This window comes from Anguilla rostrata, chromosome 3, assembly GCF_018555375.3.
Source record: "Anguilla rostrata isolate EN2019 chromosome 3, ASM1855537v3, whole genome shotgun sequence".
In the NCBI taxonomy this organism is placed as follows: Eukaryota; Metazoa; Chordata; class Actinopteri; order Anguilliformes; family Anguillidae; genus Anguilla; species Anguilla rostrata.
The window spans coordinates 50,944,513-51,232,870 of NC_057935.1; the positions used below are offsets into that span (position 1 = coordinate 50,944,513).

The 288,358-nt window shown below is 38.1% G+C and overlaps 2 protein-coding genes and 1 long non-coding RNA gene across 13 annotated transcripts; 2 read left to right on the forward strand and 1 right to left on the reverse strand.

The window, feature by feature from the left end:
• Positions 1-8,703: 8,703 nt before the first annotated feature.
• Positions 8,704-55,762, forward strand: ahnak (AHNAK nucleoprotein). Of its 7 annotated transcripts, none has more exons than XM_064328145.1 (7): positions 8,704-8,981; positions 27,816-27,887; positions 38,448-38,515; positions 38,661-38,818; positions 39,032-39,234; positions 42,642-49,248; positions 49,411-55,762. In XM_064328145.1, exons 4-7 carry the CDS (start codon positions 38,662-38,664, stop codon positions 54,189-54,191), a joined length of 11,748 nt encoding a protein of 3,915 aa, XP_064184215.1. In that variant the 5' UTR covers positions 8,704-8,981; positions 27,816-27,887; positions 38,448-38,515; position 38,661; the 3' UTR covers positions 54,192-55,762. The 7 variants fall into 7 exon arrangements, with proteins under 7 accessions (XP_064184215.1, XP_064184210.1, XP_064184214.1 ...); XM_064328146.1 differs by having other exon boundaries at positions 8,705-8,981; positions 42,642-48,627; positions 49,504-55,762; XM_064328140.1 differs by having other exon boundaries at positions 42,642-55,762.
• Positions 55,763-68,768: 13,006 nt separating this feature from the next.
• klhl4 (kelch-like family member 4) lies at positions 68,769-202,554 on the forward strand. 5 transcript variants are annotated; one of them, XM_064328151.1, is made up of 11 exons: positions 68,769-68,924; positions 171,259-171,426; positions 172,815-172,951; positions 174,982-175,178; positions 178,148-178,360; positions 179,608-179,794; positions 185,188-185,412; positions 190,423-190,585; positions 193,395-193,607; positions 197,390-197,561; positions 200,748-202,554. In XM_064328151.1, the coding sequence occupies exons 2-11, from the start codon at positions 171,284-171,286 to the stop codon at positions 200,805-200,807; spliced, it is 1,710 nt and encodes a 569-aa protein (XP_064184221.1). In that variant the 5' UTR covers positions 68,769-68,924; positions 171,259-171,283; the 3' UTR covers positions 200,808-202,554. The 5 variants fall into 5 exon arrangements, with proteins under 5 accessions (XP_064184221.1, XP_064184222.1, XP_064184220.1 ...); XM_064328152.1 differs by lacking the exon at positions 68,769-68,924 and adding an exon at positions 90,950-91,036; XM_064328150.1 differs by lacking the exon at positions 68,769-68,924 and adding an exon at positions 110,834-111,003.
• LOC135251096 (uncharacterized) lies at positions 187,725-193,493 on the reverse strand. The gene is made up of 4 exons (XR_010329078.1): positions 193,377-193,493; positions 192,148-192,943; positions 190,345-191,461; positions 187,725-188,131 (listed from the first exon to the last, which is right to left on the reverse strand). It is a non-coding gene; the product is annotated as an uncharacterized LOC135251096 (long non-coding RNA).
• Positions 202,555-288,358: the final 85,804 nt, after the last annotated feature.

The following is a 288,358-nucleotide window of genomic DNA, read 5'->3' on the forward strand; positions in this document are numbered from 1 at the left end:
TTGCATAGACTAACAGTGGCGAAGCCAAGTGGTCTTGGTGGATTCGGGTGCTAACAAATCTGTTTCCTTTTTTAGGATGAGATATTGTTTATAAAAGTAAAATAAATCTAACTCACGTCATCAGATCCCTCTAATCAAATCTATAATGGGTCTGCTTCTTATTAATGTAGCTAATTATCTGAAACCGACGCTTTTTTAGTCTATTTGTTTGACCAACGTCACGAGCCGCCAATAAGAAGGACAGGCTAATTTTGTAGGCTTGTTTGGTTTGTTTTAACGCGGTTGGGTCAGGCTATTGCAGTTTTCGACCAATGGATGGAGTTAGGGATTTCTGGAAAATCTGAACACCCACAGCTGCAGCCAACCAGTCTCAGAGACGCTAATTTTTATACCGATGTCACGTGTTCATCATCTTGGTAGGCTACGAGCGGACGGTCATGGATTCCTGCCGGTAGGCTGAGCAGCTCGCAGATACGGACAATCGAGATGTCTCGCATTCTTCACATTGTCATTACTGATAAAGTTTTAGAGATAGAGGGTTTGGTGATGAGAATATAACAAATGTCTACATGTCTGCCTAAGACTCGGAACACTGGATCCCACAAGTCACCTAAATAGTAACTTTGCATACCCTGTAACCTGCTGAAATGGCCTAAGAAATAGAAAGTAACACCCAACACAAGTCACAGTGCTAGACAGTACATGCAATTTTTCATTTGTGTAAATATTTTCACTAAAAACCATATTTTAGTTAAGTGTATACTAAGGCCCAGCATTGCTCCTATTTTTCTTTTCTAAAAAAATGTTAATATTAATGTTTTCCTTTTATTATTCTTTTTATTTATTCTGCTCATTTTATATGCCCTTACTTTCCAGAATTTCCCAGGTTGTTTTTAAATGTATGGTAAGACATCACAATTTATTTCTCTCTGAGATATATAGAAAGAGTAATACATTTGAATTTGAACTTGAGAGCAGGTGGACAATTTCATTACCAGCCACTGTGCAGATCGATTTAGCTAGATTGGTTGTGAGGGGCTTATCCCCAGTAGAAATAACCTACGGAATAAGAATAAGACTTGGTCTTATAGGGTAGCACAAAATTTTTATTTGTTATTTATGTTGTTTACTTGATTTGGAACCTGTATTATGGAACTCATGTATAGTTATAGTCATTTCAGCAGAGATTTCAGCTGCATGGATGGTTTGCTTAATTATCTAGTAGCCTATATAAAACTAAAATTTATTTTGACCCCTAACTTTTTATTAGAAAGATTGTTTAACTTTGTTGTTGAATTAGGTTAGGAGAATTTGACCTATGAAGTATTTTTCAGCTAATATCGTGTGTCTCCTACCAATATTCTTTGTAAATGGTAAAATGGACTGCATTTATATAGCGCTTTTATCCAAAGCGCTTTACAATTGATGCCTCTCATTCGCCAGAGCAGTTAGGGGTTAGGTGTCTTGCTCAAGGATACTTCGACATGCCCAGGGCGGGGTTTGAACCGGCAACCCTCCGACTGCCAGACAATCGGTCTTACCTCCTGAGCTATATCGCCCCATGAAATGAGTAATTACATTACAGGCATTTAGCAGACACTCTTATCCAGAGCGACTTACACAACTTTTACTTAGCACTTTACATTGTATCCATTTATACAGCTGGATATATACTGAAGCAATGCAGGTTAAGTACCTTGCTCAAGGGTACAACGGCAGTGTCCTTACCCGGGATTCGAACCTACGACCTTTCGGTTACAAGCGCAGTTCCTTACCCACTGCGCCACACTCCGTCTTTGTGCTCCAGGGGGTGCTTTCAGATATTTGAAATTGTTCAAGGACATATCCTACAAATATGAACATTCAGAACAAATCAGTTCAAGCAAATTTAGGTGCCCTATTTCATGAATCAAAATACATAGCTACCTAGGTGCTGCTGTCCTTGATAATATTATGATTTACTTTACTCCCATATTTAAAATCACTGTCATTGGCTGCTCATATTGTTGATCATTCAGTTTAAATTTTTATTTCCCAAGAATCATTTCACTTCCTTGTTTAAGGGATTTTTTTGTACATATTTTAATACAGAAACACAGAATACGGATACATGTACACCCTGTTACTACATACTGGCTGTTGTTATCTCAAGAACCACAGAAGGCTCACAGTCCACATAGTCGATAGTATTTCCTGCCTACAGTGAGCCAGCCAGAGAGCTGTCCCTGACACTACCTTTGAGTGTGACCCACAGTGTAAATTGTTTTTAAATGCTGGGTGATTTTAGTGACAAAACAAATCATGCCAAGCTCCTGGCTGCTCCAGGGAAGCATTTAAAAAAGCACCCGTTGAAGAACCACTACTGTTGCCCGAACTTGATTGAAATGAGCATTTGCAAACAAATGGTGCATTATTATTTTTAACCATTAAACACGAAACAACACAACACAAATAAAAATCAGACGAGAAATAAAGAATGCATAGATAAACTTAATGCATGAGTATATCTTGTACGATAAAGTGTACAGCACCTGGCCAACTGTTCAGAGTGAGTGGCAGGACTGACCATACAACTTTGCCACCGGCAAATCCAAAACAATAATATCAAGAACATAGGATAACTAAGCTGTTCATAATCTATCAGTGTGTTCCACCCATCCATTTAAAAGTACTTTGATACTTGATTATTCTATTGTTTTCTTGAACAGTTTGAAGTTCTTAGTTTTTTCATGCATCATCCCGTAAATAAGCTCTATAGCATTCTAAATTTTCAATCATACTGAAACTGCTGTTATCCTTGCATGCATTTAGTTTGCTGAAGACAAGAATGAAGGCAAAAAGCCCCCAAAACAATCAGGAACTGAAAATGGCTGCAGTACAGGCCTGGCAGAGAAAATACCTAGCGTGTGGTGATGTTTATGGATCACAGACTTTAGGCAGCCATAAAATGCAAAGGATTTCCAACCAAGTCTATGATTGTTTCTGGTCTCTTTAAATGGGTGGGGGTGGGACTATGTATAGAAGGGCTGCAATTCCTATACAGTTTACCTGATATGAACGTAACTATCCTCAAATTAAAGCTAACAGTCTGCATCACTTTGATCTAATATTCATTGTTTCATTTCAAACCAAATGTGCTATGTGCAATATATATATATATATATATATATATATATATATAATTTCTACATGGTGAAACCTAGATTTAAATACATTTAAAAAAACCATTAATAAAATAGCTGACTCCACACTTTAACCACATAGGAATTGCTTGATTCTACATACAAAATTTTGGAGTATAGCCAAATCAAGAAAAAAAATATGTCTTAGTTGTTATGCCCTTTCAATTCTGGGTGCACACATATAGTCCTGCATAGTGCATGTGTATATATGTATTTTACCAAATACATATAATCATTGCTCTGGCAGTTGCTTAAGTTGCAAATGGGGCAGAGAACAGCCATGATCAAACTGTTGAGTAGAGTAGTTAGGTGCAATACTACACATAAATGCTTCAATATGCTGAAGACTTGTATAATGCCTACCTCCAGAATTAGTGTATGAAGTCATTCATTACCTGAGACAGAGTTTTAGTTTCTTAGCAAGCCAATACCCTGTCTTGGATTTCAAAATAGTTTCCCACACACAGATTAACACACCAAATAGACTAAGCATTAAAGGCTGTCTTAGCAGTGTTACTTTGGCATTGACTTCTCAACTGTTTGCAGTTTGTGCCTGTCACACCCAGAATGATTCACATTATGAGAATGATATCCTGATTTGCCCACTGGAGCCTGAAGCTATGTACAGTAATGACAGGTAGTTCAGAGGTAACGTTTAAAGCCTGCGGAAGGGGAGGGCAGCTTTGAATTACGAGACGTCCTTGTCTTTTGTAAACATAGTTCTCTTTAGGCCTGCCACACCCAAGGTTTTGGGTTGTATTCATCAGACTGCTTTAATCTGGCAGTTAAACCCATACCTCCATAGTTCATCCACGCAGCAACTGCATATGATTCTCAAGCATCTTCCTTCCTCATTAGCATAATAAGCATTTTAAAAATCACGGTTTTGGCAATAGCTCATGCTAAAAACTTTGATGGAAAAACCAGTTCAGTAAATTGGTGCTTTACCGATACACTGCCTGTGTTTACTGAGAAAAAAACTTTTTTTTTTACACAGTTATCATTCTGCAGGCAGTCAACTGAGTTAATTTAGAACAGGCACATACACGTTTGGGCTTTGCTTCAGATATTGATTTTATTGTGTTTTCCATGATGCTGGATCTGTCTTTGGTTATTTGGTAAAAATGCAGAGAAAAGAACCTGGATAACCATTTTGGACCTCAAGGATCTGGATGGTACCTCAGATTTGCTTTGGTACTGGGAGGAGTCTGAATACTGAAATGGAGGGACATTTTAAATGTATGGGGAAAAATAGTAAAAGCTCTACATTACTAAGGAGAGACATGTAACTGTCTGCTAACCTTTAATTTCTGCTTTGTGGCATGCAGACATTGACTGTATTTGTAGAGGTGTGGTTTGTGGTTTGTTCTGGGCAGAACTGGATACAGAACAATAGTCTGGAACCATACTGTGTGTCTTATTACGTCCAGCAATGTACTATGCACAAGAAACAAAATGTTGGCTGAAATTTACTGCTACTCTGATACTCTCTTGATGACATAATTTTCATTTGATTTTAATTCAATGTGATGGTATATGTTGGGCCACATTACAGTTGGATTCCAGAAAGTACCATTAAAGTTGAGATGGGCATTGGAGCATTGAAACATTGTCAAAATGTATAGCTTCTGTTTAGTGTTTTGTTTCCACCTCTATAACATGATACAGGTAATTATTAATTATTAGAAAATTATTTTGGATCCCAGCTAAATGTAGTCATCAATTCAGTCCATTTTAATTCTATAAAGAATCTAGTATAATTTTGATCACTTTATTTGTGTGACTCACACATTATACTGAGCTGTAACTTTATACACACATGCTTTCTGAAAATGAAACACAAACGCATCCAGCAAGAGATATAGTTCAATCAATCAATCAAAGATGGTCAGTAACTTTTTGTAATAGCTTCTGAAACCGCTTTAAAAAGTTATTAATTTTACTCAACTTTCCATGTTACATCGATTAACCTGTCCCCATTACATACCAGGGACTCAGCAAACAGAAATATGTATTGCCATTCTGTTGTAAGATTGAGCAGAGCCAGGCATAAAGCAGATACCCTTTCTTGATCTGTCTGAACACTGGCGCAGGCTCCAGTCTGGTGAACACACTGCACTTTTTGTTAAAGTGGGGTCGGAAGTATCAGGGTTATTGAAATGCACATGAATCTGATAAGTGGCTGGTTTAATTAAAGATACATTAAAAATGAATCTGCCTTCAACTTCAATCTTCTGTGAAATATATAGACATACTGGGAATACATTTACATTTTTGTAAATGTTTCCCTCCTACACTCATCTGCTTTGATTTAACAGAAAGAAAATGTGGCCTCTGCTCTGATATCCTCCGAGATCGATTGCAGCATACTACACACCCACCGTCTAACCCCTCCTACCTCCTCCTCTCCCCCCCCCCTCTCTCTACATGCGCTCTGAGTTTTCTCACTGACACATACCAAACCCTCATATCCACACGTAATGTTCATATTGATATACCCAGACAGCCCCACCTATATTAATCAGGAAACACACCTGCTCCAACAGGCCCTTGAGCTATAATAAAGAGGCATTTACCTGGATTCATAGGTACATGCTTAAATCCCAGACAGGGTCATCTGTGGCAATCTCTTTAGAAAGAAACAAGGACACACTACTTAGTTTAGATCAACAATGACTAAACAAATTTAGTAATTCAAGTAAAAAACAGACATTCACATGGGATTACAAAATATCTACACCATTACACAGAAACCTGTCCTACCATAGGTGCACATTTTTTTAAACATGGTGCTGTGTTATTCACATTAACTGATTTTCACTCAGTGACATTAAACCACCAAATTTCTTTTCAGCATACCAATAAAAGTAATGTTCTTCGATCTTTTCTCTGTTCTTCCATGTCTTATTAAGGTACTTTAAAAAATAGTGTATAATTGGCTCACTGGGTTAGGGAAAAACACTCTACTGCAGTGGTGTCAAACTCATGCCATGGAGGGCAGTGTGTATGCAGGTTTTCATTCCAGCCTCAGATCTTGATTATATAATTAGTTAAATTATTTGCTGAATTAGGGATGCAGGTTTGTGCACAATGGTGACCCGACGTCTATGGTGACCCGCATTGTCTAAATAAAAATTTTCTTATATTCTGTGCTTCAATGCAGTTAAACGCATATGGCTGAATGAGTAATTGGACTCAATTAAGGCAGCATTAATTGGTTGGAATGAAAACCTGCATACACACGGCCCTCCATGGCATGAGTTTACATTACATTACATTACAGGCATTTAGCAGACGCTCTTATCCAGAGCGACTTACACAACTTTTTACATAGCACTTTACATTGTATCCATTTATACAGCTGGATATATACTGAAGCAATGCAGGTTAAGTACCTTGCTCAAGGGTACAACGGCAGTGTCCTTACCCGGGATTCGAACCTACAACCTTTCGGTTACAAGCGCAGTTCCTTACCCACTGTGCCACACTCCGTCCTAGTTTGACACCACTGCTCTACTGCAATGGCTACTGAAACAGTTGAGTTCTCTAGAACAGTGGTTCTCAAACTCGGTCCTGGGGGGCCCCTGTGTATGCTGGTTTTCATTCCAACCTCAACAGCAATCCCAGAATTTTAACAAGCTGTTAATTTTTCTTAATTATGTGCTTAATTATGTGTATTGAGGCAGATCTGTTTTTGCTTTATGGACATTTATTCTAGTGGGTTTTTTTTAAAACTAGGGAAGAGGATTGATCCAAACTTGTAAAAGGAGGGACATTACATCCTCCAGCTTAGAAGCTTCAACCGAGTCAAATGATGGGCTTTGTAGTATTGTATTGGTCCTCCGTATACAGTCACAGGTTTTGAGGGAGGGAAAAGAAGCATTGTTCTGAAGTTGCCATATCCACACTTAAGTTTGAGAACCACTGCTGTAGAATGCTTGATAATAATGAACTGACTATTCAGATTTTTGTAGATTTATCCAAAGCTTTTGATACCATTGATCATAGCATTCTGTCAAAGAAACTCCAAGTTTATAATATTAAAGGTGGTTCAGAAGTTACTTACCCAATCATGAACAATGTGTCTCTTGGAATGGTTCTGAAACTGACTGCACATTTCTCTCTTTGTTCTGTATGTATTTGTCATCTATTTAACTAGTTTTGATTGTGCCAGAAAAAAAGTTTACAGTTTGTACAGTTTACAGCACAGGTAGTAGTAGTAGTAGTAGTAATAATAATAATAATAATAATAACAATAATAATAGTAATAACAACAACAACAACAACAACAACAACAATAATAATTGAAAGTGTTGTTTGCTCAAATACTATCACGAACATCCATTTAAAAACCACTCAAATTTATTTTCAGAGATAAAAAAATTGCCTAATATTTGACATTTTCTATGGCGCGCATGCATGATAAATGTCCTTTTATTGAAGACAGGAAATACAAATCTCTACCAGCACAGAAACAGGAACGGGACACCCAGCTGCAATCAGTGGAATAACATCTTTCTCCACTTGTGTCGCAGTTTTAAAAAGTTGTGTCCCCTCACTCCTGTGCTTATTTGCCTTAGCGGCATTCTCTCATTGTGTGCAGTCTCCATGTAAATGGGGTTCTTCTGTTGAATGGGACAAACTCTTCTCCATATTATATGTTGTTTGGCAGAATTAAACCTCCCTTGGTTTAAGTAGCAGTTCTGTGCCACTCCCTGTTCGACTCCACAAAGACGTGCACTACTGCTATCCTATGTTTGCTTAATCCACCCTTTCTTCAGCCACTGCACTGAACTAAACTTGGGAGTGACTATGAGCAATAATGTAAAAAAATACTTGAATTATAAGTCACTTCACTGTACCATTGCTGCAGGTATCACATTATGCATCTGTGAAGTTGACAAGTATTCCTCTTAACTGGTTATCCACTAATACAAAGTACATTTTTGGTTTGGATAAAGGGCTCACCTGATCTAGTGCTGATAATGTTTGGAAAAAAAAACTTGAAATATCTCTGTTGAGCAGTGTATAACATTGAATTCAGCTTGCACATTTATTTTTGAAAGTTTGCAAAGATAATACAGCAAATGGAAAATCTAATTATTGAGAAACCAATGTGAAAAATAGGGTTTTCTGGAATTGTAATGGCGCTGGCTATTACTGATTTTCTAAACGTTTGGGAAACTATCAGGAGTACAGTCAGACACACTTCCTAACTTCCTAAATGGGCGAAATATATACTAATATATTGCAGATTTTCTTTTTCGTGAAGGTTGTGCCAAAATAGACCTTGCAGTATAGACATACATGTGCAGAATCGAAGCTTACGAACGATTCGTATATTTTTAAAGTCGGTTTGTCTGACTCTCCTGCGACACCCTGATGAATCACGGCAGTGTGACTGTGCGAGTATATGGTACTGGGTGGGCTGAATCGACATGCTGAGGACCACGCCCTATTTCACCGTATATTACCTCCCCCCCTCGCCCAATTCAAGAGCCCTACCCTGCTGCACGCCTAACTATTCTCCACAGCCCGGAGTATTAGCCACGCAGACACGAAAAGAGAGGAAAGAAAAAGAAAGAGAGAGAGAGAGAGAGAGAGAGGAAAGGAGGGGGGGAGACAGTTAAAATAATCTAAAAAGAAACTTTTGAGCGAGAAAGTAGAAAGCAAGAGAAACGTATTAATAATTTTACGCATTGTTTTGCGTGGCAAGGCTCGACACCAAAAGGAGCAGAGAGAGGCGAAAGATGCGCATGCAGATGTGCTGAAACTTTTGTCTGTAAGGAATTCTTATCGGTAAGTGTTAACATTAAAATAACACTTTTGTAACATGTGGGTTAGAGCTCATGCGTGATAGCTGTGTTATTTACCAGTTGTGGAGTTGTCTCAAAATGACAAGGTTAATTTGTGAAAATACATTTAGCTCCGTTATATTCGACTGATATGTATGTCGTTACACTGTCTACAGCAACATTAAACAGCGTTCGAATGACTTGAATGAGCTTGTTTAAGTTTTCCTTTAGTTTTCTAACTTGGAAGACTAGGAAAAGTGGGTGTGTGTCTGCCCAAGGGAGTTGCATTTTTATCTGCGCTTTGTTTTCCCGTTTTAATACAGCATACATGTTTTCCTCGTTATTTGAGTGGTAATAGTTACCAAAATCAATACATTTATTTTTAATTGCGCCGGTTACTTTACACTTTTACACGTCCGATTGTGTGGTGTAACGTGAACATGAAAACTGTGCGATCTCTGTTTTTCAAATAGAATTATTCCAAATAAAACAAGTTAAAAGTGTACGGGAAGTAATTTACTGTTGCTTGCAAGAACATAACTTCACATCTGCAGCATATTAAGCAATGATCTGTCTATACTCTATAAAGTACGCAGTTTGTAATGGCCCCACTTATGTAAGTGTCATTTCAGAATGTGCTGTTTGCTGTTACAGAGTGTGTTTTCTTCTTTTAAAAAACGTGTTCTTTAGTCTATTCCACTTTTTACCCCTACTTTTTGTTTTAATTATTTGCTTTCTAGTTTGGGCGTGTGTGATCCCGCACGCCCTCATCCACCCTTTGCGCGTCGAGGGAAACACCCAAATTTCCCTGCAATATAATGCTACAGTACCTATCTACAGTTTCTTATTTGTGGTACACAATAGCTAACGCCCTGATTGCAAATGTTGTCAGTGGATACTGATGTATTGCCGAAGCTGTTGTATGCCTTTCCGGGTTTAATATTTGGTAGTATATTTCAACAAAACACGCTTTATTTATACACGCATTTGTCTTACCCCATTTGGGGCTACTAAGTTTCACGCGCGAGTTTTTCCTATGTCAACGACTCTCGAAGCAAAACTTTAGTGAAGTCAACGTAGCCTCTCCAAATGGGTGGAGCTTGGAGGACTTTCTCTCCTCAAATTTGCCTCGATTTTCGTAACCTGGGATCTTCGCCAGGGTGTGGAGAGGGAAAGAGGGGGGGGGGGGGGGGGGGGGGGGGGGATGGTGAGGGTAGGGAGGGGGGGTGGAGACTTATGGAATGTAGTGGTTTGGAAAGACTTGCTAATTGAAACCAGGTTTTGAGGCGGAGTGGAGAAGCAAGTCTTTTCACGAAGGAAAAGGAACGATATGTTTTATCCGCATGTGGCATAGCGAGACTTTAAAAGGCGACCTCAAAAACTATTTTATGATGTAGTGTTGCAGCTTAGGTGATTTAGAAACTGCGTAACGAACAAAAATGTCTCGTTCTCCCCTACTGGGTATTTACACAAAATGTTCTACACGTGGACGTGGCGCAATGAATCACCGGCTTCATATGCCAACTAACTAAAAAAAAAAAAAGAAGAAAGAAAATGAAGCACATTAATGAAGTATTTGTTCTATACTACATATATTAAATTAACCATTAATGTGTATAATTCAACTTGTAAACACCGCACCCATTACTCTGCCACGCCCTATGCCTGCACAAAAAGGTTTGCAGCCTAACGTCCTGCTTTAGCCACTGTTTGGGCCCAGTCTTGAAGTTACTGCTTTTTAAGTGAAAAAAAGACTATGTTAACCATGAATTATACCTTGATGTACTGGAATGATTGCTATTCTGGCACTCTTAAATTGCATGTGTTGTCATCGTAAGACGATGGGAGCTGCGTCAGGGTTTTGAATACGAAATCAACACTCTTATCCAGCAGTCTTCTGTTAGGCAATTGAGCTCAGTTGTTCCAGTTAAAAGCAAGACATAGAAGTGAAGAACAGAGCAGAAAATGTTAGCAGTGCAAGTTAACAATGGACAAGGGAATCTACTCATTAATGGCATCCTGTGACCCTAAATGACTCCATGAAGAAATACTTTATAGAAATTTAAGAGGGGAAGTTTCCAATAACTTGATTAAGACTTGAATGCTGAGAGGTGAATTGGGGAAAGTTAAAAGTATACAGACAGTGGACCAAAGTTCACACAGTATATTAAAGAAAATGTTTGACGTTTTCTAAGAAACCACCTACAGGTCTGACACCGATGCATCTGCCACTGCAGCTTGCTGTGCTGTTGTTGGGATACTTCAGAGCTGGAATACATATCACCCTGAAACTTGCTTGTGACAAACTAATATCATGTAAACTTTATATTCTCTTGCTTTATCTTGGCTGTCATGCCCTCCCTTTGTTTTCTGGGTAAGCCCTACAGTCTCCAGGAAGAGAGCTGTGTGACTGTTTTGTAGATTAATTTGATTGCGTTTTCATCATTAGCCCCCCCCCCCCCGCCCAGCATGAAAGCTCTATGGTTTTTCCCTGCCTGCACCCGATAGGGAGAGAGAAAGCTGGCATGCGCCAGGCATGGAGACTCTCAGTGGCAATGTGAAGCGGAAAGAGCCAGGGGTCTCACACACTTCCTCCCTCGTTTCCTCACAGGCCTGTCAAAGGGGAGGGAGGGGACCCGATGGTGTTGGGGGGGGGGGGGGGGTTAACTGATCTGAACCAAATGGACAAAGTTGTGAGGTGAAACAGATGAGTGCCACTTTGTGCTTGTTGGGTAGTTGTTCTTTAGGAAACTATTGTTTTCTGTGTTGTACAGGACATGAGTAATTAATTTTCTTGCCTTAAAAAAAGAGCAAAATTCAGTTTGGCTTTACTATTCTTAATTCATTCAAATGGTGCCTGAAAAGTTGCTTAAATTCTTATTGTTATTAATGCTAATAAAAGAGAAGTTTTTTACATGGTACTTTTAAAGATGGAAAGATTCCATAGGAACATAATTTGACATATCTTAATCGGATTGAGAGCAAAACTTAGGTAATGGTGGCAATAGTGTTTTTTCCCAGTGGTGTTTGTTGTAACTTGTCTCAAACATATCTTGGAAAGTCACATCAGAACTGGAAAACACATCATGTTTTTCCAGCCCTGGCTGTGCCTATTCAGTACCAGAAAACACCAGCCTCCCTGAGCCCCCCCCCCCCCCCCCCCACATCCCCGCCCCAAGCCCCACTTCATGAGTCATGCACAGATGAGCATTAACCAGTACACAAAATGTCTGCGCTTGATCAAATAATAGCTACTGTATTTTTTGTTTGCAGACGTGTGCATTAATTACAGTCACTGGAGCCCAGTTCCTCTGAAACAGGTAATTGAGTTCTGTGCCATTATCGCTGGTGCTGTTGTGTGTTGTCCTCAGAAAAAGGAATTAACAGGTGGGCTTTGTGAATACATACAGGAAACAACTGTTTTGCAAGAAGTGCCTTTTAGTGGTAATTGAACTAGGACATAGTGCAAATTGGGGTTGGCTTCATTGTTGTTACACAAGTGATCCCATAGTCACTTAATTTTAATAGAAATTATTTGGAACCAATTCAGACAATCCTTGTTATAAAGAGCAATGGAAATCGAGAAAGGTTTATCCGAGGTGAATACAATCTTTGTTGTTAAACCCACAGTGAATTGTGTTGCTTGTTATGAGCAAACCCCTTCCCTTTTTCAGGGACCTGTAATGGGAGTGTGTGAGCTTGTTTCTGCATGGGTTACACTGTCCTTGCCATGGTCGTTGATAGTTCATGTGCACCTGTTTTCTTTCTAGTAAATGAGTCTTACAGTAAGGTAGGGTTTGCGTTTGAGTGTCCCAGCTAACACAAAACATCCTCACAATGTTGCTGCCATGTAGTAGCAAGGCTATATCAAATTAATATAATTAATATAACTAGAAAGGTTACAATTCCCAAAGGAATTTTGTGGGCTTGCTTCAAATTCCAACTGGCACTGTCCTCAAGCCTCAATGCATTTCAATGAGGGCGCATAGCTCAGAAGCACAAAACCGTCCAGACCCACGGCACACCGTAGCGTTACATATACAGCCGGGGATCAGCAAGTAGCAATTATGTTCCAGGGATTAGTCATATCCTAAAAGTCTCATGAGTAAAACTTGGCTAACTATATAGCTAGCTAGCTATGGCATGTCCTCACCTCTGTAATGTTATTTATTGTCCTCCGTGTGTCCGCATAGCCTACACCTCTATCGGTGGTTGTAGTGTATGTGTGTCCATACATCTGTATCGGTGGTTGTAGCTGTGTGTCATTAGCTCCTACTCATGCGTGCAGGACAGCATCCGTACGGGGGTTGTAGCTGTGTGTCCGTAACTCCTACTCATGCGTGCAGGATAGCATCTGTACACGCTAACTAGGTTAACTAAAGTAGGCGAAACGCTAACATGTTAGGGTTACGGTTAGCTAAAGTAATGTTAGGCGTAAAGTAAAGTGCCGTGAGTGACCACATGCGCATGCGTCCTACTAAAACGTTTCACTAAATGTCCATGAGTGACTCTCCATGGTGTGATCACAAAAAAAGTTGAATATTTCAAAAAAGTTTTGAATATTTCAAAAATCTGAATACAAGCAACAATGTTTGGAACTAGCCGGTCATTTTGGTGTAAAAAGCTTGAATGTAGTGCAATAACTGTAGGACTAGTTAGAGCTAGAAAAATTGGGCAGAAAGTGCAGTTAATAAAAAAAATAAAAATATGAAAGATAGCAAGAGTGGGCTGGAAGCAAGCCCAATAATAATTAATGAAGTGAAAAAAGAGAACTCCTGCACTTGCAAGTAATGAGTAGCTACTTGCAAGTAGCACACAGAGTGCAGGAGTTCTCTTTATTCACTTCTTTTTTTTGTGAAAAGCCTATTTTTCTAATGTACTTTTAGTTCTTTATAGAGATAATGTTATAACATCGACAAAAATGGCAGTAACATTGTGGCAACGTTTTGTGTTAGCTGGGATATGAGTTTTCTGTCCCATTTGTGACTGCATATTTTCATATTTGTTTTCAAGGGAAATTTAACAGCAGGGAGCAGGCTACTGTGAGGGGTAGGAAGACCATAGGAAGAGTGATATGTGCACCAGGGTTATAAATAAGAATGGCTTTCCTTATCAAGTATATTGTGCGTGACATTTATTTGTTTAACTTCTCATCATTAGTTAATGTTTGTTTCCTGGTTTGTTTTATATATTTACATATATAATTCTAGCTGTTGGCAATAAAACTTGCCTGACTAGCTACACATTGCATGACATATGGATAGATAATATAACAGGCTGCACTCACCATTTATGGCTTGCTTGCTAATGTTAGAGTTGCTGTATGTGTCTGCTGCAGGTGAATCTGGTCTCAGGTTATCAAGTGGAATCTTCATGGATTGGCCCTTTTCACACTGATTGTTGGCTACAAGTAGAATCGATTCCATTCACATTCTACTCCTATTCCTGAGTAACCCAAATGTTCTAGACTCATTTTAAAACTGAATTTTTACAAACTGAATTTTTACTAGCTGAATTTTTAAAAACTGAATTTGAGGCATTGAAAAAATGGGACCTGCATTTTTGGGAACCTGATTTTATAAGATTTGAATTTTGGGAAGCTACATTTTTTATATGTGAAATCGGAACTATTCAATTCTATGTGAATAAATTCAAATGTATTGAATTCACAGTTTAAAAAAATTGAGCATGTTCCACAGTAAAAAATTCAAATCTGATAAATTCATTGTGTTCATAAATTCAATTTTCTTCTACACCATTACACCATACTCAGTATTTTCATATGCATGCTCTTTGTGGCCTGGAAAAAGAGCATTCTTATTTATATGTGGAAGTCCTTTTGACAGTTTGCATTTATATAGTAATGCCATGGTTGTACACAAAGCAGGTGTTAAATTTACGGTAACCTGAAGTCTGTGTTCAAAACAGTGCTAGTGCTGCAAGTCCTTGATTGATCGACAGAGATTGCCTACGCTTTCTGAAGTATTGACCCCTGTCAGCTCCATAAAACACTGTGACACATAATGGACCTATGGGGTCAGTGTTTGTTGTTGGAACATGTGCCTGCCCTTTTTGGTGTGTGTGTATTTTTTTGTTTTTTGTTTTTTTGTAAAGTCTGGTTTATTTTCACTGCGTACAAAGCGGTTGTGTGGGTGAGGTCAATGTGATCACCTGTGGTGCTGGATTCCTATTGAAAAAAACTAGATTATTTGATTGATTAGAGATGGGACAAAAAGGTATTTACAACTTGACAGTGTGTTATTTTTCCTTTATGCAAGCCAGTTTATGTTAGGTACTGTATTATCATGCCACTGGTGTCTTAAATGTCAAAACAAAATGCTTTGAGAACTTATCCAGACTCATTGTAGTTAAGTGTCCTTTGCAGATAGTCGTGTGAAGATGGTTGCATGGTATTAGTTTGTTGTGGGTGAAATGGAAGCTGTCAGTCCTGTGATGTGTGTCTGAGTGATGAGAATAGCTCAATGTTTACTCCCAGTGCTCTGATCATTAGCAGTTCACATTCCTCTGGAGTGCGGATCGGGAACAGAATGGCAGGCACACCGCAGTGCCATGCTCAACTGTGTGTGTGTGTGTGTGTGTGTCTGCGTGTGTGTGTGTGCATGTTGAGTGCAAGTGCATGTGTGCGTGCCTGTCTGCACCTGTGTGTGTGAGTTCTTGTGTGTCTGTTTCCATGCTTTGGGTTTTCCCCTAACCCCCAATGCTATTTGTCCAAAGTAAAAATCAACAGTCAAGGAAAAAGCTATATTGGTAAATCCCAAATTTGACTTGAGCAGATATTTGTGTGTGTGTGTGTGTGTGTGAGTGAGGCTGTATCAAATTGCAGTGGCTATGGTTTCTGAAAGCGTGACAGAGCATGCTTAGAGTGCTTTGACTGTAGTGGGAATGGATGTGCAGCGCTGAGCACATAGAGCCTGATCTCTCTCTCTCTCTTGCGCGCTCTCTCTCTCTCTCTCTCTCTGTCTTTCTCTCTGTCTTTCTCTCTGTCTCTCTCTCTAGGATAAGCTATTTATGAGCCCATTTACTTCCTCCCCCCAAAACATGCACCAAGTCAACTTTCTGACCCCTACCTTGGCCCATAACTTAGGCCATGGAAAACATTTGAACAGTAGTACTAAAGAATAGTTTTAGTTCATATGGAATCTCCACCTCTTCTCAAGGCAGTTCATCATGGACATAGAGGTCATGACATCAGTTTTGCCATTAAAATGTGTCACTTTTCAATGACTTACATGGGTTTGTGTAAATGGCTCGCTTGTTCTCAGCTGCAGTTGCTGTTGTTTCAGTGTATCAGTAATTCTTGCATTTCATTTGTTAGCTGGTGTTTATTACCTCCCAAAGTCCTTCAGAGATGGCTTCCTTTTTGAGATGGCTTTCAATTGAGAAAGGGCTTTATGTAGACATTCATTACTATAATGAATGACTGGGCTCATCTTGCTGCTTCAGGGCTGGAAAGAATAATTACAAAGGCTTTCACTCTCCTTCAGTTTGCCCCAGGGCCTTTTCTACTTCATACTGATAAATTAAGGTACCTTCGACTGCACACATGCAATATGCCATGTGTTGGTTTGTAACATCATACTGTTTTTTTTTGTTTTTTTCTTCTTGACAGAATGGCATGCAGCATTCAAAAAAGCTTCTCGGGAATGGACGCTTAAAATGCCAGGGGGAGCTGTATTTGAAATGTAAATTTAGAAAGGTATTTTGCATTATAGAGGTTATTGTAGGATAGGGAATAATATCTGTGCTGTGGAAAGCCTACAGTCATTTCTCACTAAACATGCACAGATTTTTCTTTGGCACCTAAACTGCCAATGTAGTAAAAACTGCAGAGATAATTTCCCTAATAATTGTAAATGGGCAATTATATTTCATGAAATATGCAATTAAATAAAATTGAAAACATTTTGGTGGACAGTAACTTATGTTATGCATGCATACACAATCAAAAATACAAATTAAAAATTAATAAGTGCTGTACTTGTAACTTTTGAGGGAAATCAACAACCAGTATATAGTGTTATGGATGTTCAAAACTCAGTTCATACTTATATAAATAAAAAACTGGAATTGCAAATCACATATCCGATTCTTCCTATTAATGGATTAACCAGATCTTAAGTTGCTTGCCTCTGTTGACTGTGAAAGTGACAAATTAGCACTGTTTTGTGTAAATAAGACTTAGATGGGACGGAAAAAATGATCACAAGTACATAAAGCTTTAATTTGCAATAGTGGTATTTAACCAGTCTCTGTGATAATTGTGCACAAGGAAAAACGTTCTACATAATGTACTGTGGCTGGGTAAAGACATTAGATAATAGTGCCTAAATAGATGAAATGTGTTAACAGGTCAACAGTAGGGAAAAAAACAAGCATGAAAGCAGTGAGAAACCTCCAATTTACACTGCAGCTGCAATACTTCTTAAAAATAAATAGTAAAATGCTTACATTGTCAGTACAGTATATTGATTTTAATGCAATATAATCACATTTACTTCATTATAATCCTTTTCTGCATGGTATATGAATAACTTCAGTGGAGTTCCTCCTCCTCTGCAAATTCAGTATCGAATCAATCATTCAAGATTAAAGAAAGCCTGGTCACAACTGGTTCTGCTTTAGTCTTTTCAGTGCTTTCTGCCCAGCTCTCTCCTTTTTACACACGGTCTAGATCTAATTATATTACATGGTCAGACTTAATAATACAGAGCGGCTTAATTTAATTGGCTACCAACATAAAACGCTCATAAGTATCTATGATACAAATATTTTAGTCTTTATATAGTGCACAAACCATGTTGCATGAACTGAACAAAGCCATATCATTGTTTGTTTTTTTTTGTACCTTGATATTGTGTATTAAAATGGATATTATAGATGCTTGCCTGTACTACTATGTACCTGTCTTTACTTGTCTGGAACAGCTTGTCACAGCTGTTCCAACTCTGAAAGAATGCATATGAGGTTGTGAAAGATGTTGAAGACAAATAGCAACAGCAGAAGGGAACAGAGAGAAGGGGAAAGGGTAAGTGTACAGAGAATTTGTAAAATATATATAAATGTTCATTGAACTTTTTCATGTGTACATAGAAATGCAAAGCTTTCCTAATGGCCACAGTAATAATTTCATTAAAAAATAAAAGTAAAACGTATGTGTGAGATAGAGACAGAACAATGTGGCATAATTATTTTAGTAATTTATGCCTATAGATACAGTACAAATGATAAAATGGGTTCATTCATATTTCCTTTTTATTTGAATATACATGTCATAAAAAGTTATGGAATAGATTTTTTCCATCCTCGAAAGTTGAGAGAAATATTAACCATGTAGTAAAGTAAATACCTTGGACTCAAACTCTTGGGGTTTGTAGTTTTTTATTTTTTGAAATTGATTGAGGTGCCAAAGTATCCTGAATGTCTCTAAAAGAAAGAAGAAGAGTTAAGTGTTATTCATGTTTTGCAGCTGAATGCTTTCCTAAATCTAGCTGATTGTATACTGAACTTTCAGAAAAGTCAAATACTTGCAATCCCTTTTACAGCATCAGTGGTATAATTGTAAATGTTTGTAGAGATATTTTCTTCTCTGCAAAGACAAATACCATAAATTGAATTTGTCAATTGTATCTACTGACCTTTAAGTCCTCTGAATGCTTGCTTAAAAATTAGAAACTCAAAATGATGAAGGGCACTGTACAATTTATGGAATAGCCAAGAGGGCTGTTACACTCAGTTCAGTCTGACAACATTGTTCAGATCTGGCAGTTACCAGTCTAACATGCTCTAGGGCAATTCTTCATTCACACTTTTTCAAAAAGCTGTTTTCCAGAATTCACTGTTTATTAATAATCACCTTTCTTGCCAGCCACATTGGCAGGCCATAATAAACACTGTTAATTGTCCGATGTCTTAATTTTTCATTTGTTGTGCATTTTTAAAAATATCTGCAAGTTGTGGGTCGAGATGATGAGTCAGCCATGAAAAATTTGTGAAGGCTATGCTGTTATTCAGTTAGTTTGCTGTAGCAGTCCACTGCAGCCACACCCTGGGAAAGAGGAACAGCTTTTGGGTGTGTCTGGTGGCTAGCCCAGGCTGTATTTGACTGTGTTGGGGCAGCTCTGTGCTGCATGTAACTTGCTTACAGCTCAGATTGTCTTTTCTCTTCCCAGAACAAACCAGAATAGTTGGTTCAAACGCCTTGCCTTCCGACCCTGTGGCTTCGAATTGAAATTGTGATTGTAGTTTTATTCACTCTGTGAGATTAGATGTGGGTGAGGCTCCTGTTCTTGGATTTCTGTCTTATAATGAAACCATATTTACCTTCTATGCCTGCGTCAGCAGACTCGCATGGCTTTTTGGTTGGGCCCATGTGAAAGTTGACCATGCTGGAGCAAGATCTCAGTTAAGGAAAAAGGTTATTTGTGTTAAGGGAGACAAAAACAGCAGTAGCTAATTTTGTGGATGACAAATTTGTTCTGCCCAAAATTGAAAAGAATTTGTGCAGCTGGGTCAGACCCTTAGCAAAATAAATTTGTAACCAGTAATTAGGCACAAATGAGTCTTATTTTTAAAGGACACAATTAACCAAGGCAATAATAGAAACTAAGTCAACAAAGTGTTTCTCTTTCTTTGGTTGTGACTTCAGCCTCGCCAGTGTCTTCTAGTGGAAAAAATGTGCAACGCTAATCCTCAGATCTGCAGATTTAGCATTATGACTGCAGCGGAGGAATCTGCGGATTAAGACTAGTATCTCTGTTCAGGTCTGAGAGTCGACATATTATTTTCTGCTTTGTGACTGTGATTAGAAGATTTTTCACACTTTAGTTACGTTTTTTTAATACCACCCAGAAGGATGTTACTCCCACCATGCGTATCTCTGTATGGCTTGTCTGCTACGAAATATGGCAAACACGATAATGTCCTATTGGCCCCAAGTAAGCTTATCCAGTACCCTTCAGCTTGGTTAGGAGACTTTCCCAAATCCAAAATGTAGCGAGTTGAACACTGACAAAATAAATTATATTTTGCTTTTGTCGCCCCCCTTTCCTTGGTCTGGCCACACCCTGATGAAGATGGTGTCCAGTTTTATTCACGCGCATGCACATGCGAACAAACACGCACACATGCACATGCACGCACACAGACCAGAGGGGAGAGAACACTGGGTGGCTGGGCAGAATAAAGGACATTGCTATGCTGTTAGTCACTGCAGGAGAGGCTGGGCTGCCTTCCAACTGGCCTGACTGCTCTATCAAGGAATGCATGTGACTGCAATGAGACCAGGGTGGGGCCAACTGCTCCCCTTCCTGCTCCAGGGTTGTGTTCATGGGCAGGTCTTTTCCTTTGCAAGGGAGTGGCCTGGACTCCCCCTGGAATGAGCATTGTTGGTTGAGGCAAACACAGTTGCTGGAGATGTGTAGTGAAGGTGTTGATTTTTTCCAGAGGTTCATAATTTCTCATGCAGCTGTTTGTGTGCTGTTAGGCAGCCACAATGATCCCGAGAATAAATCTGGTGAATGGTCTATGTGAAAAGATATAAATGAATACAAAGATATATTTGTATTGGGTGTTTATGGCTTTTAACCATTCCTGGCCTCTTCATCCCTTAGATTTTTGTGCAGTTTTTGGTTGGGTAAGTGTTTTTAATGTAGTGTACAAATATGTTTTTTAAGGTTAAACCCCCCAGATGGGAAACAGTGATCATTGCATCCCTTAAGGGAAGATGATAAACAGCTGTAAATCAGTTGTTGTTGCCTCTGGGTTTGTGCTGTTGGCACAAAGAAGCGTAAACAGGAGCAAAAGCAGGCTTTGTCTGCCAGCTTTTCCCTGTCACCCACTCCCTCTCATCACAAGACTTGGGGTGATAACCTTTTGGTATTTGAAATCTGAGTTTAGATCCATTTGTGCCAGCATTCTGTGTCAGTGCTGTAGCCCTGTAATATTAAGAAAGATATTTTATCAGATTTGTTCTATCAGCATTATCATTTAATATTAATGCCAACTTTTGGTGCTGACATTTCTGTTATTAATAATTTTTGCTGTGTTGTGTGTCCACATGTGGTGGAGTCAGGTATGAGAGAGGACCTGCTTGTGATGTGATTGTTCTCTGATTTATTTCACCAGTGGTGAACCCCATACAATTTAGTTATGAAGTTGTAACCTTCTAGATGGGGGCTTCCTAAAATTGTATTGAACAAGTTATCATGAGAAGAGGGCACAAACAGCTCCACGGTTTATCTCTGCACCATTTTTCTTACGAATGATTTTTCTTGAGAATGATGTTGAGCTGTTTAGCAGTTCTGTCAGGACCACTGTCATCAAGTAGAACTTTATTGACAATAAAGGCAATACAGTTATGTTTGGCGGTATGGCTCTGTTCTGGAGCTCTCCCGCCAACCATGCAGCCCGCGTGGATAAGGCCGGGAGGCCAGCAGCCAAACCCCCCCTAGAGGGGTACACACAGAACAGATCCAGCAGCAAAGCAGTTTTTAACACATATGAATGGAGCAAATGCAATTTCTTAACACATAAGGATGGAGCAATACAACTTCTTAACACATAGGAATGGAGAATGCAAATTCTTGACGCATGGGGATGGAGCTGGGGTGGTGGAGGGGATTTACGAAGCAACGTGCAGCGCTTGCATGCAGGAGGAGCAGCCGAATGAGTAGAGGGAGGCTGTTTAAGTAGACCGCCCTGTTAGTGAATGTACTGTGATAGGCGAACATCACTCAGCTGAGCCATCAGCTGATTCGGCCGGAGCGCTTGACTCTCGTGACCTGCCAGAACTACGCAATGCTCCATTATTGCAACATTAAGTTACGTAGAACAATAAATCCTCTTTAGTAGCATCATGTACTGTTCATGGCAGTTGCCTGTTCTGAGATTACAGTGAACATTATGTGTCAACACATGGAATGTATTTTCAAGATAAAGATGGTCTTGGGGGGGGGGGGGTGGGCAAAAAATCCTCAATGTAATATTGCTATGTGGTGTCTGAACTACTAGTACAGAACTACTAATCAGGTTGTTGTCACTGTCCTTATGCTGTGAAAACCCTGGTACACAATCAGTCGCACTCCTTATTTCATTCAGACAAGTTGAAAGACCAGTCGTACAGCCACTGCTCCAGTTTATACCTCTAGACTTTCTTGACCTGGATTGAACTGAAGCCACTTTCCAAACATTGTGAAATGCACCCCTCAACTGCATTGTTTGACTTAGTTGTATTTATGTATGAGGTGTAGAATGGTAGTTAATGAGTCCATTAAATTACTCAAGGTAGTTCATACACATGCTCATACGTTAATTGCTGTGCCCAGCTATGCTACAGGTTTGTGCAGAAACATGGATGCCGTAGGAGGAAAGATGTTTTTGTGGGCTGAAACTTGACAATCGTACAGTTTCCTTCCATATTAGGTATTTTTTTCCTCTTGCTTTCCATTTTCTTTTTTTTGTGGTGGGTAAAATTAATAAAGCATGGTCCCAAAGGAAATCGTGCAAGACAGATGGCTTTGTCATCTGTCTCTGCCTGTGTGCAGAGTGTGCACAGCTGCCCATCCCAGTGTTTCTCTACAAACACTGTGGTATCCCTCCACTGCCTGTCCTTCATCATGACCAGCCCTTGTCTATTTTAGTAGCAGTCCCATCTCTGAAAGAACCATTTCCACAGTCAAGTGGGAGAGCCGTAGGAGAAATCGGAAAAAACTTTTGGTGGGTTTTTGAGATGCATAGACAGCTGACTGGTCAGGTGTAAGAAGGTAAAACAGGTGCTTATGTTGGCTAGTGCACAGCTAGCTTACTCAGGTAAGCACAATAAGGTAGGTATAAGAATTACCAACCCAGTTTTCTGTGTTTACAATATAACTATTATTTAACTATGTCATATTAATGTGCAGAAGGGGAATGTGCCAATATTTGTATGTAGGCTTGAACTAATTACATCTCAACATCTAATTATAACATCATACTTATATCTAATGGTATCTCATTTATCCTGACATGAGCGACAGGGTAAACTTGCGTGGCAATTACTTGCTTGGAGTAGCTTAATAATGCAATTGTATTGCCAGATTAAATGAAAACAGGGTCCTTTGAGGAAATCTTCACCTTTTCAAGAAATACTTCAGCTTCTCTTTTCCCTTGTCCTTTGATTCAGTATAAAGTTAATCCAGTCAAAAGTTGGTCTTTGCAGATTTCATGTATATGGAAAAGTCATGAGGTTGTCTGTGTATCTAATTAATCTCTGATGGTTGTCATTTTCAACCACGTTTATCATGAAACATGGGGTTCTGGTTATGCAAACCTAGGCAGGACTAATAACAGATTATGTGCTACATCCTGAGTCTTTCAAGTCGGTCTCCACAGATGTCTTGTTCGGTGTATTCAAGCTTGTTTTCTTTTCATACTATTATGTAAGCAAGAAAGTGTTTAAGTGTTACAAGCAGGAAAAAGTATGGGTAAGGCCATTTCTACAAGCGATTTCACCATTATTTGATTACTTAGAGATTATTGTGTAAATTATGTAAATCTAATGTAGATATAATTGTGTGTTTTTGCAATATTGTTGAATTTGACAAGAGAACATAAGGTAATGGTCATATTAACATGCAATTCAGCTCTTACATCGAATGTGTGTAAGACTGTGTACATTGTAGCTTGAGTGATTCAAGCTGATAATTTATAATTAAAATCCAGGGCTCACATTTTAATTAATTAAATTTGAAAAGTAGTACTGATCCTCAAAATAATAAAGTTAGTCATGCAGGAATGTGAGTCAGACGGAGGAATGAGCTACAAATAGTAAAAATGAATGCAATTTAATAATCTTCTTGGGTCAAGTTTGTTTCAGTTGAAGAATTAGAAGAACGTGTTCATGTTGGACAAATCAGTGACACCTGATAAATGAAACAGCCTTCAAACAGTGTGAAAATGTGGGAAGCCCTCTAGTCAAAATAATTTCTCAACATTCATTGCTGATTAGTGCTATTCTTGATGCTCTTGGATGTCCTTGGCTCCTTCCTCAAAATCAGAATAGCAATTTCAGTTGCAGAGAGGTACTTTATAGTGACTTTATAAGTAACATCTGGTATTATAATACAAGCTGCTGTATTGCACACTTAATCTTTCAATGTGAACTTTGTATATTAAAATATGAATGTTTCAGGGTGATCATTATTGTAAACACACACACACACACATGCACACACTTCATATTAAAATGGTTACTATAAAATCTCAGAAAAAAATGTCATTGCTTTGTAACATAAAGTTGGTTTATCCACAGTAAATGTTCCTTGGGCAATAATGGCCGAATGGTGCTCATCTCCTGAGAATGGCTTTCTATGAACCTGAATTAGACCCTATAAAGACTGTTGGCTTTTTGTCACGTTCTTGAGCCAGGAATGGGTCCTACTGTTTGTGGGGAAAACATATCCTGTATGTCCTGACTGAGGGATTAAAAATGTTTTTATTTTTATGACTTCAAATATAAATAAAAGCCAAGAGTAGTAAATGAGTTCATGGAAATAAAGCTGTGCTGATGGGAAATTTAGGAGAAAATGGGATAATGTACTGTATTTTTGTTCATTTTAAAGGTATGTCATGTTCTGTATGTGGGACATCTGTGAGCAAGCAAAGGAATTATCTCCAGATTCATTTTCATGTCATACTGTGTATAATCCTGAGGATGCAGGCTTGAAGTTTTGACACATACCAGAGACCAACTTTAATACTTAGTGAAGGCAAAGATCACATAAACCACCACCTAGAATATGCCTCAGCATATATTGATAGAATTGTTAAAAAAAAATTGGCAAGGAAAGGGATAACATCTCTTGAACTCAGCTGTTTAAATCAGCCACTCGTTCAGGCAGTTCCCGACAATGAGGGGAGAGGATGAGATCTGGAAATAGACTGCTATAGCAGGGGAGCAGACACGACAAAGTTGAGACACTGTTAGATGGGTTGATAGGCGGCCTTCATATTGAGGCCCTGAGAGGTAACTGGTGGCTTAAGCTATTTTAAATTGGATCTCGATAATGATCTTCAGTATTCTACCAGTCTACTTATGATAGACTTATTTTTCTGGACTCCTGAACACTGAAAGGTTCCCAGGAAGACAGCCTGAACTGTTGAAGTGAGAGCATTTAAATTAAAAACAAAGTAAACATGATGATTTTGAAATGGCTGGGATACTGGAGAAGTGTGATGATCCTGTCTGATTAAAGAAAATTAATCAGACAGTAGTCCGTTGTGGATAGAAATCTGTCCGTTGTGGATATAAATCTTACACTGCTAAAAAGCATCTTTGTTTTAGATTTAAATAAGAATTCAGCAAGAAGAATTTGAAAACATTTGCATTTTCTTTCATTGGTTTCACCGCTGACAGTGTGCAAGAGTGCATGGTACATAATGTGCATAATGATCTTTGTTTTCATGCTCACACATTATTCCCCTGTTTGGTTTCTGACTCAGCTGAATCAGCATGGGTACAGATATACACTGGCCACATAAAGAAGGTGGTTGCTTGGCAAATTTTCACAAAATGTAGATTCCAGGTAGTACCAGGAATACTGTATCTCAGCATCTGGGCACACCTTTTGTCCACTGAAAAAGAGACGCCTCTTTCCACTGAAAAACTGTGCTTACAGCAGCACAGCAATGATGCAATTAAAAGCCCGTGATCAAATAGAAAAGAATGATAGAATGGGTGGGGCAGCAGTTGGTTGTTGGAGATTGTATTATGGTTACATCTCAATTAATTCCAAGCCTGTTTTCCTTTTTTGAAAAAGCAAACCAACCTGGGATCATCTGATTTTCACCTCCTAATTATTAGACTTTTGGTTAAAGCAGTTTCCACACATCCTCTTTATTTTTTACGGTTTTCCTTTTCGCTCAAACTGAACATGCCCCGAAAGCATGCCATTGTCCCTGGTGTTTTCATTACTTGGCGTTTGGCCTAACTTGTCCTTTGTTAGAATAATTGCTAAAAGGGGACCCTTGTAATTTATTTCTGTCTTGCCTTCCTACACGGAAAAATCATGGTAAAACATGACTGACCAAATTCAGTTGAAGCAAGGCCTGTTACATACATACTATAGCTAAGGCTAATACTTTTATATGTAGCTTAATAATGAATAAGGTACTAAGGTAAGCAACCTGGAAAACTCAATGATTTAGTTGGAAGGGATTAAGTAATTAAAAGAGGAAACATTTTGTTGCATGATTTAAAATATGCATGATTTAAAATATTTCTTAATCATGTGAAGTGATGCAGCTCGAAAAAACTGGATTCCTGTTTACAGTGTATGCAATTCAAATAAAGGCTCTGCTCATGGTGTTTACATCTTTCAAAATGCATGATATTTCAGTCCGGGTTTACGCAACACAATAAATGACTGGCACCTGAGCCGAGCCTTTACTTGGCCTGAAAAAGAACTGAAGTGAACTGTGGCATGTGCGTCCATGTCAGCAAGGAACTCGTTCCATGCTTGCTAAAGCTCTGTGAAGGAATGCTGTCCACATACTTCACATCCTTGAAATACACACCTGTCACAAACTTCCTTCAGTGTTCTGCCCAGGGTCATCTGCTAGACCTTTCCACATGCTTTGTAATACAAAACCATTTCACACACCAGAGATCTTAAGCTCCCGTGCATTCTCTTTTCACAAAACATTTTGGTGAAGGGGTCTCTTGCATCCTCTTATGTTTCACAAGTCTTTGCATTATAATTGCAATAGGTTTAAAGGTAAGAGTGTTGAGGCTGTAGCACAAACTGAAACAGATTAACCAAGCAAGTTAATAATTATACCACCTCTGCCAATGGAATGAACTAATCTAGGTGAGGTTAAATGTCTTTTTCAGAAGGAAAAATGTATTAAATATTTTATTTTTTAGTCACAACCCATTTCATGTACAGACCACATTTTCAAGTCACTTGTGCAATTAGTTTTCAATTGGGTGAACTTCATTCTATCAATTTGGGTTGTAAAAGGCTGTAACATTGGGTAATGTAATCCTTATGACTGATGCTGCTCCAGAAATGCAGCTAAACTCCTAATCCAATAAATATTTGGATTGATACTATACATTAATATTCTATGAAGATAAGTACTGTGTATTAAACAGGGATTAGAAATCACGTTGTCTCTAATTCTTATTCTCAGTTTTGGATGAAAATAAATGGACCCTTGAAACATAAATTGCTCATGCAGTCATGTGTTCCTCCTATGCAGCTGCACTAGTCATACCTTTTATTGTGAAGCAACCAGGGAGTTGGTCTTCTGTATGTATGTGCTCAGAGATCTCATGATCATTCTGTGACTCTCTGGAAACAGATTTCAGAGGATGGGTAGAAGGGTGAGGTCATGCTTTTGAAAAAAAGAAAACTGGAATATATTTTCACTTTCACGGGCAGCTTATTTGGCTTTCTGACTCAATTGATGCGCCACCTGTACCCATACCTGTACCCATACCTGTACCCATACCTGTACCCATACCCATGAAACTGGCACAGCTCACATATCTCAAATGGAGTCTAATGGATACAGGACATAATGACTTATAAGGTCAACCAGACAACTGGGTTTGCTGTAAGAGGGAAATTGTGAATGTTTTATCCAATATTTTAAAATCTGTTGAATGGAGTAATCCAGATGCACATTGTATGATCATATATCACAATTATCACTTATATGGAGACATATTTTAAATAGTAAAATTGTCATTCATCTGTTTTCAGAAACAGAAAAGGCTGCTGCGTTTGTGATTTATCCCCAATGATAACTTTTTAAAATTCTCTCTCCTTTATCACAGATAGAATATAAAGGAGGAGGAGGGAAGGACTCAGAGAAGTGGAGCCCCTGGCAGTGTTTGAGCAACTGGGAGGTATGCATCCTCCAAAATCTCTCCAGATCCAGACATGATGATAGAAACAAGAAAGAGACTATGGTTAGCTTATTCAGGAATGATCTCTCAAAGTCTGATAAGAAACGCAAAATATACCAAACATTTTTCCTGGAGACCCTCTCTCATCAGCATGAGTGTCACCTTTTTTGGAAGCATCTTTGCTGACAGAGAAAGAGCATATCTGACCATATCTTAGCATCTGACCTCCTGGTCAAGAAAGCCTCCACACATCCCACACCCCCCAACCCCCCACGCCGCATATCCCATCCCCAACTGTGAATTAGACCAGTGAACTGCCTGTTTGCCCAGTCTAAAACCATGTGCACCTACCCTGAAAACAGCTAAAGATTTCATGTGTTTAGCTTATTGTTCTTCTCAGAGATTCTTTTTCTCTTTCATAACAAAGCTATGAAGTTAATAACAGAAATATTTGTTTCTTCCAGTAGAAAAGTTGTAACTTTAATCGGGCATGGTCAAAAGCTGGTTGGGAATCACTGTTGTCAGATTGTCAAAATGCTTTATTGGATCTTCAGTTTCCCCTGGGCTCTCTCATATATGCCACACTGACACAATGAACCATGTTAATGATGATGAATGGAGCAGATTCCTCCTTCTCGCATGTTGATCAGCTGAGTTTCATCTCATGTGTTCCGCCTTCCCCCTTTGAATGTATTTTTGTTGTACATAACAACTTAATTGGGCATTTGCGTTCAGCGATTTTTTTTTTTTTACCAGCTAAGAAATGGAACAAAAAGGGTAGTAGTTTATATTGAAGAGTATGACTGCCTATCTTATGATAGCATGAAAACACACACAAAACCTCTTATTCAACATTTGTTTGCTCCTACACCACTTCAGATCATATGATATTGGATGATGGCCAGCTGCTCTTTCTGCCCTCTTCTGCAGCTGCCTGTGGCCAAATTACCCAGATTGCCTCTTACTCTTTAAAGATCTTCATGCAAATTCTTGTTTCTTTATAAAGACCACTTTTTCCAAGCCCAGATTTTTCTATCTTGATTTATGTAGTAAGGTTGTAGAATATATTCTGTTTCCCCAATGTAACAGATATCAGTTAATAGTGGCAGTGGGGAAACAAACAAATCACCGTGCTGAGTAATCACAATTTGTCAAAGTCACAAGTATTGCTTCCTACTGTTACAGAGAATGTTATCAATATTGTCATACATATTGTGAGAATTAGTTGTACATTAATTGGTGACTTGTATATTTTTGTGGAGTCAGAGATTAGTCTCATTACTTCATAGCTAAATCAGCTATCATCTGTAAAGGTCTGCTGATGGTTGGTGCTAACTTACTGAGCGACTGGAAAAAGCCTAATTTTAGCATAGCCAAATGTTAACATACATTTGCATCAAATATACATTTTAGCACTTTATGGAGACTATTTTAATGTACATGTGTTGTGGACAAGCTACAGTTTTTTGAAGCTGAACGTCTGCATAAACCATTGCAGGGTCCTTTAGTGGTTCGATTTCAGTGTGCTAGTTGTGCCGTTTTGCAGTTTGTTTGCAAGGTCAGTTTTGCATGTAAAGTTTGGATTCGCTGTCTACGTCCCAGATGCAGCTTAGACTGGGCGTCCATAATATGGTTTTCATTTATGTTTTCTTTCGCTTTCTCGCTCATGCAAAGACCTGCCCCCCAGTCACATTCCTCTGGAACTGCCGTCCGAGCTAAAATCCTCCACTTCATGTTTCCTCTTTCTCGCTTGCTTTCTTTCTTGCTTTCACTCTCTCTTGTTTTAGCTCTCTGTTCGCCCCTCTCCTTCCCTTTCCCTGCTCCTCCTAAAATTCCCAGCCAGGAATCTGTCATAGCTGTGAGTGTAAGGACAGCTAAGTAGTTCTCGAGATCATTAAAAAAGTGAGAGTTTGAGAGGGAGGAAGGAATAGAAAGAGATGGATGTTGGGACGGGAGGTCAGGGGGTGGTATTTTCTTAGGAGGAGAGAAGGATCGAACAAGGAGATGGGGGAAATGGGCGTGGCACTGGGTTTGTCCTTGTACAACAGGAGATGGAGAGAAGAATAACAAGCTATTCCTCCTCTGCTTTGAAACTGTGGGAGCCGTTGAGAACACATAGCTGTTGGTTTTCCCCTCCCACTGTTACAGCCTGCTTTCATAAATACCTGGAACGGCCAACAATAATAATGTAGGCTGTTTGAGAGTTTGAGTGCTGTGCTTTCTGTCTTGCCTAGCATCCTGCATGTTTCCTTGGATTTGAGAAGCCAAGGTGAGAAGAACTGCACATTCAACCTGTTTTAACAAGATAGAATTGGCAAGTTGCTTTTCCTATCTATCTCTCTTTCTCTCCCACCCTCTGTCTCTCACACACACACATACACACACAGTAATGGACCTCAGTGGATCATCACGTGGCAACTGGACCAGTGAGACACAGGTGTATGAAAATAAACACTCATCAGTGTCCTGTCAGATTAATTGGTGTGTTGGGGTGGATATTCATTCATTGGGTATGCAAAAGAACCCCTGATTCAATTTGCTTGGAAGGCATTTGTGCTATTAAAGCAGTGTCCATTGACCCAAATGTAATTTGGCCTTGATGGTGATAATTGCATGAGGTTCCCTTTTCCACACTATTGCAGTTTGTGTGTGTGTTGAATTGCAACCTGCCATTTTGGTACTGGAACAGTGCGGCCATTGCACAAAACTGATAAATGCAGAATGTCTGTACATGAATATTTTTGTATGATGGTCTGGCTGTTTGTGTACAGTGAGCAGGCTGTTCCATGGGATGGCGCTTGAGTAGAAAACTCATCCCACCAAGCTTGGCAATTTCACAATGGAGTGGATACAGTGTGCAAGATATATCCATGAGAACAAATCCAACTGGGTATCCCTGAAGCAAAGCTTTTTACCATGCTCATTAAAGCACAAAATATGCGCCACATAGGTTAGAATATTCTTGAAGACACATCTTGGAAACGTGTCTTCTGACATGTGGACAATGAATGGTAGATTTCAGATGGTTTGACGGTGACAGACTTTGTGGAAGTACAGAGAAGTGTGCCCCTGCTGTTCTCCTGTCATGGACAAGGGAATCATTTTAGTCTCTGTTAATCTGAGATGGAGTAGCAGTATCTGCTTCCCCATTAGTCGACTTTTTCTGGCTTGCTGGCTGACTCCGTCCCTCCTGATCCTGAAGGTTGGGGTCATATGAATTTTTTCCACATAGTGAGGCAAAGTTTAAAAAGATTTTCAAATAACCCAGTCATCACATTCATGTTCACAGTATTCTAGATCACGAGGCACCAAGGTTTATTTTTTGCAGATAAAGTTTAATTTGACAGTGACTCATTATGTATCCTTGGATATTTTCCAGGCCTAGCGCGACTGATCACTATTTGCATTGCATTCCAGACCACTGGTCACCAATGTAAAGGAATCCCTGTGCTTACGCAAGACTTGTGCTCCTTGTCTCACTTGGTTAGTTTATTTTTGGAATGCTATGATCAGATTTAGGGTCTTTGCTTTTATGTTTGTGATGAAATGGTTTTCCTTTGGAGTTTGATTTATGCTGGCTGAGTATAGAGTAATCTGTCTGTCCTTGCGAACAATCCACAACAAAACATACACCTGATAGGGTGAGCTGTATTGACCTCTTCCCATCAAGATAAGCATGCTACTAACAGCCTCATCGGCTAATCCATCTTTGGGAAATATTTTATGGCATTCCAGACTGAAATGGAATGCGAAATTTAGAAATGAAGCCCTGGGAAATGGGATATATTTGTAATGCTACCCAAGTGGGTTGTGTGATAGCAGTGGGCATGAGTTGCCTTTGTGGTTGACGCAGCCTTGAGATGAAATGTTAAGTATGCTGGGGGTTCGATGTGGCACAAGGCGCCGGATTAGTAAACAAAATTCCACTGCCTGAAAGAAAGGGCTTTTGAGGAAAGATTTGCCATGGTGTTGCATTCTACTTTCTCTCTCTCCTCCCTCTGGTAGCATAATCACAGATGGTGATCAAGGTGAGGGTTGTGCCATTTGTTCACAAAACAGCCATTTCTTTATCTCTTAGAATGTTTCCTCTTTCTTTACATCCAGTACTTCAGAATGTTTTGTTGCACAGCACAGCAACGACTGGAAAACCGGATGGAGATGATGTCCTTATGGACAACTCCCTAAAACCACAGTTGTATAAGTAATCCTCCTTCCACTCCCTCAGTTCCTCACTTACCCTGACAATCCTCCTTGGAAGGCTTGCTTGTTTCTTTTTACAAGAGTATATGGCCAATTCATAAGCTAGCAGGATTGCACTGCTTATGCAGGTTTAAATGAAGGAACAACTCCTCAACATAATTGAATTTGAACTATGAATGATTTTTGTCAGACTTACAGATGCTTGCTGTCATTTGCAGTGAGAGTTATCATTTAGCTTGGGAAGTATTTCACAGTTGACATTGTTTGTTATCATACAAAACCCCTTTTCCAACAGTAAAGGCTTAGAAAAGATATATTATGTTACATGTTGCATATAGCGTTCTCCAAAAGTATGGTAACAGTAGAGTGAAAGTTGTTATTTTTGCTGTACATTTTAAGCATTTAGATTTGAGATCAAAAGATGAATATGAGACAAAGTTACAGACAATAAGCTTTTATTTAATGGTATTTGCATGTATATGTCTTTGTTTCAGGGTTTTTTGTCTTCAGTGTCCACTTAAAGGGGAAGTACACTTTATAACACTTCTGCTTCTCATGACTGATGTTGTCCTTCTAATTAATGTGTCGCCCTTAATTTTTCAATTAGTTATTTCATTATTTAAATATTTTACGCTGTTTTGTTGTTTTCCTTTACAAATGCAGGAAGTAGACCCAGGCAGTTTAGTGTCGAACTCGAGGATGCATATCATTGCGCGATTTATGATGTGGGCATACCTGCAGACAATAACATTAGGTTGGTCGTAGAAAACAAAGGTTAGAAACAAAGACCTATTTTTTTAGCGCAAGTCCACATATTAGTACGGTTTCCAGTTTTTTCTTCTTCTTCAATTTCGTTTCGCGGCAAAATCGAGAAGAAGCAAAGCAAAACATTCCGTTAACTTAGCGTTGAAATCGAACAAACTAACATCTGCTAGCTTTTGTTTGATGCAATATCGGTGTAATAATGAGGTGCATTGTACCCGGTTGTTATAATGCCCGTTAAACCTGCCTTGAAAGCACATTTTCATAGTTTTCCACGCGATGCAACTTTGTGCCAGATATGGCTGGATGTAATCAGACACCCCAACATAACAGCCACAGAAGTTCGCAAACGAGGACTAAGGGTATGCAGTGAATACTTTGAAGGCACTGACTACCAAGGGGACCGTCTAAAGCCTGGAGCTGTACCCACCGTTTTCCCATCGTTGGTCGAATCGCCTGAGGTAGGTACTATGCGGGCTGGCTAACGCTATTGCGTCTGTCTGTGATACATAGGATGTCTACCACCAGTTGCCGTTTGTCCTGGGAATAGCCTGTGGTTCCTCAATCTTGGCCCGCTCCTGACTTGCTCTCGCTCGCACGATCAACCTGAAAATTAGCCAGCTCTTCTTCTGTGTATTCCGGCTCGAATCGATAGGGCACAACAATCCCATGATCAAAAACAAAATCTCCTTCGTCCTCAGACATTTTCGTACAACACTATTTCTACGACCAACCTAATGTTATTGTCTGCAGGTACGCCCACATCAGAAATCACGCAATGATATGCATCCTCGAGTTCGACACTAAACTGCCTGGGTCTACTTCCTGCATTTGTAAAGGAAAACAACAAAACAGCATAAAATATTAAAATAATGAAATAACTAATCGAAAAATTAATGGCGACACAATCATTAGAAGGACAATATCAGTCATGAGAAACAGAAGTGTTATAAAATGTAATTCCCCTTTAAGCAAGTAAAATGGATGCTTGATTGGATTTTAATCAGATGACTGATTTGGCTAGTCCTAACCTTCCAGTTTTTCCCATTGATGAATGCTTTGGTTGCATAGGCAGTGTGTTTGGGGTCATTGTATTGCTACAGGATGAAGCGCCGGCTAATGAGGTTGGAGGAATTTCTTTGTACGTAGTGAGACAAAATCTTCCTGTACACTTCTGACTTCATCTACTGCTGCCATTCTCCCTTACATCAATAAAGATGACTGAGCTTGTTCCAGAAGCAGCCATACATGCACAAGAAATTACACTACCTCCATTTCAGAGATGAGGGAGGAGTGCTGTGGATCCTGGATTGTTCATTCCTTGCCACACACTTTCAGCTATCCATTGCTTTGGTAAAGGCTTTTGCTTCCATCTGTCCATAACACTTTTGGCTTGGCTGTATTTTCTGGTTAATTTTAATCTGGCCTTTCAATTCTTGCTGTGTAGCCTCAAAATTTCTTCTCTCAAAGTCTTCAGCATATGGTGGCTTGTGATATTTTCATCCATGCTTTCTGGAGACTGCTGGTGATGGCACCGACCATTCTTTGAGGGTTTGTCAACACAGCTCTTAGGATTAGTCTGTATGCAATTGCAGTTGTCTTCCTTGGTTGACCTATACAGTGTCTTTTTTTCAAGACTCTCCAAACTGCTATAATTAAAGGCATACTATGCAGGATGTTTTATCCTTGCTGTCCTGTGTTTACAATCAAAGAAGTCTTCTCCTCCATCTTCATCCCTGCCCTTTCACCCCCAAGTTCCCAACCAAATCACAGACATACAAATTCATTAGAAACTACAGGTAATTTTCTCATGTACTCCACAAATTGGACATGTACAGATAATTTGAAAACTGAACATTCCGATAAAAATCTGGTAACCCTAGCGGAATAGCTGGAGGTAATATTACTTATAGGTCCAACAGAAAACAAGTCAACTTTGCGTTGCTTTTCATTTCCTTGGAGTATTTTTGCTGACACCGAGGTTGGGTAATTACAAGGTTAGCTGTAGTTCTTGAACGAGCCTTGTTGGCTTGTCTTTTTGCTTATATATTTCCTTCTACTGTTCCCATACTTTTGGAGTGCACTACATGTTACATTGCTGTTTGTTGTGGGAGTCCTCATTCACCTTATAATGGCAGTTGACATTTTTTCCCATGCAAAGTTACTTAAGAGCATAAGCTCAGACAATAACCTTTTACTCAAACTGTGTTATGGTCCCTATATTGATATGGATTGAACTGTGTGTGGCCAATGTCTAAAAGGCATTTTGCATGCAGTTCTGTGAACCCATATCAATATGAGGACCAAACGAGGGTCAGTAAAACTACATGGTCAACCTCTAGGAAATGTCCTACACAAGCTAGTGGATCAGCTGCACTGCGTTAGACTTTTGGTGTTTGGCAGGAAAAGGGAAAGGAAATGGGACCTAGGATAACCTGATCATCCTACAAAGGTTTTGAGCTTTTCACACACAATGGTAGTTGCAATCCTTGTCAAAAGACACCACCACACAACACATTGGTGGCCAGAAGAATGTTGGCAAAGATGACACCGAGTCAAATGTCCCACAGTGAGACAGCCTGAAACATTTCTCAGGGGCCTCGCCCAGTCCTAAGACAGACATACTAATTATTGTGCTGGACGTAGCTAACTGAGCAGCTCACCACAGGAATCTGACAGTGTGGGATTTCTTTAAAAGCAGACAGCTTCAAATCTTCCAGTCTCCCACACGCTTACTCACTCACACACTCTCAGGCTTAGCCTAATCAGAAAGGCATCCTTGTCATTGTTTTAAGTCCCAGAGAAGGGACTGACTGTTTCCCGATTGTTTACATCTGTGGGTGGCTCTGGTTTGAATTGACTGTGTGGCCACTCTTAGGCTTATAATTCTAAAGCTTTACAGGTCATGGAAGTGAGTTGGTCTATGGCTCAGAGAAATGGGGTAGAGCCCCAGTGCACTGAGGTAATTACTTTCAGTTAATTTGTGAGCAGGCCAGTCTTTTTGTGTTGTCCTACAAAGTGAAGTAACACCAAAGTAGGAGTGAATTGTGCTTTACACAAGGGAAAGGCTCGGACATCCTCCTGGAAGGCACAATGCCTGCCTGTCTGCTAAATCAGTCACCCTGTCAAGAGAAGAAGTGTGGAAAGAAATTGTACACATTCTGAGTTTTCATATTTTCTGTGATTGTGGCTTCATCTGGTGGAATTTGACAGAGTAAATTAGGTTTATTACTCACTGTGACATCACTTCCTGATGCAGTTGTTAAGGCAACTTCATGAAAACAGCCACAGCCATTGGTGTGACTCACATCCTGTTGCCGTTGTGTAAATCCTGTGGATTTTCAATTCTTTCTCATATATTAATAACTCCTATGTAAGTTTTTCTCAATGTAACATATATGTGCCATATTTGATATGTATTACACATAGGGGACACAGTCTTACTGTCACATGTTTACCAACAAAGAATAACTATGCTGAGCATGTATAAAGTACAAAGTGGAATTTTGTGTTAAGTCATTTGATTTGATCTTGTTTAAGCTTGGATACAATCTGTACAGCATGATCCTGTGCTGCATTTAATGCATAATATCAAGGGTTTTATGTGCCCATTCTGGAAAAAAGCTCACTGAATGTGTGTTGCAATGGTAATTAAAAAACTATTAACACGTTTTCATTATTTTGTACAGTCCCTTTATATGCATGTATGTACATTGGCATGTGTGTATGTGTTTATATATATATATATATATATATATACACACATACACAGTGCAGTCCATAAACATTTGGACAGTGATATACTTTTAGATATTTATTGTTTTGGCTCTGTACTCCAGCCCACTGGATTTGAAATTAAACAGTATTAATAAAACAGATCACCCAGTATGGATGTAAATATCTTCAGCTGACAGTCTGCACTTTAACCTCATATTGTTTAATTTCAAATCCTGGAGCCAGCACTACAAATATTCACCGTCCTGTCACTGTCCAAATGTTTACTGACAAGACTGTGTGTGTGTGTGTGTGTGTGTACGTACACAAGTGTGCACATTGATTATAAATGTATTGGTAGGCTATGCCTTTTCCCATTGCTGTGAAATAGGACAAAAAATAGTCCACCTTGAAAACACGACACCAAACATATGGTCTATATAGTTAAAGGCATAGTCAGACAGTCTCATATAATAGCTGGGTGGATCGTAGCAGGAGTGGTATTACTGAAACAATGGGCTGTCTGTTAACTGGCAGGGAGAAGCTGCAGGTGTGTAAAGGTGAAACAGTGAAAATGAAAGGCAAGAAGCAGGTCCTTCTCTATGTTTTTATTGTTCATTTACAATTACTTTAACATGCCAGTGTAGAATGATGATTATGGTGTGACGCTGATATATTTCATCATAATATCATAAGACTGCTCTTTTTTTATAAAAAAATAATTTTAGACACTATAAAATTGATCCTAGTACTACTGTTATGATTATGAGAGACATAGAGTGGGGTGTGGTGGGGGGTGTGAAAGGCAGCTGGAGCCATCTTTGTTCTCTGTCTGTTGACACTAGAAGGGAGGTATGGGCACAGGTTCAAGCGGTTCTGCTGTTTTGCTTCAGGGTAGGGTGTGGTCTCATTTTAGCTAGCTTTGCACAACAACCAGAGAAAGGGAGAGAAGAAGGGAGGGGAACCACATCGGCTGGCAAAAGAGAATTTGGTAACATGATACCCAGGTCCTCCCCTGTGTGGAGCTTAGAAGCATTGGGAACCCATCTGGTGGTGTACACCAGAACTGCACCTGAGCAAAATGTAAAGGCAAGAGGGATGCTCAAAAAGGAATGATGTACACATCTGATTGAGTGAAATTTAAATGCTTTGGTCTACTTAAACAAAATTAAATGGACATAAATATTTTCTCTGTTTTCCCCTTCCCCCCTATTTTGGAATGCATTTATTAGTGCTCATCTCCATTGTCAATTCGGAAGAGTGCAATCAAGCATGTGCCCTGTAATCACAATGCAGTAATATAAGGCATTTAAAATAAGTGGACTTTAAGGTCTTTAATCGATCATTGTGGGACAATGATACACATAGCGATACTGTCATTCCAACTGTCTGAAACCCTCCCATCCCTGGGCAATGCTAGGCGCCAATTGTATGTCATCCTGTGGCACTGCTGGTCACAGTTGGCACTGGCTTGGCCCTGATTTCAATATCAAATTGTATGGCCCTTCCATGCACTGAAATGGTATCTTAACAACATGAGCCACCCAGCAGCCATGTGTAAAATGCTTTTTATTTGCACTCTTTGTTTTTGATGGTGTTGTGCAAAGGTTTGATGATAGTCTTCCTTATAATTACCCAAATCTGGGTATGTGGATATCATCTAAATATTTCACTCAAATTTCTGCCTTAAATGTGTTACTAAAAATGAAAGCTGAACTGCTTTTTGCTTTGATTGAATTATAGAATAGTTTCAATATCTAATTTATTTTGCACTCTATTGTTTTTTCTTTTAAGCACAAATTTCTACTGTGGTGAGTTCATAGCATTGTGTAAACACGCGCTGAATAGTCTGGGCAATAATGGCTTCGTTGACTCTCTCCTTAGTGCAAGTACGTGATCCGAGGCTGATACATACCTCATTGAGACAAGAGACAAGAAAACGAAAGTTTGAGGTAATGTTGGATGCATTCTTGATTTCCTTTTTAAATTTGATTTTAATGATTTTGACCTTGAAATGTTTTAATATGTGTGTAAATGTAATTTTATTGTCAGAGTTAAACAGTTTGTCTGCTTACTATCTCTTTGCATGAATTTTAGGATGGCTGAGGAAGAGGAAACGAGAGAGGTCCTCTTCCCACAATGGATGGGCGCAGACAAACATGGCCTCACCATTGAACAGTCTGGCGAGGGTGAAATCTTTGTCACGGAGGTGAAAACTGAGTCCACTGCTGCACGCACTGGGAGAGTGCATGAAGGTACAGTATGCAGCTTGAGCCCAGTAATCTGTTCATATTTAATGGCAGTGATGTATCTGGGCTGTAAGGTACATCTCTGATACATGCTCAACTGCAGTAGCTGGATGTGTTACTATGGAGATCCTTTGAAAACCAGTTTTTTTTAAACCAGTATTACTGTACATAATCATTTTTTGTGACCCCTGCCTTATGGTATCACTTGCCTCTTTCCAGGTGACCAGATTGTGGGCGCCACAATCTACTTTGAAAATATGAGCTCAGATGAAACAGCAGATCTTCTTAAGACACTCAATCGCCACAAGGTTGGACTGAAACTACAGAACCGAGGGGACAAATCACCTTGCCGCTCCCCTGTAGGAACCCTTACTTGGGAAAGTAGGAGCCGATTTGGGAGCTCCAGTCCTGAAATTATACTGGTGAGACAAACAAAATAATTTTGGTCTTTTATTTTCAGTTTGTCTGTCTCTACTGCTACAGGCTGATGTTTGAAAGAATAAAAACACAACTACTTGCACCCTAAATAACCAACCTTTCCTTTAAAGCTAAAACCTGAATATTTAAGTTAATTTTCTGAAAATTCAGTATTTAAAACAGCAAAACAGCAGTTTAATACTTTCACACGTAAGTTCTAAAATATTTACAAAGGCTGTAAATTTTTCTTTTGTATGTGCAAAAGCTGTTCTAGACTTAGACTGTTAAACACACTAACTAGGCTTTCCCCAGTTGACATTGCCCTTAATATAAGCACTCATAATTACTGTATTATTATTATTAATAATAATAATAATAATTGTAACCTTACCCATTAGTGGGGATACCGGCCACCTTCACCCTATGGCCCTGTGTGTAACTTTGTTTAGCAGCTGCTGTTTTTTTATTTTTTTCAAAGTCTAAATTTATCTTAACATTTGCCTGCATTGGATATCCAAAAATTTCATTCAGCTCAGTATATAAATATACAACAAATCCCACAGCACTAGTTGACCCTCAGTGTATGTCAGGCACAAGTGGATCGTCTGACTTTTTAGCTAGCTACCAGCACTGTCTATTTCATTTTTATCAATAAAAAATCTGTCAGCTAATGGTTCATGTGGGAAAAATGTCTTTATTGGCATTATTCTTTCCATGCTTTCAAATATTCATTATAAATCATGTATTCTCATTCTAGCAAACATTGTAATACACAGCCATGATGTTTGTAAAGTACTTTTTTGATGGTTGTACTAATCATGATATGCTAAAGTAAAGCTAATAACATAGGCGCAGCCATAACATAACATCATCTAGTCCACCAAAAACTATAACGTAACTAAGATTACTCTTTTGCACTGGACAATCTTCCAAGATGACTTGATAAGGAATTGAAAGGTGGGTGGGTTATGTTGGGGGCAAGTGGAGCATCTTAGTGTAACGTATCTTCGGTTGAATGCGGAAAAACAAGATATCAGTGTGAATATTACTGTCGGATTATTTTCTACTTTTGCAGAGGATTTAGTCAATTATTTTGATCTCTGGTGGGTTTACCCGTAACATGAAATATTGTAAATTGTAACTGCTATTAGAACATTATTAGATATTGTACTTTCTGCCAGCCCATAGTTAGCTCATTTTGACAGCTGGGATTAGTGGTCTGATGGTAGCTAACTGTATAACCTAAAATATTTTTCAGACGCTTAACTGCTACTACTTCTGAGGCCACGTTGGCAACCACCCAGATTCAAACAAAACTCTTTGCTTAATAATAGGGGATAGCTCATGACTTCCCTGGCCATCTGACCAGGGGGTCGGGTCAATCTGAAGACTGTTTTATACTTCTGGGTAGTAGGCATAGTTTTCGTAATTTGCGTTGTATGCGGCACACGCAAACGGGCAGATTATTTATACTTGTGCGGAATGGTTGCGCAGGCCGTGTAATTAGAGTTGATTACTGACTGTTAAAGTTCTGAAGAAAGCGATTAGCTTGTGCTTTAAAAGCAAAGTAAAGTTGGTTGTATTACATATTCAGGTAGCGAGATTAATGCAAGACAGAGCTAACCAGAGAGATAATACAATATCATGCACAACTACCTTCATTCATATTTGCAAACTTACTAAATACTGCACCAGTGACCACAAAAATATTCAGCTACATGTAACTTGTTGCAACGAAGACATTCACCTGATAAAAGCGCTTTTAGCCGCATATTTAACATTGGATATCGGTTTTGTGAATCAACTGTTATAACCTGTTAGCCAGAGCAGTCTGCCAGACTGACCTCATATCAGCAGTCAACCAATCATCTTCTGTGCAGCGTATGCGGGCATTGGTTGCTAACTAAGCGCTTTTAAATTCTTGATGAGGTACGCAACATCAACGCGGACGTGGTCTGCAACCTTCGCACATGCCGCACGTTCCGCACAACCCTTACGCAGGCCCATTTTTATGTGTACTCCACAGAAGTATAAAACAGCCTTAAGGCTAAGGTCAATCAGATAAAATTAATACACAAGTAAATACATAGGATATATACATGACATTTATGTACCAGTTTACTACTCTAATCCTCTACAACGCATTCCAGCTCTCTCTTCAGCTTTCATCGAGTCTACTCCCCTTCCCTCTGTCAGGAATTCTAGACCCATCACAGTTTGTGGGTCTCCCACTAGCCCCAGAAGATCTAAGCTGTTCCATCAGTATGAATGTGAGCCCCAGTTATGTCACATCAATAACCATTTCGCCTTAATGGGTAATTACACCCTAGATCACATTTTTTAGCTGTAAACATGTTTGTATGCCTACTTTATAATGAAACATTTTAATCCATGCCGTTATTTCAACACTTCTGAAATATCCATCCATCCATCCATTATCTATACCCACTTATCCTGAGCAGGGTCGCGGGGGATTCTGGAGCCTATCCCAGCATGCATTGGGCGAGAGACAGGAATACACCCTGGACAGGCCCACACACCATTCACTCACACACTCACAACTATGGGCAATTTAGAGTCTCCAATTAGCCTACCTATGTCTTTGGACTGTGGGAGGAAACCAGAGTACCCAGGGACACAGGGAAAACATACGAACTCCACACAGAAAGGCCCCAAGCCAAGATTTGAACCCAAAACCTTCTTGCTGTGAGGCGAGTGTTACCCACTGCACCACCATGCCACCCGACTTCTGAAATAATATTACTTAAAAAAAATAAAATAAAAAACTGGAAGAAAACATCTTGGTGCTGCCCTTCAATGTTTGAAAACTGCTTTCTGCATTCTGCTCTGACCCCACCCCAATCATGATATCTGAGTACCCATTTGGAGATGCTACTACATCATGTAGATGTCCATTTACTTTTTAATACGATGGAACACTACCAGTACCTGATTGGCTAGATTGGTTTCGGTCCAACGGTTTTCAAACCGAAGAAACCTGGCGACCTGTTCCTGAACTATTTCATATTCCACCTAAACAGTCCACTAAAATATGTTTCTGAAAACATTTGAGGTGAAAAATAGGCAATATAATTGCCAAATTTTGGTTCATATTTGATCTGCAAAGCTTTGTTTGACAGTTTGATTCTAGTTTCATGAGTCTACATTCTACAAATAATTTACATATGGAATATTTTATGAGATTGACACACCTACTCCACCCACCCCAGGATGTATTTTTCAGAATTCTGTAGTAGGTGGAGCCAGCTGAAACAGTGAGTGTGCAATTATTCTTTAAGGTGAATTTGTCTTGATCCTTTCTTTAGGCTAGTTTGGACTGTTGTAGGACTGGAAAGTTTTGGACTGTCACAATTTATTTTAATCACTTTTCAATTCACCATCTATCTTTCAGAGTGGAGATGATGAAGACTACAGGAGAATCTACACCAAGAAGATCAAGCCCAGGCTGAAGTCTGAGGACCTCGCAGAGGGAGTGGATGTGCGCACAGAACGTCACAGCAGCACTAGCACTGATGGAAGCACCATCACCACCATCACCCGTCGTATAACCACCTATACTGTGGATGTGCCAGGGGACTCCAGCCAGCAAATTGACCTCTCCAGCCCAGAGTTCAAGATTAAGGTCCCACGCCATGAGCTTTCGGGGGAAACAGATGCTGGTTCTACTCAGATCAGGGGGCCACATATTATCTTTGGAGGCACAAGTGGAACTGGGGAGGGTGCCTTTGCATCAGAGGACAACACATTTGTAGGTCCTCAAGTCTCTGGTTCCTCTGAGAAGCACTGGAGTATGAAGACCACCACTGTTGGCAGAGAGGTAGAGGGAGATGGCAAAGAGCTCAGATTCAAAGTTCCTGGCGTTGGCACGTCAAGTGGCAAGTTACAGGGGGAGTTCAGTGTCTCTGGAGGGACCCACCAAGATGAGAGCAGTATTCGGGTCCCAGGTACCAATGTGACAGTCACAGAGACTGTCCGACTCAGTGGAAGTAGGACCACAGCTGGTGACATGGAAATTACTTCCCCTGAATTAAAAAAGGGGTCAGTAAGTGTTTCTTTATCTGGACGATCCAAAGACCTACCATCTATTGACATTAGTAAAGTCAACACTAGAGTATCTGGCATGAGCATCAGCAGCAGTTCAGGGGTTATAAGTGGCAAAGGTTCTGGTGTGGACTTCAAAGACCATACTGGTGATGTAAGAGCATCAAAGGTTTCTGTGGAGCATGACATGAAAGGAGCATCATCTGGGAGTTTCAGTATCTCTGGACCTGAGGGACCTGTTCAAACACGCAAGATATCAGACATGGACATTAAATTAAAAGGACCCAGCTTCAAAGGAGGACTTTCATCTACCACTATATCGACAGAAATGACACCTCCCAATGTGGACATCAATGCTGCAGGTTTTTCCGAAGGTGCAGGAAAATTTAAGAGTGACATTTCCACAACAAAATTTAACATCGAGGCACCAAAAATAAAGGGAGATACTAATGCATCTATAAAAGGACTGAAAATTGAAACAAAAGATATCTCATTATCCAGTTCTGCCTCCAGAGGACAAAACATTGAAGGTCCTAATGTTAACATCAATATCAAAAAACCATCAGCAGCAGTTGCTTCTCCAGGGGCAGATCTGAATGTTAGTGGTTTTGAAAGTGAACTCAAAGGAATGAAAGGTGGAATCAAAATGCCTTCTATTAGCCTTAAAGGAGAAAGCACTGACATTAAAATGAGGGGCCCAGACATGGGAGACATCAGCATCCCGAAGGTAGACATTAGCATTCCAGACATCACAGATCCAAAGGCTGACATCAAGGTACCTAAACTAAAAGGACACATCTCATCAACATCTAAAACAGAAAATGTAATCGAAGATATTACAATTGCAGGACCAGATATTAACATCAAAGCACCAGAAGGACAAGTAAAGATCCCTGGCATCAAAGTTAAAGGGCCCAGTATTAAAGGACCGAAAATAGCTGTGACAAAATCTGATACTGGAAAAAAGGACTTAAAGATTGAAGGAGATATTAAAGCCCGAACGGCAGACATCAAACCACGGGACAGAGAAGCCAAAGACATAGGCATAGAAAACCCTGATCTCAAGCTCACCACAATTAAAATACCTTCATTTGGAGTAAAAGGACAAGGAACAGATGGCTGCGAAGTAGACATGAATATCAAAGGGCCAAGAGTGAAAGATGTGGATGTGTCAGTACCAAAGATTAAAGGTGAAATCAAAGTTCCAAAAGGTGATACTGAAGGTCCAGATATTGACCTTGAAGGCACTGCAGGTGGATTCAAGATGCCCAAAATCAAAATTCCATCATTTGGATTGAAAGGTCCAAAAATTGAGGGTCCTGATATTGATGTTGATCTGCCCAAGGCTGAAATTGATGTCAAAGGCCCAAAGGTTGATGTTGAAGGACCGGAACTTGACATTGAAGGACCTGATGGCAAGATCAAGGGACCAAAATTCAAAATGCCACCCATGTCTGGACCCAAAATTTCAAGGCCCGATGTGGATTTCAACCTTAAAGGACCTAAACTGAAAGGAGACATTGATGTGTCAGTGCCGAAGATTGAAGGTGAAATCAAAGCTCCAAAAGTTGATATTGAGGGTCCAGATTTCAACATTGAAAATACTAGTGGTGGATTCAAGATGCCCAAAATCAAAATTCCATCATTTGGATTGAAAGGTCCCAAAATTGAGGGTCCTGATATTGATGTTGATCTGCCCAAAGCTGAAATTGATGTCAAAGGCCCAAAGATTGATGTTGAAGGACCAGAACTTGACATTGAAGGACCTGATAGCAAAATCAAGGGACAAAAATTCAAAAAGCCACAAATATCTGGACCTAAAATCTCAGTGCCCGACATGGATTTCAATCTTAAAGGACCAAAACTGAAAGGAGATGTGGATGTGTCAGTACCAAAAATTGAAGGTGAAATCAAAGGTCCAAAAGTTGATATTGAGGGTCCAGATGTCAACAGTGAAGGTATTAGCGGTGGATTCAAGATGCCCAAAATCAAAATTCCATCGTTTGGATTGAAAGGTCACAAAATTGAGGGTCCTGATGTTGATGTTGATCTGCCCAAAGCTGAAATTGATGTCAAAGTCCCAAAGGTTGATGTTGAAGGACCAGAACTTGACATTGAAGGACCTGATGGCAAGATCAAAGGACCAAAATTCAAAATGCCATCCATGTCTGGACCCAAAATATCAGTGCCTGATATGGATTTCAATCTTAAAGGACCTAAACTGAAAGGAGATGTCAATGTGTCAGTGCCAAAGATTGAAGGTGAAATCAAAGTTCCAAAAGGTGATATTGAAGGTCCAGATATTGACCTTGAAGGCACTGCAGGTGGATTCACGATGCCCAAAATCAAAATGCCATCATTTGGAATGAAAGGTCCCAAAATTGAGGGTCCTGGTGTTGACGTTAATCTGCCCAAAGCTGAAATTGATGTCAAAGGCCCTAAACTTGATATTGAAGGACCGGAACTTGACATTGAAGGACCTGATGGCAAGATCAAGGGACCAAAATTCAAAATGCCATCCATGTCTGGACCCAAAATCTCAAGGCCTGATGTGGATTTCAACCTTAAAGGACCTAAACTGAAAGGAGATGTTGATGTGTCAGTGCCGAAGATTGAAGGTGAAATCAAAGTTCCAAAAGGTGATATTGAAGGTCCAGATATTGACCTTGAAGGCACTGCAGGTGGATTCAAGATGCCCAAAATCAAAATGCCATCATTTGGAATGAAAGGTCCCAAAATTGAGGGTCCTGATGTTGACGTTAATCTGCCCAAAGCTGAAATTGATGTCAAAGGCCCAAAACTTGATATTGAAGGACCGGAACTTGACATTGAAGGACCTGATGGCAAGATCAAGGGACCAAAATTCAAAATGCCATCCATGTCTGGACCCAAAATCTCAAGGCCTGATGTGGATTTCAACCTTAAAGGACCTAAACTGAAAGGAGACGTTGATGTGTCAGTGCCGAAGATTGAAGGTGAAATCAAAGTTCCAAAAGGTCATATTGAAGGTCCAGATATTGACCTAGAAGGCACTGCAGGTGGATTCAAGATGCCCAAAATGAAAATGCCATCATTTGGAATGAAAGGTCCCAAAATTGAGGGTCCTGATGTTGACGTTAATCTGCCCAAAGCTGAAATTGATGTCAAAGGCCCAAAACTTGATATTGAAGGACCAGAACTTGACATTGAAGGACCTGATGGCAAGATCAAAGGACCAAAATTCAAAATGCCAGCCATATCTGGACCCAAAATCTCAATGCCTGATGTGGATTTCAATCTTAAAGGACCTAAACTAAAAGGAGATGTGGATGTGTCAGTGCCAAAGATTGAAGGTGAAATCAAAGTTCCAAAAGGTCATATTGAAGGTCCAGATATTGACCTTGAAGGCACTGCAGGTGGATTCAAGATTCCCAAAATCAAAATGCCATCATTTGGAATGAAAGGTCCCAAGATTGAGGGTCCTGATGTTGACGTAAATCTGCCCAAAGCTGAAATTGATGTCAAAGGCCCAAAACTTGATATTGAAGGACCGGAACTTGACATTGAAGGACCTGATGGCAAGATCAAAGGACCAAAATTCAAAATGCCAGCCATATCTGGACCCAAAATCTCAATGCCTGATGTGGATTTCAATCTTAAAGGACCTAAACTGAAAGGAGATGTGGATGTGTCAGTGCCAAAGATTGAAGGTGAAATCAAAGTTCCAAAAGGTCATATTGAAGGTCCAGATATTGACCTTGAAGGCACTGGAGGTGGATTCAAGATGCCCAAAATCAAAATGCCATCATTTGGAATGAAAGGCCCCAAAATTGAGGGTCCTGATATTGACGTTAATCTGCCCAAAGCTGAAATTGATGTCAAAGGCCCAAAACTTGATATTGAAGGACCGGAACTTGACATTGAAGGACCTGATGGCAAGATCAAAGGACCAAAATTCAAAATGCCAGCCATATCTGGACCCAAAATCTCAATGCCTGATGTGGATTTCAATCTTAAAGGACCTAAACTGAAAGGAGATGTGGATGTGTCAGTGCCAAAGATTGAAGGTGAAATCAAAGTTCCAAAAGGTGATATTGAAGGTCCAGATATTGACCTTGAAGGCACTGGAGGTGGATTCAAGATGCCCAAAATCAAAATGCCATCATTTGGAATGAAAGGTCCCAAAATTGAGGGTCCTGATGTTGATGTTAATCTTCCCAAACCTGAAATTGATGTCAAAGGCCCAAAGCTTGATTTTGAAGGACCAGAACTTGACATTGAAGGACCTCATGGCAAAATCAAGAGCCCAAAATTCAAAATGCCATCCATATCTGGACCTAAAATTTCAATGCCTGATGTGGATTTCAATCTTAAAGGACCTAAACTGAAAGGAGATGTGGATGTTTCAGTGCCAAAGATTGAAGGTGAAATCAAAGTTCCAAAAGGTGATATTGAAGGTCCGGATATTGACCTTGAAGGCACTGGAGGTGGATTCAAGATGCCCAAAATCAAAATGCCATCATTTGGATTGAAAGGTCCCAAAATTGAGGGTCCTGATGTTGATGTTAATCTTCCCAAACCTGAAATTGATGTCAAAGGCCCAAAACTTGATTTTGAAGGACCAGAACTTGACATTGAAGGACCTCATGGCAAAATCAAGAGCCCAAAATTCAAAATGCCAACCATATCTGGACCTAAAATTTCAATGCCTGATGTGGATTTCAATCTTAAAGGACCTAAACTGAAAGGAGATGTGGATGTGTCAGTGCCAAAGATTGAAGGTGAAATCAAAGTTCCAAAAGGTCATATTGAAGGTCCAGATATTGACCTTGAAGGCACTGCAGGTGGATTCAAGATGCCCAAAATCCACATGCCATCATTTGGAATGAAAGGTCCCAAAATTGAGGGTCCTGATGTTGACGTTAATCTGCCCAAAGCTGAAATTGATGTCAAAGGCCCAAAACTTGATATTGAAGGACCGGAACTTGACATTGAAGGACCTGATGGCAAGATCAAAGGACCAAAATTCAAAATGCCAGCCATATCTGGACCCAAAATCTCAATGCCTGATGTGGATTTCAATCTTAAAGGACCTAAACTGAAAGGAGATGTGGATGTGTCAGTGCCAAAGATTGAAGGTGAAATCAAAGTTCCAAAAGGTGATATTGAAGGTCCAGATGTTGACCTTGAAGGCACTGGAGGTGGATTCAAGATGCCTAAAATCAAAATGCCATCATTTGGCTTGAAAGGTCCCACAATTGAGGGTCCTGATGTTGATGTTAATCTTCCCAAACCTGAAATTGATGTCAAAGGCCCAAAGCTTGATTTTGAAGGACCAGAACTTGACATTGAAGGACCTCATGGGAAAATCAAGAGCCCAAAATTCAAAATGCCAGCCATGTCTGGACCCAAAATCTCAATGCCTGATGTGGATTTCAATCTTAAAGGACCTAAACTGAAAGGAGACGTGGATGTGTCCGTGCCAAAGATTGAAGGTGAAATCAAAGCTCCAAAGGTTGAAATTGGTGGTGCAGATGGTAATGTTGATGTTCCAGAAGGTGGATTCAAGATGCCTAAGTTCAGAATGCCTAAATTTGGATTTAAAGGTCATAAAGTGGAGGGCCCCGATATTGACCTTAATCTCCCTAAAGCTGACATTAATGTGAAAGGGCCAAAGGTTGATATTCATAGTCCTGATATTGATATTGAAGTACCTGAAGGTAAAGTGAAAGGAACAAAGTTCAGGTTGCCATCTTTATCAAGTCCAAAGATCACCATGCCTGATGTTGATCTCAACCTGAAAGGGCCAAAAATCAAGGGTGATGTGGATGTGTCAGGACCAAAGTTTGAAGGTGATGTCAAAGGACCAAAAGTTGACATTCATGGGTCGGATGTAGATGTGAAGAGTCCTGAAGGAGGATTTAAAATGCCAAAATTCAGGATGCCCAAATTTGGATTTAAAGGTCATAAGGTTGAGGGTCCGGACATTGATGTGAACCTTCCAAAAGCTGAAATTGATATCAAAACACCCAAAGGTAATATTGAAGGATCAGATGTAAACATTGAAGGTCCTGAAGGTGGATTCAAGATGCCTAAAATGAAAATGCCATCGTTTGGACTGAAAGGTCCCAAAATTGAAGGTCCTGATGTTGATGTCAGTCTGCCCAAAGCTGAAATTGATGTCAAAGGCCCAAAACTTGATTTTGAAGGACCAGAACTTGACATGGAAGGACCTCATGGCAAAATCAAGAGCCCAAAATTCAAAATGCCAGCCATATCTGGACCCAAAATCTCAATGCCTGATGTGGATTTCAATCTTAAAGGACCTAAACTGAAAGGAGATGTGGATGTGTCAGTGCCAAAGATTGAAGGTGAAATCAAAGTTCCAAAAGGTCATATTGAAGGTCCAGATATTGACCTTGAAGGCACTGCAGGTGGATTCAAGATGCCCAAAATCCACATGCCATCATTTGGAATGAAAGGTCCCAAAATTGAGGGTCCTGATGTTGACGTTAATCTTCCCAAACCTGAAATTGATGTCAAAGGCCCAAAGCTTGATATTGAAGGACCAGAACTTGACATTGAAGGACCTGATGGCAAGATCAAAGGACCAAAATTCAAAATGCCAGCCATATCTGGACCTAAAATCTCAATGCCTGATGTGGATTTCAATCTTAAAGGACCTAAACTGAAAGGAGATGTCGATGTATCAGTGCCAAAGATTAAAGGTGAAATCAAAGTTCCAAAAGGTGATATTGAAGGTCCAGATATTGACCTTGAAGGCACTGGAGGTGGATTCAAGATGCCCAAAATGAAAATGCCATCATTTGGATTGAAAGGTCCCAAAATTGAGGGTCCTGATGTTGATGTTAATCTTCCCAAACCTGAAATTGATGTCAAAGGCCCAAAGCTTGATTTTGAAGGACCAGAACTTGACATTGAAGGACCTCATGGCAAGATCAAAGGACCAAAATTCAAGATTCCAGCCATGTCTGGACCCAACATCTCAATGCCTGATGTGGATTTCCATCTTAAAGGACCTAAATTGAAAGGAGACGTGGATGTGTCAGTGCCAAAGATTGAAGGTGAAATCAAAGTCCCAAAAGCTGACATTGAAGGTCTTGATGTTAATCTGGAAGCACCTGAAGGTGGATTTAAGATGCCAAAGATCAAAATGCCCACGTTTGGAGGGAAAGGTTTTCAGACTGAATTGCCAGACATTGACATCTCTGGTCCAAAGATTGAAGGGGATATTCAAGTGCCAGATGTTGATATTGCGGGGCCTGAAGGTAAAATCAAAGGCCCGAAGTTTGGGATTCCAGCCGTCTCTGGTCCAAATGTCAAAATGCCAGGATTTAATATCAGGGGTCCAAAAATAGAAGGTGATATTAAAGGGCCAAACATAGACATGAATCCTCCAGACTTGCACATGGAGAGCCGTGATCTTAACATTGAAGGACCTGAAACAAATGTTAAGGGGCCCAAATTCAAAATGCCAAAGATATCAGGGCCTAACATCAAAATGCCTGAATTTAATCTTAACCTGAAAGGACCAAAACTAGAGGGTGACATAAAAGGACCTGATGTTGATCTGGAAGCACCTGATGTCAACATTGAAGGTACAGAGTTTGATATCAAAGGTGATGCCAAACTAAAAATGCCTAAGATGGTAGACCCAACGATTGATATTGACAGTCCCAGTTTCAGCATTGAAAAGCCAGAGGTACATTTCCCCAAATTCAAAGGGCCTAAATTTGGAATTAAGGTTCCTAAAATAGAAGGACCAGAAGTGGAGCTTCCTTCGGGTAAGTTTGATGTTAAAGCACCCAGTGCTGGCATTGATCTCCAAGCTCCTGATGTCAACATAGAAGGGCCTGATGCAAATATTAAAATGCCTAAAATCAAGATGCCCAAATTCCACTTAGGCAAGAGTCCTAAAGCAGATGCTAAACTGCCTGAAGCTGATGTTAATCTTGAAAGCCCTGACATTGATATTAATCTAAAAGGAAAAAAGGGCAAGTTTAAAATGCCAAAAATGAAAGGGAAGGTAAAAAAGCCTGATGTCAATATTGATGCTAGTGCACCTGACATTGATTTGGACGTTGACTCACCGGAGCTCCATCTGAAAGGTCCCAAGGTAAAGAAACCATTATTTGGGAAGTTGCATTTTCCTGATGTTGAGTTTGACATAAAATCTCCAAAGGTTAAGAGTGACAGCTCCCTCTCAGGCACTTTAAAGACCTCAGATATGGACCTGCCTTCAGCAAGCCTTAAAGCAGATGTAAAAGGTTCAGATGTTGACCTTCCAGATGTTAATTTGGAAGGTCCTGATGTGAAAATGAAAAAACCCAAAATCAAATTTCCCAAGGGGAAGATCAAGCTTGATGGACCTGATGCCGACTTTGAAGGACTTGGAGGAAAGTTACAGGATCCTGGATTTAAGATACCTGCTGTGGATATTAAGGCCCCAAAGTTTTCTGCCCCTGATTTAAGTTTGAAGGAACCTAAGATCAAGGGAGAAACAGATCTGTCCTTTGACTTGAAGGGACCAAAGGTTAACATAGAAGGTCTTAATATTGAAGGATCTGAAGGAAATCTTAAGGGGTCAGGATTGAAGATGCCTTCCTTGGACATTAAAGCGCCAAAAATATCTGTACCTGATTTCAATTTGAAGGGACCCAAGATTAAAGGTGACTTGGATGTTTCTGGGGGAATAAAGGGTCCCACAGTTTATGCAGAGGGTCCCAGTGTAGACCTGGAAGGACCAGAGGGTACCATTAAAGGTCCAGGATTGAAGATGCCATCACTTAACATCAAGGCACCCAAGATAACTGTACCAGATATTGACCTAAACCTTAAAGGACCCAAAGTTAAGGGAGACATGGATGTTTCAGGCAAAATAAAGGGCCCCACTGCTGACCTAGAAGGACCTCACATAGACTTTGGTAGTTCTGATGGTAAGACTAAAGGTCCATCATTCAAGATACCATCTCTTGACATTAATGCTCCAAAGATTACTCCACCAGATATCAGCTTGAAGGCCCCCAAGACCAAAGGTGAAGTTGACATAACAGGGGATTTGAAAGTTCCATGTGTACATATCGAGGGGTCAGATGTAGACATCAAGGGGCCTGATGGAAAGATAAAGGGTCCCGATTTTAAGATGCCCTCCCTTGATATAAAAGCACCAAAGATCTCTCTTCCTGATGTTAATCTCAATGTTGAAGGATCAAAGATAAAAGGAGACATGGACCTTTCTGGAGATGCAAATTTTGAGTGTCCAAATGTTGAAATTGAAGGAGATGGTAGTGGAATAAAAATGCCCAAAATGAAAATGCCAAAGATTGGGTTTAAAGGTCCTAATGTTCAAGGCTCAGATGTGGACATGAACATCCCTACAGCTAATATTGATGTCAAAGTTCCAAAAGTTGATATTAAAGGTCCAGAGCTAGAAATCGAAGGACCTGATGGCAAAGTTGAGGGACCAAAATTTAGTATGACATCTATATCTGGTCCAAAGATTTCATTGCCTGATTTGGACTTCAGTGTAAAAGGCCCAAAAGTGAAGGGAGATGTGGATGTTGACATTAAAGGTCCAAAAGTAGACACTGAAGGACCACAATTAGAAGTGGAAGGACCAGAGGGTGGAATGAAAATGCCTCAAATAAAGATGCCGAAATTTGGGTTTAAAAGTCCAAAAGTAGATGGTCCAGAAATTGACTTATCAGGTCCAACCATTGAAGGCCAAATCAAAAGGCCACAAGGAGAAATAAAGGGTCCTGGCATAGATATGAAGACACCAGAACTAGATTTGGAAGCACCAGAATTAAAAGGAAAGAAATCAAAATTCAAGATGCCGAAGTTTAGTTTTGGAAGCCCAAAACTGGAGGGTGCTGACATTGATGTCAACATGAAAGGCCCAAAAATCAGTGGTGGCCTTGACACTTCTGGATGTGAGATATCTGGAGACTTACAAGGGCCAAGCCTGAAAGTAGATACTCCAGAGTTGAGCCTAAAAGGACCACACATCACAGGTGGAGGGCTGGACATCAAAGCGGAGACAGGAGTTGACCCAGAAGTGTCAGGTGGAATGGAATACCCTGAGGGCAAGGTCACTTTTCCTAAGATCAAAGTTCCCAAGTTTGGTATCTCCATGCCTCAATTGGAAGGTCCTGAGATGGGGGTAGACATTGGAACAGGAGGTGCAGCTGGTATCAACATCCAAAAATCCAAACATCCAAACATCAACATCCAAAGCTCTTCGCCTAGCGGTCATATCAGCACCCAGGATCTTGATATACACAGCCCTGAGATAAAGACCAGTGGGGGGGTAAAAGCTAAAGTAAAGATGCCCAAATTCTTTGGCAAGTCAAAAAGCAAGGGAAGCAGTGCAAGTGATCTGAGCTTTCATGGGCCAGAGGTGGAACTATCACATGAAACAGGTGTGAAAAGCTCCAAAGGACTGAGTGTGAGCTCTGGAGAACTGCTTGGTGGCAAAATCGAAGGAGGTGCAGGATTACATGTGTCACCTAAGAGCAAGTCTGCCTCACTAGATCTGTTCAAGAAATCAAGACATCGCTCCTCCTCACTGAGTGATGAGGGAGGTCTAGCTTCTCCCTCCTCCCCAGGTGGGCACTTACAAGCTGAGGGTGGAGATGTCTCCCTGGATGCAGGGGGAATTAATGTCAAGGGAAAGAAGGGAAAGTTGAAGTTTGGCACTTTTGGTGGTTTTGGCTCCAAGTCCAAAGGCTCCTATGAAGTGACATTTGGTGAAGAGGGTGAAGCAAGAGTAGAGGGAAGTGGAGGTGTTTCTCTCCCATCCAAGAAGTCTAGAATCTCCTCATCCTCCAGCAGCGATAGTGGAGCTAAAGCAGGCTTCCGATTCCCCCGTGTTGAATTAGCCATGTCACCAAAGAAATAATTCAAAGTGGCCCTTTGTGTCTGATCCTGCTCCCCCCCTCCCCACCACCCCAATTCCATCCACCCATACTTTGCTTGTGATCTCCATTACCAAAGTCCCATCACTATCACCTCTAATGTTTTAAGCTGAGGCAAAAAAATCAGGCTGATTTTCAAAACTTATCTCCAGTACAACATTTATGCACTGTTACAGAAATAATCAGACAACGTGCCTATTGCCTTTCAGTTATCCACCAAATATTTACCTTAACTAATCACACTGGAGTATTTCTTTTTAGTTTTGAAAGTCAACCTTTTAACTGTAAATAGGAAATAATCAGTTTTGTATTTTTGAAACCTTTTTTTGTACATATTTTATTGAACATATGCAATTTCACTTATTTCTTCCCTCCCTACGCAAGGCCTTGTGTGCAAATGTTCAAAGTAACAAAAGTTTAGTTTCAGTTTATTTCAGTACTTAAAAAATAATATTAGTCATGCTATTTTTGTATCTTTGAAATGTAATAAAGAAATTAGTAAGTGGTCTGTATCACAAAAAAAGCAATACTATGATTTAAATTGTTCTTTACAAGGATGTGTGTCTATACACACACATAAATGCAGAGCAACATCAATTTTTATGTATAAACAAATGATTTATTTGCCTTTGTTTTGGAGCTTAAATATTGTAACCCATGCTGAAAAATGTATACTTTTCATAGTGCTCATTTTTACATTTTCTATTAGAGTAACAATGCTGGTAGTGACCATAATTGCAAAGAGAATCAATGATGCGTTTGTACAAACTAATGAACTACTGTTAGGACTAAGTTGCACTAGAATACTGCCACACATAAAACAATGACTACATTGCATGGAAAACATAGATGAACAGAATGGGAGAGCAAATAACAAATGTGGATTTGAGATCAACAAGGTATAAAAACAAGACTGCATGGCAGTGTCCTAGTGTGACATCAGGGTGGTTCCTATGGTCATTTGTATAATATAATATTTTCATGTTTTGTCTTTTATAATGTGTCATGAGGAAATATAGTACATATTCAAAATGAATACAGTTTTTTCAAATGTGGATTTGAATAGACAGCAAATTATAGCTCCCATGGTGTCAAATGTCTACTGAGGAATCATATAATGTGATGAAATGCAGCCTTAGAGCTTTGTGGCCTGAAATGCATTGACTTAGCTGTAGTCAGCACAAGACTGAGAGCTGATCTGCAACTACACTACTATTCCCTCCAAACCTTCACTTGCCTTGTGGTGAATCTCTTCCTCTCTCTCTCTCTATCTCTCCAAGAAAGGCTGTAGTGGTTTTTGGTGGTGAGGGTGTATGGAAGTGTTAGCTGTGATGCTCTGTTGTAATGCCACTTATATGTAGAATGAATTTATTATATAATGCTCCCTGCAAGTCAGTGCTTTCACTTAGGGGTGAACATATGTAATATCTAATTTCCCAGTAACAACTAATTGATTTCATTTAGACATTGGGATGTGGAAATGTTTTTGTTTGTCTTTTTCTTTAAATGATTCAGCTACAAAACAGACTACAAATAAACTGTTCAATTAACCTCATTCTGCTGTTTTTTTGGTCTTTTTTTCCCTTGAAAGTAGGCAGTTACTGTGCATGGTTTCCAATGCCCTTAAGTTTCAAAAAATGTAAAATTGATTATGTGATTATTCAAGCCATTATTACTGTTTGCATTAAGAGGATACCATTGTAATGTGGCAGTGTTATATAACGGGTAAGGAACTGGGCTTATAATCTAAAGGTTGCAGGTTTGATTCCACGTTAGGACCCTGCCCTTGTACCCTTGAGTAAAATCTAAAGTGCTTCAGTGAATATCCAGCTGTATAATGGATGCTATGTAAATAACATTTTTTTGAAAAGCCACTCTGGATTTTGTATTGAAAATATAATGTGGTGGACTAACATACACTCACAGTATCATGAGCAATAATTTATGAGGTTTCAACTTAAAGTTGGTAAACTTGGTAGAATGTGAATCTGTGTATGTGTTTGTGTGTAAAACATACAATGAAGAATTTTAACACAGTCCATCCATCTGTTATCTGTACCCGCTTATCTAGATGTGTGCTAGAGCAGAGCTAGAGAGGGTGCTAGATCCTATCCCAGCATATTTTAACATAGTTCCATAAATAAATTATTAAAATGGGAACTTTGAGGAATTTATACATTTAGTTGCAGCTTAATGGATTAATGAGCATATTTCATCTTGCAGAATTTAGCTTAAGCCATATTTCATCCATCAAAACTAATGTAATACAGTAAGGTCTCATATTTCAGACTGAAATACAGTTTTAAAATGAAAAATTCTTACGTAAATATTAACCTTTATCTTCAACTGCAAAAATCCCTGGAAACCAATTAATACAGTGCCTACTGTAAATAGACTGTCAATGGATCATAATGGACCATTGCTACATGTCGGTGGTTTTACATAAGACATGCTGCTAATTTGTACAGTATTTGCTTTTACAGCATGTATGAAATAATATTAACAATTTGGAGGGCTAATTGTAATGATATTTATTAGGAAAGTTTATTGGAAAATGAAGAAGAATTAAACCTGAGTCTGTTTCCTTCCTCTATAATCCACAAATCGTTGTGAATTGTAGCCTACATTTCAATGTCCCTAAAATTGTTCACCTAGGCTCAATATGTATTAAAGTAGTTAAAAAACTGTACAATTGACTGCTTAAGTCAAAAATATTGTGTCTTTATTTTATGTATTTTCTTCTTTAGTCAAGAAACAGGTGTGTGCTTTGTTAGTACTTGGATGGGAGATCTCTTGGAAAACTATATTGAGGCTGGGAGAAGTGTTGGTGTGATGATAAGGAGCACTCAGTATAAGTCCAGTGCCAATATTTGTGACTCTTTGTGGTCATTAACCTCTAAAAATGCACTTAAAACCCAGGGCTTTTTGTCAGAATCCTCCAGTCTTAAATAAACCCCATTATCTACATAATTATATGCAGTACAGACATGGTTCAAAGCTTGAAATAAAGAGCACATTTGTACCAAAATGATCATATGGGAGTCTCACTAAATAAATATACAGGACATATTTATTCTGAAAAACAACAAAGAAATCGAAAAATCATTTTGTATTTTTCTTTATTCTGTAGTGATTACATGTACTTCTGCTACTAGGTTTCTTTTTCCAATTGTACCCCAGGATGTATACAACTGTAGGGGACATGCCGCTATTTCTCATAGTGGGGCACCAAACTGTAGAAGATATACATCAATATCCTCACAAGTGGCACCAGCATGTAATAATCAGTCTCATAATAATTATACAAACTATAAATTAGCAATCCAAATTAATAGTTAAATTAATTATTTAATTTAATACCCTCAAATTAAAGCTGACAGTCTGCACTTCAAACGCATTGTCATTGTATCCTTTCAAACTCAAAGTGCTAGAGTACAGAACCAAAATAAAAAATGTGTCACTGTCCAATGCATTATGGTGCTCACTGTATATATATATACATATATATATATATATATATTATATATATATATATATATATATATGTATACATACATATATATATAAATATATATATATATATATATACATATATATATATATATATTAGGGCTGTCAATCGATTAAAATTTTTAATCAAATTAATTACATGATATGCTGATTAATTAATCGAATTAATCGCAGTTAATCGCATATATAAATATTTGCTTGGAAAAGCCCCCAAATTAAGATATTTCAACTCAAAAACATTACATTATTGTGGCACATGAGTTAAGCATTGAATAGAAATATCAAAAGGGGGCATTAGAACTCAATAAATTGTTTTATTTCCAATCATTTTTCCAAATACATGTCTTTTTATCATTGAACATAAGCCTATCACTTATCCTAAAATGTGGCCATAACAGTTTTAAAAAAATGATTTAACATACGCTTATCACTTAAAGGTGAAGTGTGTAGGATTTAGTGGCATCTAGTGGTGAGGTTGCAGATTGCAACCAACTGAATACCCTCCCCGCACCCCTCCCTTTCCAACGACGTAAGAGAAGCTACGGTCGCCTGTAAGTTCCAAAAATGATGTAATCATCTACGACAGCATCGAGCAGCCAAGTGTTAAGTGATGAGGTTCCTCAACAGACTCATAAAGTGTAATTAGTTATTTAGTCTGTAAAACTATAGGTCATAGCTTACAAGTAAGATAGCGATTATGATTGTTAATTGTTCCGCATTGTGGTAGCGTTTTATTGCTAACGTTAGCTGCTTTGTATGGTAAATCATAGAAAGACATGATGTGTCACAAAAACTATTACACTACTAATAACTAACGCTTACATTACAGTGTGAAATATCCTCGTTATAAAATACCACTAACTTATTTAAAGACACTCAATTTAAAAAATAACGTATATAACAGAAATATTTTGAGCAGTACGCTAATTCTTATATAGCAATGATGAAATTGTATCTGTTTTCAATGGAGATAGAGACAGAGACAGTAAATCAATGATTTCTATCCGCTTCTGTATTACACCAGAAAACGATGTCAACTAGGTCTATCAGCAAACATATGGCTTAGCTATGCCCAGGGGTCCTCAATAATAATAGTAGCCTATTTTCCAAGAAACTACGAAAAATCGTTGACAACGTTTCGTTAGGTGCAGCGTCTACCAGAGTGAATGCGTAAATGAATGCGATGATAACAAACCTTTCGATTACGCTGACCGATAAAACGCTTTTCCAAAAGCAAAATTAGACATGTTATACATCGTTAGAAAGCTTATACTCTCACCTACTGAATAAATTGATTGTCAATCAAGCCAGACTGTATTAAAAAGGGCGACAACGCCGTAAACAACACGTGTGGTATTATGCACAGCTATTTTGGAAGATACCCAGGCATTCTGAGGTAACGAAAACACAACGATTCTTATTTTCATGGGATTATGCACTAATTAAAACAAACTTATGAATATTATATTCCATTTCTGCCAAGTCCGTTCTGCTAGATGCCACTAAATTCTACACACTACACCTTTAAGCACATAAAAACAGTCTTTGTTTGTGGGACGCATGCGCAGGTGGTGCTTCGTTTAGTAGGACGCATGCGTAGGTGCATCTCCCAAAATCACCACTTCGAACGGAACAAGATTTTTAAGCACAGCTTTATCGCCTAACATTCCTTTAGCTAACCCTAACCTCTTCGCGATGTATGGGCAGACGTATGGACACACGGAGGACAACAAATAACGTTACAGAGGTGAGGACATGCTAGCTAGCTTTTTAGCCAAGTTTTACTCATGATACTGTACAGGTGCGTCGTGGGTCTGGGGTTGCAAAATTCCAGGAATATTCAAGGTGGAAACTTTACGTGGGAATTAACGAGACTTCATGGGAATTAACTGGAAATAACGGCAATAAAATGGAAATATAGCCCATGGAAATATTTGTCAGGCTGCATTTACCATGTCATATGCAGATAGAAACTACCGGAGCTAATAAACATCATATGGATAGAGATTAACATTGACATTTGTAAGCGTGACCTCCACCTCACTATGGAGTTAGTGACTACCAGCCCGGTAAGAAAAACTAGACACTACTGGTCTCTTCAGATCTGAGCGGCGTTAACAGTATCTCATAAAAAACAAGTTTTCAACGTACAAAAATGCCAAGTTACTCACACATGCAAGACATACACCGTCTATAACTCATTCATTCAGACTGCCAAAATCCAGGCGTGCCATTAAAAGTATTGATATCAAAATGACGCCAAGCTACGGTACTACAAACAATATAGGCTATCAAATTTAAATAAGATGTATTCCAAAGCAGTGCTACCCAATATTTCCTCAATTCTTTCAAGTCACTTGGCCCTGTGTGTAGAAGCATGCAGTACATGGACAGGCCAAACATATGTGTGGATGGCTTTCTCACAGTCAAGATTTATTGAATAGGCGTCTGTATGTCCAATTTGTATTGGTATGTATGCATTTCGCTGCCCAGCCTTTCTGTTGTGTGAATGATTGTATGTTTCTTGGTATAAATGTCTGTTTGTAAATGGGAATGTAACATGCTGCGAGGGAAATGTCCCCATGGGGATAAAGAAGTTCTGTATGTATGTATGTACAATACGTATTTTACATGCAGTATTTATTGTACGTAGCAAATATACAATCACTTGTACATGTACTGAAATTCAGTTCAGAAGCAAGTATAAACATATGTTTTCTGGAGAAATATGCTTCCTGTAGTTACTGACCAGCAGTTTTCTGCATGAATTTCAATGTGTTCCATGAGGCAATTCGAAATATTTGACACTTTGATCTGACACAAAGTTTGCATGACATTGTAAATGGGTAAGATTACAAAACACAGGGCCAAGTGACTTGCAAGAATTGAGGAAATATTGGGTAGCATTGCTTTGGAATACATCTTATTTAATTTCGGTGAGGCAAGATGGCCTATATTGTTTGTAGTACCGTAGCTTGGCGTCATTTTGATATCAATACTTTTAATGGCACGCCTGGATTTTGGCAGTCTGAATGAATGAGTTATAGACGGTGTATGTCTTGCATGTGTGAGTAACTTGGCATTTTTGTACGTTGAAAACATGTTTTTTATGAGATATAATTTCTTTTTGCAAAGCATTTTATTATGAGAGTGAGAAATGCGAAGTGACCCTGTAAGAAACGGTTGTGGATTATGGCTATCCTTGTGTGAATTTGTACAGTCTGATGAGCGTGTACCGTTCAGCAGTTTCGGTTTGGTATATATGTAAAACAGTGGCTGTGAAAAAGGGTGCGGTGGCGTAAGTGTAAAACGCATCAGAAACGCAGGTGAAATATGGCCAGTGTATGTACTCACGGGTTTGACGGCCATCCAACGAGCCTTGATTGACAAAAGAATCAGCAAGCACGTAGAATTAGAGCTCCCTAGGTCGCAACTTGTGTACCCTTCTGTCCTGCTCCGTTGTCTGTTATTTCGTGGAGATGCACTTTTAGGGTTTGTAAGGTTTATAAGGCATTTTGATAGGCTTATCTGCAGGTAGGAATCCTCTTCGCTGTTTTGCTAAGCTAGAACCGGAAAACTTGATAGTGGAGAATAGGAGCAGACGCATATGTCCCAGCAGGCTTTGCATATGAGAAAATAACAACAATGTGAGATAAATTAGGAGAAATGATGAAATTGCGTAGTTGAAACAAGATGTTTTTAGCAGAATGGGCATGTAGGTGAAGGTTGACATGATCACAGACTACAGTGCGAAGTAAATGAAGTGACCATGAGCGAGCTTAGTTTCCTTATGGAACGGTAGCCTATATATAGCAGGTATAAAACATTAGTTGTTAAAGTGGAGGGTTAAGTAATGTGAGGAACCTATTGTTTTCATGTGCTTTTCTTATGTTCAGTAGTAGTACTAGTAGTTATAATTAGGAGTGAGTCATGATTTTAAATGTAATGTTTTAATGGGGAGTTGCAGAATGTACATACGTAGTAATTGTATGTAGCTAGATAGAGAACAGGGCGAGGTAACATGAATGTAGAAACGTGGCGTTTGCTGATAAGAAGGTTTTGGCTTCGTTAGTGCAGCACCATGACATAGCTATGCAATACGTGAAATATCATTAACAAACCTGGCCGTGGTTTTAAAGAAGAAACACAGGCCAGTAAGCACAGAAGAGCTCCCGTTGAATCCATATGGCTTTGCAATATTGTAGCCGGTTAATAACTGACGTGCAGACAGTACGTCATAATGCAGTGTATACGTTCGGTGAACGGCGGGTAGATATGGTACAAAAGCAATAATTGAGAAGTAATAGACAATTATTAGTGACGGTAAAATCAGGTTAAAGAAACGTGTTCCTAGCTGGGCTTGAACCTAAGACCCCATGATTCCCAAGACTGTAACCTTGCCCACTAGGCCACAGGCACACTAACTGTTTAAACTAGAAATGTTTCAGAGTAAAAAGGTATGGGTATTTGTGTGTGTATGCAAGTTTTTGATTGGGTCGTGTAGGTGAAGATTTGGCTGGTGTCGTAAAATGTCCAATGGGGAGACATGTTGTTAGTAGGATAGGCAGCAGGAAAAATAAGAATGAGAATAAGAAGAAGAAGAAGAAAGAGAAGAAGAAGAAGGAGAAAACGCAAAATCCCCTTAGTTTGGGGCTTTATTGTATGGACATGTGAAGTTGTTTATGAGATCTGTCTGTTGAAATGGGGTCAGAATGTACAGAATTTAATGTTTTTAAGAGCTGAGTGTCTGTGGCTGTTGTGCTTATTTCTGTGGGGAACCCTGAAAAGTGCCAAACTCTCGGTGCTGTATAGGTATGGGGCATGCCCCCGCCAAGGCGTAACTTGGCGGGATGGCATACCTGCCATCCCAATAATCGCCTAATACAAATAGCAATAATATAAAAAAATGGCTAAAGCCAACGGTTTTCTGGTGAACACAACGTTAAATAGAAAACTTTCTGATAGACCCTTACGATATTAGGTAGATAACTGGACTGTTATTCGAGGTGTTAAACTCACGGCACAGTGTAGCCAAAGAGATTCGAATCTCTTTAGTGTAGCAACTTCGCAGTAGCCCCCGTTTAAGAGCACATCACCAATATTCGGGCTGCTAGGCGTCTACGTAGCCTACCGGTCACCAATGTATGAACAGTGGGGTCGTTGGATGAAAAGTTAATATTGTCCATTGTGGGTGGCCGTGACAAAGTGACCATAAAATCAGACATATTAGCAAGACTTATACATTTTGTTAAATGTACGGACTTACGCTATCTAACAATGGAGTACGTACCAAACTACGCTGTTTCTTCCCAGAAAAATTACAGTGGCCACGGCATTCGCACGTTGAAAAAGATCAGTCAAACTATCAGCACTTTACAATAATTGCACAGTCTACATCACTCTTTACGGTAACGCGATTGTGACACAAATATAACGCAGACAAAGTTACTACTTGCGCTTTCAATACTCCAAGAAATAAATAAACATATAAATAAATAAATAGGCTACTTCAGAATGCAGTATTAAATACTCCAAAATTGAGTATTTAATACTCCATAATGGCTATTAAGTTAAATGCATGCTGTTTTTTAAATTCCATAAAATAATCAGATCAAATAGTTTAAAGAAAACTCAACTAGATTTTTGAAGTCCTGCTTCCCAGGTATTGTACAAAGGTGTTGCATTTTTACAGTAGGAATCTGGAATTATGGGATGATGAAATCATCCAAAATGGTCATTCAATTTTATACATACTACTATTTAAAATGCAATAAAATTATTAAATGAAACTGCAAAGTCCAATATATTCTTGAAGAAGACCTTCCCTATTCATGCAATGAATTTCATGAATTTTACTGTTGGAATTTGGAATTATGGATTTGGAATTATGGAATGGCAAAATCCTCCAAAATGGCCATTCAATTCAATAGATGTTGCTTATTAAAAATTTCATAAAATAATATAAACAAACTGGTTTCTGCAAACTCCAATACATTCTTGAAGAATACATTCCCAGGTATTCATGCAATGGATTCCATGGATTTTAACTGTAGGAATTTGAAATTATGGGATGGAAAAATCCTCCAAATTGGCCATTCAATTCTATAGATGGTGCTCATTAAAAATTCAATAAAATAATTAAATCAAACTGTTTTCCGCAGACTCTAATACATTCTTGAAGACCACCTTCCCAGGTATATATTCAATGGATTTTGTGCATTTTTACAGTAGCAAATTGGAATTATGGGATGGCAAAGCAGTCCAAAATGCCATTTAATTAGACAGATGGTGCTTCTTTAAAATTCCATAAAATATGTGGTGCGGGGCCTGGGAGCACCGTGCCCCTCTGGCCGCAACTGACACTCTGTTCCACTTCACCATTGTTTTACTGGCCCAACCTGCTGCACTGTGGACAGTGCTGGCAGGATAAGGCTAGTTCTCAGCACCACCGCTCCCTGCTCAAACCTGGACAGCGCCGCGAGGCCTCTGATTCAATCATTCAATCAGGTTGCCGGCAACATACCAGGAATGTGACACACCTGCCGGCACTTAACCTGAGTGGCTTCTGGCCCTATATAAGCTTCGCAGCTTCACTCCAGGGGAGAGCTGGGCTTCTCTCTCGCAGACACTAACTGTGGTATTCTGACGCTCCCTACAGACTTGGACGTGCCCCTTCTTGTGGCGTGAACCCTGGTCCCCGAGAAGCCCCGTCCGACCCCTGCCTACCCTTGTACAGGCTTACTCCAAACTATTAACTTTTGAGTTTGCAGAAGCCTTATTTGTGTTATTTTTCTAAACCTGCTTGGGTTTACACAATAAAAGCCCCTTCACTGGCACTGTTTGCCTCGTCTGTGCCAAGTTTCTGTAAAGTACACTACAAATAATATAAACAAACTGTTTTCTGCCAATATATTCCCAGGTATTCACGCAATGGATTCTGTGCATTTTTACTGTAGGAATTCAGAATTACAGGATGGCAAAATTCTCCAAAATGCCCTTTTTAAGATTCAATATATGCCCCTTAAAATTGAATAAAATAATCAAACTGAACTGTTTTCAGCAAAGTCTATAACATTCTTGAAGAAGACCTTCGCAGGTATTCATGCAATGGATTTTGTGTATTTTTACTGTAACAATTTGGAATTATGGAATGGCAAAATCCTCTGAAATGGCCTTTTAATTTTATACATGCTGCTTATTAAGAATTCCATAGCATAATTAAATCAAACTGTTTTCAGAAAAGTCCACTAGATTCTTAAAGACAACTTTCCCAGGTAGTTATACCATTACCGCCATGGTTTTCTACTGTAGGAATTTGAAATTGTGGATGGCAAAATCCACAATTAGGCAAGTTTGATTCACATTATCAAAACAAATTATTGAAACAAATTATTAATTTTTTATTTAGCATGGTTCATCATCATCCTCCTCATCAGTATCATTATGATGATGATGACAATAATAATGCCAAATAAAAAATCAAGTTTGAAATTCAGCAATAAACTTGGGCCTATCAAGTTTATATAGGCTCTCTGCTGTAATGATTATACTGCATTTGCAGATGATCCCATAGTTTAAAGACGTCAGGTGACGTGAAGCATTACAATGTCCATTATCTGGTTTTGCTTATGGAATGCTCCTTTAAATTTGTATTGGTAGAGTATGCAGACAAAGACTGGTAGAGGTAAACACATATTTCAGGACAAGCAGCGCCAAAAGCTACCAGTTGTTAATGATATGAGTGCCATCTAGTGGTTGATGTATTAAATTTAGCATTTCTGTTCAGCAGTACAACTGTAAACAATCTGTCCAGTATAACTTCACTGTATGTAAAAATAATATACATAATTTATACTGATGTGAATGTCACAAGCAGGCCACAGGATATTCCTGTAATAAATTGCTCATTTGTTGCATAATGTATTATGAAGAAATTCATACGAAGGTATAGCATTTTTTGTGGTATTTTTATGCCTCCGTGACGGCACAGTTCTGGCCGAAGGCATTACGTTTTCGGGTTGTCTGTCCGTCCGTCCCAATTCTCGTGAACGCGATATCTCAGGATTGCCTTGAGGGAGTTTCTTCAAATTTGGCACGAACGTCCACTTGGACTCAAGGATGAACTGATTATATTTTGGTGGTCAAGGGTCAAAGGTCATGGTCACTATGACCTCACAAAACACGTTTTTGCCTTGAGGGAATACAAAACACGTTTTTGCCTTGAGAGAATTTTTTCACATTTGGCACACATGTCCACTTGGACTCAAGGATGAACTGATTAGATTTTGGTGGTCAAAGGTCAAAGGTCGAGGTCACTGTGACCTCACGTCCCATTTTTTTGAACGTGATATCTCAGGAATGCCTTGAGGGAATTTCTTCAAATTTGGCACAAATGTCCACTTGGACTCAAGGATGAAGTAATTAGATTTTGGTGGTCAAAGGTCAAAGGTCAATGTCACTGTGACCTCACAAAACACCTGTTTGGCCATAACTCAAGAATTCATACGCTAATTATGACAAGGTTTCACACAAATGTCTAATAGGATAAAATGATGAAGTGACGCCATTTTATATCCAAACGGTCAAAGGTCAACTTCACTGTGACATCATAATGCACAAACACTTTTTGGTTGGCAGAGGCATACAACCGCGAGGCGGTATTTCTAGTTATGTTTATTCTGATTATACTGAGATTGTAGAATGACACACAAGCTACCATTGAAGGATGGACTGACTTTTCATACCCAGTTGATTTTTGCCTTTCACCTTTTGTCAATTGCTATATTGCTCCTCTGTATTACAGTAACATTAAAAACAAAGATCACCCTCTTTAAATTTTATGTTTTAACATATTAGGACATAACTAACTCTCAAATAGTCCTCACCAGGTCCTAGCAGTAGATACATCTAACCTCACGTACAAATAACACATATAATAACACATTTTATCATTATTGACAACTTTCACCTGTTGACATTGAAACTATGTTTCATAACTAACATTTAACACATAAATGGTCAATACTCATAATCATTTTTAAAACTGCTTGCATTTTAATGGCTCTTGTATGAATGTGTGTGTGTGTGTGTGTGTCCACGTGCGTGCATGTACACATACGTGTGTGTGTGTGTGTACATGTAAGCAGTGAAAGGGGAGGTGGTTTGTTTGCAAATCCAAAATGTTACACAATCCATCCAAAATGTTACACAATCATGAAAAAATGCTAAAGCATTATCCATATGTTAACGAGATCCTTACATGAAGGTGAAATTTTAGTCTTATATGAATGAGCACTCTATACCTCTTTAATACCGGTAATACATTGCTGCACAATGAATAAATCCAAAATCTGGAAACTCTTAAACTGCCTTACCCCAGACTTCCATACGGAAAAATGGATAGACACATGACCAGAAAGCTTTGAGTAATCTAATGAAGGATTGTGAGGGAACATATATTCCCCAGTAGACTTGTTTTTACAATGAGCGATGATTACAACATATAGAAACAATGAAATGACACAATATTACTTATTTTGTAATAAGTAATAAGTAACCATTTGTGCACAGAGTGATACTGTTTACAAACAGACCATTTGAATAACTGTTACTGTATCAAATTTACAAACACTGTAGAATGTGGACTCAACTGATCCAGAATCAAAGCAACCCATTTTATAAATAATGTTGTGAATGGGTTTAAATGGCACATGCATAATGACAATGCAACCCATTGATAGCTGGGTTTTCAATCAATCCAATCACTTTCAAATTCAAATTGCAGCAAATGTATTATGCTCTTTTAATCAATGTTTCATTAAAATTTATCTGAAAGATAATTATTCGAAAATTATTTGTACTGGTACTATGATATTTGGTACTTTCAAAATATGCCATGATATAGCGATACCACTACCATATCTGACTGTTGTAAATTATAAACAACAATCAATACTGCATTTTAAGTGAACAATAAGCCTGATACAATGAGCAGAATCCAGAAACACAAGACGTTTTGCAGACATTTGGAAAATAACCATATTGGAAATGTGAATAGAAAAGCTGAAAGGACCCACAACTATTTTTAATTCATAATTTCAATTTAAGATTATAATGATAATCATAATGATAATTTTTGTGGGTTTAGATCTACATCCATATGCCTTGTTATCCTAATGCAGATCTAAGCCCCTGGCATTTAAAGGCTGTGAACACATGCCTATATCATGCCACAGACTGGAGTGATGCACTGTGGTTTTTCAGAGCCATCACAGTATTGTCTTGGTTGTAATTTATAGGGTTACAGAAACTTAACTCCAGTGGTTCAAAATCTATTCTTATGTTGTGGCAAAACGGAGTTTAATTGAACATTCTATTCAGATTCACTATTCACTAAGAATTGATCCTTATTATAGCAACTTAATTGAAATAATATTAGCTATAAAAAGATTTTGAGTTTTGAAGGAGTTATCTCCTATTCCACTGTAATCCAACAGTATAATAATTCCAAAATCAAACATTTTATGGTTGAAAAAATAAATTTTGTTCATCATGTATTGCTCTAGCCAGCTGCCACAGTAACTTGATTAATCTAAATTCTTATTTTCTCTTGAAGATGCAAGGCTTCCTTTAAGGGTAGGTCCCAAAAAACCAAGGGCTTTTCACATGAAGACAGAAAATGTCCTCAAGAGCCACAAAAGCTGTACAAAAATAAAACCAACCAGCCATTTTTTAAAGACACAGGCAAATAAATATTTAATGATCAAAGAGCTGGTTTCATTTTTAATGTACAATTCATGTGGCTGTACATTTTTGAACTTGTAAAATCCAAAGTTGCGAGGAAAGATGCTTTATGGAGAGTTGAACCTGCACACATAGAGAAAGAAAGCTAGCTGCATCTTTTCCATGTGTTAAAAAAGAACAGAAAGCCAGGAACTCAGGAAATGGTCTCTGTGCTCCTCGTTGTTTCAGCATAGCTGTTGAAGGAAGTGCAGCGGAAAACAGGAATTTCCTTTCTGAGAGGAAAGTGGAATTTTCTTTTTTGTTTTTCTATGCAAATGTTTGTCAGCAGAACAGGGGCAAGAGGGAGAAAGAAGGAAATGGGCCACATCCATTGTAGTCCATTGAATGAACCTTGGCCATATACATCTACATTAGGACGCAGGGAACTGAAAGGTCTCTTTTAATACTACAGGACATCAGAGGAGGTAAGTTTCCAGTGCCTTCATATGTAAGACCATTTGAAAATTAGAACAAAGCTTAGAGAATACTGAGTGAGTACTAGGGGTGGGGTGACTGAGGGTCTTTCCTGTGAAAAAAGGTTTTGTCCATTGTTTCTAATATGGCAAGCTTTGGTGCGTTTTGTTATGGCGGCCATTGTGATGCTTTCCGTATTTTTGTTGCCATATATAATTTACTGTATATAATTCATTGATATTGAGTTTAACATTCATAAAATGTAATATTCAATGGTGCACCAATAAGAAATGGAGATCCTTAGACCACTGTCCATTTGCATTATAACTGTTATATATAGCTGTATAATTAACTGTGCACACTTTGTTGCTTCCTATACTTCCTTTATCACATAATTCAGATATGGAATACACATTCAAACAAATGTACCTACAGACACATAAGTACAGATAAATAGAACTTCATTACATCAAAAATGCATGCATGTCAACATGATCCATTAGCAGAGAGGACCTGTCCATTGCAATTTGATATGCTTTCTGGGCCTTCTCATCATCTCACTGGAGCAAACTCATCTCCCACCAAAAATTACAATAAATTCTTGGCAGGCCTAGCTCTTTGTTATTTAACATACAATTTGGTTGACCCATTAAGATAGTGCTGTATTTATTTTCTGCATAGATGTGATTCTAAAGAGGGTTAAAAACCCTTAAGTCACACCGACCCACATTCAGACTAGAGGTCTGAATGCATTCATTCAGTTTTTTATTCTGAAACTTTCACACAATATACTGTTTGAAAGTGTTAAAACTCACAGTACTATCTCTATACTATCTCTAACTATTTTACGGTGCCAATGTTTTAGTGACAATGGGTTCCTCATACTGTACCACGTGGGGTGGCAAACAAGCTTGAGGGCTCCTCACCTTCTCTGTGTTTTTGAAATCCACAGACAAAATGAATCACTGTAAAGTCAATGTTATGACGGCAAAGATCCAGCGAACAAAATCTGCAGAATTTCTAGTACAAAAAATATTTTTACTTAGCAATTTTCCTGAGGAATTATTGTTGTCCATTTTGTTATAAACACACCAAAAGAATTGTGTACACATGAATGTTATTATCTCTGGTTCGGACCGACTCTGAAACAAGATGAGTCCACTCTCAAGCTTCTCTGATGAGTACTGGCCAAGCAGTCCCTCAGGATAACCTACCATGAGCCAGCAACGACTTGAGCAAGTTCTGCCCAATACACAGCCAGCCAGTGGTGAGATATTATAGTGACAATTGAAAAGAATTTTAGATGATGGAATTACATGTATACATGTAGTTTGTTAGGCTTGCAACTGTTTGGAATTCTTTGATAAAAATATTTGATGCTTTATAATCAATGCTACAGTATAATATATCTGCTGAAAAATCTAGTAGAACTGCTGAATTTCAGAATGTGATGTTTTTTCTCCCATGCAGTAAGAAAAAAAATTGAGAAATTCTCTCCCACATAAAAGAGGCTACATATCTTGACAGTTTGCTACTGGCACACATAAGAAACATTCCCTTCAACTGAAAAACCTCCTTGAGCAGAACCTTGATTTTGACAAGTCATCAAGATAATTTCTCCAACAGAAAATAACTACTCTTTGGAGGACAGCATGTCTTTCTATGAAGTCTCTAAAGCCTTGCACATTATCCACAGCAAAAACGTGTCACTGATGGGGAATATTACTTTTTTGACAAAGACAAATGCTAGTTCTGATGGAGTCAGTTCTTTTTGAAAGGTGACATCTCTTGAAGGTGTTAGGTGTTCGTAAGACCCCGTGATTACTGGTGTAAGCATCATATCACTGACAGGTCTCAGATTAAGAACTTGTGAAATTATGGAACCGGTTGCAATTGTGCCCTAGTTGCTGAATGATTATCATTCATCTCCTGACATTGCATAATGAGTAAACTTCAGCGTAAGCATTTGCACATTTTGGAAATAGAGGGAACAGTAGTAAAATTGGCAGACAGTTCTTTTCAGGACTGAGGCCAACATCATATTGCCTTTGTTAGAGCATTACATTGGAATGCAATTAGTTTTGTTTTATGACAACCTTCAAAGCACAGGAATTGGCCTAGTTAAATTCATAATTGTATTTAGTTATTTGATCTGTAAAACTATAGGTCATAGCTTACAAGTAAGATAGCGATTATGATTGTTAATTGTTCCGCATTGTGGTAGAGTTTTATTGCTAATGTTAGTTGCTTTGCATGGTAAATCATAGAAAGACATGATGCGTCACAAAAACTATTACACTACTAATAACTAATGCTTACATTACAGTGTGAAATATCCTCATTATACAATACCACTAACCTATTTAAAGACACTCAATTTCAAAAATAACGTATATAACCGAAATATTTTGAGCAGTAATACTTACATAGCAATGATGAAATCTTATCTGTTTTCAATAGAGATAGAGACAGTAAATCAATGATATATTTCTATCCGCTTCTGTCTTACACCAGAAAACTATGTCAACTAGGTCTATCAGCAGACATATGGCTTAGCTATGCCCAGAAGTCCTCAATAATAACAGTAGCCTATTTTCCAAGAAATTACAAATCACAAGCACAGAACTGAGCATGTGCATAAAGCTAAATAAAAAAGACAGTCAATGATCTTTAGTTAAAAAAAAAAAAAGTCAGCAATGCAGGCCTGTAAACTGTATGGTACACACTGTGCCTTGAAAAAAAGTTGCCCCCCCCCCGCAAAAAATCTCTGAACCCCCAATCACAGCAGTCCAGATCCAGGACTGGCTACAGTGTATGTGTGTTTGCATGTATGTATGTGTATGCATACCTCTCATAACCTACATTGATATGCATTACTGAAATATGTTACTCAAAACAAACACAGTATGAAAATAAATGATATCTGAAGAAACACGTTTGCAACGTACAAAAATGCCAAGTTACTCATTGTATATTAGTCATTCACACATGCAAAATCTAGGCCTGACACTAAACGCACTGATATCAAAATTAGGCCAAGTTACAAGAAACAATATTGGCTATCTTAGCTCACAAATTTTACATGCCATAATGTGTCCAGGTGAAAGCGACAGTTTAAAGCACAGACTGAGACTGAGACAGTTATGCATTCATTTTCTCCACAGAGAAATTATCCTTTGATCCGGAAATCCATATATGGGTAAAGGTTTTGTTTAGCATTATGCCTGACTTCTTAGGCCAATTGAGGGACTGCTTAGCCAGTACAGGTGAGAGAAGCTTATAGGTGGGTTTGTTTTGTTCCAGAGAATCTATACAACCTGAGAACACAACATTCTTTTTTACACAGTATTTTCAGTGTGTATGCAGTGGTGAAACAGACAACAATGATAATTCCTCCAGAGAATTTCTAAATAAACAATGGACATTCTATCAAGATTTCTCCGAGTTAGCACATTGCTGGGACTAAAACTGACTATGGATTTTTTTGCTGGATTCTTGATGTGACAAGCATACAGACTTTATCATGTGTGTCGTCTGTGGATTTACAAACCACAGAAGATTGTTTTGCCATCCAACATGTTGCAAAATAAGGAAATGCTGTTGCTAAAACATTGGAATCATAAAGTACTTTATAAATATAGAACCATGTGTTTTAACATTTTCAAACGGTTTATTGTATGACCAGATTGATTAAAAATTTGCCAAAAAAAAACAGAATGATAACCCTGTTAATAGCCGGTGCAACTTAAGGGGTTATCATAATTTTAAATAAAGTCATAATTTAGTACTTGGTTGGAAGTATATTGTTTCTAATATAGGAAATCAGGTATTTAAATATATGGAACACATACTTAACATATATTTTGCAATACATACCAATACATTTTCTTCAAGAATATATTGCAAAATATGCAGATCATAGATCACCACTACTGTACACACACAAGACACAGAAAAACATTTATGACTACATTTCATTTTTTATTCTTTCATCTTTGTTAGCGCCCTAATCTTTAGTACTGTTGTGAGTTTGGCATTCTCTCCTGCTTACAATATACAGAAAATGGCAATCATATATTGATAATATTTTTTATATATATTTTACAATATAATACTGCAAAAAGTTAATGACTATTTTTATAAATGGAAAAATTAATTTAATGGACTAACAAAGTACCTCGTTCTATTCTCTGGAGCAAATTACTTGTTGTTTTCTTTAGTTCTATACACCTGGACTTGAAATGAAGAAGTTAAAAAAAGAAAAGAATATGTGCTATGATACAAGACTTAGAGGTAGGGTCTATCTAGAATGCACTGTATATGTATATGACTCTAAAATGCATAAATGCTTGATTTATTTAAAAATGGTTCACGTGTCCCCTACCCCTCCCCCCTTTTCGAATTTTTTGTTTCTGCATTCTGCACACACACAGGGAGCAACACTCTCACTTCACCTGTCAGTTACTATTTTCAACACTGCAAGCTCCATAGTGTGGAAATATAGTTCCAGAGGCCATGCCAAGGAGCAAGCATCGATGGAAGCAGATATGTTTCTCACTAATGATAATTAGCCATATGTAGGCACCTGATAAGTAGCTAAGGAACCATAACCATAGGAATCCTGGCCAGCTTCAGCATAAACTACTAGACACAAAACCAGTTGTGCCCCACTGCTGTGTACTTCCAGTTATAGTCTGCTAATTACATAAACTGAGCTGTAACATCCTGAGGCTAATTGCCCTTGGCTTTTATTTTATCTCATTGGTAAATTCTGTGGTCCTTCAAAGGGATGTTAGTTCACAGTTCACTCATGCTGGAAACAGCAACAACAGAGAAACTCTGGCACCTCCTAGCATGTAATAATGTAGTCTAGGCCTATTTCAGTGTGATACAAGAACAGTGAAAATGAGCTGCTTTAAAAAACTAGAATGAAAATGCCACCAGGCCTGAAAATCATGAACAAATAGAGAAAGACCTTAAACACCTCATGTCAAGCATATATCAATGTAATGTTTTAGCAAGGCTTGTGATGCTTTAGAAATTCATGTTCTCTTTCAATCCTCAGTCACCTTCACACCAGGAGAGTACACCTTCACACATAAATAGCAGTTGTTAATCTAGTTTATTTGCTCATTTGTGCCCTGTTTTTTCTTAGTGTCTGCACTGTAAATCTTTGTAATAAAAAAGCTTATGGTGAAATCAACATTTCCATTTTGTTGGTTGGTGCATTTAAGAAAGTGCTCACTGCTTGTGGAAACGCGATTACAATGTTTTAGACAAATTTCTGTAATGTAATACCTTTTTTAACACTTAGTGATGCTAAATGTACAAAAATTGAGTACATGTACTGTGTGAGACATTTTACAAAGAGCACCCCATATCTCCTGAGATGCAATTATTTCAATAATTTGAGCAAATAATCAATTCATTTTGTCCAATTCTTAGAAATTGTTTGTGTATACTGTTTGCCTCTGATAGGCGTAGGTGTTTGATGTGGATGTCAGGTTGGCCCTCTCTTACCCAGCCATACATTTTCTCTGGTATTCTCCTCCTCTCAAAGGGTGTAATTGTGAGGGATATCACATTTTTTAACAGTCTTCTGACTCCAAGCGGGTAGTTCCAATTTTAGCTACTGTTGTAAACAAACAAAACTAGATAGAAGTAATAGTAATAGGTAAAAAAAATATATATAATAACGCAAGCAAGCATGCAGCCTGTATAGGTATAAGACTGAATTATTCCTTTCATGATGCATGTAAACAACAATTGGAATATGACCCTAACTAGAGTATTCATCAGTCCATCCATCCATCCATCTATCCATTTCCTAACTACTTAGTCCAAGTCAGTGTTGTGGTGGCAACAGGGCAAGCAGAGCAGCCCAGACTTCCCTCTCCCCAACGACTTACTCCAACTCATCTCGGGGGATCCCAAGGCAATTTTAGGACAGATGGGAGATATAATCTTTCCAACGTGTCCTAGGTCTACTCCTGGGTCTCCTCCAAAGGGAGGGGATCCAAAGGGAGGCACCTAGGAGGTACCTTAATCCGATTCCCAAACCACCTCAACTGACCGCTCTCAATGCAAAGGAGCATCGGCTCTACTGCGAGGTCCTCCCGGATGGCTGAGCTACTCACCCTATCAAGGAGAGTAAGCCCTGCTGCCCTGCAGAGCAACCCCATTTCAGCGGCTTGTATTAGTGATCTCACTGCATTTCAGTCACTACCCATGGCTCATGACCCTAGGTGAGAGTAAGGATGAAGATCGACTGGTAAATCGAGAGCTTTGCCTTTCGTCTCAGCTCCTTCACCACCACCGTCCGACACATTACTGTGGAAACAATGGTGGTCGAAGTCCCGATCCCTTTTACCATCACTCGAGATACTACTCCTCTACCTGAGGGCAGTTGCTCACCCTGCTATTAAAGAGGACAAGCAACCTTTTTCCAGGAGAGGACTATGGCCACAGACTGATCTTATCCTTACCAGATGCACCATGAACTAAAATCATTATTCAAAATGACACGGCATGTAAACGTGGGCACTGTTGTAATTGGCTTAGAGATAATGCGGGGTGATATTTTCTACAACATGAATAGGTCTTTATGAGGAGGCTAAAAGCTTAGCTAGCCTGATTCTGAATCAGCCTCCTAACTACTGTGTCCTCAAATGCATATATGATGTCTACTACAGTAAGTATACTGCATACTGTTTACTGTGTACGTTTTGGTACGCAATGGGCAGTGTGCGAAGAATGTCCTCCATACTATTTTCCGACTGAGGAGGGGTCGTAAGACCTTGTGCGCCCATGCTCCTGTGTTCTTGCTGTTATTATTGAAGGAGAATGTCAGCGAAGCTGTGCCTCATTTTTAAAATGAAGCTGCATATCATATTTACGGGACCAAAATGGTTGTTTACTTCCTGAAGAGTATGCTCCCAAACACAGAACAGTTTAAGTACACTACATTTAGAGAAAATTTTGCCGACTTAACTTTCTCATTAAGTGTGCTCAATAAATAACTATACTCAATAGTAGGCATGCACATTGATTTAGACACAGCCCTAATGTTTTTACATGGAATATGAAATTTGGTATTTGGTATTAGATCTTTTTTTTCTTCAGTTCACAGATCTTGCAAAAAGCTCAGGGCAGAGGATGTTGTGCAGAGCTGTAGGCTTTGATGACAGGAAAACTATGGATTAATTAAGAATAACACATTTTATTTCAGAAAGAATGCCATTTTCACGCAGTTGTCTTACCATTATATATTTATTATATTTTATGAATATAAAATAAAAAAGACAATATAATAAAAAAAACTTGTGTAAGTCTCTCTGGATAAGAACGTCTGCTAAATGCCCGCAGTAATGTAAAAAAAGAATTTTAAAAAATGTATTTTTCCAGCGCAGTTGCTTGGGGGGCAGTGCCATAATGCCCTCCACTAGAGGGCATTATGGCACTGCCCCCCAAGCCACTGCTGATATAGTGATATTTTGTGCAAACCCCTTGGATCTCTTAAAATAACACTGTGCCCTAATGTGCTATTTTGTAGCCTGAAAAATATATCAAATTTCCCAAAACACTGAATTCCATGAGAGCAGGAAAGAAAACATGCAATTTGTGTACTGGCTAGTTACCTATTAAAAATATGCAATTACCTTTGTGATGGACATATTGTGCTTATTTCAGTTTTAAATGTCAAAAAGACCTTTTGCATTCAGGAAGGTCAAAGAAAAAATTGCCTGCATAAAGTATCGCAAAGACTCCTGCAGTTCCTTTAATATGTACATTCAGAGTACTGTGTGTCAGCATATTTACAGAACAACTTGTTAATATGGTAAAATCTAAATTAGGCCCAGGGGAGCGGCACACTCAGTATATATGGGTCATAATAAATCCTACCATTTCCCTTGGACTGATGAATCTTGGGGTAAAACCTTACTATTAGCCTGGAAAAGAAATTTACTTAAGTATCACAGGGATTACAACACTTCAGAAAAAGCATCTTCCCTAGTCCACAGCTAAATTGACAATTTTATCATGTAGATTTCAGCTATATTAACTTTACATGTATGAGTTGTCAGTGACTTATTATTGTTGAGCTAATCGCCTTCTTCACAAGGGAAAAAAAGTGTTTTGCTTTACTGGGAATTCAAACATACTGGGAACATAGAGAGAAGGAGGAATATTTCCTTATGAAAAAAGTAGATCAGAATGCTCTTCAGTGTCATGGAAAGGTGATAACAAGGGCAGCTTTCACCTCATGAAAGTCCCACATAAAAATGTGCAGCATGTACTGCTATATTACTGCATATTATTTAATGAAGTCATGGTGCATTTATAATATTTATCATTTAGCCTAGAAAGAAACATGAAATCCATTGCTAATTAGTATTGCCTGTTATTCAACAGAAAAGTGCTAGTCATAATACATACAGTAATAAAGACTGTTTATTCAGAATATTTGTGAAAACCAATCTTCTAAATAAAGTATATAATATTCAAAATACAGCTGTGGGAATAAAAATGTAATTTAATCAAATGCAAACTTCCACCAGACTTAAAAGTTGTCATAGCAACCTTAAAGTTTAAATATTAATTTCATGTCTTATAGATATTTACCTCATTTGTCCAGGTTTCACCAAAATCAGTCCATAAAACTTCTGTTCACTGTCTGAGAGGCAGAAATAGAGAGATTACATTTTGAGCAACTAACCTGCTCTCCAAAAATCAGTCATCCTGAAGATATACTTTCCAGTCTTTTCTCCAAATGGCTGGAGCTGGGTGGGTCTCGTACTTTAATGGGAGACCTGGTTGTAAACACAGATGAGGTGTTTAAAATGATGTTAGTGGGCCTGTAGGGGGCAGTCTTCCATCCGGTCAAAGGTTAAAAGTGATGTGCTCACTGTACTGTGTAAGACACATTTGCACACAAAGGTATGGTTTTGACCCTCTGTGGTCATTAGAAATCACCTGAAACATGCTGCAGAGAGCAGAAGGATTTCCCTTTTGAAATGTAACATCAGTTCAATTATAAATTGAATAGATTTTATGCTCTAAATGTACATTCAAGCTCCATTTAGAAATTGTGTTGAGCCAAAACAAAATTCTGTTTTGGTAAATAAAAGGCTGGAGGTTGGTAATAAATAAATAAATAAATAAACAAATACAAATAAATAAATATGAGACATAGATCAGATATATATATTGCCTTCAAGCGGGTAGTCTCCTTCACAGCAAATTGCACATCAAAGTCAAAATGAGGAGATCAGGTAAAACACCGAAGACACTCAGTGCGTTTACATACACAGTTGAAATCGATCTATATTAATAGCTTGATTTTGCCAAAGATGAGATTTAATTGGATTATTGTCGTTATCCCAAAATACATGTCTCAGAAAGAATCGATTTATTTATTTATTTATTTTTAGTTCATTACAGTGGTGATAGAAATGACAATAATTAAGTGGTACTGTGCTGTTAGCCTTTATTGATCGCCGTACAAGGTTAATGTGAAGTAGCTAGCACAATCGGACAGCACTAACCCATAAAAATGTACTTGAATGGTACTTGCTCAATCGAACAATAAATGTAAAAAACATTCAATTATAGTCAGCGGCACCAAAATATTCTGTCACACCCTCAATAAACGGCAAAAGTCCCAGTAGAAGATTGAATGAAATCTTTTAAGTTGTACATTTTCTGAAACGTTATTGATTCCGTTTGAACACAGTGAGCGTATAGTTGCTATGTAAATTACGGAACATGCACAGAACGCCTAGTCTAATTTTTGGCCTATTGAAGCGTATATATGCCGTAGTAAATCGACCCCCAAAAAGGAGTCCCTATAAAAAATCTCTTCTGAGGTGTTTATTTCAAATGTATAAACTTTGCCTGGGCATCTCACTAATGAAACACTCCAGACCTGTCACTACTGTACAGTACCCTTTTACATGCCTTTACAGTAGCTGTTAATGCTGACACATTTTGAGAAAAGGAAAGTAAAAAATAAAAGAATAACAGCTTCCAAATGATTGCCTTTTTCTGGTCAAATATACTGCATGATATTGTCATCCTATGGCAAATTAGATCTGTATGCTTCTCTTCTGTGGGTAATAGGCAATTTTTCAGTTGCAGCTTTCTTGGAGTAGTGATAGGAAATTCCATTTTTACTGGTGGCTAATACTCCTTATTTATTATTACCTATAGTCCTACGCACACAGTTTACAATAAAAAAGTGTGTTTGCTTTCTGCTGTTGCTGCACTGAGGGGAGTCATTATCTCAAATACTAGGGGGTCACTTAGATCAAGGAATGAAGGCAACCTGTAAATTTGCATATCATATATCGTAGCTGTTTATTTGTATTTTACATTTTCCCTTTGATGTAGCTTTGGAAAATAGATGCGAACCAAATTACCCATCAAAAAAGTTATTACAACATTGGCAAATGGAGAAAAATGTGATCAAAGTGAAAACAGGGGCAGAAGGCTAGCTTATCTGTCATGCACACTTAAATCTGGGGTTCCATGCTCTGTGGGCACACTGACAATAGCTGCACAGATGCATACTGTACAGTACTATAGCCTCGCTTTTAAGATCTTTATTGGGCTTATGATTCTGACTTATCTCAAATCAGCTTAAACCAAAATATGTTTTGTTGCAAGAAAACCTGTGTTTCAGCACATTCCCTCTGTTTACTGAGTGAGAATGCTTTGCAGAGGCTACAATGAAAAAAAGCCCTGCTGGCTTTTTGCACATATGTGTGAGTGTTTTCCTGAAAAACACTAAATGCACACTCCTCTGTTGACTATTAGGAGATTGGAATGGGCTGCACCAAGCATTGTAGTTTTCATAGATATATTTCATAGTCAGATACTCTCTTTGAATAGAACACAGAAGAATGTTTTTTAGAAGGCAGAAGTGGGCAACAAGAGCCTTGTCTGTTTTTGGTTTAAATGCCCACTTCTGGCCTTAATTACTTAATTAGCCCCAACCTTTGCGCCTTTTGACATGTTAGCCACATTTTTACATATGCACGTGTATTACCATCAAAGACTATTCTTTTGTTACTATATGGAACGTTTTACTGTGATCTAATCTACGAATGAACCAGTGATGGTGTATAAAGCCAATTAGCTCATTTAGCCAGAGTAATTTGTGGAAACAAAAACATGCATATGCACTGGCCGGTCGTCCAGGACAACAATGGCCCACCCCTGGTCTAAGAAAATGTAGAAGTAGCTGCATGCCTATGCTCAGTAGGAGGTTGTAGTTTACTAAAGCAATCAACCCATGGATACAACAGTGATACCAATCAGGGCGTTGAACCTCCAGTCCCCTAACTAATATGCACAATATGCCTTTCCTCATTAGAAAAATATGAAAAGCAGGCAGCGAAGAGAGCAGCTTCACATTTTAATGGGTTTTGTATACTTTAACCCGTTGATCCTTGCTGGTGCTGTAACTCAGAATAGCCTTTGTCTATTCTGAGTTACAGCATTAATCCACAGATAACCTTCCTTCCTGTAGTTCCTTATTTCCAGTTACTTTGCTGTTTTTTGGCATGGAGACTCAGACTGCTGCAGGGAGCTCCTAACAATAAAGGGCACCTTTTATGGAGGAATGTCATTACATGACAGAGGAGACTAAGCGTTGATGTTGGCTTGTCACTTTGATTGACTGGAAGGATAAAGTGATAGGGTCTACAGGAGAGAAGCTGCACTCTGCGGATGGCAGCACTCGATAGGCTTAATTGGATCAAGGGACCATGCAGGTGACACACACTACGAAAAAATTAGTGCGTTTGAGTGTGTATGTGTTGCTGCAATATTTTTTGTAAGGATAATGTTCTGTTATAGGATGTAATGAACACAATTATTATTATTACGGCCAATTATTTTACATTTTTCCTCCAAATTTGGTATGTTCGATTGTATTAATCAATGCTCATTACCTCAGCCTCCACTATCGATTTGGGAATAAGCAGACAAGAATGTGCTCTCCTCCTAAGCATGTGATGTCTCCACTTCTGCATCATCATGCTGCAAGTCACTGCACACAGACATGAGTTGGAAGATGAATCATATCCAGCTTAACAAGCAGACTTGTGGTTGTGAGAGGCTGTCATCCTAGCTGACTGAACCCTCCTTTTATTGGGTGACACTGTCTGTTGCTCCCTGGTGCTGCCAGCCCCAGTCAACACTGGCATGGTCTGGACTGGAAACCAGACTGTGGGCCCGTTCACATACTAGAACAGTGCCTTATCAAGATTGGCCATCCAGCAGTTAAGTATAATTGATGGCCTGAAAGTATTGTTAATTCAGCATTGCTAACAAATAACTTCCTATTTTCTGGCATAGTCAAAGTCAGACCTTTTTTTTTTTAGCTCTCTCATTTTGGGCAAAATATTTGTACATTTCCTATTATCCTTGGATCTGCCATTTGTCTTTTTAGGAGTTGTTTCTTCTGTTTGATGAGTTTTGGGGAGATGCTCCTTATCATGTGTTCAAAAACCACGTGTCCAAAAACCACAGATGTAGCACTCAACATGTGAAAAATAATCCCAGAGAGTGGGAAAAGGTAACCCATGCTATTTCGAGTCACATGTTTTGTTCTAACATGTGAAAACTGTAGTTCTCAATTGAAAAAGTCAGTCACATGTTAAATTAATAATTTATGAATTTATGATTTTTTGTTTTTGCACCTAGAAATTTTCATTCACATGTGAAAAAGCCAATCACGTGTGAAAATGTCTAGTTCACGTGACAATTTATTTTCACATCTGAATATTTTAGATAAGTTTATATTTTAAAAGGCAAATTTCACGTGTTGAGGGGCCAGAAAAAACTTCTGAGTCTGACATGCTTATGTGCAGGCCCTATAAATCAAATATTACATTACATTACATTACATTACAAATACAGTTTTGGGCATTTCCTTTATTCAAGTTTATTCAACTTATTCAAGTTGTGGCAACTCCTGCCTGTGTCCACTATAGTGACCTTGGAGGTTTACTGTGAACACAGCACAGTGTGCCCATATTACTAATTAAGATTCCATGGAGACAAGTTCCCTGATGTAACATATCATGGTGCATAAATAGTCTGCCAGTTTATGAGATATTAACATAGAGTGCACATTGATGCTTTGCCCTGTGTAAGCTCACAATCGCAGGCTTATTTTCTCTATTGTTTTACAGAAGCAATATTTAAAACTCGTGTTTCAACAGGATTCTTTTTCTTTTTTGATAAGTGCTGACAGAATCAAATGTTTAGCTCAGATGTTTTTGTGACTTTAAAGTAATAATCTCGAAGATTTTCATTAAAATAAATGTCTTTTAAGTCACTATCTATCGCTGCATTGGGTAACACAATGGTGATTGAGCCTATTTTTATATTCATTTTTTACTATTATTATTATCATAATTCATGATTTAAAAACTTGGTGTCTGTGGCGACATTCCCGGGAAAAAATCACAAGCGGCGCACAGTTAGTGACGCGTTTTTCATCACCCATCAGTGGTTGGTCCGCCAGAGAGGGTAGGCGGAACTAACGCAACAGGCTCGCTCTTCAACTCACTTGTGTGTGAGCGGCGTACTGTTTATCCGGTGTCTGCATGCGTTACAATAACAGAAAAAGGGGGGGTTGGGGGAGTTATGGAACCCTAAAAGGTTTTTGTGTAACATGAGAGATCATATTATTTGTTGATGTAGATTTCATATTACATTTAATGACAATGTAACTTTACTAAATTACATAGCTATTTGCACAGCTAACGCTAGCTACCAGACCATGTCAAGAAAGACAACATTAGTTTAGACAACGTTGCGCACAGTATCCATCTCTCATATCAGGTAACATTGCGTTAGCTAGCTAGCTAATGTAATAAACACAATCTAATGTCGGCTAACAATTAGAAAAAAACGCTAGCTAACGCTACCGACCTCGCAAACCGTCTCTCGAATGCAGTGCTACCTTGTTGCAACGTTGCAGTGTAGCTAACTTAAGGCCAGTTCAGATCAATGATTCGTAACGAGACTGGGTGCAACTTGCAAAATTCCAAGATGTCTGATTGTAAACGTTCTAAAACTGCACTTGGCAATTTGACAAGGGCGGTCTTTTAAAACCTCAGGGCAGGCAACGGCTCTGCTACTAGCCAGTTCACACCACTGCAATTTTCTCTGCAACATTCTAAAACCGTTTCGCCTAGTTGCGAATCATTGATCTGAACTGGCCTTAACGTTACCGTTATTTACATTGCCATCGAGTTCATCAATATATTATAATACGGCAGTATGGATTAGCATTCTTATTATTTTATTATGCTTCCTCATATGTTCCTTCAGCCTTTATGCCCTTTTTTATGAAATCTCCTTTGTTTTTGTTTTATTCTTCTTGTTCTGATTGCTAATTTAACACCCAGCTCAGCTTTATTCTCGAACAGTTCAGCTAGCAAAACCAGAAACACCAGGGGTAACATTTTGCAAGGCAGTTGTTTCAAAAATACCACACAACAACCATTCACGAAAAAGACTGCTTATTGTGCACGAGATACATAATTGCACGAGCCACAGCAAATCCCGCTAATTCTTCTCTGCACTGTAAAGTTGTTCATACCGCGCAAAAGGTGGATAAAGAACGTTTGCAGAAATTGATCATCACTAATTCTACCCCAGGTTTGCTACGGCATTTTAACCCGGCTCGGCAGTGTAAAGACATCTTGAGTTAGCCTAATGTTAGACAACGACTGAGTATGTACATAACATTACTTTTATAACAACCGTTTTTTATTCAGTAAATAGTAGGTGTTATAGTTGGCGTGCCAACTGACTGACGTCACACAGGCGACACTGGCTGGATCCAGTTGGATCTATGGGAAGTGAGGTCCAAAAACACACCTGCAATTACCGCTTCTCGCCATTGGCACCGCCATAGAGAACGAAACTGAAATCTTCGAGATTGTCACTTTAAATGTCTCATTAAAAATGTAGTTGACTAAAGCAAAGTTACAGCATATTTTCCTCCTGGACCTCTGTTTTTGGTTTGTGTACTTCCTTTAGGCAATGCCTAATTACATAACATATCTTTAAAGCCCTGGGACCAATTAATCAAGAAAAGGTTACATTTGAAATGCTGAAATCCAAGTTGATAAAACGATGTGGTGCTTATGCAGATTTCTGCTGAAAACTTTCTGCAGTAAATTTCCACTTCAGCCAGCAACTCATTCACACAAGTGATCAAGGGATGGAAAGGCGTTAACCTATATTCACAGGAACTGTGTTGTGCTAAATACAACAAGAATAAAAAAAAGTGGGAGTATATTTTTTTTTTACTAATTTGTACCATGTGTTATGAGTAGCATACAGGCATATGTGTGTGTATAAAACATGTCCTGTTAATTTTGCATACTTAATTTTTTATAAATCAGACTTAACAATGTATTGTACACATTTAAGAGATATACATTTCAAATTTACAAATGCAGAAAAAGATTACATTTTATTTTCTGTCCATCGATAACAATGTTGTGAGATGTCATGTGGATATTGAGAAGGTGGTTGGTCTCTAGGTAAAAACAGCTTAGAAGATTTCAAGACTTCAGAGGCAGGTCTGAACATTTCCTCTGCTATTATGTGTGTAGAGTGCAAAACAAATTTGATCGCGACCTGTTTGAAGCTTCCAGATCTGAATAGGCCTTAATGTTGTAATTCAGTTTCGCTGTTTTGAATGATTTTGCAAGGCAACTTGCAATGCACAGTATACAGTGTCTTTAAAAAAATGTAATTGTACGGTTTTTACCCATTCCATATACTTCCCAGAGTCAACCTGCTGTGCTAGAAAGATGTGCTGAAAAGCTTTACATTTCTCATTTGTGCTCTAATTTGTGCTTTAATTTTCCGTAAGCGATTTCTATGGAGTACAGTGTAGCTTCTATTTCCTCCATGAAAATCGTTTATAATTATGTGAAACCTCTACTACAAGCAAGCAACTTGTTTCTTGATTATTTGTCCTGAAATGGTAAAATGTTTAACAGTTTTTTTTTTCTGTAACAAAACGCATGTTCCTAATTTTTATTCAGGTCGTTGTCATGTCAGACAAAGGAGGTCTGACACCCAGTCCTCTGCACAGTGACCAGTGGGAGTGGTTCTGCTGGGCCAGAAAAAAACTATATTTTCCTGAAGAAAAGTAATGCTCTTGTTGATATTTACTCAAAAAAAGCTTTCTCAGTTCATTGGCTTCCTGTATGTCAGGAATGACACCTTGGTATTATCAATCACCTGTGATGTCTAGCATTTAGAAATACATGTTTATCTTTAAACTATTTATATGTATAGCATATGAACTCATATTCTCCAGCTGTCTGCATGGTTTTGAGTTCACCAGAGCAGACACTATAGATCAAGGGACTTCTGTGTTCATCCATGCCCGCAATGCTATCATTTAGAAGGCCTAAGAGTAGAAATTTAAACTGGGGACTGCTAAGCCTCTGCAGATTTAAGACACTATAGTGTTCCCATCTTAATTCTGGCACACTTTTCACCCAAATATATTCAGATATTGCAGAATGAGCCTCTTCCAGAAATTTGGTGGTGTGATGGGGTTCAGCTGAGATAAGACATTCATTGTTGTAGGCTTGAAAAGAGATTTGTGTACTTCACCTCCTTTATTTTCTGAAGTAGATCAAGGAACTTTCGATATTTTGAAGTGAGGGATAGATTGTAATACCTAATCAGAGGAAGCATGTGCTAATAGCTAAAAAGGATGGTGGTTAATTATTTAAATTTTATAACTGTTCAGTTCTTTAAAATAGCTAAACACCTTCCAAGGGAGAGGGAAATTTCAACAAAGCAGCTACCCTGTGGTATAGCACAACCCAGACTCCTGCTACCAGACAAGCTGCTATTAAAATAAACTTTCTGCATCCTTGAGGTCAGATAACTTTCCATCCGAGAGATAGAAAGTGACCTAAAGCCATAACATTGAAGTTTTTCAGTTAACAGTTTGTGATATATCACATAAAAAGCTGCACTAAAATCCAACTTGACCTATCCTGAGTTGTTTATGCCTTTTGGCCAGTCATCAGTCATTTGCACTAATGCAGTGCATGTTGAATGGCCTGCTCTGTAGGTATGCTGAGCCCCAGTTATCAGTTTGTTTATAGAGAGGTAATCTTGAATTTGTTCAAACACAATCTTCTCCCTCAATTTACTTTGCCGAGGAAGTATGCTTATAGGCCTACTGCACTGCAAGCATTGATTAACTATATGACAAATAGGAGGTTAAATACGACTAGCTGTAGTTCTAAGAAACGTACTGTTTTATTTGTGTGTGCCTGCAGACTTGTCATCAGGAACGACAGGAAGAGAAATGAATAATTTATTATCCTTGCTAGTGTCAATCAGGTTAAAGTAAAATTAGCGGCTTTTACCCTTCATAATGTTTTTATTAAGTATGACTGATTTGATATTATCAGTAGTACAATTGTTCTTCCTAACCTTGGTGACCTTTCTAAAAAAATAATTTAAATAATTTGCAATGACATGTGACTTTGTAAGAAACACACCAAATTCCACAAAACATGTGGATACATTAAATCCTCTGGCCTTTGCAGCCTTGGTTCTTCCTGAGAAAGCAATACGATTATGGTCGCTGATTCCAGCTGAAACTGATAGCTCTTGTGTGTTTATCAGGGGCACTGGTATAGATGTGATCTGTATAGGTAGAGAATTCAATACCACCAGCATTTACAATCACTCTAATAGGCATAGATGCAATTTGAGCCATGTTACAAGTACAGTATTAGTGAGAGAAAATAACTTTCTCCTCACAGTCCAAGTTTCAGTAAACCAATTAGCATTCATGGCAAGCAACATTTTTTTATTTTCATCTGTGACTTTGCCAATCATTGCACATACTGTAGATCATTGTACTTAAATCATTGCAAATACATCATTTGGGTACAGTATGGCTTGGAGGCCTTTTGAGACATCCTACATTCACTGAGGTAAATGCGCCCCACAGTGTCTTAATGTTGTCAGTCATCAGGTCACTACATAGTTTCACTGGAATATTATCTTGTAGTTTATAAATTGAAACACCCCCACCAAGTCTGTTTCTGTCCTTTAATATGGAGATACATTCAATTAGTGCATCTGAATTATCAAAGAAGCAGACCAGGTCCATCTAAAAAATGGCAAGATTATATATATTTTGACTTTACTAATGAAACCAGCTCATGCATTTTGTTCCTTGGGCTGTAGGAATTCACAAATGCCAATATTAGGTAATTAGCTACATGGATATTATTTGAGGACATGTCTGTAGAATACATGTATGCATATGTGTAAGCAATGTACAGGTAATATTAGTGGGTTCAAAGATATATGGATTAGAGCCCGACCGATGCCAGATTTTTGGGTCCGATGCTGATCCCGATTTTGGAGAGTCCTAGTCCACCGATTACCGATGTTTTGGCCGATATTTTGTCAAAAAGTGCAACATTTTCAAATCAATTTGAAAAACTTATATTTGATCAAAGTTTATATATTTGAGAACATTTAACTTATAAGCAAACAAATAAATAAAAATAAACACACAAAGAACTTTCTGATAGATAAAAAATGTAAAAGATGATATTAAATTAAATATATATATTAACACCATCTTCAAGTGGTGTGAATTCAAAATAACTCCACACATTGCTTTTACTCCTTTATTTTCCAGCCATCTATAAAAAATTAATTTAAAAAAATCAGTTTTCCAGTTTCAAACATGTATTTTTATGAATATTATTATTGTTGTTGTTGTTATTAATTTATTATTATTTATTCTCAGTAAGTTAAATGAATTATATTTTCTTATTTTATTCCTACTACATGATCTCAAAGACTAAGACTTTATCTAGCGGAGCTAATGAGTGAATCAAGTGTAACGTTAGATGAAACTAAATTGACTGGATGAAATACGTAACGTGAGGCTTGTCCATAAGAATTCGGAGGTGAAAAAAAATACAATGCGCTTTCGTGCAGGTTACCCGCGCTAAGTGTTGGTGGATTCACTTCTCCAACAGCAATCCTTCTCTCATGTTATCACGACAAAGCTAGATAACATAGCTTAAAATTATCCACGTTATAAGTGTTTTATCGGCGTTTGACGCGTGACTAGATGACACACTCGCTTGCAATAACGCGTTGGCTATTGACACAGCATCATATAGTAGCTAATATCATTATCTCAGATAAAAAAACAAATGTGTGATGCATTCAATCACCATTTTATTTTGGCTGGTTATTTATTTGAGAATACAGCGATGTTCTCTGGAAATGTAGATCCTACGCTGCTTATGTGCTCACTGCCAGTTCATAAAGGCTTTCTAGCCAGCTAGCTTGCTAAAGTGAACCAAATGTTAGCTAGCTCGCTCGCTTGATAATGAGGATTGATAAACATAGTGGTCGTATAAACGCATTTAATTAAAAACTTTCACTAAATATACATACCTTTATTGCGGCAATCGAATCTGTGCAGACAAGTCTTGCAGTGGAGAATATTGGATGAGGCACGAGTGACAAACGTCTTATTACAGAAGTAGCGCGTCAGCTGCTGCAGTTCACACTTGTATTAGAGCTCCCTCTACTGGATAATTCTAGTAAATAGTAATTACAACGTTCGAACAGACAAGTACAGATAAATAATCAATGTTTTTTTGTTTATTATACTTATTTAAAAATCGGGACACATCGGCTGCATAACTACCGATCCCGATGTCCTCAAAAAAGTCAAATAATGGCCGATATATCGGTCGGGCTCCAATATGGATGTGTGAGGAGCATGACTGAAACTATGGAATAGAGGGCTTGGAATGTTCATCCCTCTCAAGTTTACGAGAGGAAGGGCTAACTTGCATTGGGCTTTGCACCCCTCACAGGCCTTTCAGAGGGACAGAGCAGGCTATGAGTTTGTCTCAGTGAATGTAGGCAATGCTCCCACGCTCTCTAGGAGCCTTTATGGCTGGGATAAGCTCTTTTTCCTTCTGCTGCACAGCATCAGAGTAATCATTGAGGAAAATGTCAGTTCCTTTCAAGTTCTTTGCTCTTTCCAGAACAGCCATCTTATCCTTGTATCTCAAAAATCAGGCCACTAATAGACCTCCTTCTGTGAGCAGAGCTGGCAGCACGTTTACCAGTCCTATGAACATGCTACAGCTCAAATTTCCTCTGGTCCATGTGGAGCTTTTCAGAAATCATTTTCCTGATCTCCCTTACTCTGAAAATACCCAACATGGAGGGACAATTTGTTTTGACAATCTGCAAAACAGACTTCAGCTCTTGGACCTCTCTAGTTAAATTGTCTATCCTTTTATTTGTAGAATCCACAAGTATTTGGACACCTGAAGCTGCTGTCCTGCTGTTGTATCAGCTGCTTATACGAGTCTTTTTGTTAATTGAATAGATTTCCAACATAAGCAAGAAAACCCCACTCCTCTCTAGTTTCACCTGAAGCTTTAGGCAGCATGGCAATATAATCTTCAATGACAATCAATCAACACATGCAGATCGCAAAGTAGATGAATGTGGAGGAAACTGCCACAAAATGTACGCAGCTCAGACAAAATTTTAAACTTCTCTTTGTGCTGACAGTTGCCTTTCAAAAATAATCTGATTCAAGCAAAGCTGAACTGATACTATGTGGTGGCAATGATGCCAATGCGATATTGTTGGGATGTTTTTGATGCCAAAGAAAGAAGTGGTCCAGGAGTAGGTTGGATGTCAGACAATCCCTTCAAATTCTTAAAGGAGTACCATGGTGATTTTCACACTTTCTCGGTTTTATGTGCTATTTGCACAAGAGGCATTGAAGAAACACAATGAGCAAAGTATTAAATATGTCCGTTCTGTATTTTTGGAGAAATATGCGTTTTAAATTCATCGTCCTATTTTCAACCGGTTGAGAAAGTTGTCATTTTTCTACGTCACGAATACAGTAACCACTCCCATTTCCACGCCCCGTAAAGAAATCTGACAGGACACACCGTCCTGCTGTTCAGACAATGCAAATATTTGGCTAACGTTAGGTTCACTTAAATTAGAGTGCCTTTAGATTATTTCTGGTTATATTCATTTAGCTAGCTAGCTAACGTTAGCTAGCTAGGAGGTTTGCTTTCATAAGGCAATGTTATCGCTAACGTTAGCTTGCTAGTTTGCTTTTATGAGGACGTTATAGTTGTGCTTTTATCTTAACTTGGCTAGCTAGATAGCAAAAATTATAATTGGATATAAGTCAACATCCTTACCTTAGCTATCTATCGATACTTGATATACTACTAAGCTAGCTAGCTTGTGAAAATTCAGTCTCCCAAAGAGAGCGCGTATCATGGGGGTAGCTATGGTAATGGGGCACGGTCTGTCAATCATAACTAACTGACAGTTCTCATTACCACGCCCAGACGGTTCGGGTGAATTTTTATAGTGGGAAATTTAGGCTTAGAAAAATACGTTTTAAAGTACATTGAAATGACTGAAGAATAAAAAAATTATGCACATTTGTTTTGTTGTTGCCTGAAGTCAACTGGGAAGTGTCACGTTCAACCACCATGGTACTCCTTTAATATAAAAATACCATCCATTACTCTTCATTGGACGTGAATGCTCTATGTGTGGTAGGGTACCATGTCTCACGGTCAAGGGAGGTTGTAGGAAGGCTCAGGAGGCAGGAATTCAGCAGAACTGATATTTTTTTTTTTTCTTCCAGCAGCTGGTGTTACAGTGATTAAATGTTTACAGTGAAATAAAGACTTAGGCAAAAACAAAACAAAACAAAAAAAATATTTACAAATGTTCAGACTTGTCTTTGTGTAATCTGAAATTGGAAAACATGTATCACCCGGAAACAACTCACAACAGCAGTCCCGCACCGACTGGTTTTTAAAATCTTCAGCCTCCCGCTAAAATGGAGGGACGAACCACGTTCAAATTCCAGCAGGGCAATTAGTTATACAAGCGGAGTTTACACCCCTCCCCTGGCTAAACACATTAGGTGCGCTTATTCCTATAACAATGCGCATGCCCTGGCGCACCGTTTGCGAGTGGAAAACCAGATGTGATGAATCGACAAACAGAACTGAGTGTGAGTAATGAATGGAAAGCAGTTTACATTTGAACAGCGTTTATACAATTATCTCAGCTGTTCCATGCCATGTGAATTAATTTTGCATTTATTAATCCACTAATCCATGCAACAGTTGTGAGGGAAAAGATGTACAGTGAATTATGAGAGTTCGCGAAAGTTTATTTTTAAGGTGGAAAATTGTCCGGAAGTGAAAAATGTGGAAGTGGCGGGTTTGAGCGCTTCGATCTCGATGCTGAACTACAGAAGCGCATTTCATTCTTAAAAAAGAAAAAAATAGACACCTTATCTTGTAATTACGAGATCAGGATCTCGTAATAATGAGAAAAGATTTCGTAATTACGCGAAAATATCTCATACTTGCGAGATCAGGATCTCGTAATTATGAGAAAAGTTAAAGGACCATACCAGTGTTACTACATGTCATTGTCCATTGTCAACATCGGCCACATAGCTTACATAAACCTCAACCATTTTTCCCAAAATTTCTTTATTTTTGAGATATCGTGTTTGTTTACGTTTTGTCCGGACAGACGTCATTCACTGCCATTTGTGTTGAAACAGTGTGGAAAAACACTCTACGATACTTGACAGTTGCTAGGTATAGGTAATTCACCCTTTTGAAAATCACTACGCCGTTTATTTTATCTAAAATTACTGTATTACTCAAATACAAGCCATTCAAATTTGCGCATATCAAGTTCCAGAGCATCTAATTTAGGCGTACGCCGGGCCTCAATAACAAGCCAAGACAATGACATGTAGTAACACTGGTATGGTCCTTTAACTTTTTTCATAATTACGAGATCCTGTCCTGTGTCTATTTTTTTTCTTTTGTGAATGCAATGCACTTCCGTACTTGACGGCACGCTCATGATAATATGCGTTTCAGCCATAGACCATATAAAAAATATAGATTGTGATTCATGACGTCACCCACTGATTTGCTATGGTTAGTGCTCACTGGCGCATGAATCCCAAACTAGGGCGCAGCCACATTGCCCATTGCAACCAAAGCAAGTGCAGTGTAGCGAAAGACTGGAGTCCACGACTACAGGAAAATCCACCCTGACTACCTTACATGGTAATTAGACACGCCCACGTCTAGACAACAAGCGTGGCCTTGCAACCACAAAACAGTACTGTCGTAACATTTCAAGTTCATTGTGCAAGATACGTTTAGTGTTAAGATATTTACATAGAAAAATAGATAAAATAGATCTTTAACTAACTAGTTAGCTAGTTATATAGACAGATGGATAACAGAACTCTGGATAGCTAGACAGATATATCACGAGAGAACTAGCTAGCAAGTTAGCTAGATAGACAGATGGATCGATAGCAAGACAGTAAGCTTGCTCCCCCTAGCTAAGTAAATAGCTTGTCTTCTTAAAGAAGCTTCACAACTGCTTACAAATCTGATTTCACCAACAACATATACAAATTATAAAAGACGAGACTTTATGAGAATCAGCTGAAACCCCAAAGTGCTCAAAAATCGCGTTTTGACATAGAACCTTGTTTATCTGAAAATGTCTCAAATGTATTAACCGAAAGAACTGGAGAGAAGAATCCTTAGAATAGCGGTTAGTACAGTTGAACGCAGCACACAACATTTTTGGACCTTGGACTTTTAAATGGTGAGATCGTATGTAGCTAGCTAATCGGAATAAAATGACACAGCATCACACCTGCCGCTGAAGCACTCTGCCTGGCTGTGAGGATGGGGAAATCCTTATTGGGATTGGGATAGCAGGTATGCCATCCCGCCAAGTTACGCCTTGGCGGGGGCATGCCCCATACCTATACAGCACCGAGAGTTTGGCACTTTTCAGGGTTCCCCACAGAAATAACCACAACAGCCACAGACACTCAGCCCTTAAAAACATTAAATTCTGTACATTCTGACCCCATTTCAACAGACAGAATTCATAAACAACTTCACATGTCCACACAATAAAGCCCCAAACTAAGGGGATTTGCGTTTCCTTTTTCTTTCCCTTCTTCTTCTTCTTCTTCTTCTCATTCTTATTTTTCCTGCCGCCTATCCCACTAACAACATGTCTCCCCATTGGACATTTCACTGACACCAGCCAAATCTGCACCTACACGACCCAATCAAAAACGCGCATACACACGCAAAATACCCATACATTTTTACTCTGAAACATTTCCAGTTTAAACAGCTAGTCTGCCTGTGGCCTAGAGGGTAAGGTTACAGGCTTGGGAACACGGGGTCGTATGTTCAAGCCCAGGTAGGAACACGTTTCTTTAACTTGCTTCAACCCTCACTAATAATTGTCTACTACTTTTCAATTATTGCTTTTGCACCATATCTACCCGCCGTTCACCGTTCAGTTATTAACCGGCTACAATACTGCTAAGATATATGCATTATGACTTACCGTCTGTACGTTCAGTTATTGACCGGCTACAATATTGTTAAGCCATATGGATTCAACGGAAGCTCTTCTGTGCTTACTGGCTTGTGTTCTTCTTTAAAACCACCGGCAGGTTCGCTAATGATATTTCACGCATTGCATAGCTATGGCATGGTGCTGCACTAACGAAGTCACAGACTGGTAAACCTCCGGTTTGAGGCTTGAATCCCGACTCGCCCTCAGGCAGATCATTTCCTCTTTTACACTAACGTTTTCTTACGCTTGTATTTGCTTTACCAAACCTCACTCTCGACCACCCACATGCATTTCATGACGCAAATGTATTCCTTTTATTAAAAAGTTACACCAGTTCACCACTGTGCCATTTCTACTAACTATATTTCTTCACTTGGCTACCGTACAAAACTTTCATATCAGCAAACGCCACGTTTCTACATTCATGTTACCTCGCCCTGTTCTCTATCTAGCCACATAGGCTACACACAATTACTACGTATGTACGTTCTGCAACTCCGCATTAAAACATTACATTTAAAATCATGATTCACTCATAAGCATAACTACTAGCACTGAACATGAGAAAAACACATTAGTGCAATAGATTACAATACAGGCAAATAACGCGTGCAATGTTATTTAACCCTCCGCTTCAACAACTAACGTTGAATACCGACTGTTATATATACCGTTTGATAAGGAATATAAGCTCGCTCATGGTCACTCCATTTACTTCGCACTATACTCCGTGATCATGTCAACCTTCACCTACATGCCCATTCTGCTAAAAACATATTGTTTCAACTACGGAATTTCGTAATTTCATCTTAATTTCTCTCACCCTGTTGTTATTCTCTCATATGCAAAGCCTGCTGGGACATGTGCGTCTGCTCCTATTCTCCACTATCATGTTTTCCGGTTCTAGTTTAGCAAAACAGCGAAGAGGATTCCTACCTGCAGATAAGCCTATCAAAATGCCTTATAAACCTTACAAACACTAAAAGTGCATCTCCACGAAATAACAGACAATGGAGCAGGACAGAATGATAAACCTTACAAACACTAAAAGTGCATCTCCACGAAATAACAGACAACGGAGCAGGACAGAAGGCTACACAAGTTGCGACCTAGGGAGTTATAATTCTACGGGCGTGTTGATTATTTTGTCAGTCAAGGCTCGTTGGATGGACGTCAAATCCGTGAGTACATACCATATTCCATCCGCGTTTCTGATGCGTTTACGCTTACGCCACTGCATCCTTTCTCACAGCCACTGTTTTACATATATAGCAAACCGAAACTGCTGAACGGTACACGCTCATCAGACTGTACAGATTCACACAACGATAGCCATAATCCACAACCGTTTCTTGCAGGGTCGCATTTCTCACTCTCATAATAAAACGCTTTGCAAAAAGAAATGATATTTCATAAAAAAACACGTTTTCAACGTACAAAAATGCCAAGTTACTCAAAAGTATTGATATCAAAATGACGCCAAGTTACGGTACTACAAACAATATAGGCTATCTTGCCTCACCGAAATGACAAGATGTATTTCAAAGCAATGCTACCCAATATTTCCTCAGTTCTTTCAAGTCACTTGGCCCTGTGTTTTGTAATCTTACCATTTTACAATGTCATGCAAATTTTGTGTCAGATCAAAGAGTCAAATATTTCGAATTGCCTCATGGAACACATTGAAATTAATGTACAAAACTGCTGCTGAGTAACTACAGGAAGCATGTTTCCCCAGAAAACATGTTTATACTTGCTTCTGAACTGAATTTGAGTACATGTGCAAATTATTGTATATTTGCTACGTACAATAAATACTGCAGGTAAAATACATATTGTACATACATACATAGACAACTTCTTTATCCCCATGGGGACATTTCCCTCGCAGCATGTTACATTCACATTTACGAACACACACTTATACCAAGAAACATACTATCATTCACGCAACTGAAAGGCTGGGCAGCGAAATACATGCATACCAATACAAATTGGACATATACACGCCTATTCAATCAATCTTGATTGTGAGAGAGCCATCCACACACATGTTTGGCCTGTCCATGTAGTGCATGCTTATACACAGGGCCAAGTGACTTGAAAGAACTGAGGAAATATTGGGTAGCATTGCTTTGAAATACATCTTATGACATTTCGGTGAGGCAAGATAGCCTATATTGTTTGTAGTACCGTAACTTGGCGTCATTTTGATATCAATACTTTTGAGTAACTTGGCATTTTTGTACGTTGAAAACGTGTTTTTTTATGAGATATGATCATACGGTAGTAGGACAAGCCACATTGCACGCACTGAAATTAACCCAGATTTGGGAATTTTGGCGGAATTATTTTAAAAAATCAGACCCACCGGAGACATTACAAGGAATGGGATTAACTAGTTAAATCATCATTTCTTGTGTAAAAATTTATTGACTTTATATTTCCTCAGAGAAAATTGGCCTCTTTTCAGGCTTTCCCCATTGACTTAGCATTGGGTGGGCGGGGTTTCAAGTTCTTTTTGCAACCAGGCATTGCAGTTCACGCAGTAGCCACTGGGGTAAAAGGCTTCTCTCATAGAGGCGAGTTGTTGCCCCTTGGTTTCAGCACATAAAGGCGCACTCGTGATAATATGTGCCTGCATCATTATCACACAATGCATGATAAAGATTTGGTAAACTTCATATTTTATTACAATGTTAAAAGTAGGAAGTTAAAAACTGTCTGTATCGCTGCAAGTGTTTTATCTATACATAAGAAGAGGTGGTGAAAATGCTATTTTTTGTCAGTAAGTAATCGGAAGGGAGGTTTGTCCTGAGGCTGCTGGAAAAAAATATGCAAATCCTTCCCAGAATGAAACGTGCAATAACGTGAGAGAAAATTAATATTTCTAAATGTGATAATTTTTCACCGAAAAAAAAGTATTATTTTGGTTGAATGTAGCACTGATAAAATACCTCCTCATTCCTTCTCATTACAATAATATTTACAGGGATTATCTTCTGGGGAACATCCTTCAGACCTAAAATGTTAATTCCCTGCATAGGTCTTGAAGTCTCCAGGTATCTATGTTTAATACATGTCTGCTCTGAGATTTTTAAAATGTGTGATTCACAAGGAGACTTGTCAAGGGTTGCAGGCAAGGTTTGGAGTCTTTTTCAAAAATGATGAATAAATCAAGAATTGAACCTCTGGCTAAAAAAGCTACCAATAGAGAGAGTTCTCTTTTAATTTTCTTTTTACGCTCTTCTTTGTAGTATGATTCATCCAATGTCTATACTAGTGACAGGTTGTTACAGGTGACAAGTTTATGACAGCTGACCAAGCACAAGATGTTCCTGCCTGCGTAGGTTTGCATAGCAATTGCTGGTTGGTGTCAGAAGCGCTCACTCTGTTGTGGGAACAGCCTCATCACCATAAGGTCAATTAAATATTTATTGGCCTTCCCTGAGATGGACCTTTTAATTTTTCACATTGTTCACTGCAGTTTAAAGTAAGCCAAACTGAAATCTGCTTTGGAAATTGTGTGTGTGTGTAGCTGTGTCTTTGATCTGAAGGGATAGAGGGATAAATCAAGTACTGCACTTGTGTTACACTCATGACCTTGTGTAAAGCCCTCAGCCCCTGTTTTTTAAAATCAAATTGTTATGCTGTACCCTCCACACCTATTAGACAGTGTATGTGAGCTAATGTTTCTTTCTGCTTTGATCGTGCAGTTTTCAATGAGCGGTAAGTGCTCTACCTGTTCTGATTGGGACACGTTGTGTTGTCATGCTGTAAGTATTGTCACCCAATTCACATTAATCTGATGTGAATTGGGTGGCGTAAATAATGTGATGGCTTGTTTGTTTGGCTGTGATGAGGCTTTTATTTCTCAGTTGAAATCAGATTTTTTAACCAGATTAGTTATTAAAGAGCACTTCAACCATTGTAATACTAACTGAATTTTGATTTTGACTGCTGGTAAATCCAAAAAATGATGAAAATTGGTATATTAAGTTTGTGAAGAAAAGGTGAATACAGGACAGGATCTTACCCTTGCAATTTTCATCATTTTTGGGGTTATTTCTCTTTTTATTTTTTGATGAATTACTGTGAGTACAGTGCTTGAAATATATGATGACCTCTGCAGTATATGATCTCTATAATATACTGAGCAAATACTAAACCTTATTCATTCCCTGATATAAAAACAAATTAAACTTTTGAAAAGTCAGAAACTGATTTCACTTTGAAACCTATCAACCAGCTAACCATAGCCTAGCAGTAGTAGAGTAGTTTAATTTGCAGGTGATACAAAATTGTCTGGAAAATACTGTAGGATAATTCAAGAAGACCTAAACAAAATCTGAAAACATGGCAGATGACATTCAATATAAAGTTCTGCATGGGAGGAGTGAAAATAGATAGTGCTAAATTTGAGAGACTCTGGGTTATTGGGGGACAAAAGTCCCCCAATTGACTGTAAGCTTAGGGTTGTAACTAGGTAGCTGTTTCGTAGGTGACTTAGTTAATGCACCCATCTTAACTACTGCTTGTATTTTTGCATAGACTGCGTTGTTGCTGTTCTCGTTTGTGTTAGTGTTAGCCTAATCAGTTTAACTTACAGGGTCCAAGTTGAACTATGCGGTTGTTCCCTGCACTTGGAACGGTACTTCTCTCTAGGGTTTTCGACACACTTGTTCCTGGTTATGGTTATACACTTTGTTGTACGTTGCTCTGGATAAGAGCGTCTGCCAAATGCCTGTAATGTAATGTAAAAGTCTATCTGGGTCTAAGCATTGTGTTGTACCAGTGAAGAAGGCCAACATGATTTTAGGATGTATAGCTCGGAGTATAGAATATAACTGTAACAAAGTGTAGTGCGGTTTGATCAGGTTTGTTCACAACAACTGAGTTCAACAACCAAATCAGAATTCTCTATGTTTGTAGAGCACCACTTAGTCACATAACATACACATGACAGTTATTTGGAAATAAAGGATATATATATATTTATTGGCTATGATGATGAATATGTGAGTTGGCTAATTGAAAACAATAATTTGCATGATATGCAGAATAATAATATATCATTATTAATCAGAGGAAATTGTAATTCTGCGATAGCTAAATATAGAGGTTAACAGTACTACCATTTAACACAGGTTCATTTGCGTAATGGGTTAGTGACACGCTACTTTATATTGGGTGGTTAGTTGAAGTTGGGGTCGTGACAGGTTCCAGTCAAGATGACTTGGATGTGCACAGATCTTCCATTTGGGTCCGGCCAAAGGGAAGATATAGGAGGAAAAGCCTGGAGATTTGTTCCTCAAAACAGCTGTCAAAGGGAAATAAACCAACTTGGTTTATTTCGCAGATGGTGGCAAGCCAACTCAGACAGGTCTTGGTGATTAAGCAAGGTGCAAGACGCACAGTGAAGTCCGTCGCTGTCCATTAGGAGACACAGTTAGAACAATAATGTAAAGTTCTGTGCATAAAGGATCTGTAGAGTAGCTGGTGTGGGTGTAGTACGTCTTCTGGAACTTTTCTGTTGTATGGCCTTGATGGAAGGTAGCCTGGTACCAGTGATGTGTCAGTCAGTTTTCACTTCCTTGTAGAGCCTTCCTGTTCTCAGTAGTGCATTTACAATACCACACAGTAATGCAGCTAGTTAGTATGCTCTCAAATGCACATCTGGAAAAGGTGACGAGGATTGGAGTGCTCAGTCCAGCCCCCCTCAGCCTCCTCACAAAGTAGAGGCGATGGTGAGCTTTCTTGACAGTGAGCAGTGTGTTCTGGGACCATGAAAGTTTTTGTGCACACCCAGGAGTTTGAGGTCACTCACTGTTTCCACTGCTATGCCGCTAATATAAAGAGGGGTTTGAGCAACGTGGCTCTTCCTGAAGTCGATAATCATCTCCTTTGTGTTTTTGACATTGTGGAAGAGGTTATTTCCTTGGCACCAAGCCTCAAGCTCCCCCACCTTCTCTCTGTAGGCTGAATAATCATTATTTTTGATGAGCCCCAGTACTGTAGTGTCGATGGCAAACTTAATGATATGATTACTTGGGTGTCTGGCAGTGCAATCATTGGTCAGAAGTGTATATAGCAGTGGGCTAAGTACACAGTGCTGGGGGCACCTGTGTTCAGGGTAATGGGGAGGGAAAAGTAATTGTGCATCCTGACTGTCTGAGACCTGTTGGTTAAAAAGACCAACACCCAGTTGCACAGTGATGTATTTAGACCAGTAGTTCTCAAACTTGGTCCTGGGGGACCACTGTGAATGCTGGTTTTCATTCCAACCTCAACTGCAATCCCAGAATTTTAACAAGCTGTTAATTTTTTATTAATTAGGTGCTTTTCATGCTTTAGTCCCCAGTCGTATCCAGGGCCAGTGAGGGTGCGCAAAGCTGATTCTACTAATCAAGGCGCTTAGCAAAGACTCAGTCATCATCCAGTCATCCATTAGGTGCTTTTCATGTTTTAGAGCTGGGGTCCCCAGTCTTATACAGAAAGGGGGAGTGTGGGTGCACACACCTGATTCTACTAATCAACCTCTGGTTGCCCTTGCCCTTTCTGGATAAGACTGGGAACCCCAGCTCAAAAACATGAAAAGCAGCTAATGCATGACTGGATGATGATGGCTGATTTTAAGTATGTGGGGACAGCTGCCTTGGTAAGTGAGATGTTAATAATGTCTGTGAAGATTTTGGTGAGCTGGAGTGCACACACTCTGAGTACTCAGCCTGGGATGTCATGGTCCAGCAGCCTTGTGGGGGTTGAGTCTGTGCAGGGACCTCCTCACATCTTCTGATGTTACAGACAGTGGCTGTTCAGTGGTGTTAGATGCTTCAAAGTGTGCATAGAAGTTGTTTAGAGTATCAGGGAGAGAGGCATCGCTGGTGCAGTCGACAGTGTTTTTTCTTGCATTGTCAGCATTACCTTTAATGCCCAGCCACATGCACCGGAGGTTGTTCAGGTGCTCCTATATCCTTTGTCTTTAGGATTTAATCGCTTTGGCCCACCATGGAAAGAGGACACTTTTGCCTTTGACAGAATATAGAAATAGAGCATGCCAAAAATGCACGTACACTTCTGATGATATTGATTAAGAGGTAGAAATGGCTCTTTAATATGCTTCTTTGTTTGAGTGCTTATCTGACTTTGCTCTTTGCAGAGAACATATTTATAGATGTTTTGTCATGTGGAACTTTGTTTAATTTGGCCATATTTAATTGCTTCACACCTGTGCTTTAACACCACATAAATTCTTCCATACAATCTTCTTGTCTATCTTCAAAACATTACCAAATATAGCCTATTGACCCCAATAGAAGACCTCATCAGCCCGTTCAGCCAGATTATATATACGAGCCATTTTCCCATAAATATCTTCTTTGCTCCCCTGACCTCAAAATAATGTGTTTACTGTCTGAGGGAGGAGGACATTTTGTATGTCAAAGGCTGAATCATATTTTTCTGACACGGTCAGGGACAGCAGTCAAGGTATAGCATTGTCTGAGAGCCATGTACTTCAGTGTCACCTTTCCCCATCTCATGTAGCCTATAATATCAGTGAAATCAGTAAAAAATGTTTGAGTGAATTTTAAATACATATGTAAATGAAAATTGATAATTGATTTACAACACCCCCCCCCCCCAAAAAAAAAAAAACAAAAACAAAATTTTTTATATATATATATATATATAAGACTGCACATCTGGATTGTTTCATTTAGCCTACATCTCAAGACCATGCAGTAGGATTTCCACTACACTAGACAAACATCTGTTCCGTCTAGAGGACTTGAGTGCTGGGGTGCATTACAAATCTTTTGCATATTACCTATTTGTAGATTGATTCCAGTCTCTGGACCATTGCTAATACTCATGAATGTAGATTGAACAATGACAATAATGCTGTGTGTAAAATTTATTTATCAGGTAAACCTGCTCATTAATGCAAATAGCCTGCTCCTCCATACAGTGAATCATGTGGCAAATATATGAAGCATGCAGACATGGTGAAGAGGTTTATTTTTTGTTCGACCAAACATTAGAATGGGTGATGAAAGTGACATTGACTATGGCATGATCATTTGTGCCAGATGTGGGGGTTCCAACATTTCAGATCCAGTTGCCTTCCTGCGAGTTTCACTCACTAGTCTCTAAGGTTTACAGAGAATGGTGTGGTGAATAAAAAGCCTTGCGGTTCTCTGGACAGAAAACAACAGCAAAGACCATGCCGGCTACCACTCGTGTCAGCTAAGATTAGACTACAGAGGGCACAAGACCACCAAAACTGGATGATTGAGGATTGGAAAACCATTGCCTAGTCTGATAAATCTCAATTTCTGCTGTGACTTGCAGATGATTGGATCAGATTAAGAATGTGGTATAAAAAGCATGAATCTATAGGTACTTATGTAATTTTGTACTCTAGCAGGGCAGTTTCTGTGCTGTGCTGTGCTGCAAACAAAAGCCTGACTGAAACTTTTCAAAAATGTTGTTAGTCTACAATATGTCTAGTAGATGAATTGAGGCCAGTTTTTTACAATCCTGGAGATAAAAGGCAATTTGGAGATGGGTCTAAAATTACTATAGATTGCTGGATCAAGGCCACGTTTTTTCAGGAGGGGCTGAAAAACCACAACATGCCGTGCATATACAAGACCCTGAAGTGCCATATATTATTGTATTGTATATGTCATGGAGTGGTTTATGTCTCACCATGGCTACAACTAAAATTCCTGGATAATCTTGTGATCTGCACTGATTCAAGTAGTGGCGTGTTTTAATTAGCGGTACACTGCATCAAACGGTTAAAAAAATGATTAGTCTGCAATTACCATTTCAAGACAGCAACTAGTCAACATGTCAGAAATTGTCGTTCACGTCCCTCATTGCATTTCCTTTTATTTTGTGATTTATAAGTCGAGAATTTGAAAGATTTTGCACAGTGATTTAGAACTGTAATGAGACAAAATACCTGGATTACCATGCTTATACACAAAGTAATGGCTGTCAACCAATCGATATTGAGTATTTATCCAAGCAATGGCGTGTGTGTGTGTGCGCACGTGCGTGTGCGTGTATGTGTATATATATATATATATATATAGTGAGCTCCGTAATGTTTGGGACAAAGACATATTTTTTTTATTTTTATGATTTGGCTCTACTCTAATTTTAGATTTGTAATAAAACAATTCACATGTGGTTAAAGGGCAGATTCTCAGCTTTTATTAAGAGTATTCCTATACATTTTAGCTTCATGTAGAAATGACAGCACTTTTGATACATAACCACCCATTTCAGGACACCGTAAGATTTGGGACATATTAGTGTTATGTAAATGATAGTAGTCATGTAGTTTGTCACCTATCCTTTGCATGCTTGAAGTCTGTGATCCATTGACATCACCAGGTGCTGAGTAACTTTGATGATACTCTGCTAGGCCTGTACTGCAGTTTTCCCTTCAGCATATGAAATGCATGTTAGATGACAATCGGGTGAATGACTTAGCCAGTCAAGAATTTTCCTGTTTTTGGCTTTGAAAAACTCCTTTGTTGCGTTAGCAATATGTTTGAGGTCACTGTCTTGCTGTAGGAGGAAGCATGGTCCTTTGATTTTTATCTCTTTACAGCTAATCGGCTGTGCAATCCCTTAGCCTTATTCCTTTTCAAATGTTGTCACTATAAAGGAGAACTGGTTCTCAGATGACCTCCCTTTATATATGAAGACACAGCCTCTTAAATGCTTTGTTTCCATAGATAGGGATCCACCATCAAATACAGTAATATTGCTGTTATGATAAACATTTCCCCTTTTGTACACCATTTGCCATAATCATCATTCTCTTCATCTGGAAATAATGTATCACTATCACAGCTGGTTATTTACAGAAACCTGAAAATGTATTTAATTCTCAATTTAGATTTAAATGATAATTACAGATAAAACAACAGTTGTAATGTGATTTATTCTCCTCAACCAAGGGGAATATTTTGACCCTTTGGCCTCCTACTCTACTTGGACCTGTGACTGAGGCCATATACAGCAGCTCCATCTCCCCTGCCATCCCATTAACGGCATGCCACTTGCTCATTAGCGGTGTGAATTATTGAGGGTTGTCTGCTGCCATGTCTTATATTGATACAACCTCATCTGTTTTAACTTGTTTAATTGTTTCTCCATAATTAAAACACACTTACAGTCTGAATGAGGAATGCCTTTGTCTGACTGTCCAGCAGTTTTAATGTACCATCAGGGAAAATGTTTTTTCTACTGTATGTGCAATACTTATCTGTAGCATTTTTTCTGCGGGGAATAGGTTTCTTTGCTTGTTTATTTCCTTTTCTACTGGGCTTCATTTTATAGCATTGGTGTTGTATGAAGGAAATTCAGTGGTGATATATATATGTATTAAGGATATTTAAGATGGTTTGTTTGCAATAATTTTGGAGAATCTCATGAGAAGAAATACAACTGTTGGTGCCAGACTGTGAACTTGTTGGAAATACATGAAGTCAGCCAGACAATAATTGACTGTAGCTCTACAACTTACTGGCTATAACCAGGTGTATTAATCACCAAGTGCCTTTGTTGTATGCACACACACACACTATACACACTATATTGTATAACCTCTGAGATACTTGGGGAATGGAGGTTGTTTGGAAATCATGTTTAATTGTTAGTAGCTTTTAAAGTGAAGCCAAAATCTGTTTTAATTTGAATCCCTGCTGGTAACTTACATTACTCCAGTCTTATTTGAGGCTCTCAAAGGGTCTCCTTAAAACATATTCTGTCAGCTTTCGCAACATGGAAAACTAGTGACTTTCCCACATCATATGCCCCTTTTAATTTTTGATGGTAAAAATACTGCTGGCTTGTGGATTTTATTCATTATTTGCTCATTTTGTTTCAATTTACGGTGCTGCTCCAATATAAAACAATGACTGTAATGCAGTTAACTCTATCAGAGGTAAATGCACTGAACTAGCTAGAAATGATTCTTACTGTTTGATACAGGGAGTGAAACGGTGCGTGAACATTGTGAGGGGAGTTGAGGTTTGCCAATGCTCAGGCAGCTTTAGAATATCCAGTTGAAATTACTTATAGCACAGTTAATAAAAACATTTGATAATTACATTACATTATATTTATTTATCCAAAGTTATGTACAATAAGTGCATACTGAAGGTCATTGGAACAACTATAAAACACAGGTCCGATAAGGTATTGTACCTTACCGGACCTGTGTTTTATAGTTGTTCCAATGACTCATTATGTAACAGTTATTCATAGCCATGAACACAGTAAGTCCAGTTCACACAGTAAACATACTGTAGGCTAGGTCATAAAGTAATGTTAAGATTGTCAAGAAATTAATGTTGTCCCCTAATATATTAGAAGTAGATACCATTTGTTTCATTTTGTTGCTCCCTCAAAAACCTGCATGATTTCGCATGATTAACCTGACAGTTAAAGAGTGGGCTAAATTTACATTTTTTATCAATGGAAAGTGTAATGTTTTTGTGCAATACTCACCTTTTTGTATTATTAACAATAACAAAGAGAATCCATGCATTATATAACTGGAAGATAGACAAGCGTTACATATGTTTTTTCAGTTCATAGACTTTTCATACTGTTCAGTCTGTATCTTTGAGTTTGTAGTGTACTTGAAACATCACTAGGCATGGGCCAGTTATGAGTGTCACGATATACTATGGTTTTAGAAATTCAGTGCTGAAGCCACAAAGATTTCCCGTCATGCCATTCTGATGGTATACATATTTTCATATTATTATTGTAATTTTGGTGTCAGTCTAGTCTGCAACTTGCAACTTTTGCCACCTGCCTTTTCAGACCATGTCTATGGCACAACTCGCAGCCCAGCATGCAATCATTTGCTAATTTTGGGGCTTTCCCATGCAATGTGCCCATGATCATAGCCTATTCAAAATTTTGACATAGATCCCTCAAGCAGGACTTCAGACTATGGTCCCTGATGATTAATTATTTTTCATACACCCATCTGTAATGAGAAGAATTAGAATAAATGCAACTTGAACAATCATTTCATTTAACTGACTGTCCATAATTACAGTTTTTTTTTGGCATAATACATGTGATACATAATAAATTTAATATCAACATAAAACAAAAATGAAGAAATAATTAGCATTTTGTTATAAAAGTTAGAATCATTTCACCCTTCATATGTGTTAGTTCATACCAACGTAACTGAGCAGCGTAATGGGTCTTGCTGTTGGAAATTTTATAATTAGTTTAAATATGCATTTCTTTTTCTTCATAAAATGAAAATATTTGTGCAAAGAAAGAAAACAGTTTTTTGACTTGTATGCTTTATTTCAAATTACTGATGATCGCAGAATGTCATTACCACTTGTGGTCAAAAAGATAACGGTTTTGAATACATTTTACAGGTAAAAGTGGCTCAGAGAAACGACAACAGAAGAAAGGGCACAAATTGAAGTTTTAGAAGACTAAACTGCAGTGTTTCCCTAATTTGTACCAGTACTGAATATGCATGCTACATGCATTACTGTAACTGCATTAGTTACCTCCTCCCAAGCAAATTTAACATTGTCTGGTAGCACCCAATATCAAAGAGACTGATAAACAAGCCATGTTATTGTTTTACCTGGAGGGTTTATCTTTAGGTAGTTTAAAAATAAAGTTAATGTATGTGGGTCCTGCTATCTGTGGAGACAAAATAATAACCAGGAGAAAGTTGCCTGCAATGTACGTGAGCTGCAACTGCTGTCCCCAAAAGGTTACACTTTTTTCCCCTCTAAAGGAAATCACTCAGCTCAGTTTAGTTTATATAAGCCATGCCATTGTTGTGAATTAATGATAGAATTGTGTGCTTTCATTTGAGCAACTGTTCATAGTGAGTCATTTTACTGCTGTGAATGAGATCACTAGCATTGTAATCTTCCCTGGTTTCATTTTGATAAAACTCCAAGATACTGTTGCCATTATTTCTCATAATGTTATAGTATAACACATTTAAGTTATTTAGATACAGGTTTAATGGGAAATTAAAACTGGGTGATAATAAATGTTTATGCAATTCTGGCATGGGTGTTGTTGTATTTAGTGCCATTTATCCAGGACACTCCTGTCATTCTGTCCCCTAAAATAAAAATAAAAAATAATACAATGTTAAATATATATATTTTTAAAAGTAAAAAAAACAAACAAACAAACAAAAAAAAACTTCCTGAACCAATGGCTTCTTCCTTCTTCAGACAATGAGAATGTAGGGGAAGAGTAGACCTAACAACTGAATTAGTCAAACCCACAACTTGGTTGGTTTAGGATTTTTGGCATTTTTTTGCACTAAAATTCCCAGAGATGGGAGAGGGAAGTTTGAGTGTGAGCACAGAGCTGTTCACAATAGCAAGGGATGAATTTGATGTACACACACTCTCCTTGTGAGAGAACTGCTAATTTATACAAGAGTACAGTTGTGTTCATGTACAGTTTTGTGTGAGAGCAGGGTAAATTTGAGGGCACATATATTTTTGCATGAGAGAAAAGGTAATCTGTGCTAAAGGAATCATGCTCTCACATTTATGTACTCTGCTCTCGACAATTGTACAATTGTAAAATTACATTGTGATTGGTTTTGAGAGCATGTTGAATTGAATAATATGCTCATTCAAAAATTAAATGATAATGTCAGCTGTCTTTAGGAAAAAAACTGTCACACATTTATCAAACAATCTACCCTTTTTTCCTTCAGATAAGCCAGTGCTTCTATACGACAGCACAGATCTGTATCAAAGCCAAGAGGTGAACAGAAAGAATAGCTAGGACTATACTTAGGACAATGCTCTAAGGAACAGAATGATAATTAAACCATGGTTTTCCTCCCCCCCCATTAAATTTTGGAAGCAAGTAGAAAAATGGGGAAAAAATGCAATAGAGCCAAGCAGTAGCTAAAGCCAAGGACTGCAATATGCAGAAATGTGCAGTGGAAGAATCCCTGATTATAATCCTGTCATGCTTTATTCTCCAATGTCTTGATATGCTTCAGTGTTTGAATGACACAGATCAATTTTCTTAAAAGAGGTTTGTACGCTCGGTCAACATGGGGAGAATCACCTCTCACATTCCCCCCACCATCAGCAAAGTGTTATTTTCTTGCTGCGAGGTGAGGAAGCAGCTGGCAAGGCACGCACACCCCTCCCCGGTGAGGCAGATGTTGGATGATAATGCGGTTAGCGCTAGTCTGGGCTGACATCTCATGTTTCACCGGGAGTTGAGGCAGATGGTGTCCTTGACTCCTGCAAGAATAGGATAGGTTATTGAATGCAATAGGTTGTTACAATTCATAATGGTAAATTACATTAGCCTGCTCACCAGCCTTCATGACAGCTAAGCAGCTAACACTCCCAAGAATCCATTGTCTCTTTTAAGGTAACCTGATTTCATTGATAATGACAATGGAGCTGGGGCAGAGGGCTTTCTGGGGCATCTCTCTCTTTCTATATCTCTTTTCCTGCCTGGGTTTCTCCTCTAGAGATACCTGATGAAGTGAACAGTCTTTTCTTGGCTCCTATAACTCCAGGCCCCACAGTACCTCCCCAGGCTGTAGTGTACAGATTCTTTTGCTGCACGACTGAGGCAGATTGTGCACATCATGTAGGCGGTCATATGATGCCATTGCTGCTCTGAGGAAAGGCAGCAGCTCACTCAGGTATGTCAGTGTTTCTTTGGATGGAGACAGATTGGCATGAGGATGTGTAGGAACTGGACTGATTACAAAGAGGTTTTTAATTTCACATGAATGTATATTTTTTGAGACATGGTTTTCCTGACATTCTGCAATTAATGTGATCAGTTCTACCATGGTTGATCTGTGCTATGTTGCCTTGTTTTTATGGAGAGGAATGACATATACCTCCAGATTGAGTTCATGTTCCTAAGTAATGTGTGGAGTGGCTCATCCTTTATACATAGCCTTCTGTTGCAGTGATTCGACGGATACCTTCAATGGAGCCTTTAAAATGTTTTCTTTTGAAACTAGTTAATAACTATTAATAATAGAGTGTGCCATTAATCAGTTTGAAGACATGGCATAAAAAGAAGTCGTAGCATGGCTTTTGACAACATAAAATGTGGTAGTAACTCTTTAGGAAAAATGTTCATATTATATTTCTTGCTGTTTTCAGCTAGGCCGTATTCTCAGCCATTGTGTTTTCAGTATGAAATATGTTTGGATTCCCTGTCATTGGACAGCAATGGTTCATAAATCCCCTCTCCCATCCCTCCAACACCCACCCCCAGCTCTCAACCATTGCAGTATATATAACACATGGATGGCTGTTTGTCACTTCTTGGCCACTGTCAGATCCTAAGTTAGGGAAGAATACACAGACAGATGCATCATGCTGTGAGTTGAGTGCCAGACGCAGCCAATAAGACTGCCATCCGTTATTTCCTGGAGAGAGACAATCTTGCCCTCCATACTTCAGCCTGCTCAATCAATTAGCATGTAGTTCCCTTTTATGCAAAAGACATGTGGAGTAATTAAGGAATCCTGTAGTTCCCTCGTGATTAATGACAAGAATCAACCCATTTTCCTGAGGAGGAAAATAGGTTAATTCTTGCAGATGCACCAAAGTTATTAGCAGGGATCAGCAAGAGAGTAATGACCCAACAAATAGTTGAGCTAGACTGGGGAAGATCATTGTTAGCCCTAAAACAATCTTGCCATTGAATCCCTACATTCACTATTTGACGCTCATACCATCCTGGGTAGGGAAGATCAAGTTGATTGGAGTTCCTTGGGTTAATATACCTGATCTCCAATGTGTGAACGCTCCTCTAGTAGGCTACTGTGTGGCCAAATGTGTGAAAAATAGGCACCAACTTTCAGGAGAGTACAGACAATGAGTTCTAAAATGGCATTTTGATATAAATCTGAATTTCTAAGTTGTACACTGGAAGACAATTCTGGCTTCTGTTTTCCTCGAAGGATATTGTATATTCTGTTTTTTAGGTGTTTAAATTCTTAGACATGTACATGATGTATTCTGTATTATGTATAATATGTATTTAGAATCTAGATCCCTGTACACTTATTGGTGTTATTGACAGTAAGTTACACATGGCCAGCCGCTGGGTTGCCCATTCACATGCACTAACAGAACGTCACATAATGATTGCCAGTCCATTTCAAAAGTGACGGTACCATGAAAATGGATTGTTACAAGGTGACAGAGCAAATATCCCTTCTGTCTTTCATTAGATAAGTATAAATAAGAAGTTGGATGTTTAAAATTCTTTTTTGAATTCCAAATAACAGGCAGATGGTATTTGGGATAATCTAGAAAATGGTGGGGATATGATATGCAGTAGTACTGATTAAACATGTTAATTCAATGTATATTAATTTGAATTATGTGGATATAAACATCTGGCTCTTACTGTACATTTATGCAGTTAAACCATCACTTCCCTAAAATTGCTTTTCTGAGGCTCTACACTCCCCGAATGGCAGGTTTTATTATTAAAAACTGAGAAGGGTAAGATCATCCTTCACAAGAAGTCTAGTGTGAATTACAATCATCATCTTCACAGACAACCAAACACCTCCGATGACGACCTGGGGCCTGGCTGATCAAATGCTGTTTTTTTCTTTCAGAGGTGCACAGAGTGCTATGGGCCAGATTTTCCAATTTGCTTTCCTTGGTGGTGTGTACTTTTATCATTGCGGGGCTGCCGCTCACTCGGTAATGAGTCTCCAGCCACATTTAAAGTGTCAAGACTGAAGGGCAGCTCAGAAAGCAACAACAAAACAGGTCGATTCGAATTTGCTTTATGTGGCAATGTTAACAAAAGCCTTGAGCATGGAAAAAAGCCAAGGTGTTAATTATATTGACATTCCTTTAGGCTCGCTTCTCTGCAGATTAATGTTTCTGTGGGAAAGCGTTTTTTTAAAACTACAGCCCACCCCTTCGTGAATGATGCACTTAGCTCATCCAATCACGAGACAGCAAGTAAGTGATGGTAGCAGGGCTTTGCAGCTTTCTTTACGCTCTGGGTAAAAAAAAAAAAAAAAAACAGGTAATGAGAGCTTAGGAGGGATGATTTATTGCCGCGCCTTTGGTGATGTTGCCAACGTTGCTGTAAATCTCCGGAAAACCTCTCATTCTGATGCAAATCAAAAGGCAATTTGAGCCCTGCCAAACCCTGAAATTAAAACAAATGGTTTATGGAAGGCAGTACACAAGCGTCTTAAAATTACCGCTCAGGGACCATCGTATCATGCATTACACAACCCTTCCCCTCGTTCGTCACCTCTCTGCTTCGGACTGCTCCCTTGCGCGTTCCTGACTCTTCTTGGGTTTAATCATCTAGCCGACATGAAAACATATTGATGTGTTATTTCCTGTGTGTCTGTCTTTTTCCTAATAAAGAGAAAGGTCACCGTATTCAGTGCCTCACTGAAGAGCTCGTGCACAAACGCGTTTCTTTAATTTGCAGATTAATCCCTTCATCTCCTCTGTTTGGATAAGAAATGTGGTAAGTATTTTTTTTCGGTTAATTGTACTTGGCTTAGAAGCTATCAGAAGTAATCAATAACTCAGTGCAGTATAGATAATTTCATGTGAAGGGGTTGGGCTACTGAAGATACTGATACAAGTAGCAATTTCCTTCTCAGGCACCTTCTGTTTTTTAAGAAGCATTCCTGTTAGCTAAGGCATTACTATCAAACGCTTGCAATGTTTGGATTACTGGGAGTAAATACTGCACCTCGCAGTAAGTATTAGATATGTGCTGATAAATATCTTAATGGCCTGACAATTTCCTATTCAATAAAATGCGAGGCAATGAAGCAGCCGTGGTTAAAAACAGTGCTGAGGATGATGAATTTTCAGTCCCTTTATTGTCAAAAGGGAATCATGAATAAATACACCATGACAAAGCTTTTGAGTTATATGTCCTAGCATTTAGCTGAAAATCCAGACTGTTGCTGTGCTATGCTAATATTTCAGCAGTACGCCTCCAATGCACAACAAGAGTATTGTCAGGTGGAGATGTTCCCTCACAGCATGCTCACTCAGGAAGCAAATTGGTAATTAGCTTCTAGACAAACATGGCAAGCAACTGATAATTTTGCTCCATGGTTTTATGTACACAACACAAAGACATGCGTAACTAAAAGGAAGTACAAACAACCAAATCAGCTGCATAGTTCAGCAAAGCATGGGTGTTATTGTCCACATTGCATTAATTAGAGTTGAGAAATTGCATTCTATTGAAATACAGCGTTTTTTATGGTTAGGAGAGCAGGGGAACATTCCCTAGGGACAGAGCTATCGTTTTGTTTTGATGTCCTTCGTAAAACATAAATAATGATGCGAGATGTGGAATCAAGATAAGGGCCAATGGCATGGAGATAATGGGATTTGATGCTTAGAAAGTGTTGAGTGTTTATGAATCTGTTATCCAAGTTATTCTTCTGTGATCTTCTACTTCATAATCACTATCATGCAGCAGCAATAGGCAATGCTAAAATCACAGTAACAGTAACTGTAAAGACTTATTTCTGTGTTGCTTACTTGAAATTATTGAGACTGGACTTTACAGTACATATAAAACCTACCCAAATCAGATACCAGATGCACTTAAGAGCATTCATAATAACAGCAGGTTTGAGAAACTTCATAGCCAGCTTCACTTGAGTGTGCATTAAAGGGCTACTAGGAGCCCTTTATTACCACCTTCAGTACACACTGTTCTCTACCAATAAGTGAATGTGACGTGCAATATAGAATGAAATATGCAACTCTTCCCTTTTTAGAGGTTTACTTTAAAAGGTTTAAAATTAACTTTGGGTCTGTTTACATTACTATTTTTAAAAATGTATTTAAATTTCAGAGCTGTATTGTGAACCAAATTGTCAATAATTATGGCTCTAAGATAATAACCATTCGGTAATCAAAATCATAACATTAAACCATTATTATGCACGATTCAAAAAAGTAATATTTATTACAGCACAACATATTAATATTTAATGTGTATAATTATATTAATTAATATTTTGGATATGAATATTTGGAATGGGTAAATGCATATTTAAAACATTTAAATCACTATTACTGACATTAACTTACTTTTGAAAAAGATACTTAAATCATTTGACTGAAATCACTTGAATTCATCCGTAAGTTGATAATAAGCATTACGATAACGGTAATTAGCTGCTGGCTAAATAATGGATATCAGTCTTATAAAATACAGTTCAACTGAGATAATAATTTTAGTGGCAGAAAGGAAACCATATTAAAAGGGGCAGTTGAAAGGAATAAATTGTCTCTTTTTTTCATGTCTTTTCTCCATTTTTTCCCCAATTTTGAATGCCAGTTGTATAAGGCTGTGTTTATGCTGTAGCCGCTGCGGTTGATGCAAGCTGTCTCCTCTGAAGCATATGATATTACCAGCTGCTTCTTTTCATACCACAGCCCACAAGCCAAGCGTGCTAAGACATGAGTCAGAGGAGTCAACTTCATATGCGGTTTTGGCAAACAGGCTGTGGGCTCCTAATCAACCAGTGGGGCTTGCTAGAGTTGCATTGTGTATATTTTTAATAGTAAATCCAGTTCTTGCATCAACATTTCTTTATAGATCAGGTGCAATTTGATCAATGATCATTGGATGAAATGCAATTTGTAAAGGATATAAATATAAATTAATGATCTTGCTACTTACGATTAGAATCGATTCCATGACACACCAAAGTTTTTATTATAGTACATGCATAATACTGTACCCTTATGTTAACTGCATCGTCTTTAAATGCAATCTTACTGCTGTTTTCAGAAGCATGTGTAAAGGTGCATCCCCAGAGTGCTCTATGACCCTTGCCACTGTACTACGTTCAGTTTTACTTTAAACAATGAATAAATGTGCAAAGATGTCAAGCAATCACACGCAATGCACTTTAAATTCTCATTTATTCATCTTATTCAACTAGTCAACTAGACCAAAAAAATAAATAAAAAAATCTTGAGTTGCACATTTGTAATGAAAGGTTTTGAAGAATATACTCACTAATCATGTACCACGCTGATTGTCACACCAGTGCAAACTTCACATTCGTTTTTTGTTTTCCCCTATTTTTGACGGTGGAGAGTCCAGATTTCATCCTTTGTCATTGCAGGGAATACCACATTTTTCAAGGTCCCTAATCCTTTAGGAGGACAGAACTGGAGTGACATTATGAACAAGGGAAATGCCACTGTCATTAAAAAGTATCTTAAGAAGCAATGCATTCTTCCGTAATCTCCTGTTTCTTTAGCATAAATGCAAACATATTGCAGAATTATCTCTGGCTTTCTCACATGACAAACATATAGAACTGAAAAAACATCAACAGCTTGTATATGGTGCTTTTGACAGATTTATTTATTTATTTTCTGTTCCCCAGCCTGCTCTTTAAGCTTCCCGATGCCCACGATTAATAATACTGACTGTATTGGTCTTCCTATGAGTAAATCTGTAATAAATTATGAATATGCCTACTCAAGATATTTCAATATAGATGGGAACAGGCTGAGGACTCAATAACAATTGTGTATCATTCCAAATATTTCTATAATCGATTTAAAATGGTCATTAAATAAAATAAGATGTTTCAAGAATGCCTGTTTTGTTGCAGTACAGATGAAGCAAATTATGTAATTATGTGACAAAATGAAAGGACTATGGCCTTATTTTAATGAAATAAGCTACATGCCTATCAACTCTCCTATCAGGACACTAGAGCTATCAATTGGACCAAAAATTTTAATTTGAATATTCTATTCCAAAGAATTAATATTTATTGTAAAACGTAATTTACATGAAAACGTCAAAATGTTTTATAAGCAGCCTCAAAGGCTGGAACTGGACCTAACCTTTCAACACTAATCAATGGGACAAATCAGCCTGGAAGGAGGATGCACAGTGAAGCAGCCTTCTTATGGGCCTTAGAGGGTGTATGTACTATAACCAGGGGCGTTGTAGTTGGGGGAAAAGTAGGACTGACTACCCAGGACCCAAATGGGGGGAGGGCCCTCGAAAAGCCTGGAATGATGTGTGAGAGACATGGATCAAGAGAGGAAGGGGGCCCACAGAGACTGCTTATGTATAGGGCCCAGAATTATGTGCTACACCCCTGACTTTCACCACCCTCGTAGGAGGTTAGAAAAGTGATTGATTACTATAGACTGCTAATCAGTCTGTAAGGAGGTTGTAGCTAAAAGCATAACAGGCTTCTTAACCTTATTAGTCAGCCTCCAAGGCTTGTATTCAATCAATATAATGAGCCGGATCAGATTCTTTCACCCTCTATATCCCTTATCAAAGATGTCAGGCTTTAGCTATTACCTTACAAATGTAATGCACACTCACAATATGTTATTGTCTGCATAGTCTGTGTGCATTATTTGATGCTACAACATTATTGTATTGATTAAAACCATGCTAGAGATGCTAGCTTGTTAGCTAGGGTTTTGTGCTTGGTATCAGTGAGATAGCCATAAAAAATAATCGCTGACAAATAAATAAGCTGTTCACAGATATGCAAAACAGATGTAAAAGCAGTTTTGCCTTTGCAGTGGTGGTAGTATGCCCTGGTTGGCTAGCAGTTCACAGGCATAGAAAACGGATTTAAAAGCAGAATTATCTTTACAGTGGTGTTAGCATGAGCAAGCAGGCTAGTTAACTGGGTGGTTGCCCCAGAGATACTTTGATAAAACTAAAACTTAGTCTTTGGTTGCACCCAGTTTGTGAAGTAGTGAGCGAAGAGGCTGGTGATGTACAATTGGCCGATGCATAAATATATTCCAGGGGCCTCATTTATAAAAATGTAATTTTTCATTTGAACTTGCATGTATTCTTAAGAGCATTTCTCAGGTTATTCATGTAAGTAAGGTTGCATTTCAACATTTCTTGCCCTTATTCTGCCTAAAATTGATTATCGATTAAATGTTACTCATAAAGCGTGAACACAGCCCACTTCTGGGATTCACAAGCAGCCCTCATATGTGCAGTACCTACATATAACCAGCAGGAAAAATGTATGTCTAGTATAAACTTCACATGGAGATACGATCATATCCATGTCAAAGTGCGATTTATATCAAGTCAGGTTTTTCTGTGTGAGGCACTATTAAAGATACAATGTGATTGTCAGGTCCCCAGATGTTCTGTGCATATGTACTTTTCATGTACAGTATAACAATGATGAGGCATGATGTTTTAATGTCTACCTGCAAGAATTGTTCACTCATTCACTGCCTTGCCCTTTGGTTTGTGAAAAACTATATTAACAGTGACACATCAAAAAGGGGTTTAGTTTGCCAGTCAGAATTGTGAAAAAGTGGCAAACAAGCAGGAATCCAAGGCACTCTTAATCATGAAGTTAATAGCCTTTATTGAAATGTGGCAAAAAATAAAATGTGCCGGACCGACACGTTGCGAGCTCGCATAGCCTTCATCAGGGTTACCGCTATATTAGCGGTAACATGTAAAAGATTTTTCTGTTCTAATTGTTAGAATAGTTCACTTTAGTTAGCTGAGAACCACAGTACGAATCTTAAATATGCATGGCTAAAAAGGCTTCAATTGAATTCTGTCAACAGAACTTTTTAACAGGAAAGAAGACTGTTGTGTTCAATGCACACAAAGAGAGACTTGTATAATTAGCTCATCTGAATCGGGCCCCAGTTGGCCTTTGCCATTAGAGTGATGGTTCTGGATCTCAGTGCGTGAGAGCCCATATGGCCATCACTCTTCTGGGTAAATTCTGTGCCGTTTCAATTATGTATTTACTGGTGCCAGCTTGACCCTCTTCTCACCATTTCACCCCAAGGTTAATTGGGGTCTTTTGATTCTAGTGTCTGGTGTTTGCGTAAAGTAATTAAAATTTCAGTTCCACTCTTTTCTGGGTTTGCTGCTATTAAATGCAGTGGAATTAGCCTTCTCTATGCATTTACTGTCCCTTTTTTCTGGTTTCTGTCGCATAGTGACTTAATATTTCATTAAAGAAGTAGACATAACAAAGAAATATCTCAATACTTGGATGAGGAGCAGGAAACACAACTCTAATGCTAGCTAAACAGTAGTAAAGTCACATCGAGCATTCCGTTTAGATGCTGTATAATGTTTTACATAAACTGATGCAAACTGAGTCAAACAAATTTAAAAAGACAATTGATTCAGTGTTTAGTGGGTATAATGTGTTTGAACAGTATGATTCCATTGCATGGATGTACATTTTCTTAATGATATCCAGAAAATGTCATGTGGATTCTATTAAAACTAGGGAGGGGTCAATTTTATTCAAGACCCTATATTTAAGCTTGGTAACTTATTCAGATTTTTACTGTCAGTAGAGCCAGAAGTACTGAAATATAACAGACACAACAATGATTTTGGAAAATTTAGTAGAAACATACAGGATAATAAAATACATCATGTAAAATATTAAATGGATGATTTTGGTGTTAATGTATGGATTGTCATTTATTGGCATTGTTAATGTTAGTACAAATATTTTCATTCTCTGGGTCAGAAAATGAGTACTCAGTTTTTTTTCATTGTTTGGTAATTGTTTTTGAGATAGTGATGTTCACAATTAACAGCTAATGGTATACTGCTTGTTTTTCTTATTGCATTATTCTGGCTATATTGCCTCCATCCTAGTGCACCACTGCTGAAAGATTATTTACTAAGTCATTGCCTGGATGATACAGTCATGGGATTTTACTTGGATTCTAAACTTAATGATGTTGAACTTAACAGGAAAAAAACTGGATATAACCAACATTTTTAGAATATTTCTTTTGTATGAAAAAAAAAATGAATATGACTTTTTGGTCCAAGGGAGCCAATTAATTAATTATTTATAATTAAAATACACATTGTAACAATGCAGGAAAGAGAGCGATATCTTGCGATGACTCACAAATGATCAGTGCCACAAAACTGTCTCTTTCCTAACTTTGCGATAACTGGGCCATTTTCTCTGTATCAAGAATTATTCCATAATGGTACTATACCTACACTCGGTCTACCAGCTTATTCGTAGATATTCAGAAAACATGTCTTGACATTTTATGCATGCCTTCGTGAGTGAATGTCACCACCAGGGGGCAGTAATTATGACAACAGAAAAGCATGTCTAAATCCATCAACCTCCACTCGACCAATTTTCTTTCAAGGGCATTACATGGAACTGTCTGGATGTCCAGCACATCTGTGAAAACTGCACCACCCCTAGGGACTGGAGGCAGGCCGCTCATTATGGCAGCCTTAATCAGAAATTTCACAGACTGCCAAGTGTCATTTTAAGTGCATTATCTCTGCCATGCAGTAGTCAAATATTCCTCACACCTAAGACCGAAACACAGAGGGACGAAAAGACAAATTACAAGGATGATTAGCCACAATGTTATGATACGCCTGTCATCTGGAGGGGACTTGCACGACTTGCAAATCCAGGATGACAGATTTGTGGTGTTTATGCATGCCGAATTGCACATCACCGAGGCCGAAGGCCTTGAATTGGGTTTCTGTCCCCTCAAATTTATTAATCAGATTTTTGGCATTGGTATTCCCTGCTATGGGGTGTGGAGCAGCACCCCACATGAGGCTGCCCACCTGAAAAAAGAAAGGACCATACTTCAATGCTGGCATATTGAACCCTTTGTTTTTCACAGCACATTTTGGTCAAGTGTTGTCAGGCCTAGCTTAATGGAGACAAATGAGGATAACCTTGATGTGCAGACGATGCAAGCATCTTTTTCACTTAATTGTCATCAGCAGACAAAAACAATTTGATTTTAAGCCTTTGTCATCAGTTATAACAATGTTGAATATTTATAAAGCCTTACTATAAGGTCCATACAAATGGCCTAGGGCAATTTCTGAACTTTTTAAACTTGTCTCTTGCAAATGATGGGCTGGCTTGAGCTCAGGGTGAACTGAAACCCATTGTTTCCACAACATTTTTTCTTCCACCCCTAAACCCCCCCCCCCCCACTCATACACACACACCCTCACTCACACTCCCTGCTCAACTCAGTTCACCGAACAATGGTATAGGTCTTGTTCCAATGACACTTTGCTTTGTTTGCCCACACTCACTTAATTTTTAGTTTTGAGTTAGATTCTAAATCTCTAAATTTTTCATTTTAAGTTCAGTTATTAAGGTAGAAACAATTAAGGCATTGAAATAAATAAAATAAAAATGTTTAAAGCCAGCCTCGTCTATATGACGTCACATGCATTACCATTGTTTCTCTTCAGCATTTTTTGTCTTTTTGGCATGCTGTAGTAGCAGAGGGTCACCACTAAAAAAATTAGATGTGTGTGCAACTGAGCCACGCCTGCTATGTACCAATTGATCTAAGTTACCTAGCAAAATGTCAGCACCAAGAAAACTGGACAGCAGTGCGACATCAACACACTTTATAGCCAAAAAACGTAGGCTATCCACACCACCAAGCAGAGATTTGTATTTTCTTTTGTAGATCAAAAGTGACACACTCATTTTTTCAGCCACACAGGTGCTTATTATGCAAAGGATAATCCACGACTAAGTGTGTGTGGTTATGATATGAATTCACTGTGCGGAAGAAAGAACCACCTGGCGCGAAGCAGAGTGAATTCAGATTTGTTTCAGAACAAACAACTATGCTGTCGTACAAAGTAGTAGTGAACATAGCCTAACTACATAGCTCTTAGTGGACCCTTGCTAAATTGAAAAAGGTATTGCATATATTTACACCAAACTGCTTAGCGAGCACATTGTAAGAAGATATTTGATATAAAACCAGTGTTCTTTATCTTAAATTTAAACCTCTGCACTCACAAGTTGGAATGTAAATGCAACATGTTATTATTTAGATTATTAGGCCTATCAGACTACATTGAGCCTATACTGTAATTAGGTGGCTGCTCCTCTGTGTAGGCCTGTGCTTAAAGCTGCTGTCCATTTTCATTTAGATTTGACTCCCTGTGGATTCTTATAGTATAGGCTACAATATTATTGTGCTGCTGATCATATTGTTGACTTGCAAATGTGTTCTTTATGTTGTGTAGCAGCAGGCTTACAGTACATAGAAGGTAGAGTATTGGTTCCACTATTGTTCCTTTGTTGTGCACAGTTGTCTGATAGCTGTAATTATTCAGAGATGTGAGCTGTTGTCGATTCGGCTACATGCTCTGCTTTTCTGTGCTATCAAATTAATTATTATTATTATTATTATTATTATTATTGTCGTAGCCTTGGGGTCTTAATTTGGCCCTGTTCGTAAGGGAGGGAGCTGGTCAGGGCTCATTTGTGAGAGAATCATTTGGTGCTCAGATGGGATATATCATCAGCCCCTTTCATAATTATGAAAACCGACACTAGTTATAGGGCTGTATGTTTTCATTTTCTCTGATTGTTTGGGCAGAAATACAGGACTAATGCCGATGAAACCTTCCAGCCATTTGGTTCATGGAGAGTTCTGCCTCAGATGGTTGCTTTTCATGGAATCCTGTGTCACTAGATTCTCTCTGAAGTGGTTAAGGTGATGACTGATGAAGACAAATGGAAGGAGATTGAAAGTGACAGTTTCTCCTGTTGGCAACTGGTCGGACTCAGCTGAGACCACCACAAATAGCATGGCTTCAAAAAAACATTGTCCTGAGGAGTAATCATCTCTGTGACCCTTTCCTTCAAAGCTGAAGCATCTCATCCTTCAAGCATATACATTTTGTTCGCATATTAGACATATAAAAGCTCATTAATGTCTAATTGTAGTTACATTCCTTTAGGTGCCATTTGGTCCTGATAATCTTTATGAAATTCTTAAAACACAAATTTACAAATAAATAAACTTTATCAACTTGGTCAAACTTCCTCAACTTGACCATACAAATGGATCTTTCAGTAAGCTAACGGTTTCAAGCATAGCTGGAAGGCACTTTTGAAATTGTTAATTGTAACCTCAGAGTGCTTTACACTTAAGTGATGCGATACTGTAATGGATAAAAATAAGCAATAAGAACAAGCCTCAGTTATCTGCTCAGATTTTGGTCACTTGATAACAAGTATGGATAAACAAATACAGTAGTTGTATAGATATTAGAACTGCAAGCACAAGAATACAGTAAGTGCAGGTTTTAATACCAGCCCAAATGAGTCAGAGATAACTGGCAAGAAACACTAAAATTTTGGGTGACAAGGGTCCTCTGATTTTCAGTTATACTTCCTGGCCTTTACTGAACATAGGCAGTTTGGGGATTAGCTGTAGCCATCCTCAAAGACAATGGACACTGGTCTTTCCTGCCTGGTTATATTAATTAAAGTTATTCAGAATATAGTGAACACAGCTCATACATTGCTGCTATAGGCAGAATACAGTGAGCACAGCTAATATATTACTGCTATAAGATCTGTACATCCAAAATGGAATAATGTAATCTTCATAAAAGTAAATAATCAGATTATGCATATTTTAAAAAGTATCCTGGGCTCATTAGTTACTTCATTTCATTACTTCATCTAATTAAGTAATCTGTTACTACCAAGCACTACCATGCGCCATAGAAATATGACCCTTTTGAAGCATTCCCTAGATGTGTAGAAAAAAATGTAAATTATTACATCCATTGATATTTACAATCGACAGTAATGATCATTAAAGTTGATGGTTGTAAAAAAAGGAGTGAATGTGGCATTGCATTGAAGAGGTATACTGTATGTTGGCTATTGGAATGAATGTGGTGTTTAAGTAAGCCATTTAATCTCAGAATAGAACATTGCATCCGTTTACTACTGGGAAAACATACCACAACTCTTCACTGGGCAAAAAGATGATACGGAGTCACACAAAACTGAATCAAATTTCCTTTAAAAAAATGGCCCACAGCCTTGAAGGACATTAGTAATCCTTTATCTAAGGCGTCTATTAATGTATTTTAATATGCTCACATTATACGCCTTGGCTACATCTCATTTTGATGCGGTAGAAAGAATTTCTACTCACACAGGCAGGGTGAAAACGGCTCAGGGAATTTTCATGGCTAAATATGGATTGAAATGTGGATTTTTGTCAGCCCTACTCAGAAGGCCAATTTTGCATTCAGACTAGAATCATTTTGCAATGATCACAAGGGACAAACATTTTCTCTTCTCACAGCTTCTTATCACATGCCAGTGCAGGCTCTGATTTAGAAAAGTCCTTCCAGTCCTTTTTTTCCTATTATGACTGACAGCTGAAAACTCCAATCCCGTCAGACACTCCAGATTGGCAAGATTCTCCTAATTCTAATGACAACACCAAACGAGAAGCCAGAGGCAGATCTTCACTGATGGAGCTGCAATGGTTATTCCTCTCCCACCGCCATCCTCAAAAATGTTTAATTTTTATACTCCAGTGCGGGTGTCTTTCCGACAGTAGCATCATTGATGTGTGCTCTCCATAGATTCTCAATGTTGAATCTAGGTCAAAGCAACTTCCTTCCTGATAAAGCTGCTGGAATGCTCACTAGAAACTGGATGATGTGACAAAGAGTGAGATGACCATTTACAGTGGGTAGCCTGGCGCTTAAAATCCTTGAGGGCTGCAAGCTTTATTCCTTGAAAGGACCACAGCTTCCGTAGCTTTAAACAAGTTACTGTACTTTGTTTGAAATGTGTGTCGCTAAATATCCAGATATAAAATGGACATATGAAATATATGTTGCTTTTGATAAGGGTATGTGCTAAATATAATGGAAAAACTGTATCAACAACAGTATGACATAATGATAAAACTAAAATTACTACAGGAGTTGGATGTGAGCAATTCAAATTAATATTCAGAAATGTTTATTTTTTCAGTATAGCCCAAAGATAGAAGCCAGGAAACAAGTTATTCCTATGCAGTTTAAAATGACAAACTACCATATTATATCTATTAATAATCATAAAAATTATTTTATTTTGACAGCTACATTGAGGGACATACTGTATTTTAATGGAAGCCGTGTTGAAGAGGATTTGACTGACAGGCTGCAGTTACAAATAAATAAATACATGTGGAAAGGTGAAGCCTGTGTGTCTGTCACTTCAGGGCCATATTGGATACATATTCTATTGTTTTAACAGTGAGAGCTTTATAGCTTTGCCTTTTTGCATCTGTATATGCTTGCATTTTATTCCCCAGTGGTGCTTTCTTCACCTCTACTGTTTTCTTTGCTGTAGTCCTGACCTGTGCTTTGAAACACAAACCAATGCTGCTGAATGGCTCACAGCTCCCTGGCAAAGAAGTGGGTTGGAAATTCTGCTGATGGCTCAATGTAGGCAGGGGCGAGATACTGTACACTTTGGTGCATTTCTGCCCAAGTACACCGCCTATTATTCGAGTTATCATCTAAACAGGAACAAGACATTGTGGGCAGACCTGCGCAGGGAGTGCCACTGTCATGCCAGCTCCTGAGCGCTTCTATCAAATTTTTCTGCTTGGTTACTTTGCTTGAGATTGTTGAATATTGAGTATTTTGAAAACAGCCAACATTATTTAGTGTTCTGTGGCGATAGCTTTGTGAAGCTTGCAATGCTAAATAAAAAAGTATATATAGTATATACAATAGAAGTCAAAAGTAATAATAAAAATAAAAAAAAACCTTAGGTAGAGAAGAATTCAGTTAATATATGCACATTTATTGAATAACAAACCAAAGTGTAAATAGTTTTTTCAATTTCATATTTACACACACAAATATGTATTTTACTTAAAAATAATCTTAGACACGGCTTTCCTAAAAATAGCCTCCTTTGCCTTTAATTACATTTAAATTATTTGAAGTCTATCATTTTGCAAATGGGGGTGGGAGGGAGGTGGAGTGGTAGTTAAATTGAGTGCAATGTAATCTCAATTGGAAAAAAAAAATGTTTGTACTTTGGTTTGTTATTCAATAAACATTCATACATTAAGTGAATTCTTCCGTACCTAAAGTTTTTATTTATTTATTTATGTTTTTATGACAGGTGACCAAATAGTGTTGGCCTGCATTGTGTGTGTGTGTAAACAAGATAATACAATAATATCATGGTGCCACCATACAATAATTTGGTTATTTGTGCAGTGTAAGTGCTAGGCCGGTATACTACACTGTAGCTATTTTCAAAACCTTTATGTGCATTTTATAAAAGAACATAATGCATTGGGGCCTGTGTGAGTTGACAGAAATTCTGGGGACATCAGAATAGTCTGGGGGAATCCACAATGATTGCAAATGCTTTTGTGCTCATTAAACCATAGCAGGTGTCATGGAAAAAATGACATGTAATTCACAAAGCCACAGTGGAAGCACACAACTAAACTACCAGGAAAATACTGGCACACGGCATTGCCTGGGTCAAGCATATTTATATTGTGTTATTTACTCAAATTTCACTGCCAAAATGACAAACATTTTATGCAAATTTGATGCAATACAGGGAATGTCTCATTCACAATGATGATTGCAAATTACAACTCGCAAGTAGCACTGATTTATTTAAAGACAACCTGAAACCTGGCTGTAATTAGGCACAGTCTATTTGAAAGCCAGACAATGTGTGCTTATATGTAAACTTGACAATTTTTATGGTAGTTGTCATAGTTGGTACATTATATTTCTAACATGCTAAATGTGCAAGAGAGCAGATATTCCATGCAAATGTATCCCAGAGAATTAACAAAGACAAAATATTTGTTGTTACAAGCTGAATTTTTAAATACAAGAATTTCTTAATAAAAATTTGACAGTGACTCTGCCACCAGCTCTGTATTTGCTGCTGTAATTTAAGCAGGCTATTTCATTGTACTGAGATATATATTTATACCTGCTCCCATTTGCCCTTAAACCATGCCACTTAAAATAATTCATTGTAAATGGTCTAATTCTATGAATATCAGAAGTTATTCCAAGAAATATTGAAGAGAGTTGTGTACTGCTCATTCAGTCTCACTGGTGGCTCCATGGTTCCTTTATCATTATTATTCATGCACCAGTATACATCCAGGAAAGATTTCCAATGAATGTTGTTGACACTGATCACAATTCAAAAATAAGTTTGAGCAAACCCAATCTATTAGTTTAAGTGTGCACTGGGAGATCTGGCACCAAGATTCATTTTTGAGTTAAAAATATTGTGGTTAGACTACTGAGACAGGGGGCAGTCTGCAATGTACTTGGCAACTTGGCATGACCCTCACTCAAAAACCTATAAATCACATAAACACGGATCTGCTGGCCAAAATGTCCAATTTCACAGCTGAAGCTGTGGTACCTGTGAGCTAGTGTCACATCCATTCCTTCTCTGTGACCTGTTGTCAGAGCTTTGGTAGAAACATAGTGGGAACAAATGAATAGTGGCTGAATACAAAGAACACACAGTAAAATTACCAGTGTTAATTGAACTCTAACAGAACATTTGCTCCCACTCAGGTCCAGAGTGGGACCAAATGTTATCTGTAAGAGTTTGATTAACACTGTTAGAGTTGAATTAACACTGGGTATTTTACTGTGTAGGATAGCTCTCATAAACACTGCTGGAAAGCCAGTGGCAAGGTGCTAAATCAGGCTGGTGCTTCGTTTAAACAATACTGTGTATGCAATTGAGTTCCGCATATGAGACCTATCTGTGCGAGTTATTGATTAATTTCTTTATTTTAGTTTTGGAAAGTTAGCATTGATCCATGTCACGAAGACTTAAAAACATGTTGCTTCTCTTTCCCTCTGATTTTGTTTATACTTACTTCCATGTATCCTGCTTTTGTACCATCACTACTTGTACTTGCTAGCTATTGCTAGGTATGATTGCATGTTTTCTTAATGTACATAAATACTTTTGTGAATCAGTCGTTAATATAGCACAAATGTAATTTCTAACTGGTATACAATTGGTAACAGTTACTCTTCTCAGGGTTCTGTCCCACAATGCTTGGATTGAATCACACTACTGAGAATATTACTTACATTTTTAGTTTTCTCAGGCAATGTAAATGTCACACAAATACAGTAATGTGGCATTGGGTGTTCATTTGACTCACTAGAAAGGCTGAAATAACTGCAGTGGTTACATTGGTTACAGGTTACAGTTACATAGGTAATAAGGTTACAGTGACTAATGGAACTTTCTAAACTTGTAAATGTGTATTTGTAATTTGAAGGTGAACTGGAACACGGCTAGGAAAGGCTTGATTGCGAATAGCTAGTTATTTTCCACCAACAATGTACTGACGAGCTTAATTACAAATGTCTAGTTATTTGTATTTTTTCTTGAGTTTCTACAAATTCCTTGATGTCCAGGTGGCTCTGTCTGCAACATTGTCCTCTTAAATGCTATACCATCATCAAAGCAAGCAGATCTTCAACTAAATCTACCTACCACTGATAAATCTACCCAAGAGCTCTTCTAGCTTAACCCCTTCTACAAAAGTGTGATTCAGTATAAACGCCTTCCTGTCTCATATAACATCTCACAGGTCTGTCTGGCCTTTATTTACATAGAACTATCCACATTGGTTCTTTTCTCTCTTGAGCCCCACTCAAGGCTGGTGAACTATATCCCTCAACTGCACAATGCAGGATCCAACTGACACACTCATGGCCCCTTGGTCTGGATGAGATTTATTGAGTTGATATTGAGGCTTTGCTTTGTGTGGTCATTTACATGCCTTTTGAAGCATAAGTTACCACAGTTCATTCCCTTGTCTGTCTGTCTGTCTGTCAGAGTAGTCTAAACAAAATAACTGTTGCCACATTGTAGTTAAATGTTACACCTTAGGTTAATTAAATATTATGGCCTCCTCTCAAATATTGAAAATAGTAATTACTAAGATCAGAAAAGATCCCATGAAATCATACATTTCTTCTTTTTTTATATGAAAAATGAAAGCAGTTTAATATACTTTAGACCAGTATGTATCTGAGTGAGTAAGTGACTGAGAATTGGTCTATATTTAATACTCCATATATTGTGGAAGAAAAAAATTGATTATTTTCACTATAGGGCTCCTGTTTAGTATGCTGTGCATTTCTACTTTCTGAATCTGGAAACAGTTTAATTATCAGTAACTATGTTTGCTGGTTCCATCTGGTCACACTGTAAACATACGCTCTTTTCTTCACACTCCTCCTCCAATAACAACACACTTGGCAGTTTATCCTCTTTGCCTTTTCCAATCCAAGATTAAAGAGTGAATTGGGACAAGTGTGTAGCCTGCCTTGCTGTATCCACCTCCACACTCTGCGGGCTATACAGAGTACTGGCTACAGCGGCAGATTACTAACCATCCAAGGTCTGGATGCCAGCACATAACAGGGCTGGCCTGTGAGAGAGATATTACCAAAGGTCAGCTGACACTACAAGCTTCAGCTGCACAAAGGTTCGGCAAAACTACCCCCTTGTCTGTGGCCTCCGTTCACCTTTTATAGCTGCAATCTGACAAAATGGAATTTGCTTTGCCCATGTCAACTGCCAAGTCAGAGAAAAACACTGGACATGGTCTGAATGCACAATTTGCAGTTGTTCCCAGTATTCTGGTTGAGGTGTTTGCTATCATTTTCATGAATGGTTTGATAATGAATTTGGACCCATTTCATTTGTTGGACCTGCAAGTTTGCTCATTTTTGTGGGAGCAAATTAGCCATGTGCAAGAGATAAGAAATTGATTCTTGAAGGTGAGCGGGGTGGGAAGCCTAAGGCTAAGGGCCTCATATATAAAACAGTCTTACGATCAAATCGTATCTCAAATAGCGGCTTTGGCAGAAAGCCATGACTAAATTGGTATATGTATAATCCCACTTTGATGTGGATATGATCGTACCTCTACATAAAGCTGATTTTGAGGTGGCACTGTATGTTTTTGGTTTATTTTGATTTTGATTTTGATTTATTTGTATTAATCAAACATAAACACAACTCTGGAAATTATCTTAAAGGGATATTTCACTTTGTTACAACACTAGTAAATTTGTGAAGCTTATTCCATTGTATTTACATAGTGTGACTACTAGCAGCATCCGATGTCCCTGTTTTCTGTTAATGGCAGCACCGTTCCTCCCGGTTTACCAGTTTCCATTCACTACCAGTACCCAATCTGAAAATAGTTTCTCAGTTTATAGCTAAACTAAACCTGAAAACAGCTTATTAGATTGAAAAACCTTGAGTTGATATGGTAGTAGTTGCTAGTATTCATGCTATGCAAATACAATGGGGTAAACTACACAAAATTATTTGTGTTGTATCTAAAGCCGCGTTTCCACCAAAAGTACCCAGAACTTTTAGTCCCAGGAACTACTTTTCAAGGAACTAAAAGGTTCCTTCAGCCCATTGTTGTCTGCGTTTCCACCGCGGTCTAAAGTCCCGCGAAGATTAGGCAAATTAGCCCACTGACGTATGAAAAAGCGACGTTGTCGTTGGTCCATCTGTCCTATGATTACTTCTGTAACCCCATACTACCACCGAAGTAGCCTACATTATTTTCTAATAACCGGGACAGCCCGGAGGGGTTTATTCCACTTATATACAATGGGTTACCAACAATGACTATATATGGTTACTTTTGTATTTATTGTTTTTTATCGATTTAATCACCTGGAATTGAAATATTCTTCTGCAGCCGTTTGGGCATATTTTACCGTTGTCAAGCAAAACTGTTGTTGGTAGTTGTTATGCAACAAATAGAATATAACAGGCCAATAGTCAGATTGTAACTGTTTTATATATCCTCTCAAACACATTCATTATGTTTTTATGCGAACATTCACTTTCATGTCTTGACATCCGAGGCGACAGAATGCATTCACTTTTCCAATATAACTGGCAACAACAGCAGAAAACATGCACACGTTGTAAACAGTTTGCTGTTTGATTACTTTCTCATCGTCAATTCCATATAGGCTAATCGCAAAATGACAAGAACAAAACGAAAACTCGGACTTGCGTGAAAATTTAAATTAGCAGTGGTACAGCCACCGTTTGCTTTCCTTCAAAGTTACTGCTAGCCGAGCAGCGAAGTGTGCCCTCCAGATGCGAACCATGCACCATAAATTAGTCCATAGTCTTCCTGGTCTTTTTGTGGAATTGAAGAATGGCAGAGTAAAATTACGGCAGTCTGAAAAAGCTAAAGGGACGATTACTAGAATTAACCTGTTATTTTACCCTGACAAAAAGTGCGGAAGGTGATTTCCAGTTTGCTTTTACTGTATCACCAATGTGAATTAAGCAGAACTACCGCATACCTCACATAACTGTATCAAACGTTTTGAGTCAATTACAACGGGCTAACAAAGAAAATCGGGAAGAAAATATTCAGCAACCAAATTAATCCGTTTGAATGTTTTGGTACGTAATATGCTGTCCCAGCACGAATGCTTAGCATTTTATAAAACGAATACTAAAGCAAGAAAAGAACAGAAGAGCACACGTTATAATTCCAAGACGTTGGCAGGCTATAACCAAAACTAGGCTACTGCGCCGCATAACATACAAGTTTGATTTGAAGTTATTATGAAAATAAATCGGTTTGCGGCTGCAGATTTTTAAACATGGTGGTTGAAATAAAACACTGCAAGTAGTCGACCAATCAGAAATTTTCAGCGCTTGCGCCCCACCCCAAAGGTTCCGGTACTTTTGGAAAGTACTACCCCCCGAGCAGGAACTTTTTTGGGGGTAAAATAAAGCCCCCGGAACTAAATTTAGACCCTAGTTCCTGCGGTGGAAACGCACTGAGTTCCTCAAAAGGTTCCTAGTTCCGGGGTAAAGTTCCTGCGGTGGAAACGCGGCTTAAGTGAAATATCCCTTTAACATTTTGTTTATAAATGAGGCCCCAGGTCTGATGGTTTGTGGAGTAAAAAGGAGAAACGGTTCACTCTAACCTTTATCACCAAACAGCCTCTAGTTCTTTTTACAGATTTTTCTAGAATTTTAACAGATTAATTGCATTAGAAATGGGGATTAACACTAAGTGTGTAGGAAACGAAACAAGGAACAGACAATGCAATATGTGTCAGCCTATGGTTTTAGATCTCCGAACCCTGTACTGTAATCTCATTTTGAGAATGTCCTAAGGCTAGTTACTACAGGAAAGAAAGTCAGAAGACTAATTCTCTTGATTTAGTGCACGAATAATAGAGGCTTTTACAGATGACAAATTTGTGCATCATATGATTTTATTTAACATTTGATTTGAAAGTCATTACATTACATTAGTCTGAATATATAAATTCAAACAAGCTTTTAAGATGCAAAACATGAATAAATAATCATTTTGGGGAGTGTGAAAAAATCTTCTCTGATGTCATTGGAGTCCACCAGGACATTAAAATTCAAAATGAATTTTGCCATTGGGCCATTGCCCTCCCTCCCCCCTGCCTCCCCTCTCATTGCAGGTTTAATTGGGATATAAGGCAGAGAGCTCTACCCCCACAACCCCCCACACTCACATACACACCACCATCACAGTACCCAGAGAGCAGCCTGGTTTAAAAGTATAACGGTTTCATATTTTCAGGCCTGACAGTTGAACACTCGGTAGAAGGCACACCATATGAATAAATTATTGGCTGTATCAGTGGTAGCTGAGCTGAAAATTCCACAAATATATCAAAACACAATGGATAAAAATACACATCGATATCTGCTTTTCCACAGTCTCATGTAATAATTTCCTCTCAGCTGTGCTTCAACATACAATTGTATCAAAACAGACAGCACAAACACTGGCCAAGTGCTGGGTAGCGATAATGAATCCATTTATTGTCCCAGACCAGAATTTGGAAATGCTGGCAGAGTACTTAGTGCTATGAAAAATGATTTGCCCCTTTCAGATATTATTGTATATTTGTTGCACTGAATTGTTTCAGAAATTTAGACAAAATACAATATTAAAAAAGTATTTCATCTTTTTAATTGATAATTATATTCAGCTGATTGAACAGAGGCACCTGCGATAGATCGGTGACCTGTCCAGGGTGTATTCTTGCCTCTTGCCCAGTGCATGCTGGGAATAAGCGGTTATAGATAATGAACACAGGCAGGCTTGATTGCAGCCAGCCCTGTTGAATCTAAATTTCACTGAATCTTACCATCAGAGTGAAGTAGACACCACCAAGTTTCTACAAGCACACTATGCCACAATCAGGGAGAGCTGAGAACAGTTGTTGCAATATCTGAGTTTGGAAAGGGTTACAAAGCCATTTATAAGGCTCTGGGACCCCACCCAACCACAGTGAGAGCCATTACCTTCAAAAGAAGAACATTTGGGACAGTGGTGAATCTTTCCAGGAGTGAGATACTGTACCTAAATATTTCCTAGGATGCAGTGACAACCAAACCAGGAAGTAACAAAAGTTCCCAGAAGTGCGTCCAAAGACCTGCAGGCCTCTCTAGCCTCAAATAAGGTCAGTGTTTATGACTCTAAAATAAGAGACTGGGCCAAAATAGGATTCATGGGAGAGTAGCAAGGTGAAAACCACTGTTAACCAAGAGAAACAGCATTTCTTGTCTCACATTTTCCGGAAAAAAAACACCTGGGATAATATTTTATGAACAGAAGAGTCCAAAGTAGAGCTGTTTGGATGACGCAGGTCTCATCGTGTCTGGTGTAAAGCAAATGCAGAATTTTACTGTAAGAACATCATACCAACAGTCCAAACACAGTTCGAAACACAAAAGCAAGCCAACATGGCTGAAAATAAACAAAATTTAAGCTTTGGAGTGGCATAGTCAAAGTCCTTACTTAAACCAATAGAGATGCTGTAGCTACAATTAGCAGTTCATGCTTGAAAACCTACCAGTTTGTCTGAATTAAAGCAGTTCCGCAAAGAAGAGTGGGTTAAAATTCATCCACAGTGATTTGAAAAACTTCAAATTGTAGGAAGCATTTGGTTGCAGTTAGTGCTGCTAAAGGTGGTGCAACTAGTTAAATTTTAGGGGGCAATTAGCTTTTCAAATGGGCGGTACGGGTGTTTGATAACTTTTTCATTAAATAAATAAAATAACAATTTTAAAAATGTATCTGTGTTTACCCAGGTTCTCTTTGTCTAATATCACATTTTGTCTAAAGATCTGAAACCTTTCAGTGTGACAAATGTGCAATAATCGAGGAATTCTGGAAGGGGCACTGTAAATAATGATGTTATGGGCTAGTAAAACCTGCCAGCAGAATACTTTCAGGATATCTGGATCCCATTATTGTATTTTGTAAATTCTTTCAGACTTGCTTATGAACTCATATTTTTTGTTATGGTTCATATTCTCAGAGGTGAAAGTTATCATTCAACTGTACAAGGCAACAGAACAGAGCCTAGCTTTTCAAATACAACAGTTAAGATTCTGATATCCAAATTATTGTAACCGGGGGTGGCTCTTATGGATTTTTGGCACTAGACAGCCAACAATAATTCAGCAATAATTTCCACTAGCCCAGCTGAAATGTTAGTATCCATTTTTAAACTCCATAAATACATGTTTTCTATTATATCCCTTCAAAACAAAATATGTGTTTATTAATGATCTAGGCTACATTGATTGAAATCTTGAGTGAGCCAGGGGCCAGGTTGGGTATCCCAACAAGTTTAAAAATGACAGCAGGTTATACAATTTTGTTGTTTTATATGGCCAATTTGATACTTTCAAACTTATAATTTGTAGATACTATGTCAGCTGTCTGATCGAGCAGACACTCATCCCTCTCTGTCTCCACTCCTGAAAGGACCACTCTGTTCTTTTCGTAATTAGCAGTGACTTCACTTATCTTCTTTGGTGGGAGTGGGGGAAGTGCAAGAAAAAAATGATTGATGATGATTTTGTTTCACTAATCGCAGGATTCATAACTGACAGGACTTCATACCAAAGGTTTAAAAATGTATGTTGCCATAGAAGCTTGTTACTTGGGTAGAGACTGGATTAGGCAGGTGTCATTTAACTACCTTAACCCAACTCCTGCCTATTAGTGACTGATAATCACTGATTATGATGTTCAGTCACATCACATTTTATACAATAGACTCCCTTAAATCGCCAGTAAAGAAATCTCACTTGCCTGATGGACTAGTGAGCTTCAAATTGGACTTGCCCGAAATATAAACCACTTGCCTCTGGCGAGTGGGTGAGCTTCATTTCCAGCCCCGATTGTAACCCTCATATTTATGTTATTTCTATGAGAAAGAGGGAATGTTTGTTTTTTTTCATTAGCCCTGTCATTATGATGTAGACTGAGGAAGTAGGAAGCACGCCACAGGCTTTAAAAAGAATGGCAAGTACTGAAGCTCCCAGGTAGCTCTATTCAAGAGCATAGTGTGTAAATGCCTGTGATTCATAGTAACACACCAGTCATATTTCACAATCTATACAAAAGACAGCTGAGTGAGTAAATTCTATGGAGCCACATGATCTTAGAGCTTTGGTCAGGCAGTTTAAACAAAGATAGATGTATCGTGGTAGCATTGCCAGCATGCATAAAACCACATTATCCTCCAGTAGAACTCCCTGTATGTGCAAACTGCATTCAACCACATACCTGTCAGACAATACCAGAACATGATATCTGGCATTGAAGTCCTGTTTTTTGTATCTTTTAAATCCTTTTTATGACAGTTCTGCTGAAGGTTTCCCAAAAGATAAATCTGACTACACCTTGCAGGGAGCCTCCAACAACCCCATGGGTACATGGGATTCATCCCTCCCCTGTAGTTACAATTTCCTATGATGCACCATCTTGCAAGGACTTTTATCTCCGCACAGGAATGGCATCTTGCAAAGGAGCTGGCTCTTATCAGAATACTCACTATATCTGACACAGTCCCCAAGGAGTAGCTGCCACCTCTGTTGTCATAGACGAATATAGATGAGCCCACACATAAGGATACGTACTCTGATCCCTTCCCTAAATTATCAGAACAGCTCATATTAAAGCTGTCAAAAAGCTGTACATTCACAGGAGGCTGTGGTAAGGATTGAAATGTAACTTTTCTGTGGGAGAGCTGCCCTACTGAAGCATTGGGTAATATTTTGCTGTTCGAAATGCCGCCGATGCATTGTTAGCCAAAAACAATGCGGCAATGTATGTGTCACGTGTCACTGATTGAAGTTTTAGCTTGATGGCTGAATCGCTCTGACAAAAATGCGATGGGAATGCTTGCGCCAGGCCGCAATGGAGAATGTCTTTTTTGAAAGCTGAATGCTGAAATGGTATGGGAACTCAAGCTTGTGCGTGATAAAATCACAGCAGGGTAAAGACACCTGTCTCATCGTTCTGTGAATAATCTCCCCTGTGATCTTCGCTAAATCGTTGAACCAAATGACATTGAAAGATAAAACTATCTGAATATGAATAGCATTAAGAGGTAACATATAAGACTGTGCTTACCAATTATTTTTTATTTCCTAGCATGTGATAATTATAAATTCCAGGTCCGCACGGTTTTCTATGAATGGTGTGCCTCATTTCTTATTACATACACATTAGAATCACATATGGTTCTACGACTCCTACAGAAGTAGCAGTCCATCAAGGCTATCTTTCCTTGAGATTCATTAATTCACTGGATGTCCTTAAGACACTGGGGGTGGGGGTCATACTGTATTTCTGCTTTTTCCTGCATGGAGAGAGAATGGAGTCCACTTGCCCTGGGTTACCTTCTATACATGGGATATTGTTGTAAAACCAGTGTAACTAACTCTGTGTGTGTGTGTGTGTATAATTACAGGTCACTAGGTTTCATAAGGTTCTTTTCACTGTGAGGGAGCTGGTCATGGGCTTATTGGGGAGATCGTTTGTGTGTATTTATGTGTGCATGAGCAAATTAATATGGAAGTGTGTAAGAATGTAGAAATAACATTAAAAGAGAGAAAGACTTGGGAAAAGAAGAGGGTGAGAGTTAATAGAGAGGGAGGAGAGAAGGAGAAGCGGGAGTAAGGGGGGTAAAGGGAGGGGGAGAGAGAGAGAGAGAGAGAGCACGAGAGAGAGAGCACAGAAGACACAGCTGCCTAGAGGAGAGTGCTGTTGGCTGCTGCTTTCCTTTCTAAGCTGATTTACTTGTTTAAGGTCTGACCTCATCATCCTGTCAGTATGATCCCCAACCTCCTGTGGTGGGAGCAGCCTAAAATCATCAGCTGAAGCGAGTGGAAATAGCACTGGGATTGTGAGGCACTGCTTCCTCCTGTTCGTTTTCAGCCTTCAGCCTGCGTGAGTGTGTGTGTGTATGTAGAGAGAGAGAGAGAGAGAGAGAGAGAAAACGCATCATGCATGTGCATTAACTGATCTCCAGGAGCAGCAGAGAGAGCGAGAAGCAGTGGAATTGTGTCGAGCGCAAGCCCAGACACAGACAAGAGCAGCAGAGATTGTTCTTTTCTCCTCCGCATATAAACAACAGAGAGGGAAGCGAGAAAGAGAGAGAGGGGGAGAAAGAGAGAAGGACAGTGAGAGTGCGTGAAAGAGAGGAATTCTACTTTTTATTACCTTCATTAAACAAGGAGAAGAGGATGTCGGTGTCGGGGAAAAAGGAGTTTGACGTGAAACAGATCCTCAGGCTTCGCTGGCGCTGGTTCAGTCACTCCTCCCAGAGTTCGGCCGGCAGCGGAAGCTACATCCAGCAGGAGGGCTTTGATCACCGGGGCAACCCGGCCCAGAACAGGTTAAAGAGTCATTCGCGGGACAGGAGTGGGCTTCGCAAGAGCAACAGCCCTGTGCACAGCATTTTGGCGCCGACCCCGGGACCCACGCCAGTCTACGCCAGACCCGGCCATCAATCATGGCACCAGCAGAACCTCATCCCACACCTGCAGTCCAGTGAGGAGCTGCCTAAATCCGGCTCTCCCGATAGCGCCAGAAAGGAGGACGCCAAGAGAAGCCAGGAGGATGTGAAGAGCCACCCGGAGGACCCTTTAGAAGTGGAAGCGAGGGAAAGGTACGGTGCTTGGGAACGTCCTGCGTAAAACGTACCCAGACTGGGGAGACAGATTAAGTACCGGCAACTGTAAGGGAACTGGATATCTTTAGGAGGCAAATAATATTTTTGCGCTTTTTAAAGCTTTCTTGCAACATTGTTACTGTAGATTGTGAACAGTGGGCAAAATAAGGTGTAATGCACAGGCAAAATGAAATTTGAAGGTTGAATTATGGTGCTGTCAAATCAGTATTCCATTATGCATAATTGGGTTTAAGTGGTCTATCGTAAAATGTCTTATAAAGAAGGAATCATGTAAGTGAGCCTTTGTTTAAGCTCGTTGCATTGTGAATAGTCATTTCAGCAGATGGGGAAATGGAATATGATATAGCCAATTACATCTTTGCAGTATGTAATATTAAATAAGGTTGTGTAATGGCTAAGCTTGTGTAAACCACTTCTGAAGCTATTGATTGCAAGTGCAGTCACTGTACTTGTTCCAGTGATCTTGTTGTTATTGAAAGCCTACCTGGGGGCAGTTCTGACACAGGCACAGAAGGTCCGGAAAGCTAGACCTTTAAAGTACCCTCTGGGAAATTATTCAGCAGATGAATCTGACCATAGGCTCCATGAAACCACAGACCCCTGCTTGCAATCACAACTCTTTGTGTTAGTGCACCAGTGATATGCACACCATTGTTTAATTACTGTTTTTCGGGGTTCAGTCCCCCTCAGCGCCACCCTCCATGACTGTTCCTCTTGACTGCTGTTCATGGGAGGGAGATTTTGGTGCTTATTCATTTATTATTCCACGGTGTTATAAATGTTGTAGGAAGCACACTGCTATATGAGAGGTGAGTGTTTTGGTGCAGGCATTAAAAAAAAGATGATGGAAGGCATTCAAATACATTAATTATTTATAGTGGGACTGACATTTGTAAGCGCAATCGAAGTGAATGAAATGGTCCTCATTTGATCGTCAGCTCAAGCCTAGCCCTTTCTCTCGCTAGATGAGGCCAATTAAAAAATGTTTGGTTAATTGCGTCTGCAATTTCGCCTCTTCGTGAGCAGGTTCTCTTCAGGGATTTGGAATAGCAGACTGTCAGCAGGAGAAATATGTGTGCCATTGTCTGCCACTATGTCACGCTGGGATTCTGCAGGAAGTAAACAGTTTTTCTCTCAGAAGGAAGTGCCATGACAGAGCCTTATAAAGAGGTGATGTCATCAGATTCGCAAAGACAGTTTTTTTTTCTTTTGCTCTTTGTCTTTTCTGCTCTTACACTGGAAGTGTTAATGTCAGCATTGGTGCAACTCAGGGCTCTTACATTTGACTTTATTGTGCCTTGGAGCAATTGAACAGGCATAATAAACATCTCTTACGCTTGAACATTAAATACCACCCAAGAGGGACTTGATAAATTTTATCTCACTGTATTGCTTGGATTTTAGCAAGAGGTTGCACATTAACCTCCTAAGACCCAGCAATTATTTTTTGTTCTGTGTAGGGGGCATGAATCTTTAATCTAAATCTCAAAAACCGTATTCTACTATGGTGAAGCTTACATAACAAAACGCATTCAATGAAAATAATATAAATAATATTTTTCAAAATACTTTCCCTGCAACATGTTTTTAACATCCAAGGCCTCCCTTGTATTATATCAATACAATGTAAATACTTAACTTTTTAGGGTGGGTCTAAGGAGATTAATATGGGATGGATAATATTAAAAACATGAAGTGGTTGGGAAAAGTGATGCATTAAGTGCCAATTCCAAGCACCTTCATTGAAAGACACTCCATCAAAAAATCTATGAATTACATTCTTCTTCATGGTCTTAGTTGTAGATAACTGTGCTTTAATCAATACATGATCAATGTAGTTTTCCCCCATTAGTGAATGCACAATGGATCAATTAAACTGTAGTAGGACAGGCTGTTACTTAAAGAAACACCTACAGCTATTCAGAGAAAAGATATAAAGGACTTTGGTTTACATTATACTAAAATAACATTTATGTACTATAAAATATTTTCTGAAATACGTCAATGTGTGTACCGTGGTAAGAAACAAGCTTTGAATTATAAACTTCTACTGTTTGCTATATAACAGAATGAATACCTGAAATGACTTCTAAAACCATGTTTAAAATGAGACTGATATAATGCAATACAATGCTATTTTTGGGGATTTGAAACCTTTAAAGCTTGATATTTCAAAACTATACTATTTGTAGTTAGAACCCAATAATTCATATTCTTGGATTGTCAATATGCACCAAGAACAAAATAAAAAGGCAAAAATATAATGTAATTTGTAAATGCATAAGTTGGCCAATCGCAATTTTTTTTGGCTTTCTATAGAAACACCCTTGATAGTAATACTAAAATTCAAATTAAACAGTGTCAATGGCTGTATTGCTTGAAATAACCCATGAGCAGGTGGGCCAGTTGTGACAGAAAATGATATTAACACACACTTAAATGTAGAAGTATTGTTATAGTGACACAAGTTTGGTTATTTTGGCTCTGCTCTCCAGCACATTGGATTTTAAATAAAACTATGACTATGTATTGTATGAAAAACGGCTGTAATTCGTACACAGATCACCTGATATGGATGCAAATACCCTCAAATTAAATCTGACAGTCTGCATTTTTACCTTAAATTAATTGTTTTATTTCAAAATCAATGTGCTGGAATACAACGCCAAAATAATTTAAGAATGTGTCACTATCCCAATATGTTTGCATTTAACTGCATGTGAACAACCCTGTGAATGCGCGATATGGTGTGTTTCCTGTTTTCCTTTACCATTTCCTCTGAAGGGGCTTGTTGTTCTAGCAGTTCATTCTGTGCGGCTCACACACTAGATCAGTGCAACAAGAGATGGCAGCTGTTATGGCTATGTTTTGTAAGGCTTTAAGATTTTGGAAACAGTTTGATACCAAGCAAGAAGAGCAATCTTCATGAAACACATGTAGGAGTTCAGTGGAGGCCATCTGCGTTACGCCACCCTATTGCTCATCCAGCTACTCCTACACAGAGCAGGCGAGAGTTGAAAGCTTCATCTGTTAAAGACAGAATTGCTGCCATGTTTTCATAGTACAATATGTACACATTACTCAACAGTACACACATTCGTGTTTCCAAAAACAGAAAAATATAACACAAACAGAAATACTGCTAACATTTGTAACTGCAAAAAAGAAAAAAGTGAACACAGAAGACTTTATATGTACTCGGTACGTTTAGCCTTTTTATCCAAAGAGTCTTTTTGAAAGGGTCAAACCTAAGTGAACCTATGACCTTTAAATCTCTTAAAGATGGTCTAATTAGTGCAAACTCTGGGGAGTGGAAGTTACCACAAGCAGACACTAGATACAGTGGTTTAATAAAGTCTCAGAACTGAACATTTTCATTGCAAATTTGCCATGCTGTCAGACCAGGACCTTTCCCATTATCTGCTCACAGACTCGTTTCCTCAGCTGCTGAGCAGCAAAAATGGCGCTAAGGTCACCTGCCACTGTCAGCAGAGGGCTGGGCATTCATAATTCATGGGGATCTTGACCTGAATTTTCTTTAAGGTACGGTGGTTCTCTCCATCTGCTGGGGGGAGGGGGGCTTCACATTCTCAGGTCCTCTTGTGGAAAGGGTCACATGGGCGATCTGGCGAGTATGCCCTTCAGCTTTAAAAGCCTCTCTGTTTTTTTCCCCCTCTCCTTCAGAATCGATAGCTTTCACTTTGACTGGAGACCACTGTATACACACAGTATGTAACAGGCTACAAATCAGCCCACGCTAAAAATGGTTAATGCTTGCGGCTTCAGGGAGGTGTGAAACAGAGGTCCTCCTACGTCATTAACCCTGCGGTAACTCTTCTCGATATTCTGCTGTAGGTGCAGTCTTTAACCTTTGACCTCACACCCAAGCCTTTATGACAGCCCTGGCACTCAATACGGTTTCTTTTGGTCCACCCTCTTGAGTACAGATGTGATACTATAGTTTCTGAACGCACAAAGTAGGTTCAATGCTCTTTATGTGCTGCTGGCATTAACATTATTGATTGTTATTACCTTGTGAACTTGATGCAGGAATACAGCAGGGTTCTTATATAAGGAAAAGAAAAGGATGCTGTGCTCAGCATGAATCCTGGAATGCACACTTCTGTTTATGAGCTACAATTATCACATTTCCTAAACATTTTATCAGTTGATAATGCCATTATTCCATCGTCTCTAAAAATGCGCTGCTTCAGTCGCTACGGATGTCAATTATGCAAATAAACAGTTCCCTCAACCAGGTGCCCTCTGGAATTCTTTAGCAATGGTCCATTGGAATCCTGATCAAAAAACAAACCTATTTATTTGTATCTCTCTGCCTTTCAAATTGGTTTTTGAAAAATGAAGATATTTTTAATCTCGCCTGATCAACTTTGGATAGAGGCTCTGTTGGAGTCCAATTTTAATTGAAATCATTCACACCCCCGGCGGAACTTAAACACGTCTCCCGAGTCAAGCTGTAGACTTCACCTCTCCTCAGACAGTGTGATGTATTTATCACACCATGTGCATCAGGTCCCACAATGCACTGTTTTATCATCTGGGAGGGGAAAAATCCATTCGGTGGTATGAGGCAATAAGCTGACAGTGACATGTATTTTATAGCATCTGCCTGCCATTTTTCTCCCCTTTGCGGCTGAAAGCTGGTTGAAGAACAAAGCTACAGTACATTGATAAATCTGTGTTATCTCAACAAAACCAGTTTTAAACACAAAGGCCTGAGTTAACTTAGTTTCTCCCATGATCGCAGCAAAATGAACGTGATTTGGAAATCCTCTTTTTCATATTTTTCTTTTTGCCCTCCTCCATAAAATTAGGTTTTTCCCCCCATAAAATGAAAAGTAAACGATTAAGATGTCACAGGGAAATGGACACAGGCTAAAATCGCCAACGGATTAAATTAGGCTGAAAACCACAATATACAATGTTAAAAATGGCTTTAGTGAATGGTGAATTTTTAGCACCAAGACCTTGTTTCACTCCCCTCAGAGGTCTGAATGTAATATTTCATTTCCATACGTAGGTTTAAATATTTATGGTCAGCACAGAATAAATCTGCTTGTTTCTTTGTCAGTTCTGATGTAAGACAAAAAGAATCGAATAAAGAACAGAGTAGTCAGAAAGGTAAAAATCATAGCAGGTTCTTGAGGCAATAGCAGGATTCATGCAATGAATCCTTTGCAAGTTTGAAATCTGGGAGTCTGCTTTGCATAATTCCAAAGTGTTCATATAAAAATTACACATTTTGGTGCATTTTCACAGAAAGCTAATGAATCAGATATTTAAAAATAACAACAATCATTTGATACCTCTGAATGTTGATCACAAGAATAAAAATGTAAACACGAATGACGGATGAATAGTCCTTAACTGAAAGATAAGGATTCCCATACTTGACGATGCTTCACTACAATTACTCATTGGTAAACATCTTGTGCTTTTCAATTACCAGCAAACAAGACTTAACAACTCCTGTCCCGTCACACAAAAATACACATTTTGGCTAAATTATGTTTTCTGCTGAATGGTGTCCCCTCCTGACTCTGGTAGCACAAAGGCGCCTTTTAGGTGCTGCCCTTAATACTTCCTTGAAGGTGGTTTATTGCTGTCTCCGGGCCGCAATTGTGCAGTAGCTCTGGAGAAACGGTCACCTTGCTATAAATCTATTGGATTTTATCCCCTCTGGGTAAAATGGTACCAAATCAGGATTTTGTTTTGCCTTATGTGGTTAAGTTAATTAATATTGCCCTCCGTTCCCTGCCCTCTTGGCCAGTTCATCCTTGGATTTCTTATTTCAGTTGGGCTTCATGGTAAATTTAAGGTAAAAAGAAATTAAGCCCGTTCTATTCAAATTTGTCAGTGAATGGCACTGTTGGACAAGGGTTAAGCTAGAATAAACAATCTGTCAATGACAGCTACAGAGATGCTTTGAACATAATAAAAAATGTAAATGATGAACATGTGATACAAAACGTTAGGGCTGCACATGCTTAAGGGCAAGTGACATCTTTGCATAGCGCACATCTTTTACACATTGCTTTTTAAGAAACATCATTCTCTTGTTCAAGGTGCCAGGTGAATTACTGCTTGTATTAATGATGAATTTTGAGTCACTGTGTGCTTTGTTTACATTTTTAATTTAACAATCTTTTATTTAATGGTGCATAAAATTCATTATTCATGAATTTTTAATGAATTGTTATTATTATTATTATTATTATTATTATTATTATTATTATTATTATTATTGAATTACAGTAGCTTAATGGCTGTCTCAATGTCTGCTACCAGGAAGTCCCACTATGATTAAAACTCGCAAACTCCTTGTTGTCAAAGTTCAATTCCCAAACCGCTATTATTCAATGTCCTTTATGATGAAAATATAGGTACCCCTGGGCAATCAGGAATCCAAACCAAAGCATTATTGCCAGCGTGCCAGCCCTGCCTTCCGTGTGCCATCACATTACATTTAGATTGTTCAATTAAACAAGGAGGACTGTTCCAGGAGGTGGTGGAATGAGCATCAGTCCAGGCTGAATGGCGAGCTTTGTGAAATCACTTTCATTACTAGGTTTGCATCACTCAATGCTTAGCTTAATTTTTAGGATTGTGTATCACCTGTTCTACGTTTTCCAATTGGATTTGATTTCCCAATGGTGACGGTTCATTAAAAACCTGTAAAGCAGCCAGGGCCGACCATCCCATGTAATGAATAAAATATTTTTGAAAATAAATTAATTTGGATTTAGCTTTATAACGTCGTCACCATAGCAATGTAAAGAAGAAAAAAAAGTGGCAGCACTATGTTTAGTATCTATCTGCCCATCTCTCACAGTATCACAGTGCACTGTCAGACATGGTCCTCATGCATAATGCAGTATTAGTTGATTAAATATCCAGGTTTCCATTTTCAGCAGTATTTTTCTTTTCTTGGAATAGAGTGAGAGCGTGAGCGACAGAGGGGGTGGGGGTAGGAACAGAGTGCTAATATATGTTAATACTGTGAGGGGTTGGACCGGCATGCTAGCAGTTTCTCCAGACTAGTATGAAAGCATTGTCTTACTGGAAAAGACAACTCACCTATTTATTCTCTTTGTGCAGATGTTCCTCTGCCCTGCTCAGGCTCAAGCGCTTTTATACCAAACAAAAATGCTAATCTGTAACGAGCTCATAACGATTTGATTTAAGGTTTTAAACAGGTACAACCATGCAGGTAATTTACACAATACAACACTTTGTTGTTGTATTTTTACAGAGGTTTTTAAAAACTATGTGGAGAGGGTGGATCAGGTAGTAGATCATTTTTATCCTGTTTACTTTCTCACTCCTCTTTTGCAAACCTGTACATTCTTAATGATGCCAGGACCCCACAGCAATTAACTCTAGTAGACAAACACCAATGCTATGTAAAATTAAATACGATACACAAGCACATTTTAATAACAGAACAGGACATGCAACAAAAATTATTTTAAAAGTTAATTTAGAAATGTCCTCTTACCAGTTTCTCCAGGCTGAGCAAAGCTAGGGCTGAGGTTCAGCCCAGCCATTTCTGGAGACTCACATACTCAAATATGCTAGAGCAGTGCAGGCGACTAGTGTCAGGCAGTCTGTTCGTATGTACAGTCTGCTCGGCATATCACCATCTTCAGAATATATATCCATTGTATACATTATAGGTATTACAGTCTCTGCCTAAAAAGGGTACCATATAAGGTAATGACTTTTCATAAAATTTGTAGCCTATATTATTATTATATTATTAATACCATATCAGTAACAGGTCTATTTATTATGTACCAAAATGGATATGTATAATATGACTACATTACAAAGGACATTTTATTGCATTTTAGCTGATTGCATCTTAAACCCTTTACTTTTAAGGCATTGCAGAACCACAGCAGTTTTCCCTCTTTACATCTGCCCATGATTTTTTCTTTCTGGAAAATTGAAACAATGGCTGTGGCATATCTTATATATGTCATGAATTATGAATGCTAGGTTCTGTGGAAGTTTTTGCTAGTCACCCATGGGGATACATTTCATAAAGGAGTCAAAAATAAAAGAGTAGTTCATTGTCAGTCTTCTCTCCGATTTTTCTATATTGCTCACTGATATATATATATATATATTTCATTTTATCAGCTGTAGGAATAATTTATTATGAATCATACATGCGTTGGCTTTGATATATTAAACTTTTGTCCTCAGTTAAGACTAGTGATGTTCTTTTCTGTTCCCCTGTGGTGTATATGACCTTGCTTCCATTTACTTTATTTCACCCTGAAATTTAAAGTGTTACATTTATTGTGATTGGGATAATCTCTCCATATTCTGCTGTGAGATTATTGTACACCAATAAAGGTAACAACTGGCACAGATGGCAGGCTTCACGTCAGTTATATTCCTCTGGTTATTTTATTGTATTGCTGACACCATGTGATCTGTTCATAGCATATGAAAGTGCCCTTGTGCCAGCTGTTTCTTTGTAATTCTATTGACGTGAAGTAAGACCCCTGCTACCTGATGATAATATTGTATCTGTCTTTTGAGAAGGAGGGCATTTTCAACTCGTACTGTCACTTTTTTTCAAAAACTTAATTTTTGGCATATACATAATGTTTATTAAAAACAGGCTGGCAATAGACTGAAGTGAGAAAAATCTAATGTGACATTCGGGTTTATTATTTGCTAAAGATTTCTCCCTGCCTGGTTTAATAAAATTTAAACAGGGAACTGTTTCAACGTGTAAATTCCCTTTGTGTATCTCACTGCCAGCTGTCCTCTCACTCTGTGTCAGGACTAGGAAGTGGTGACCCAGAGTTTCAGGAGAGGATCAGTGTGAATTTAAGGTGCTTGGGTCTGGAGATGCGGTTTCACTGTAATTGTAAACAGTTCTGGTTGGTTGCCGCATGGAGAAATGGTGGCTAGCAATAGAGCCTTGAAAGGCTGTCCCTCAGCTGCCAAACAGATGTGCTCCTGACAGCGTTGCTCACCATTTTTTTCTCTCCCTGCCAGCTGGGTGTTCCCATTAAGTTTTGAATCATAAATCAGGGATGCATAATTTGTCACAAGCTCATGGACCCAAACCCCAGGCTGCATAAACATCCTAAAAAAATGATGTCCTGCTAGGTAGCAGCATTACCATATTCTGTCATTGTGTGAGGAATGGTTATGATTGATTTCAGGTAAAGCATTTATTTATTTATTTATTTATTTATTGACATATTTGTTGACATCCTTTTTATTTGACATTCAATGTCCATTATTTACTTGTTTCTCCCTGTGCATGATTTCTAGCAAGTGTAGAACATTTTATTTCATAGTTCTACTTCTCATTTTTCACTGAATCCCCCGTTTTAGAGAAGCTTCATGTCACATCATCACAGCAATGCAGAGATTATGTGCTTACTGCAGCTATAATGTGTACGCTGCGCATTTCTTTTCAAAGAGTTGCAACCGGCTTGGGAAATGAGCTTTCCACAGCACCATTCCCTTACCCACAGGTCAGCTTGTTTCTAAGCGGGCTCTGTGCTGTGCATTGTCATTTGTTTAGTGAAACTCTGACTGGCAGCACCGGCAAGCTACTGGCTACAGTGACACCCTGGGTCCAGAGCACCTGAAGCATATGGCATGGTACAAAAACACCCAGTGTTGCTGTCACACAAACAATAAATCATCCAATGGTCACATAATAGGCTAGAAATCTATGCCACCAGAAAAGTAAGACTCCATTATGCTTAATTATAAACAAACCAGTCTTTCCAGGGATGTTTGAATAGTAAGCAAGTCATTTTGTTTTTGGGCATCAGCCAACAAGCTGCTGATAGCTCTGTGAAAACAAAACTGTTTTCAAACAATATGGTGGGGATATGATACAGAATAATGCACTATTCCAAATGGCAATACTGTGCCAGGTTTGGGGGAGGTGTAATGTTGATTGAAAATTGTAATTTTAATGCAAGGCTGCAGTTTTACTGCTGTTATATAAAGTAATTTGAGTCTGAAAGGCTGCCATACACATTGCTGATCTTGTGCATAATCATTTAACATTTCATCAGTTTCAAAGCTCATTGTAAACAGTCTTTTTTACTCCTTTGTTTTGTTCACCATATTCATGCTCCATAAAATCATATTGACTTCCTACGTAAATCTTAGATCCATTCTTTTAGTCTCTGTGTGTGTGTGTACGTGTGTGTGTGCGTGTGTGTGTGAGTAGGCATGTGTATGTGTGTCTGTGTGTATGAATTTGTGTCTTGAAGTGATTTAGATATTGGGGTGAATACAAAAGGAACTTCATCCAGTGAATATATTGTATGGGAACAGGGTGAAATATGACTTCAGTGCTCTTTTTGAAGACTAAATTGCAGGGGTAAGGTTTTTTGCAAGACACCTTTAATAAGTAAAGGAAATTAAAATACAAGATGAATGGGATTCATTTCAGTTTCCTGGTTGGTCATTGGGAATTAAGAGGACAGTGTGTTATATGGCAGTATTGAAGCCTGGTGTTTGTAAGTGTATGTGGAAACATCTGTTTTCCACAGACCAAATCTGAACAGAAACTAACAATATAGTGCAAACTTTATAAACTTTCTTTCCCCCTGCGCTTTTTATTTAGTGTGTAATGTAATGAATCTTCATTACATAAAAGCACTACCTCTGCATGGTCTGATTTCTAAATAAAATTTTTTTAAATAAAAAAAACTGACCATGCTGAATATGGCTGGCCCAGTGTCAGGTTCAATTGGTGAAGCCAATTATCATACTACTTTTATATTGGGACCACTAACCCCTGGTCAAAATATATCAACTGCAGCTATGTCTGACTTCTTGCTGTGATGTCAAAAGGAACTGGCATTAAGACTACCTCCAAATGTATGACCCTCCTTTAAATGTCCAACTAGAGGTGGCATCAGTTATTTCCCATTATACTGACCTTCAAAAAGGAAGGTACTGGATTGTTATAATCAGATAGGTTCTTATCTCCAGAAACAGAGGCCATGAATCTATTCTGTTTCACACAAAGTGCTCTGCAAATGGATTTATCTAGAAAGCCTATATTTAGATAAGATGCAAAGGAATAGTGAATCTTGTTGTTTTTGCTGTTGGAGGACACTGACATGGTTTAGATCACCATTTGACTTTAGTTAATCACATACACTTTATTTATTCACAGCAAACCTATAGCCAGAGTGATAGAGAATGATTTTAGTATTTTTGCTGGGCATCTGAAATTTTTGTTGTAGGTGGCCAAAGCACCAGTTGTTCAGAAGGGTAGAAGTTCTGTGGTTGTGTGCAAAGATGATATACCTGCAGAATTGTTAATGCTATTTTTGTGCACTTAGCATGCCTAGATGGAGGCAGCTTAAAGTAGCTCAGCCTCAAACCAGTCTGTGAAATATTTTTATTTATTTAGCTGAAACAGTGTGAAAAACATTCTTGACAAGTCACATGATGAATTGTGTCCAAATAAGCCACAGGCTACCATTAGTAGCACCAGGGAAGGTGCGCTATATTCAAGATGAAGAATAAATTATTTAACACTATCAAAAACAAACAAATGATGACTTGATTTATGCATTGAAAATAGGACAAAGGTCATCCGAGTAAAAGGAAATATTAAACGTGATACTTTAATGTCCTCAATAATGACCGTTACTCCAAAAAAAAAAAAAAAAAAACCATTAATGGTTGCTTATTTGTTTATGTTTTACCCAAACAACCAAGAGGTTGTTGCAGCATAATCATCCTTTCGGAGAGAACTTTATATCCTTGACTGATAAAGCTGCACACTTAGTGTTCTATCTTGACCCTTTACAGTCACATCTTTGTGTTGCCCTTGCTAGTAGCATTTTCCCCCAAACTCACATGAGGTATGTCATGTAGTACTGCACTTGTGGTGAATATCATAGAAGATTAACACTGTGAAATGGTGCCTTCTCCTGTGTTCTTCTCCCTCCTCGTTACCTTTTCACTGCAGAGCATAGCATAAGGTTGAGTCAGCAGCCATGGCTTTGAATGATACCCCAATTTCCTCATGATTGCCTTGGAAAAAGGAGAAACACAGTCTCGGTAAATGCCACTGCCAAGTACAGCTCCTCAATTGCTGTTTTCTTAAAACCTCATCTGATCAAGAAGCAATCTAACCCTAGAGTATAGACAACTGGATTGTCTTTGCCCCTGTTCTGTCACACATCTGTGAAGAAAAAGACTTTAAAGTGAGGCAGTTTCACTTCTAGCCACAAAGACTGCATTTCACATGGTCATTCGAACACATGCACATATGTACAGGAGCTATGCAGAAATAGAGGAAATTCATAACTGTAGGAGTAATATATCTGAGATTGGGATGACAGGTATCAAGTTACAGCCTGGAGGTGCTTGTCCCATACCTGTACAGCACCAAGAGTTTGGCTCTTTCCTGGGTTTCCTACAGAAATAATCACAATGAGCACAGACTCTCGGCCCTTAAGAACGTTAACTTTTGTACCTTCTGATCTTCTTTTTTTATTAATACCATTAGCAGATGGTTCATATTCAAGGTAGCTTACCTAGCTTAGAATTCACTCTTATCCACTTGTTCTGAACAGTTAGATATTTACTGAAGTTATTATGGTTACATATTTTTCTCAAGGATTCAATGACCATGCCGCCTGCTTGGGAAATGTTCCTGTAATCTTCCTGTTGTAAGCCCTGTCTCTTAACCACCACACATTTCATCAACCACTGGCCATTTCATTGATCAACATCCCTTGTAATATGTTCTATATTTAACAAAAAAACAAAAACAAAAAAAAACCAAATCCTTATGTTTTCAACAGATCACTGTAGATTTGCTGCCACAAGGAAATTACAAATGGGCTGACAGGAAATAGATTCTGCGATTGGCAGTTCCTCTCTAATTAACTTGTGGTGTACCTGTGGTGACACTTTAGCTGAACTGTAGCCCCATCATTATAGGACTCTAGCATGCAGTTTGAGTAAAACTTATCAACTTCCAGCATAGCCTTTTGGCTTGAAGTCCCTCACAGAGGTCATTTAGCTTGTGCCTGTGCTTGACTGTTAGTGTTGGTTTTGTTTTGAACATGTGTCCCAGATGGTATTCCGCCAGTTATCTCCAGGGAAAAGCTGAAAGTCCAAGGACAAGGAAAGTAATACATGGTTCCATGCACATAAAGAGAATTGGGAATTCTCTGTGGACAAGACAAATTTTCCACTCGTGCAACATTGAGAAGAAAGGGTTGTCTACTGTAAATGCTTCAGGCATGGAAAATCTCACTTATGCAAAATTATTAAGAATGACAAAGTTTATCTTCTGAACACATGTTCTTATTCTGACAGAATGACATACATTTGTTTTTTATGCATTTTTATCCATTTATTCACTGGGTTACTTAGTAACAGGTACAGCATTAGCAAAATACTGTGGATTCAACATGACGACCTTGTGGTTACAAAGCCCTGTTCCCTTACCACTAAACCACAAGACCACCTCTCGGGGCTGAGCGATCTGATTGCATGTTTTCCCGTTGTCACTCTGTTTTAAAAAGATAAAATCCTCTCACGCTGTCAGCTTGATCTCTAATTACCTTTCCTTGCTTAGAGTGAAAGATTGACACTTGTGCTGGGATGACATTGAGGGCTGTCTTTTTATGGAGTGTGTTCTCCAGGAATTGGCAAGAATCTACTTTTGGATGTGAGACATTAGTCATGACAGACAGGGCAGCCTGCAGAGTGCTTTTACGTGCATACATTCACCTTCCCCATTTTTTAACAAACACAATCACTGTCTCCTAAATAAGGCTCCCGCCGTCATCTGTCGCAATCATATGAAAATGCCACAGCGACTGAGAAGGGGTTTGATCTGTTTAAGTCTTCAGCTCAGTCATGCCTGACATCAGTTAATCTGAGATGTGGAGGTGTAATCATCTGACACTATTAACAGTGGGCTGAAAAGCAGGGATGGTGAAGACAATAGTGATTAGAGCACTGTCTCACTTCTGAATGTTTTTTATTATTATTCCCAGGTGGAGCCAAGCTATTTTATGCTGTATTTTATGTATGAAAAGGTTTGCTGTGCGGCAGTTGAAATAGGCAGGTCCCACAAAGCTTCACTGAATATATCCTTGTCACAAAGCAGTTGGAATATCAAGCAAGTGTTGGAATGTGTACATGCTACACAGTAAAATGGAGCTGTTCTTTTGCATTATTTATGGGAGTATTCAGCATTAAATTGTGCGGTATTCATTTTTAAAATGCAAATCAAAGCCAATGCCAGTGGAGACAGGTTGACCTTTTCTTAATTTCTCTCACATGAAATAAAGAAATAAAATCACAATGACGTTATTGCAAAGTGATGCTGTTTAATTGAGATGAAGAGAGGGGTTTTAAAATGTACAGTCATTCGTGACCTGCAAAAATGGTACTTGAAACTGTGGCTATTCTCAGAGTGGCAGAATAATCACTATCTCTGTGCTCTCTCCACTGATCCACATCATCCTTATATCTCTGCACTGTCTATAGTTACAGTGGATTGTATAAGTGTCTAATGATCTCACAAGATTTTATCGGAAATTTGTAACAATAAGAGATTTTCGGCATGATTCTTTGTTTTACTGGGATCTGTTTACTGCAATAGATAGAGAGGATAGGCATGCACCACTGAAAAACCTAAACGACTTAAATGGATACCAATATAAAAACATGAGCCTATAGAAAAATGTCCATACTCATGTAATATATACTTTATGCAGTGTTTATTTGCACAGCAACAAAGAAAATAAATGGGATTGACCCATATTTAAGCCACAGCGAGGGTCCTTAATGAACACTTAAAGAATAACTGCATTGGGAACATGATACAAAAATCTAAAGAAATACAGTAATTATATTAACGCATTTAGAATCCTATGACTACATAAACGCAAACCATCCTATTTTTTATGAATGCAATACTGTAATAAGTTTTACAAGAAGCAGGACAGAGTTGACTGTTAACTGTCAACATTTAGACCCTCCTTATTTAGTCAGAAATATGTAAATAACGTACCCAACCTAGTTCTCTTTGCAGAAGTTAAAAAAGAAATCTGTGTCCCTTCCCCTCTTCAATGGCATTACAACCTTAAAAGCTTTCAAGGAATCTATTTATAATCAATAATCAATTTACTGGAACCAGTAAATAAACAGCTGCTGTCATAATGTAAAAGCAAAATAACCTGCTTAAATGATGATAAATTAAATTTTATTTTCCAGTTTTTGAAAAAATTATTATTTTTTTTAAATAACAATCAGTAAGGTATTAAATATTAGTATTACATTATTAATACAGGTATGGAATTTTCCGTCTTGTAGTTTTTCCTGTTACATGAAAAGGGTGCATGATTTGAAAAGGACTGAAATGTTCTTCCCCTGCTACTCAAGGAGGAGCAGCATTATTACATCGGCAAGCAACATGGCTGTCTGGACCCACTCACATTTCTCAAACGGCATAGAGAACATGGGTGCAAGTGTCCATGATAGCCTGTGTTTCAAGGTTCTATTAGGTGCCATTGACAAACTGATTTCAGCGCCTAGTTCAGTGCTGCACACTCAGCATCTGTGACTGAAATTCTGCCTTTGAGAAATTCCCAGCCATTAGATCCCTGCTGTAGCATGGTAATCTCTGAATGAGGATGTTAAAATCTCAGGCAGGTGGGGGGTGCAGCCCTCAGAATGCCTTGCGGCACAACTCCTGGGACTGAACAACGGTGATAATCGCCCAAATCATTCTATTACAGTGCAATGCGGCTGCTTTCTAGCTCACGTTACATTCTGAAATTGGGATGAGGAACTTCTGAGAATGACCCAAGGGATCAACCCTGCCGATTAGCATGAGTCACATCAGCCCCATCTGCTTCCATCCCCTGCAATGTGCTTCACTCTTCAATTTCAGTTGGTTTAAGCCATGATAAGCAGATTTCTTGGGTGGGTAGATGTAGGTGGGGGTGGGAAGACACAGTGCTTTGAGGCTACACAGAATTTGTGGCACAGTCAGTAGGAAACCCTGGCTATGGAAAGCAGAAGATGCCCTGGATTTGTGCAACATAAAGCCCAAAGGGTACTTGTCTGAAAGTATAAATCAGAAGTGGTGACAGTGTGCTCAAGGTAGAGTTAAACAATATATTGACATTGTATCGGTTTTATAAAAATCAGCACTTAAGAAACATGACTACTTACTTTTGCCCTTTACTTTCATGTATCTTGCTTTTATGTTATCCTTAGTTGGGATCAGTTTCCTAACAGAGTTTTTAATACTGAAAAATGAATCAATTTCTCAGCAGCTATACCCCCGATTATCTATTCAGCCAAAGCTGAAATTATGCTGACGTGCCTTGGCTTTTACGACTGGTGAGATTCATGAATAGAGTGGGGAGATACAGTGAGGCCATAGCTCATTTCCATTACTGGTAGCGGTTCTCGAGCACACCGCGACACAAAAGGTCCAGCTAATCAGGGAAATTAAAGTCATCATTTGTGTCTGCAAATGTGAGGGGTGGAAAAGTCTCTCGCGGTGCAAATATCGATTTCAATTCCTGTTCAGAAAACTGTTCCTGACGTGAATTAAATATTGCTTTAATACTGTTGTAGCACATACTTTAATACAAGACATGTACAATAAGAATTCTTTATGTGAACTGTGAAAGCGAACCGTACCTGTGAAGAGTTATTCATGAACGGTATTCGTGATAAGCCTACAAGTTTAATTTGTATGGACTCTAGACCTGCTAACATTATGCCATATCAAATTACAAGTAGGATACATGACAGGCTGGTCCATGTTTTTAAATCAAAGGAGTTGACAGCAACTGAAATTTAAATTTATTGAGTTTTCATCCCCCCTGTGATGAATACCAATAGAATCCTTGAATGCCTGAAGCGGCAGTAAAGAGTGGATGGAAGGAGTTAGATCATTTTGAAAAGCTTTTTATATGACCCGTTATTCATTCATATTCTACATATTTTAATACATTGTAGCAATAAATAATGCCTTTAAGGACAGTCTTTTCTGTATATAAAGGATAGGAAAAATAATTATCTCTCTAACAAACCACCGCTTTGATCGCCGTAGCTTATGAAGTTTCAGAAAACACCTTCAGCATAAATCCCAATGCCAGCATGAATATAGATAAGGCTGAAAGAAAAGAAACAACTGAAAAAATTCAGTCATCGATATGCTGGATCTAAAGGGCAGAAGAGGACAGGTCTTGTGGGATATGTGAACTTGGCAGGCCAGTCGGCCTCAAAGAGGATTGTTAACCAGCAAACTGCCTGTGGGGGCTTGGAGTTTGCGATAATCCATCTTAAGCATGGGCCACATTCAACTTCTCTCCTCTGTATCATCTTCACATGCTGCCATTTGTCTTTCTATCTGGGTGCAGTTGCCAAACCCTTGGAAAATATGTGACAGTGTATTAAAAGCGATGAAACTGATTTTGCTGATCGTGGCCTGCAGTTTTTTTTCCAGTTGAAGTAGTTGTTGCAACCTCTGGAAGGCATTTACAGTTATGCCAACTGCAAATAATAGAACAGCTGTATAATAATATAGTACATTTCATGCAATATATATGTGGCCCAAAGCTTCAAAGAAAACATAATATTTAAAATATTACATATATATATATATATATATATATATATATATATATACACACACACATATATATAATATTGTTAAATGATTGCAAAGTATCACATCAAAGCTTTACTGATTTCTTACATTCAAAGCTTTTTGGTTTATCACATGCATAGCTTTTGCATTTTTATTAAAGTAATAATCTTGAAGATTTTCATTAAAATAAATGTCTTTTAAGTCACTATCTATCGCTGCATTGGGTAACACAATGGTGATTGAGCCTATTTTTATATTAATTTATACTATTATTATTATCATAATTCATGATAAATAAGTGTCTGTTGCGACATTCCCGGGAAAAAATCACAAGCGGCGCACAGTTAGTGATGCGTTTTTCATCACCCATCAGTGGTTGGTCCGCGAGAGAGGACAGGCAGAACTAACGCAACAGGCTCGCTCTTCAACTCACGTGTGTGTGAGCGGCATACTGTTTTTTCCGGTGTCTGCATGCGTTACAATAACAGAGAAAGGGGGTGTTGGGGGAGTTATGGAACCCTAAAAAGTTTTTGTGTAACATGAGAGATCATATTATTTGTTGATGTAGATTTCGTATTACATTTAATAACAGTGTAACTTTACTAAATTAAACTAAACTACAACGCTAGCTACCGGACCATGTCAAGAAAGACAACATTAGTTTAGACAACGTTGCACACAGTATCCATCTCTCATATCAGGTAACGTTGCGTAAGCTAGCTAGCTAATGTAATTAACACAATTTAATGTCAGCTAACAATTAGAAAAAACGCTAGCCAACGCTACCGACCGGTACCGACCTTGCAAACTGTCTCTCGAATGCAATGCTACCTTGTTGCAACGTTGCAGTGTAGCTAACTTAAGGCCAGTTCAGATCAATGATTCGCAACGAGACTGGGTGCAACTTGCAAAATTCCAAGACGTCTGATTGTAAACGTTCTAAAACTGCACTTGGAGATTTGACAAGGACGGTCTTTTAAAACTTTTAAAACTTGTTGCGAATCATTGATCTGCACTGGCCTTAACGTTACCGTTATTTACATTGCCATCGAGTTCATCAATATATTATAATGATCGGAATAAAGCCGGGGTATGTGGAGCAGAGCCGGGTCTGATTTCTGAAGACGTCATGCAGGAGAGAACTAAATAAAAGAATACAGCAGTATGGATTAGCATTGTTATTATTTTATTACGCTTCCTCATATGTTCCTTCAGCCTTTATGCCCTTTTAGATGAAATCTCCTTTGTTTTTGTTTTATTCTTCTTGTTCTGATTGCTAATTTAACACCCAGCTCAGCTTTATTCTCGAACAGTTTAGCTATCAAAACCAGAAACACCAGGGGTAACATTTTGCAAGGCAGTTGTTTCAAAAATACCACACAACAATCATTCACGAGAAAGACTGCTTATTGTGCACGAGATACATAATTGCACGAGCCACAGCGAATCCTGCAAATTCTTCTCTGCCGTGTAAAGATGTTCATACCATGCAAAAGGTGGATAAAGAACGTTTGCAGAAATTGATCATCACTAATTCTACCCCAGGTTTGCTACGGCATTTTAACCTGGCTCGGCAGTGTAAAGACATCTTGAGTTAGTCTAATGTTAGACAACGAATGAGTATGTACATAACGTTACTTTTATAACAACTGTTTTTTATTCAGTAAATAGTAAGTGTTATAGTAGGCGTGCCTACTGACTGACATCACATAGGCGACACTGGTTGGATCCGGTTGGATCTATGGGAAGTGAGGTCCAAAAACACACCTGCAATTACCGCTTCTCACCATTGGCACCGCCATAGAGAACGAAACTGAAATCTTCGAGATTGTCACTTTAATACAGGTCATCCAGCACAATATGATCAAATGTAACACCCTAGGGATATGAAAACAGTTCTTCTATATATGAACTGTTATACCAAAATAATCCCCATATGCAAATGAAATTGAATCTGTGGGGAAAAAATGAAACTGAATATATGAGAGTTGGCATGATGTGTGTCTTCAGCAGATTCAGAGCTGTAATTGTCAAGCTCAGGTGGTATTGCAAGGCACTGCTGAATAAAGGCAGCGGTGCACCTTCAGTGTAAAAGTATAAAAGGTTAATTTCATAGAAATAATTTGCCTGTATGTGGTGGAGGTTTGGTTTCATTGTGGCCAATTTGTTGGTTGCTTACTTTCCCATTAATATCACCTCATGAACCTGTACATCGACTGGTTGTTCTATCATGTCTGATATACTTGTCCCAACGATGCAGAGTTCGGAAAATGTATTTAGTCGATTATTTCTACATTTATTTAGTCGATTAAAAACCAGCTGGGCCCATAGGTATGAGTGTGTGAGTAAATAGTTAGTGAGTGGCGTGTGCCCTGCGATAAGTTGGCAACCTGTCCAGCATGTATTCCTGCCTCTCAGTGCAGACTGGGATAGGCTCCAGCACCCCCGCGACCCTGACCAGGAATAAGCAGGTATAGATAATAGATGGATGGAAAACCACTTTTCTCATGAGTACCTTACTCATGAATGGTAGGTTTGAAATAGGCCTGTAATTACTAAGGATATTATTAGATTTGATTTCTTACTGTACTGGTTTCATTACAGTAGGAAAGATTCCAGTTTCCAGAGAGGTGTTAATTATCTTTAGAAGAGAAGACAGAATTTCATAGATGTTATAGGAATTGGATCGAGTGCGCATGTAGAGGATTTAGCCTGTGATACAATCTTAGTTCTGTATCTGTAATATTCATAAACTTTGCATAACTGGAGGCCTATTATGAGTTATGACATGGAGCTTACCAGCTGTTCTGACAATACCATTCCAAATTGCCATGATTTTATCATTTAAAAATCTGCTAATTTTTTGCACATTAGGGTTGAGGCTTGGCTGAGTAGGCCGTAGGGGGGCGATATTTAGTAAGCGATCAATGGTAGAAAATATTACCCATGAGTTTCTGGAATTCTCAGCAATGATCTTTGAAAAGTGGCCTGTCTCGCGTACAGCTTTGTTATAAGTGGAAATTTGTCTTTTCGGAATTCCTAGATGAACTGCCGGTTTAGTTTTCCGCCATAGTCTTTCAGCTTTCCAACAGGACTGCATAAGCCTACAAATTTTATAGTTTATCCATGGTGTCGCTTTATCAGGAGACTTATTTAATTTTGATAGAAGATACTTTATCAAGCATGATACCCAATTAACTGTGAAGAACATTCACCATTTCATATGTAATCGAAGCATAGTTCTGCTGCAACATCTAAATGCTGTTTATTTATTATGAATTCCGTTTTGTTTCTTCTGGAACATAAATGATCAATGACTTGAGAAAATGCATTCAAGCATGTTACCACATTTGTGGGTAGTCTTGTTGACATGTTGAATTAATTCAAGACTGTAAAATATTCTGGAACTCAATAGCTTCAACATTCATATTATTATTTACGAGGATGTTCATATCATCATTTAGAATTATTTGTGATAACAATCAGAGGATTCAGGTAGAAAGACTGAGGATTGCTTTGGCAGATGGTATACAGTTAATTGAGGACTGCTAGTTCTTTCAGTACAATGACAAGATACTCAAACAAAGAAAAGTTGCCAAAACTGACCTTTGTACAACAAAATTGGTTTGAGGAAATAACGACAATTCCATCCTGCCTAAATGAATGGAAAATGGAATGGTGCAGCTGCCCTGTCGGAGCTGAGCCAGGTCTCAACTAGAAACAAAAACTGTAATTTCTTTTCAGTGGCAAGTTTATTGATTATAAAGGTCTTATTGGTGTGAGATCTTACATTGAATAGAGCCATATTAGTTCTAGGCCAATCTAACTGCGGTGAAGTGTGCAGAGTTACAGCAGGAATACTAATGAACAGAGCCACCCCTAGACTTTTGGGGGCCCCTCCAAAACATTGGCACCTTCTGATTCTTCTTCTTGGAAACCAATGTCAGAAGGTGGGGCCCTAAGCACAGTGCCTGATCTGTCTAGTGGGAGGGACAGCACTGTTAAGATTTCTAAATTTGCAGTCAGTGTCTCCACTTTTAAATTTTCGGTGTGCAGGAATTACAGTTGGAATAGGAAAGATGGTCAGAAGAAGAGAATAGTCAATAGTAGGATTAGTAATAGTAGTTAATTTAGTTTATCACTCCGGCTGTGGGTTTTCTTTCGGAAATTGTTTGAACCATGCAACCTTGCCGACTCTGTGATAGCAATGCTGTCTTTTCCAGAATTACATTACATTACAGGCATTTAGCAGATGCTCTAATCCAGAGCAACTTACATTGTATCCATTTATACAGCTGGACATATACTGGAGCAGTGCAGATTAAGTACCTTGCTCAAGGGTACAACGGCAGTGTCCTACCGGGGAATCGAACCTGCGACCTTTAGGTTACAAGACCAACTCCTTAGCCATTATGCTACACGGCCACCACATATAAATAATAAATTCCAGTTATTGATATAGTCCATCTTGATTTGAGCACACCAGGTTTTAAGCCAATGGAGAGCGAAAGCAGACTGTAGGGTTCATTTCCTCTCCCGAACATGAGTAATGGGCTCGATATGATAATTCTTGGGATTGCTTTTTCTTTAATAGTGTTCAACAGTTTTGCGCATTGAGAATTTTAAACTAACGATTTCTAACGTCATTAACTCTGGAATGCACAATTACTACACCAATATCTTTGTGCTTCTTGAAAACTGTTTGGGATTTCTGTCATTATGACCGAAATGTGAGTGGCAGGAAGGCAAGAAACATACATTCTACCTGTTGACAGGGCAAAGTCCAAAATTCTGTACAATGACGTCTCTGATGGCTAAAAGATTGTCCGTTTGAGCATCTGAAAAGGCAGAAAGGGGAGCTAAGAGCTTCAAACCTGTTGCTGGTAGTGAGCTCAGGGTGGGGCGGTAGGGGAGACTGCCTCCTCTTTCTCTCACGGCATTGATGTTTCCAGGCGTCGGTCGTGGGCGCTGGAGTGAAGAAGGCTGCACCTGGTCTCAGCTGTTTCTTTGACTCCTGAATCAGGGACATCATATGTGGCATAGATGTGGCCAAGGCATCAGAACCCATACGGTCACATCCCCCTATGGTACCCCCAGGTCTAGGGAAGAGGAAAACACCACTGACCGCTTCAAGCCGGGCTTTCCTTTTCATGAGCTGTGTCTGGCACTAAATGAAATTGTGGATCTTTCGCTCCAACAACTCCAGCTCAGCATTCAATGGGGTTCAGAATCCTCCATAGAACTGGTATTTGTCTCCATTTAAGAATTAAATGAAAAAGATAAATACAATTTAAAAAAATAAAATGTCCACTTAGGGGGAACCATGAAAATAAAATGACAAAACTAAAGAATAAATAATATGAAGAAATAAATAGATAAAATATGTAAAAAGATGAAAATAAAATGGGCATGTTGGGGAAACAGTATAAATTAAAACTTAGGGATATTACATGTTAAAATTAAAGAGGACAGCATATAAAAGGCATAAAACTCATGTCAAGATGGGTAAATCGTTGACCTTCTTTGCTCAGCCATCAATTTAGCAGTCTCAGCCCCAAAGGGATAAACATGCTGGGGTTTGGTCTGTGGGACAGCGGGGTCAGTGGTCACAGATAAAGACGGAGTAGGTATAGACTTAAAAATGGATAAAAGGAAAATGTGTGGATAAAAGCTCACTGGCTTTGCTGTCAGCAACTGCGCAGCGTTGGGCTTAAAATATCACAGGGTTTAGGTCAGGATTGCCATGTAGAACAACTTTAAAATAGGGTCAATGTCGTGCTTGGTCAAAATATTGGATTGGTGAAGATTGCTGTTCCTATCATATTTATCACAGTGCTGGTGTATGCATCTACCCTGTTACCTGCCCTGGGAAAACATACTGAAATTAGTCCAAATTCTTGGTAGTGAATTCGGGGAGAGCCAAGTGTCTCTGTTATCCATCCTTCCATTATCTATACCAAAGTATTTCTGGGAAGGGTCGCAGGGGGTGTTGGAGCTCATCCCACCATGCATTGAGGCCACCAATCTATCGCACCATTCACTCACACACTCATAACTATGTGCAGCTTAAGAGTCTCCAATTAGCCTACCTGCATGTCTTTGGGCTGTGGGACGAAATCGGAGTACCCGGAGGTCCAGGCCAAGATTCCAACCCAGTGCTACCCCCTGCACCACCATGCCACCCTTGTATCTGTAATGAGTGAGACATAAATAAATAAATAAAAAATGTGAGTAAGCATTTTGCTATTTCTCTGTGTATCATTAGATGTGGCCACCTGCTCGTTTAATGATTGTCCTCTGGCACTTTGAATTCAGGGCTATAGGAATCAAAGTTTAATATGTTTCCAGGAATGCAGGCTGATTATTGAGCGATTGAACTATGGGGATGATGCGTAGGTGTAAATTATTTATAGAGCTCAGTTACTAGGCAAATCAGTCCATAGTATGTGCCATCCCAGAATATTGCACAAATGTCTGGACTAATTAAAACTATTCATGAGGAAAGTAATTACAGTTAAGACGATCCATCACTGAATTTGTAATGCAGTAAAGTGGAGACTGCAGTCTAAGAAGTTTGCAGATCTTCAGGTAGTTCATTTTTAAACCATGCTCTTCAGTGTTGTTTTCACTGATGAATCTGTAGTAGATTATTTTTGGTAAAAATATTATTTGTATTTGTAATATTCTCAGTGTAGTCCAGTATTTAGTTTTATAGCTGCTGTAACTACATTGTCACTGCATAAAGTGAATAGTAGTGGTCCTTATAAGAAGGCAATTTTACCCATCCAAAGATTTGTTTGTAACTGACATTACTATATGCAATGACACTTCTTCTGTCCTACCTAAAATATGAGAAGCATCCTCTTCAGAACTTCTGTTACTTATCTACAGTTGGTCAATATACTCCAGCACCCCTTTGTGGCAAATGCATTGTCTTATTCCTATTCTTAAAATCAACAAATGTTTTTGTCTATAATCTCCAGCTCAAACAGTAGCAGTGAAGTATAATTTCAGCGACATTCTTAGCTTACTTTGTGTAGGCTGCATGGTGTAGGTGTAGAAAACTAGGGTGGATGTGGGATGTACGATGCTTCTGCAAGAATTCATACATCTTGAATGAGGTTGTCATTTCCACCCTACAGTGGGTACAAGGTACAGATTTTCTTTCTGTTCGTGATATGGAGTCAGTTGCTGTTACCTGACAGGCTTGTTCCAGGTTGACTTAAATCCGCAATAAATGAACACAAATTTACTTGTTGAGGGGGTATGAGTGCTCACTGAACAGAAACGTGAGATGAGAGTAAACATTGAGATTGACAGATTGATAGTGACAGGAACAAAATTATATTTAGTGGCTCTGTCTCATGTCTCTGTTCATTTTCCATGAAATATGGAACCTGCGGTGAGGTGACAATCGAATCCTTGGCCACAGTCATGCGCGCTCGATATCTTTTTCCCTTTCCACAAATGAGTGAAAGGTATCAACTTATCTTAGAACTACTCTAAAAATTTAGTGGACAATGGTATTCCGTCTGTACTACTGGTCATTCTGTGTCACTGTGCAGAGCTGTACAATGAAACATGACACCCCAACTTAGGAAATTATCATTATTTCAGGTAAAAGAAAGTATCATGCCAAAGAAAATTGCTTGTGGTTACCCAAGGCCAAATTTCAGTAAGTCAAGCCAAGTGTTCAGTGTAAAAGCTAGGGGTTAAGAAGTGGATAACTACGTGCTGTTGTGAGTATTCCAAACTGGATATAACAGATGAAGCTGCAGAGATGTTACTTCTCCAAAGGAGTTCTCTAGATTTTACGCTGGAGTAAATATGCTCAGTAAAAATGAGAGTGCCAATAGCCCACACAAAAATGTTATTCCAGTACACTGCTTTTGCTTTGATAATATAGGCTTATAGAAAATTATTAAAGAAATACAGTATGTGATTGAGGTGTGTGTAAGCATGTTTCCTGAAAATGCTTTTCCTATAACCAATGTGCATTTATATGAAAAAAATACGGGCAATGTAGGATGTGAGAAGTAGCTACCAGTTAAATAAATAGTAAATATTGACATATTAGAAGCTTTGTGGTGCTCAAATTATGCTGACATTTATATTTCAGTACACAATGCTCTCAGATACAGAACATGCAATGGAATTATTTGGAACATCCTATGTAATTAGAAAGCACCAAACATAAGTGATATTCTTATTTGGAGTTTGGATATTTCACAATTTCACTGAGTAGCACATTATCAGCACAAGGACATTGATTGATCTATAGAAATATACATGACTGTTTGATATAGCCACCACAGGGCAACACACACTTAGAATGGTACCATATGCTGCTCAATTTCTGACAGTGTTCTGAAATGAGTACTTTATGAGGTGGAAAATATGGTTGCATTCATGTGCAAGCTTGTGTGTATGTGTATGTATTTGTGTGTGCGTGTGCGTGTGTGTGTGAGAGAGAGAAAGGGGGGGGGAGGAAAGAGAGAGAGACGTGCATGCATGTGTACTGTTTTTCAGTAAATCATTATCTTACACAGCAGTGTAGCTTGTTTTAATAATGCATGTAAAGATGAAAAACACAGCACAATGCAAACATTGATTTTGTTCTTATGAAGGGATAGTATACTTACTACAACTAAATGCTGATAATAGGTAACCTTGAATAGAAAATTGATATTGAAGTATTAGCAACAATGTTGCCATTTAGCTATTGTATATTTTACATCTCATAGAATTTTAATTCAACAATACAGTCATGTAATCCTTATGGTATCAAATAAATGACTGTGCTTTTTACATTATATTGCTGTTTCACTTCTTCATGCATTTCACTTGCACAGTATCAAATTTCTGTCATTTTTACATCAGTGTAGTATGTTTCTTTTCATATAATATATAATATTGTGGTATTGTTCACTAAAGCAAGCAATAAATAAACTAAAATGTATTGCTTGCAATATATAATAATAAGCAAGCAAATGCATTTTCTTGAATACTCCATGCTCTTGGGAATTTGTGGGAATTGTGCATTTGCTTACTAAGACTTTGTGGAATCACCTACGTGATACATGCTGCAAGAGAACGAAATAGGCCATTCAAATTTAGAAGTTGTTCTAAGAGGAAGATATGGACACACACTGGTTAATGCATGTGGGTGAGGGTGCTCAACAATGGCAAAATGCATCATCCTGCCAATCACAAGCAACAAATTGCTTCAGAAAAAATAACCCCACAAGCATTGAAAAAGGCCATGGTGCAAAGGCTCATGGGATTTAGTCACTATAGAACTCAAAGTATCTATGTTATATTTAGCATAATAGATTAATTCTACATCATAGCAGATTGCCGTGTTTTATATTTAAACCAAAGGCCTTTCTTTAGGCAAAAAATGAAACACATAAATGCTTAGCTAATTATCCTCGAGCACTTTTTTATTTTTTGTATCCTCCGGTAACATACCCCGAAGGAATGATTTAATCACTTGCATTAATGCATTTTAAACAAAGTAATTCTGAGCTGATTTACTGTTGGGGCGTACCGAACAACAGAGCCATTTTCCTGCCAAGAACAGCGAGAAGATTGATGTGTATCTACTAAACCTACCAGGATTGCTGGGTTCCCATTAAAAGTGTATATCACTGCTACACGGAGAACAATAAAAACACAGAATGTAATTTCATTGGAGAAGTTATATAGACCTATATATTTACAGGCCCTTTGTGTGGGTGGAGAGATGCCTGCAGTCGCATTAAAAGCAATTCTGAAAGTGCTGACTGCAACTTCTCTTAGAGATCTTTCCTTACTGAAAACCAAAAAAACAAAACAAAAAACTGTGCTAATTCTTTACACATTATATATTGTTATATTCACAATTCCACACCATGCCATCTGTAATTATTATTATTATTATTATTATATTATTATTAGTAGTAGTAGTAGTAGTAGTAGGTAGTATGTAGTAGTAGTAGTGTATAAATAGTGAGTTGCATATAGTAGTAGTGTGTATATAGTAGTAGGTAAGTATAGTAGTAGTGTAGTAGAGTAGTAGAGTTAGTGTAGTGTAGTAGAGTGTAGTATAGTAGTAGTAGTAGTACTCTGCCACCCTCATCCACATATCTGACACAGACACCTGAGAGCAAGTGCTTTACACCACACAAGTCTCACAATACTACAGGACCTGGGATGAGAGGAAAATATGACTGGCAACCTGTGGGCACCTGACTTGTAGTTTGACGGAACACATGTAGAGGTGACCCATGGTCAACCCACCCTATTCCTGGAGAAACATAATTTCTGATTCCATGTCTGTGTTATCCATCCATATCACTATATGGCACTTACTGCTTCTGCAAATTAGGCTGAGAGTGCATTCATATTCTAAGGCAAGCTTTATGTGACTGAATACATGTCATACCATAACAATGGAATCATATTCACATTGAGCTGAAAATGACTTATCAGCATGAAACCATAAGCCTATTGTAAGCACATGCTCAACAGTAAAATTTCTTGTTTTCTCCTGTCAGATAAAATAAGGAAACATTTCAACACAATGGGCCTCATTCACAAAACATGTGTACGATCATATTTGATTGTAAACTGCACACTTCCAAGTACATTTCGGCATTCATCATTATTGTCTTATCTGTATTTGTTCATGGCTGTTTCCTTATGCAAATGACATGTACAGCATTGCGCATAAAATTTACTAAGTCAGCATTCATCATCTCACACACCTGGGATATGCACAAAAACAAAGGTCTGCACATGTCATGAATCTCATATAGTTTTTTCATTGGAACATTTTAAAGAATAAAAGTAAGAATAATTTAAGGAAAGTTTTGTGAATGAGGCCCAATATGTTTAATTTATAAAAATCTTGCTGCTATATCAGAATCATTTCAAGTGATAAATGTGACTAATCAGATAAAACAATTCCTAATATTGAGAAGGTTTTCCAGGTAATTTTATTATAATGTACATGCACGCATCCTGAATGCAGACCTTCATTTTTGATTCAGTAACTCAGTAACATCAACTGCTGACACATAAATGTACTCCAATAAGCCAGAGCTCAAATGTCAATTTAAAGGTATCCTCTGGGATCAGACTTCCCCTCGCTAGTAGGAATATGTCCCTCTGTCTCTCTGCTACTGATCTCTCAGGCACGTTTTAGGATTCATTGTAAACCAGTGACATTTAGCCTTGAAAAGCAGTCATGGGCCCTTTATATCTGCAGAGATGAATCCAAAATGCTGACATCCACAATGAAAATAGGCTCCTCTAATGACCTGCTTACCCCGACTGATGCTATCAAAGTTGACTTGTCACGCCAAATTGTAAAGTCCAGAATTAAACCTCGCTATAAAACAAGACCTGTAAATGTTTACCCTCAGCTGTCTTCCTCTGAGGAAATCATAATGGAAGAACACTCCAGCAGTTGGCTACAAATGCATTAGACTCTTGTGTGCTGTTTCAGAGATGAGGGCCAGGCAAAACTTAATCTGAAAAGGGTTTATTCTATATTCAGTTTTACAGAATGTAATCAAGGTGAGCACCACTTGTGGCAATTTATGCAAATACTTGTGGGGATGTAATGTTTGTGTAATTCCTTACCAATTATCTTTATAAAAAAGGCAACGGTTGGGTTTAAAGAAACACATTTTTATGAAAGAAGGGAATTCTAGTAATTCTCAAGTACTCTCATACACTGATACTTATAAATGACTACAGAGTCCAGTCAATGTTCCACAAGCGTCATGTTTGGAGAGTTCATTCCAAGTGCTTTGTACTTCATTCAGTTTAGATATTTAGACTATGGAATGGATTAGAAGTGACATTGAAATCTGAACACACTTAAAATGACAAAGTTGACTGTGGGATGCATTTGCAAGGTAGGTATGATAAGGATGCATCCAGTCTTAGACCCAGAGATGATCCATCCCAGCATTGCTGGAATTGTTTTCTCTATTTTGTTAACACTCGGGAATCGAATACTTAGTATCTAAGTTATGTAGGCTCAGAAGATTTAGCTTTCGAATAACTGCTCAGCTTTTCATCTTAGAAGAGCAAAACAAATAGCATTTATAACTATACTGCTGACTCCTTTGAAGTGAGGAAACAGCTGGTTGAACATTGACTTGAGATAAAGCTCATTCAGAAGTTAATCAGCTGGTTGGCAGAGCAGCACACTACATTGGCAGCTAGCCCTAATTAGAGGGGTAATACACATAGAGCCAACCCAATCGCAAGTGACAACCTAATTCCTTCATCTTTTTCAGAGGGGGGGGGGGGGGTGTTTCTATACCAGATAGATTAACAATAAATAAATAAACAGATAAATAAAGAGGACATGGACTTCATATGAATAGTTTCAAACTTTCTTGCTTATAGCTATCTGGGGACCCGACAGTATGCAACTCATTATTATCTTCTCTAAGTGCCACTCCCATCCCAGTTCTTAATTCTCTCTAGATCAAAGAAGAAGAAAAAATGCAGCCCATAAATCATTATTTTGGTAAGGGTATAAACAGTACTAGGCATTTGTGCATAAATAGAGCTGAATCTGTGATGAACCCCAGGACAGCAGACATCAATTGGAGGATAATTTAACCCTTGAGCATCAGAGGATTGATCTGCATTAACATGCGTTCAGCCCTTAATCCAAGACGGAACCATTTATGCTGATGAGCCCCATGAGGCCAGTTTTGCCACAGAGGATAATCTTTATCAGAGTGCTGGGTTTAAAAAGAAGGCCACTTATAATGGTTTTCAAGACTTACCAACTCACTGTCTCTCACTGCCTTTCAATTATGATTTGCTATGAAACTTGTTTCTTTATTTCTGAGGCTGTTGTATCTGCTTAATGGAATTGTAGGAAACATCAATTTTCAATACGTCATAAATATAAAATCAAGACTTAAACCTTTAAGCATGACACTGATTGGCTGTAAAATGGATAACGGAGAGGAAAATGTCAAGAGAATTACATGAAGTTCATAGCATGCATTTCTTATGCCGCAATACGCTAAAGGTACAATAACAGCCACCTGCAAGGTATTGATTCAGTCAATATGGTACCACTGTGCAAGTCCAATAAATGTTGAGCACTGAAATAGATGTGCTGGCTTAATGCAGAACGCAATTTCCCATGTGGCACAGCAGCTGTATCCGCACAGCCACTTGAAAATAATGCAAGTTCCTATCAGTTGCTTTCATGATGGTTGATGATATTAAACAGGCAATTGTAGATTCAGCTGTTGTCTATTCACATAAACATTGATTGTGGGAATGTACGCATTATGCAGGGAGCACATTAAATTGCTGCACCTTGGAGTTAATATCTAGGACTTGAACCTAATTGAATTCTGTATTTTCAGGTGGATCTATACTATAGCATTCAGAAATGCAGAGAACCTTCTCTAATGTCATTAGAGATCAAAGCCCATTCACCTGGCAATTAAACATTTGACAGGAGAATAATTAACTTATTGGCATGATACAAGAACCTGCAAGATGTATTGACATCAATACATTTGAATTCAATGGAGAAAACTTTTTTTCTGGCGCAGGCTGACTGTGCATCATTGCGTCTCACTGCAAATACTAAGATACTTGTGTTGTCTGCAGTGAAACCCATGAAGGTGAAAGTGTGGAAAAAGAGCACTTTCATGAGTTTCAGAAGAGATTTGTGTCTGATCAGTGTAATTCAGCAGCCCTTGGCAAGCGCTTTGGGACTTAATTATTTTTTATGGGCTCTCGTAAAATTCCTCAACTCAATTTGAGCTACTATAAATTTGTCTGAGCAAAGTGTGGCAGGTAATTTCAAATTACGATCAAACTACAGTTCGTTTTCAATGAGGAAAATAGTAGTAGTACTGTAACTTTGGGTAAATGTATTAAAAAATAAAAAAACATTTTCCACAAATGAAAACATGTTATAAGCCGTGTGTCCATACAGCAGATGGGCACATACAATGTCTGTCAGATTATTATTGGTCTGTGGGCCAGATTCACTTAAAGCTGTGGTCCAGCCACCTGATTTCATGGTTGGATTACAGAGGAGGTTCTGTCGATTTTCTTTCTTACAAAGACTCCAGACCTCTGAAAATTAGGAATCACTGCCATTGCTACAATTCACATATCACATATGTGGCTAATGATACAAATTCCATCCTTTGCACTGATTTATGTCTTGCATAAAGATTATGAATTGATATTGCATGCTCTGCCCTGTATTAGCAATTCCAGTCATGTACACTTGGGTGCACAATCTTATCATCATCAACTGGCTGCCTAGTGGTGTGTGATGCAGATATCCCAAGCTATTGGTAATGCTTTACACATCTAAGCAGTCTCAAGCATGCAAGGTTGTGTTGGCAGTTATTCATATGGAGGCCGGTGATGGACATGGTGTAACCTCCTGAACCCTCTCTAGTCCTCACACACCTCTTGCTCACCCAAACAGCTTTAATTACAGCGAAATAAAAAGATCTAGCCATAGACATGCCATTTTCAGTGCATCATTTGCCTTGCCCTGGAGGAGACGCAATGCGTTCCTCTTTGATCAAATCAGCTGATGATTAGAACTGAGGCAGTCTTTATGGCAACACATCAGAACAGTCCTCTGAATCTTTGGTAGGCTGGCAGGAGATGGCATACAAACTGTCCCCAGGTCACACACATTAATGTAATTGCTGCACTCCAGAGTAATGGACTCAAGGAATAAAAAGCAATGAATCTATGAAACAGCAATGGCTCCAGTACCTCTGTTTTATTTTCTTTGTTTTTGGAAGTGAAATGAAGATACTCAAGAAGATCACACGCATAAGGATATTGCCTGCCAAAAAGAGTTTTCTTTCCATTTCAATCTGTAACTGAAAATACACACAGGTCTCATTAACTAAGTATTCATTCTCTTAGCTTGCTCTGTGTTTCTGCGCTTTGGCTTTTTTGGAGAGTGCTGAATTAAACTAAATGTTTTGTTTCCCAGATTGTGTCAGAACAGGCAGAAACCATCAATTCGGCCAACCCAGCTGGTTATTACAACTTGATTGCTGAGGCATGTAATTAACTGGAAGCTTTTTAATTTACCTTGTGAACCGTGTTTACAACTTTTCTAAGCTGCTCCCACAATGGTGTCTCAGTCATTGGACATGCAACTTTGCCAGGGTCTCGCAGGCATACTGTAGAAACTACAAGTCAATCAGTCAATATTTATTGTATGTTAGCATTTAGGACTTAAGCAGTTTCATATGACGGTTTGAAATATGCTTTGTTGAATGTGCATTTTTAAGTGCAGAAAGTCATATAAAGTTTCTTGATTACAATGGGATCATTAGGGATTTGAATCTTTGATGTGATAAATACCAATTTAAAGACCACATTGTTTTGTGATGGAACGATTAAGGAACACAGGGTTAGACTGCATATATGTTTTAAGATAGAAAATTGTATCAGTGGATTTTCTGGTTTGAATCACCACCTCTGCGTGGAGCTCTACAGTACCTTCACAAAATTAATGATTGCTTTAAAAATGTACAAAACATTTCTCTTTTTTCAACTAGTCTCTGCTCCTAAAACTAGGATTAGATCAGGATTGATTTTGGACTAAATTAGTTTTGAATTTAACTTAAGACAACATTGTGCATCTGAACTCATTAGCTAGAATACACACTGTTGGAAAGTGACATCATTTTGGTCAGTTTAAATTTTCTCGTGTTCTTGAAGTGAATTATGCAGCTGGCCAATGGCTGATCACGTCTAGAAATAATTTATTCTTTTTAAAATGTCTTTTCTTCCCTTAGCATTAGACATTGATATTTTTACATTAGATTAACTGACATAGTAGTAGAAGTAGTATTAATATTAGTAGTAGTAATAATAATAATAATAATAATAATAATAATAACTAGACAATTCCTGCAGAAATTGTGAAGTGTGAAGTGTGGTTGCCGCCAATGCAAAGTCGACTTTGTGCTGAACAGAGTGAACAGTGTCTGTAGTATGAGCAGAAACAGAATATTGTGTATGTGCTATAACATCACGGCAACGAGTTGTTTTGCGACACATGTATACAGAGCTAAATTAACTCTTCATCAAAACTTGAAGTGTGCAATGGTGTTCAGGGTGGTTGCTAGGGTGTTGTTAGATGGTTGCTATGGTGTTGTATGTGGTAACTAGGGTGTTCTAGGTGGTTGCAAGTGTGTTGCTAGGTAGTTTCTATGGTGTTATAAGCAGTTGTTATGGTGTTGCTAGGTAGTAGCTATTGTGTTTTATGTGGTTGCTAGGGTATTCTAGGTGGTAGATAGGGTGTTGCTTGGTGGTTGCTATGAAGTTCTAGGCAGTTGCTAAGGTGTTCTAGGTGGTTTCTAGGTGGTTGCTAAGATATTCTAGGTGGTTGCTAGGGTGTTGCTAGGCGGTTGCAATGGAGTTCTAGGCGGTTGCTAGGGTGTTGCTAGGTGGTTGCTACGGAGTTCTAGGCGGTTGCTAGGGTGTTACTAGGTGGTTTCTATGGAGTTCTAGGCGGTTGCTAGGGTGTTGCTAGGTGGTTGCTATGGAGTTTTTGGCAGTTGCTAGGGTGTAGCTAGGAAGTTGATATGGTGTTCTAGGTGGTTGCTAGGGTGTTGCTAGGTGGTTGCTATAAAGTTTTGGCGGTTGCTAGGGTGTTCTAGGTGGTTGCTAAGGGGCTCTAGGCAGTTGCTAGGATGTTGCTAGGTAGATGATATGGTGTTCAAGGCAGTTGATAGGGCGTTCAAGGTGGTTGTTAGGGTGTTGCTAGGTGGTTGCTATGGAGTTCTATGAGGTTGCTGTGGTGTTCTATGTGGTTGCTATGGTGTTGTATGTGGTTGCTAGGATGTTCTAGGAGGTTAGGGTTAGGGTTACAGTAACAGCTAGGGTTAGGTTTAGGGTTACAGGTAGGGTTAGCGTTAGGGTGCCCCGAAACTTTCCACAAATTGATAGCACACCTTTCCCAATGAATTCGCTCAATTTGACATATTGCACGTGTATGTGGTGCTAAAACTATGGGAGGAGTAGCGTTGCAAAAAATGGGTGGAATAAAGAAGAATAATATGTGAGATAATAGTAGTGTGATTGCCAAAGGCAACCACGGTAATAATAATAATAATAATAAGCATTTGTCATACATTAATGATGTGAAAATATTTATTTTATAGAACATGATGTAGACCACTGCATACTACATTCCTCCTTTACCCTAAAGCCATGAAATCTGAGGGCCCTGTGACCAAACAAAAGACTCAATTTTCTGCATAGAAACACCCAGTATTTTTTTTTTTTGAATGTCTTAAAATAGAATAAGTTGTTTCCTCAGCTTTCACCAAACAATCTGGGCTGTTTGCATGGTCTAAAATGCTAATTTAAAAGCAGCAAGTGCATTTTATCCATGAAGGACACTAAAGTATACAGCAAGCAGGGTAGAGCCAGGAGTTTGAAGGATTATTTAGATGCTGTACAACAGCGTGTAATCTAGCAGTCTGCTGGGAGAGGAGATCAGCATTTGCACTTTCACAATTCTGATCCTGAGAAGACGCAGATCCCATTGAAAGTTCATGCTCATGAATAGAAGGGCATTTTAATTAAATGGCAAGTGCTGCCCAGACTGTGTGCTGCCCCATTGGAATATTTTGTTTCTGTATCCATTTATGTGTGACTTTTGAATTTTACAGTGCTGAAGTTATTTTATCACTTTCAGTAAGCTTTTATCATATGAGTTCAAGCTGCTTGGTCTGATTCAGTCACAAGAACACATATTTTTCATCCCATCAAATCATTAGCTGATTTTACAGGCCTAGTAATGTATTTGAACACCCATGTGTATTCCCAGGCCTAATATGTATTCTTAGACATTTCTGATCAGTGCTGTGGTTCTATACAGCATTGATGCACTGCCATAAATCCTTGAAACAAGGGCCTCAAGTTGAATTACACATTTGCACAGTCCGACATTGTGGAAACAAGGTGTATATAATAAGTCAACATGAACTGTAAATCAAAATCAGTCATCATATTTCTTAGCAGAGCCTTCACATTTACCCATGATGCCTTGCGTTTCTTAGCCAAGGGCCCTTTTCATAGCTCGCATGACTCACGCCTCACACATTTCTTCTTTTTGTTCTCTCCAGGTTGTCTCTAAGTACCTATTCTAGGATGAACTCCCATTGCTCGGACGAGTTTTTCCAGGCTATTAACCATGCAGAGCAGACCTTCCGCAAGATGGAAAACTATCTCCAGCACAAGCAGCTGTGCGACGTGCTACTGATTGCTGGGGACCACAAGATACCTGCCCACAGGTGAGCAACAGCGAGTTCTCCAAACAGACTCTCTCAGTCCCTGCCAGTGGGTGAGTAATAACATATTGTCCAATCAGACTGTCTCAGTCCCTGCCAGCAGGCGAGTAACAGCACAGTCACATTCATTACACTTGTTCCCTGCCAGCAACTCTTACAATACCAAACTAGTGGCAGCTCATTTGCAAGTTCAATCAGACACTCACAAGCTGATCTACAAATAGGAATCAGACCACTGAAATTAAACACTTCCATCTAAATGTGCTTTTTAATTAACTTTCTTAAATACCAAAAAAATCAGTCTAAAAACACCACGCACTAGCTGATTCCTTATTTGTTTGCTTCTAATATGGTACTCTGCCAGTGTGCACTTGTCATACGTGTGTGTGTATGTGTGTGTGTGCGTATGTGTGTTTAAAGCTGATCCTTTTGAGCCAAACAAGTAAATTCAAAATAATACAATATGGTATTGTTCTGATAATTATGTTTTCATCTGAAGTGCACAGAGTCAGAGCTAATTGCACCACATTAGGCATGATTAATTAAAAAGGATAGCTTTGCTTTACCAACATTTTCTACATTGTTCATCGCAAAAATATGGAAGCTGATAAAGCTAGATATCTCTCACATCTACAGTATTTGTTGTCTGTCTGTTATGTATGAGCGTTTTACAGTATTATTCATTTATCCACTGACACAGGTGCATTGTCTAATGTTTGTTTCTGATATGTGACCTGTGAAATGCATAATGCTTTCCTAGAGGAGTTGGGCACTGCTTTGTTGCAGTGCATTAGAGTACAGTAAGTATGAAAAAATGAAAGGTAAGCATCAAAGAGAGAGGCAGTTTTTTGGTCCCTATGATGAGTGAGTTCTGAGCAAAGTGAATTCATTCATTTAATACCAGAGCTTTCCAGCTGTCCTGGTCTCCCATGGCTAGGCCTTACGCACTTAAAAGAAAAAGGCTGACCTTTACCCCACCCATGCAATTTTTCCCTTTCATCCTTCTGTCTGTAATTTCTCTACACAGCCACCAAACACAGGCATCAAACAGCTGTTGGTTTCTGCCACTCTACAAAATAGCTAAATAAATAAATAAAGATCATAGTGAAGCCTATTTTGAAAAGTTTTGGGCTGCTCAGGTATGTGTGAATTGATGACTGAAAAATAAATAATATCTTTTTTTTTGTACAGTACTTCCCAAACATACTTTTGTACCACAAATGGCTGTCTCAGGGTAAGATTTGTAGCTGAGAAACCTTGTCTCGCTATTCAATTAGTCACAGTGCGACAGAGGAACCTCCACTGGCTTACTGTTCTGGGGGCACGTGTCTTGTGGTTCCGGTGGGACAGATATTGGAGAGGTTGACGTATGTCTCCCTTGCAAATTGCAGGCTTGTGCTAAGTGCGGTCTCAGACTACTTTGCTGCAATGTTCACCAATGACGTGCGGGAGGCCAAGCAAGAGGAGATCAAGATGGAAGGTGTGGATCCTGAGGCGCTAAGATCGCTGGTTCATTATGCGTACACTGGTAAGTGCTTCTCCTAAAGCACGCGCGACACCCCCCTCCATACAGTTAAGCAAGAGTAATATGGCAAAGTAGTGTTTATATGTCCATGTAATTTAAACAGCTAGAAGCAGCTGTACATGTTGACGCTTTTATTGGTGGGGAAGGGGCTTGCTGCCCTCCACTGCTAATAAGGCAGATTTATGTGGAAGAGTGTTTGAGCGCTAAATCTCTGTTCTGTGAAAAAAAACAGACGCTGACGTTAACAGACTTGACTGGCTTGTGCAGTACTTGCAATTCACTTTTTTGGAGCACGCCCCAAATGCTCTTCATGCTTGCTGTACTGCAATTTACAATTCCACAAGAAGACACATTGACAGGCATTTGTTTTGCAATCAATATCATGAGATTGTATAGCTTGAAAAGAAAGCTGAAAAATTGCCCCAAAGAGGATACTGTAGGTATAACAGGCACATACAGGCCAACAGAGTAGTCCTTGATTTAGAAAACCTCATACATACTGTAGGCCAAGGAAGGGAATTTCTCATATCTGGCTAAAGACTATTAGCGCACCATAGAAATCCAGAGGCCTAAAATACTTGGAAGGGAAATCTAAAGATTTTGGAAACACAATACAGAATTTAATGTGCTTTATGTATATATACATCTATATCTGAATTTCTAGCCTGGCTCTGTTGTTTCTAATCAGGACAGAACAGAAGATCAGACATTCTTCTCCATTATTAATGTAATTGTGTATTGATATTTGTTAAATATTACAGAATTATCTCTCTATTTCTCAATAGCATTGAAAGTAATTAGCTTTAGTATTTCCCACCCAGTAAAACTACCAGAATGTACAAAATGGCTTTGGATTTACGAGGCTTTTCAATTGCGCTGTTGGGAATCCCCTCACACGTGTATCAGTGGATCAAATCAATGGGCCTTGTTAGCAGAGCCTGCTGCTTTCAAAATGATTTAGATTGCAGTTGTTCTTTTGGGCAGCTGTGCGGCAATATTAAAAACACATTACTCCATCCCTCTCTCCATCTCCATCGGCAAAGTCACCAGGGGGGCTGTTCATTGCTTTAACAGCTTACGTGAAACCACTATGTGCTGCAGTTGCAGATCGCAGTCCTGCAATCTGGTCTCAGACACAGTCTCTTGGGCCCTAAAGTAATGATTTGTTGTTGAATGATGCACTTATCCTGGGTGGTCGCACTGTTTACTCCCAGGTGGAGTGCATTCCTCAAGGTTCCTATGGCAGTGTCACACCTAGGGCCCAAAGATGCAACCCTGCTTTATCGGCATAGCAAAGCTGGATACTCAGGGGCTGGCACAAGTACCTACTGTAGAAGACACTTCCCTTCTCATGTGCTTTGATTCACATACTGCAAATAACAATGATGTGATGTATCCAATTGAGCCTCAGTCATTAATCACTTGGAAACACAACAACCCAATCTCTGCTGTTGTGCAGAATGGATCTTGTAAGACACTGCATCAACTCCAGTGAAAAACACTGGAGTTGAAGCTAAGGCTGTTTCCATCCATGAAAACATGGTTCTCCCTGAAACAGGGGAGATCCAGTCTGGTTTAGCCTTTTTATGTGATGTAATAAATTTGGCCCGCAGTCATAAAATAACTTTATATTTATTTAACATTTCTCATTTGGCCAGTGAAACCTACATTAGTTTCTGTTTTAACTAGAGATATGATATAGTTATGTTGAAAATGGATACTATGTGCTAGCTTCACAGGAGATTTTTCAACTATTCGGCTGTGCTGGTGTTACAAATGCCACCCTAGTTGCTTTCCCAGCTGTTGTGCTGTCTCTGTTTGCTTGCACATGTATACATTGTCTCTGGTTGGTTGTGAAAGCATCATGGAACCTAATTGGCTCTCTGACTGTTTTTTGCGCTTGGGTGGTTGTACAGGTGCGGGTGCCCTGTTGACTCTGGATGGCCGCATAGGTTTACTGCTGTCTCTGTTGGGTTAGCAGGGGGTTCTTTGGGGTAAGCCGGTTCACTTGCGGTCTCTCCATTAATTCAAAGGTGTACTGGAACTAAAGGAGGAGACGATCGAGAGCCTTCTGGCAGCTGCCTGCCTTCTCCAGCTCTCCCAGGTCATTGAGGTGTGCTGCAACTTCCTCATGAAGCAACTCCACCCGTCCAACTGCCTGGGAATCCGTTCCTTTGCTGACGCCCAAGGGTGCATGGACCTGCTGAACGTGGCCCACAGCTACACTATGGTAACTTCACCACACTTCTTTGCTCTCGACAAAATGTGTGTTACACTTAGGGATGCCAGATTTAGAATTTGTCAAAACCAGACAACATGCACAAAAGCGTACATTGTTGCGTGGAGGCGTAATCGCTAACGAGGTCGGCTGCTGTCGGGGGGCTGACATCGGACTGACAAGCCATTCTACCAGACCGGGGAGCCACTGACATACCAATTCATCAATTTCTTCCATCAATTACATTGTCCAGTCGGGACCACAAACCAGACCTGTACAAATAATTTGAAAACTGGACATTCCATTTGAAATCCGGACGTGTGGCATAACTAATTGCACTGTTGATGAGGGGACCACAAGGACCTCATATGAACCAACTATCTCTGCGAGAAGAGAGGAGAGAATAAAATGAGTTAAGAACAGGGTTACAATCAGTGTAAAAAAGGTAAATATTTTTAACAGCACAATGGCTTGAAGCCTGCAGTGATGGTAATATGTTACAGTTTATTATTCGAGAGGCGGGTATGGAGTGTCAGGAACTGACCCCATGTCCACCTGTAATAAACTGAGACCCAGAATGCCAGAGAACAGCATTAATCTAGCTCTCGGGGCTAGGAGACGTGCTGTCCTGGTTCTGCTTCAGTATCACGGGGGCCATCTGCTTTGTGAGCCAGCTCATAGTGATGGCCATTCAGATCTTTGCAAAGCCACCCTGAGGACACCGGTGATCACTGGAATAACAAAGAAGACTGTCGATAAGACCTGGCTCACACACTCCTGACCCAGCGAGACTGCTTTAATTCACACTAGAGTATCGGAGCCACAGTCAGTGAATTAAAATAGTGATTCATAGCATGACAGCCCCAGTTCAATTTTTTCTTTTTTTTTGTTACCATCTGATAATGAAAAGTATGTAACTACTGATGATACTTTAAACAAGATGCAGTTTTTTGGTATACAGTTAGTGATCAGTTATTTTCAGTATTTTCTGGGTTGAAACAAAAAGACAACAAAATAAACAACTACCAGGAGTAAAGTATAACTACATCCTACTCTTTGGCTACATCTTCTGAGTCAAAAAAGACCTTCCTACTTCATAACTCCATAGTCTACAAACCCTTTTAATGTTGACAATAGAATGTGAACACAGAGAAAAGTATGATTCTTCCATCCGCTTTTTGGAATTGTTTTGAGGACACTGACATTTCCAGGTTTTTGTCACAAGAGCAGTCCCCCCTACCCCCCCTTTCCACCATCCCAAAAACTCAGGCAATAGGTCATAGCATTCTCATGTCAGTGATGCCCAGGACAGCAGTGAGAGAGTAGAAGGGCTGGGGGTGAGGTGACAGTCTAGATCCAGAGCACACATCTGGCGGACAAAATGCCTGATCAGAAGCGGAAATAACTCAGGAGATGGGTTGTTATCTCCTAAAGGACATCTGGTCTGACTGTTTACACTGGGCTGTTCTGAGTAGAGAGGTTCATCCAACCAGAAGACACAAACAGGACAACTTCCTGTCCACTCACTTCAATAATGAACACATGGACTGCACAGCTTCCTGTTTCGCTATCTCCAGGGCTCATATTAACAGTTCTATTTTGAAAGCCCTGTGTTTTTCCCCCCTTTCTTTCCACAGTGTGATCGTGACATCCTGTTCCTTTATGTGAGTGTTGACACGCTGATTACCAAAACAGTGCTGCTTCAAGTCGAGTCTGTTAATGACCCTAGTATTGCAAAATCTAAAATAGATGTCAACCCATCTCTGTAAATATGAAAATTAAGTCAAATTTGGATTTTTAGAACTACATTTTCCAAGTAATTTATGGTAATGTCAATGTCAATTCTGTATCTGTATCTCATGTTTTAACGAGAAAAATATTATTCTTTCAAAATGGGTTTTTGCAGATGAGTTTATACAGCTGACTTTATCTTTTAATGAACAAACAGCACTGTGTTCCAGTTAGTAACAGATGCATTTGAGCTGAAACACAAGATTCATTTGACCTTTTGCTGTGCCTGTGTTTTTCTTACTTAACATGCTGAGTATGGTTTAAAAAAAAGTTAAGGAAACAACACTAATTGATAATTTATCTCACAAAATGGCCCTCTGAAGTAGTACAGTGAAATGTATGTAATTCAATTATCTGCTGCTGTCGTGTGTGATGGTAATTGGCCATAATGAATCTGTATCAATGTACAACTGTAGTTGTAGGATGTGGATCTGCATTAAGTGAAACCCAATTAGATCGATGAATGGAACCCATTTCATTAAAACGTCCATGCTAAGCTCTAAAAGCCTGAGCTCATAATATATTTGGCAGAGGCAAAGTCATTTAGAACAGATTGAAATGATCAATAATTTGAAGCTTGGTGCTGTGTTCTAGCATTTGGACACTGATACATTATATGCATCACAGAGGTCGCTCCTATGCTGTAAATAAGCCTGTGTGAAAGGGACAATGTGAAAGATTTTGCTGTCTCAACATTTTCCTTTCATTTAGAACATTACAGAGCAGTTCTTCAGTGACCATCAGTGTCAAGGCAATTATTTTCTGGAGAAGAATGGAAGCATGAGTGATACATGTTGACTGGTTGATATTATAAATGATCACTGCTTTTTAAAATTCAGGTCCATATTAAATCTAATCACAATATGCTGTTTCCTTTCTGTTGTAAGGAATCATTAGTCTTTGTACATTTAATTCCAATAGTGGATGACCTGACAGGTTACGTATATCGGTTGCTTAAATCCAGGAAGGACAGGCAGAATTTTAGGGGAACTGAATCTGTAGCCTCGGAATTTAAATGAATATCAAATTTAGATTCTTAATCAACATTGAATTTATAACAAGGAGTGACTATTTGACATACAATAAAATGAAGAATAGCTTATAACAGCGAGAATGTGAATCCTGATATATCACAGTTATGCTGCTGTTTCTTAACTCATTAAGTTCCCAGGACACCACCTCTGTTGCAGGAGCACTTCCTTGAAGTCATCCAGAACCAGGAGTTCCTGCTTCTTCCCACTGCTGAGATTGTGAAGCTGCTGGCCAGTGACGACATCAATGTGCCAGATGAGGAGACCATTTTTCAGGCGTTGATGATGTGGGTGCGGCACGATGTCCAGCACCGGCAGCAAGATCTGGGAATCCTGCTGGCCTACATTCGTCTGCCCCTCCTGCCTCCACAGGTGTGCCAAGGAGACTGTCTGCAATCACTGTTCCATTTTTCCACAGTAGAAAGATATACTGTAGAAGAGATATAAACTATAAATAATATACATTGAGGAAGATTGTTTAAGTTTTCAATGAAAACATATTTTTAAAAATGTTTTGTTCATTAAAGGGTTTGGCTGGGTAATGCCTATCAAAAAAACCACACCCTCAAGGTACAGTTACTCAGGGAGAGACTCAACCACCGTTATTAATAATAACAAGAATGGAGCTTTATTTCAATCTTCTTTATTTCAGGTTTTGGCGAAAATTCTATTACCCTTGAACATGTTATGTTCAGTTTGGTTGAGGGCATACTTATTAGTGATAATGGTAATTTGATTTGGAACATGAACTGTCTGTGCTATACAGACCTCATGTCTGATGATAACAATTGCATTATTTGTCCCCAGGGTAAATGACTGAATAAAAAGTATCTAATGAAATATTTTAAGTAATGATAATGCTATACAAAACTGAGAATAGTGGAGAGGGGGTCAGAGTGTTCCATGGCCCCTGTCTACCTTTGTCAGAGCTCTGACCTGAGGCATTGGCTCATGTGTGGTCATAAATTTTAGATGCTTTGCGCAGACCAGTAAAATAAAGAAATAAATAAACCGAAAGAACAAGTTATTATAGGGCCCTCCACAGCACATAGAAATCCAACAGCTTGACAAGGAGTTGTGTAATTCAGGTTGTGGGTGGACGTCAGTACCCAGCAGTAAACTGCAAGCATACAGTAATTGCATTGCCCGCAGCCTCCCTGTCGCTCCAATCTTGAATGTGGGTGTTAATGAAATGCGGGTTTTGAAAGACTCAATGATGACATAAAAGCTTGCCTCTATCATGTGGAATCACTCCCTTTCATATATTCAGGGCATTCTGTACATTTTAGCACAGGAATATGACTATATGTTCAACTTCAACCTACTTGTCAGTCATGAAACTGTATTGCCAAAACATGGCACTCTATTTTCTGTACTAAATCATTGGGTAGGATTCTACGTTGCACACATAGTGGAATGTACAGTATGATTTCTATATCTCTGGGATTGATGTTTGTGAATACCAATCAGCTGCAGAAATAATTTTAAATTTTTCTACATCTTGCATGCGTAATTTAACCAAATGAATGAATGCATTTTAAATCCAAATAAGTAGATGTCCTATGGATGAAATATATGTAAACCCGTTCTGATAATTATATTTTCTTTCTATGTTTTAGCTTCTTGCTGATCTTGAAAACAATAAGATGTTTTCCGATGACCTGGAGTGTCAGAAGCTTCTTATGGAAGCCATGAAGTACCACCTGTTGCCAGAGCGCCGTCCCATGCTCCAAAGCCCCAGGACCAAACCCCGGAAGTCCACCGTGGGTGCGCTCTACGCCGTGGGTGGTATGGATGCCACCAAAGGTGAGCCCATAGGACTCCAGGCGAAAATGTTGATGGATGCAAATCAACCTCAGCGCAGAATTGCTGAAATGGAATTAAAGCAAGACTTTGATCCTTAGTGGGGCTGTGGTTTGGGAGCTGGCCATGCTGCTAACCCTATAGGTCCATATTCCAGTAAGGAAAAGGTTTTTTACTCTTGTATGGTGATATTTGGCAAACTGCAGATGCATAAAGAAAGCCAGTGTTAAGCCATGACAGGTACCCTTGATAAGAGAATCTGCTAAGTAAAGAGAGAACAGCTCACATGCTGTCTACAAACTTGGTGAATCTTCTGTTTTTCAGAAGGCCAACCTAATAAATCTATTTGTAATTGGTTTGTTCTTTCTTCTGGCTGATGCTTTTGATTTATCTTGGCCGTAGCGGGGATTCAATCTCTCAGTAATAAGGATTGACATAACAGTGGTTGTTTCTTTGTCAGAGAAAGAGAGTTATGTAAAGGAATCCTGAAGGACAAAGTGACATCTGATATCAAAGCTCCACATGGGCAAAGTGAAAATCATAAAACATGTACAGCTTAAATGATAGGAATAACGATAGGAATAAGAAGGCTTTTCAAAATGATGAACAAAATCACTTCACTGTCATATGCAAATAGCAAGGCTATGAAGTGCAACAGTACTGTTGCTTTTCTGATAACAAATGTACTGTGTGAGCAAGGAAATATTCTTATCACACATGCAACAAGTTGTTTCGTTCAATTGAGTTTTATCATTATTAATGTTACATCTGCAGGACTCAAAGAAGACAATTTCTCTCCTCAGACGGACAATTGCCTCCATTATAGGAGATGTATTTAAATCGTAATTTTGAAATTAAGTTTGTTATTTTCGCAATAAATCTCAAGATAATTATCATAACAGTGATTTTCAAAATACGCCCTATGTCAAAAGTGTTTCATCATACAGTATTAGCCTAAAATGGTTGTGATCAGTGCCATAGCCACATGTGAGGACATCAAGGTCCAGACATTCTGTTAGTAGCTACTCTTGTTCTTTGCAGTGAAAGAATAAATATAGGAATTTAATTATTTTCTACAATAGAAACCATCCGTTCACTTCTTAAATTTTTATTTATGGCTGCATCTGCATACAGCTATGTTTAATATGTCGAACATGACTCCCCACGTTTTTAATTTTGAGAAAATAATTTAGTGGAATTTTTTTTCTATAATTCAGATGGGCATTAAGCATGGGCATATATCGTGAAAATGCTGCCAAAATGTATCTGCCAAAAGTTGGTATTGGACCTCTCCTAAAATCTAAACTAATACTTCTCTTAAAATCCTACTGTACTGTACTAGTACTGAACATGTACGAAGTAGCAGGAGGCCCAATTATAGAGTGTCCAGCATAGTTTCTACATGTTTAAATTCTACCAAAGACGTCCGCACATATAGCCTATTTTCCCATATGCTTGGACACTGATGGCCCAGACATAGCTAGATGCAATGATACAGTGCAAACTGTTATAACTGAAAAATTGTCAGGCAGTTACAGTATGATTTGTACATAGATGTATTCATATATCTTTTTTTATAATAAAGCATGCCATGTAATTTCTCACTATGTTTAAAGGTTTTTAAAGTAGTTATCCGTAACGTTTGGGTTAGTTTTTTTCTCTGTGCTACAAAGGTTTTGACCTAGCTACTGGCAAAAAAGTTAATTTACAGCCCTGAAAAAGATGTATGAACTGAGGGCTTTATTTCTGTAGTAATCACAGTTTTATATCCTCGTATCTTTAAAACCATCAAGAGGTATGCTGTCCTCTATGTTTTTCAAATTCAATTTTTCAGCCTGCTACAGACCTTTTCAGTTGTTACTGTCTGGTGAGCTTTTGGTAAATGCACTGATTAATTACTGTGCCAATACTGTGGACCACAAATACCAACATTGAATACAGAATTTAGGGTCACCAAAATATTCAGTCCTGCATCCCAGGTGCTGCCACAACAAATACACAAAACTGTTAGTCATCACTAGGCAAGCACAATAAGTTGTGACTCACTGTCAAACTATTATTCAGAGGAGTGCCAGAGTACATATGAGCCGCAGAAATTCACCAAGGCAAGGAATTGTGTCACAGTGTGACTTAATTAGTCACAGCGCAACCAAGCATTGCAATTAACACCATGTTAACTATTCTACTATATTAATAGTATCTCTATTTTAAGGAGCTGCTATGTGAATGTGATACTGTGGCTCTGTGTTTGAACTGAAATAATATTTGGAAAGAGCACTGAAAATATTAATGCTGTTTTGAGCCCACTTATTTTCGTTTTTACCAAAGACGCTTGTATGATATTGCAACATCAACAGCTGCCTTATAGGACTATCTTCGCCCTTTCCTTCATGGTACATTAACTTGCAGGTAAGAAGTACCATCTGAACCTTGTATGAAAAAAGACTTTTCACTTTACAGCAGAGTGGGAGTGCTGGTATAATGAATGATGGAAATCCAATCAAAAAATTCTCCAAACTTAAGAGATGGAATATATATAGTAGAGTAGATTTTTTTATTCATAAAAAAGTGTTCCATATCAATTTACAAATTTTATAACTGCATTACATATTGCAATTTCAGTGTGAATTGTTATATTTGCTTGCCATGAGAAATTTGCTTTCTATGTGCAGGTATTTGAAAGCAGCACGCAGTTACTCAAAATTATAAAGCACACTGCAACCTATTAATTAAATTTCAATCCAGCTACATAAAAGTAGGTATTTCAGAAAATTACTGTCATTTCCAACCTGTCTCAGAGGACTTAATGGAATTTTTATCATTGCATTTTTATTTTAAGGATTGCCTTAAAACAGACAAATGCGAATAAGGCTGACAGTAATACTAGTGGCCTAATGCTAAAATGGGTTATATTAAAAAGCCCTGGTGCATAATGTTTATAGATAATGGCAATTCGGGCATTATTGCCATTATCTCTAATGAATATCCTCCAATACAAATACTGTAAGTGTTATACAATGGCACTCTATTTATGTTTTCATTAAGAATATGAAATTTGGGCTGCATGCGTTTCAAGACATGAAACTATTGATGCTATGAAGGACACCCAATGAGAAATGTATTTGACAATTCAGTGTTTGGTTTTTTGATTTGTTAACAGGTTGCTTGTAGTTTGGCTAAATCCATACCAATGTAAATGTACTGTTAATTGCAGGTTAAATATTATTAAGCAGTATTTTACATCATCAAGTTGGAACAAAAATTTAATAGAGCAATTAGCTCTGACCCTCTTTTCCTTTGGAATATTATACAAATTAGCTAATTATGTTTCAGCCAAGGCTGTTTCCATCCCTAGCCGTCCCTCCCCTGGAGTCATTCCACACACAGAGCTGCACACACTGCCGTAACAGGAAAACACTGCATTAATGAAACATGAGGCATTACCGACTCTGTTTAGGGTTTGCTGAAATTATAACATTCAACCTGCCAAGGAATTAATCGGAGAAAAACTCCAGTGACATTTCAGCTGTCAAACATTTGAACAGTTGCTGCTGCATGGCCTATAACAGTAATTAAAGGCTGCCAGTGAAAAGCACCGGCTCCATAGGTAATAGAGGCTCCTGGCTTTTCCACTTGAGTTCCTATGAGAGAGCGAGAGAAAACCATGGCATACAAAAGGTGAGACCTGTGGGGAAATCTCACGTGTGCCCAAAAAGGCCTGTTATATAAAGTATTCGTCATTGTAAAAATGAAAGAAAGGCTTTCTTTCTCTCAACACACACACACACACACACACAGTTTGCTCTGATACAAGTGAATCTTGGTCTCATCTGTCCACACATCCTTTTTCCAGAACACTCCAGGCTCTTTTAGGTACCAAGTATGTATGTGGCCACTTAGGTACTAGATAGGTACGCCTATCTACTACGAGGTAGGACCCCCTTTTGCCTCCACAACAGCCTGAATTATTTGCGGCATGCATTCAACAAAATGCTGGAAACAGTCCTTTTTGGTTTTGGTGCTGACTCAGTAGCATCACTCAGTTCCTGCTGATATTTCTGCCACACATTCCAACCCATTGGATTAAAATGATGCGGAGCTAGTTCGGGTAGACAACTTGAGAAGCTCCTAATTACCGTCAGCTCACATGACACTTACACCTTCATAGGAGGGCTATTTAAATCACCACACTTACATGCTCATGCCTTCGCTCCTTGCAGCCCCTACTTCTGCTGCTACCAATGTTTGGCGTGCCCAACTTACTCCTGTATTTATGCCTTTCAGAAATGTTTTATCGCACTGCCCCCACCACCCCAGCATCCATATGTGGGCTCTGCTTCTCACCTGATCCCGATGGAGGACGTTTGCAGTGGTCACTCCCTGTTGCCATTTTGGCTGGCTTATGCAAACATGGAGTGATAAGAAGCAAAGCCTTGACACCAAAGCTGTATTCACATTAAACCGGCATAAATACAGTATTGCTTAATTCAATTCATTTGTGAGTTATCTGCTTAAACTGAAGTCACTGTCATGTTTCGGGAGCCAGCTTGAGAAGGTGCTTGCTTTGAGACATGGCACATTATATTTATATATATGCTGCTTGAAAAATCAATTTGAAAAATGGTACACTATAGCCATAAAGTAATGCACATGTTCAGCAGCAATGCTTTGGTATGCTGTGACATTCAAATGATGCTCACTTAGTATTAATGTGCCTAATGTGTGCCAAGAAAACATTTCCCACACCATTACACCAACACCACCAGCTGCACTGTTGACACAACGCAGGATGGATCCATGGAATTATGCTGTTTACGCCAAATTCTGACTCTACCATCTGCATGTCACTACAGAAATTGAGATTCATCAGACTTGGTGATGTTCAGTTTTCCAGTTTTGGTGATCACTTGCCCACTGTAGCCTCATCTTCCTGCTCTTAGCAGGCCCGAGTGGAACCCGAGGTGGCCTTCTGTTACTGTAGCCTATCCACTTCAAGGTTCGACACATTTTGTGCATTCAGCGATACCCATCTGAACACCACTGATGTAAACAGCTGTTACTGTATTTCAACATTTTGGACTTTCTGTTAGCTTGGACATGTACTGTATGTATCATGTCTGTAGATATAGCCACATATATATGTATTCATCTATAATTTGAGCGGAAGTTGTGCAAAAAATGAACTTAAAATTTTTTAAAAATTTAAATTAAAATTAAAATTAAAAAATGAACCTCAGGTAAAACATTTAGTTAGACATAAAAAAGGCCAATTCATGGCTTCAGCCAAACATGCCTTTATTTACTTGTATGCCAGGCCTAAAGTGTGGGCCATGTATATTGTGACGTCAAACCAACTGGATAAAGCATACCACTTCTTTCTCTCGCTTATATTGCAGGTTCAACTACGATTGAAAAGTATGACCTGCGCACAAACAGGTGGATACAGGTTGGCATCATGAATGGGCGGCGGCTACAGTTTGGAGTGGCGGTGATTGACAACAAGCTTTACGTGGTGGGAGGCAGGGACGGGCTAAAGACATCGAACATGGTGGAGTGCTACAACCCAATGACCAAAGTGTGGTCAACAATGCCCCCCATGTCAACCCACAGACATGGACTAGGTAAGGTCTTTATGGCTTTTTCCAGCTATAAAGTGTAATCTTCAGCATCCTCTTGAACAGTGACAATGTTACATTCATTTTCTGTTATCTGGATACTAACAAATGGCAGATATTAAATGTGATTAATTTGTCATGGTGTTTTAGGATGCCCACAATGCAATTATGAATACAACAATAACAACTACAATAACACTCAGAGAGATGCCTACCAAACCCATGTGCAAATACTATAACATACCTAAGAGTCGTTTTTTTCATTGATTTTTATTGTTTATTTTGAATATTTAAAAAACTGGTGATAAACGGTTTAAAAATAGCCTAATGCAAAAATCTTGGGTTGAAAACTTCATCATAAAAATGACATGACATGACATGACAACTTATTTGATTTCATTACCTGGAAGAATTTAGCTAGTTACAAGCATACAGAGACAACTGGTCGAACACAGAAAGTAGCTACAGTAAGGGTCTTGCAACACAAAACAATTTCAATGCAACTTTTGTTGCTTGCAACGTGTTGCCTTAGATGCCATTTCAAGCAATGGAGGCTTCAGTTATCGTATTCAAGCAATGGTTTAGGCTACTTAGTCTGGAAAAAAAATAGTTTTTTCAAGATGACTGTGAAATGAATTAAGTGCGGTGCACTGCAATGTATTCGGGAGTGACTTCATTAACAAGTCAGTAGTCTGTGTTCAATCTGAAAATGTCCATAAAAATACAACTCTCGGGTCTCCTCAATGGGTTTTCTATAGTTTTCTAACTTAAGGGAATTAACCAACTAACTAAAGTGAGCGTGACTTGACAAAGGGTAAATTTCGCCCCAAGACGACACAATCTCATGCAAGCAGATACAACTTTTTTGATGTGTGGAAAGTAACATAAAATCAAAGTGAAAATCAGTTTAAACCGATCAGTCTGGGTATTTTAGGTGAAAATCGGTAAAAACCAAAAACAATGAGCATTAAACATACTGTATTACAGTAACATAGTAACTATTACTATTAATTTGTATTTTTCCTTCTCTTTCTTTCTATATCCATAGTATTAGGATAAATTGTAAATCCTAGAGGGAAGGTATTACTATAAGCCCTTTGGGGTTTCTTACCTCTCCTGCACAATTCCTGCTATGTTTGCTTTTATATACTTTTGTATTTATCATTTACTTTGTGCTAATTAATAAATGAAAAAATAAATAAAAAAATAGGCCTAAAGTGGAGAATTTCACTCTGAAACGGGACCCTTGTTAATGTTAATTGTAACTGTGTAAGCTGTGTTAGCTTGTTGGCTAGATAGCTGACCCAGTTTGCTTGTTTTGTAAGGTTAAGATACTTAAATTTCAAATAAAGTAAATGGTTATATGGATATAAGGACAGCCTAACATATGCCCCAAGACTATATTAAAATCTTTTCTCTAATTTCTTTATGTGACATTACAGTATCTAGGCTAACGTTAGCTGCAATCAGAGTTAGTTACCATCTGTTGGTAGCAAGCTTTTAAAGCGTGTGGGTGTTTGCTAGCTAGCTTTTTCAGTATATATTTCTAGTTTGGTGTGTATGAATCTTGCAGATTTTAGCTACAGCTTGGCATTTTGCGAAAACACCTGCCTTTTATTTGAGGATTTACGGTATCTGGATTTATATCGTACAGGTGGCAGATTTTGCATGCATCATTGTCAATTATATCAGAAAGTCTGCTAGGTGAAACCAACATTGCCTGCTTTTATATTGAACAGTCCACTTCAGAAACTGCCACAATATCTCTGCTATCTGCTGAAAAGAAGCCTGCGTTCTAATTATTCCACATGTAGTAAAAAAAACTCTTGATGTACCTTTTAAAACTATTAATTCACTGAAGTCTGCTTCTCATTATTATGCATCTCTGTTGTGGAATAACATTCAATTATCCCTTCAGCTGGAAATGCTGGTGCCACTCAACCATTTTAAAATACTTGTCAAGGACTTGTTTATGGATTTTTATATTAGTTTATACGTAGATTCTTTTTTTATGTTTGCTATGATGTGCGGTTGTATGAATAAGTGGCATACTCGTAATAAAATCTCATTAGCTAAACGGGCTAGTTTTCCCTTTTGTAGACTTGCACATACGCAAAATGACTTGCCTGCAGCGACCGGACAAGCTTAATGTCATGTTCAGCTCCCTACTTACATTCAAAGCTCAGACTTCTCCTAGATAACCTCCGCTTCTGAAGAATGACATTTTGGAATGTGTTGGCAAAGTCATCTTGTCCATCTATGTAGTGTGTAGCCCTACTTGCCAACGTGCAATCAAGAAGTGTAGTATCTCTCTAATCCTTGTTGTCAATAGACATTAGTGAAAAATAATAACAATAATAATAAAATAATTATCCTGGCCACCTGCCAACCTATGTGCTACATTTCATCCAAATTTCAGCTAAACTCTAGGCACTATGGCTGTTACAGACAGACAGTGATTGCAATGCCCCCCTGGAGGTGTAACAATGGCTCCCAACCCATAAATGCATAAACAATGTTGGTAGGAAAAATAAAAGGGGACAACATGCTGTGAGCCTCAAGATGCTCGAGGCAGCCACTAGGACACTAAACAGCATGGAATGCTTTGGCAGGAGTCATGGTACCAAAATTTCTTCTTTAATTATTACACTGCGCAAGGGTGCGAAGAGTTGAGAATTGCAAGCTTGTGAAGACAGATGTTCCTTTAAGTTTCACCCAGCTCCATCTGAAAAAAAAAAGCAATATGCAGTTAGCCTCCTCTGGGATGTGCCTTCTACTTCAGAGAGAACGATGGAGAAAAATACGCTGTCCACCTCACTCTGACCTCCTGGCACCCGCAACAGCACAACATTACTGGCTCTTCCTGTTTGCAGAATGTGTTTGCACAACAACAGAGTGGTGAGTCACCTGTACTGTGCCTCAATAATCAGGCCCGGCAGCAAGAGCAAGTTGTGCATTTTGACTGAATATTATTGCCCCTGTAATAGTCACCGTTCTGTTAAAAGTACCTCAAATTGTGCATTCTGAGGAAGGAGAAACAGATATTATTGAAGACAAAAAGAAAACAATTGGACAGTTGCTTCATGCAAATGTGTTTCAGCTGTGCTGCGGAAATGGGGTGCGTGTGTTTTCCTGGAATTGTATTTTTTCCGCTGTGTTTTTGAAAATGAGCTTGTTTTAAAATTTAATTACGGCGCTCTGTTATGTGATTTGAACTTGCTATGATACTACATTAACACAGCTGAGTAATGACTATGATGGACTGTGTGTGGTTGTGTGTGTGTGTGTGTGTGTGTGTGTGTGTGTGCATGTGTGTGCGTGTGTGTGTGTGTGTGTGAGAGAGAGTAGTAGTGGAGGAGGTCTGCACCACTGATGGAGCAGTCGTGTGTGTGAGATAGCAGTGCAGTTGTCCTGGTGATGAAGATGCTTGTTTCTGTGGAGATTATATGCCAGTTGATGATGCATGGATATTATGCTGCTTGGGGTGGCACTGACACAATTTGCCTCATGGGGCATAAACACTGAACACATGGCTGCCATATCGTTATGTCTCACAATATCCCTTAATTCAAAATTGCGCTTCTGTTCCTTGAAGCAAGCTATCTCTGGGTGTGTCTCATCATTGTGGGAGGATGAAACTATGATCTTGAGTCATGCTCTAGTTGTGTTTTAATTAAAGATTTCTTGAGCAGTTTTCAAAAACCAAGCCATCTGATCTCTCATCCAAAAAATAAAATAAAATGGAATCAATGAGCTGGCAAACTCATATCAGAGCCGCAAAATATATGAATGCATGAGCATTTAATTTAGGCACAGAAAAAAAGGAAATCATAGCACTGTGATGTTTCACTTGATTTAGGGCTACAAAGCATACCTCTGTGAGTTCCCTCACGTCCTGAGGGGTGTATTGCATTTATCTGAGAGCCGGGGCCGCTCCAAACGCAGGCCTCTCAAATGGCAATTTAAATGTCGAGAGTCTGTCAAAAAGTATCATCGTTCAAAGATTTATTGCACTTCCACAGAAAGAGAAGGGATCGTTTCAGTGCAGCCCTGCGACAGAGGCAGAGGAAGGATGCAGCATGAATGTGTAATGGCTGTTCTAGAGCGACTCTGAGGCCTCGTGCTGAAATCGAGTTTGGGCCCAGGGGCCAGCTTCCTCTAGGAGGAAGCATCGTTTTGATTTCCGCATGCGTCCTGTTATACAGTAGTTTGCCCTTGTGTTTATATAACACGTATCAGGTGGAATTAGATTTTTTACGGTTCAAACATTAGTGTCAAATATGTTTGATTCATATAAAAAGCCGTATATAATTGAATTTCAGCATATACTGTACTTGAGCTAGACCACATTTGCTCTTGCAGTGCAGTTGTAAGAGTATTTTGCAGAATATTTAAGATGCACAAAAAAACTAGGCTGCTTGTACAGTTGCAACTAGAAGAGTCAGTAGAGTGCAGATCTCCGCCAGGCGTGTCTGTCTATTTGGAAGCAGTTGTTGATCACTTGTGGCCCCTACCCGCCGGTTGGGAGGAGTGAGGAGTTAGCACTCAATGTATTTCAATGGACAATGATGGAAATTAATTCAAATAAAATACTTGTCTTTGACCGATTTGCTAAATATTCCAGAATTCAGGTCCTTGGCCTGCTGTCAGCATGCAATATTAGGCTGATCGGCCGAGTAGTATGCGAGATTAGCTGTGGACAGAGACACACAGGCACAAACACACACACAACCGGACGCATAATCCCCTCCAGGCTCACGCCCAGCGGAGATAATAAGTAAACCTGAATTAAGAATATTCTGCATACATGTGTGGCTCTTACTGGAATCTGGGTGGATTTTTCCTTCCCTCGAGTTCCAATCTCAATTTGTTCTAAAATTGTACCAAATCCAGATTCATAATTGAGAGATCAGTCCAATAAAATGATGTGGTACTTACCACAGTGAACCACTTTTGGTGAGTGTCCCAAGGTTTCTGACACTGAACCACTGCGCTCTCCATTTTCATTTTGAGCAGGGATCGCTGTGCTGGAAGGACCCATGTATGCTGTCGGGGGCCATGATGGATGGAGCTATCTGAACACGGTGGAGAGGTGGGACCCCCAGGCACGACAGTGGAACTACGTGGCCAGCATGTCCACTCCTCGGAGCACGGTGGGCGTCACATCGCTTAACGGAAAGTAAGTGCATATGTTCTTTTTTCTGTAGGTTGTTCACCAAGCTCTCACTTCACCCTAACGCATTTTTATTTCTGAAATTTTGTGAAACGTTTATTTTCCCAAAGTAAAGTCAGTTGTCGCTGTAAAGTCAGAGGAATTCCTTGGCAGTTTCAGCAGTTTTAAATGAAATGCCCACAAGAATTTGTGAAATTTGCTAATAGTAAGATTTAAATTTCAATGTTTTATTGTTCTCTGAAAGACAGCCATGCATTTGCCATGCCATTCATAGCTACATCGAGGCACATTGGGGTACTTTCCTGAATTTTGACCTTTTCAGGACCTGCTTTTGACACCCAATTCAAACTTACAGTTAAGTTCTATTTATATCCATCTGTTGTGGCTATCAAGCCGGAGGCTTCCTGAAAGTAAATTAACTGAACATTGCAATATTGTGATGTAGCTACTACTATAGGAAGGCACTCAATTTTTAGATTAGTCTGTGATACAAACATAGCATTGACAGACCTCTGAAAACTTTCTTGTTGCTAGATTAGAGTCAGTTAGTGCAGATTGCCCCATGCAGTAACATTACAAAAGACAAATAAAAGACAAAATGAAAAGAATGCAACATAAACTAGGCTTTACCATATTATAGTTAAACCTGAAGATTATTCATTGTGTACACTAACATTAAATTACATCTGAAACTCCAGACATTACACCCAAATAAAGACAGGCTTTGATTCCACATGTCTAAGCTTGAAAGCTATTTTTGTTGGTAGCTAACAGTAGGCCTACTTACCAATCCACTCTGTTCTGTGACAAGTCCCGGGCTAAAATTGGCACTGAAAATACTAGCCGTGGGCTCCAGCAGTTAAACCCATTTCTTGCGGGTCCCTTCATTTTTTGGAAAAGAAAAAAGCCTGTTGCTTTCTCTGAATCCAGATACGTGGCATGGTTTAGGCATTTTCCACTTAGCTTGTCTTGCCCGCACAAAACAGTGGCAAGAGCCTAATTTGCATATTACATGTTGAAAGGATTTCACTGGGCTTAGCATTTTTTGTATTATAACTATCACCCAGTTAACCCTGCCCACTGAAAACTTGGTGTTCAGCCAATTTTTCCACAGGCTTTTATACGTTTTTTTGAAAGAATCATTAAAAAATATTCTGGGCCATTGGTGAATACAAAAAAGTATTAAAACAACACATCAGCAAAGAATTCACAGATTTCAGTTTCCTGGACCTTTAAATCCACGTGACATTACTGTACTCTAAATATACATTGCATGGTAACTACCATCAGACACCCCTCACTGATCAGTGGTTTATGAGTTAATAATAAATCCAATGTTTTAAAGGTCCACAAAAACGTAAATAAACAAGAACACAATAAACAAATATAACCGCAAGCCTGTAATTAACAGGGTCCAAGCAGCATGCAACAATTATGACCAAATTTTGTATTCTACCTCTGAAGCAAGACCTGCACTTGCCTTGCCCACTTTGGTGGTGCAAATATATACAGCTGTTCGCAATTCCAGTTGTGCATGCTTGAAAGAACAAATAAGGTTCATTGTTTACCTCTTAAGCTTTCAGTGGTGTTGAAATTCCTGTGCTTTGTCAGCTCAGTGTTCTGTAGGCAAGTTGCTGGTGGGGCAGTGATAAAAGGAGAGGAGAAGGTCTTGTGATTTTGAAACGGGCCCCAATTGCCAATGCATATCTTTCACCTGCATGAGGAATCATGGCAATCAGTGGCACTAAAGCGGCAAGAAATGAATCAGCCAATAATAGCTTGATCGTTCAAACCATCACACTGCTGGGGAAACACGGCGAAGCAAAGACACAGGGCTGTGTTCACCAAGGCCATGTTCCCTGTGTTCCTGGGTTATTCCTGTAGGCCCACAAAATGTCTTATGAAGAAAGAAAGAAAGTAAATGTCTGCAGTTGAGACAAGGTCATTTCCATGCGCCAGTGAGCTGCATTTGACAGTGTGATGCACCCCAGCTCCATGCTACGGCTCTTTATTGCTTCTGTCTCTGTGGCCTCTCACCATAGCAACTTCTGAATTAAGTGCTACATTCATTCCTCTTCCTCGAGATTCCTGTCTTGAAAGGAAATGGGTTAGGAGACCCTGACACCAGTGCCTTTCACCAAACAAATGACTTTGAAGGGCTAGTCTCCATTGTTGATTCAGGGGCTGGTGGGAGGGGGGTAGGGGGGTTGCTTTTGTCTTGGAACTAAGTTGGCAGCAGAGATGTCGGGTTGTGAAAGATATTGGTGTTGACTGACAGGCCTGGGAGCCTCTCTGCATCCAGGTCAAAAAAACCACAACCAAGGTGTTTCCTCCTGGCCTGCTTCCTTTTGAAGCCTCAGGGAACTGTATTTCAAAGGCATGGGAAAACAGTATTTCATTTTTAAAAGAAAACAGCTTGGAATGCATAGGAAACAGTGGTTGTAATCTAGTAAGACCATGTATTGTTCAGGTATTTGAACTTGATCATGTAATGTCCCTTTGACCAAATGAAGCAATTTCTGCTACCATGGTTTTTATTAAATGTTTAGTAATTTTTTTTAGTAACATTTATTTTTAATAGAGATTACAATCAATTACTATATACATTATACATGTATACTATGTGTGGGTATATACACTACATGGCCTAAAGTATGAGGACGCCTTACATCCAACATATCATCAAAAAATTATGTTGCACAACAATTAAATTGCTCAGGGTCTTTAATGTGTTAGAAATGTGTTTAACCTAAAGGATACACACTACTGCTACAGCAAAAGATTTACGACCCCTAACCTGGCCGTTGTTTTCCAGATTGTTTGCAGTTGGAGGTCGAGATGGAAGCTCATGCCTGCGGTCGATGGAATGCTTCGATCCTCACACAAACAAGTGGAGCATGTGTGCCCCCATGACCAAAAGGCGAGGTGGAGTGGGTGTTGCCACATACAACAGCTTCCTCTATGCGGTGGGCGGTCACGATGCCCCAGCCTCCAACCACTGCTCGCGGCTCTCTGACTGTGTAGAGAGGTGAGCAGTGATACTTTTTGAATAAAATATAAGAGTACAACAACTGATGGCCATAAATGAAAAAAAGAGAAAATCTAAAAGAAAGAGAAAAATTATACATTTCTATTTTATTAAACTCTCCGAACTATCTCTACCATCCTTCCACTTCGACTATTTAGATGAATTACATCTTTCTCTTAGCCTGCTTTTTGGAATCACGCTCAATATTATTTTTGCATTTTCCCTATAAAGAGACAATTTTATCAGTTGCAATGTGAGATTTTATCACACATCTTCTGTTTATCATCTATTATTTTCACTGACCAGGTGATTGAAATAAGAACAGACACGTGGAAGAGAAACTTGTGCAGGGTAGTGCCAAAAAGTACTTTTCTCACATTTTTTCTAGGTGGTTCCATCATATTCTGTGATGTAATTTATAAACATTGGAGTAGCAGGCAGTCACAATTGAAATACTATCTAATGCAATGTACTGATAAAAAAGTTATTCAATAGGCCTATGGCATGCTTTATTGAGTCATCATGCACATTTGTGCAAAACTGAAATATGGTACTGAAATACTGAAAGCCTGTTACTGAAATACACAGATGCTCTAAATGTTTTTCATTCATTCCTTGTGTTCGGCTACCCTCCTCTGGTAGAGCAAATTCCACTTGCTCGATGGAATATTATTCTTTGGTTTCAGGCACCCCCTGCTGGCAAAGTTTAGAGCAACAACTATCTCACCATGAAAACAGGCATAAACACGAAGTAACGTTGATAAGAATATATATATATATATTTTTAATATATTGAAATCCCCTGAATGTTGTGATTGTAAATTCAGTATGGTGCTATTTGAAATTCTTGAAAGAAATCAGACACATTAATGTATAACACCTCAAGTAAAAGGAAATAAATTCCATACACACTTATATGTAAACTACATTGCATTACAATCACTTTCATCACAATTCAGAGCGACATACAGAAGGGGAGAACATCTTTATTAAATTTATTTTATGTATTTCACATCAGTAATTAAATTTTATACTTTAAATTTTCAAACATTCATTTATAGCTTTTGTTTTTCATAAAATTCACATAATAACACACACTGGATGGTTATGAAAAGGCCAATGAATACGTTAAAGGTCCAGGAAACTGAAATCTGTGAATTCCTTGCTGATGTGTTGCTTTAATACTATTTTTGCATTCACAAATGGCCCAGAATATTTTAAATGATTCTTGCAACAAAAAACCAAAAAAACCTAGAAAAGTAAAATATATTTTCTTGCTACTTCTGATTTGCTGTTGTGTGTCACATTTTTTTTTTTTTTACTTTGGTACTGGACTGAAACATAGAACACAGATCATATTTCTATTGAATACAGTAGATTGCAGTTTAGTTAAACTACTCTTTATGGTCAGGTTTTTATTCAATTTATAGTGCATATTCAACAAGACTGAAAAAATTTGTCATGTAAGAAAAACTATGAAATATTTACGTAGCTTATACCACCATTTTCAGATTTATGTTAAAGGAAGGAATTACAATAAAAACCTTATGTAACTACAGGTACTGATTTTGACCATAAAGTATGAGGATAAAATAAGATTTTTGATGTGGAAAGTTGGGTTAGGAGTTTATTGGAGCTCTTTATTTTTAATTTCTTAGGTTTTTAAATCTTAGGAATTTTATTCTTAGCTGGATTCCTAAACAATACAGATCTCGTAATTCTTAGTGCATGGTGCTGGCGAAGTGGTATTTTCTTCATGTATTTTGATGTGAGTAATGTAGTAATTTTGTGACTCGCCATGCACTATAGTGGGAAGAGAGCTGCTGTTGGGGGTGTGTCAGCCTAAATAAAGCAGCACACTGCAATTTTGCTGCAGCTCATTGCAATTTTGGCATCAGCTTAGTCTGCGATTTGTGCCGGCTCACCTGCTCAGACCAGATCTACTGTGCAAGTCACAGCCAAGTATACACCAAATTGCTAATACGTGCATGATTGTAGCCTATTCAAAAGCCAATCAATGTTTTTTGTGGATCATATGTTGTCCAATTTGTTGTTGTTTTTATACCCATCTTTAATTAGGAGAATGGCAAACACAACTTGAACTTGAACAATCTTTTCATTGTAATAATGTGACTGTAGTTAAAATAATAGGTACGTGCAAGCGACATGCATTAACTGCATTAATTATCGTTAGTTAGCCAAAAAATTGAATTCATGTGTGGGTCATGTTATCCGCACAGCCTGTTGGCTATACATTTGAAATGGTGGGGCCACAAAAATTGTAACTACTCCGCATCTCTTGAGTGCCATTTGGAAATATTATGGGTTCTGTGCCATCAGAGACAAAATAAAACCAAGGAGCAAGTTGCCTGCAATGTATGCAAGCTGCAACTAATTCTCCAAAGTCTGAATTAATTTATTTTGATTGCGAATTAATCATGTTCTCTAATCATGTGCAGGCAGAGAAGATGACCTCTTTTTTAACAGATGTTTCAACTTCTTGAGACAGAAAATATCCATTCAAGCGGGATTTCTAATTTCATAATTGCCCTGTTAGGTTTTGCTTGTTACATAGACCGTATAAAAGCAAAGAATAGGCGAATATTATGCCCACCTGTCCCCTGTTGGCCACACTACCATGCATTATAACTTTCCTTTGAGGAACTGTTCATCTACTAAGTCATTTTATTGCTGTGACCAGCATAATTGGCATTAATAAAACTGATGATAGTTGTAGCATAGCATGTTTAAGCTGTTTACCAACAGGTTTAAAAGGAAATTAAAACTGGGCCATACATTTAGGCCTGGTTTAATTAAAATTTTGACGGTAGAAAATTCAAGCAAATTGCTTGTATTTATGAGATTTGTTTGAACTCAATTTTTGGAAAAGTGACAGCCCTAACTCTACACCTCTGCACAAGAACTCCGCAAGCTTCTTTTGAGTAATATATCCTTGTCTTCCATTGCAGTGGTAGACCACAGAAATTGGCAGTATACTGGGACACAAAGCGCATGGCAGTTAAAGGGAATGGAAAGAGGTTATTTGATTGTCTATGACTGATTCTGGCTGCAACACATGGACTGATAATATATTCAGCCTAATCCAGCCCATTTTCCATCTGCAGCGTGCTTTGAGCTGTGCAATTATCACCTCTGGTCATGAAGATACCAACATTCAGTAGTCACGCCCAGTGACAGTTACAAAGTTCTGTTGTCATTGCTAAGAATATCTGAACTCCAGCTTGCAGTTAACTCATTATGTTGTAATTCACGTTCAATGAAAGGCAAGTGATGGGGCTTTAAGCAGAGATATTATTTTCCAGTTATATGTCCAGACATTGCCCATTAAACAGGTATGTTATACATAAACAACCAAATAAAACAAAGTATTATTATTATTATTATTATTATTATTATTATTTTATTATTATTCAGTTGGGACTTTTAATTATTTTTCATTTATTTATTTATGCATTTATTTATTTATTTATTTTTTAAGCGGTAATGATCTTATCCTGCTACACTAGGAATTGGTACTAGTCTTTTGGACACCACCATGCATATGTAAGCAACATGGAGACTTGCATTTTAACCGATCAGTGGTGTGTGATTTTCATGCAGTGAATATTATTGCAGAACTTAAAAGGCAAGGCAGTTTTCCAGCTATCATATGTAGAAATGGCACACTTTTCATCAAAAGGAAATTTTATTATTTGTATATAATTCTGTGTTTTCATGTTAATAGATTTGGTCATTGAATAAACCCTGAAATGTCATTGCAGGTATGACCCAAAAACAGACACGTGGACCACTGTGTCCTCTCTCAGTGTCCCCCGAGACGCAGTGGGAGTCTGCCTTCTGGGTGACAGGCTGTATGCTGTCGGTGGATATGATGGCCAATCGTACCTGAACAGCGTGGAGTCTTATGATGCACAGAACAATGAGTGGACTGAGGTAGCTTGGCTTAAACTGGTCACAGTGTGTATTCATTCGATCAAATCAGTAATATATACTGATCTCACACTGGCACTTTCACCGGGGGTAAATAGGCATGCATGCACAGCCACATTTTCAACCCTGGATTAAGCCTTTCAGCCTGATTGAGTTTCACCCAGCTGGAGAACAGGGCCAAGAATGCTTGTGTCCTACGTCTGTGGTTCTGCTAAAAATAAAATAATCTCCAAAATAAAAATGACAAGTGCTTTATGGTCAGAGGATAAGGCATATATTCTGATGCTTAAGTGCGGCACAAGGATGTTGAATTTATTGCATTGGACCTGGGTTGAAAATGTGCGGTGTGAAAGAATATTGTCCAAGCAATATTCTAGCTTTTCAGAAGCATGCCTGAATAACAGCTAGGTACAGTATCTATCCAGAGAAAATTTTGGCGAGTGAACTAACTAGCTGCAGCTAGAATATCTCATAGATTGCTGCTTGCTAAACTGTGGCTCAACAGCAGTGGTTCTCAGACTCTGTCCTGGGGACCACTGTGTATAGTATGTTGGTTTTTGTTGCAACCACAATTAATTTGAGAAGTACCTCAGGGACCTGACTTGTAACTCACTCACACGCTCACTCATGTTTAGCAGGCTGAAGATTCTCCATAAAGGGGATCTTTTAGCAGTCATCGTGCATCACATTAATGACACTGTCCCCTTGTTCTTAATTATAAGCTTTTCATATTTTGATGGATTAGTTGCTCTCTTAAGACTCATATTAGAGATGTATGTCATGAAGAATAAAAGTTCCACAATCACATTTTACTTATTGTCCTGTACTGCAAATGATTACATAAATAGAGGTAAAATGGTTTTTGATCAAATGAGAGACTGAGGTGAATGAATAGGCTCCTAATTGTTGAAAGTATGGATACCTAGCCACTAAAACTAAGTATTTGGTAGATAATTAAGAATTCAAAGACAAGGGAATGGGTGTCGAGCCAAACTTGTATTGTTGTAAGAAGTTGAAGGAAAAAATTATGTGTGCTGTAACTCAAGATTTAGACGTAAGAACAATCTCAGCATATGGATGATCACTTTTTGTGGAAGGTAAATTCTTCAGGCTCTTTCATAGAGGAGATATAAATCAATATTATATAAATGTACAGTTCTACCAGGAGGTGTATATTCTGCTCAGTCTTGAAATCTGTTGAATGATAAATAAGTAAAGTTATGCATGTGAAATTAAAAATAATATCTTTCTTTTGATAAGCACAGAAATCCTTTCTGTAAAGAGCAGTATTAATCTTTCAGTTACCTGTACCCAGCAAGCGAGCAGTACCAACCGAAGGGAATAATTGAAATCGATAGTTCTTTTTTAACACTGGCTGAAATGTCATGACATTAATATATTCTGTAGCGATATCATTAACCTATATTAGCTACTATGAAAAATGAACAGATATGGTGATTGGCTGAAGTGTGCTAGTTTAGGTTGAAATAGATAGAGTTCAATGAAAAGAATTCATATTTGAGGATGGGAAGCAAGAAAAATAAGGAGAATTAGAAGCAGAAGCACAAGAAAATCGATAAAAGTAAAAAGATAAGGAACACATAATGAAGTTTATGAATTTATTTTGTGGCTGCATGATGCTGTATCTGAATTTTGTGTGCTTATATGAGGTCAGAGGTTACAGATGTTAATGATTTTACTGTAAGGTGTGAGAGTCTGTTGTCATATTATTATTCCTGGGGGAATCCATAAAAAAAAGTGCCCCGTGCTGTATATGCAGGAGATATGCCCAGTACTACTTTGCATTTGGCATTTGTCATCTAAATAAGCTATTTATGTACCTGACTGTTATTTATACCTTTTGATATTGCTCTTGCATTGCAAAAGCTAGTGACTGGATATCACAAAAGATGAAGAAAGCTTGACACATACAAACTACTGTGTGTTATTGTACTAGATTAGTGAAGGGAGTCGAGCCAGTCAAATATAGTTATGTTTATGTACAATAGGCTTGCAGGAATACCATACATTACCATTTAAATGGTAATGAATGGAGTCAAGCCAGTCAAATATAGTTATGTTTATGTATAATAGGCTTGCAGGAATGGCATACATTACCATTTAAATGCAGGTAAAACCAATGAATAATCTATTTCTAACCACTTGCCGTATTTTTACACGGCAAATTAATATCACTCTCAAATAAAGGAAGATGAGAACAGAAATGAAAAATGTTCATTTGTAACCAACCTGACACATTCTTGAGATAAGACTGAAGTAGTGAGGAACCTGTTTCAGAGAAGTTTTTGCTCTGACAGAGAACTTATCTCCAAATATATGATATGTCAGCTTGGTTACAAATGCTTTATTTTTTTTTTTTTTCAAGAGAACTGAAACTTCTGCAACTTCTTTATTCAGATTACATTACTTCATGGATAAGGCACCCCTTGCACAATCAAATTCTTACTTCCCCGTAGGAAGCACCAGTATTATGCATTAATATCAATGTAATTATCAAGTTTCCTCTGCAGTGAGGAAATCATATTTCTCTATCACCTGCAAATAAAAAATGGCAAATCTGGGAATAAAAATAAATGTACTGTATTGTCATCTTCTGGGGCTTATCATGCTGAATATTTTTAACTCATGGAATCTATTGTATTATATTATTATAGATTATATCATATTGTGACTTGTATTGCTACTTCCAAACCTACCCGGCCATGTATTATATTAGCTTATCAATAACGTAATTATGAATGTCATTAATCTCAATCTCTATTACATTAGCATAAATTGTTATGGAATTTATGTAGTCATCACATTTAAGCAATATCAGAACTTACACAGATATTCAGTTTTGGCATCCCATAAATGTAATGTCAGAACATCTGAAAACTATTCCAGGATGTTGTGACAGTGGCTTCTGGAACATAATAATAATGCCAGGAACAGATTGTCAAATACAGCTTACTATCAGGACTTAATATAGAAAGTACCCTGCTCTCTTTTTGTGCATCAGATTTTGTCAAAGCATCATTCTCGCACTTGAGAAATCAAGTGAAGCAGACCTAGTCTTTGCTGATTAAATCTTGCATATATCACCTTACCAGCAGTTTCTGCAGATTCACAGAGGTTAAACTCATCTGGCTGTCTGATGATTAAGCCTTTGTGCTATTTCTTTTGTAGGAGGTGCCTCTGAACATTGGCAGAGCTGGTGCCTGCGTTGTGGTTGTGAAGTTGCCTTGAAGACTCCATTCTGATGAATCAGATATGTATTTTGTGCTGATTCTGTGACCGCTGGAACAATATACAAATGCTACACCACTTTCAAGATCTACATCTGAATCACATTCCACACCAGGCACTGTTTCAGTGCACTGGGGCCCAGGCCAACTCAAAAGACCCTGGATTTTTCAGTTGGATAATTAACTTACAGTGGCAGACATCTGGATTAGACCTGCAGTTTTTCTGATTTTGATTATGATGACGATGATGTTGTGGATGATGATGATTATTTTTATTATTACTGTTATGGGAAAATATTTCCCATTTTTGCAATATAAAAGGTCTCAATTCCATGAAACCTCAGCCTGCTTTGTCCTCAGCTTTGATTAACAAATTTACACAAAAATGATAGAAATTCATCATACTTTCACATTGTTGAAAAATGTGTTCACAATTTTTAAACTTCGTAAATTTTGGACTCAAATAGCACATTGCCTTTGATTGAATAGAGATAAAAAACAATTAATTATTTTAAAATAAAATGAATACATATGACAGTGGCTAAAATGGCAGGAAGCACATTTAAACCACATACAAATGAGTGTTACTGTACAAATTATATACAAAGTGGAAAGGTTAGAATCAACTGAATGAAAACTGAATTTACAAAAACCAATGGACTGAACAGATTAAAACTAATTCAGTAATAGTTGAATTAAAACTGATTGAACACTATGAATTCAAATGATTTATTCCACATCACCGTAGACCGTTTAAAGTATTACCTGCTCATAGCCACTTGAAAACAGAATATAATTACACTGGTAAAAACAACCCTTTTCTTCTCCTGGGCTTTCTGTGACAATTTTTTATTTTTATTTTTGGACAAGGCAGTCTCAAGGAACACTGTGAATATTATTACTATTATTATTTTTGGTGCTTGCTGCAAAAACAGTAGGTTTACTGAAAGCCATTTGAATTTTAAAAAATCACTCATGCACATGTCTTTTGAAAACAGTTTCTGTTTGTGAAAATAGATATTTATTGTTACTGGAATAAAATGAAGAAAAATAAACACTTCAAAAAAAGTATTTTATCTGAAAATAAATTACTGTACATTTCATATCAGTTGAAAAGAAACTGTTTTCAAAGCTTTTAGCTGAATCATGCCAAAGTCATTAGCACGTAAATGTCAGAAGTCTTGTCTGTCAGAGCAAATAAAAAGTTTACATAATAGTGAATCTACAGTTATATCATATTGATATTTCACATAACTGTAAAGGTTTTGCAAGTTCACCAATGATTGCAGCCATGTATATAATTCCATTCTTAAACAAGTGTACAGTATATAAGAGGATTTTCTTTGGCATGATACCTGGGTTTACATTTGTGTATACTCGTATGTTATATTTTAATGGTTCAGCTGAATGATACTGCTTGTCACTTAACAATGTTATATATTCATACTCTGGGTGTTACATTTGAAATGTGCCAACTTGATCATTTACTGCCATGTACTGAGACCATGGTTATGGATCTTGCAGGATTTTTAAATCATGTTCAGATATTTCACACATGTATTATGGCTTTTCCAAGCATAACAGCAGGCCTTCAAGGTTGAATATACAGTATTCCAACCAGAAATAGCCTTTTAAGAGGATAAAAGTATTTATACTTGTAATGCTGAAAATGCTATAGGCAAAACTTTGATTTTTTTCAGTATTTTATATGGCATGCAGATCTAGAAATAAACTGATTTTGTTCTCTATCTTCCGTGTCTCTGATAAATCTCTTTAAAACGTACATGTTGGACACAAGATTTATTTAAGATTCCTGTATAGCTGAGAAGATAATAGCATAAGATAATTTTTATAGTGTATGGAACTTTTGTATTGCATTTGTATAAACTTAAAACATTTTCTTTTTGTATGGTGGAAGATATAGTCACCTTAAAATGTCTAAGGAATAAATATTTCTTTTGAAAAACAAAATGTTTTAAAATATGCATTGGTACCACCTCATGAGTGCATTCATACTTTTACAATAGGTATCAAACCTAATGCAGACATATAATATAGGTGTTAATTTTGTGTCATTAGGTGATCATTTTAGATTTATATAAAAACAGCTATGGAACAATATCAAACTGCTCAAAGAACTTAGTTCATCACTGAAAAGATGTCAACCTATTTTAAAAGCTGATGCAGAAAAAAGAGAGCCTTGTCTAATGTAAATATACAGCTACAATCAATAAAGATCTTGAATTCTTAACAGTAGTGTATTTTAAAATCACTTTCTAATTTACTTTCTGCCATACATATCTCAGAGGTTCTATTGTACTCAGATATTTAAATATTAAATTAAATTAAATAATATTAAATTTGGCAGTAACTGTAGGGAAATAACTGATAGCTCTTATTGACTGTTGCCACCTTTATCAAATACAAGCAAGCACTAATGGCATTTCAGCAAAAGATGAAATATCAAAATATATTTCTGGCTAGTTGTAATGTTTCCGTTATAAATGCACATGGAAATAAGAATTAGAATGAACAGCTCTGAACATATATTTTTGTGCTATGCAGTTTCCTTACTTAAAGCCATTTCATCCAACTGAAAGCTGGGAAACACAAATTCCAGTTAGAAAATTCCAACAGTTTCATAACCTGATCCTTTATCATGTACTCATCCAGAAAAAACAGGCAAGCATTTCTTTATATTCCAGTTAAGACACACAGACACAAGAACACCATTCTCAAGGATGACTGCTAGTGTCAAGGGCAACTTGCTGGCGCTACATTGGAAAGCTGTCTAAATGATGTAGGTAAATAGCATAATGCGCTACATTTCCTTAGTATAAAAGCAGCTTGGCACTGACATGATTCAAGCAGTTGCATCACAAGGACATCTATTATGTCAGCTTAGAAGATGTATATTATCAGTGATCAAGTTTTCAATGTAAAATTGTCAGTAGTTTTTTTACATACAAAGCATATTGCCCACCAAACTTGAAGCAAAATGAAGCCTAGTTAAAACAACTTATGTGGTTATGCATATCTATTCTGTAACATAAGATTTATGTGATCCAGCACCCGCCAAAATTATTCACACCCTTGATAAATAGTGACAAAAAGACTATTAAATAATACCAGTACTGAACTATATTTTATTTCTAAAACATCTGGAAAATATCCTCCTTTAGTAATGACAGTACACTGTAAGTATCATTGTACAAGATGTAAAAATCCCCTTGAATCAATGCTGAAAAATGAGTTTTGCAACAGAGATTCCACTTGAGGGCACTGTTGTCATGTGAATGTAAGGGGTCTTCCTTAGAACCACACTTTGCCTCTGCTTATAAAGTCAGTCATTAAAAATGAAATAAGCTGCACAATGCAGTCACTGAGTGGAAAAGCAAGTACATTGTGTTTGTAAGGTCTACTGAGCACTCTGTGGCATTCAAAGCAATAGCAGCGCTGTGCTTGTCAGCCTTTTTAGAAAGTTCCATTTGTGTGAATCAAATTCCTTTTCTTGACCAAAATGCACATAATAATACACCTGAACACAATGTTACAAAAGTGAAAAAATCTACAACAAGAGAATACCTAGTTTCTTCACTAAAACTCTTCTTGAATACATCTACTGAGAAAGAAAGATTTAAAAATAACTTTCACTGACAGCTGCATGCATTGTGCCACTTGATTTATAAAAGCTTAATTTTTCTCCTTTCTGAATATTGCTGCTTTCTTGGATTGCCCCTTCTTACCCCTGGAACAGTTTATCTCAAGAGATGAAAAACTTGGGTTTTTTTATTAACTACCTTTAGTTAATTCTCCAGGGCTCCAGCCCCTCTCTTGCCCTAAGTTCACGGACCGCTCCAGTCTTGTTCCTCACCCTGAGTTCACGGGATCGCTCCAGCCCTGTCCCTTGCTCTGTGGTCATGGATCACTTCCTTCCCTGGTTCATGCCCGCACCTTGATGCAGCCTGGTCCAGATGTATCACCCTGCCCCTCTAAACTGCACTGTATGTCCCTTCCTTTGGACTTCTACTATTCCAGCTAGTTACCTCAAATGTAACCTGCTCAACCCAATGTATTTGCTATATTCAATCCTTTCATTTCTGTTTCACCCATTCTTCTGCTACTTTACACCAGGACGGCCATTGGAGGATGGGCTCCTCCTCTATAGCCAGGTTCCTCTTGAGATGTCTTCCCATCAGGGAGTTTTTTCTGTTTGAGGATTTTTCTCCTCACTGGGGAGTTTTTGTTTATACCTCATGTGGTTCAGGCCTGTTTTTTGCTCTTTTTCTGCTACTCTTACAGAAAGCATCTTTGTGACAGCTTTCTGTAAAAAGCTATACAAATACAATTGATTTAATTTGATTAGATTTCTTCACACAGATATGGCTTCAGATTGCAGTCCTAGGAGTTATTTTTCACCAGCTCCGATAATCCAAATGATTTGTGATGAAATGGGATTTAACCAGGTCTGAACTCATTCCCAGTTTTGCCTTCTTCTAACTTGTACTATCACTCAGGGAAACATACTACCTTCTATAAACCTACCGAAAGAGTATCGAGTACTTGGTACTGAGTACAGTCATGTGTATTCCCTATTTATTTATTTAACCTGAGTTCCTTGTTACATAATTTCTTTGTTTTTTTTAAGTGCTGGGTTTTATAACCATTGTCAACATTGTGATTACGATTTTATTGAAAATGATTGCGCTACACAGTACATGTGTGTGTTATAATGGCACAGCATTATAAAGACAACCCTAAATGGGAAACAATAAAGCTAAGATGATAACTTACTGCCACTTTTATTACAGCAATTTCCCCTGTCTGTAACCCCAGGCTTGGGAGTTAGGCCCTGGGAGCTAGCTGCTATCTGTAATTTGTTTTTGTGATTCGGCCAACTGATGAAGGGACTCCATAATGTTTGATCAAGCAATTTATTTTGCCGTTTGGAGATGATGAAAAGTGCAGGGAAATAAATTGACAGCATATAAAGGAGTCTGTGATGTATCATCCTGCTGAGTTGTAGTCTTTACCACACTACCCGCCAGCATAACCCCCCCCCAAAGCATTGTATTTCCTGTGAGTCCCAACACATAGTAAGTGTCATAGTTTTACTTAGCCAACCTGAATGCAGCAACATCAAAGGGTGCTTCGTTCCTGCGTCACAAGAGTGAAAAATGTATAGTTGCAAGTGTCAGATTGTACCCTAACCTTTTGAAAATTCACAGACACTTATTGGTTCATATTTCCAAATGTCAAGAGATGAAGGCAAGATCACTCACAAGATGAACAGACCTATGAAGAGAGAAACACAGAGAGACAGACAGAGTGAGGGTGGGGAGGGGGGTTGGTGCTGCTCTAAAGAAGCTCCTGCTTTCTTTTCCATAGCAAAATAAGCTTTGGTAGAATATTTCAGAGGGAAAGGGTATGATCTTTTCAATATTCAGACTATGTGTTAATTGAGTGTAACCTAATGTGTAGAATTGGAGCGGTGGGCATTCTGTTTGGCCACGGAGGTTGGTGACATGCTACAGCCAACACTTTGGAGACATGATGTGCTGTATCTAGCTGTATAGTTAGCTTTTTTATTTCTTCTCAAATTTATTAACCTCCTTTGTTCTCCTGAATCCCATTTGGGGCTGGGAGGCTGACTGTTCGTCCTCCTCCAAGGACTGATGTTTGGAAATTATTGAAGACTCCCAGTAATTAAACACTGAAGCCATAAATTTGCTCATGCAGTTAATGATAAATTTAGAGAGCCTTTGCAGTAATTCCACCTGACTGCAGCAGCATATATTCACCAGAGTGAAAGGATGAGCAAAACTGCTGAAGGTTCTTCTGAAACAAATTGTCAGTGTTGCTCAGGAGTAGTTACCAATGTATGTTGATAGAAACAGGATATTTGCCCTCACTATCAAAACTGAGTAGGTACCAAATGCACTGTACAGTAAATTTAGAATGTAGAGTATTATATATATATATATAGTAGAGTTCTTATAAATAAATAAAATAATCAATAATGGTGAACATATCAAAATATTTCAGTTGTGTGTACATTGTACACTATATTGTACAGTGATGCAACAATTTTACATCTGTGGGCAAGCTGATCTACAGACATTTGTCATTTGTATTGTCACTCAAACTACCAAAATGTTACCGCTATATTATTTTATTTACTTGCTTAATGGCTTTCGTTGCCGAAGCAAGGAAAAGTATGTACTTGGATAGGTGTACTCAGAAAACCAGGTTGCTGCTGAATGTATTGTTAACACTGATCATTATAGACCATGTCATCACAAAGACCTGGGGAATTATTATGTTTAAGTTCCCTATCTGTCCCAGATTTTGCCATCCACTCAGTCTGCCATCTGAATGGGTAACTACATTGTTTTAATATGTGGTGGACCTGCATAATTCAATGCAAACAATGGAATATTGTGATTGTGTGTTTTTTTATTCATTTTTTTTTTTTTTAAACAACATGGATAGGACATTCATATAGAAAAAGAACATTAGCCATGTAGTATACTGAATGGGACCGGGGACAGGGGAACTGAAATGAATCCACTTACGTATATATATTTTAATAATTGATATATGAAACAATATGCAGCTCTGTTAGTCTTAAACTGTGCAAGTAACTATGGAAACAATTATGAATTGCAAGTAACCTAAACCCAGTGACCAAGGAAATACTTATAATTGCCTGATCATAAACCTTTTTGAACTACCTTTATATAGAATTTCTCAAAACCAAAATTTCTACATGCACACTGCTTTATTAAGACACAAGGAGGTTGTGTCACTCATAATGAATTATTTGGCTTAAGGTTTGCAGTTCTTTTTCTCTTACAATATTTCTCAAGTACAAAATGACATCCTTCTGGAGTCACAGGAATGCTCTCTATAAATTAGTGAACCAGTTTGAATTTTTTTTCTTTCCAGGCCAAGGGTGCCTCAGAGATTTGGCATTTAAAAAACTATTCTGAAGCTGTGAGAATTCCCAGAGAACATGAAAGGCAAAAGAGTAAAATGTTTTCCATCAGCCTGAGAGACTCATTACACACGCAGAACATGACCACAATACAAAAGGTGCTTGGATATTTTAATCAGAACAGCAGTGGAACTGAATGACATTTTGGCTGGTGTTTCCATGCAGGCATTTGGTTCCCTATCCACACTCAAAAGACCAGAATTGCTTATTCCATAGAGACTTGGCAAGAGCAGACAGAGGCAAAAATAGCCTCTTTTCACAGTAGCCTCCTCCTTCGTCTACCTGCTTTCAGGCTGTTGGGCCACTTGGTAATGTGGTGTTTGTCTGGATATATTGCAATATGCCTGAGTTTCAACGGAAGTATAATGTCACAGAACTGTGTGTGAATAAAGCTGCTGTGAAATGAAATACAGTTAAAAAATTTTGCTGCAGCATTACAAAAAAGTTTGAGAAGATCACATTCTCTGTGGATTAATTAGAGATAAATTAACATAGGCTCTTTGAAAATATATTTAGCTAGTTCCTGTACCAGTTCATTAACTCTTCCAACTGCTTGTTTCTCCTTATATAGTGTTCAGCAATTGCTTTGTTAGATGTTTGGAAATTAGAATGCTGGTAGCTGGCTAACACAACCATGTGCCTCCTTCACTGTTAATATTCTCAAGGCACTGCCACAGGTCAAGTTACATAATCTAATGTAATAGCTTTTGCATTCTCTTTTACACCCACGAAGTATAGATAATAAGATCAGTTTTTGTAACTCTGACCTACTTCTGTTTTGCAGATTATTGTAGATATTTGGCTATATTAGCCAACTGGGGAACAAAACTATGATGCATATCAATGGTTTAAACAGGTTGTGCCCCAAAGGCACTTTTTTGACCCTGTTTTGAAAACAATCTGTAGGCTGAATAATATGAATGCGAAGAACAAATAATATTGACTACATACTGTAATGATAAAGTTCAATGATTTAGATGAAGAGACCACAAGGGGGCCATGTGCAGCAAGGCTTAATTCTAATCTCTAACCAATCAGAATGTGAGTATGGTGAATAGGACTGAATATAAATGAAGAGATCATTGGAGTCTTTTGGGGGGATGGGGGTGGGGGAGGAATTTCCAATGGCAATGCCTTAAGCAGCCAGAAATTCTGATAATGCCTTCAGCCAGCCCTGTAAACACACAAAGGATGGTGAAAAGCTCTGTTCATTGCTTTCCACATGCAATATCGCATACTGCATGCTGTACACCCTTTTCTATTTTGGTATTTTTGAGACTGGGATTTCAAATTAGCAATATGCATTCACAGTGAAAAAAAGGGCTAAATCAGTTCACAGATCTTTGCATTTTGTTCAAAGGTGATAATTTCTAGTACAATATGACAAAATGTGGAATGTTTAGTGTGACCTGAACTTAGAGAAACACCTCAAAAAGAGTTATTATATTATAAATGCATGTGTTAACACAGAAGTTTAATCAATGCCTCTGAAATGTGCCGTAAGCGGGTTTAAGCTTCAAGATTAAGTGGAGGAGGGAAATGTGATGACGGCATTATTTTTACGTTAATATTTAAGTTATGGGGCTACACACATCCCTTTACTCACACGCCCACATCACTATACACATGGGCATAGATGCGCACAAAATGCTTATTTTTCACAGATAATTTCTCCTGTGTTTTTGATGGCCAATGGTAAGCTTCCTGCAGTAAGCACCCTTAAACATTACCAGAAGAAATGCGCCCTGCTTTTTCTTGTTAGAGGACACCTTTATGTGAATTTATGCCTGTTTTACTGTGGTGCAATTAATGAACCCCACATGGGAGCCTGATGTCTCCTCCAGTCTGGCCTCGGGCGCCCAAGACACACAAAGCACAGGGTAAACACTGCTCAGTGAATGCAGAGGAGCCCAGAATATTAACCAGATATAGTCACTTTTGATAGTTGTTTCTCCACCTCTTTCCTGCCTGGACTTCCATGTTTATTCCTCATACAACTGTAAACCCTAAGGATATTCACCTTGAAGATAAAAACAAGTTGGTTTGTTTATTTGTCAGACGAACTCAGTTCTGCGTATCTTTAGAATTCAAATTACGATGAAAAAACAAAACAGACATTAATAGAATTATTCTTTCTTTTTTTTAAAAGAAAATTATGTGGATGTATTTGAACACAAAGAAATGTAGCTATGTAGAATATTTCATTATTAGGCCTACTTAATTATAGGTAAACTGAACCAGATATTCACAAATTTTATATATTTATTTAGCATTGTGACACCATTGCAAATAATTATTATCATGAGCTCCAACGATATAGACAGCTGTGGTGAGATGAGAAGCTAACCCTTGACAGCAGAGTATGTAGGAACATTAATGCTAATGTGTGACATAAAGGTGATTACCTATAATTAAATGAATTAACATGAAATTATTTACTCACTTTGAATATAAGTGGTGAATTACATCCATTTGAACTACACTTGGAACTATCTGTAAAAGCATTATTGCTTACTGACATTTGAAAAACAAGGGGAAGAAAGAAAAGCTTACTGCTTAAAAAAATACTGCTATAATTCATTGTTTATGCATCACTTCTTGGTATATATAATCTGTTTCCATCCTGCCCCCATGATAAGCATACATTTATAAAATCTGTGAAAAACTGTAACAACACTTCATATCAATGCATTCAAGTTTTTTTCTTTGTTATCTAAGGAATCTACGTTTTGCTTTTGTATTTGGAGTCAATGGAACATTCATCCCAATACAAACAAAATCAGGTTATATTCAAAGGTACATCTGGCACTGTTTCTGCAACAATATGCAAAATCCCAAACATAAGATGCATTCAACATGAGCCCTCGATGGAGGACTAGACCAGTTTCAAATAAGCATAAGTTTGTTTAGAAAAAAAAAAACACACACATGGGTTTTTCCAAAATCTCATAATTTATTGAAGCAGTGAATCCCACAACACATTAATCAACACATGATCAAGCACTGAAAACACACAAGCATGCAACATGGGGTCAACTGAAATTAATATCTGGCAGCATTTTGGGGGACAAATGGATAACAGGCGGTTGTATGTTCTCAACCTGGGAGGGATAAATCCAGTTTTCTTAAAAAGGTCCTCTATATGGTATGTAAAGCCTTCAGCTGTGTCACCCATTCATGCGGGATAGCTGAGACCATTCCTGCAATGATTGTGAAACGTAATGCACTACTGCGGTGCGCAAAGCATTGTACTATAGATTAGAAGTGCTGTCTTTGGATAAGCCATTAAACCAAAGCCTTTACCTCATCTTGATGTTAACGTGGCACATATAGAAAGATGAGTTCCATCCTCATGGGCAAATCCTTGCCCTCCCAAGGTTTTTTAAATCTGACTACCCGATCATTCCTGTTACAGCTGACTGGCGACTCAGTAGCTGCAATGTTGGTTTCTGGACAAAAATAATTAATTAATACTTAGTGGATTAATTAATTAATTAATTGTTAATGAATTTATTTAATTACCAAATAAGAATAATGTATTGTTCTATTAAAAACCTTAAAGTAATTCTGTATGGCCTGATTAAATGTACCAGAGTCTTCAACCTAAAAACTATTTCTGAGCCTAAAAAAAGAACAAATTCATCTCTTTCATCACTGATAGGTGACTATTGTCCTATTGGGAATATCAATTGCGACCAATTTATATATAATAACTGCCTCTCATTCCACAGAACATTTAAACATTAAACATGAGAGGCAAAAAAAAGAAATTCTGATAGGCTCTGATACAAATCAGGCTGATATATGGTAGCACATTACAAAACATTTGTCCACACACTTGTATGAAAGACTGCATTCAGTCAGCTATTCAGTACACCAGTATTCCTTTCAAATCAACCCTGAACCAGAGACAATACCAAGTACCCAAAGCCTACCACACACAACACTCATGAAGAAACCTAAACCTGGCCACTCAAAAAATGTTTTATGTCACACATTGAGAATGAGCACATCTGACCAGTGCAAGGCATTGCACTTTGCAAAACACAATCAACTGAATAATGCTTGCCTAACAAAGTATGATCTGAACAAAAAACAAACAAAAAACATGCAGACCAAACATCTGACTAGATTATAATATATTTAAGATTTAAACCTGAACGAATCTCAAATTATATCCATATTGGGATAACAATTATGCCAATGAATGTACAGTAATCACATGAGTTTAAATGCATTCTTTGTTGTTTTTTGTGCCATTGACTTTACATGAGACAGAAATGCATATTAGACTGAGGTCAGTATTGATAATGAACATAAAATGGAAGTGCAGCAGTGCTATAACAGTGGAGAGATCAGGTAGTTCCATAATGGCACGCGATGCATGTTCCTCGCATGGTTTGAGTATGCATGCCCTTAGACGGCAAGATTATTGTCAGTTATTGTCATTATTGTCATTATGTAGCGAAACTAGCCCCATGTTGAGCATTTTCCCTGCAGAGAAGGGCGCCTTTCAATATGAAAGTTCATGGAACGTCAGTAGTCACCCAACAGTCACCAGATCTGAATACAATCAAGCATTCACATTCTGTAACAATGACTAAGAAAGTGTTTTCCAATTATTATCAACTAACTGTGCATGGATTAACATTCCCTTACAAGGGTAGTGTCTGGCTGACGCATCTGCATTTGAACCCATGGCACATATTGTATTTTATGATTTTATTGTACATTGCTTTGGATGAAAGCATCTGCTAAATAAATGTAATGATGCCAATTTTATGTGTGAGACATCTTTGTATTCTTTTTCATATTTTGAGTATAGAAATAACAAATTATCCCACCCAGAGCGGCATACAAAGTGAAAATAGTATCATTCATTCAATACACATCACAGAATGATAACAACAAACCTGTTACAAAACAGCCCAAATTAAATAAATTGTATTTTAAAAGTTATTTCTGCAAATTAGACAGGAGAAAGACTCCTGTATAAAATACATGCCTGATTTTATGATTTTACATATGATGTTTTATGAGCTTATGCCCATTATACTCAATGATATTATTATAATATCACAATTGCCGTCTTTTAAACTTCACGGACCTTCCCTTTTCTCGTTTTCGGTGGATTCTGATAATAACCAATGTATCCTGCAGATGGCACTGTTACATTGTATAACACACCACCCACGCACAACATGTGTAGGAAGACTAAGATGACAATATATGTTGTAAAGGAGGAACACCTTGTTCATTTAGAGTTTCATTTAGAGGTCAAGGACAATTAATTGTGATAATGTTCCTGCGTCATCATCAAAAAAAGTGGTTAAATATATACTAAATAAATGTCAAGTTTCCTCACCTAGATTACATTATATTTGCTTGAGATACAATGATTCAACAGCTTGGTTACAGTGCCTGACAACCATAAAGAAAAGATGCAATCCCTGAATGTAAATTCTGCTTTTAATGCATAGTGAACATGTAAAAACAGAAATGTAAAACTAGCTCCTGAAATAAATAAAAAATGACAAGCTTGTAAATGGGAGGAAAAATTGCTGAATTCCCAGCACTAAGATGGCAGAGACCATAAATGTATAATGTTTGTGTTTAAAGACCGTCACAGAAGATTAAGATTGAATTACCTTTAAGGTGTTCAGCATCAAGAAACACTGGCATTGTGGAGGCACGATTATTTTCCCAGGGGATTTTTACACACCCCATTATGGACCAAATAGCCTGGTGTACGTCATGGAGATTCACTTTTACATTTATAGCTCTAGGACACAACAAGAACGATGCTATCAAATGGATCCCTTAGTGGAGTTCTCTCCAGCTGGCTGTTACAGGGTAATACATTCACTGTATAAATCCTTTTCTAGTTTAAGGCTTCAGCTTGCATGGGAAAGGAATCTTGGCTCAAGACAGGTTCCAGAGCCAACATGGCTCCAACTCATGTTTAAAATGCAGGTAAATTGCTTCATCCCCAGGCAGTCCTCCTGTTTATGACACTGCTGGAGTAAGAGAAAAAGAGCGCAGATATTTCTGAAGTCTGTAGAGTTGCTGAATTCGGATGACCAGGCAGAATAAAAATAAATTAAAATAAAAAAAACGTCTGGGCTGATGTTTGGGATGCTACTGACAGTGGGCAGATAACAACAGACGATAAGGGAATAGATTAAGAATCAAAGTAAGAAGGAAGGAAGGTGAAGAAGAGAAATCAAAGTGAGAGAGGGGTATTATGCGCAAACATCTGGAGTCCAGACTGCACAACAGATGGACCCCAACATACTCCTGCCTGTGACCCAAAATCCAAGCTGAAGAGATGATAGATGCAGTCACAGATGAAGGAGATCAGAGGGATCAATTTACCTGTACTGACGTTACAGTGCATGAATCTCTAGTCAAGATTTATACACTGTAGAAACAATGACTATAAATATAAGAAGAAGAAAAAGAAATATATAAGAAAAGCCTAAATAAATTAGAGATGCACTCAATACCATTTGGTTTTCTGGAAGTATTAACGCATTTGACATATATATCATAATGCATTACTGGCAACATTTGCTAGCCTGATTAAGTCAATATAAACCTTGTGCACTTGATAAACCTGGCAGTAGTATTGGGAAATCTGAAATATGACCAGGGCAGGTTCTTGAATGCTGTTTTTTTCATCCGTAACTTACTGGATGTGGAACTGATCAATTTGTTTTTGTCTTTTCTCTAGGGAATTTGCTTTTTCTCCTCTATTTTTGTGATATGCAGCCTTTGAAGTCTAAGCCCTTTGAAATTGGCCATTGAAAAGTCTTGTGGACAATCAAGGAAGCAATTGGGCATGAATTCACATTGAAATAGCCATTGTTCAGCAGAGTAAAAGGTCTGGCTTAAAAAAAAAAGAATAAAGAGAGCCTGTAGTTCCCTTAAATAAATACCTCTAATTGCATTGTCTTCTTTTGTGATTTAATCAATACATAAATAGATTTAGTCAATATGTAATGTTCAACAATGACTGCAATTCCTTTTGTTGATATACTTTGTCATTGTAGTCAGAGGAGTGTTCATCATGAACTATTAATTGTGAAATTTTAAAATAAGGAATTGTGCTATTTTGTGACTCTATTCAACATGAAATAAAGATTATTTCTTTATTTGTACCTGTTGTTTGCACATCTGCAATTTCTGAGTGTCACGAGGCTGCGAAATGGCTGAATTAGTCACAAGAAGGCAGATTGAGATTTTTTTCAACAACAGAGATACCTATGGTAAAATGCAAAGATGTGCATTAAGTACTGCGGCAGTTCACAGGTCCATATATATATATATATATATATATATATATATATATACACATATATATATATATATATATATATATATATATATATATAATTTTTAAAAAATCAGACAAACATACAACATGTGTATAAATGCACTGAAGTGTGCAAGGAAATGAAATTTAAGAAATTCCAAAGCAGTGTGTATAGCAAAATTATGTGTCCAGAGGCAACAAACAGACAAAAGTAATTGTGTTTATTCACAATTATAAACATAAATATCTGTTTTTAATTTGGTGGTACATTTTCTTTGAGTGTTGCAGTCTCAGTATTTATGTCCTATAGGAAATTCCAATGGAAATTTCCAATGGAAAATAAGAAATAGAAATTTGAAGAATAATACACACACATACTGTACAATATCTGGAGGCATAGCATCACTGTACAGGCGACTTTGAAGTTATCTGAAATGTACTGCCCCAAAACCCACCATTGTAATGATGGAACACTGTCAGATACTTTATGTACCATATATGGAATGACATGATTCTGAGAAAGAAATTACAAGTCAATGCACAGACGCAGCTGTCCAAAGTTTTTATTGGTTCAATTTTGAATCCCCCCCCCCCCCAAAAAAAAAAAAAAAACAATTCCTGGCAAATTCATTGGGAAAACTCACAAGTGAATGAATAGCAGTGCTAGTTAAATTACGAATAGTTAAACCCTTTTTTATGAATTACTTAATTTCCATTCTGATCAGATACACAAAATAACACAATTGGATATGTTACAAGGCAAAACCAAATGTGGCAACACATTGTCTCATGCAGCAGCTATATTAGTTAAAGGGAATGCAGTTTAAAAGGATGACAGTAACATAACCTGATTACTGGTTACTGCAAGCAATACAACAGCACAAATGAAAAATAGCCTAAAGAGCTCATTAAGGGTGGACAATAGTCTTATACTGGTACAATTTCAGCCATGATACACCTTTTCATGTAAACCACAGAATTCAGCCTTCAAAAATGTATTTAAAGAAACTCCAGGAATGCTAACCAGTGTTACTTTCTTTGAAAACCTTTGATTTGCTGTGATGATATTTCAAACAATGGTAATGGATTTCTCCACTATATTGATATAGAACTCTCCACTTTTTTTGGTGCTAGACGTCATGACATGAGTCAGTCTTTATTATATCCATCCTAGAAAATTCACCAGTTTCATGACATGAGTAACAAATGCAGTGCTATAAATTAATAGAATTAATTAGCATGCATATACATTCACCTTTGAAGTCACATTACACACCACTGTTTCATGATTAGGAATATGTTAATGTTGCACATCTAAAAATATTTCTAAAAACTGAGGAACTGATGACAAAAACCGTCTTTAATCATTATCATCATTAATGCAACCAGCATTAGTAACTCAAAATATTGTAAAATGCAAAAAAGTTTCAGATGATACTTCTTTTTATTTCAAGTAAAAGATTTATATCACTTTTTATTCATTATTTTAAATAAATAATAAAAAAATCTATGGATCCCAAGTATGGTGAGCGCAAAACCTTGCCATACCGAAACAATGTCTCTGGCTTCAACTAAGCTAGGTTCACTATTAAATGGGCGTTAGCTAAGGAGCTAGTTTGCCATCAGTAAGCATTCAGCACACCATTAAATGTTAGCCACTTGTAACTAGCCTTCAAAGTTATTGTACTCACCTGCTGTTGCTAGTCATTTAAGATTAATACTACCATTGACTGCGCACCACTGACACTGACTCTCACACACATTTCAAAAATGGGGAGTCAGCAACTCAGCAAGTCCCTGAGTAAGAGACCATTCACCGTTCTTGGCCCGCCCTCAGGGTCTGGCAACCCCCCCCCCCCAAAAAAAAAAAACATGTTATGTTATAAACATGTTGTTAAAATGGTTTCAATAATGCAGTTTTGGCTGGAGCCCCTTTGCACATGTTGTTATAGCCCAAATGGTTGTTATACTGTATATAACTCCTGTCATTTACGCTTTAGCCTGATTAACAAGATCAAGTTAATGCAAGCAGATTGTTATTCAAACATTTGTCCAACAACAGAAGTCATGCATTTCTTTGTCGATGGGGGAGTTAGCAAGTCAGCATGAAGGTTTCAAGCAGCCCCTCCTCTGCTAGCTGTCACCTAAATGGCCTGTAGGTGACCCAGAGACAGTGTAGGATAGCGCATGTAGCGTTCACACGCCTCTCTACTTCATCACCAAAATCTAAACAAACCTGCTAAGAGTACCATGAAGATAGAGATACAATACTATTTTTGAAATATTAAATATCCTTCATGTACTGTATGCACACTATTCAGTAATAGCCTACTTGGGACATAACTGTAAAAGTCACTCCCCGTTAGCAGACAAGCAAGCTATATATAATTGCCATAATTTGTTGCAAGAAGTTGTACAGTATTTAATATCTTAGTATATGATGAATATCAATCACAGCAAATATAAAGACAGAACTGTTCTGTGGATATAAAGCAAAAAATATGTAGCCCTTACTTTTGTGTTACTTCTGGTTTAAACCATGCTTACTTCTGGTTTGTATCCAAATACAAATATGAATACAAATACACTTATCAGTTGAATAAATGCAGCTACAGATACAAATAGTGGCAATATTGGACACCCATAGTCCCTATATATTCATATAGGTCCATATTCAACATTTTTAAATACATTTATAATATCAAATTAGTTATTATATCCGCAAACATGACCCTACAACAGAGTATCTGAGGCAGAGTGTATTCAAACAGCCTCTGATGTGCATTTGACTAGCAAATGCGCTGGCAGTTGATTGAATCTGGACAACTCAAACTGTGAACTGATTGCCAAACATTTTAAACAAGATATGATGAGATGAAAGCAGGGATCAACAAAAGGACTGTTGGATGAAGAGGAGCATGCCCATTGCTTGCTTTCCCTGGCTTTGAAATGATGCATGGCAGGCCTGTCAAGCCGACAGTTGATTTGGACACTTGCTTTTTCATTCATCGAAATGTATATTTTCCTTTCTATTCCTTCAAAGCCTGTCAGCTGCTGTCAAGCGGCAAGCCGACAACTCGCCTGAGAGCCAAAACGCAACATTTGTGGACCTGTCTGAGGCATGAATACAATTAGACTGCTTTGTGCGTGCAAAGTCTCCCTCTGCATAAACCATGACGCTGCTCAATCTATCATTTTAATGGGCCCAGCTACCCTCTGAGAGTCTTTAATTCATTGCCCGTATTTACGTTCTATTTTATCTGTCAAAGTCAAATTATAATCTGTCCTATCTGTGCTGCTCTTGCAAACAAAATGTCTCAGTAAATGTTCCATTCCAAGAAGACTGGGGGGTGGGGGGAGGGGGAGGGGGAGGGGGCTAAACAGAACAAATAAATGCCCAGATTGATGAATTCAAAGAAAAACACTTTTCTGAGCAAAGACAGCTGACCCATGAATAAATTAATGTTTTTAGTTAATTAGCCTTAATTTCTCATGAGGACAAGCCTTCTTCTTTCCATTATCAGCATTAAAGGGGTAAATTGTACAACATTCAAACCCAATGTGTCCTTAATGGCCAATTCAGGACTATAAAGAGACTGATATCATTTGTCTATTGCATAATTTGCCAAAAAACACCTTCCCTCTAGAGTCATATTATGACTGTTGTATTGATTATTTCTACCTAATTAGTTTTCATTTGTTTTCAACCCTGTTCATAAAGTAGCTTTATAGTACTATTAAATTAGTTGAAGAACAAGAACAATCAATACCCATAATGGTGTCAACAATACAATAAGTTTTAATTGATTTTTCATAATTGTTTTAGCTAAGAATTTCATCACTGCTTGCTTGCATAATTCTTTTCCTAGTTAAAAGATAGTTGCATATCAGGTATCTTAATATTGTAACAAACAATAGATATCACTGGGATATTATACATAGCTGTGATAAAATTCTGGGATAGTAAGCCAGGCAAAGTTTAATCTGACAGCCAAGTCATAATGTATAACAGTGCACTCGGGAGCCAAGTCATTAAGGCACCAGGTTTACTCTGACCAGAGTTCTAATGTAAAATTACCCCTATAAACTGCCACACTGTGTATCACAAGGGGCCTTCTGAAAAATAATATGATTTCATGCTCAGTGTGTCTATGGGATTTCCTGGAACAACTGTGACTGAAACACAACCAAGCTGATGTGATCCAATCACAGGTCAGCGATTGAAGCAAAGGCTGCAGGGAAAACCCATTCAGTTGTATTGCAGTCATAGTTTGGCTGCACTCCCTTTCTAACAAAAACAAGGGTAGTATTCCTAAGTATTCTTAAGGGAATGAAAATGGGGAAATGGTGAAATTCAGTGCATTTCTTATGAAGTCCCCCCCCCCCCCCAAAAAAAGAAAATGGATAAAAATGCATTGCAACATTTAGTTAAATTTTCTGGACTTTCTGCATATAATAATAATAATAATAATAATAATAATAATAATAATAATAACAAAAGTTCTTTTTAAAATTTATATAGAAACAATGACAATAAAAATATCACTTGCTAAGGCAATGTGTCTGTGCTGTAACCAGGTAGGCTGCAAAGGAAATTGGTGCTGAATGATTGTTTGTATGTGTTGTGTTTTTTGTGTTATCAACACCTACATAAGCTTTTGGTTCCCTTCAAAAATGTGCAAGAGCATACTTATAACACTACCATTTGCTTATCGAACTACCTTATCTGTCTTTGGATGTTGTACAGACACGCACACACATACACCCCCCCCCTCCACCCCGGGCTCTGAGAGATCACAGAAGACATAAAGAAAAAGATAGAAAGGAGAGGTGGCATGTCCATATTGATGTTAGTGCAAGTAATTCATCTTTCTTTCCATGTAAAGACTATTTTAATGAGAGGCAGAGTTTGTGATACATCAATGTTGAGTTTAATTAAAAAGGCCATTTGTCTGTTAATGAAGACAAATCCTCTTCTTTACTATTCTGAATAGGTGCGGGTTACACTATAGCATTATTGGTCCCTTGTCTTTTCTTTTTTCACCTTTTTCAAAAGACCCCGAGGGAGAAATAGCTTCCATTGTGACCATTTGTGGAATGGATAACTGTAGGAAAATGAAAGGTATGGAGGTTTTTGGCGGTACACCTGTAACGGGCTAGACATCTGTTGTTTGACCTTGATCATTACTGCAGTCCCTGCAGTTCTACCTCAAATGAATGTCAAGTGCCAGTGCATGCTGAAATGATATCACCCCAAGATGTATGCAAGAAAAAAATCAGAGTCATGATGCATGACCAGACCATATTAAACAAAGGCAATCTGAACAGAATTAAAATGGCCCATATTTAATACAAACAATCTGAATATGGGCCAGGTTAGCAAACATACCAACTTAATTTTTAGAAAAATCATACTTGGTATTTTTCTGCTGTAACAGACTCAATATTCCTTTAAAAATGAATACATTTTAACAACATGATCATCATTTAAATGTGTGTCACGCTGCTGGTCATGAAATTGTATTGTTAATTAAAGAGCACCCTCCTCCCACACTCCACAGTCAGACAGTCACGGCTTACTCAGTCAGTTGCACATTTCCATAACCCTATGTCCCTTTCAAAATCATTTACTGGCTAATATCATTCTCCTGTCAGCACACCATGGGCTAGAACTCTGTCACACTCTCCTTAAAAGCTTCTTTGTGTCTGGGCTCTTTTAAATATGTCAGATGCTGCATACTCCACACATTTCAAATCTGTCATCACTGCCAGACATAAAATCTAATGAATTTGTTACACACAGACACATTCATGCGTGCACGCACACACACACACACACACACACACACACACACACACACACACTGTGCACTGTGCTCTGTGGAATTACTGGCACTCTCAATTAGCATGAGCAATAAATGCTAGATTAAACCTACTTTATTGTTTATCAAATGTTGCTCGTAAAAGCTCAGAAAAATGAGAAGTATTATACAATATTATTGCAATATCATTGCTTAAGACAATTTTTTTTTTTTAATTAACACAAAAGGATTTTTTTACTGAAAGAGATGTGTGGCACAATTATTGGCACCCTGCATTTAGTCCTTTGTACACCCTCCCTTTGCCAGTAAAACTGCACTTCTACTATAATGTTTGATGGAAAGACATACGTATAGCAAGAGATCTGAGGCTATTGCTTTACAAAATTTTACCTCAATTAAAGGTTAGGCTTCTTTCATACTGAATGCAAGATCAAGCTGATAAACAACAATGGCTTTTTTTGTTTATCTTTATCATTACATACATTGCATTAAAATCACTTGGCAGACTTATCCAGAATAACATACAGTAGTGGAGAAAAGACCAAGGATGCCAACAATTCCAGAAGGGCACAGTATAATATATAAATCAGCTGATGATTTTTCCTGGTTTGGGTCTCATGCTAAACCATCACACAATGCCAATGTCACATCAAATGAGATAAGCTAATTTGAGCCCAAAATCAGCTCCCCTTGTTTTAAAAGCTGTAACCACTTGGGTCCCTGTTATTTATTTCTTAGGATATGACCATTTTGTATCATACTGCCAATGTCATTTTCATTTCAGTCTATTTAAAATGAATTTTATAATATCAGGTTTTATCATCTTTTGTGGAGGAGCTGATATCTAATAGCTTTTACTGCAATGCCATTCCAATTCACGCTTCTTGCCCATAATATCTTGGTTCTCCTTTATTCTTTGTGGACCACTGAATAAAGATTCTATAATGGCACAGCAATAAGTGCGCTGAAAATGAAATAGGTCGGGCAATTACCCAATTGAGACTTCCCTTTAATTCTAGTTTGTTTATGAATGTCGGCATAAACAGGCCAGTTCAATGGTGATGGCACTTCTCTCTTCACATTCACTGCACACTTGTCTGATTGATTGATTTTAACTCATCACAAGGGGCCTTTTACTCAGTGGATGGTCGGTGCTCCTTCTGTATATAGAGGAAGGTGAAATCAGTGAAGGAAAACACACTGATTTGAAACTTGCTAAAGCCATTCAATGAAAACTAAATCAAGACAGCACATTTGCTAAACAAACCAATGAATGTTACAAAAAATCTGCAGAACCTCACAAATTTCAATCTTGAATAAATTTCTACAGTTATTGAAACCAGGTTATCCATCCAACCAAGATTATCAATTACCCAGTTAATCAATCCATCCTTTAATATTTGGAACACTGGCATTTTAAAAGGCACACAAAAACAAATGTGCAAATATTCTAATATGGAAAAATGAAGAAAAAAAAAGCCAACTCAGCTGAACTATATGAAATCATGGCATCCAGTTTTCATATTTAATTGGAAATTTCCTGAAGATCTTTGTGTATTATTTCTGTGGAAGCACATGGCATCGTCAAGGTGGATTTATGTGGTGCTATTCTTTTTAGGCCTTTAAAGCTTGAATGTTTTGAGTTGGTTCCTTCTCCTGTATTTTCCCCCAGATCTTCTGACATTTTCCTGAGCATGAAAACACCTATTCCTGGGTCACACTGTTCTCACCTGACCTTTGGGGAGGGTAAACCAGAAAGTATTAGGTGTTATGGTGAGAGAACCACTGGTCTAATGCTGAGATGGGGATTCATTTTAGGGTGTAAGTATGTAGGGTAGGGTGTATGTAATCATATTATCATGTGCCATTTCTCACTCAAATTCTCTTGAGGCTGTTGTTGCCTTCAAAGTGTAGACCATATGTGACTTAATCAATTTTGGTAAATTGTTTGTAGTTGAAGTTTTTTATTTTTTATTTTTATTTTATTTTTAGATAAAAAGTGTGAAGGTTATTTGAATGAAAAAGGTACCTACACATTTTAGACACTTCATTTCCCATCCCTTCTCTCACTGCTCATAGAGAATAGGCCATTTAAGTCACGTATTAATATTCATGAACTCACTACTTCATAGCTGAGAGACTTACCTGATTGGCTATGGGCAACTGATGGCAGAGCAGCCCGCGCAGATGCTCACAATGTAAACATGCCGATGTCTTTCCCACTGCAATGCTGGCTAGCCAATTTCAACTGAACTATGGCCCATGGAATTGTCTAATCGTACATGTACGAGCTGGAGTCAGACCCTGAATGGGAGGACGACTCAGAAGATGAACCACTCCATAGTCACTGAATTGTAAATTGCAGTTTGAGGCTACCACAGCCTGACTTAGCATTGTGGCAGCAATGCTAGGTAACCAGATATCAGCTAGCCTGTCTAATTATCTAATAATCCTTCTTTACCGAGCATGTAGCTAAAGAGGACTACCACAGAAATGACTGCTTAGTTCTTCACAATGTTAGGGGGATTAGACAATGAATTCAATTTAGAAAAATAATTTTTAATTAATAAGTATACTTTAAACATTGAATAAAAAGTTGCAATGCAAATAAAAATAATTGAATTGCTTAACAAATTGCCGAATTGAGGAGAATTTGCTCTATTCACTTCTGCTTCTCACGACTGATATTGTCCTTCTAATGAATGTGTCGCCCTTCATTTTTCGATTAGTTACTTCATGATATTAATATTTTACGCTGTTTTGTTGTTTTCCTTTACAAATGCAGGAAGTAGACACAGGCAGTTTAGTGTCAAACTCGAGGATGCATATTATTGTGCGACTTCTGATGTGGGCGTACCTGCAGACAATAACATTAGGTTGATCGTACAAATAGTGTTGTAACTGAAAATGTCTGAGGACGAAGGAGATTTTGTTTTTGATCAAGGGATTGTTGTGCCCTATCGATTCGAGCCGGAATACACGGAAGAAGAGCTGGCTAATTTGCAAGTTGATCGTGCGAGAGGGAGAGCGAGTCAGGAGCGGGCCGAGATTGAGGAACCACAGGCTATTCCCAGGACAAATGGCAACTGGTGGTAGACATCCTATGTATCACAGACAGACGCGATAGCGTTGGCCAGCCCGCATAATACCTACCTCAAGTGGTTCGACCAACGATGGGAAAACGGTGAGTACAGCTCCAAGTTTCAGATGGTTGCCTTGGTAGTCGGTGCCTTCAAAGTAGTCGCTGCATACCCTAAGTCCTCGTTTGCGAACTTCTTCGGCTATTATGTTGGGGTGTCTGATTAAATCCAGCCATGTCTGGCACGAAGTTACATTGCGTGGAAAACTATGAAAATGTGCTTTCAAGGCAAGTTTAACGGGGGCATTATAACAACCAGGTACAACGCACCTCATTATTACACTGATATTGCATCAAACAAAAGCTAGCAGACATTAGTTTGTTCGATTTAAACCCTAAGTTAACGGAATGTTTTGCTTCGCTTCTTCTCGATTTTGCCGGGAAACGAAAACGAAGAAGAAGAAAAAACCGGAGACTGTACTACTATGTGGACTTGCGCTAAAAAAAAAATAAAAAAAAAATTATGTCTTTGTTTCTAACATTAGACAGTTAAAATGAAATAACTAATCAAAAAATGAAGGGCGGCACATTAATTAGAAGGACGATATCAGTCATGAGAAGCAGAAGTGTTATTAAGTGTAATTCCCCTTTAATCTGCCCTCATTAAATGGAGCAGAGAAATAGCTAGGCTACAGCCACTGCAAAGCATTGGCATGTGTACATTTCATGATATATGCCCCTAGAAATTCAACTTTTTTGGTTTACATTTATCAATGTCTTTTGGGGGTTTACATTGATTTATTTTAGCAAAACTAACTTGATATACATAATATACAGTGATCTCCAGAATATCTGGGACAAAGACACATTTTTCTCTTGATTTAGCTTTGTATTCCACAATTTTACATTTGTATCCAACAATTCTCATGTGGTTGCAGATTCTCAGTTGACCAATTCTGGTCTGAATCACATTTAACTGCTGCAATGATGTTGTAGAATATTGAGGGAACAGCTTAAACTTGGGATTGGGTAGTAAACAGTTCACTTAAACAAATCAAGTTAACTAACTCAAATAGTGAATAAACAGTTTCCTTATTTATTTAGTCAAGGCACCAATTTTAAGTTAACTACTCAAAAACATGAGCGCAAACTTCCTATTTATTTAAGTAAGTCAAAGATTTTTGAGTGTATATCACACAACATTGCTCTATTGTTATCCATTTTACCAATTACTGTGTGACTGTTACAACTCAACTGATTCAGGACCGTTTGAAAGTATCAGCACAATGTCAAACAGAGGAGATAGAACTAAAAAGAAATTTTAAGAAGTAGTATTATAGTAGAAGAAGTATTCAGGGTTATAATCCAATCATCAATGTTTATTATCACTACAAATATGGTGGTCTGATTCTGCAGTTAAATAGACTTGTTTATCTGACTTTGTATTAAACTTTGTACAGAATTTGACATTTTTAAAACTCACAATGCACAAAGACTCACAAAGAATATTCATTGTGGTCTGAGAGCTTCAATGTGATGTGAAAGTTAATTGTGAGTTACGTCAATAAAGGATGCTATGTGTTGGATGATCTACTCCTGTGTAATGGCTTACCACTAATGCAGCTCTTCCAGTGGGATCAGAACAGGGCTTAAAAGGGCTTCTATGGAAACACAAAGAGCTAAACGGAAAAGTGTAGACTTACCTACAATTTCTGTGCTTTGCTTTTACCTTTATTGTTCGGCCTTGGCACATTCTTTCTTTTGGAGTACGACAAAGGTTACCTTTCAATCGACTGTCTTCAATTCATTGAAGCTGGACCTTTTCACAACTTAATTCAATTGTTGACAGTCATATAGTACAGTGCATACAAATCTTTTAAGAAGTTTTATTTAACCATATTGTTATCGAAACATAGCATAATAGCATAGTACAAAAAATTAAGAAAAACCTAAGAGAAGGGCTATTTGAGGTTTTGGAGCATTGTTTTACCACCAAACAATTGATTCCATTTGGGAACTTGCAGTTGGAGGTAAATGTTGCACAAACAGGAAAAACATGTAAATACCTTTTCTGACGTTTGAATTTCTTTTGTAATTATGCATTGTCATTTCCGCAATCTACCCATTCTGTAGTCAATTTATCTCAGGGCATTTAAAATGCTTTTAACTTAATCTTTGAAGTATGGGAGAACAGTAACTTCAAATAACAAGCTGCTTTTTGGATAGAAAAATTCCTTTTAGTTATTAAAAAAGGTCTTTATACCTTTTTCTGTATTCAGAAGGTGTATTCAGCATGTATTTACCTCTACAATTTAGAAGTATTGGGTGTAGGTGTCAGGACATTTAAAACCTATGAAATGGTATTCAGCTTGTGAAACATGATGAAATAAATGAAATCCCAGGAACTGAGTCAGTTATTAGACAAGCACATAGAGAAAAGAAATAATAGCCTGCCATAGAAAAGAAGATAATTGCACTTGTGATGGGAGTTCTCATGAGGTTCCTATCCCAGAGAAACCCAAGTCTGATGAGCAGTAATGGACATCTGTGAAGGAGAAGCCAGGGCTTCCATTTCAAACAACCTCTAGTCATCCCTTGGTCCAATCCTTTTCCATACAGCATGACGTTTGCTAGACTGCCCTGAGATGTTTGTTCATCAATTTTTGGCAGGTTCTTGATAGGATATAGGTTACCAGACTCTTCACTTCCCTCAGTAAAACTGAACAAAGAAACAGGACTAGTCTTTTTTTTGCTGGCTACTTGTACTTTGTTTTATCTGGACTGAAAGTAAATATTTTTTTGTCAAGGACATAAACCTTGTAAGTTCATCAGGTTAGACTGAATGTAAAAATAAAAATATTTCCTTAAAATATTTGGTGAACTACTTTCTCGATCAATCTGTATTTCACCATAGGGTAAACTATATTTATATCTTTGTTTTGGTTTATCGAAAGAAGACACTATACAGGCTGCAGGTGACCTCTGTATGACCTGAGAAGTTGCGCTGGAGACCTGACTCAGGGCATCACCACAGATGGCTTCTTATTGTTTGTCTCAATTTTGCCATAATTGTGTGGAGCCAGTGGAATTTATGCAGTGCACCACCTTGCCTATTTTTCAAGAAACTGGGAATGCCTCAGGGAGATATTCCTAATGTTTCTTTGCATATTTTATCCCGCATTTGTGATTTGATAATTAGACATTGTACTGTGTCAGGAATTTATTTGCCTGGATGACAATTTAAAGATAAGACATACCTTTATTATAATTGCTTAAAGCTGAAAAAGGAAAAAAAAAAAAATACAATAGAATAAATAGAAATGTGCACAAGTGCAGTTTAAAATGCACACACACACACACACACACACACAACACACATATGCTGTACATATACATAGGTAGGTGCATGCACACACATATACAAACACACATACACACACAATATACTGGGAAAGAAACATGGATCAATGTTTTTAAATTAATCTATATAAATAAGAAATCCTGAAAGGCTATGTGGCATGTATGCTGGGTTCTGGTTAAACCTTTTACTTAAATTGTCCAGTTATAAACTGTGTACAGTGAACTTACATCTAAAAGAAAATTTAAAAAGTGTACACCCAAGGATATTATATTTTCAGTTAAAAATATAAGAGCCTAACAAATACAATAGCTCTTCAGCTCTCCTGGTTTCTGTGGTTGATATTTAATATTATTTGATTTGTAAGTGTTATTAATGTTTTTGAGTATTTCTTTAAAGTTTTCATTGTCTGATTGTATCTTTCACATGATACTGAATAAGAGTGTTTTTCATTGGCTGTTCCCAAATATGGTATTAAAAGCAGAGTTTGAATTCAAGTTGGGTGAAATCATTTTTGGCAATAATGTCTAGGTGTGGGACAGATGGTTCAGATTCTGACTTTGATCCATCTGGAGGGGCACTCTTCTCTTTTCTCTGTTCAAATAGCATTTCAGCTTCCTTGGTCAAAGCACAACTTGGATTGAAGCTCTCTCTCTCTCTCTCTCTCTCTGTTTTTGTTGTGTACATTGATGAATGCTATCTCCTCCAACTCCCAGTTTAGGCAGCATAGGTTATCTCTCCTGCAAGAGGGAAGAGGCTTACCATGTTTGATTCTGCTAAATAAATCAAGTACAGCTGGCTTCCTTTGTTGATATGTGTACATGACATGGGTTATTAGAAGAGAAGCATCCTGTTCTACCGAAGCATACTTCTTGTTGGAAATTAGTATTAAAGTTGATTGTGTCTATTTAATTTATAATCCGGATAATCAAAGATAAATAGTCTCGCTCACTTTGTCTGTATTCTGGTCGATTAGTCCAGCACAGTCAGCACAGTACCACAATCTTATCTCTCTGTAAGATCAGTTCGACTCAATTCAATATTCTTTGAACTGGCATGACACACATTTTGTGAAAGCACTTGAGTATCACAGCTCAACAGACCTACCAGAATAATCGTCCTCTCTTTTTCACCTACCAGTTCATATGAGACTAATGAGAGATGCATGGGCATTGACTTGGTAGGGCTACTGTGTTTAAAATCATGAGCGAGAAAAAGCCTGGCAGGACATGGAGGCCCTGTGGTTACATTTTGAAAAGAACCCCAGAATCACTCACCCAGAAGCCGTTACTGGCATTGACTATTATTCAGTGATGCTGCTGGTGGGTGGTGAGGTCCATAGTCAGAACCTGGAGTGGTTTGACGCCCCCTTGGTTTCATCAGTGCAACTCTGAAATATTAAAAATATTAAGTAAAATTAAGAAGTTAATGAATTATTTATGTATATTATACCTATGTATAATATGTATATTATTTATGTATATTATACATATTTTCATGTTGGAAAAGCTGGAGTACCCAGTGGGAGCAATTTAATTCAAGCAGGAAATGACACAGCTGGTAAATCAACCAACCTTGGGTGTGTTAGCGATTTTTCCCAGTTAGGCCTTACTGGGGTTCATTTGTAAAAGGTAAATAGGTGCTAGATTGAGCTTCCAGCGGTTAAATTCAGCCTCAAATATTTGATACTGTCAAATGATTCAAAAATACTGGGAAAACGCTAGAATTTCTATTGAAGTGGTGACAATCATGATCATCTTGACACTGTGAAAAAAAAGAAAAATCAGAAATGGCAGAAATTCCTGTGTCTGCGATATTGTAAGTGAAGTTTTTCACTGAACAAGGAAGCATGTCAGTATTATTATTGTGTTTTCTACAAACATCCGCTCAGTCAAGCTTCAATTTTTAATGACTTCCTAGTAGATAAAACTACTGGCTCTCCTGTGATGTTCCATTTCATTGCAATAATTAGAAAATTAATACAATGACTCTGAAATTCTACTTTATTTTCAAACCAAAAATATGCATTCTTATTTATTTCTAGCTGAATCAACACGTGGACACCAAAAGGGTTTGAATACTTTTATGAGGCACTATATTGTCACTGATGGAGCATGTTTAAATGTTCATAGTTTCCTGTTCCATGCAATATTTGTAAATGAAAAGAGTGCATTGTGTGAGTGGGAAACTAAATTTTTAGGGTCGCCGTTTCTGCAGCTGTATTCATATTCATTCGTACAATATACTTTGTAAATTGCAATGAAACAGGATGCACAGGAACTAAAGACAACAAAATCAAACAGTTTATGCTAAATAAAAGGCTTGTACTGACTGCAGTCCAATGTCTGGATTGGACCACATTACTCTGTTTCCGCCACTAACAATATAAAAGACGCACATAGTGTTTTGCATTTGCCATTCTAACCAAATAAAAGTATTCGTTCTCTCTTCAGTTTCCACAACAGTAGTGCTTTCTTCCTCACACCTCCAAGAGAGCTTAATCACTGTTATATTGAAGAAAAGCTATGCTTTGTTAGGAGAGGTTAGTCTTGACAGGTATTGTTACTAAAGAGGAACTACCTGTGACAGTTAGAGTTCCAGGTCATTACCTTGCCTTGAAAGGAAGGCTACTTTCCATGCTAAATTGTCAAAGGGAGAACTCTTTCTGTGTTTGCCGTCTTTACAACATTAGCAATCTTGTGCACTCTTAGCAGAAATGCCTTCAACAGGACAGACTCTGGATAAAATAAGACTTGGGTACAGGTATATTCATACATCCTGCAGTTTTCCAAAATGAATATTGCTAATTGAACAAAGGCCAGGCACCTTACAAACCATTGTATCATCTGCACAAAGGCATATTAATGAGATTTACTCTGTCCACTGAAACAATGGCTTACTGGGCAAGTGAGTAAATGGGATTGGGCTTTCAGACAGCTTTATCTCAAGTGTGTTTTTTTACGTGTTAACAAAGCATTTGTCACGTTAGAGGGAAGGGGTATCTGAAATAAATGCCCCTCCTTCCCCCATGTAAGGGAATAATAATAATAATAATATGAATAATAATACTGATAATAATAATAATAATAATAATAATAATAATAATAACAAGTATTACAGCATTGGATCTGTAAACCCAGAGAGGCTATTAAGGAAATTGAATATGATGCTTATTTTGTGAAGAGATTCCCTGGGGATCATTAATGGGACAATTGACCTATAAAGTATTCAATTTGCACTCGTATATTCGTGTAATTGTCTTTGGGCTCCACATGAAATTAAAACTTGCACAAATGTAAAATGTCAACTACTATACCTCAAAGGGGGAGCTGCCACAAGAGGTCAGAAACAATTAAAAAGTTGCATGCATTATGTCTGATAAGTCTGTCCTTCTGGATGCTCATTCCTGGGTTATGTCATGTTAGCAAATCAGTAATATATCTGTATACCACAGGTTTGTGTTCTAGGATCTTGTGTTCTACTTCCATCTTGGCACAAAGTAGATGTGGGCAGATCAAACTGCGCAGCAGTACAACATGGTACATGAAGGTTTTTTTGCTGCTTCTTTTGTTGCGTCTTTGCTGAAGCGGAGACAGATCCAAAAGAAGAAGCCTTTTACAACACAAGAGAAAATACAGCCAACTGCCAGGATTAATGTGGTGCTTTAAAATCAGAGTTGATAACGCCATGCACACCGGTGCATCGTAAAAATCACTCAATAAAACGATGGTCCCTGAAGAAGCGGTCAGTGTGACTCATTGTATCCTCATAAATACCACACGGTGCAGAACATCTCAGGAACTATGCCCTGGGAGAACGCCTTAGATCTGACCTTAGAGAGATAGAACACAAGCGCAAATTGCCTCTGTTGCCCTCACCTAATTAATAATTGAAAACAAGAGAACAGGCACAGGGTGCGCATAATCTTACTTTGGTGTGACAGTCTTCTCACTCAGATCAAGATCGTGTCTCTGTAATGTAATTTAAAGCCTGTTGTTTCAGTCTCTTGAATTATGTATTCCCTTTTTTTTTTTTTTACTACTTCTCAGGGAATTTTGCCACATGAATCTCACAGGTATGGAGATCAGTGGCAAAAAATGAACAAACTGAAAAAGCGAAAAAAAAAAAAAAACACCCACAAGCTACTATAAGCAGCTGCCATCATTTATGCCTGGTCAACATTGACATCCTTAAGATGGAGTAACTTGGTGAATTATTAATGCCATCTGAAATCCATGAACATTAACACCTATACAAATGGACAATAAGAAAAAAGTTGTAATCATGTTTGCCAATAAACGGGAGCCCCATTTGACCCTGTATAATATGGAGGGTGAACACTGGTCACACAATGGGGTTTTGGAGCAGCATTCCTGCAGCTATGGGGCACAGACAGTTATTGTGAATTAATTCTAGGATGTTTTCCATGATTTTTTGTACTGCTGTCTGACAGGAAGTATCTGTAATACTATATATATATATATATATATATATATATATATTTGGAAAGGAAAGTGATGGTTCTCCAGCCTCAGGATATGGCTTTAAATAGCTTACAGATTTGGATCCAGTCAGTGCACAAAGCTGATGTTATCAATATTAGGACATTTTATTTATTTAATAAATAAATTTGTTTGTTCATTTTTTCTTGGGCTGCACATCAGAATGCTGCATAGAACCTCTCCCTCTCTCTCCCTCTCTCTCTCTCTCTCTCTCTCTCTCTCTCTCTCTCTCTCTCTCTCTCTCTCTCTCTCTTTCTTTCTCTCACACACACACGCATGCATGAACACACGCACGCACGCACACACACATTTTAATTCTTTATTTGAAACTGTGGCTGAACATATAACCAAGGGCACCCAAATATTTAAAATCAGTGATGTCTTTGACCTTGAAACTACATGTAAATGTTCACACAGGAGCACACAAAATATCACACACATATCCATTGGTGCATAGCACACATACACACACAGTCACAATATGCATGCCCCCCCCCACACACACACACAAAGATGAACCCAGTCACACACAAGCCATGCCCAGAGGCCTGCCCACGGCTGCAGAGGCTGAACCTCTCTCATCCTGGCAGTCCGCCCTATTCTGGCTAACAACTTGAAGGATTAATTTGATCTCACTTTACATTTTACAAGCAAGTCCGGCTGCCCGGCGGAGGCCGACGCCCTGCTTTGCCTTTGGCTTTGCTTGGCATTTCTCTCCTTAAATGTAGCCTTAAAGTTCACCACTTGGCCCCTTTTTTCGCTTTAACAAGCTCCACATCATTTAACAACAAAAGACAATTGCCTGCATTACAGCCAAGGATTTTTTTGGGCAAAGTTAAATATGCTAATAAAGACAGGGTACCATGCAGGGAGAACAAGTGAAGACTTTTTGTTCTTAATTGGCCAGTAATTTCACAGGAGTTGACTTTACTGTCCTTTCAGTCAAAACTCTTCTGTAACAGTTCTTTTGTTCAGTTGTTTCCTTTCAAGTGCACTTAAATAAGAATGAACTTATACAGTAAAAAGTGTCACTGTTTCATTGTAGGATTAGTTACTCTCTGTATCAGTTTGGTATGTAGTCCTACATAATCAATATGCCAAACGTGTCCAACTTTAAAAATTAAGAGAGAAAAAGCAAAAGAAAGAAAGAAAGAAAGATAGAAAAATAAAGAAAGAAAAACATCATGAGAGGCCCATTGGAATTACAATAATGTATCTGGAGATTTGCCTGGAGAGTGACAAATACAGTCTGTCTCAACTGACCTGGAAGAGTATTTTGTAAAATGGCCCAGGACGGCAGGTAAATGGAAATAATTGCCAATTTGCTTGAGAGGCTCCAGGCGTCAGTTAAAGCAGGAAACAACATGATGTTGTCATTCTGAAGGGGACAGTAAGTGGCAGCCTTGTGTGCACCGACAGGAACTGGCCTTTTGTTTTCAGGGGGAAAAGATGCTGAATGCCCATGTAATGACTAGCGCTTGCTGATTTAATCCTTCATTTCAGAAAAGACATGAAGCCAGGTTTGGAGTTTGTGGATAAACAAGAGCCTAAGGGATGTGACATCGTGAGCAGAGCTGGAGACACAGAGTGGATACAGCGGTATGCAGCATTGCTCCAGGTGAAATTGTACCCTGACCCTGCTGTAGGTCTGAATCATTGGTAGTCAGCGAGCGAACATACGCTATTAATGAAAAGCTGCTGATATATACACACACTGGGATTAAACTGTCACTTTGAAAACTGATATTGCATATTTTTTCTTCAGGTGTTATTTTTTTTCCTTTACTGCTTTTTTAAAATGTATTTATTTTTTTTTTTTTACCAATTGTACAAATGACCAACAGATTTTGGTGATTCAACATTTCCATTTCCAATAATTTTGAGTAAGTTGTATCTTCTTGATTTGCAAAAAAAAAAAAAAAAAAAAAGCACTTGTATCCCAAGCGACCTTTTTAGCTTTTGGTGGAAATCTGCAAATAATAAAATGCTCAAGGACAAATACCCCAGAGCATGTCAGCATGTGAATGCCAGCAATGCCTACAGTATATACAGATATAAATCAGAAGAGTGTTTGCTTGGACATCCAGATCATTAAAAAAAAATCAGTCTAATATGTCCTTGAAATATCCAATTAAACACTTTCCACTTTAATAAATAAATTTTATGCACCAATAATTTAGTTAATGATGAAAAATTTTGAAATACAACTAATAAAATGACATGTAACTGCTGAAAATCCACTTTAAGTGAATCTAGGTGTGATAAACATTGATTAGAAGAGTTTGTCCTAAGGTGATGTCAGATATATTCGGCATGTAAAGGGCCATATAAAAGTCTATAATCTTAATATCAGGACAGCCGGCACTTGCTGAAAATCATTTACAAATCTAATTAATGTATGCCTTGTGTGTTTAATTTTCAGAAAAAAGCAAACATCAATAATCATAATCACATAATGAAACAAGTGCCACACACCCGCTTATAATCCATGCAGTCAACAAATTCAATTTTATTATTTACTTACTTCCTCTATCTTTGTGTTTCTTAGTACTTTTAATAGCATTAGTTTAAACCAAAAATTATTGCGGAAAAAAAAAATAAAGGAAATGGAAAGAAAAGAAAAACATCGACATGGTACAATCTCAAAATAAAATGGAATAACAGCTCTTAGCAAGGGTTTCATCAATGGAATGAAAGGCCATGTAAAAGGAAATGTTAACTGAAAGGGTTGCCCTTTAAGATTTGTTAGCATGTTCTTCATAATTCAACACAGTACATGCCTTACTGCTGTACATCTGTCACACATGGTGCATAGCCTCTGCAAAGGCTGTTTCGACTGGCTGAGCAGAGTGACAGTCCCTGTCATTGTTTTTAAAGCTGTAAAGCCCTCCCCCACCCTGCCCTTCACACTGTTTGTCTGGTAAGCAGGTTTAACAGGGGCTGACCCCTTGGATCAAACGCGACCAGAATTACTGATTCACCGGTACAAAAGACAGCCGGGCAGGGAGCCTCAAGCATGTGTCAAACAATGGCGATCTGCTGCAGTGCAGATAATCAGTGGTGCTGTACTCCCGAGCATCATCGCAATGAATTTCCAATGGCCATCATGTAAGACTTGTAAAGGCCGGGAAATAAAACAAAAAATGAAACAAAAAACAATAGAAAACACCAAGCCTCCCCATTTTACCCAGTTCACTGACCATATCACCTTTTTTTGATGCATAAAACAAAGAACATTTCATTTGTGTTTAATGAAATACCCAAAGAGTAGCTACCAGAACCATTTGTGTGCTATGAAAAAGTGAAGAACGTGCCTTGCGATCCAAAACTCAACATAAATAATTTTTATTCCTGCATGCACTACAGTGGTAGACAAATGACTAATCCGTTTTTGTAACAACTTCAGCTCTATGCAAATGACAAATCTGAAGATGCGGCTTTCTTCCAGCCAGATCCTCAAAGCTTAATAATGTGCTGTGTGGAGAATGATGTAACATAAAGACACATCAAGTTATGCGGCAGCTTAAAAGGAGGCACTCAAAGAGGCCGATTACTGCATATCATCCAGAATACAACATGTACCACCCAATTCTCCGGTGAGATTCCAAATCCTGTTTGACTATGATAACAGAAGCGAGAAGAGGTTTATAGACTCCCAGCACAGTTGTGCTCACAAAAGCAACAAAGTGATAGTGGAATTTCTATGCCGGCTCAAGGCAGCAACTCTCCACTTATTAAAAAGAAGGAGAGCAAATTCTGAGAAGGGCTGACAATGTGGGCTGGGGTGGGCAACGAAACAAAACAAAAAACAAAAGCAAAACATCAAATCGTGTCCTTGGGCAGTAACCCATTGCACTTACTGCTGAAAATAATGATTTTGTGCGTTACAGAAACATGACATGGCGCAGACACCTACACGAGGGTCATGGGTCTCACAAAACCTCCAAATTAAGAATAGCTTTTCATTTAAACTATGCACTCTTGACATGGTCTGAGAAATTGATGAGGCAAAAAAACATAAATGAGATTATTTTGAAAGGAATGTATTCTACTCCATGATAAAGTAAATCACAATCCTTTTGGAGAGGTAGTCTTAGTTGACCACATTGGTTCTGGCTTCTTGCTGACTTACTCAGAGAGCACTCTGATGTACCTTAAGTACTTTTGCCATATGGAATAGGAACTGTAATGATCTCAGTGCTAAATTAGAACAACCCCCTCTACTTTCATTAATCAAAGTAAGGTCCCTCAGTGCTCCATAGTTAAGAACAAAATAGTATCTGCTGATCTTCATTTAAGAACAGACTGGTGGTGGTAGATTACGTTTCCCTCAGCTAATGGTTCTCTATTACCATTCAATACTGAACTGAGCGTGAAGTGTTTAGGGAGTTGTGATGTAAGCATGCATATTGCATAGCTGCTATTCCATCTATTACAGCAGTTTTCTCAGATTCAACCTCTTACCTGGCACCAATACCCCCCATGGAAATGTCCTGAGCTTCCAGTTATTTATATATTTCATTTTTATTGACCACAAGATGGCAACATTGAATCAAATTTTGTTAGTCTCTTTTTTGAAAAGTTTTTGTCACTACATTCATCTCCCATCTTAAATACAAGGGAAAGAAGTGGTAGATTCTAGCCATGTTTCTTTCTCCCTCACTAAATTTAGAAAATCAGGTTTTAATAATGGTCTATGAAAGAAAACTGGTTAGGTGAACTACAATATTCTTTGAGTGGTGGAGATGTGATGATTCACAATCTCAAGGAAAAAAAGGAGGAATGTCAAGGTACTAAATATAGACACATTTGCTATGTACTAGACTGTGTTCTCTTCATTGCCCTCTGAGTTCCTGCCACTCTTGATTTGTGTCTTATTCCTTTCCTTTTGTGAAATTGCTTTTCTCCAAGCAGTCTGCAACATCCGTCAAGAGCATAATCTTCAATTAGAGCAATGTACGGGTAAATGTTAATCAATGCAAACAGCTTGTTCAAAAACCTTTGAATGGATGCGACATGCTTTACTCATAATATATTCAAGTTTGATAAATTACATGGAGTGAATCATCACAGGCACATGTTATCGACTGGGCTCCTATTTTTACAAATTTCTTAGGTTTAAGTGTGTCCAGTACCTGTGATACTATAAAGCTGAGCCTTCAGAAAAATTTCTGATACAATGTTTAAGAAGTGTGAGAAATGACAGTGCAGAGCCTCACTCATTTTTATTCGCATTCTGATGAATGCATGCTAGACAGTTCTGTTACAGTGCCATAATTGGATCTCTAAACATGTACTGTTTGTTCTGAGATTGATTTACTTGTCTCAGGACTTCATTCTTTTAAATTGTGTTTCTCCAGCATCATATAACAATGTGTCTATTACTTCAGAGGGAATGTGTCTCCTTGTTATTTAATTATTGATATTTAAAATGGAAGGAGTGTTAGTCTCATTTCCACACTCCGGGCTTTGTCTCGATTTTATTCTCTACCTCACTAACAATGTTTGTTCCCAACTGCAGGCATCCCGTCAGACAAAACGAAATACATGTCAGGTGTTTCTTTATGCGGCCTGTGACAATATAATAGATGTTTTTGGGTCATTAATTACTTCCTCAGGTTCACATTTACAACTGTGTCAAAAGCAATGGAATTGAAGAAAGTGGGATTGAAAACATACATTGTTGTGTGCATGAAACAAGCACAGACTCCCCAAGACAGCATTTCTGGATTGCTTATGTGCCTTTTTGACCCAAAGAACCTCTTATATTCTGATGCAAACAGTTTGTTGATGTATCAAGCTCCCTCGGGTACATACCCTCCATTTCTCCTCTCACTTTTATTCACAGGATTCTGTGTTGGTGAGAAAAAGAAATCTGAGAGGCTGTTTGTTACCTTGACCACTGAATGTCGCCCCGATATCAAACTCTTGTTTCTGTCTTTCAGCCATGCAGCCCTGTACAGTTAACAATATTTTTCAGAAAGAGTCTTTTAGTTAATTCAGCACTGAATTTTCATTATTGCTGAAAAGCCATTGTGTATTTACCTGGAGAGGGAGGAAGTAAAATGTCTAATAACTGGCTTTGGAAGTTTAAAAAATAAGAAATAAGAGTGGCAGGAACAAGATTTCTGACAACCTGACCTACATGGTAAAATGTTGACTTCAAAAGCAACTGTGATAGACCACATCTAAGCTGTAAAAGAATACATACTATGGCTACTTTTCTTATTTAACAGTTCTCGAGTTGGCAAGCACAAGAAATAATACATCTTATGACACTGTTTTGATATAGACACAAGAATAGAGGAATAGAGGGAGTGACAACAGTTTTTTTTGTTTCTGCAGTCTTGGGAAATATAGTCCCTACCTCCCCCTCTTTCACAGTCCAAAGAACTCTTCTCTCTGACCACCTTCCAGGAATCTACATCTCTTTCATTCTCGAGCCAAGGCTCCACAACAGGCCTCCTGTAATCAGTCAAGGTCAATGCAGAGGTAGCAGGCTGAGACAGATTGAGAGAGAAGCCCTCCTCCATTTTTACAGCCTAGCTCAAAGCCAAGAGGAGGGGTGACCGTAGGTTGGAATAAGGGCTGGTCTGCATCCCAACGTGGTTTCCACAGCATCTGTAATTGTATTATCAGGGCAGGAAAAAAAATCAATAAATGTATTCCCCTTCCAATTTAGATTGACTTGACAACATTGGCTTCATGCATATACAATATATTGTCCATTCTTTGGTCTCAGCTCATGTGGTCTGGCTGCCTTACGCATGTCCCTCCGGAGGTTTACTTGGCTCTCCCCAAAAAAAGAGGCCTGCTCATCCGAACGGTCTGAAAATGGTGGGAAAACTTCCTGGGTTTGACGAGGGAGCTGCCTTAAATGAAGTAGCATCACGCTGGCACACAGTAATCTGTCCAATCCCATTTATGGCAGGGCCGAACCGCAGGGCAAGAGTCCGCTAATAACCACCGTTGCCGTAGCAATAGGCAAGCCATTGGTCTTAGTTTGGGTGCAATGAGCTTTTCAGGATGGAGAGCAAAGCGCGTGGCATAGCGCAGCGTCCTCATGAGTCTAACTGTTAAAATGGATCAGGGTGACCACCAGTGCTGCAAGCAGACCCTGATGAGCAGACAACTCACACAATTCTGTGGAGAACTCTCAGTTTCAGGCATAATTTATTTCCACAAAAACAGGAAAGGGGTTCAGTCTTTCCATAAGAGTACATCAGCCTAGAAAACACACTGGCCATCTTGCATGCTGTGCCCTCAAACTGAAGACCAGGGGACAATGATCCATTGTTCCGCATATCTTTCGTGTTCAAAATATGAAAAAAAGTGATTTTCAAAAATAAAGAACAATGATCATATTGTATTGGAACAAAATTGGTAAAATAAAGAATTTTGGTGATTAAAAATATAACATTCCCTAGTCAAGCCTCAGCAGTGACTTCAGCCAAAATGTTACTCTGTAAATATAAATGTAAAATGAAAAAAAAACAAACAAAAAAAAAACATTGACAGTTTTGCTGTGAACGTAGTGTCTAACAGGTCACTATGAGAATACATTCCAAGTAATCTCCATGCCACTTCAAAGCAAACTCATTTTAATTCCAAATGATATGATTGCTCACATTACATTTAGATTTTTTTCAGGGTGTTTTACATAATCTCAATTTTTTCCATCTGTCTGTTTGTTTGTTCACTTAACTGTTTTAATGTCCAACTTAAATATGTTTAATGGTCTATATAATACAAGCAGATTTCCCTCAGCATTCATTAAGACTGTGTTGTGTTGCATGATGTATTCTGAGTTCTGAGTGGTTATGCTCTACTGTCAGTCTTGTTCTCTCACTCTCTGTCCTCTTTGACTATGGACATCATTGCTTCTGATAAAAATTTCAAGAGGCCTTTCACTAAACTATCTTTTTCTGCCTATCCAGAAATTCCACATTGATATTTCAGAAAACTCTTTTACTAATATTCCAAAAAAACAAAAAAACAATAGGGGTGTTTTGACATATAATAGTGCTTTTAAAGTCAGAGTTTGCTCAATTGTTATGTTGTAATAGTACAGTTAATTTCACATAACCAATGTGAAGCAGACCTTTTGGGCAGATTTTGTCATGACGAAAAAAAAAAAACTAATTAGTAGCTAGCAAGCTGTAAACTTTGCTCTTGCTGTTATTTGGCTAAAACGTTCAAAACAACCCGCTGTGAACAAATAATACACTGCACACATGTCTTCATATTCCTCCATTTGGTTAGGACTTTATATAAATTGTTTTCACACCAGAAATTATCTTCACCTCGGTTCAAATGAAGAGGACCAAAACCACCTATTTTTTGTGAAACTTTTGCAATTTTTGGTCTGGACAAGTCTCCATATAGTGTGTTCACACCAGTCAAAAATATTTGAATTTTGCAAAAAGTTTGGAAGGAACAAACAATACATTGAATATGAAAGAACCCTAAAAAACATTGTTTATTGTCCTTAGCTGAACCCTAACCCTAGCCCTAACCCTAGCTGCAACCCTAACGCTAGCTGTAACCCTAAAGCTAGCCATAACCCTAACCCTAGCTGTAACCCTAACCCTAGCTGTAACCCTAACCGTAATCCTAGACCTAACACTAACCCTAGCTGTAAGCCTAAACCTAACCCTAGTTGTAACCCTAACCCTAGCTGTAACTGTAACCCTAACCCTAGCTGTAACCCTAACCCTATCTACAACCATAACTCTAACCCTAGCTATAAACCTAGCCCTAACCCTAGCTGTAACCCTAACTTTAGCTGTAACCCTAACCCTAACCCTAGCTGTAACAATAACCCTAGCTGTAAACCTAACCCTAACCCTAGTTGTAACCCTAACCCTAACTCTAACCCTAACCCTAGCTGTAACCCTAAACCTAGCCATAGCTGTAACCTTAACCCTAACCCTAGCCGTAATCCTAATGCTAGCCGTAACCCTAACACTAGCCATAACCCTAACCCTAGCTGTAACCCTAACCCTAACCCTGACCTTAGCTGTAACCCTAACCCTAGCTGAAACCCTTACCCTAACCCTGTCTGTATCCACAACTCTAACCCTAGCTGTAAATCTAGCCTTGACCCTAGCTGTAACCCTAACTTTAGCTGTAACCCTAACTCTAACCCTACCCCTTGCTGTAACCCTAACCCTAGCTGTAACCCTAAACCTAAACCTAGCTGTAACCATAATCCTAACCCTAGCTTTAACCCTAAACCTAACCCTAGCTGTAACCAAAACACTCACCCTAGCTGTACCCCTAACACTTACCTTAACCCTAGCTGTAACCCTTACCCTAACCCTATCTGTAACCATAAACCTAACCCTAGCTGTAACCCTAAGCCAAGCCCTAACCCTAACACTAACACTAGCAGTAATCATAACTCTAACCCTAGCTGTAACCCTAACTCTAACACTAACCCTTGCTGTAACCCTCATCCTAACACTAACCATAGCTGTAACCCTAACACTAACCCTAACCCTTGCTGTAACCCTAACCCTAGTTGTTACCCTAACCCTAACCCTAACCCTAACCCGAACCCTAAGCCTAGCTGAAACCATAACTCTAAGCCTAGCTGTAAACCTAACCCTAACCCCAGCCATAACCCAAACCCTAACCCTAGTTGTAACCCTAACCTTTACCCTAAGCCTAGCTGTAACCATTACCCTAACCTCCTAGAACACATTAGCAGCTGCATACAACACTCCAGCAACCACCTAGCAACACCCTAGCAAACGCCTAGATTTTCATATCAACTACCTAGCAACACCCTAGCAACCGCCTAGATCTCCATGTCAATGACCTAGCAACACTTTAGCAACCGTCTAGAACTCCATAGCAACCACCTAGCAACACCCTAGCAACCACCTAAAACTCCATAGCAACCACCTAGCAACACCCTAGCAACTGTCTAGAACTCCATAGCAACCGCCTACAACTCCATAGCAACCACCTAGCAACACCCTAGCAACCACCTACAACTCCATAGGAACCACGTAAAACACCATAGCAAGTACCTAGCAACACCCTAACAACCACGTAAAATACCTTAGCAACTACATAGCAACACCCTAGCAACCACCTAGAACACCCTAGCAACTGCATACAACACCATAGCAACCACCTAGCAACACCCTTGCAACCACCTTGAACACCATAGCACACATCTAATTTTGATGAAGAGTTAATTTAGCTCTGTATATATGTGCTGCAAATCAACTCGTTGCCGTGATATTATAGCACATATACAATACTCTGTTTCTGCTCATACTATAGACACTGTTCACTCTGTTTAGCACAAAGTCGACTTTTCATTGGCGGCAACCACACTTCACAATTTTTGCAAGGATTGTCTAGTTAATATCCCTGTCTTTCTCTGGGGTAACCATAGGTAAGCCTTGCAGTGCAATACCGCAGTGTAGGTCACTTTGCAATATGTGCTGATGCTTTAAAACAGTGATATTGTCCTGGATCAAAGAAGGCTGAGCCAAGATATGCAGCATGTCTGACATGGACAGGTCAAGCCAGAAGATGGGCAGGCATCCAGGAGATGTGAGAAAGACAAGTTGATATTCACAGAAAGGCCTGCATTTCAGATGGAAACTCAATTCAGCGCTCACAAATACACACAGACACACACGCACACACACACCTTTAAAAAATACCTATAGCCCCCTAGCTTGAACTTTGATGTAACCTATTAAATCCCATCAAGGCCATGTCTATCACCTTCAGAGTAAAAAAAACAAAAAACAGTGGATTGCAAAGTTGACAGGTTCAGACCCTGTATCCTGTATTTTGTTTAACTGGTACAATGGCAGAGCCACAAAAATCACAAGTCCAACATAGGTCAAAATGTAACACAGAATTTTCAGGTAGATGCATTGAGCATTAACAACGTATTTCAGGTTAAACACACAGAATTACCATCTCTGTGTCTCCAACGAATGGTGGGAGACAGTGGCGAGTGGTGACCTTTGAAGCTGGGCATGCTACCTCGTCCCCGTCCCCCCCTCCCCGGCACACATGCACGAACGAATGACCACCCATGACGGAGGAAATTCTTTGTTGTTTTTATGATGCCACGTTCGGGAGTTGGATGTCCTCTTGCAATAATAATCCTTTTCTCTTCAAAAGTAATCCGAGAACATTAGATATTAGATATTAGATGGGAACCGGAGAATAATGTACAGTCTTGTGGTAGATATTCATTGATATAGATAGGCCACGAAAAACACATACATGTAATAAAAAAATTAATTAAAGACTGTTTGTACCATGTGACATGGAATTGTATTGAATTGCCTTACTTTGTGTTAAATGTAAGAGCTATTAAGATTGTTAGGTATGCCCCGCGCTGTGTTAGTTTTTACCCCAACTTCAAGTTAAATGTAACATTTCACTCTCAGTACTTTAGTTCGGATTGCTAATAAATGATATGTCCCACAAATTTCAGTGTGGTGTGTAATCATAGCCAAGGGATGTAGGTTGTTTGTATTAAAAAAGTTATTAATATAGCTCTCATAATATTTTCAGAATTAAGCCAAATACAAGAATAATTACTTATTTCCTTGCTCTCCCCTATAGGAATTGGAGCACACACAGTTAGTGCATATTTTTCAAATGTTTGTCCTGCTATATGTGTTGCCTTGGGATACGGTTTCCCTGGTAACTGGTATAGTTTATGAACCAGGAGGTTATGTGTCTGTGCTTTCTGAATCCAGCAGTTCCAACAGTCAACGCCTGAATATGATCTTGAGTGACTTACGAACTAAGGCAACAAAGGCAGGAAAAGAGAAGGGGCAGAAGCATCAGCTGACAAGTCTCAGGACGCCAAATTAAAATCTGATAATGAGGCGACAATGAGTTTCTTTTAGCCAACAGGGCTCGTTCACAAACTAGAGCTAACCTTGGAATTGCTTTTTCTTGTTGGCGTCAGCTGAAGTTCGTCAAGGGGATAAAAAGCAACGCATAGGTCGCTTATTTTCTGTTCGACCTGTGAGTAACATTACCTGTAGCTATCCAGTTAAGGTTGCCAGTTATTAGACTGGAATGTTCAGTTTTCAGATTATTAGTACATTAGTGTGGTTTGTGGTCCCAAACGGACAATGTAATGTCCAGGGTGAGTAATTGCTGGGAGAAATTTACTGATAATTTGCATGCCTGTGACTCGGTCGGGAACTCTAGGATGAGTGGGCGGGTTTAAAAATGGAGGAGGAGACTTCTATGATTGTAAACAGGACCACAGCAAAGCTAAAAAAATCCTACATTGCATGCCTTTAAAATGAAAAAAAGAACAGGCCAAAGACAAGTGGTATCGTCAATCAGTTCATTACATGAGAAAGAGGGCCTGAGACAGCGACCCCTCAAAATGAAGCTGCTGAAAATGTTAACGTTAAAGTCATAAGTTTCATACCTGCATAATAAAGTATGAACTGAACTGTGCTAATTGCAACGGCATTACCAGGTACGGGCTCAGCTAACATCACTGGAAAAAACTGTGGAGTTGCCAGAATGATAAAGGACACAGCAGGACAGAACATTGCTTGGAATCATTGTTTTATTCATTGTGAAGCACTGGAATTAGAAGGATTCCCACCACAGCTTGTAGTGGTGGTGAAAGACATTGTTAAAGTTATCAACTTCATTAAAGGCAGTGCTCTTAATAGCTGACTTTTTTAGGCCCTGTGTTCTGAAGTGGGAGCCAAGCACTCAAATTTACTGCAGATGTAGAGATGGTTGTCAAAGGGTAGTGTGGTCAGCTGAGTATATGAATGAGGGATGAAATACATGCTTTCTTCAATGAGAAACAGTCACCTCTCGCAAATTCATTTAGGGAAGAGAAATGGCTTTTAACTGTCTTATCTTGCAGACACTTTTTATATTCTATACAAACCGAATCTAAAGCTACAGGGAAGGGACAGCAATCTTTTCAGACACTGCAAACAATTCAAGCTTTCCTGAAGTCACTAGAACTGTGGTAGCTGCGACTTAAAACCCTAAGCTACTAAATATTCCCGACATCAAAGAAACACACTGAAGAAATTTGTGTGTCCAAGACATTGGTCTCTGATTAGGATGAAACCAAGAAACAAACTGAACGCTGCACCTCACATACATGTTGTCCCGTCTTCCTTTGAACCAGACAGGGACCAGATCATGCTGACCAGGCAGGCACAGCAGCGGTCAAAATCATGGAGTCTTTAAAAGGGGAATGAATATTGCATGCAGATGTGACTTGGTATCTTGTTTCCTACACTGTAAGACGAGGACCATTATTACTCCAAGAGATGAAGAGAGGTAAAAAGAAGAAAAAAGAAACAAAAGAGTATATATACGGGTCAATACAAAAAAAAAAAAAAAGAGTGACTGAATGTTTTTTTTTCTTTCTCTGCACTCCAGCCCATTGGTTTTGATTTGAAACATTGAATATGAGGTTAAAGTCCAGACTGTTAATTTGAGGATAAACACATCCATATCAGGTAATTTGTGTAGTAATTACAATCCTTTTTATACTTAGTTCTCCCCAATTTAGGGGACCAAAAGTCATTGGACAAATTAACCAGACTGGTTGGGGTCTCCTGGAATTTCCTTAGTGACAACACGAACCATGGCAATTTATCCCAAATAAATATTAACTACATATATATATATATATATTAAAAAATTATTATCAAGCTATGATCGAGATGCATATGCTACTGTCATATTACTGGCAGAGTAGAAAAGAAAAGTAAAAAAAAAGACTTAGATGTTCAAATACAACTAAGAATTAGGCAAAAATAGCAATTAGGGACATGCTGTATAAATAAACAGAGAAAGGGAATAGAGATTTAAAAACCTCAATGTGGAAATTTGTTTCCCCAGCTGGTCCATCATTATGAAGACAAGTCAACAGACATATATTAGTAGACACACAAGAAATACTGGACCTCATATATCACAATAGAACTGTAGATATTACAATACTTCAACAGGGCACATGCCCACAGTATAAAGAGTCAAGGTAAACATGGTATGTGGTACAATTAGTGTCCAGTCAGTGTGAGGGCAAAATGGAGGAATAATCAATAATTAGGTTCAGGATCTACAGAGAGTTTTGACAGCATACTGCACAAAGCTATTACCAAAGCGTGCCCTTCTCACTGCAGTATCTCTGACCAGAGGGCAGCAGGGCAAAGTAGTGGTGGAACAGGTCAGAGGAGATGATGGTGGTCTTTCATTTGACTGCTGTTGTATGAAAGGGGGATGTTGAGTTTGGGGAGTCTGATTATTTTTAAAGCTGTGTGAGGGATATTGAGGAAGGTGTTCTTGTTGGTGACAAGGAGTAATAAGAAAAAAATAACAGATTGAGCCACAGAACAGGATGGGTTCAATAATGACAGAGTAAAGGAGAAGGCAGCACTGTTTACATTTAATAATTTTTCCACCTGAATTCGTTTTTTGACATGCAAATTATATTTTAACAGTGAGATTTATTACGACAGAAAGAAAAAAAGCTCCACGCATTCACTTCATATGGCCAGTAATAATTTTTTCTGCTTCAGTTTAGGTGAAAATACTAGCTCCCATTCCTTGCACAGTACCAATTACCACCGGTCCTTTCACTCAGGCACAGCTTCACAAATCTACCAGCTTCTCAAATTTTGTAGGAGGGATGCAGCTTCATCATTCTTCCAAGAGGAAGTCAACTCATGCCTTACTGTAGGAGGAAAATGCTGTCTCAGGTGTCTTTCCAGAATCTTCCATAAATGCTCATTTGCAGGGCTTTTGTGTCGTCCTTGGAGAGATAGTGTGGACACAAAGGGGGGGGGGGGGGGGGGTGGGGGTTGTATTGCAAGTAGCGATTGCAATTCTCCATTGTTTCATTTTATTTTTGGTGAGCTCACTCCCCATTGTCATCTAAGCCTAGACCCGCCCATGCACATTTGAGTTCAGATCTGGTGACTGAGGAGTCAAGGCATATGTACAACATCTTTGTCCTGCATGTCACACCACTGGGCGACTGCACATGCTCTGCGGATATGGGCATTGTCATCTTGTAAGACACTTCTCCCAGCAGGAAAGAAATGGCAAAAAATGGGAGATCACTGTGAATCATTGCTTGCTAGTGCACAGGATTGAAATTAGCAGTCAATTGATTTGCAGTTGCTCCCCATTTAAACCCTCTGCTAAAATCTCTTTTTTTATTAGGTGTGGAATAGTATGTCAAAAGTATCCCTCATTCAGTCATTCTACACAGGTGGGGAGAAACTGAAACTGTATGACACTGAGTATGTGTAGTAATGAACTCCTGAAAATTATTCTCTGATCTTCCAATTTTCTAACTAATTATATTGTATGTAGCTTTGGATAAAAGCATCTGCCAAATAAATGTAATGTAAAATGAGGGGGATGACATCAAACCAGCCCCCAGAGACACCTTGGCAGTACTCCTGAACCCACACACATCTCTATCTTCTACTGGCTCTTTTTATGACTCCTATAAAGCAGCATGACTCAAGTGTGTTAGTGTGGAGAGAGTAGATAGTAATGTCAAGTTTCCTTCTATAGAACTCCATAGGCCGCCAAAATTCTGTAGAGAAATTTCAGTATGCCAATATGTTTTTTAAATGGGCTATTCAATCACTAATCAAATTTTAATGCAGTAATAAACACAGAAAGCAATTTTTGTTTCATTAGATTAAAATTTACTTAGACCCATAAAAACTATCCACATAGCATTTACAAAAACTAATAAATTTCATTCCATCACAATCCCAAAACAATAACAATGTTGAAATAAATTATCAAGTACCATTTGCCAACAGGCTGCGTTGCTACAGTACTCTACTGGAATTAATGACTTCCAGTTGAGTCAACCGTAGAAAGCTCCCACTGTGGAGAGTGGACACCCTGGGCTGATACACCTGTGCAACCCAGGTGTGTGTGACAACTCAACCCATAGATGTGGCCCCAGACCACCAGGCTTGATATCTATACTCATCGATTAGTTCCACGAATGTGGGAACTTGTGGCTTGCATTTTTGAAGTAATGTAAAACAGGGTGTTGTCAGAATAAATCAATATGGCCAGACAAATATTCCTTATTGATTTTTGCCACAGAATTTCCATATCATGCATTCCTACCTCTGACCACAGTTTTCTTTGTTATTGAAGCATATGCAAGGAACACTTACTCAAACTTACTGGCAATGCTTTCAAAGTCATAACAAGGAAAATTGCAGCTCATTATCGAGGTGATTATCTGTGCTCATTTACATTTTTTCTGGGATAACTTTCCAGTAACTTCCTGAATGTTACACTGCTCAATTAAAGTGATAGTTGGTGGCATAAGAACTAAAGTCAGAGCAGTTGTCAATGAACCATGCATGGTGTGGTGCCGGGTGGGTTAAATGACTACTATAAACGTGAAAAATGCTGAAATGTTTTTCCCTAATGCAAGCACAGAACCAGCCTCTTAAAAAAAAGCATAATTCTTATTTTCATCATTCCCCCAAAAAACAGAATATCCATCAATAATCATTTCACACCATGCTTCTTGAGGGCACAATCTCTGGAAAATCTGTGTACAGATGAACGAGGACAACTAACCTAGTTAAATGTATAGCAGGTAGCGCACAACAGCATTTGTTTTGTTCTTTGTAAACAAAAAAATGAATGCAGTCTCTGACCCATCAGCATAAAAATGCGCTATCACATATTTTATAATAAACTAAAATAAAATGAAAATCTATATATTAAATATTTTACATATATTAAACATGACAAATACCAAATAGTCTATGTGTCATCTTTAATACATATTTACTGTTTTCTATATTTCCTTAATTTCATATTGTAATACTTCACAACTCCAACCACAAAGGAAAATTAATAGGTAAATTAGCTAAATTAATAGCTGAGCTAAATCAAAAAGCTAACTAGTGTTCCTGAACTATATTAACCTTTTTTTCAAGTGACCTCTGAAAAAACAAGCCCGAAGTCACACAATGAAAGTGGACTTGGCAACTGTGCAGAGCATGTGTGAATATATACATCCCCTTCTTGTGCAAGCAAAATGAACAGTGACGAGAGAGGTAGTGCAACGGAAGATTATCCGCTAGTTAATCAATAAAAGATGGTGTTGTTTTCTGGAATGGGTAAAAAATATATAAATTGCAGAAAAGGGTCTCCAATAGTGTTTAGTGTTTTTGAGTTTGGTTTGATTTTGGTTTTGGAAAATAATCACAGTTTTCAATTTAGATTTTTCTTGTTTTTTTGGGAAATATGAATTCACCATAAAATAATAACAATTTAAATTCTTCTGAAATGTTTTCTGAAATGTTAAACACTAACTTTTTTAAATGTTTTATTGTCAAAGGCTCTAATATTGTGGCTGCATATTACAGCAAGTCACTTGCATAAAATATCTCTCTGGTCTTTAAAATTATATATGAATTTCATGTGTTTCTTTTTTGTCATTTCTTAACTTAATAATTTATCTCCTTTGTACACAATTGGCTCTGGATGTAATGAGATTTTCTCTTTGGCAGGCAGCCAGCTATCCAGCCATCGCCATTGAACATTTACCAGCCTAGTGTTATCAGTGTTCTTCACAAAACACATTATCAAGTTTACTACTAACAATGACAAAATCATTAGATCTACTTCAAGACAGACCAATTTTAAAGGTAAAACTAGCTCACCGATTTATTCTGATTTAAAGTCTTAATATGTAGTTCTCAGTTTTTTTTAATTGTAGGATTTGGCTGTTGATAGAGGAAGTTATTTTTTCCAATGATATTTGTTCTATGAGAAGGTTGATCCAATTACATATTTAAAGTGTTTTAATTGTCCAGTTGAGAAGAATATTTTTTTGGCTATAGTTAATGTGATGAGTATGGTGCCCTTGGTGCTCTGAATTTTTGGCTCGATTGGTGTGAGGTCTCCAAGTAGGCAGAGAGAGGGAGATAGTGGAATGCTGCAGCCCAAAGAGAGGGATATTGTTTCAGTGTGCCAGAAACGTTGGGTGGGAGGGCAGAGCCAGATGGCGTGAAAATAGTTGTCTCGGGTGTAGTGCGTGCATGTGTCCGAATCTGTTAATCCAATTTTATACATCCTGTGCTGTATAATATTTGCTCTATGATGAATTAGTTGTAAGTTGGTGTTGTTAGTCATGGTGAAAGTTGTCCTGCATATCTGAGTCCAAAAGTTGGTGGTGGAAGAATTTTGCAGATCTTGTTCCCATCTTGCTGTTGGACGTGATATAGTCGTGTCAGTCTTCTCTCATGTCAGAGAGCAGTTTTGATTTTGATTATTTTCCGCCAGGCTGTCAGAATTGTGGAAATTATTGTGTTCGCAAAGCAGTTTTATTGTAGTATTGAGGAATGGAAGGTCTCATGTAGAAATATCCTTGCATACTGCTTGATCAACATCTATCCAAACGTCATTTTGTTGTTTTTAGTAATCAGATATTAAGACAGACAATTATAATTTTATTTAATAAATATAAATATAAAACACATAAAAATGTTATCGTTCTCCCCTTGCCACAGGAGCCTGTGGGAGACCTGGACTGACAGGCAATGGCTGCAAAATTTCTGCATGAAAAGGGGTGCCTTCCTGCGCTTATGTGTCCTCTTGCAGCCAGTTCTCATCAGGAACAACAGCCAGTACTGCCAACCTGTCCCTGTGGAGCTTCGGGTTGCCATTTGCGTGTGGAGGCTGGCCATCAACCTGGAGTTCCGGCACCTCTCCCACCTATTTGGGGTAGGATTGCCAACAGCCTGCATGATTACCCTAGAGGCAGTCACTCCCATTAATAACACCATCGGGCTGAAGTACATCAGGCCTCCATCTGCAGCTGAGCTGAGAGCCATCGTGCACGCCTACTGGGATGAATGGCTCTTCCCACAGGTTGCTGGAGCAATCGATGGTACTCACATTGGGATCCAGGCCCCAAGTGATACCGCTATTGACTACTTCAGTGGCTTCTTCTCTGTGCTGCAACAAGGTGGGGTGGATCACCACATGATGTTTTCAGACATAAACGTCAGCTACTCGGGTAAGATCCATGACTCCTCATTTTACTGCCGAGACCAAGATGGAACCCTGTTGCCTGGATGGACAGAGACATTTGACGGGAGTGGATGTGCCTCTACTTCTCCTGGGGGCAGTCTGGATACCCTCTCATCCCATGGCTCGTGAAATCCTTTCCTGAAGGAAGAAGCATTACAGAAGAATAAGTGCAGTTCAACCACCAACTCAGGCAGGCACAGATAACAGTGGAGAGGCCATTTAGGAGGCTCAATGGTTGATTGAGGAGCTTCCTCAAAAGAAATGAGACCCTAATCACTTTTGTCAACAGAAAAATAAAGGCCTGCTGTGTGCTTCATAATTTTTGTGAGCTACACAATGAATATTTTGATGATGGAAATGCTGTTTTTGGATGGGTTGGAGAGACTTGTCAGGGTGGAGGTGAGGAGCATGCAACACAGTGGAACCACGCGAATGACTTTATGCTTAGGTTTGGGCAGTGAAAAGGTTCCAAGTCACAGTATGCAAAGATACAAGAGAGAAAAATAATAGTAGTAATAGTAGTGCTCATAGCTCTGTAGGGGTGTAGCAATACATGGATTCGGATCAATACATTGATTCAAAGGCCACGATCTAATCCAATTTATGCAATGTATTGACATTAATTCATATTGTTAATGCATTGTAAAATAAATGGGCAGTTCAGAGTGTGTTTTTTCCTTGTGAAATTTTTGAAATTAGGTTGTGTCTGTTTATGACGATAGAAGTGTTCTACCATGATTGTGTAAACTGGGTCACAATATACTGCATGATCTATACTGATGGATCTGCATTGAGATCATTCTCTTCATTTTTTTTAAATTCTTCATGTTCATAATTTAACTATTACTAGCTTTACAGCATTAAAAAAATACATTTTGAAATTACCGGCTGTCATTTTCTTCTATAATATATACATGAATATGTAAACAGTGTAACGTCTCAAGTGCAAAAATATAACAAAAGTAATTTTCTACAGTGCAAAACACAATGAGATAGAAAAATCCAATAGGGAAGAACAAGTGCATTAACACAGGATCAATATCTTGGGCACATTTAAATAAAAAAATAGGCTACATCTTTTGAGGTAAAAAAAAAATAGTGCATAACTAGTGCATTTACATATGCTCAAAATCCTTGGTCCTTTTTAAATAAAATAAAATTCTCTGAGGTAGTTCAATAAAGCAATAAAGCGGAATATTTCAATATGTAGGCTTACATAAATAAAGAATTCCAACCTTTTGAAGTTCTTGGCTCACAGATGGAGTTGGTCTGGCTAAAGGAGTGGGTGTGGCGGGTGCAGTGGATGGTTAAATGTGCATCGCCAGTATCCAGCTTTCCTTTTCCTTCAGCTAGATTTAGTGAATCTTGGGTATGAAGGGGTAAACTTAACTAATTAGGTGGGTGCATGTTTGCATGTGGGTTTTATGCCATCTTCGCGCTATTTTACTTGTGTTAACTACTGTGGGTGTTTGGGTGTATGCTTTCTTTCAAGGCCACTCTGTGATCCATGTGGGATAATCCACTCCGGCAGTTGTGGACTTAAGCAGACCACTGGGTGACCATGTATAATGCATATTGTGAATGGTCTAAATGTATTGCATTAATGTACATGTCCTGGGGCTTTGCAGGCTTGGTGGGAATCTGTAAAACAATGAAACAAAAACAAAGGAAAACCAAGGGCTAAGTGGTGTAAGGGTGTGAGTTTTGGCTTCACCTGTGAAATCTTGAATTTCTATAATCAACTAATCCCAATCAAGCATCGATACACAAAGTAGGCATTATTATGACAACCATGTTTCGCTGTCCATATCATGCTGTGTGGTAAACATCACAGCATGAATGCTTGTGTGGAGGCCATCTACATGATGAATGGCACTGTGCAAATGCATACAGTTCATTGGAATAACTGGCTAATATTCTGTAACAATAGTGCAGGGAATTTGTTAATGTGTGTCAGCTAAATGATAGGAGAGGGTGATTATGAGGGAAGAATACTAAGAGGAAACCCCATCGAAAGTATGCAGCAATATTTGTTTACACACATTGCACTTGTCTTGTTTTCAAGGACTAAATTGCCTATTAGGAACAGGGAGCATCACCCTGCAACAATTTTTAAAACTCTGGTTTAATTAAATATTAATTAATTGTGCATTTGTAGCTGCCAGTTGTGCTGATGGGATATTTTTAAATTCTAGGTTAATAATTCATAAAATATTTAGCTTGGACCTTTTAAAAATATTGATTAGGCCAGACTACTAACAAGCCCAAGGCTGACTCTCAGCCAGGCTGGGAGGTTCCTGCTAAAGGGGACATACAGTATAACATAGATATATAACCTAAATAATTCATACAATGATGAATTAGTGAATCCAGCTTATGCTGCCCTTCAAGCTATGGTGAAAAATCTGAAGAGTAAGTTAAAGTAAAATGTACTAATTAGTGGTTGTAAATGCCCTTAGAAGTGTGTTTTTCCAGCTCATGTCAAAAGGAGCAGCCAGGCTGTTCCTTCCACAATCCCACTCCTGCTCCCCCCATCCCCAGGAAACAGTGCTTGTGTGACTATCATTCATATCTCCCTGAAAATATCTCGGAAGAAACAAGGTCCACTACATTTTGTTCTTTGCGCATCTGGGTATAGGTCCATGTGCAATGTGAAATTGTGCTGTGTCAGCTTGCACCTTCGGCACTGCTAGAGAGAGCACTGGGTGGTGCAGGTGCTTTGGTCGATGGGATAGTGAAAATGGTACAACTGCCTGTATTTCTGTACTGAATCGATTTTAAATGTTTTAATTTTAAATATTTTATGCCCAAATATTTAGGAAAGATGTGGGAGGAAAAAGATGTGGCATTTACGTTGTTGAAGCTATTTTAATTTTAAAGTCCTCAAAGCCCCATGGCTCGCTTCGGTCCATCTAGTGTTAAGGGAAACTCTCACTCACTGTCTCTCTGCAGGTGTATGTGTGAGTGTGTGTGTGTAATTGCTCACTTCTGAGCGAATCACATCAAAGAGGTGGGAAAAAAAGATCAGAATCTGAATAATATTGGCCAAATTCGAGAGGAGAAACCATTTGGAGAGAACAAATTATTCCAGTGGTACAGAATTTGTATTCGGCACCATCTCTAATATAAGAGTGACCCGAGTTTGGGAGTAACCCTGCAGAGGAGTAGTGTTAGAGTTTGTCAAGGTACAGTCTGAAGAGATGCATCTTTAGACTGAATGGCAGAAAATGGGCAGTGACCGAGTGGTCCATAGAGGAATGGGGAGTTCATTCCACCACTGGGGAGCAAAGATGGAGAAAGTTTGTGGTTGGGTATAATAATAATTAATTAATTATTATTATACCCAAAATAATTATTTATCTGATAGGAAAATTGGTACTAACTGTTGTCTATACATTGTTAGACTATACCGTGTAACCTCTTCTTATTGAGGTTCACACCCCTGCCCAAACCTATAGGTTATTGCTGCTTAAGACAGGTAGTGCACTGCACTCATATTAGATAGCCTGGACTCTCCAGTAGCTTTATCTCAAAATATAATATAGCATTTCTGCACTGCAGGGTCTCTAGGTATAGGGCTGTGACCAGAACTAGGGGCATTTCATCTCACGCTCTGCCTCATAACCTCCAGATGCTCACCTTTAAAATGTGTCCGCCGATACAGGTAGCAGCTTAATGGCCTGCGAATTGCCTGGGGCTCAGGTAATGAAGTGCAAGCCCCGTGCAATTTTAATTGGGACTCTTGAATTGAAATCAGAGGGCAATGTACTCCATGCATCAGGAGTTTAAGGGAAAAGAATATGGTTCTGGCTAATTTGTTTTCCCTCCAGAACCGCACGTCATGTAATTTGGAAAATTTGAGATTTAATGTCAAAGAGGGAGAAGGCCACAGCCATGCATCGCCACCCTACTGATGTTCTGTGTCCGTAATTATTCTGAGGTCTGATAAATTGACACTTCTATATCCCGGCTTCGTGTTATGAAAGGTTTCGGGGAATAGACATTAAGAACAATGGTCTGTGGATTATGCTAGATGGAGTTTCATGGTCTGACTTTATGACAACACTGTCAATTATTATATGCAAAACCAATCTGATTTGAAATAATGGTCTCAGTTTTCACCCACACACACACACACACACACACACACACACACACACACACACACACATATACTGTATATATGTATACACATATCACAAGGCCTACATGTGAATGTGTCTTCAAGTATTCAGGGTAGTGATTGATTTTTTATTTCAGAGGATCAGATACAAGGTCCATGAGGCTGAATCGCTAAACACCGATCAGCCATAACATTAAAACCACCTGCCTAATAATGTGTAGGTCCCCCTCGTGCCACCTAAACAGCTCTGACTCGTCGAGAGCTTTTAAAATCATGTGAAAATAATTCACCCTCTAATAATATCTTAGCTTTTTATAGCCCTGTAGCAACTAATAATCTAATAAACTAAGAATAGTGTAATAACTCCAAATAATGTAATCCATTTCAAATTTTTTATGTAATGAAAACCAATAATGGTAGTATAGTAGTAGTAGTAGTAGTAGTAGTGTACTTTATTGATCCCCGGGGGGAATTTGCACTGTTGCAGCATCAAAGACAACAAAGTAAAACAATCAGATACAAATTTACAGTAGATACAAAATATCAGATACAATTATACAGTAGATACAAATATATACAGAAATCCAAATATATACAGAAATCCAAACAAATGCCTCGATGGGTCAGAGCTGTTTTGGTGGCACGAGGGGGACCTACACAATATTAGGTAGGTGGTTTTAATGTTATGGCTGTTCGGTGTATTTACCCACTGCACTAAACTGACACATGTGCATTACATAAATTTAAATCTATTATTTCATAACTCATGTGCATCAATTTTCTTGAAAGAGCTTAATATTACAGTATATTCACATGAGGATAAAATAAAGTGTTATTACTAATTTTACTGCATTGTGATAAAATGAGGGCACTCTGACCTCCAAATCATTTGCATTTCTTTCACTTTGGTATGGCATGACTAGCTTCACAAAGGTCACTAATCTGACCTATTGTCCCTAGCCATTTTCCTCTAGGCACTACGATCATTACCAATGGCAGTTGCTATGATTTCGGTGTACCTGCATAAATCACTGGAGAGTCAGCACACACCTCTGCAGTGTGTGGGACGCCTTGACAGGCAGCAGGTGGCAGACAAAGCCACAGCTGCCCCTGCCCCTCCTCCGTGCAGCTGTAGATGTAACGGCAAGCGTTTGAACAGCCTATTAACACGACACAGAACCAGGGACAGCAATCAGCACCAGAGGAGCACTTCTACAGGAGCAGATGCTGGGGGAAGAGATGAATCACACGATTCTGTTACAGCTCAATAATTATTCAGATGCATCTAATTAAGTAAGCATACTTTACCCCTCTCCACCAAACACTGACATTTGCAGAGTCACTCCCAGACTACCTTCACGGCAGACCAGGGCCTAAGAACACGTGACACCTTCCTTGGTTCGAACAAAGGACCCCTTTGACTTTCTCCCTTTCCCGCCAAGCCGTCAATTTTATGCACTGAATATGGCTTTAATGAGTGTTTTGTATGAATATTTCATCAGGTTATTCATCAAATGGCTCCACCTGGCTCACATTTTTAAGCCACATGATTCATCTCAGCACGCATCCCTGATTAAATATTTTGGTGTAAATAATATATAAACTTTCGTCGCAATGTTCATCGATCTTAGAGAAGCCTTTGATCCAGCTGATCATTCAGTTCTTTTTTACACATTAATGTGATCCTTCCTTATTTCATTTTATTTTTATTTATATATTTTATTTTGTATCTAGCTATTCTATTTAGACCCACTTCATATGTCCCTTTGATTCAGTAAATACCACTTCTTGTTTACTGTTGCTGAAGAAATAGTTAATTATTTTTATTAAGAAATGGGTAGAAGCTTCAAATATTCAAACTTCACCGTCAATTACAATGAACAAATGACTTTAGTTCCCCTAAAATGGGGGAGGGGGGGGGGACTATGTATAAAAAGGGCTGTAATTCCCACATGCTTGTAAATACTCTCACATTAAAGCTGACAGTCTACACTTTAACCTCATATTAACTGTTCTATTTCAAATCCAATGCAGGGTTCGAATTACAGGGGGAATTGGCGGGGTCTGACCCCCCTAATTAAGACCTGGACCCCCCCCCCCCCCCAAAAGAGGTAAAAAATAACAAGTCAGGGGGGTCGAAACATTTATATATCCTTCTTATCTGTAATCGTAAATATCAGTGGCGTCACTAGGGTTGGTGTTAAAGGTAAGGTTTTCTCTTGTTTAGGCTATTTATAGTCTGCACAACCACTCATAATTCAATAGCATCATATATAGGTATTTATTTTCCTCGCCATACATATTTTTCTCACCAATATAAATGAATGTGAAACATCTAATTATTAAACAGCTGCTTAAGCATTAACTTAATTTGTGTTCCACATTGCAATGAACTTTGGGGGTAAATCAGCGTAGGCTAACATGCAAATGCACAAGTAGCCTAGCTAGCAACTAGGCTTGCCACAGTGCTGGCCTATAATTTTATTAAACTTTCATTAAGTGTTATTTTTGTACATTTTGGTTTCACCATTTCGAAATAACAGCACTTTTCATACATAGCACCCCATTTCAGGGAGCCATAATGTTTGGGTCAAATGGCTTCACAAGTGGTTTTGTGATTAGTCTGGTGAATTGCTTATTTACGGCAAGAGAGCTTTCAGTATCTAATCTTCTTTCTAGATTCTTTCCAGTCTTGACTTTTGATTGCCTTTGGAGTCAGTTATTGGCGTTGGTCAGTATAAGGACCAGAGTTGTGACAATGAAAGTCAAGGAAGCCATTTTGAGTCTGAGAAATAAGAACAAAAAACAATCAGAGACATAGGCCAAATCTGTCGTAGATCACGGGTGAGCTCAGTAATCGCATAGGGCTAAGGAAGACCTCTACAGCTGATGACCAAAGAATTATAATGACTAATAATACTAATAAAGACTAATAAAGTCTATTTAAAGAAACTATATTTTTGTCAGTGTGGAGGAGCATAGTATCATGGGACTGTCGCCATACAAAACTATTGTTAATTACAAAATTGGAATACAGAGCCGGAGCAGTACTTTTCTACAGTAAACTTTGCATGGAGCATAGACTGTGCCAATCAATGACTACACATATGTACTAAATAATGTACACTTCAACAATGAAATTTACACCTTTAGTGAATTCAGAAACTGTTGTCAGATTTACTCATTTCAAATGAAATTTGATTTTTTTCCACAAATGCTTAGATGGCAGATTCATACATTCAGAGATCAAACCAAAAAAAATATGAAAGAATAAAGTATTAAATACAAAATAGGAACATAATTTCAATGTAATTTTCTTTCACTGTAAATTTAAAATAAAAAATCACTTAAATTTTCCTTGGGCAAATAATGGATAAATAAGTATTAAAATAAATAGAACACCAGTAACCTGACCCAGGCTTAAGTATTATAAAATAAATAGTTTACTAGCAGTCATTCATGTATGCACAAAAACAAAGCAACTGATTGGTGGTTCTGTGTCTTTAGTGTGATAATTACACTTTTGTAAAAATGAATGTTACACCCCCCCCCCCACCCCCAGTCGATTAAAAAGAAATGCACATCTGGATTGTTACACTGGAATCCCTGTGGGCATAAATCTACATTTGCAATAGGACAGTAATCACATTCACCTAATCTCCCTTGGCAGATTCAGGACATGCTTTTCATTACCGCAAAGGCAGATAACAGAGCAATCAGCTATGTTTCAGATTCCAAATAAAGCCTACCCTAAAGCTAAAAAATAGAGATTCACATTCCTAAGTAGCTGTTAGATGTCCATCAGGGTTCATGCTGACACAGGTGTCCAACTTTTTAAAATTTTTTACTATTGCAGGATTTTGTGTAATGTATTATTTATTTATTTTATTTAATTATGAACTAAAAGCTGGACAGTCTATCTTCACTTTGTGGGTTGGTAGTCCAATGATTGATTCTGCTATCTCTGAAGCCATTGCCCCCATTACAGTCTGTGTGAAGAATTCCTTAGAGGAACATGATTCATACACTCAACTACATTCCATTTGCTGTAATTATTTATTTTAATTTTTAATAAACTGATTCAAATATATAAATATACCGGTGCACTCTTCACACAGCCATATGTGGAGAAATTTTAATATATGCGGTAACCTTGGTGCTGTTCATTAGAATTAGTTGATTAAATACTATATAAATATACTAATACATATTTTTTTCTTCAGATAGTTTTTATTTATTGTTTTAGTACCTTAATATGACACTGTCCAAAGAAAGCAAATTTGTGATTTTCACAAAATCCACAGCACATTCTATTCACTGTGATGATGCCAAAACAAATAAGGAATGTGTTTTATAAAACTGAGCCTTTGTAATTAGGAAAACTTTAATTTTACTAATTTCTAATGTATTGTTTAACATTTGTTTGCCAAAGTCAGTACTCAGTTTTTCCAGAATGATTTCCTATATTATATTATGTTTTCCGTTAATTTCAATGTGTTTTTTACTTGTACTTTTAATCAATAGTGGCTGTGATATTAAAAGTAGAACTAACTAAAAGTAGAACTAACAGCAATATTGCCTGCATGTCCATGTGCTCATGCTTCATTTCAGGACATGAAATTCGGAAGCTATATATTTAAATAAATTCAGCCACAGAAATTGTAATTTTTCTTGTTTATATTAAAGAATTCATGAGGAAGACCAAATGAGAGAACTAAAACATGAAAGAAGCGTGATCAAAATAGTATTGCATAGGACCAACAATACTCTGACAAAACAACTAACAGGTTTTTATGAATTCTCACATTCGATGTGAGTGTGTCAAATTTGTTATTTAAATCCTGTTTTTGGGCTCCTGAGTCTTTGACACATCTTCAGTCCTGAGAGAGTCAACAGTGCAGTGTTGAAGTATATTTTTGGCAGCTAAACCTCAGAGATTAAAGTTCTGTACTGAATGCCTTACAAGAGAAAGGCAGACATTTAAAAGATCACACCTACCTTATGTATATTATTTGTACATGTAGGTTTGCAAACAAGTAAATCTCTTTATGGGTCAGGTAAAAACAGAGAATTCCAAAAAATTTGGGTGTTGTTGCTTAATATTGTTTAATATTCTTAAAGCTTTTGGAAAAGCCATAAGAATGATCAAATTGCATGTGGCATTCCACATCCATTTGAAAACACAATTATAAAAGGGGGGCAAATTATGCTTGACCATTGCAGCAGAAGAGCAGGACATTCTGTCTCGGAAGAAAACATTCAATAGCACATAGCTTGTATGTGAGCGTGCATGCGTCTGTGTCTGTCTGTGTTGGAATTGCACATATTAAAGGGGAAGTTGCAGAAAAATATGATACATCCAGATTGGAGAGTGTGGAATCTAACCTTGTATGCTCCAGATCTGAACCTCCTACTACTCTGGCATTCATCCATCAAACAAAATGAGACTGGTATATTATGGTTGAGGTTCCAATGCGCCTGTGCTAGGAATTTGAGGATAATGTACTTTAAACTGTGAGATACAGACAGTGGAGAGACCTGAGTTAATGTGTGGCTTCAGAGCAGGTGGAGACACACCAGTTTGACTATGTATTTGGTTGGTTAGTGGCTTTCAACAGGACAGTTAAAAGTGAGACAACACTATGGCTTGGATCAGAACATGTTAATAATGTGGATGTAGTGAGAAAAAAAAAAATTAGATATTTACCACAATGAATCAACACGCTTAGATCAATGTCACAATATTTTGGGAGAATGGATATGAAGTGGCAATGAATTATTCACTTTTTCCAGGGAGAAAACAGGGCTGGTGATGATATTCACTACTATTAACCCAAAATATAACTGCTTTATATTCACTGTGTGTTTTAATGAGATTTCCATTTCTTCACATTCCATTCATGTTGTCCACCCAACAGGTACTTCCCACCTTTGATTATAACACCTGTGTGCCATAATTCTTGTTATTATATGCAGTTCATTTTCTACGCCCAAGAAAACTGTTGTGCGCGGTTAAAGTTTTATCCAAAATCTGTTGTTTGATATCTCTCAATATGTTATAGAGGTGGCTTGTCTTGTATATAGTCTGTGTGTATGTGTAATACTTCCTGTTTTTGCAGTTATTCTGGGATTGGACCGTGAGATAGCCAGTTAGGCTTTGGCTGTAATGTGTATGGCAGATATGAATATGATTCGCAATTAGTGTATAAAAAGAGCAGAGCTTGTGCTCCCGCCAGTAATCTTAATCCTGTGCCTGTTCCAAAGCTGTGTTTTACTCTGTTAATAAACAATCGCAGTGGCTCAAATAAATGATCCAAATGGTCTGTCCTTCACTGAAATTGCTCCATTGGTCTCAGAGTTGGATTTGAGTAGGCGTGGCTTTGATGGGAAGGGTGGTGCCTCATGAGCGTACGCTCTGGGGAAGAGAAGGCATAGTGTAATGATCTGCTAGTGGGACTCCCAGTGCTAGAGGTGAATGCATCTTTAGCATAGTTGTTAGTGCGGCTTCCACTTACCTGGGAGTCCTGTGTTGAAGCTTCACCAGATCATCGCTTGCAACAGTTTTTCCATTTGCAATGGCATTGGGTAGATATGGCATGGTTTGATACCAAATGTCTAATGGGTGACCTCCTAACCAGACATAAAGTAGCACCCCCACTGGGGAAACACTTTAGGGATGACAGTAGTTGGATACTGCTGTTCAGAATAGCAATTTTAGTATTTTTTATTAATAACAATTTTAATAATAGCAGTACTTTACTTCACCTGCTGGAACTGGCAATGTCAAACTGAGGGTCTTTTGAAGGTTTGTAAATGTAAAGCTGAGCATCTAAAGTAGAACAGCATAGTAACGCTATTATTATATTTAGAAAGGGAAGTAAAAAATAACATATGCACTGAATTCATGAATGTTAGCTGGCCCTGGGATTTGAAACACCTGCTGGGGATTGGAAGGAGGGCCTGTTTCTTCCCAGATGTGTGCCTTGGTTGAATTTAGCTTCTCTACTCCCTGGTGATAAAAGCTATATTGAGATATACTACATTTCCGAAAGTATGTGGACACCTGAACATCACGCCCGTATGTACTTGTTGAACATCTCATTACAAAATCAAGGGTATTAAAGTAAACCAGCTATTTAGCTAGGAAGTCAAATTCTGGATTCCAATTTCTTAAATGTTCTGTAGAGTTGGCACAAACATCTTAAATAGTAAGGTATAATTTACATCACCTCCAGAAAGATCTAAAGACATACAGTATAAGCTTGTTAATCAAAGAATGTTTTGATTAACAAGGTTATATTGCAAAGAACTATACACTGCACACAAAACAGAAGCTGGACCTGTTCTGCTAAGGTTCATAAGGACGTGTTTAGTTGATTAACTATATTTTTGTTAATAGTGTCCATGGTTTACAGCAGTGCTTGATTTTATGTAATGTTGATGCTCTTGTTATAGATGGTAAGTTATTATTTGTATTATTATTAGTAATATTATTGTTTTTGCTTGTATTATCAATATACTTGTATCAAAGGAAATGCATTTTGTCTGCTGTATTGATGATTGATTGCATTTAAATTAGAATAAATAACTAGAAATTTGTAGAATTTCTAAAAAATCTAGAAATTGTTTTTCTAATTAAGTTCTTATTAAGCTCGCTGATGGGTAAGCATCATTTTTAATGACTCATAGGTTTTGTGTAGAACATACAGAGGACACCTAGAAACATTGTCTTGAATAGCAAAGGACATGACTTGGAACACATTGATGCACCTCCCCAGTAGAAATAAAGGACATGTCTGTTCCACTGAACCAAATCTTAATTTGCCTGACATAAAATCACTGTCCCTGCTCTTCTGATTAATCTGAGCACCTTTGTACTATAAATGTCAGACATGTATCAATAAATCTCTCTAGCTGCGTTAAAACACTCTTCAAGCATAAACGGCGAGGCGGAGCAGGGCCATACCTCATACCTCCCATCCACTGGTGAGCCATGTTCCTCTCCTCGTTCAGCAAACTAGAAAATCAATCCGGCACTCCTAACTGTCCCCTGGCAATTGAAATTGTTCAAATGCAGAGCACAATGGTGTCATATTGTGAGATTTCCTGCAGACATCAACGTTTAGTTTTCATCCTCCCAAGTTGTCATTGTTGTGAGATTGCACTTTAATGCCCTATGAGTCGCCAATAGCAAAATAAATGCTTTATACAACATACAGCAGTTAGATTGATTCAATGTTTTAATAGTTACCAGTAATGTGCAGACATATAACTTCCTATCTGACTAGTTTGCGATTTGTGTGGCACATAATTGTGTCCATTATAAATTGGGACAACAATTTTTTAATTAGCAAAATTTCATGTAATGTTTATGCATATTTAAAGGTGTCTTTGTCTGTCGTGACCCAGTCAGATTTTCATTTGTGAATAACAAAGTTCATTGTATCTTATTTTATGTAGTAGATATGATGCTTCTTCCATTAGCTGTCTGAAAAAGTTGGCCAGTCTCAATTAGTCTCAGTTCCATTAAAACCAGGAGCAGTGCTGTATTTTTTCATGTGAAGAGAGTTTTATTAAAAATTTGAAGTCTGTTTTATCCTGCACTGTGCACACACCTTAAAACATTCTCACATACATTGCCAATGACAGCTAATTACGTGTGTGTGTGTGTGTGTGTATGTGTGTTTGTGTGTGCTTGAGAGAGAGGGTAATTGATTTATTCAAATTTATTTTTAGTCAACATTGTACTACTTCATGAAGCATTGGACTTTTCATTTTGAGTTATTCTGAACCTCTTGCTCATTAACAAACAAGACTATAACAATGAGTGGTTTTTAAGAGGTGGAAAATGCAGAATATCTGTAGTTTATGCATCAGATGAATTAAGCATTCAAGTCACGGAGGGTTCACTGGCTAATCTGCAAAGGACAGTGAGGCTAATTAACTATGGAGAAAAAGTTAATTTGCTCTTTTCCTGACAAGAAGGCTTTTGTTTACCTTTTTCTCAATTCCTTTTGCGCCATTCATCCTGTATACATGCTGTCCTTGAGGAACAATTTAAACAAGCACAGAAACCAAAAAGGTGTGCAGAACTTCCATTTATTCTTCTTTGTAGATCTGAACTAATGAACACATTTTAAATATTTGTTAGAAGCCATTATAATTATACAGATAATCTGTTTTCTTTCATTTCAGGAAAACAGATGAAATGTGATTCATTACAGTAGTGATATTTTTGCCTCTTGAAAGGCGTTGAATGACTTTCCAGGTAGTCACTGAACTTACTGTAAGAATTGTCTAGATAAAACATTTTTGCAGAGGAACTGATGGGGATGTCTAAGGTGGCTGCCAGCCTACACCTGTGGTGGTTCTCTCCACCAAAATTATTTCCAGTTAATTTCAATCAATGTCAATGTGCTGGAACCCGCTCCACCATAACCCCCACCCCCCCGCCCCCCCCACCGCCAACACCAACACATTTCACACACCCGTATAATTGTTGCCAGCACCCTCCCCAACCCACCGCATACCCATACCCTCTTCTCCATACCTTTCTCTATTCCACATGTCACCTCACTGATCTCCCACTGCTCCCCTCAGTTGCCTGCCTGGTGGTTGCAGTTAACCGCTGTAGCCTTGCCACCAAGCTTCCACTGCCCCTCTGCACAACCTCAGCTGCATCCAGTGCCAGGGTAATATGCCGGTTAAAATGAAAGGAATAAACTGGTACTCACAGAGCATTTTCCCCCACTGTATTCATTTTTATTTGTGTACCTCTGCTGGTGAAACAACCAGGTGTGCACAACCAGGAATACAGAAAATAGTCACTGTCACCTGCAACAATAATAAAAATGTACGGTTGAGTAAGAGTATGGTTGAATTGTTAGATTGTTAAGGGGGGGGGGGGGGGGGCGGGGTGCCCAGTGCCAAGATATACATGTGAGTTTTTGTAGTTGCAAAATGGAATAAGGGAAACGTGCCAAAACATTAGTTATTTTTAGATTTGCTTCAACAGTAACTTGCATGTTGAGGGAAGGGAAGTGTTTTTCTATTGTAGAAACAATGCAGGGACTAAACATACTTTCATATTCTGAGCAACAGGGATATTTCAAAACTTCTATGACATTTGTCTTACTTTTTATGAGGGCATGATTGGGAATTGATTTTTTTGTTACTGGGTCCCTTCCATGCTGTTATCCCTCATTCAGGTCACACTATACCCTTTCTGCTTTATGGTTGAATTTCTGGTTGAGTTATCATTGTGGTTAATAATATATGGGAAACTCTACATTTACATTTCACAATTTACCGCACACTTATCCAGAGCAACAAACATAAATAATATTTTTACATAAAATCAATTCATATAGCTTAGCAATTTTACTGAAGCAATTTTAGGTTAAGTAGTTCCCTATAATCTATTTTTGAGTTGTGATCCCAGTTTTCTAATCATTAAATAACACTGCCTTTCTAGATGCACAGAACAGAAGAACAAAATCCACTAGCAGGTTTTCACAGGTTCAGTGACATGTTTGATCTTATCTTGACAATATACAAGAAGCTTTCGTAACTTTCTCTCTGTATGGGTTGTTTGTTTTTTTCAGGCTTACCCTGAAAGAAAAAGTTGTTTTCTAGGAAATGTTCTCTTTGATAGTAAATTGGGAGAAAAGCAGGTGTGTGTTTCATGATAGAGTCTTAATAAACCCTCTCCTTCAAAGAGTAGTTCTGATTAGGTTCTGGGAATTAATTTTCAGTACACATAGTGTCACAAGCTTTTCCTCTCTGGGGAAATGATAACTAATGATTCTAGTGGATATGATTATTTTTCTCGGGGCATAGGGCATCTGTAATCAGTGAAACTATCTTAGGCACTTTGGAATTAATCTTCTGGACTGATGACCAAGTGTATGAACAATTCCTGCTTATTCCTTCTTGTGGATATCCTCTGACAATTCTCAACCAAAAATAATATGTCAGTGGATGTGAAAATGTTTGGTTGAATACATACTAGGTTGTAAATGAGAGGTGAGCACCCTCATTTCAAGATTATTAAAATGTGCCGATTGTACTTTTAAACTCCTCAGAGGCCAAATGATTGTTACCTACATCTGATGATACATCTCAGTACTGAAATACTCTTTATGGTCCTGTTTGGGAGTTCTCCAATATTTCAACAACTATTTTTAATGAACTGGATGGAGCTGATTCAATTTATATATAAAATCAAAAATCAACAAAAAAATCTGTTACTTTTACTGAATACTGCTTTACATGAAAGAATAACATGATTTTTTTCTTCTTCTCTTGACTCTGAAGTGTAGCTTGCAAATGAATCCAAACCACTTTTTTATTTTTTTTAAAATAGTTTTTTGATTAGCGAACTGGATGCATTGTTGAAACATTTTCATATTTTTGGACGTGAATAACACTATTAAGTCTCAACACACTGAAATAAGCTCCATTAGAACTATGGCTCCATTAATACTATGGCTAATATTCTCCGCATTACAATGATCATCACTAATTTTAAACAGAATTTCTGGTGTCCAGTGAGAAAGTCATCTTGGCAGAGGAGTTGTGGAAAATCTGATTCTGTTCACTCTTCCAAACACATATCCAGGATTTAAAAATGTATTTATTTTATTTATTTTTTTACAAAAATGGTAGGCCCTGTCTGTTTTATTTGCAAACAGCATGCTTGGTTACTTATTTTTGAAGTGCATTTAATTAGGCTTTTGAAAACAAATTGAATGCAAAGGGGAATTTAGATATATAAATATTTGACATTACATTTAATTAATCAGTTGGCAGATGCTCTTATCCAGAGAGATGTAGAGTAGTGGAGACCACCAGTGTTGCTTTCAGGAATACAAAGTTGTGGTATTACCAAGAAGTCATAGAGGCCCATTTATAATCAGTAATGTTGACCTAACAAAGAACAATTTGTTTTATAACAAAAGAATGTACCTTTAGACAGATAACTTATATTTGCACACCTTTACCTATAATATTATCCAAAAGGAGATCTAGAATTTAGTTGAATGATGGGGAAATTTTCAAATTTTCCATTCAGAAAACTTCAGACTAAACACTGTGGGATTACTTGTACACTTTATACTTTTATGGTTATTCTCAAGAGAGGAAATCAAACAAATGCTGTAAGCAATTTTGAAATTAATTGCCTCTTCTGCTGTCTCTTACAAAATCTTGGAATAGACACACGACTACAGAATGCCACAGATGGGCATGGATTAATACCATAACAGATATAAAAATTAATTGCATCAGCTTACTTACAATATTACAAAAGTGGCACACTGTTATTGGTCTCCAGACTTCAGTATCAACAATATAATTTTTAATTAACTGTTGTTGGCCTTAATTTGTCACCATGTATTCCCATTTTAAATTTCATATTACCAAAGTATAAGAATACTTATCAATATGTGTAAAAAAAGTAAATTACAACATAGTCAATATTTTGATTGATTTTATGAAGATAAATTTTGACTTCATTGGGTTTCATCATTTACAATAATGCCAAGGGTTATTTTTTCTCTTTAGAGAGAAAGACACACTGGAAATGTATCTGGTAGGAACCCCACTATATTTATTTCAATTTAATGTAAATTACTACCAGCCTAATGTTACAGCAAATTAAACTGCTTTATTGGTTTTAGAATGTTGATAAATGCAGCTATTTCTTAGTTCCCAGACATTGTCCATGATTTTCACATTAATGTGTTGAATTCATGTGGTGTCTTTCCTCCCATTTGTGTAGTGTGGGCTGCATGTATTACTGTAGACAAGTCTATCATCTGATGAAAGCCAATGTGCCTGCAATTGTTTTGTGAGTAATTTTTTATTGATTTTATTCATTTGAAACAGCAAACACACTGACACAACAGAATATTCTGGAATTATGACAGTCACAAGGATCATCAGCTACACTGTGACTGGAAAAACAAAAAATAAAAAATAAATAAAAATCCCACAAATCTTGCATAACTGAACAGAAAATAAAGCAGCTTTGCCTTGCATTTCATTTTTCAATAATTCATCTGACTTACAGTTGTATATTTAGAAAGGATTCCCTCTTGTGAAGTAGACTGTATATGTGGAGTTGTAATTGGACAGGATTGTTATTTGCTACCTAGCCTTAGTGGCTTCTTGGTCACTACTATTCTGTCTAAATGTGGAGACATCCATTTTGCCAAGTGGCTTTATTTGTTGTAAAGAGGTAACATAGATATGTTTTAATTTTCATGGGCATCAATATCATTTCAATCCAGCAACAAGATGGTGCAAGTCTGTTTCATCTTTATATCAGTATAGGCATTCCTGCAATTTGCTATGCAGCACTATGCTATTGCATAAAACAGCTCAGATGCAATCCAACATTTGTCTGAATCTGAGGGCTTCAAAAAAAGGGAGGTGGCACCCTATCAATCAATGCCTTTCTTCTCTGCCCTTGGTTTCAACTGCATGCTTAATGGCTCACTCCTTCTCTCCGTTGTGATGCACATGCAAATGCTAAAGCCCTGCCTCTGAAAGCCTTCAGTCAATCTTTGAATTTATCTCACACAGCCATAAAGCTTTGAGACTGGGTCATTGGTTCCAAAATGGCCCGTAACAATGGGATTCTGTACATGTACTATGGGCAACCAGTGAAAGCTACTAAAGGAGTGATGGAAATCTCTGCCCTAAGGTGGAAAGTACACTAAATCTGTCTTGCAAGGCGGAAATAATCACTTGCCCCAGAGATGTCACTTTAATCATTATGACCAGTCAGCATAGCCAAATCACTGCCTCTTTGTAAACCTTAAATGTGTCTACTTGCAATATGGCAGCAGTGGAAATTTTGAGATGTGATTTGTGCACATGCATGAATGAACAGCAAAGTTAATTTGAGAATAAATGCAGGCATGCTGATACAGAATGGTAAAATGTTGCATGTCAAAATGAACCACATATAGATTGCAGCATGTTCTTAATGCTCTATTTTAATGAATATTTATGAAAATTGATGCACATGAGAAATTACTTCTTTCAAAGAGCTTCCCTTTTGATTTTTAAAGATACAAAACTGATAGATTAGAGACAAATGCATATCATTTTTCAATACCACCAAATTCACTCTATGATGCATTTATTTTGTTCTCTTCTTCCATATACTTCTGAAATATTTTGACATTTCCAACAGTTATGGATTATTCCCGGCCATGGGTGTATTTCATGAACCCAAAAGGTCACCTCAGACACTGATGCTGCGTGACATGTCAGTTGCAATGTTCGTTTAAATGTCTGGCATTCTCGGGCTGAAGTCTGCCCAAATGTGAAAGGATTTCACACCATTATGACATTGAAAAGATGATTAATGTACAGTATGGAGTTTCCCAACATAGAGCATCAAACCATGGCTGTGAAACACTTGTTTTCCATTCAAGAACAATGCAACTAACATTAGGGTTTGCCTTTTGATTGATTTTTCCTGATGGCGTTATAAATAAAATAATGGAAGTAGGCTACAGTGTGTGTGTGAGTGTTTTACAATGGTCCCCCTTTTTTGTCAGTAATTTCAATAACAATTGTGCATCTGAAGTCTGCCATTCCACATACAGCCCACACAAGGAGCACTGCAGCTGTGTACCTCCCGTTCTCGGCCCCATACCGTGGAGAAAGACACATTTTTAAGCACCTAGGCAGATTAGCTAATGCAACCCAGGTGCGTGTGCTTTCTCCACCGGTTGGCTTGACTGAGACAAATCCGGTTCTTTGCTGGACTGAATACTGCAGTAGGCTAAGTCTATTCTAAATCTACTGGATGTTCCTGCAGCTTTTGAGACCATAGAACACATTGCTCTCCTCTCGAACCTGACCTCACTTGGAATCTTGTTCCTGGTTATGGTTATACACTTTGTTGTACGTCGCTCTGGATAAGAGCGTCTGCCAAATGCCTGTAATGTAATGTAATGTAATGAATCTCAATGTTCTTTAGTGGATTAAATCCTATGGTCCTTTAAGGTTTTCTGGGATGGTGGCTCATCTCATGCCCAGGGCCTACCTACAGGTATCCCCTAAGGCTTGGTACTTGGCCCCAGCCTCTTTCACTTTTTTGCAATCTTTTGGGGTTGTCATGTCCTAAGGTTTCTTGCATCTGTCTAACACTCAGGTCTCACTGCGCATCTCAGCTTGCCTGATGGACATTTCATGTTGCATAGCGAATCATTGTCTTAAACTCAAATTGGCTAAAAGGTGCTGTATATTTCTTTGTATAGTCCCCACGATTACTAGACCTCTTCTTTAGTCTAGACACTTCAGGAGAGCTCACCCAAACTGGTTCTACTGCAGCAAGCCTAGTGGTACCCTTAGATGTCCAACTCTCTCTCTCATTCCATGTAGCGATGGTAAATTGGGCATGTAGATTCTTTCTATACAACATACACAGAATCCGGCCCACCCTCATTACCTACTGTACACAGCTCCTAATCACACCCTGGTACTCTCATACTGGGACTATTGCAATTCCCCTCTTACCAGTCTCCCTGCTCACCCAATAGAACCCCGGGAACGAATATAGAATACAACCGCATAACTTGTCTTCAATCTTCCCAAGCATGCACATGTCACACCCCTCCTCATCTCACTCGATTGGCAACCTGTTATAGCTCACATAAAGTTTGAAACCTTAGTACTTGCCTGCAGGCCAGCGAATGGAACAGCTGAACCATTCTTTCAATCAATTTTCAAACTGTACACCCCCGCAAGATCTCTCCATTCCACAACCTCGAGGCAACTGGCTCTCCCCTCCCTGCGTGACTGCTTCTCACAGTTACAATGCCTGTCTGTACTGGCCCCAAAGCAGTGAAGTGACCTTTGAAAAGTGGTTAGGGCAGCAGAATCATTGTCTATCTTCTGACACAGACTGAAGGCCCACCTCTTTAGACTGCATCTTTTGACTATCTTCCCTCCCATCCCCAACCCATAGCACTCCCACATTTGGTACTAATCTAAGTTGTGGTGCTTTAATGGTTTTAGATTGTGGATTTAATGTTTTATATTTCTCAGGACTTGTTATGGATGTTGTCTGTAGGCATTTTGAAATAGTGTTTTTGTCCTTCATTTGTAAAGTTAAATTGAAGTTATATCTTTAGTTGCTGGTCTTGGACTGTTGTTAGCCAGGTCTGTCACTCTTGCTCATATTAATATGAATTAACTTAAGTTTCAATTATACTGCTCCTGCAGATGAGTGTCTGCTAAATGGGTGTACTGTAATTTCTCTAAATGGTGATTGTAGCAGGTAAAACATATGTATATAGATGCTGTCATTTTCCTTTAAAATCCTACCACTCCCACACAGGATGCCCATAATTTCAGGCAATACCTCTCCATTTTTCATGGAGTTGAATTGTTTATTGGCTGTATATTAGAAAGAAAGAATATAGCATTTAAATATAGCTTAGCTTTATTTTGACTGACACTTTTTCATTAGAACTGGATTATTTATAAATAAATGGCACTCATATACAGACATTCAGATCCCAATGCTGTCAATAGCTTTAATCTAAGTGGCTCATATGGGATTACCACTTTTTAATTTATTTGACCTTTAAAAAATGAAATGTCCAGTGTTCATTCAACTGTAACAGAGTACATGAGTCCTATAGGGACCATGTGTATATGAGTTGCACTGAAGATTTTACTGTTTACTATAAGATTGTGTTACTGGTCTTATTTTATTTGTGATTTCATTCACTGTTAATTGAGCCAAGAAAGCAGTTGTCTTGCTGTTAACCGTTTAGCACACCTCACCCCCCATTTCTGAATGCCTGATTCTTTTTTCAGGTTGTGTGGATATACCTTCTTTCATAATACTCTCCAAGGGATTACATATTAAGGGTTTACATGCCCCCAGATGTAGAGAAATGTATACTTCCACTGCCCTTGGTATGATAAGCATGTTGAATATTCTACCCATTAGGTCACTATTACAGCTCCAAGGTATATGCCAATGGCAGAACTGAAGAAAGAAAATGCAAATCTTTGCCCATGGCAGTCTACTCTGGACTAGGTGTCATCCCTTCAATCATATGAACATTCTCGCTATGGCCTGGAATAAATGCTTTGTGCTTTAAGCACATACAGCATTAGGACAAAATGACAAGCCTAGATAGACTGTATGGCCTTTTCTCTCCATCAAACACTCTTATGTTCTCTTATTTTACCCTACAGCAGCTGAAACGGCTGCTTTTTGGACAGCTTACCCATTTGTTATTTTTGAAAAACATTGATTCATATCATTGTTAAACATATTACTGTATTATTTATTTAAATGTTTTTTTTCTTTTCCGGAAAACAGATTTCAGTGCATATTGAATACAAAGTATAAGTGACACAAGTAAGCCTGAATGTATGAAAAGAAACATATCCTGTAATGCTGCTGCAGCACACTATTGAGTCTATCAATAGAGCTTTAGGCACCCTGGCAATGATTTAATGTGATGGAGACAGAGTGGACACCCCAATAGATTATTAATGAAGATTAATGAATACCATTGACTTGAACCGGCACTTCTTAAATTTGCACTGTCCCCCAGCAGTATTTGAATAAAATTTGTGACTAGATTGACAGATATGGCTGAATAAAAGCAAGCATTAGCCAGAAAATTATAGTTATTGGAGGGTATGCCCTTCCGGTCAACTGCCTAAGGAGGATTAAAATTATTGTAATTTTCATTGTAAAATTAATTTTCAAAAATGCCAAAAACCATATGCAAATACATGAAGGCACATGCTCTATTTGAAAATGTAAAACATGTCTTATTGTTTTTTAATAAAGAAAACTGTGTGCAGTACACTTCATTCAGGTAATTGGACAGCTATTGAATCCATTTCTGTACAGTTCTGATAAGATATTTAAATTCTTTGTGGTGAATTACTTGCCTGATTGTCACAAGCAAAGATTATAGAATAAATCAGCTGGCCTCACACTAGATGCGGCTGCGGTTCCTCATTTTCTTATTCAATTTTCAACACATTGACTATCTGTGCCACTAATTGTTTTTGTACTATCCTATTGATAGTCTTAGCTGTTTTAGTGTTAAGGTTTAGTATCTCATTTTACCTAATTCTCACCAAGTGATCAATGTAAAAGACAAAATAGCAAAGCCAGGGAGGAATTTCAGATTTTGAATGCACAAAAGGAAAAGATTGCTACAAAATCTCCATAGTTTTTTGAGGTCTGATGTTAGCTTAATTATACTTATGTGGACAGACTCATATTCAAAAGCAATGTGGCTTTCCTATTCACTTTCAACTATTATTCCACTCTATTCAACATTAAGGCATGCTTAGCATTGTCTGAATCAAAGTCTGCAAATGCTTAATTGGGATGGCAGGTGGCAGTTTTTTTTTCTTACGAAACTGGAGATTTGCTGTGGTTCTGATCAATAATCCAACATTCTGAAGCAGAGGCTGGTGAACAACTAATTGCGAATGAAATTAATAAATTGAACCATACAACTAATCAAGCTTATTTTGAGTATTGGCTTTCCTTGGTCATGCCACATTAGCATGAGTGCACTGGTTGCATTTGGTTCAACTGCATCAGCTAGCCAATTTAGCAAGGGCAGTTGTATTGTGAAAAAAGTGTATTTACCTCCAAAGTGAAAATGGATTAATTAATCAAATGAAAAAATCCCCACCAATCCACTTCACTCATCACCATCACCCATCTGAAGCAGCAGTGAGCACATCGTGGAGGGTAGCAAGAAATCTTAGCTGGTGAGTAATTCAATTCAATTGTATTTGCATTGCGCTTTTTACAAAGGGCATTGTCACAAAGCGGCTTTACATCCAGGCCTGAACCACCCACGAGCATGCCAAGGGCGACAGTGGAAAGGAAATCCTCCCCGGGTGGTAAGCAGAGCCTGAGGGGGGGCCCATCTGCTGCTGGCTGGCACTGGTTAATTGGAAAAAGGCTGATTACATAATACAGGTGTGATAAACAGGAAAATGAGAGTACATAAATGCCAATGACAATATGCATTTGAAGCCAAGCAAGGATGGCTATTCATGATGAGAGATGAGTTGGAAGGGGACAGGGGTGGAGCTGGAGCTGAACCAACTCCATTTTGAGGAAGGTGGTTAGCTATGGCTTATGGCTACCACCCTGGGCAATTGCCTGAAGTGGAGAAAAGAGCAAAGGAGAAAATATATAATTAGGGTGCTCAGATATGTTGGTGAGAGATAGAGCAGGTGCATGTTGGCAATAAGGAAAATCCTTAACACCATGCATGATCCAGTGACAGCAGTGACAGTCTACCAGAGACACAATAACTTATGGCAGCCACCCAACCCATTTTGTATGGAACTGGCTGAAACGTAAGTCATAAGCCTACCTTTTTAATATAGAGGGGGTCTCTGCACTCTAAACATGAGCAGGCAAATGAATCCATATGAAAGGAGCACACAAATGGATCCATACGAAAGGAGCATAATAGGAAAAGGATCTACCACCTATGGCAATTTTAGCTATTCTAGGGAAGCAAGGAGGCTATCAGCCTCTTGTAAAATGAAGTATGACGCACATCTGCTTCACGTACGTTTACTTCCAGTCAGTTCACTACCTAAAAAATTCATATGCTTGCTTAGTTTGCCTATTTCAGTGACATTTTACACACTTAGCTTACGCCATTAAATAGTGTTTATAGTATTTATCGTTTGTTTTCATTTAGTGTTTAGTTTTGTAACCTTTGTTGTTCATATATTAGCTATCTCCGGTGCATTTTAGCAACCATAAAAGTCAGCTAGTTTAATTAGCTAGCCTGTAGCAGCTGCTTTCGCTGGCTTTTTTTATACACAATGCCTGGATGAGCTGCTGAAAATGAGTGTGATTGATGTCCATTGTCTTGCTAAAGTGAGCAGTACACCAATGCTGGAGAAGGGCTTTAAGTTGTTTGTTTGTTTTTTATATATCAGATACCATGTACAAGTACATTAATCGTACAGAGGAGAGGTGCTTTTCACCAGATTTAGCTAACAGGTCCTTTCCATCTGCAGTCCCTGGACAAGGGTAGATATAAAAAGTGGTTTTGAATACAAGAATACAAGACAGTAAAATCACAAATTTACAATATAACCCACACCCCCAGCAACAATAAAATCATGGAATCCATATACACATGCTGTCCCAGAATTTAAATTAATGCAAACATGTCTGGTTAAATACAATTCATTTTTGACTAAACAGGAAAACGTTTGAAAGTGTGCACATTTTCAGATCAGATGGAAACTCATTCCATTCCTTTGTAGCGTTAAAATAAAAAGCGAAGGCAGTAAATAATTTAGGAATGCTACACTGCCCCCTTGTAATTTACCTCGTAACCCTGCTCAACTGCTCAGAACAGAGTTGAACAAAGGTCTTCAGGGGTGGAGGGGCAGCATTATGGATCATTTTAAACGCCAAACATCTGAGTACACAGTGAGGTTGTCACAATGGAACATTACTGTATATCTAGAACGTATATGGCTACAGTGATATTTTCGTAATTTCCAATCAAAATTCAGTGCTGTTTTGCTTGCCTGTAATCAGCATGATATTCAGTAGGTAAAATCATGGAAAATCATAGCATACGTAGCATAAATGCTTTGAATGCCTGAACTGAAAGAGTTCATATTATATATAAAGCTAGCTAAATGAGGTTTCAATGTATGAGCCATCTTTTTGTACATGCTTCTTGAAACTATGGGTGGGGATCCAGTACAATACCCAAATATAAAAAAAAATGTATTTGTTGATTTATGTGTCAGGCAACGGGGTTTTAGGACCCAGATGCAGAGTGGAAAAAACCCTGAACTCGAATAGGTACATTCAAACAAAGACTTTATTTACAAAACAGGTAACAAAAAACAGGAAACCAAAAAACGAGGCCACGCAGGGCAATTTTCAAAAACACAAAAATTCCTTCAAAAAACAAAACAGCAGATCTTCCAAAAATCCAAAAACACGCAGAACAGAACACGGGCAGGGCAGAACACAGGCAGGCAGGAACCACAAGCAGGACAAAACTCACAGGCAGATACACAGGTAGATACGCACACAGAAACGCAGGCAGATACAAAAGGAACCAGCACCTGAGTCAGGGAAACAAAGAACTTAAATAGACAGGGCAAATAACCAGACACAGGTGAACTCAAGACATGATCACACCAAAGAGGGAAGGGATAACGAGAAGTGAACAAAAACAATGGTTGAATAATTGAAAACAATAGTACAATTAAACACCAAAGAGGGAGAATGAACTGAAACACAAAACTGAAGTGCCGCCATCTGGCGGCCAAGAAAAGGAAAAACAGAAACTGAGCAGAATCCTGACATTATGAAAATGTCAAGATAGTCCATTGGTTGTTGGTGTTTCACTCTGTTTGATGTTTTGAGTTACATCTTCAATTACGAGGGTGAGTATGTATACTCAAGTGTCAACATCATTAGCGTTTTGATCAAGTTCATTTAAGTAGTCTTGATTGAGGCTTTTGGTACGATTCACAAATACATTGTGATGTTAACCTTGTCTCTGCTCAGTCTCTGATGTTTTTACCTAATGGTTCTGTGTTAATATGCCTAAAATAATATATGAAGCTGACAGTCCCCTATAGTCATTTTGTCCTTTTGATTTTCATACTTAGGCTGTCCTGAATCACTCAGATCCAGTCATCATAACACAGCAATGGTGCTCATGTGTAGTTGGGAACCCCCTGTGCATCTATGTTGTGACGCAAATTTTTATTTATTTAGATCAAATGTATTTCTCTTAGCTGCTAAACTGATTGCCATTGACAGTGCTTTTCAACTCAGTCTTCAACATCCCCCTGTCCTGGAGGTTTTTGAGACAACTGCTCCTGTACACCCTAACTAGCTGAGTTGAATCAATACATTACATTACACACTATTACTTCACCCTACTCCGTAACTAGTAACATTAAAATGAATCCATTTTAAAGTTGTTTAATATGGAAATGTATCATGTAAATGAGTTCAGGATCAGAGTTTAAAATCCTGTTTTCAAAACCTTTTGGGATTGGCTTTGAAAAGCACCACATGATCACTCCTTTTTGTGTCCCAGGATCTGAAACCTGGTTCTGTTGTGCAAATACCAATAAATATAGCAGCTTCTTGGATTATTCCACAAGTGCACTGTTTCAGTACAGCTATGCGCAGGGCGGACAATCGAGGTGCCAATCTCTGAACAGTGATGATGCCATGATGAGTATGGTTGTGATGGATATGAGTGCTTAAGGACAGTCTACGTATGAAATGCAAAAGGATTAACTGACTATAGGGGAGTGTCATTTCAAAAAATAAAAATAAAAATTCAGGCATGTTGACATAGAACCATCAGGTAAAAACATCAGACTGTCCAGAGACAAGGTTAACATCACAATGAATGTGAATGCCTCACCAAAAGCCTCAGTAAAGACTATTTAAATGAACTTGATCAAAATTCTGATTGTGCTGACATCTGAGGATTGGGAACTGCATGTACATACTCACCCTTTGCAATTAAAGATGTAACTTTGCATGGAAGAAATGAAATAGGACTGTAGTCAGACAAATGATTTGTGAGCATGATTTATATATTGTGCTCAATTCGCATTAATTCATGAACATATTTTCTATCTCTTGCACACACATTTTTTAAAATCTCATTCAGTGTCACCTGGGCTTTGTACTTTTACTTAAAAAAAAAACTTTTACTACTTTTGTCTTCTAATTATTTGTGAATAAATGTTTTGTGTTACTAATTGTGTGGTCTCTTAGTTCTAACAACTGCATGCTATTGATTAAACAAACTCAAATGGAAGGTGTTGCTATTGATAATTTACTGCTAATGTGAAAGTCATTAGCTGGTGCCCCATGAAAGTAGGAAAACCTTGATCCGCCTCTGTGGTACATGGGTGAAGCAATAAGAAAAAACCCAACATCATTAATTAAGGTCAGATTTTTGTTTTTCAGGTGGTCAAAACAAATGCCTCATTATAATTTAGAAGGTCAGGTTATTGACACTCAATAGGATAAAAAAAATCTGGGCAGCAGTTCTAGGGAACTAACAGAGATCAATGTATGACAGTAGACTTGCTGCCTAGCCTTCGCTCTGGTGAGTCAGGGATTTGAATTCCTAAAACTATAGGCCAGATTATAAAAGTGACACCTTCCAATGTGGGGTGAACACCATCTCTTTTCCAAAGACCAAACCTGAAAAGTATGTCAGTTACCTACGTAGCCCAGGTTATTAGAGGACCACCACTCTGACAGTCAAGAATTTAATAAGCATCTTTGTGACAGTTCTCTGAAAAAGCAAATAAAATTGAATTGAACTGAGTGATGACACTGCTGTTTTGTCACTGGGCCAAGGGGGATGGAGCCAGAGCAAATAACCAGACATTCGTTTTGCTACTTCACACACTGATTTTAAATAATTTTAATGATCTCCGATTGCTTAAACTGGACATAATTAGTGCCAACATGAATAACAATTTTTGTGAATTTACACTTAGCCTTGCCAGCACTTTTAGATTTGCCTCTATGTTGGTCACTCTCGCCCCAGGACTGCTTTGAACTATGGTCACTGGACTTGCTAATTTCACACTTCTCAAAATAGAGTCACCAATTACCAGAGCTCTTTCAACAGGCTTCTCAGCAGATGTGTTGCTGAGGGGAGAGAACCTGTTGGAAATGCGAATAGGTGGTCATTCGTCTACCAGGGCTTATGTTTGCTCTACATTCCAGAACTGTAATTCACCGGCCTTGCTGTGAAGGCACTATCAGACTTCTACTTGGGGAAAGTCAAACTGGTGCATACAAAGTTTAAAGGCATAGGCAATTCAAATAAATCAGACTTACGCAGAAATACAGTACGTCCTGTTTCCTGGGCATTGTCCGGGTTCCTGTTTTCTGCTGTTAGGTTGTTGCTGTGAAGCTTGCTGCTGTGAAGTCTGTGAAAAATACTTATTTTCCACTGAGATTGCAGCCCACTTATTTTATACCGCTTAACTTTTGTTTTAGAGATTACATTTTTTCTTCGTTTTATAAATATTTTTCTCTTTGGAAAATATTTTTCCTCCTATTTTTTCCTCCTATTTTTGCTATTAGCCATGCACTGGCCTTTCATCTGACCCAGAGTCTGATTCTGTAAGCCTAACCTTTCTGTTCCACAGCTCTCAGGCAGTGTAGCTCTCCATGTGCTATACAGTGAAGGCGGGGGTAGCATTTTGTACTAGAATGCTCACCACACATCAGCTAATGTAGAGAAGGAGTGAATAAATAACTACAGCTATAAAACCTCCAATGTAAACAAAGGAAAAAAAACAGTCAGACAACTTTCTACACTGACATTCACTCAAAATCAACTAGTTTTCTCAGAAAAGTACAAACCCACCCTATTATTTGATTTTGAGCCCCTCTACAAGTTGATTCCAAAGAAACACTTGTGAACAAAAGGTCTAGGCAAAAACTTTCAGTTTCATTGACATTTGCCATTGCTTCTCCAAGTACATGAAATAATGCCACTTTCCTCAAACACTGAATACAAAAAAGAAAATTACTGAAAGCCAAGTGAGATTGATGTCACATTAATTTTATCACACAACAACACAGCCTAATAAACATGGCTCATCAGAAGCATTGCAGTTGTAAAACACTAAAACTGACAACTTGGCTAATAATTTCAGTATAAAATAGCATTAAATCACGCAATGCCCGCTTCCCAAATTGTTTTACATTAGCCCTTTGATATTGGATATTGGTTGCTTTCAAAACTTGTAAGCAGCCTTATTTCCAAAGAAAATTATAAATTACTTAGACCCAAACGATCATTCATTTACTCATCCATTCATTAACATGATTTTAGATAGCTAGACTAATGTCATATTAATGTTAGCAGTTACCTTCATAATCTGACACAACGCACTCCAGCTATAGAATCTTCCAAATGAAAGCAGAACCATTTCTGGTACAGGCAAAAAGTATTAGGCTACCTCTAGTTTAATAATAATAAAAAAAAATCAGATAAGAATTCCATTAATACATGCACATTTATTGAATAACAAACCAAAGTTCAAGCTTTTTTTCTTTTATTTTCTACCCACAATATCAAAAAGATGACTTTTACTTAAAGATGATCTTAGATACAGCTTTCCTCAAAATAGTCGCCTTTGGCTTTAATTGCAATTAAATTAATCATTGGAATTTTGCCTATTCAGTCTATCATTTTGCAAAGTGAGAGGTGGAGGGGTGGGAGGGGTAATTCAATTGAGTGAAATCTTATCGACCTGAAGTTTTTTCTTTTTTAAACCCCAGGTAACATAATGCCTTTAGCCAGTAATTGAAGTAAAATAGGTACTAAGTTGCTAGAGATATGGGAAAGAAGAAGCAGTTAGGCTTAGCCAAGTAAACATTGTGACAAAAAAGGTTATTCCCAACTGCAAAGAAGTTTAAGATTTCCAGGTGCAGTGTTCAGTACACACAGATGGTTCCAGTTGATGGGCAGAAATATTAAAAGCAGACCAGGAAGATCAAGAGTCAGAAGACAAATATCTTGTGACGCCTAGCAAGCTAAACTTCTGTGAAACTGCACCACGACGACAGGAGAAACTCAATGCAACTACAGAGAAACCAGTTCTCTTGACTACAGTGAAACAGCTTCTACGATCTGCTGATCTAAAAGGATGATCTAGGCAGTGATTTAAATAAATAAATTGTTGAACAAACTTGTAGTTATGCAATATTCCCCGCTGGGCTGCACTAGTTATTCCATTATTCTATTTTTATTCTTTTTGTGTATAAAATGTGCACCAAAGAAAGGTACTTACTGTGACTCAGTCATAATACGCTGATCTCAGTCTAACATAAAACATAACACAAAACTGGCCTAAGTCTGTATCTCAATCCCCTTCACTTATACTCTGGTCATGCATCCAATTATAACTGCCAAAGTGAGCCATTTTGGACTTTATTTGACTTTGCATGTGCATATTTTGGGTCTGAATATTCCCCTTTGTGATGTATATTCTTCTATATTATATAATTTGTCAGTCCCAGGCAGTTACATGTCTTTGTTGAAAAATATGCATTTTTGAAAGCTGTGGATCAACAAATCATGTTTTAACTTTAAATGTGAAAGAACCATATTATCCTCTGTAAAAAAAAAAAAAAAAAAATCCTATCAGCACATAACATCATAAAAGCAGCCCAACCACTTCATGTTACGCAGAAATTAAGTTTTAGGTATCTCGCATGAACATTTGCCTAAACTAGTATGGGAGTGGTTCATCTTTGTAGAGCATGTGGCATTAAAATAAGCTTAAGCATTTCTATGAAAACAGTTTAACATGTTCTTAATGAAGATACACACTCTGCCATCCATCTATCTTTAATACAAATTAGCACAAAGTATCACTTCAGTAATGAATCGAGGCTGGTATGCGAGTAGATAGTCTCATATGCTGTTTCATATTTCAGGACTATGCTGTGTAATTGAATTAATATAAATATAATTTATATAAATTTCAGATGAAGAACAAGAAATCTAAAATGTTTAGCTATGTATTATCAAGTCAATTAACCATAGAGCTTGCCCAGTGGCATGGATAAGCATTTAAAATGTATCTGGAAAGCACACTCGTTTGTGGCAGATCTTGCCCATTTAATTCTCCACCTCAGTCACAGTAATGTTCATTAAATTTATTTTGATGTAATAAATATACATTTTTTGTGTGAATATAATAATAATAATAATAATAATAATAATAATAATAATAATAATAATACTGAAATAAATCAGAAATGGTCGATCAATGAAAAAGCCATTTGAACCCAAGAATGCAAACAACATTGTCCAATATGTATGTATGTCTTTGAGCATTGGAACATTGGAATTGGAATTTGCTTTCTTTCCACGACTGCAGTTTGCTTCTTGGTTTAAGAAGTGATCATTCTTTAATTTCTCTCCAAAATCAGTCTTTTACCTTGTGGTTCTCAGCTTTGAGGATTTGATCTCAGCGTGGTGGATTTTTTTTGGTGGAGATTTCTAAAACTATGTTTCTGAAGAAAGTGAAGTACTTATAAATTAATATTAATTTTAAAATCAAAGTTAAGGATGTAAATTGTTAGAAACCAGGCTGAAGAGTCAATTGAGTTTTGGCAATTGTTATGGTTTTTTTTCAGCAATCTTTCAATTTTGTGTACATTTCAGTGACAGCTAAGTACACCTGTGTAATTGCCCAGGGGGAATAACACTCACCCACCCCCCCAAAAAAAAATAAAAATAAAATAAAAATAAATAAATAAAATAAAATATATGACGAAGTAAATAAGTAAGGGAAAATGACCTTGGGGCTGAGCATTACACAGTTTGAATGCCTGATACAGTAAATTGCCTGAGGCGAAACCAAGAGAAATTTCTCTCCGCAAAGGGCATTCACACTGCATAATACCCTCCCTGAGGTCATTGTTCCATTTATACAATGGCTACCAACAAAAAGCATACTTGTATTCAAAACATGCATTTCAAAAACTATGTGATTCTATTGCAATAGAAAAGTTACTTAAGAATTCCAGCAACTATCCTTCACCCAGTTACAGTTGGCAATGAATGTGTCTTTCTAGTCCGTCTTTCATCCGGGTTAGATAGCAAGCTAGCTTTATGTGAGGTTTTCCATCACTCATGTTACCTAATAATAAGCTTCAGTTTGGTTTTAGGTAACAATGGTTTCACAGCATGTTCGTAATCATGGATAGCTAGCTAGCCAACTATTGAATTATATTTTGTGTTATCGAGTCAGACCATTGATGCACATTAATTTGGAGTAGTGATTAACTTTTTCCGGGGCTACTTCATAGCCGGGCATATATGGCCTGTCCCTGCCAATTAGAATTGCGTATTCTGCTAAGCCATTGTAAAAGCAATGCTATGGCACAAAAACCAAATGGTCTGAAGTGTTTTAACTGAGCTGAACAGCATAACACAACGTCTTGAGTCATTTTTATAGTGTATAATTTATAGTATATAAAAAATGTTAGCTTTAACATACAAGAAGGGAGCTGATGATTGTTCAGACTGATTTTTATCCCACTTCAATACTTTAGTCTGGAATTTCAAAATACCACAGCTTTCCTCACAGTGACAAGGGAACTCCAGACAAAACTGAAAACTTTGAAATTGATACGTTATACAATATGAACAAATGTTTAGCTTGATGACTGGGAACCATACTTCTAAAATGTTGGTAGCCCAGAGTGGGATCCCTCTCCTGACTGCCAGATACAAGATTGGAACAAAGGCAGCACCGTTTATGCTGCAGGTCCACAGGAGGAAGAGAGAACGTGACAGCAGAAATCACTTTCCTGCACACATGGGTCTTGTATCACTTGAAGACACCAAAAGCACATAAAATGTGCATGTTTTGTATGTTTAAACGTGTACTTCATGCATGGCAATTATTTCATTGTTCTGCTGTATTTATTTCCACTGCTTTTTTCTAATCGTGACCTCGTTCTTTTTCACAGACCAAACAAAAATGTTAAATATAAGCCTTGTCTTAATGAATGGTTTACTTTTATTCTTTTTAAAATGGGCTGGAGAACAGACTAATTCCAAATCCTCTTTTTTTTCAGTTAACCTTATTCATGAATACGTTTCCCGTAATAAATTGGACACCACCTACAGCAATGAATATCCAAGAGCTGAACTGTAACCTAAGTGAAATCACAATAATCCATTCATGCCCACTTTCATTACAAAACCAGAATGAATCTAATTAAATACATTACTTTTGTGGAGTACTTCCAAGTTGTCAATATTAATGTGTTTTTTTTTCAGATAAAATAAGAAAAATGTCAAGATTAATGTATTTTATGTGCAGAGTCAGACTTTGGCACCACGGAAACCATGCAATTGCTTGGGGTCCCAGAGACTTGGGGGCCTTCTTCTGGCTACAAGTGGCAGCCTTTGTATTAACAGTGTGTTCCGCAAGCACCAGCTGAATAGCCAAACATTTCAACATTTCCTGCCGTCCACTTTTTTTACTGCTTTTTTTTTTTTTGGTAAACTGCATTCCCTATTGATAAAAGGAGCATCTGAGTCAGCATAACCTACATCACAAAACTAAAAATAAACTGTCACTCGGCTGGACAATGGCCACAGCAGAGTACTGCTATGCTACAGATAAGTATTTTCGTGATTGAAGTTCTGCTTCATTCCAGTTCTTCTAGCAAGTGAGTTTATTACAACAGAAAAACGGGAAACAAAATAGACATGTGGCTTTTTATTTTGTGTTATGGCGCGTTGCTTCTCATGCTGATCACCGTATTGATGTGGAGTGTTGTTTTTGAACTTGTTTGTCTACTCTGCTTTACAAAACAAAAATTTCACTCGTGCTTGGGCTTGTAAAAATAATGTTAATGTTGTCTGGTGCTTATCATGTCAGTCACACTTGGCCACTTATAGAGTGCAAAGACACATTCACAGGATTTGGCAGGTCTAATTGTTTTGTGATTATTTCTGGTGAACCTATTTGGTATTTACTACAATAGAAGAATTAAAAATAAAATAGAGATGAGGGCATTATTGACATTATTATTTTACAATGCTGATAGTTTGGCTATATTAACCATGTGCATGCACTCATGAGTGAATGTGTGTGTGAGGCCCACACAGTCTAACAGTAAAGTAGATTCTTACTGTTAGAGTTATAACATGTGGGAATGACACTAATGGTCTCAGTCAAAATAAAATGTTGATATAGGCCCATAGAGGTCAAACTTTATGTGTCGCATGAAAGTGTAAAATGGCAATCATTTATATTGGATATAATCAGCAATTCATCTGTTAAACTTTTTATTTTATTTTTTAAATGACTACATTATATGTTTAAACAATTGTGTGCATTCAGTGCTTTGGGTGTAAGCACATAATGCATTAAATACATAATAATAATAATAATAAAAATAATAATAATAATAATAAATTAATTTAATAATAATAATAATAATAATAATAATAATTATTATTATTATTATTATTATTATTATTTTTCTTCTTCTTCTACATTTTTCTTCTTCAAAAAGTGATATATTTTCAGTTGAAACATGGCTCTGGTGGTTATACAGGAAAGGTTGGGCATCCATTTCCGAGATGAATATCAATACAATCCTTGCTTTCGTTCTTGCACACTTTTCCACCTGGATAAGAAAATGAGAGCATCTGTAGGAATCAGAATACTGAGAATGTATATACTGTAGACTTCTTTTTTACTTTCCAATTTAAACATTTCTCAGGCTAAAGGTTCTTGATGAAAGGCTGAAAACAGCTTTCTGTTTTTGTATTTCTTTTCATGGAAAAGTTCTGTGTTGCTTTCATCTTACTGAGTGGTTACTGGCTGAGGGTCATGCTATAAAACTTAAATTAACTTAATTATTTTTTCACAGGTTATTGGTAGGTATAAGGCACAGTCAACAATGTTGATGAAACTGAAGTTAGACTGTAAAATGTTATGAGGTGCTCAGGAACTTCACTGTTTTTACAGATTACATTATGTAGCAATTTTTCTAATTTTGACATGCATGTAGTATGTCTGTTTTTCAAAAACATTTTTAACCAGAAATAATGCACTCAGGAGAGTGCAGACCTCCACCAAGGCATAGAAATCTCCCCACCCATGAATGTGCACAGCAAATATCTAGGCAATCCAGTTATTACTTTTTGGGATATGTTTGGCCTGATGGTGGGTCTAGAGGAAAGGTCCTGTGGGTCACCAAGTCAATAGCTTCTTCCTCTTGGGAACATGAATGTGCATAGCAAATTTTATAGCAATCTGGCCATTACTTTCCGAGATATGTCTGTCATGGATGGACATATCAACAGATGGACCGACGTCATTACATAATCTCCTTGGCAGAGGTGTTTAATGTCCGACAAGTGTTTATGCCTTCCTTTTTTCTCTTTGCACCATTTAAAAATGTCTAAATGCTAATCTGTTTCTAGCATGAAGGCAAACCTTTCATCAAGAAGGAATCTATATTAAAGGGGGGAAAATAAACTAAACATGAGAGCCATTAAAGATGTTATAAAATTTTCTAAAACCAGCACTTGTCATGACATAATTAGAACCTTGATATTTGATACGTTCAAATACAACAGGTGTGAATCTCTAGTGTTTTCTGACAGACGTATAAAGCCAGCTTAACATAATACATGTTCTTTTGACAGTTGCATGCATTTCTGTTGTCTTGGGATGTTAGGGGAACTGAATGGAAAAAAGGGATAAATAAAGCACAACTGATAGCCTTGGATGTTTTTCAGTCATCTCATGTCCTCCGCATCTGGTATCACTGCATATTCTGCATTTCAATTGATTGAGAGCCTTTTTATTGATGTGTTTAAAGCAATCTGTGTCAGTCAGAAAGGCCACACAGTTTCATGAAATCAGCCACAACGTAAGAAGAAATAACATAAAAAATGCGAAGACAAGTGAAAAAACAGTCCCATACTTCATGATACTGCTCAATAGTGGATTTCAAAGGCAGCATAACACAACAGCTTTGGTTATTATTTGCTTTCCAATTCTCATTTGATAGCCCCTAACTTGATGTCATCACAGGCCATATAACCTTCATAAGGATTTCTTAATTGTACTGTGGAGTTGATTTGAACAAAGGAAATTACATATGAATTATTAATATGCTCGGGGTGGTGGTGGTGGGGGGCTGGGGGACTGCAAAGCATTATTTCAGAAAGGAAATATGTGATATTGAGTTAAGAGTGTGAAACAGCTTTTGGTATCTTATGATCTAAATAATAAGGCTGTGTCCATACCATGACGCTTGGATTTGCCTACTACTTTTGAACATGATAAAATAATCAGACCCCTGCATATGCCAACATTTTAAAGTTGAATTGCAAGCCAGCTATTTTCTACTGAGTTAGCTCAATAATTTTGTGATAAAAATTTAATTGACCAACTTCCTTTTTCCTCTGTCAGTAAATTATATGACATAAGTTGCTAATTATATTTCACATCCACGTTTAAGTTGAAAGTGTTAGTTTCTCACTTGAGTTATACTAAGAAATATAGTGTGTCGTAAATGTTTTACCGAGGCTTTTATTCAGATGTAGGCTCAAGTTCTTGAGCTTTTGTTGATTCCTCAGAAAATCTTAACACAAAAAGAGCTCAGAATGTTCTGGTGCTGGCGAGCAAAATTCTCCAGTGCCTGCACTGGAACGAAACCATCATTTCATGCTGCTCTTCGACTGGATTTCACTCATTGCTCGAGAGTTGCATTCACCAAGGCACCAGCCTCAGTATATGCTCTTCATATCTGAGGAGGTCACATTTTAAATTCATGTTACATGATTCACAACAAATGCATTAAAGAGGAAGAAGTGAATACATGAATAAATAAGAGCAAGTCCTATGCAATCCCAATGACTTCCAAACAAGTCATTCTATCCTCTTAAGAAGTCATTTCTAGGGAAGATATTGCATTATATATTCATTGATTTTTATTCTGATGATGCATGTGCGTTATAACATGCATGTCTGGACACTAAATTCGTCTTCACACTGTGTGGTCATTATAATTTAAAACAACTGTTACACCTGTCAAATTTCCCCCTTTTATGAACAAAAAAACAAACAAACAAAAAAAGTCCTTTAAATTTGAATTTTAATAAGTCTCTACTCAAGCATTTGAGAAGAATTTGGTTGATCCCAAAAATAAGTAAAATAATAAAAAATAAGTAAAATAATAAAAAATAATACAGTTTTCTGAATATCGGTATCATCCTAAAAAAAGTACAATCCTAGATGTCTACTCACAATATTTGGGAAATCATTTCTCCTGCAGACTATAAAGATTAAATCATTATAAAAGGGAATTCCTAGAATATGTTGCTAAAAGTATCCAACATACCTACAAAGCACCCGCTATACTGTAAGGTCTTCAAATTCTTTACTTTTGCATAATTAATTCCCTAACAAACAAGGTAAATGTCAAACAAGAGAACCAGTCACAGTTCTTGATTTCTGAGGATTTGTTTGAAAAGATCATCAGGAGGTATAAACTTTATTACTATTCTTAACTTATTTTCTTATATTCTTCCTCACCGTAGCATATTGGTGGCATCACATTTGTCATAGTTATTCATCATCAGTATTAATAAAAATAATAAACGCACACATATCTCAGCAAGGGTAATTTATTTGTTAATTTGTTACTAT

What these genes read in the sequence shown, in the direction of transcription:
- ahnak (XM_064328140.1), top strand. Translation starts at nt 38,662, where the DNA reads ATGGCTGAGGAAGAGGAAACGAGAGAGGTCCTCTTCCCACAATGGATG. An exon ending in CACTGGGAGAGTGCATGAAG is followed by an intron (nt 38,819 to 39,031) that starts GTACAGTATGCA and finishes GCCTCTTTCCAG; the next exon opens with GTGACCAGATTGTGGGCGCC. An exon ending in CCAGTCCTGAAATTATACTG is followed by an intron (nt 39,235 to 42,641) that starts GTGAGACAAACA and finishes TCTATCTTTCAG; the next exon opens with AGTGGAGATGATGAAGACTA.
- klhl4 (XM_064328148.1), top strand. Translation starts at nt 134,984, where the DNA reads ATGTCGGTGTCGGGGAAAAAGGAGTTTGACGTGAAACAGATCCTCAGG. An exon ending in GGTTCATTATGCGTACACTG is followed by an intron (nt 172,952 to 174,981) that starts GTAAGTGCTTCT and finishes ATTAATTCAAAG; the next exon opens with GTGTACTGGAACTAAAGGAG. An exon ending in AACCCACAGACATGGACTAG is followed by an intron (nt 185,413 to 190,422) that starts GTAAGGTCTTTA and finishes CATTTTGAGCAG; the next exon opens with GGATCGCTGTGCTGGAAGGA.